At 40.0% G+C, this 288,358-nt stretch overlaps 9 protein-coding genes, 2 long non-coding RNA genes and 2 other non-coding genes across 17 annotated transcripts; 7 read left to right on the plus strand and 6 right to left on the minus strand.

Annotated features, from left to right (window-relative positions):
- Window positions 1-705: 705 nt before the first annotated feature.
- LOC124863262 (progranulin-like) lies at window positions 706-14,912 on the minus strand. Of its 2 annotated transcripts, none has more exons than XM_047357572.1 (16): window positions 14,681-14,912; window positions 14,078-14,218; window positions 12,776-12,913; window positions 12,557-12,685; window positions 11,608-11,689; window positions 11,405-11,511; window positions 11,070-11,223; window positions 10,850-10,981; window positions 9,697-9,794; window positions 9,330-9,572; window positions 8,963-9,205; window positions 8,596-8,838; window positions 6,808-7,146; window positions 3,438-3,674; window positions 3,067-3,324; window positions 706-1,507 (listed from the first exon to the last, which is right to left on the minus strand). In XM_047357572.1, exons 2-16 carry the CDS (start codon window positions 14,216-14,218, stop codon window positions 1,364-1,366), a joined length of 2,688 nt encoding a protein of 895 aa, XP_047213528.1. In that variant the 5' UTR covers window positions 14,681-14,912; the 3' UTR covers window positions 706-1,363. The 2 variants fall into 2 exon arrangements, with proteins under 2 accessions (XP_047213528.1, XP_047213527.1); XM_047357571.1 differs by having other exon boundaries at window positions 14,078-14,253.
- A 232-nt stretch (window positions 14,913-15,144) lies between these two features.
- On the plus strand, window positions 15,145-21,112 carry LOC124863266 (probable mitochondrial glutathione transporter SLC25A39). Of its 3 annotated transcripts, none has more exons than XM_047357579.1 (12): window positions 15,145-15,312; window positions 16,547-16,652; window positions 16,789-16,848; window positions 16,975-17,025; window positions 17,378-17,487; window positions 17,577-17,644; window positions 18,706-18,830; window positions 18,907-19,080; window positions 19,313-19,422; window positions 19,693-19,774; window positions 19,867-19,947; window positions 20,028-21,112. In XM_047357579.1, the coding sequence occupies exons 2-12, from the start codon at window positions 16,556-16,558 to the stop codon at window positions 20,144-20,146; spliced, it is 1,077 nt and encodes a 358-aa protein (XP_047213535.1). In that variant the 5' UTR covers window positions 15,145-15,312; window positions 16,547-16,555; the 3' UTR covers window positions 20,147-21,112. The 3 variants fall into 3 exon arrangements, with proteins under 3 accessions (XP_047213535.1, XP_047213533.1, XP_047213534.1); XM_047357577.1 differs by lacking the exon at window positions 15,145-15,312 and adding an exon at window positions 15,319-16,286; XM_047357578.1 differs by lacking the exons at window positions 15,145-15,312; window positions 16,975-17,025 and adding an exon at window positions 15,319-16,286.
- Window positions 21,113-22,092: 980 nt separating this feature from the next.
- LOC124862163 (60S ribosomal protein L3) lies at window positions 22,093-26,278 on the plus strand. Its single transcript, XM_047355977.1, has 9 exons — window positions 22,093-22,177; window positions 22,633-22,825; window positions 24,087-24,255; window positions 24,600-24,735; window positions 24,934-25,120; window positions 25,193-25,455; window positions 25,543-25,638; window positions 25,721-25,840; window positions 26,145-26,278. Exons 1-9 carry the CDS (start codon window positions 22,175-22,177, stop codon window positions 26,187-26,189), a joined length of 1,212 nt encoding a protein of 403 aa, XP_047211933.1. The 5' UTR covers window positions 22,093-22,174; the 3' UTR covers window positions 26,190-26,278.
- On the plus strand, window positions 24,767-24,860 carry LOC124863619. The gene has a single exon (XR_007037175.1). It is a non-coding gene; the product is annotated as a small nucleolar RNA U83B (small nucleolar RNA).
- Window positions 25,939-26,071, plus strand: LOC124863617. The gene has a single exon (XR_007037173.1). It is a non-coding gene; the product is annotated as a small nucleolar RNA SNORA54 (small nucleolar RNA).
- Window positions 26,279-32,489: 6,211 nt separating the features above from the next.
- On the plus strand, window positions 32,490-34,990 carry LOC124862358. The gene is made up of 4 exons (XR_007036910.1): window positions 32,490-32,587; window positions 33,548-33,627; window positions 33,787-34,390; window positions 34,894-34,990. It is a non-coding gene; the product is annotated as an uncharacterized LOC124862358 (long non-coding RNA).
- Window positions 34,991-45,481: 10,491 nt separating this feature from the next.
- Window positions 45,482-48,464, minus strand: LOC124863438. The gene is made up of 2 exons (XR_007037133.1): window positions 46,742-48,464; window positions 45,482-46,482 (listed from the first exon to the last, which is right to left on the minus strand). It is a non-coding gene; the product is annotated as an uncharacterized LOC124863438 (long non-coding RNA).
- A 13,251-nt stretch (window positions 48,465-61,715) lies between these two features.
- LOC124862256 (voltage-dependent calcium channel gamma-2 subunit) lies at window positions 61,716-156,429 on the minus strand. Its single transcript, XM_047356074.1, has 4 exons — window positions 154,819-156,429; window positions 93,736-93,819; window positions 65,896-66,036; window positions 61,716-63,767 (listed from the first exon to the last, which is right to left on the minus strand). The coding sequence occupies exons 1-4, from the start codon at window positions 155,042-155,044 to the stop codon at window positions 63,232-63,234; spliced, it is 987 nt and encodes a 328-aa protein (XP_047212030.1). The 5' UTR covers window positions 155,045-156,429; the 3' UTR covers window positions 61,716-63,231.
- Window positions 156,430-163,920: 7,491 nt separating this feature from the next.
- LOC124862429 lies at window positions 163,921-170,763 on the plus strand. The gene is made up of 4 exons (XM_047356326.1): window positions 163,921-164,203; window positions 165,720-166,313; window positions 167,526-167,645; window positions 168,678-170,763. Exons 1-4 carry the CDS (start codon window positions 164,190-164,192, stop codon window positions 169,675-169,677), a joined length of 1,728 nt encoding a protein of 575 aa, XP_047212282.1. The 5' UTR covers window positions 163,921-164,189; the 3' UTR covers window positions 169,678-170,763.
- Window positions 170,764-173,944: 3,181 nt separating this feature from the next.
- Window positions 173,945-178,457, minus strand: LOC124863258. Its single transcript, XM_047357568.1, has 3 exons — window positions 177,061-178,457; window positions 176,853-176,969; window positions 173,945-175,516 (listed from the first exon to the last, which is right to left on the minus strand). The coding sequence occupies exons 1-3, from the start codon at window positions 177,675-177,677 to the stop codon at window positions 174,574-174,576; spliced, it is 1,677 nt and encodes a 558-aa protein (XP_047213524.1). The 5' UTR covers window positions 177,678-178,457; the 3' UTR covers window positions 173,945-174,573.
- Window positions 178,458-198,372: 19,915 nt separating this feature from the next.
- Window positions 198,373-204,946, plus strand: LOC124863273 (apolipoprotein L4-like). Of its 2 annotated transcripts, XM_047357588.1 has the most exons (6): window positions 198,373-198,618; window positions 198,873-199,023; window positions 202,367-202,410; window positions 202,551-203,132; window positions 203,254-203,367; window positions 203,466-204,946. In XM_047357588.1, the coding sequence occupies exons 3-6, from the start codon at window positions 202,397-202,399 to the stop codon at window positions 204,475-204,477; spliced, it is 1,722 nt and encodes a 573-aa protein (XP_047213544.1). In that variant the 5' UTR covers window positions 198,373-198,618; window positions 198,873-199,023; window positions 202,367-202,396; the 3' UTR covers window positions 204,478-204,946. The 2 variants fall into 2 exon arrangements, with proteins under 2 accessions (XP_047213544.1, XP_047213545.1); XM_047357589.1 differs by lacking the exons at window positions 198,373-198,618; window positions 198,873-199,023 and adding an exon at window positions 200,540-200,830.
- Window positions 204,947-208,270: 3,324 nt separating this feature from the next.
- Window positions 208,271-217,680, minus strand: LOC124862278 (eukaryotic translation initiation factor 3 subunit D). The gene is made up of 16 exons (XM_047356101.1): window positions 217,555-217,680; window positions 216,098-216,223; window positions 215,965-216,010; window positions 213,894-214,030; window positions 213,735-213,820; window positions 213,571-213,643; window positions 212,813-212,934; window positions 212,606-212,738; window positions 212,379-212,526; window positions 212,100-212,230; window positions 211,934-212,019; window positions 211,731-211,860; window positions 211,348-211,490; window positions 211,067-211,259; window positions 210,893-210,986; window positions 208,271-208,374 (listed from the first exon to the last, which is right to left on the minus strand). Exons 2-16 carry the CDS (start codon window positions 216,218-216,220, stop codon window positions 208,361-208,363), a joined length of 1,659 nt encoding a protein of 552 aa, XP_047212057.1. The 5' UTR covers window positions 216,221-216,223; window positions 217,555-217,680; the 3' UTR covers window positions 208,271-208,360.
- Window positions 217,681-226,588: 8,908 nt separating this feature from the next.
- On the minus strand, window positions 226,589-260,478 carry LOC124862560 (somatostatin receptor type 5-like). The gene is made up of 2 exons (XM_047356544.1): window positions 260,164-260,478; window positions 226,589-228,626 (listed from the first exon to the last, which is right to left on the minus strand). Exon 2 carries the CDS (start codon window positions 228,568-228,570, stop codon window positions 227,119-227,121), a length of 1,452 nt encoding a protein of 483 aa, XP_047212500.1. The 5' UTR covers window positions 228,571-228,626; window positions 260,164-260,478; the 3' UTR covers window positions 226,589-227,118.
- Between the last annotated feature and the right edge of the window lie 27,880 nt (window positions 260,479-288,358).

Raw genomic sequence — 288,358 nt, forward strand, 5'->3', positions numbered from 1 at the left:
CCCAGGGTGGGACCCTGGCTCCGCCGTACCAGGCGACGTCTCATCCCTTGATTTTGTGGTCCTTATGAAGGTGTCTTGAACCGCTCTTTGTCTGCTCTGCCAGGGGCATTTAAACCCCAGACAACATAGCCTCTAGGATCATTCGAGCACTCAAACCCCTCTACCACGTTAAGGTGGTGGGCGTTCAAGGAGGGGAAAAAAATAAATAAAATACAAACGGGAGAAAAACATTAGACAAAGATAAATAGAATTTTTATTTTTTTTATTTATGTGATTTAAAGATCAAAAATCAGACTGCTTTGCTTGTTTTATTAAAATATTGTTATATTTTAATTATATTTTTATATTAGTTTTTTTGTTTAGCAGGGAAAAATTTTAATTATTAAAATAGTTTTTGCAATTATAAAAAAGAAAATCATCAAAATTCTGTGGCCCCTGAGTACTTGAAAATTTTTTGGAGTACTGTAACATTTTCATCCACATGGCAAAAAGTTTGGACACCACTGGGCAACACACTAGAATCCAATAAAGTGTTTTTTATGCAAGTATACCATCAGCACTCACACCAATACTAGAACAAGGCCTCAACATGGCTGTCCGTTGTAGTGACCCAAACTCATTAAAAAAATTTAACTGGTTTGTTTAATGATGTAGGTTCAGTTTCAAAAGGTATTTACCACGTTACGCAACAAAGAATGACAAACGTTTTAATTTTGTCAATTCTTGTTTATTAGTTCAATGGTAAACTTCAGAAATTGGATCATTCCTTTAATTAAGCTGCATCAAATAAAATCCGTAGTTCTGTACCAAATTAACAAGTTTTATTGATAAAAAGAATTAAATGAATGAAAAAAGAAATCAGTTTTTTTATTCAACATGAAGTCTCAAGTTAATTTACTAGCTAAAACATGATTCTGTAATTCTTTATTAATAATTAAAATCTAACACTATTAGGAGAAATAAGAGCATTTTATTAAGAAATCATTGCAGATTTGGAGAAAAATGACTGATTATTGACAAAGAAACAAACTGTCAGCCAAAAGGCAGCCGCAGCAGATCATGACAATGATTTAGTGAGATTTATGTTGCATGTGGAGTGTTTCAGTTTTCTTCTTGATAGGGTAGAGTTTCAAGTATTAAACTGTGTACAGAGATAAACAAGCTTCTTTCGCATGCAAACATGCAGACAGACACCTTTTAATTCATGCTCACATACCCTTACAGCCTCCTTAAGTGCAATTTAGTTTAACAGCGACCCCTTTACCATTTAGCAAAATTTTCTGAGAACAAAGTAGTAAATGTATTTTATATTTATTTTATTCATTGACTTCCATGTTAAAATAAATGTCAGAACCCTATGTTTTTATAGAATTAGAGCTCTCTTCTTGTTGGCGAGGAACATGTTCCAGTTCTTCCAGTCGAGCCCTGAGTTCTGGATACAGGAGCCGCCTTCGCCGCAGGTGTAGCCAGTGGGACAGCAGTGCTTCATGTCGCTGCAGCACACTGCCTGCAAGGACAACAGAGGGAGCTCTAAGTTAAATAAATTCATGTAACTCATGTCAAAAGTATATCCTGCTGTCATTAATAATTGCTTATGGGCTTGAAGTATCATTCAAGTAGCATTTTTATTATACACATAATGCAATTTTTATTTTATAATTTCATTTGTATTTAATTTCTTTTACAGTGCTGCAAAAAATATTTCCCTACTTTTTTTCTCTTGCTTTTTTTTGCCACTTATAAGTTTCAGATCATCAAGAAAATTGTAATATCTGGCAAGGAAAACCTAAGAAAATACAAAATGCAGTCTAGGTGTCATTATCATAAAAATGCAATCTTTAAATGTAACTAACCAAATGTTCTCATCTCAATAACTGTTAAATATTTTATATTTCAAAGGTTTTGGAACTCCAGAGAACCACATTGAGAACCATCATCCACAAATGGAGAAAACATGGAGCAGTGGTGAATTTCTCCAGAAGCGGCAGACTACCAACATTACTCCAAGATTGCATCCAAGAACTCATCCAGGAAGTCACAGAAGAACCCAGAACAACATCTAAAGCAATGTGGGCCTCATTTGTCTGTTAAGTCTTCAGGACTCAACAACCACAAAGAGTGTGGACAAGAATGTCATCCAAGGGATGCTTCCCAGATTTTTGGGAAAATATTTTGTGAACTAAGGAGACAAATGTGGAACTTTTAGGAAGGTGTGTGTCCCGTTACATCTGTCATGAAACTAATACAGCATTTTAAAAGAAGAACATAACAGTCAATCAAGGTGGTGGTAGTGAAATGGTTTGGCAGACTTTGCTCCTTCAGGACCTGGATGACTTGCCATAATTGATGGCTCCATGAATTCTGCTGCGCGGCAGAAAATCCTTAGAGACAGCTCAGCCATTGGTTTTTGACCTTTGTCTCAGCCACACTTGGGTCATGCAGCGGTACATGATCAAAAGTACTATTCCATGTCCAACTCTGAATGGCTCAAAAAAAGAACATTTTGCAGTGGCCTAGCCAGAATCCACAAATAAATGTAAAGTTTAATGCTATGAGTGCCCCACAGTGTTTAATTAATAAATAGTTGAACTAATCAGGAAATAGTTCAATGGTTCAGCATGTAGAGGTGGGTTTGTCTTGCTGCAAAATTTCACTAGCACTTTTAAATATTAAAGAAGTGGTGCATATGTGCAGGAAATATTTGGTTTCACAGAGCTGCCTATGCTTGAGAATTTATAGACATGTCCAAAAAAAAAACATCTGTGGCAGCCTGGTTGGGCTGGTGAGCAAATAGTTAATGCTGCAGTGTTAAACGCATAGACAGCAAGTCATTTAACTAAAGCTCTGCAACTTCCTGAGCTACTGAAATGCAAGGTAGATTTGCAATAGTGAGACAAGGTACAAGAAAAAAAAAACTAAAAGTTACTAACAAAAAGAAAAAACAAAAGGTTTGGAATGTGATTGAAAATGAAAACTTTAGCTACAACAGAGCAATTGATCATGCGAAAAAAAGTTAACTTCATTATGATTTAAGGTATAGGTCACGGAAAGAGCAGCGTGTCATACATGAGGAGATGGACAGCAGCCCCAGGTCGTGGGAGATGTCCTGCAGCAGGTCTCGCTGTCTTGGCAGCTGGTCTGGTCGTCACACTGGATCTCCCTGGGCTTTAATGGCGTGAGCTGAAGATGGTACTCAGGTAGATAAACTGGTGTCAGTGGGAGAGTCTCCAGCTGCAGCATGATGACCTTCTGGCAGGTCTTAGAGAAGACGTTGCAGGTGTAACCCTGTGGGCAGCAGTGCTCCTTATCTGAGCAGCACACAGCCTGCACACAGAAGACATCAGCTCTTATTTTACATAAGCAAACCCTGATGCAGCTAACGAATACTGATACAGCACTATATATTTTCATGTCAAAGCTTCTGCCACTAATCTCACATTTTGCAGTGGGCAGCAGCCCCACTCGCCCGTGAACAGCCTGCAGCAGGAGGTGTGCTTGGGACACTGGTGGTCCATGTTGCATCGCACATTGCTGTAATCAGCCTGGACGCTGGTTATAGCTGGGAGTTTGGTGTACCAAGGGATCTCCACTTCTCCTTTGATGCACGTTGTCTTGTCTTCATTACACTTGTAGTTTTCAGGGCAACAGTGGCTCCCGTCGGCACAGCACACAGCCTGGGGGCAGAATTGAGAGACGGAAGTGTTACTTTCACATCCGCCATACGGTTGTCACTTCTGCTTTTTTTGGTAGTGTAATTCCGAACTCTCAGTCACAGAAAAAAAACGGTGCCTTTTAAATTTCGTGTTCTTGGGCCATCTTCTGACATTAAACACATAGGTTTAATTTACAGGTGCATCTCAGTAAATTGGCTTATTGTGGAAAAGTTCACTTATGTCAGTGAAACCTGTATTATACAGATTCATTACAAACAATGTAAATTATTTCAAGCTCATATTCCTGTTAATTTTGATGATTCTGGCATACAGCTTAACATGAAGCCAATACTTGGTTTGTCAGAAAACTAGAATGTTACATATGACAAATAAAAAAGGATTATTATAGACAGTTTTCCAGCATTCAGTCACTGACACGCTCCACAAGAAGGGTAAGTCAATAGCTGAAACTCACTCTTCAGTCTGTTCTGAGTGCTGTACCCAAGCATATTAATGGAAAGTTAAGTGGAAGAAAAACATTGATACAGAAGTTAGCACAAACAACAGCAATAAACACAGCCTAGTATCAAGGTGCTTGACTGGCCAGACCTAAACCCCATAGAAAATCTATGGGATGTTGTCACGAGGAAGATGGAAGACACCAGAGCCAATGATGCAGATTAGATGAAGAGCAATGTTAAAGTACTGGAGTGAGTGCATAGATCATACAGTACATTACCATTTTTTTCAGTAGCTCATCTCTGTGCTAAAATGAATTTCTTTATTGATCTGATGTGGTGTTCTAAGAAAGTTAATTTTGGGTTTTAATTAGCCCATCTGTGTGCAATGGACCTACATAATAGATGAGTTTCACTTTTTGAATTTAATTACTGAAATAAATGACATTTTTGATGATATCTCTATTTATGAAGATGCAGCAGTACATTTAATAAAACCTATTACAGATTTGTTCAAGCAGCTTGAGAAACACACAATTGTTTGCACTTTACCGCACTCTGGTGATGTGTAACAGATGTGTGGGTGGGGAGACATCTGTCTTATGATGGAAAACAGAATTGAAAGCAGGTTAAATATTAGCTGAGTTATCTGTGTGATTAAATTAACAATGCAGTTTCACCTACTGCAGAAATAAACTCCCTGGCTCTTGTAGCATCTTTTGACTCAACTTTTTGTTTTATGAATGCTGGTGTTGAATTTTGCCTCTCGCACGCTCCACGTGGGCAGGATTTATTCAAACAATATTATAAATCAATGAATGTTATGTCAAGCTTCCAAGAGGTATTTAAAAAGTACCAATGTACTGCATTTTCAATAAAATTACGCTGTAACTGTATGCAAATGTATGACAATAATGCAAGATTGAAGAGCAGTAATCTATATTGTCTCGCTTTATAGAGTTTAAACACTCAAATGAAATGATACTTATCCTTTCAGGTTTTTGTGGCAAAACTGAAAACTTTTCCAAACTCAATTTCAAGACTTTATTTGATTTTTAACATTGAGAGGGAAACAATTTACAATAGTTAGCCTTAACTATCCTAGGGTTCCGAACTACATGAAATACTGATGTCTTCACCAAAAAATTAACTGCACAAAACAGGATTTAAAAACAAAAAAATCCTTATCAATGTTACTTATGTTTTAATGGTTTAAATCTCGTTCAGCTCTTTTTTTAGTACGACACTATGTGTTTTGTATATATTGTATTTCCTTTTTTTTTATGCTTATCTGGACGTAGAAATGTTATATGCTGAAATATCTATATTTTTAAATACTTTAGAAAATCCTGGTTTCTTAATTATGATGAGCAGTCTTAGCTAAATCCTCCAGTTTGCATCAATGTCATATAAGGGAAATATACCCTCCTTAGTTGAGAAAATGTGAGAAAGTGCATCAAAATATTTCTTAATTTTAAGAATCTGCATGGATATTTACAAATTAAACTGATAATGGGGGTTAAAGTCAACAATTTAGATCATATTACTGTCCTGGTTTTGTTAGCTATTTCCCATTTTATATTGAATAGCCTCTTCCTGTTCGCTTGTATTAGTCTGACATTAAGCTGCAGTTTCAGGTTATTCGTTATCTACTTAAAATAATTTCTGCTACTTACTTCCCCATTTTTAACATGAATCGTCAAACTTTTAAAACCAGACATTCAAGCCTGTTTTAGTTTGTTAGTGGTTGCTGTCTTTGTCTCGCTACTGTTGTGTTTATAAGGCACAATAGAAGGTTCCAACCTTCCTGCTGATGATAGGAGTTTTCCTTATGTTTTAACAAGACCGAATGAGAACTTAAGTTATTGATTGTAGAACAACAGAACCAGTAACAGCTGGGAGCTTCATTGCAACACCCAGTCTGGTCTTTTGCTTTGTAGACCCTGTTACTGATAACAATAAATAAAAAATATAACTGAAGTTGGACCTGGACAGTTTTTGGTGAGGAAGCCGAGCCATGATGGAGTGAGAACAGGTTGCACCAACTATCAGCTATGTTTCTCAAGAAAAAACAATGAACCTGGTTTCCCTTCACTAAGTGAAAATAACATGATGTAATGATGGTAAAGAATAAATGTATGCATTTGCAGAGCTCAGTATCAGTGGAAATACACTAAAGATTTTAACTTAAGAAGAGCTCCACCGTCACAAAAACACACTGACAGCTCTCCGGCATACACCAGCTGCTGCTGTATTACATGCAAAAAGCTATGTAATTATGTTACAAGCTGCTGTAGAAGTAAAAGATACTAGATGGTAAGGTAGCAAATACCCTAATTGTCTCATTCTTGTGTATATCGGCAACTCCCATATTTGAAGGCTCAGACAAAAAACTGCTGATTAGTTCACCAAAGGTTTACAACAGAACAATTAAGCTGTAACTGCTCTTTGTAACATATGGGTTGCAATAAGCACAAGCATGTTGAGAAAGTGCTGTCTATTCAGGGTCAGGCTGGTGTAAAATATAGGATGTATGCAAACTTTGTATGACAAAAACATTTGTGTGATTATCTTTATAAAAAAACATTTCCCACCATTTTTTTAGTCACTAATTTAGCTGCTTCGGTTAACCACACGATTTAGCCTCGAAGATGAGTTAGTGGAGGATTATGATGTTGGGTAGAAGCAGAACTCACCTTTGGAAGTGGGCAACAGCCCCACTTTTTAAATGAAGCCATAAAGCAGCAAGTGGTGTCTGGAGGGCAGCTAGTGTGCTCGTCACACTGATTCCTGTCCTTCTCATCCTCCTCTTCATCTGTTTCTTGTGGGGGAAGCTTTTCCTCTCCATTTGTCTCAGTTGTGCTTGTTACAAAGCTTTGGGCTGTTATTTTTAGTGTAGTCGGTGCTGCAGTGGTAAACACCGGGATCTTTTGCATGGCGGGCGTTGAGCCTGAAGCATTTAAACACTGTGTGTAGGTTGGGTCACATGTGGTGCCTTCAGGGCAGCAGTGCTCGTGGTCATCACAGCAGACCGCCTACGACACAAAGTGTCAGCAACATGTTTAATGTCAATCGCCAAGGGAGATAGAATGTTTCACTGTCTGGCTAAACATCAAGGCAAATTACTAAGTACACCCAATCACCCAAGCTTCAGAACTACCTTTAGTAGCAACAACTTGACATGGTGGTTTTATTTATGTTAGTTCATTGAGGTTTGCAGAAACTTCCTTTTGCTCAGCTACCTTAAGGTCCCACCAGAGCATTTCAATTAGGTTGAGATCTAGACTTTCCCTGAGCCATTGGAACACATTTATTCTTTTCTTTTTAGTCATTACTTGTAGATGTGCTGCTGTGCTGTGTTTTAGATCACTGTCCCTTTAGGAACTTGGTTTAGTCCAAGCTTCAGCTGTCAGACAGATGGCTTCACATTTCACTCTAGAGTACTTTGGTACATGGAGGAGTTTATGGGGACTCAATAGTCCAGTAGACAAGGCCATGTCTAAGGTGCCACGGATCAAAGTAGCTATGTCTCAAACATCTCTGAGTTTAAAAAAAGATCAAGAATACAGAACTAATCGAGGCACTGAGTCAAACCCATAGGGGAACACAAAACATTTCTTAGACATCTGCCATTCTAAAGCATTAAACGCATTGAAGTGGTGAATGATGCTTTATTAATGTTGTTCTATATTCAGTCGTCAGCACTTCTGAAGGAACTACCCATGGCTTAGGCCGAGTGATCTGTTCTGTCTCTGCACACTTTTCTGCAATACCTCTGCTGTGAGTTAATGGCAAGAAATGATGTGCGTAGCAGTGGATAGCAGTGGTCTGTTGATCAACTGGTCGCACAGACCCTCTGGCATTGCCACATCACACCCCCTAGCCACAAAGCTACCTAACCCTGACACAAGTCGGCTACTATGGCTGAATTATTACAACCTGACTTGACTCAGGTGCATAACAATTGTTGACCCTGCCTCAGTCCGTTCACAAAACACAGAGATGGTAAAAGAGCTATTTTACGTGACTTGTTAAAAAGGGTATTGACTGAAGGTGCCCAGCTCCAGTGGCTACAAAACAAGTCTAAATCATTGGTACTCAAGTTATTTGGAAATGACCTCACAATGATTCCCAGACTGATGGTCAGCAAAAGTTGCTTGACTAAGGTTGCTGCTGACGTCCTTGCACTTTGGTTTTGTGTTATCAAACACCTGTATGCTTCAGATCAGCAACCAGAAAACTTTTGCATTTATAGGGGTGTCAAACTTGCTAATCATCAGTTAATCAATTATATTTAATAAGCTGCATCTGGCCAGTTCTTTTCTTCTCACATCCAATGGAAGCAATAGTAGTGTACTTAGTTTTTTCCTTGAGTATACCTACCAATGCTACTATCTTCCAGTTAAATCCCTAAAGCATGACTCTAGGAAATGTAGTCTACATATTGGCTGCAGATGAACTGTAGTATGTGATGGTGTGTTAACCTTAGGTAGAGGACAGCAGGCCCAGCCACCTTCTTTGGTCTTACAGCAGGTGTTGCCATCAGGACAAGCGGTGGTGTCGTCACATGGGACATTCTTCACCTGTACCTGCTCTCCCAGTCTGGAGATTGCAGGTATCTTCTCCAGCCAGGGAACAGAGCATGTAGCATCTTCACAGGTCTGTTCTGCCATATTGCATTTTTTCCCTTTCGGACAGCAATGTATAAAATCTTCACAACAAACAGCCTGAGGACAACAGGTTTGGACAAACAGAAACCCGTCAATACACCAAACAGCACAACTTTGGAATAAATCTTTACTTTTTTTTAAGGAAAAAAAACTCTAGGGAGAGAAATTTCCACAACATTACCTCTGGTAAAGGACAACAAGCCCAGCCACCCTCTTTGGTTTTACAGCAGGTTTTGCCATCAGGACAAGCGGTGGTGTCGTCACATGGGACATTCTTCACCTGTACCTGCTCTCCCAGTCTGGAGATTGCAGGTATCTTCTCCAGCCAGGGAACAGAGCATGTAGCATCTTCACAGGTCTGTTCTGCCATATTGCATTTTTTCCCTTTCGGACAGCAATGTATAAAATCTTCACAACAAACAGCCTGAGGACAACAGGTTTGGACAAACAGAAACCCGTCAATACACCAAACAGCACAACTTTGGAATAAATCTTTACTTTTTTTTAAGGAAAAAAAACTCTAGGGAGAGAAATTTCCACAACATTACCTCTGGTAAAGGACAACAAGCCCAGCCACCCTCTTTGGTTTTACAGCAGGTTTTGCCATCAGGACAAGCGGTGGTGTCGTCACATGGGACATTCTTCACCTGTACCTGCTCTCCCAGTCTGGAGATTGCAGGTATCTTCTCCAGCCAGGGAACAGAGCATGTAGCATCTTCACAGGTCTGTTCTGCCATATTGCATTTTTTCCCTTTCGGACAGCAATGTATAAAATCTTCACAACAAACAGCCTGAGGACAACAGGTTTGGACAAACAGAAACCCGTCAATACACCAAACAGCACAACTTTGGAATAAATCTTTACTTTTTTTTAAGGAAAAAAAACTCTAGGGAGAGAAATTTCCACAACATTACCTCTGGTAAAGGACAACAAGCCCAGCCACCCTCTTTGGTTTTACAGCAGGTTTTGCCGTCATGACAAGATGCTGTTTCATTACAAGGCACGTTGTTTACTGAAGAAGAAGAAAACATCTATGTCAAGAAAACTACTTTAATTTGATTTCAACTCTCTTGCTGGGAAAAATGTGTTTTCACAGTTTTTAACAGTTCTGACCGAAAGTTAAAAATTTGAACTACCACTTTGTGTAATTATTCTTAAAGTTGACCTTTGCCATTGATTATTAACAGGAGCTCTGCAATCGTTATTTTATTTTAATAAGTTATTTTATTAATTTTATCTTGTCTTGTTATATCCCTATCATAAGCAAACAATTTGTTGTAAAACGTGAATCGACTTGACTTATGTATTGCAGGAACCTTGATATGGTCCATGGTCCAGTTACTGCTAATGAGTCCCCGGTTTTATGAAACAAAATTAAACATCTCTATTCTCAAGAAACACATTTCATTCCAGAATGACTGAGTTGTGAAATATCAAGGAAAGATCTCAGCCTAGTGAGACATAGGTTGAAAATATTAGGCCTTGCGCCAACATGTGTGCAATAGCCAACAAAAGAATAAAGGATGAGTGTATTGAAAATTACTTCATGCTCATTGAAATGTGTGGTGGAGGATGTGTGATGCTGTGGTCCTGTAAACGTTTTTAAATTCCAGGACATGTTGAAATAAAAATCTGGTGGTTTCTGCCAGAAAACTGAAAAGGGGTCATCAGACACAAAATCATCTGCTTCCATGACCTTCTTGGCATCCACACCTAAATCCTACAAAAAATCTGTGAGCTGCAGAGACGAGAGCATAAAACACCTGGGACACTGTACGATCTAAAGAGATTGTGCAAAGAAAAAGAGTCAAAGATCCTTCTCTCTCTGCATGATCCAATCTTATGAAATGTAGGAAAATCATTAAAAGACTCCTTTTGCAGTTTAACAGAATATTAACAGCAGTGGAAAATTTGTGCAGGTTTCTGAGAGCCAACATCTTACCATAAAATGTTTTGTCAGTCCTTTGTATATTACATAGACAATCCTGTCAGAGTGAATGTTATTTATTCTAAAACTGACAAATAATTTCTGGTAAAGCTTTCCAGAAACATGAAGTGAAATATCACCTGCATCTGCCTTGGCAACAGTTGACACAGTCACTTCCTCCTCCGGGTAAGGAACTGGATTGGTTGTGGTAACTGCAGTGGATTTTTCTGTTTTGCCCCCATCAGCTGCCTTGGCTGTAATTTCCTCATCTTCTAGAAAAACAGACACACCCAGATTTCTTCAGTACGGGGAAGTACAGAAAACTGGATGTTCGGTGTAACACACAAACCTAAGGCTGACCTTTTTGGTTCTCCCAGTCTGCTCTCAGTCTGGCAGGGAACTTGGCCCACATTGGCAGCTCCTTTTTGGTAGATGTGGAAATGCATTTCATCTGTTTAGTGTCGCATGTTGTTCCATCTGGGCAGCAGTGTGTCTTATCATCGCAGCACACAGCCTGTGAGGACAATAAAGTCACAGGTAATATCAGGATAAGACACAATAAAGACATGATTACTCGGATGTATGTTAACGTGGGACATGCAAATCCATCATTTGACTTTCCCCTCCTTTATTATCTTATAGTGTGAAGTTCTACTAACATGAAACTGCTTGTGTTAAAGGTGATTACTGCATACCTTTGGCATTGGACAGCATCCCCACTTGCCCTCTGGAGTATCACAGCAGGTTGTGTCATCCGGGCACTCCGACACCCCGTCGTTACACAGAACTGCTGTCACAAGTTCTTTCACACAAAGCAAAACACAACCATTAAATTTCTAAAAACTAAAATAATAAAAGATGAGGAAGAGAAAAAATCAAATACTTCTTTGAATTTAACCTTTTTTGATGCAAGAGCGGCTGTCAATGCTGCACCGGTGGCCCTCCGGACAGCAGTGTTTCCCATCAGAACAGGAGATTCCCTGTTGGAAGGCATCAAGTTAGCATACAATAAACCTATGAACCGTTTCAGCCACCCTTATGACCCTCATAACATCTGCCATCCGGTGTTTTCAGTAACTCGCGAGAAGTCAGTTAACATCACTCTGGGCGAATTTTTGCACACTTCTGTTTGCGAAATAGTTTTCATTCCTTCACATTGGAGGGTTTAAGGACACGAGCAGCCTGTTTAAGGTCACGCCACAGCATTTTAATTATATTTAAGTCCAAACTTTGATTAGGCCACTCCAATACCTTCTCTTTTGAAGCATTCAGAGGTGGACATGCTGGTGTGCTCAAGATCACTGTCCCGACTGCATGGTTGGAGTGACCTTGAAGTAACCAAGCAGCCCCAGAACATCATACTACCACCACCATGTTTTGACTGTAGACAACGTGTTCTTTTTCCCCAAATTTCATAGGAGGGACATCTTCAAAAAGGTCCGCTTTTGTCTCGTCAGTGCACAGAGTATGTCCCCCTGTTTAATGTGGATCATCAAGATGTTTCTTTATTGGGTTTGTTTTGGCTAGCAGTAGTTTTGTCCTCAAAAAATATCAAATCTTTTAGCCTACTTCATGTTGCTATGCAGCTATTATTTAATGGATTTCATGATTCTGTAGGTCTTACTTCACAAAATCTGAACGAAATCCTGCAGTATCTTGATTTACAACTAAAATGGTACTTCATCAACAAATAAACAGAATTCTGAACAGAAATTAGCTGCATAAAAAAATATTATTTTTAAAGAGCAACAAGAAAAAAATCTTTCCCTAGAAAATACTACTGATATTCATTACTAGCATGTGAATCCGTCAGAGGTTTTGTGTGTTATCAGTGCTTGTTTGATTACCTTTGCTAAAGGGCAGCATCCAAACTTTGTCAAAGCCTTAAGGCAGGAAAACTCAGCAGGACATCGTGACTGATCGGGACAGATGTTATCGTCTTCCTCACCCATGTACGTCTTGATCATCCTGAAGGACTGCAGGGATAATAAAAGAGGGACACCACTCAGAATCCAAAAAACTGGGTTTTGTGAAGGGAAACAAGGGGATATCATTGTCATTATTACTTTGGAAACTGTGGGTTGAAGAGCAAAGGTCCTTTCCAACCATGGGATGGACACAGTGGCGTTCACACAGCTGGACGTGTCTGGGTTGCAGATTGTGTCTCCTGGACAGCAGTGGATGTGATCCTCGCAGCATTCAGCCTGTCCAGACGGGAGTAGTGGGAACACTTTGACTACCAAAGTTCGTACGGCTATCTCACACTCTGAATGAGGCCAGCTCTTTTATCTGGTTTGTACAGTAGTAAAATGCCTTCAGAGATGAATAGCACTATTATAGAATAACTAGAGTACAAGAGCAACATTATCCTTTATGTCAATTTAAGTGTGATATGGAGCTCATGAGGATAAAACAATGCATCCTAGCTGGATGTGTCAGATGATGATGTACGTAAGCCTTTTATAGTAAAAATACTTTGATAATAATATGTATAATAATTGGTTGAGCAAAACTATTTACATTTGAGCAACTGAGGATTAAATTGTGGCGATATTAATTGGCCATAAAGAGAAATCTATAAAAATGCAAGCGTTTGTTAGCTCAGCCAATCCTAGCTAGAGTTAAGAAATTCTTATTTATTTTTACTTTATTCCTAGTTTTTGCAACATATTAAAAAAAAACATTTAACAAGATCATACTAAAAAGCTAGGTGGAAGAATTTGGTAACTTTATTTTGGATGCTGTTGGTTGTTAGCATATTTAAGAAATTTTGTTCAAATATTTATTTTATTTTTTTAAACATACATGAAATCAAATATGTTTATGAAGAAAATACTTCTTATTCAAAAGTTGTGTTGGAAGATGTAAGAATTTTCCAGTTTGAATTGTCATTTGTTCAAGCTGTTGCTGCGTTTACTAAATTTTTTGCGAACATTGGTTTTGTAGTGCATTTTTAACTGTTGTTGAAATACTAACAGAAAATAGGAATTTCTTTGGCAGTAAACACCCTTCCAAATTAGTTGTTTCTGGTTTGTTTTGCTAGTTACCCTGATGCCTAATCAGAACATTGAGTCAATCCTGGAAATTATTCCTTATTTCTGTACCTTTACATCCTTCATTGATTGTACAAATAGAGATGAAATAAAACTGGGAAAAACTAATCTCAAAGTTTGCTTACAACAGATTATTTGTTTATTTGTGCTTTTTTAATTTCATAAACTAATTTCTTTGGGGTTTTTTAAGAGAAGAAACCACTTGTTTTTATATTGTAGTAAGTACATATCATACCATTGTATCCTACCATAAACATTTAATTAATAGACCAGAAAGTGGAAGCTTAGAGAGGTTTGGTGTGCAACCATATCTACCTGATCAAACGGGCAGCATCCATAGCCATTAGTTGGACTGCTGCAGCAGGTTTGACCATCTTCACATCTGCCTCCATCTGGACACTCATCTGCACCAACCAGGGCAAGGAAAGCCCAATAGATCACAAACCAGGTCTGCATCTGCAGGCAGGGAGAACCACTCACAAACAGAAGGTCTAAAAAAGAATGGAAAGTAAAACTTTAAATCCCCTTTTCCACTGGATCTTTAAATAATTATTTGTTGCCTCAAATATCAGCTTATAAACTCTAAATTCTGCTATTGTTGAGCAGTCATGCAGATAACTTTGATATTAGGCATTTTACAGTAATTCTAATAAATAATCTAACTATTTTTTGCCCAGGTGGACAAAAAGAAACATATACTGACTATCTGACCCTCAGTGACTACCCATGTTTATTTCCGACATTAGCACTTCCTTAGTGTTTGCTCACATTTTCCTCGTCTTCCAGCACAAAAACGACACTTTCACTTTCATTTAAATTATAACTTTTTTTCTATGAATAACCAACTTTTGAAACGTCATTTTTAAGCATTTTTCCAGTGGATGGAGGCTAAATGATGAGTTGTAACAGTGCGCTTACCTTTGGTAAAGACAGAAAGGCTGCTGTGACCTGACAGTGGAACTTCTCCGGTGCGTCTCGCCCCAGTTAACCCACACAATGAGTCCTGCAGTCCTGCGTTATCCCGAACACGCCCTCATCAGGTCAAAGGGAGGAGGCTAGAGGTGGATCCCTCAGTCTCTACTGTGCTAAGTCGCTGAATTTAAAATCAAATGTATTTTTTAAATAAAGGTAACTGAATATGTGAACTTTAGTTATTGTCATCACACAACATGGTTTGCCTTTGCAACGGGTGACTAACACACAAGTGAACTTGTTTACTTGAAGCTGATGATGCAGAAAGTGATGTTACTGCCCACTAGAGGGCACCAAAGCGTCGGAAACAGCAAGAGGCGGAGTCAAGTTCCTCCAAACGCTGATCTACAAACCATTCGTTCAGCGCCACTGTCCGTTGCTTTGGTTACGCATATGCTTTTAGAGTCTGCTCTAAGGGTAAGTGAGTGATGTGTAGTGAGGCCAGGCTTTGATAACATTTTGGACTCAGGATGCCCCTGCAATGGAGTACCTGAATAACTTGATTTACCGCAGACTGAGTAACAGACATGGGTGAAGACACCTATGTTTCAGAAAAAGGCTGGCAGCTAAAGTAAGAGGTGGGTAACGTTAGCTCATCATTTATAGTGAAGCATCGGAGCTTATAAAAGCAAGATGGCTACCGAGCTCATCAGCGTTCTGCAGTTAGCCGTTAACAAAACACCCATATGTTAAGAAGTCAGACTCAGTGCAGTTTTTAGATTATTGGATTTGGTCTGAAACTAAGTGTTCGTGCTCACCTCTACTGTGCGTATAGTTTTATTACAATTGATGCTAAAATACCGAAAAAGACACTGAAGTTGGCTTCAGTTTGATTACTGTTTTTAAGGACTTCGTTCTATTTCAAAAAATAAAATACTTTGACTCATCCGTCTTGGACAATGTTATTGGAATGTATCTGGTTTTTCTTTATTACAGTGTTTATGTTTTAGGTTCTGAACTACACCCTAAGGCCAGCTTTCTTAAAACCTGTGAAACTGTCCTTATACGTAATCAACCGGACGCCAACTTCAGCCTCGCGAGCAGGAACATAGTGTTCAGCTGCTGAATTTCATGCACGAAAAATACTGAAGCTTTAATCCAATCTATGATGAAGTCAGGCTGTGGATTTATATAACAAACGTGCATCCGGTCGACGTAAGGCTAGAGTTTATTTGGTCGTGGATCGTAGGAGACTTCCGTGCAGTTTATGCAGCTTTTAACGTAAAAACACGCTGAACCCTGTGTCACTGTTAAAGGAATTTGTCTCATTTGGTCAAACACTATGCCCCATGTGGCTGTAATGGCCACATTTCGGTATATTAGACTCCAGGAAGTGGACAGGCCAACGGAAACGCAGAACACCCTCCTCCACCCCTTTGGGGAAACCGGTTTGAGACGGTTGTCTCTAGTTGTGGCTCAGGGTGAGATTGGAAGCAGCATGCAAGTTAAAGATAAGCTATCAAAATGCTTCAAGGACCTTGTCTGGACAACTCCACCTAGACATACCCTGCTCAGTAAAAAAAAAAAAAAGCACGTCTGGCTTCAATGCACGGTAATTATGATCAGTTAGTGCTGTTTGTTTAAAGCTTTCTTCTCAGCTTTGTTTGGCTGTCATGGACACATTTTGGACATTTTAGGAGTAGGTATCTCTTGTCTTTTAGATGTCCATTCACAAACTCTGCTTTAGATTGCAGATCTGTTTACTCCTCCTGCATTGCACAGCATTTCGTTGCACCAATTGATGGTGACAGTGCATGATTTTTACGGCTGTGACCTGCTATTTCGTATGTTTGTATGTTTGGTCTGACACAGGTGGGCAGGATGGGGGAGCGGACCGTTGGCGGCCCTGTGGCTGCGATCTCTCCAGTGCAGCAGATGCTGGCCTCTGGCACTGGAGCCCTCCTCACATCTCTATTTGGTTAGATTATAGAAACAAAGAGAACAAGAGCCGTAGAGTTTTGCACTTTGTTTGTTGTTTTTTTTTTGTTTTTTTCATTTGCATTAGTTCTGCTGCTTCTGTCTTGTTGTGATTGAATGAGTGGCTTTGTTTACAGTCACACCGCTGGATGTTGTGAAGATAAGGCTGCAGGCTCAGCAGGCACCCTTCCACCAAGGTAGAGAAAACTGTTATTGTGTGGCTTTGTATCACATTAGGATGACTTGTATCTAACTGCTTTTGCACTTTAAACTAACCCCTCTATACTGCCTTCCTTCTGCTCCACATCGGCTTTGGTCTCTAGCTTTAGGCAGTGAATCTGCTCCATGGGTTGGCGTCCGCCGCTCTTCCAAATGTGAGTATTGACCTGCAGCAGCAGCACACTGGAGCCTATTTGAAAAATGTATTTCTGTTCAGCCACATGCTAGATAAACACTTTCTGCTTGTGAAGCTAAAATAACCTCTTATGGTTTAGGTGCTTAGTGGTCACTAATCAACCCAAAATAAACTGTACAAGGACATCCCTGATGTTATCTTCTGAGTGTCATTGCCATTGCCCCGTGTTTGTTGTTTCAACTTTAATATTGTGAGATACAAAATCGGAAAAAAATAAACATGGAGGTTAATGAGTAATTATAGGTGGTCATTGGGGTCATGGATGAGCGTGCTCTTCTTTCTCTTTTTTGACTGCTGCTTGTTCTCTGCAGGGAAGTGCTTTCTGTACTGCAATGGATTGATGGATCACATCTACGTCTGTCAGAATGGAACAAGTTGCTCCAACTGGTACAGAAAACCAACACATTTCAGTGGCACTCTGGTGAGTAGCATCACATTTGCAACATTTGTTTTTCTCATCATTTGTAATATCTGCATAATTGATTGAGATGTTTTTGTTTTTTGACACAGGATGCCTTTGTGAAAATCACCCGCCATGAAGGACTCTGGTCTCTGTGGAGTGGGCTGCCTCCAACACTGTGAGTGTGTCTTAAAAGCTGAAGCTAAGCAGGAGTTTTTGAAAACCTGTTAAATCTGCCCCTCTGATTTTGAATTAAGCTCTGAGTCTATTTCTATTACTTCCGTTTATAATTCCTTGTTCATCACTGTCTTCTCCATATTTATGCACAAGATAATATTTTATATCTATTTTTGAATCAGTTGCTGCTTCTCCACGTCACTGTTTTATTTAAGTGCAATACAGCTCTTTTTTGTTTGCATGTTTCATTTTTATACATATTTCAAAGGTCCAGATTCTATTTTTCCTGATTATTGGGAAACATTCCAGGGATTGACAAGAAAACAAGGCGAAGGGGAGGGCTGGGCTGGCTGAAATGTTTGTCCAATCAGCAGGTTCGTCCTCGGAGCAAACGTTCTCAGACAAGTGTCGGATTTAATGAGACAGATAAATGCTTATGACTGTGCAGCGATGCCATTTAGGTAAAGATTTTTTTATAATTTGGGTTCTTGTAATCATGAACATCTTGGTCTGTTCCTAAATGGTTTTAATTCTTAGTGTGGTTTCTTTATGAGATCTTATTTCCAGGAATAAGTGGTACGTTTGTAGACTATCCCACTACGTGTTAGCGGATAATAAATTGTATTTTGGGGATTGCACAAACATGATATACTGCATCAAAGCTTGGAGCAGAGGATTCTCTGCATAAGGATAACATCCTAGTCTCTAAACGGGAAAAAAACCTAATGATACTGCTATCCTCTCAGTCAGAGCATCTTATACACCAACCCCCAGGTGCCTGTACGTACTGGTTGTCTTCTTTAGTCAGATTAAGCCAGAAGAAAACTCAAAAGATCTCATTTCCATGACGTTCTATTTATTGGTGAACTTCTGGTTTTGAACATCTAGGTTTAAGTATTGAGGCTCATACAATATTTATTTCTAATATTGGAAACCTGTTTGTTCCTGCAGACTGTTATATCTGTTTGACACTGTTGACAAATGTACGTTTTATATCTAAAAATATTTTACCGACATGATGCACAGGACTGCTTATTTTTATGTTTGTTTATGTGTCTGAAGGGTCATGGCAGTTCCAGCCACAGTCATCTACTTCACCTGCTACGACCAGCTGAGGGACTTCCTGTGGTTCGGTCTGGGTCTTCAGGGCAGCCATGTTCCTCTTCTTGCTGGAGGTCTTGCCAGATGTAAGAGGAAGAAAAAACCTGGAGCAACTCTCCTTGGTGTTTCCTGTTGTCTTTAACTGCAACATTTGTGTTATAGTGGGAGCTGTGACGGTAATCAGCCCTCTGGAGCTGGTCAGGACCAAAATGCAGTCCAGAAAGCTGACCTACAGCGAGCTGCAGGTGTGCATCCGCTCGGCTGTGGCCCAGGGCGGCCTGCTGTCAATGTGGAGGGGCTGGGGACCCACCGTTCTCAGAGATGTGCCTTTTTCTGGTGAGATACATTGGCATCTTTAATTGCATTAATAGCCACCTAAAGAGTAAAATGTAATTAAGAAAAGAGGGTTGTTCTTTTCATCTTTAGAGGATTTCTTCAACATAATTCCTTTTGAACTCGTTAAAATTAGTTTGCAGTTGTGGATAAATTAGTGTAACTAACTTCAGACGTTTAGTGCAGCATTCTCTGCCAATATTTTGTAGTAACGCCGTTTGTCTTGTTCTTCCAGCTTTGTACTGGTTTAACTACGAACTGGTGAAGGCCCAGCTGTGTGAACAATACGCAACGCCAAAGGCCAACTTTTCTATCAGCTTTACTGCAGGAGCTGTTTCTGGAGCCGTGAGTAGTCACCAGTAGTGTTAACACACATCCCAGTTAGGCTCCGTTGCACCACTTTAAATTACTCCTAAATGGTAGCAAGGTTCCTACACAGGCTGGGAAAGTATAGAATTTGGTTTGATTTCCAGGTCTGAAATAATGAGGAAAAAGAAACTTGAGTTTGATCAAATATCTGTACTTCCAGACTTTGTTCCCGCCATCACATTTCCCAAAAGTTCTGTCCATCTTGCCGGATTATTCTTCAGAGTCTGTGTGTGTGTCTGTGTTCAGATTGCTGCTATCCTGACGCTCCCATTTGACGTTGTGAAGACTCGAAGGCAGATTCGGCTGGGAGAGATGGAGTCTCTGGGAGGTCTGTGTTTATACATGCTAATCTCACAAATATGTCTGGCGATTTTTTTTGTTATTTTGTTCTAAAATAAATCTGATGTTACTTGTTTACAGTTTCCAAAAAGGGAACCATTTCCACATGGCACATGATGAAGGAAATCTGGTGTGAGTTGGGTTACAGAGGTCTCTTTGCAGGTACGCGAAGTGTCATATGTTAAATAAAATTATCTTGTTTGCTTTGCCAGAGGGTGAAAATATATATATTTTGTCTCTAGGTTTCATGCCCAGAGTGATCAAAGTCGCCCCAGCCTGTGCTGTAATGATCAGCAGCTATGAGTTCGGGAAGGCCTTCTTCCAAAAGGCGAACCTTGATCGACAGCGGCTGGAAGTATGAACTCTGCCAGCAGGGGGCGTTTTATGTGGAAAACATGCTTTCCCTTCAGACAAAACAAGAACAGGCTGGCCTGGATCTAGTTTTTCTTTCATAAGACATTAAACATGAGGATTTCTGGTCTATGGAAGGATGTGCAGACTGGTTCTCCAAAAAATAATTGACACGCCTGAAACCTTCACTGCAATGAGTCGTCTTACTGAGCCTGGATCCTGAAAGACTTCATTTTATGCCACTTTGAGAACATTTATTAAACGTTGGAAGACAAGTTTCAATGCATAAATGCAGAGATTTGGGCTGAATGTGTTGAGGCATCTTTAAACCTGAGACCGTTACCGAGTGTGGATGTCAGGAGTACAAATGAATAAAGACTGCAACTTGATATGTACTGTAGCATGAACCAGATAAACTGAAGTCGGTTTCTTTTCAGTGCAGAGTCCAGATAAGATCCTTCACCCCTCACTCACATTACTACGTGAACCGTTGTCCTGTTGCAGTAAAACATGAACATTTTTTAGCAACCATCTGCTGTGTAGATGACATAAAAATATTTTGAATGCCTGTTTAATTATTTTTCATATGCAACAAAAAACCTTTGAGAAAAAATAGAGGCAGAACATTACATTCATATGTATATTGGAAACATGTCACAGTTTATGACATGCAACACCTTAATTTATGAAGATACACACACCTCCCAAAGCAACCTTTCAAGCTAGCCGAAGAGGACTTCACAGTAGGGTTTAATTCGTTCAGGAAAGAGCAATAGGGCAACTGTTGCATGAATTTATATGAATTATTTGGATTCATTGAGACCTCAGGAAATGGATGATTCACATAATGTGGTGTTCTGGTGAGTGAATATTTTAGCAACTGAACCTTAACGCAAGGAAATGTCAGCCTTTAATTGAAGGATGTAAATATTCCTGTTTTATAAGATTGAAATAGTATTAAAACGTTACAACCTGATTTTTTGTGCAAGGAGTGACTTTTTTCCAGTTTTATGTGCTAAACAGTTATATATATATATTTTGTAGGAGGTACATATAAGATTATATGCACTGTAGGGCAACATATGTTGAAAAAAATCATCTTAGGATATCATGGGGAAGTGAGGAAATGTGGATTCATAGCAACTTTAAAAAAATTTTTTTTATCATGCATTCATGAAATTGTATTGAATCCACCTTCTCATCCATTCTAACCAACGTCCCTGTTTCTCCTGAAGAAAAGCATCCCCAAATCATGATGCTGCCACCACCATGATTCGATGTGGGGATAGTATGCAAGGTTTTTGCTCTCATCTGATCCCCCATTCGCCGTCAGAAGTTCCACCTGAACCGTGAATCTTTATTTCTGACCTGACAGTGTCTTCCTTGGTCTTCATGATGCTGTTTGTTCCCTAATATTTTGTCACAAACCTCAGAGGCCTTCACAGAACAGCTGTATTTATAATAATAGTTTATTACACACAGATGGACTCTTACTACTAAGGTGACTTCTGAAGACAATCGGTGGCACTAGATTTGATTTAGGGGTATCTGATTAAAGGGTGTTGGATACATATGCAGACGAAACGTCAGGTTTTGTTTTAAAAAATTAAAGCCATGTATAAATTTATATTTAAATACCATCATGTACTATCAAGCCCTAACAACTCACAATACATTGACGTTTGCTGTGTCAAAATGTGAAAATAGGGTGTGAATAAACCTAGCTTCAAATGTTGGAAACTGTTTTTGCTTTAATTGATGTTTATTCTTTAGAAAAGTAACAGCAAATAAAGGCGCCGCTACGATACTAACATTTATTTAAAATAAATCGTTTCATTAATAATTGAGAACTTATATTTAGCTGGTATTTGTGTAATTATTGTCTAACTGAACAGCGACACAAAGTGGCTAAACGTCGAGTGTTTTAAGGAGGCGGGACTGTTTAGAACATAATCACGCAGATTCACGCGATAGTTCCTGCGCTATATATTGGTAGTTGGCCAAACTACAGGTCTCTTTCAATCGGACGGGAGACGAAATGGTGAGATGTCTTCTGCTTGTCGTGTAACCATTAATCCATTGTTAATCTTACCCATCGGTCATCGTTCTTCACATAGGAGACTCTAGATCGTCTTTGTTTATGTTTTTCAATACATTTCTAAGGATATTTCTTGTCATTTGATTGTACATGTTCAACATTTCGAGGTGCATGTGCCGACAGCCCAGCGACTGTGGACCCAAGATGGCTGCTTAAACCAGGCCTGAAAGACACGTTTAGAGTAGATAATAAAAAACTTGATAAATATTGAGCTTGATCTAATGTACAGATATAAGTAAACATGTAAGAGGTTTGTGTATTAAGAGTTATAAGGAATAAAGTTAAGTGGGACTAACAGCATGGGAGACGCCAGTATCCCGAATCAAATCAGTTTATTAAATTTAGGTTCAAAATGTGGATCTATTCGGAAGCTAACTTATCCGAATTTTACTTTACAGTCCCACCGTAAGTTTTCTGCTCCGCGACACGGATCACTGGGCTTCCTGCCCCGCAAAAGGAGCCGCCGTCACCGCGGTAAGGCTAAAAGCTTCCCCAAGGATGACCCCAGCAAGCCCGTGCACCTGACCGCCTTCCTGGGCTACAAGGCCGGCATGACTCACATTGTTCGAGAGGTGGACCGACCCGGCTCAAGTAAGCCTTGTTCTTTCCAGGAGTCCAAAATAATGAAAACTGCTTAATTGAGATGCTTCAAATGTCCAGAACTGGAGGTGGCATCCAGCTGGATATTACAGTAAAGGGCCATTTCTCTGCTTTTATAGCAGATTCTTCTGAAATATTTTAATAAAGCGCTAAATTATACAGAACTGACCAGAGGTTCCCTTTGCTGGTTTTAGCTTTTTGAATGATTGTCTTGTGAACAAATCTGTAGTTAAAATAGCATGAGTTTATTTTAAAAAACATTTCCAAGTAATTTGTCACAATGGATTACTTCATTTTTAGAAATGGTATAACTTCTAGATGCCACCAAATCTGCAGTGATTTTTTTAAAGCTGAAATTCAGAGAATGTTTATCTTTTAAAATAACAAGTTTTATTTAAATAAGTTTTTCCTGTTGTCACGTTTAAGTGTTTCAGCCTAATAAGTGGTTAGAGTAAAAGTGGGGTAACTGACTTGTGAAAGTTATAAGTCACGTTTCTTCTTGTAAAATATTTTTAGACTTTCAGGTATCTGAATATTGTTTGATCAGCCATTGCTTTTAGCAGCAATGGGGGTGTAAATGGAGTGATTCTATGCATGCTTGCATTGGGAAATTGTGACCAACCTTGTTCACCAATCAAGACACTGCAGGGGCAAATTGCAGCTGCAGACATGTGGATGGAAATATGCTTGCATGTAAATGGCAGTTCCAGTCTTGAACACATAACTTGAACTTCCTCTCTTGCTGCATAAAATTAGTTGTATAATATTGTATTTGCTGTGCCCTCAGTAATGCTCTTGCCTTTTTAATTAGAATTACATATTTGAGCAAAAATCTGAGGTGGCAGTGTAGTCTCTTTTGGGATGAAGTTAATACTTAAATCAATCTGCATCAGTGTTAAAGTTTTGCTGTAGGTACTTAAATTAAACTGGTCCAATTCTGTTATAACATTATGTTTTAATCTCCCACCCCAGGATTAATGGCCCCATGTAATCCTGCATGTAGACTCCTACTTTGGTTTTGAGCCACAATTGATCAGAGGCAGTTCAGGGTTCTAAATGCAGTGAAATGGCTCTTTATGAAAGCATTTGATGCTGCAGACGTCTGCCTGTGATGAGACCTTCGACGGGCGGACATAATGGGTTTATACCCCCTTGCTGAATGTCGAGTCCTGAGTGCAGCCTATGCAGTCAGTGCAGTAAAATATGGAAATCTGTGTTTTAAGATGAGATTGATGTTTTTATTTCAACGCAGAGGTTAACAAGAAAGAAGTGGTTGAGGCCGTGACCATTGTGGAGACTCCTCCCATGATGGTGGTCGGAGTTGTGGGCTACGTCAACACCCCACACGGCCTGCGGTCCTTTAAAACCATCTTTGCTGAACACATGAGTGATGAGTGCAAGCGTCGCTTCTACAAGAACTGGTGAGTATGAGCCAGAACTGTACAGGTTGCGTTTCTGAAGCAGATGTTAGTTGCCAGTGGAAATGAACCAGAACCAATGTTTTCACTGAGCGAGTCTAACATGAACGGTGGCCCCCTGTGGCAGCTCCGCTCAGGTGATGTCTGCCCTGATGAGCTCCGGGCTCCTCTGGCCAGTGGAAAGTGCTTCTTAGAAACTGAGCCATGAGCCAAAATGCTTTTAAAGCTGATCCAGCCCCTCGTCATAGATGGGAGGGCTTGCAGCTATGCACAGTGTTCCTCCGCTGGCCCCATTTGGGGGGTTATGAGGGACCTGTGCCAACCTTTGCTTTGCTTGCTGGTCTCAGGTACAAATCCAAGAAGAAGGCCTTCACCAAGTACTGCAAGAAATGGCAGGATGAGGAGGGCAAGAAGCAGCTGGAGAAAGACTTTGCTGCCATGAAGAAATACTGCCAGGTCATCAGAGTCATCGCCCACACACAGGTTGGTATTTTCCTTTGAAAGGAAGTCCTGTGTTTGTCAGTGATGAGACCACGGAACTTGCGTCAGGCATGGCGCCCGATATTCATGAGGATGTCTTCCATGCTGCCTTCCTTCTGAGACTACACGGCTGTAAACTGAGTTTTTACTGGAACAATAAATTAGTGCATCTTTTGTACTAACAACTTTGTTACTTTGCAGATGCGCCTGTTGCCTCTGAGGCAGAAGAAGTCTCACCTGATGGAGGTGCAGTTGAATGGAGGCACCATCTCTGACAAGGTGGACTGGGCCCGTGAGAAGCTCGAGCAGGCAGTACCTGTCAACAATGTCTTCACCCAGGACGAGATGATTGATGTGATTGGTGTTACAAAGGGTCATGGCTACAAGGGTAAGCTATTTGATAAAGACTCGAATCGTCTTCAGAGAGACCTCGGAGGGTAAATCTTTGTTCTTTTTTTAGGTGTTACCAGCCGCTGGCACACAAAGAAGCTTCCCCGCAAAACCCATCGTGGTCTACGTAAGGTTGCCTGCATCGGCGCCTGGCATCCGGCCCGCGTGGCTTTCTCTGTAGCCCGTGCCGGTCAGAAGGGCTACCACCACCGCACAGAGATCAACAAGAAGATCTACAAGATCGGCCTGGGCTACCACACCAAAGACGGAAAACTGGTGAAGAACAACGCCTCCACGGAGTACGATCTGACCAACAAGAGCATCAATCCCCTGGTAAGGGACCCCTCATATACACCTATGATTTTAATACTATTTAACAATCAAGGTGAACTTTGTCATTCAGTTGTCTTCGGTTCACAGGGTGGATTTGTTCACTATGGAGAGGTGACCAACGACTTTGTCATGGTGAAGGGCTGTGTGGTGGGAACCAAGAAGAGGGTGCTGACTCTGCGCAAGGTGAGGGGGAAGCATCCTTTTAAGAAATCATGACTGCACAGATGAAACTGAGAAATTTGAACTTAAAATATTTCTTCTTTAGTCCCTGCTGGTGCAGACCAGCCGCCGTGCTCTGGAGAAGATCGACCTCAAGTTCATCGACACCACCTCCAAGTTTGGTCATGGCCGCTTCCAGACCGTGGAGGAGAAGAAGGTCTTCATGGTAAGATTTTAATTTTTCTTCTTGGTAAACTCTTTGTAAGCTTCAGACTAAAACACACAAATTTGCCCATGTTTGAGAACATGGTGCCAATAGTTGCTCTGCACTGTTCGTAACCTGGTTCAGCCTTCAGTGTGAACTCTGGGTTCCATTCCAGTGCCACAGTGATCTCCAGTGAGGCAGGGGAGCAGTGCCTGTTTGTGCTGGCTCCCTGTTCACTCTCTGGAAACACCGGCTGCTCTGAGCCCAAAGCAGATTCTGTCATACAGAGGCATGACTGACTGGTCCAGTTTTCTGTCTTCCACAGGGTCCCCTCAAGAAGGACCGCATTGCCAAGGAGGAGACTGTTTGAAGACTCTGACTGCAAGCGAAGTCTCTGCTGTGTCGACTGTAAACATCTCTACTATTCTGCAGAGTTTAATAAAAACTGGAAAAATAAAACAAGTTCTTTTTTTTTTTTAGTTGAACTGATAAACCCTGGATCTGAGGTTCTGTTTCAACCTATAAGTGTCATTATAAATGCTGTGGAGATGATAGTTCTGTTGCCTTTACCAAAACTGGGTGCTTGTCTGTATGTAGGGAGGGGTCTGCTGCAAGCTTGTCAATGTTTTGGTGGTGAAACATTAACAAACCTATTATTAATAGAAGAAAACAAGAATAATCCTAGGTTTCTCTTTAGTACAGTTGCTAAACTTACACAGAGTCATAGCTCTGTTGAGCCATCCATTCTCTCAGCAGTCATGACTTTATGGGATTCTTCTTAAATAAAATTGATTCTATTAAAAATTAAATCTTTGACATACTCCTGAAGATGATTACTTCATCCTCAGCAAGTGAGACAACATTGGAAATAACTGTAGAACCTGATCTGTGTTTGAACTGTTTTGATCCTGTGGAGCTTCCTGAGTTATCAGAAATATTAGCTTCATCTAAACCTTCAACTTGTCTGTTAGACCCAATCCCAACCAAATTATTTAAGGAAGTGTTCCCTCTGATTACCAGCCCCATTTTAGATATGATTAATCTATCTTTAGTAATTGGATATGTACCACAGGCTTTTAAGGTAGCTGTAAATAAACCTTTACTTAAACCTTCGCTTGATCGAGATGACTTGAAAAATAACAGACCTATATCCAATCTTCCATTCTTATTTAAAATTCTTGAGAAAATAGTTGCTAATCAAATGTGTGAACATTTATACAGCAATGACCAGTTTGAAGAGTTTCAATCAGGCTTCAGAGCTCATCGTAGCACAGAAACAGCTCTGCTGAAAGTCACTAATGATATTCTTATGGCCTCAGATAATGGACTTGTGTCTGTTCTGGTTCTGTTAGATCTCAGTGCTGCATTTGATCCAGTCGACCATAATATTCTCTTAAAAAGGCTGAAATATGCTGTAGGGATCAGGGAAACAGCGCTAGGCTGGTTTAAATCTTATCTGTCTGACAGATTCCAGTTTGTTCATGTAAATGATAAATCATCTCTAAACTCCAGGGTTAATTGTGGAGTACCACAGGGTTCAGTACTTGGGCATATTCTCTTTACTATATACAGGTCCTTCTCAAAATATTAGCATATTGTAATAAAGTTAATTATTTTCCATGATGAAAATTTAACACTCATATATTTTAGATTCATTGCCAAAGGATTCCCGACCAAGTATTGAGTGCATAACTACATGATTGTTTGAAGGATGACGTGTTTTGTATTAAAAACACTTTTCTTTTATTGGTCGTATGAAATATGCTAATTTTGTGAGATAGGAATTTTGGGTTTTCATGAGCTGTATGGCACAATCATCCGTATTAAGACAATAAAAGACCTGAAATATTTCAGTTAGTGTGCAATGAATCTAAAATATATGAATGTTAAATTTTCATCATGACATTATGGAAAATAATGAACTTTATCACAATATGCTAATATTTTGAGAAGGACCTGTAAATCCCTTAATGATTTAGCTCCATCATACATCAGAGATCTGATTGGTCCATATGTTCCTAACAGAGCACTTCGTTCTCAGACTGCAGGTTTACTGGTGGTTCCTAGAGTCTCTAGAAGTAGAATGGGAGGCAGATCCTTTAGTTATCAGGCTCCTCTCCTGTGGAACCAGCTCCCAGTTTTAGTTCGTGAGGCAGACACCCTGTCTACTTTTAAGGCTAGGCTTAAAACTTTCCTTTTTAATAAAGCTTATAGTTAGAGTGGCTTAGGTTATCCTGAGTTATCTCTGTAGTTATGCTGCTATAGGCTTAGACTGCTGGAGGACATAATGACCACTTTCAGTCTCTTCGCTACATTCTCACACTACTCTCCAATTTTGCATTATTTGCTGTTATTTCACCTTTTAACTTTATGTTCTCTCTCTTTTCTCTTCCTAGAAGCTACACCTGGCCTGACTCTGTGTCTACCTGTGACCCCTTTCTGGAGAGGGGCATTGTCCAAGCTTCTGCTGGCAACAACTTAATGCTCACCCTCTACCGATGATCCACATGGCCCTGTCTTTTAGTGTTTAACCCTTTCTCTCTCCTAGACATGGCGATTGACTGAGCTTTTACTGTAACTAATTATATGTGCTCTCTTTCAGACTCTAACCTTGAAAACTGGCTCAGAGTTGATCTGTTCTTTCTTTCAAGGTGAAACAACTAAAGGAGCTACATCCATTAACATTTACTTTTCCTTCCCATAGAAAGTACTCCTGGATCAGTGCTTCTTTGTTCTCTTTGTGTCTCTGCTCTGTTCTCTCAAACCCCCAGTCGGTCGTGGCAGATGGCCGCTCACACTGAGCCTGGTTCTGCTGGAGGGTTCTTCCTGTTAAAAGAGAGTTTTTCCTCTCCACTGTCGCTACATGCATGCTCAGTATGAGGGATTGCTGCAAAGTCAACGCCAGTGACTGTCCACTGTCTCTACATGCTCATCCAGGAGGAGGGAATGCTGCAAGTCACTGACTGGATGCAATCTGCTGGGTTTCCTTAGACAGAAAAACTTTTTATCCAATTTGAATAAATAACTGAATCTGACTGCACTGTTCAATGGTTAGTATGAAGTTGCAACTCTGAAAGCAACGGTAGACATAAGATCTTCAAAAACCAAGAATTTCAATAATTTGAAGTGGACTATGGTTTTCACTTGTGTAGGTTTATACTGACTGGCTAAATCCTGGCCTGCTGATCAGATTTTGTCTTTTTCTGCAGTAGCTTCCTTGACATGAGGTAGAAGATTAACTTGAACAGGGGAAGCAGAAGGTTCTCAGTTCATTTGTTAAGACATGTCTGTCAAAATTGATTAATGGGATATTTGATTCTCACTGGAGACATTTATTGGTGCCAAGCTAGTTTTATCCAAACAGTTTTCTATAATTTTATAGGCCCCTGAAACCTGGGTCTCAGTTTCTTAACCCTGTATTCTAAGTTAACTGAACTCTTCCAGAAAGTGGAAAGCTTTGCCCCAGTTGTTTATCTGCATCACATTCAGATATGTTTTAATGTCTGACATAAACCTGTCAGATTTTAAGTAACACTTTGAACGAGATATTGGCATCTTTGTGCTGTCAGGCTATTTTGAGGTCATGGGAAGCTTTGTGGGGATCAGAGCCGAAAAAACTGGTTAGAATGCAGAAAAGACATGCATATTGTATATTTAATAGTAAAAACAGTTTCAGAGAATATTTCTTGCTGAAGAAGCTGTGTAGACCAGAGTCCCACTCAGTTTCCATTTTCTAATTAATCTGACGTCTTTTAATCCAGCTTTGAAAAGAGAGCTGCTATTTAGATAAATGGGATGAATTAAGCGTACGGCTCACTTTTAACTTCTGGATGTGTGAAACAATGCCCTCTGCTGGGGAGACGGGAGCGGTGCAGGGATGCGGCCACTGTCTCCCGTCTGTTCCTGGAACGTCTGAACGGGCCTGGAATACTGATGCAGCGCTGCAGTGCTCCAAAGAACAGCATGGCTTCATCTGCAGTAGAGAACATCTGATTTACCTGTGGAGCTAAAGTGTTTTGGCACCTGCTGGGGCAACCCCCTCACCATATTCAAGTATCAGCTGACAGAAAAGATCTATGTGCAGGAGCACCCTTAGAGACGTTTTGCATTTAAAGGCATCTGAAACCTGTACATCCAGGAAACATTGCTGTTTAATGCTGCTTTAAGGAATTTTATTTCAGCACATTGCAATTTCTTTGCTATTGCAACTGACTAAAACTAGTTTCTCATCACTGAAGTGTTCCAAACATTTCAAATTGTTGTACAAATTACATAAACAGACAACGTATTTGTGCAGTTAAAGTAAAGCTCATAACCTATAGCCCAGAGGCATATTTATCTTCCTTACAGTCATCAACCCATGCTCTCTGCTGGAGTAGTAGTTGCCTGTGGCCTGCATCGTGTGTAATAATGATCCTGAGTCTGTGGTCATCCCCTCCAGAGTCTGTCCTCCTGTCAGACTCCACAGCAGCTCACCGTCCAGCCACTTCCCTCACTCTGCAGGGTGGCCCTCTGCTGACTTGGTGCCAGCGGACGTCCATGATGCCAGAAAGCACACCAACATGCATGTGTGCAGGCAAGCGCACACTTACACCCAGATCCACATGAATCAAACTCTTGGCCCTCCTCTCTGCTATCCCAGTGTGCTCCCTAGTTACCTGGCTGCTGTCCCACTAACAACAGCTGCTACCACAGCACTGGACTAGAGGTCCTTCTGCAGGATAGCACACACGTACACACAACTTGTATTTCTAACAGTATTAGGACATTTCAACTAATATTATTACTAAATCCGTCAGTGTCTAGCCTAGGCAATTAGCCTAAACCTAACCATTACCCAAACATTTCTAATGTAATCTAAATGTAATTCACACCTTAGTCATAACACTCCCCTGTTGATTTGGATGTATGCTGTGGGGTGTTGTACTGAAGGATCGAGGTCCTCTTTATGGGAAGAAACTTGTGCCATCAGAAACTGAATTTGTATTTGTGTAATTTGAAATTAAATGTATTGGTTTGAAAATAAATTTGACTAAAGTGAAACTGAATTCATTTGCTTTTAAAATGTATTTCGTTGTATTAAAAATTCAGTTTGACTACGTTTACTTTCAGGTCTGTAATTCAATTTCAGTTCCAAAATTCAGTTTTTTTTGTGTCACACATCCGGGTCCTTGAGGATAGCCACAGATTAATCAAACACAGATTCATCGATTTACGTTTCGCATGAGGTTAAACTTCCTTTACGGCATGTTGAGCTGCAGCAGTGCAACATACATGAGCTTAGCGGATGTCAATCATCTAGTCAAATGAGCAGCGTCATGTAAACAAATGATGGTCAAACAGTAACACTTATGCTACCTGTAGCTATCAGCGAAACATGCCAGATTAGCATAGTGTGCCGCCGGTGTTACGTCGGTCTGAGTTTCTCTTGCCCTTACCTCAATGTAACTTCTGTTGCCTAGCAACTGTGTTAGCGTGAAGCGCAGAGCTGTGAAGCCGAACAAATGGAGCCTGAAGGTTAAAACCGTTGTCTCTACTGTAAATAACTAAATGGTTTTTATTTACCCTTTTACATATTGCTGATGGCTTATAATGCTGTTTTGTTTTTAAATGTTATTGTTTTATGATCTTGTTCATTATTCAGCCATTTAAAATGTTGAAAATATTGTTGTTCATAGATATAAAAATCCAACATTAGATAAAATAAAATACATTGATGACAAATACCATTTTTAAAATTTATTTGTAAAGTTTCAACAATTTAAACACTAACATATTAACTTTAGAAACAAAGTTTAAATCCGTTTTTTGCAGAGCATAATAATAATAATAATTACTATTATTATAATAAATAAGCCAAACATTAATATTAGATTTCATCTGACTGAATTATATCTGTTTAACTTCCACTTATTGGGGAAACTCAGCGGGATTTTGAAAACAATGTGCCGGGAGTCAGCTGTTCTCTCGGGGTTTAGCGCAGCTCAACCACCCGGTCAGCTGACAGCTGGAGAGGATGAACACATCGGCGCATTTGTGCAATTAATCGATATCTTGATAAAGTGAACAGATATTTTAGGTTTACACAACTACATTCTCGTCTAAAAAGATTGTAAAAGTTCAGTTGTTTTGCATTCCCATGCTATACTTTTTGCGTTCTCACGCAATAGTGTTTGCGTTTTCTCGCAATACTTTGCGGGAGAGGCTGCACGGTGGCGCAGTTGGTAGCACTGTTGCCTGTGCATGCGTGGGTTCTCACCGGGTACTCTGGCTTCCTCCCACAGTCCAAAGACATGCCTGTTAGGTTAATTGGTCTCTCTAAATTGCCCTTAGGTGTATGAATGAGTGTGTGCGTGGTTGTTTGTGTGTTGCCCTGCGATGGACTGGCGACCTGTCCAGGGTGGACCCCGCCTCTCGCCCATAGACTGCTGGAGATAGGCACCAGCTCCCCCGCGACCCACTATGGAATAAGCGGTAGAAAATGACTGACTGACTTTGTGGGAGACCCTTTTTTGAGATTTATTGAGTTTTATTTTGAAATCGGCCTTAAATAAAATGATTTTCAATCAGACTTAAAGACAGTTATTATCATACGGAGCCCGCGAGGGGACATGGGGGGATTTTTGTCTTTTGCGTTCCCACGCAATACTTTTGCGTTCGCTCGCAAAAGTTCACCTTGACCAATCTGCATTGTTGGACAACAGACAGCTACGGCGCGGCCTCCGTAGACAGCAGCACTCCTGACATGACTGCTCACGAAACAAACCGGTAAATGTTCATGTTAACACAAATACCGAATGTTTTCCAGTATTTATATCGTTACTTTATAGTTGTATTTATGACAACGACATACATCTTTCAAATAATACGTTCCGGTGGAGGAACACGTAGTTCAGACACGCACACACACATGCTTCGCCCCCTTGCTGAAAGAAAAGTGGGTGTGTATGCGCAATCCATCATTTGGAAAGAGGAAGTGTATATAAGTTGCAGAAAGAGTAGATGGTGTAGCTGTCGGGGGCTTGCGGGTATATATAGCCAGGTTATGCAGATTCAAACACTTAAAGTGCACCTGCAGAATAATCCTCCACTGTTTCATGCCTACAGCTTGCCAATAACTCATCATAACTAAGAAATGTCACGTTTTATTTTTTTAATGGCATGTGTAAGATGTATATTTCAATAGGAAGAACTGGTCACAGCTTTATTGAAAACATAATACGTGAATGTTCGTCTTCAGCAGAACGCAGTGACAGTATCCTGACAGATAGGGATGAAAAAATGCACCACCGATTGTTTTTATGTGATTTTGAATTTCTGTGAATATATATCATATATATGTTAATGGCGTATTATTGTAAAAAAAATATAAAATAATTTAAATGTTTTATCTTAAACCCTTGGGTTAATTATTAGGCCTACATAAACACCAGAGAATGAGTTGTATTAAAAATGATTAAAAATGACATGATTGAATTAAATTAAAAGCTCAATTAAAATGACTAAACTACAATATATGAAAACAAACACACCTTCAAATGTTAACCGCATATAATTTTTGTTTTATAAAATACAGAATATAATTATTATGACTGTTCACCAAAGGTTTTTTGATGTGAAAGCTAGTTTTATCATTTTTGTACAGTATGCCATTAATTGAAAGCTTTCTCTGCTAATACAAATTCTATATGTGGAATTGGTCTAAATTATCCAAATTATTGTATTCAGACATGGAGGAGGACCTTAAAACTTTTCTTCAGTCAAGGCATGTTCCAGAAGAGGACATTAAACAAATGAAAGTGGATAAGGTAATGACATATTCAGGTTTTAGTACATTCTTTCCAATACGTAAAGACTTAACCATATTTAATCGTAAATGTATTCATTTTTCAACCTTAATTTTGTCTGGTCATTGTTTGTATTGTTGGTATTTACAGTAAACTGACACTTTTTATTTCTAATTGCAGATTGACAGAAGGGTCATTTGTTTTATGACAGATGAAGAAAGGGCAAAGTATATCCCTTCATATGGTGACCGCTTGGCTGTTGTCTCATTTTGTAGACAGAGGGAAGCAAATTTCAACAAGGAAGGAGTTTTAAATAGAGTTCGACAAAAGATTGAGGCAAGACGGACAAAAAGGAAAACACCTCCTGGGGAACGACAGCAAACATCTGTGGAAAGTTCTGGTCTAATGGCAAGACATAAAAACACAAATGCAGTAAAATCCAAGCGAAGAATTGAAGTGGGGTGGCTGCACTTTCAATATGATGATTTTTATCAAGTAAGGTCAAAAATGGAGGCGGGACCAGGCATCTGACACTAAAAAAATACACCAGTGTTCCAGAGATTAGGCAAATTGCAAAGAATTAGGTTTTTCCTGATGGCTTGTCACCAGAGGGACCCATTACAGACTTCACATGTGCGACTTCAAAAAACAAACTGTACCTCTGGAATCTACACTTGTGGAATTGTATGAACAATGTAAACTTAAAATGTTGAGGCTTTACCTTTGCACCAAAGATTCTGTGCCTTCTTCAGATTCATCAGGGGACCAAGAGCTGTTTGAACAGGTAATTTATTTTTAAACAAAACAGTTGTGTCTGCCTTTTAAAATTGGATTATTTGATGGGTATTTCATTTACATGAAAATGTATGTCTTTTGGCAAAATATTTTTTATCTTAAATAGTTTGAACCCTAGAAATGGTGAAAGATTGGTCATTTTATAAAATACAACATTCTAAAAGACTTCAGACTAACGGAAATACACAACTCTTTGAATCTATGCATGTTTATTTGTGCATGACAATTAATAATAGACCCATAACATAAATCCATAATATATTGCAATCACTGCAACTTTTGCTTCTTTCTAAATTCAGTCAAATTTAAGATTTGTGGTCATAATTGTGCCAATTAAAGTAAAAAAAAAGCTTTTGTAAATAATATTTTCTTAAATGTACACCTTGAGTAAATGTGCAAAGATTTTGGGGTTTCAAAGAAGGTACAGTACATATTTGTCTAAAATTATTTATGATTTCACAATCTCATCATATCTATCTGTTTTTTTTAAAGTCTCATAACAAAGACAGAACATCTACTCAACAGAACAGACTTTCTGTCCCTTTTGCTGAGACCTCAGCTTCAAAATACACTTTCAAGGCCCTACACCCGGAGAAGCAAGGCACTCAAGCACATTGCAGCACCTTTTGAGAGATGATAAAGCATCCCAGAGTCCACAACACCAAGCTTCACAAGATGTTATAGAACATCAGGGTCCAGTATATGCCCTTGATGAAGAGGTTGAATTTTTGCATCCAGGCTTACATTCAACACCTGATGCATCAAACCAGGGAACAATAGAGTATTTCTATATAGTTGACAACACTGAAAACCCAGATGCAATTCAAGATACCCAAACAATAATGTCCAACTTCAACAGCATTGATAATCTGGATGACACCGAGGATTCCGGAGTGGTCCAAATAGGGCCGAGGTCAGATCATTATGATGGCGATCTTGCATCTACTCTTCCATTGATGAACAGTCAGTCTGAGACAGATGATGAATGCTTTTCAGAAGTAAGTTTCTTTTTTGCAAAGTTCAAATTAATATATAGCCTCTGCAGAGGTTTCATTTGCATTTTTTACATGTATATATTACACTACTGAAAAGTCAAAAAGTTACTATTTGAGTAACTAAAAAGTTACTCAATCCATGTTTTGATGTTCTTTCATAAACTTGAAATATCTTTGTATGCAGAGGCCCACATGGCCACACTGAAACAGTTTACTTTATATTAACATAATGTAAAAGCTATGCACACACTGAAGCACCCTTTTAAAAATACTTTAGGATGCCTTATCTTTAAGCCAGTACTTTTATTAATTTTAAAAAACAGAATTATATTAAAAAGAAAATATGAAAACTAAGATGTGCAGTTGTACTTTATGTTCCAGGCTCCAAAAGAAGATTTACTGCAAGACATGGTCTCTTCATCCGTGGAAAACCTAGCATTACCTCAATCTTCAACTGGAGGTGTGGAAAATCCCAAAGGGACAAGGTATGCACATATCCGGCATGCCATGATTCTAGATGACCTTCTCAATGTTTTCATGGACAAAAGTGCAATGGATTTTAAATTAAAATGGAATTTAATGATGAGATGGTTGTTGACAACAGTTGAGTATCCAGGGAAGTCTATACTGCTTTCTGGGAGCAGTTCTTGGAGCTTTGTGAAGGGGAGGAGGAGAGAGTTCCAAAACTAAGACCAGACTTTTCAGAGGATAGGTGGCATGCACTAGGAAGAATTTGGGCAAAAGACTGATTGACCATGGCATAATTCCAGTCAGGTTGTCCAAGGCATTCATTGTTGCTTCTCTACTTGGTCTTCCCTCTGTTGAAGAAGAAGTTTTGATGTCATCATTTGCAAGGTATTTGTCTAACAGTGAGCGAATTACTATCGAGAAGGCCCTTGATGGTGTACTGGAGGAGGATGAGGAGGAAAATTTGTTGGATTTGTTTTCACGGATGGGTGCTCACAGCATTCCATCTCAGGAAAATATCAGGCCAGCAATCCAAATCATGGCTCATAAAGCCATATTACAAGAACCAAAGTACATAATCGACTGCTTTTCCAAAACTCGGAAAGATGTGGCATTAAATCTTCCAGATACAGCAGATGTCCTGAGTCCAAAAAAGCAACAAACAAAAGCGTTGCTGACATGCTGCAAACAGATGCTCTGTACCTGTCACAGTAAGAGCAGACAACATTTAACTGCTTGCAGAGATACATGAAGAATGCAGATCAGCACAAGCTGGAAAAATTCTTGCGATTTTGCTCAGGGTCTTTTGTTTTGTGCACAGAACAAATTAAAGTAACCTTTAATGCTGAAACAGGTTTTGGTAGAAGACCTGTTGCACACACATGTGGAGCAATCATTGATGTGCCTTAAACATACAGCTTCTACCCTGAATTTAGAGCAGAATTTGACAGTAACTTAGCTAGCAACTTTCTGTTAATGGACATTATTTAGGCTTTTACATATAAAAGCTAGTTTGACACCTTCGGTAAACTAAACCATTCCTTTCTTGCCTTTAATGTTATCATGTACCATGTTTATAATATGCTGTGTTGGTTAAACAGTTGTATTCCTTTATAAATGTTTCAAAGTTCTATATCAAAAGGTTTATGTGGTGATGAACAAACAATTCAAAGCTTGTTTCTGATTTTGATCATTTTATTTATGGGTTCCTCCTGAGGTTTGATCATTACTGTTAATGATTTCTTGTTTGTTTTTTTAAATCAGGTTGTGAAATTCAGCAGACATTTTATTTAGATAGCCCATGTTCAGTAGTAAACAGGAAAATGTGTACCTCATAAGAGAAAAGGAGTACAAAACAAAATTCATTATGTTCATAACATCCCAGCAAATTGTGGGTTTGGGTGGCCATTTTGGGGTTTTTTTTGGGTGATGGGGGTGCATCGTCACACACAAAATAAAATTTGTCACCTTTGTCTTTTTTTTTACAATGTGTTTGTATTTCATGTTAGTGTTGACAATAAATGTTTAATCAAAATAAGATTTTGTACTTTGTTTTCAATGTTGTGTGTAACTCAATAACAGTAATAGCAACAATGTTTTGAGACAATTTGGTAAATTGGTAAACCTGCATAATGAGCTACAACAACATTTAATTTCCCTTTGGGATTAATAAAGTATTTTTGAATTGAATTGAAATAGAGAGTAATGGAGTGTCATCATTTTACAATTGTGCATGTTGCTTTCTGCAAAAGATATCCAACACATCAGGAATTCTTAAATTGAAGTATATTCCCATAAAAATGTTTACTCTTCTGCTTGAAGTGAATACAACAATGAAGTGTAGAAAGGATACACCTATTCAACAAAGACAGGCACACAATACAATTGCACTTTTTATTAAAAGATCAATTATTTTTGGGTGAAAAACCAAAAGCAGTCTACTCATAGAATATAGATCTATGCAAGCATGAGTAGAAGATTCATATATGGGACCATTCCACACTGGAACCATCCAATTAGGCTTCAGAATAATAAACCATAACCAAAGCAAAGGTGCATGGACTTTTACCATAAAACTAAATAAAATACAACAAAAAAATGTCCCATTAGTTTTTAAGTACATAATACTTACAGTAAAAACGCATGTTAATGTCTGTGCTGTGATTTCTGTCAGTAGCTGACAGATTTTCACTTTTGCCATTTAATGCTGATAACTGAAAGCAAATAGCAATGTTTCCAAGACAAGTGTAACGCTATTAAAATGGCAAGCTCTTTCCTGTGAAAACATGTGGAAAAAATCACAGTAATGCACTAATGGCCTCTCTCAGACGCATATATAAGTTCACAGCTTCATATGGATCTGCTGGTGTTATTAACTGAGACTCTGCCATTAGGATATTACATATGTCATATACATCTGGATCACAGGGTATGGTTAGCCGAAAGACACATTGATTTCTGCACAGCTGAACATGGTCATTTTGAACTGGTGCGAGGAAGTCTCTTGTATTGTAGAGTTCAGGCACTGCATACATCACATTGGGCCAACCGCTGGGAACTTGCATGTTTTTGGATGGCCTGATGAGGTGTGTTCCAAACGGTTGCAGTGTCATCCAGCTCATCCTGTAACAGATACAATCCAAAAAGGGAATAGACTATCATTAACCTAGGCAGTAAATAATGTAATAAACACAGTTTGTTTCCTGAATTCTACTTTGCCAAATTTGTGTGGTTTTTTTATGACTGATAAGGCATACTTTCATTCAATCAATTACCCCTAACCCCTATGATGTACGATAAATCTTTTATTACCTCTGCAGATCCAAGGTGGGTTTTTTCTAGTTTCTTTTACTATTCTTTCTTGCCCAGAGATGTGTGGTGATGTTTTGTGTTTTTCTGGAAGTGGAACTCTTTGCTGTAATGTTTGGTTGTACATTATTATGACAACCAGAAGTTGTATATGTTGCTAGACAACTTGGCAGTTAGTTGAGGGACTACGTGTGTGGACAAGGCCTGGCTGGAAGAATAAAGATTACATTAAATTGTTCCTGCATACAAGTGATGACCTTATTTCCTGCCTTGGAAAACACAACATCTGCTTGAATACCTATTTCAGAGCATATTTATACTCGTACTTGTCGTCTTCCGCTTATCCGGGACCGGGTCACGGGGGCAGCAGGCTCAGCAGAGATACCCAGACGTCCCTCTCCCCAGACACCTCCTCCAGCTCCTCCGGGGGGTCCCCAAGGCGCTCCCAGGCCAGCCGAGAGACATAGTCCCTCCAGCGTGTCCTGGGCCATGCCCTGGGCCTCCACCCGGTGGGACGTGCCTGGAACACCTCCCGAGGAAGGCGTCCAGGAGGCATCCGGTATAGATGCCCGAGCCACCTCAACTGGCTCCTCTCGATGTGGAGGAGCAGCGGCTCTACTCCGAGCCCCTTCCGGATGGCCGAGCTCCTCACCTTATCTCTAAGGGAGTGCCCGGCCACCCTACGGAGGAAGCTCATTTCAGCCGCTAGTATCCGGGATCTCGTTCTTTCGGTCATGACCCAAAGTTCATGGCCATAAGTGAGAGTAGGAACGTAGACTGACCGGTAAATCGAGAGCTTCGCTTTTCGGCTCAGCTCTCTCTTCACCACAACGGACCGGCACAGCGCCCCCATTACTGCGGCAGCTGCACCGATCCGTCTGTCGATCTCCCGCTCCATTCTTCCCTCACTCGTGAACAAGACCCCGAGATACTTAAACTCCTCTTCTTGGGGCGGGAACTTCCCCTCCAACCTGAAGAGGACAAGCCACCATTTTCCGGTCGAGAACCATGGCCTCGGACTTGGAGGAGCTGATCCTCATCCCAGCTGCTTCACACTAAGCTGAGAACCGCCCCAGTGCATGCTGTAGGTCTTGGCTAGAGGGGGCCAGCAGGACCACGTCATCTGCAAAAAGAAGAGACGAAATCCTCTGGTCCCCAAACCAGACCCCCTCCGGCCCTTGGCTGCACCTAAAAATCCTGTCCATAAAAGTTATGAACAGGACCAGTGACAAAGGGCAGCCCTGCCGGAGACCAACATGCACTGGGAACAGCTCCGACTTAGTGCCGGCAATGCGAACCAAACTCCTGCCCCGCTTGTACAGAGATCGGATGGCCGTGTGTGATCCCCCTGTAGTTGGAACACAACCTCTGGTCACCCTTCTTATGAAGGGGGACCACCACCCCAGTCTGCCAGTCCAAAGGCACGGTCCCCGAACGCCACGCAATGTTGAAGAGGCGTGTCAACCATGACAGCCCCACAACATCCAGAGACTTGAGGTACTCAGGGCGGATCTCATCCACCCCCGAAGCCCTACCACCGCGGAGCTTTTTAACCACCTCTGTGACTTCCACCTGGGTGATGAAAGAGTCCAACCCCGAGTCCCCAGCCTCTGTTTCCACCAGGGAATGCGTGATGGCAGGATTGAGGAGATCCTCGAAGTACTCCTTCCACCGCCCGATAATATCCCCAGTGGAGGTGAGCAGCCTCCCAACCCCACTGTAAACAGTGTTGGCGAAGCACTGCTTCCCCCTCCTGAGGTGGCGGACGGTTTGCCAGAATCGCTTCGAGGCCAACCGGTAGTCCTTCTCCATGGCCTCACTGAACTGCTCCCAGGCCCGAGTTTTTGCCTCTGCCACAGTCCGGGGCGCGGCACGCTTGGCCTCACGGTACCCGTCAGCCGCCTCAGGAGTCCCACAAGCCAGTCACAGCCAATAGGACTCCTTCTTCAGCTTGACAGCGTCCCTTACTGCCGGTGTCCACCACCGGGTTCGGGGATTGCTGCCGCGACAGGCACCGCAGACCTTACGGCCGCAGCAACGGGCAGCACCGTTGACAATAGATGCGGAAAACATGGTCTACTCGGACTCTATTTCTCCAACATCCCCCTGAATCTGGTCAAAGCTCTCCCGGTGGTGGGAGTTGAATACATCCCTGGCCAAGGGGTCCGCCAGACGGTCCCAGGAGACCCTCACTATGCGCTTGGGCCTGCCAAGTCTGTCCGGCTTTCTCCTCCTCCAGCGGATCAAACTCACCACCAGGTGGTGATCAGTGAACAGCTCAGCCCCTTTCTTCACCCGAGTGTACAAAACATGCGGCCGAAGGTCTGATGATACGACAACAAAGTCGATCATTGACCTCCTGCCTAGGGTGTCCTGGTGCCAAGTGCACTGATGAACACCCTTATGTTTGAACATGGTGTTCATTATGGACAATCCGTGTCTAGCACAGAAGTCCAGTAACAAAACACCACTCGGATTCAGATCGGGGAGGCCATTCCTCCCGATCACGCCTCTCCAGGTGTCACTGTCATTTCCCACGTGGGTGTTGAAGTCCCCCAGCAGAATAATGTTGTCCCCGGGAGGGGCACTATCCAGCACACCTGACAGGGATGCCAAGAAGGCTGGGTACTCCGCACTACCGCTCGGCCCGTAGGCTGAAACGACAGTCAGAGACCTCTCCCCAACCCGAAGGCGCAGGGATGCGACCCTCTCATCCACCGGGGTAAACCCCAACATGAGACGGCTGAGCTGGGGGGCAACAAGCAAACCCACCCCAGCCCGCCGCCTCTCCCCGTGGACCACTCCAGAGTAGAAGAGAGTCCAGCCCCTCTCAAGAAGATGGGTTCCAGAGCCCACGCTGTGCGTAGAGGCGAGCCCGACTATTTCTAGTCGATATCTCTTGACCTCCCGCACAAGCTCAGGCTCCTTCCCCCCCCAGCGAGGTGACATTCCACGTCCCTAGAGCCAGCCTAAGCATCTGGGGATCGGGCCGCCGAGGTCTCCACCTTCGTCTGGCGCCCAATCCTCTTTGCATCGGTCCCTCACGGTTCCCCCTGCAGGTGGTGGGCCCACTGGGGGATGGTCTCGCATCTCTCGTTTGGGCTTGGTCCGGCTGGGTCCCGCGAGGAGCAGCCCAGCCACCAGGCGCTCTCCGACGAGTCCCGATCCCAGGCCTGGCTCCAGGGTGGGACCTCGGCTCCGCCGTACTGGGCAACATCGCGTGCCTCGATTTAATCGTCGTCATGAGGGGTTCTTGAACTGCTATTTGTCTGACCCATCACCTAGAGCCTGCTTGCCAAGGGAGACCCTACCAGGGGCATTTAAGACCCAGACAACATAGCCTCTAGGATCATTCGAGTACTCAAACCCCTCCACCAGGTTAAGGTGGCGGTTCAAGGAGCGGAGCATATTTATATTAGATCTGAAATATCAAATATATGTTAGAACAGAAATCTAGATCTAGACTTGCATGAGCTCCATTGAGTTAGTGCAGTATTATTAATCTGAATGCAAAATAAAACTGATTAAGACAGGGTTTAGAACTACATTTTCTCATGCTGAACTGAAAGTCCAGAGATTTTCACCATGAAGAATTAAAATGACAAAAAAACAAAAAAAACAAAAACATTTACGGCACAGATCAGCGGAATAATGCTATTAATTATTTATTTTTATTTTGGTACTACTAATAGTACTACTAACAACAACAACAACAATACATTCAATTTTTTGAGACAGTCAAATTACTAGTTTAAACTAACCCACCTGTATGAGTCCCACGCAGCAAAACTGCAGGATGCTTTTGTCCGGAAAGCCTCCATCAAAGAATCCGTTGTCTCTTATGTCAGCAAACAAGGACAGCCAGAACTCCATGCACTCTGTACGAAGAAAGCGCCACCAGTATTCTATTCGTTGATTTGCAGTGCTTGCGTCTTCCAGGTAACTGTCCTGAGGATTCTTTTGAGGTGTCGCTCACTGATGTAACACGCGTGCCTTTTGGCAAGCACTGACTGAATATCCTTATATTTAAGGCCAATTTCAAAATAAAACTCAATAAACCTCAAAAACGGGTTTGGTGTTTTTTCCATTGTTATGGAACCCCATTGTACATTGTTGCTGTTGTCTGGTTTGGAAACTATCCCACAAAGTATTGCGTGGGAATGCAAAAGTATTGCGTGGCAACGCAAAAGAAAAATATCCCCCCATGTCCCCTCGCGGGCTCCGTAATGATCCACATGCTGTCAAACTACTGAACTCTGGACAATAATTCTGCACGAAACCACATCTATGAGGCTTTATTTGCTTATTACTGCTGCATGATGTGTACTTTTTTGCACGCCACTTTGTTTTTATAGTGATTTGAAGGGTTCTTCTTATCCTACGCATTTAATCGAATTGTTGACTGCGTGTTAACCTGCATATGACAAATAAACCATATCAATGCCATATCAGTGCTGTTTGTTTTGTGAGCAGTTTGTCATGTGCTGCTGTTCCAAAATGCACAGCTTTCTCAAGGTGATTAACAACTTTTGCGAGCGAAAAGGACCCGGATGTATGACCCAAAAAACTGAATTTTGGAACTGCAGTTTCTGATGGCACTGGTTTCTTCCCAGAAAAAAACAGATTCTGCCGAATCCTGGAGGTTTTTTTTTTTGCCATCATTGACTGGTTCTTGTAGGTGTTTATAATTCACCTTTACTTTCTTTAAGACCCCAGCTTAGTTGAAGAAAAACATCTCCAAAGAGCTATTCACTGTAGGTATGGTGAAGAGTCTAGGCCCAAACCTACAATTTGGAGTTATGGCTGAAAAGTTTAACTTTCCTTAGACCACAACACTTTTCCCCCCACTTAATTTTCTGAGACTTCAAATGTGCTCATGTGGATGTTTTTCTTCTGAGAAACGGCTTGTACCACCCTATCTCCTCGTCCAGCCATGAGAAGGATACTGTGGAATCTCTTCTCATATTTTCATAATTTTGAAGATACATCCAGTTCTTAGTAATGTTAAGATGTTTTTTTCATCTGATGACTGTCTTCCTTGTGTGTCGTATGTCTAGAGCTGATACCTTTGATCAAAGTTGCCCAAGTCCAGCACTGAAGAGCTACTATCCTGCAGCTTTTAGATGCATCCCTTCTCCTACACACCTGAACAAAATGGCTGAATTCCCTCATCAGTATGTCATTCAGCTATGTGGAGGCCTGTCAATGAGCCGTTCATTTGATAGCTCTGGAAGACTAGACTCAACACTGATGATTAGGAAGCTAACAAATAGATACAGAGAAAGCTTACAGAAAGAGTTTACAAGATGATGTAAAAAAAACACTGAAACCAAAACAGAACAATTATGACTATTGACAAACTAAAAACAGTGGTTCAAATTAACAGATTCATTCAAAATGACTGCACTCTGGGACAAAATACCTCCGGAGACACAAAAATCCCCTACCAATAAACAAAAACAAAGAAATAAGAACCGGAAAAATGCATGTTAAAAACATGATTAACATGCTTTAAGAGACAAAGAGAACGAAAAAACCCAGATTGGGCAGGGTCAGACAGAGATCACCTGCCAGAACATCTGACCCCACCTGAGCAGGACTGAGGAGCAGTAATGGCCTGGGCCATCACATTCAGCAGGGCATGATGGGGTGGGGTGGTTGTTATATAAAGTTGCAGCAGGGCAGAGGTCAGTCTCTAGAGATGGTTATGTAACAAGAGGGTTCATCTCCATGACTCTCCTCCAGCCTTCATCCTGCTGCTGCTATTTGCACTCTGGGTTCTCACTTTTATCACCACTGTACTTCAGAAAAGACTTTTTTTTGTTAAACTGCTTTGTTAGAGAAAACGTCAGTCTTAAAGTGCTGCTCCACAAAGAACCAACGCCCTTCAGCTCCCTCTGCTGTAGCTGAGATGAGTGGGACCTTGAAAATCCTCCCAGTAAATCCGGATTTCTGCAAAGAGCGCTGAATATTATGCAGAGAGGTCCCCGAGAGATGTTTCAGCTGGACACCTAACTGGCCTGCAGAGCCCTCTCAGGGTCCTCCTCATTACCTGCTGACGTGGTGGCTTTAGTTTTGGTGGTGATGTGTCAGAACAGATGATGTTGGGGCTTAATTACTGACCTGCGACTGTGTGAGCTCCGCCGTCAGTAAGCCTTACATCAAGGACATATGGCCAGTTAAAAAAAACAAAACATGCATGGTTTGCTAAACTTGCTGTCCATTGGTTCTGCATAGGTGGTTGCTTCCATCACAGCTGACCGTAATCTTTTCAGCTGCAATACACAAGGGAGAAACCCTAAACACAAGCAGAGGAACAACTAAACACGTCACTTTTCCAACTTTACCTGAACCTTTCGACAACAATCTTATGGTTAGTTATTTTGAAAGTGGTTAGAGGGCTCAAGTTTTGTTCAGGACTTAATCCTCTAAACAAGCTGGTTTTTCAGTGAAAGCAAGTTTTGGATGTTTGTTGCTCTGGAGCACACGTTTGCCAACGCAATGCCAAAGCAGACAGACAGAGAAGCAAGTGTTGCTGACCATAGGTTAAAAGACCAGGTCCAAGAACTACTTGAAGTCCATCATTCTACAGAGAGATTATTTACTCTCGGAAAAATTTAAGACAACTGTCAATCTTGCCAGGAGTGAACATCTTAACAAATTCAACCAAAGAAGACAGAGAAATTGCTAAAACCCCTCAAAGAGCGTCAGTTCAGACTCTACAAACCTCACGTATTATGTTAAATGTTAAAAATTCAAACATGATCACATGATATTTTACAGCATTAGCAGAAATAAAAACACTTAGACATGTTTGTTGTTTTTATTAATTCTTCACAACAGCGAAAGTGACAGTTATTGAATTTTGGAAAAATTTGTGAGCCAAAAAAAATCCAATCTTTTCGCATCAGAAGGACAATAATTACACAGAGTGCACGCCAGTCAAACAGAGCAGTTTGCTGAGGAAGGCCTTTATAGTAGTAGTCCCCAAGCCGGTTCTACAGGGGCCACTGTCCTACAGGTTTCATGATGTGTCCCTGCAGCACAACTGATTTAAATGGTGGCCTTACCACGTTGAACCATTAAGTGCTGCAAAAACCTGTTTACCAGCCATTTATTTAAGTGCTTTGGGGTCATTTAAGGTGTGCAGCTGCAGGGAAGCACATAAAGCATGTAGGACAGTGGGCCCTGAGGTACAGGGTACTGATCCAAACTGCCCCTTTAGCTTTTAGCGTAAATGTTTCCTTTACACTTTCCCAAAGGGTGAACAGAAAGAAGACCAGCACAAAGAGGCACTGCTCCGCTACCTCAGAAAAAGTCCTACTGGTACTGGAATAAAATCTAGTGTTCATGACATCCACTGAACAACTAAGAAAACAGATCAGTTATGGATGCACAATTTTAATACCAGAAACCAATTTTCCACCCAGTATTAAAACCTCTTTTAAAAGAAATTAAATCCCTGAATACTTTGGGGTGTCCCATTCGGTTAATTAAATTTTTTTGTCTAAACTTCACAAAGTTTTCTAAACACAAGCTTTTTCTGAGATGTGAACCTTAAACTAACACTGCAGTCAGTCAGACCTTTGCAAACATGTTTAACTGTTAGTTAAATCAGTCTTAGGATCTTGGACAATGTGTTGATGAATTTGATGATGTTCTCCAGGGCACGGTGGCTGATTTGAAGCCTAAGAGACACTCAGGAGACCTGGCAGTATTTCTTCATGGCAGCAAAGTCTTCCTCCAGCTGCTTGCCGTCCTCATCCTACCATTTATGCATTATTTGGTGAAGGCCTTCTTGGATTTGTTCCTGAGAGAGGCAAGCATAGCAAAGGTTGGCACAGGTCCCTCTTAACCCCCCAAAAGGGCCAGCGGTAGAGCTGCAATCCTTCCATCAATAATAAGGGGGGGTGGATCAGATTATAAGCATTTCAGCAAATGTCTCAATCATCATAATGCAGGGCCACTGACAGGAGCTGCCACAGAGTCCACCTGATGTATTAGGGTCCTTCCTTTCCGTTTCTACTGACAACGTCTACATAAGAATTTAATTTATGGTCCAAACTGACCAGTTCTTGTAGAAGCGACGCCTGCACTTGTCACTGATGTGCTCAGCGAAGATGGTCTTGAAGCAACTGAGGCCACAGGGGAATGCTGATCCAGCCCACAACTCTGACCCCAACAATGGGTGGAGTCTCCACAATGGTCACAGTCTCGGCAACTTCTCTCCGTTTCAGCACTGCAAGAAAAAAAAAAAAATTGTGTAAATCGTCCTGTCTGCCTGCCAAGATTGCCATTGCTGGCAGAACACCATTGGTGCTCGTGGCATTCTTTTAATCCAAGATTTACAAACATTGCTCAGCTATACTAAATGTTTCTGTCATGGTGGATAACCAAGTCCCTCTAGAGCTGGCAACAATTACGAAGGCAGAGTCCAGGTTTAACAGGTTTATTGAAAAACAGGAGAAAAGAGCAGGCTCGTCAAGGGGTCCAGTTTCTGATGGTCGGTTCACTAAAGGAGGGAGTGAAGTTACTGTAGCTGGCAGGAGATGTACAATTATGAACGGAAGGATGATTCTTCTTCCTTTTAAGTGGAGATGCTGTTTCCATGGGGAGAGGTGAGTCATGCCACGGAGGCTGAGATTGACAGGAGGTTCTCTTCTGTCTTTGTCCAGGTGACGGGGTTCGGAGTTGGAGGGTGGACAAGCAGGAGGTAACCAGGCTGGTTCACAGGAGAAGTATTAAGTAATTTCCTTGGCACGCAGGTTCCAGGATGCTGAAGGAGGGTCTTTGTCATGTAAGCACAGTAAAGTACTTCCATTCTAAACACGAACTTGGATTCTAAGCTGGGGAAAAGGCAGGTCTGGGTCTCCAGTGTAATCCACTCTGGGAGAGAGGAGCACAAAAACTCACGCAAAAGACACGATTCCTTGATTAGCCCAGATGATCCTCAACTGTGTGATTGCACCTGCCTGTCCTACCCTGCGGGAAGAGGTGAGAGAGAGGAAATGCACACGTGCTCAGCATGACAGTTTCATTTAAATTTCATATTTTAAATGAGGATGAAGATGGTGTCCTTCAATAAATTGACCATTTTGCTTCTTTTAGGACATCTGGATTAGCTTTATCAGATGTAGCTCAACAACTAAAATACTAAAGACAGATTAATTAACAATAACAAACCAAGAAGGCTTAATTTGCATTTATTCTGTCTTAGTTGGAGTCAACCAGGTGAAGCCAGTTTAATTTTATGGGTGTTGATTGTAATCGTGGCTTCGATGACCAAATAAGGGCAAATAAATTTGATCCAAGATGGCGCCGCTGATTGCAGCCTCAGAGCTTTTTGTGATTTGTGGTGCTTTTTGCCACCATTCGGTGGTCTCTTTCAGCAAAGAGGAACTTCTAAACATCAGATAGGTCTCTTTTGGCATTTTTTCACCATCATTCATTGACAAAAGCTTCACTGAGATCCTAGCCAGAAGAACAGTTCAGAGCAGACCGCAATGTGGACTTATTGGGGAAAAAGCAAGGAGGCAGAATCTGCTTTTATATAAATGACGGTTGGTGCAGAGATATCAAAGTGTTGAAGAAGACATGTAGTTCTGACCTGCAGTCATTTCTCATAAACTGTAAACCGTTCACAGAGGGAGTTCCCCTTGTCTGTACTGGTTGGCGCTTCCATACCACCTCAAGGCTCCACTTCAGATATTGAAAAACAACTGGCTGAGCTGATAACAGACGTGGAGAAAAAACATCCAGAATCTCTCATCATTGTTCTTGGGGATTTTAACAGTGCATACCTCTCCGATGAACTTCCCAAATACGGAGAGCACCTTCAGTGTCCCACCAGGGACAGTTGTGGCTCAAGTGGTAGGAGTTCGTCCGGATGCCAGTTCGAACGCCCGTTCTGTCCGTCTCAGTTGTTGTGACCTTGGGCAAGACACTTCACCCGACTTGCCTGCTGATGGTGGTCAGAGGGCTCGGTGGCACCTGTGCATGGCAGCCTCACTTCTGTCAGTGCACCTGAGGGCAGCTGTGGATCCATTGTAGCTCACCACTGTCAGTGTGTGAATGGAAAGATGACTGATTTAAGTGTAAGTGCTTTGGGGTCTCTAGGGACTTAAAACAAGTTCAGGCCATTTACCATTTTTATTTATTTACCTGTCACAAAATGTGCACTGCACACTTGGATGTGAGTGAGGTTCAAGCTGTCCAAATCCGCCCTGGATATTCAGGCACAGTAGTTGACATTGTGTACTCCGTATTTTTGTTTTCTCACACTGATTTTCTACCCAGCTGGCAGACGATAGACTTTTTCAACTAACTATGAACACACTCCTAAACCTTGTGCAAGATGTTTACAGAACAGTTAAAGTTGCTATTGTTGGCAATGGTGGGTCCATCAACAAATTGGACCTTATAGATTAAGAATAGGATGTCATCAAAGTTCATATTCATGTAGAAGTAGACAAAAGTATGTTACTTTTGGCAGCCCAATTATCTTGCTTTGTTTAAAATAATAAATATGGAAAAAACTTAAATAAATGCCAATCTGTCACCCTATTTGGACCTCTTGTTTCTTTGCTCTTTCATTTAGAGATGTTTTATTTTTCAAACTGTCCCCTCACAGAACTCACACCCAACTTACTGAAGAGACGCCCATCACCAACCAGTCTAAACACCTCAAACCCCATTCAAAAAGCACTTAAAATCAAGACTTACAACATTTTTATATGTCTCTGTATTTTATGACAGACCAGGCTGTTATGCACATGACTCATCAATGGAGGCAGTGACAGCTCTGTAACAGCTGACCTTTTAAGGATAAACCAATGTTGTGATGATAACAGATGCTCCCTGTGGCCATCTCACTAAGGATTTACCATGAAAACTCATAGATAGCGCTTATTTCAGCGCTTATTTGATGTACGTCATTTCACATCAGAGAAATCGCACTGAAGTACCTAAAGACGGAACAGATCGCTGGATTGCAGCCAAGGGTAGTACCTTCAGTAGAGGTGATATCTGCAAATAAAACCAAAATGGCATCATACAGCAGTGGCGTCTTTAACACATTACGTAGAAAGGGACATGATTATGTTTAACCCTCTAAATGGACCTCACCCATTTCCACTGCATATATCTTTTTGTTCTGCGGTGCTGGTTTCAGTTTTGAAAGCTCTCATGAGTGCGGGATATTGCCCGTTTAAGTTGTGATTTATGAATGACCAAATTGAGGAAACTCAGGGAGGGGCTTGTCTTTGTGCTTTTCATCTGCTTTGTCTGCAGTAATGTGGGAGCTGTTAAGGTCTGTTGTGGTGAAGAAAGAGCTAAGTCAAAAGGCAAGCTTTCGATTTACCAGTTCATTTATGCTCTGACCCTCACCTATGGTCATAAAATATAGACCATGAATAAGATCCTGAATACAAGCGGCCAAAATTAGCTTCTTTCAAAGGGTGGCTGAAGTCAGCCACCCTTTTTTTTTTTTGGCGTTGGTCAGCAGTAAACAAAAAGTATTCTTTAATTTCTGAAATTTATTTGATTCCATCATGTTCTAAAATTTTAAAAAAAGTGGAAAATTCAGAACTGAGAGGAGATTTGGTTGAATTTAGGAGTAACTCAATTTTGTTCATTCCAGTATCCCCAAAATTTTCCCGGTTGAAGTAGTATAAGCAGACATAGCCACTGCCTGCCTGCTTGCCTGGATGGATGGATGGACGGACGGACGGACGGACGGACGGACGAATTATAGAACAGTACAGCCACTTTAGAATGGAAATCTATCTCCCAAAAACGTAACTTGAAAACCCCTGCATGGATTTTAGGAAAAGTTGGCAATAGTAAAACACATGGCAGCTATTAATTACTTAATGGCTTCAGGATTATTTTAAGTCAAGTTGTTATAATTAACCAGACGAACTAATCAACGTATTTTGTTAGGATGATTTAGAACGACCAAAAAGAGTTTTCCTACATTTTGCTACAGAACTGCTGCATCACCTGCTGCCTCGTACATTCGTTAGTGGAAAAATACGCCTTAACAACACTGGAGGAAGTGCTTTGGTCTGACATATAAACCTTGCTGCTAACAAATCAAAGACACAAACTGAACAAAAAGTCCACTTTCAGCCATAAATTAGACATCAGATGAAACTTCAATTTTCTTTTCTTTTAGAATATATATAAAAAAGAAATGTTATTGACCAGGTTTAGAAAAACATTTTGCAGCCTTTTTAAAGAGCTGTTTTCTGAACTGAAGTGATCCCAAACATAAAAAATCAATTCAGGAACCCAAACCTAAGACAATATAGCTCCTCTTCATAACTAACCTAACCAATGAAAGGCTCAGATTTAGATTTACTCTACATTTTGTCTCCAGACTGAAAGAGGCCAGCAGCTTAGGTAACTTTCTGTTTAAAGAATGCCAACTATGACTATTTTCTGAAATGTCCCACCTCCTCATTGGTTTACCTTTAATCCACTTGGTGTGGCTGTAAACTTAGTGGCATTCCAACTTAAAACAGATCTGAAAACGTATTAGTTTTTCCTTCAGTTTTCCTTCAGTTTCCAACATTTAAAGCTACATTTGTGCACATATTTATTTGTTTTTTGGTCAGTCTTTATTTACATTTCTTGGTCATAACTATGGTATGAGTTAACTGTTATATTGGTTATTTTCAGCAAACAATTGGACGTCACTAATTGTAGCACTTTATCACATTTTGAATCTTATAAAACAAAGAAACATGTACATTTCTTAAATAAACGCTGACTCTTTTGAGTTATTTAGTATTTTTAAGATTTAAACCACTACACGTTGTAGTGTTTAACCTTCTAAACACTTTGTTTCACAGATTAAAGGAGGTGTTGGAAACATTCTTCAGAGATTTTGGTTCATATTGACATGATAGCATCATACAGTTGCAGTAGCATCATCTGGGTGGATGCTCTACCGTTACACCACATCCTAAGGATTGAGATCTGGTGACTGTGGAAGCCAGTGGCCAAACAGTGAACTCAGTGTCATGTTCAAAGACACAGTCAAATATGGCATCAAGAGCCAAAAGAAAATGGTACAGTGTGGTCATAAAGGAATGTACACAGTCAGCAGCAATGCTCAGGTTGGCTCTAAGGGCCCTAGAGCGTGCCATGAAAATATCCCCCCACACCATGACACCACCACCACCATCATGTCTAACATCCTGTCAGCAGCATCTACAGAACACAGTTCACAGACAGTTGCAAAGCTTCAAAATCCTCCTGAAATCTGCAACTTTACAATTTAGATGACATTTCTGAACTAACTAAATGCACAGTTAGACATCTTGGCACATGATGGCCTGACTTCAGATATGCAAAAAGAAAAACAGTGTGAAACGAATAATTTTTTCTCCTCTCTGGCTGGGTGTTCATTATTTAAAAATTGGAAAATAAGTCAGTGTGTGCCATACACTGCAGGTACCAAAGCATGCTGTCCCACAGGTAAGCCAGATGTTCTCTGCAGCAGACTACACTGAATCCAAGCTCTTCTTCGGAGCCTTCCTCATTGCAGCTCCTGCAGCCCTGCATCAGTATTCCAGGCCTGTTCATGGACACTGCGTTCCCTGAGCTGATGGAGACAGCATAGCAGCATCCCTGCACTGCTCCCATCACTCCACCAGGGGGCAGAGGGCTTCGCTGTATCTGCTTCATACATCCAGAAGCACTGTGAGCTGTAGCCTATTTTAATTCCTCCACTTTATCTCTCTCTCTCTCTCTCTCTCTTTTTAAATAGCTATCCTCTTTTCAAAGCTGGATTTAAAGGCTTCAGATTATTCATAAAATAGCAAAAACTCAACTGAGAGGGAGTCTGGTCCACATAGCCTCCTCAGCGATAAATAAATTTTTTTTCTATAGTGTTTGTATTTTGTGTAACCATATTCATTCCAATGAACTTGTTTTCTTTCATCTGTATGTATGTGTTAGTAGCTCAGTGCTGCCACTCAACTTTCTATGACCCCTAAATAACTAAAAGTCAGCAACTGTTCTTTGGTCAGCAGAAAGATCAGGCAGGCAGACACAAACAGGTTTGCACATGCAAACTCACTGTCTGGATGCACAGGGAACATATATTTGTACATAAATTCACGTTTCACACATTTTGAGTTGCATTTTATTTCCAGATCAGTCACACTCAGAAAGCTCCTCAGTGACTTTGGCTTCAGTCTAAGTAGGAACTACATTGGCAATAACAGAAAAATGAAGCTAATCGGTCACTGACGTTCTTTTTTTTATCTCTAATGATTTTGTCACTTTATGAACACAATGTTTTTTAATGGGATTTTATGTGATTGGTCAGCACCATCCATCCATCCATCCATCCATCCATCCATCCATCCATCCATCCATCCATCCATCCATTCATCCATCCATCCATTCATCCATCCATTCATCCATCCATCCATCCATCCATCCATCCATCCATCCATCCATCCATTCATCCATCCATCCATCCATCCATCCATCCATCCATCCATTCATCCATCCATCCATCCATCCATCCATCCATCCATTCATCCATCCATCCATCCATCCATCCATCCATCCATCCATCCATCCATCCATCCATCCATTCATCCATCCATCCATCCATCCATCCATCCATCCATCCACTTTTTACAGTTGCAGTTATGGTGTTTTGGGCTATGTCTCTACCAGCTTTGCAGATCTACAGCAACAGTTGTGAAGCCATTGTTGAAAAACCCTTAACTTGATTCAGCTGTCCTTTTAAATTTGAGGCTCATTTCAAAGCTTCCTTAGTTATCAAACATTTTAGAAAGGATCGTTTTTATTCAGCTGCAGTTCTTTTAAATGCACACAACATTCTTAAAATGTTTCAATCTGCTTTTAAAGCAACCCACAGCACTGAAACTACACTTCTAAAAGTTTTTCATGGTATTTTACTAACTCTCCTGCTTCTAGATCTGACAGCTGCCTTTGATATAGTTGACCACAATATTTTGATCACCCAGCTGGCCCTACAGTGCCTTGCGAAAGTACTCGGACCCCTTGAACTGGTCAACCTCTTGCCACATTTCAGGCTTCAAACATAAAGATATAAAATTCTAATTTTTTGTGAAGAATCAACAACAAGTGGGACACAATCGTGAAGTGGAATGAAATTTATTGGATGTGTCAAACTTTTTTAACAAATAAAAAACTGAAAAGTGGGGCGTGCAATATTATTTGGCCCCTTTACTTTCAGTGCAGCAAACTCTCTCCAGAAGTTCAGTGAGGATCTCTGAATGATCCAATGTTGTCCCAAATGACTGATGATGATAAATAGAATCCACCTGTGTGTAATCAAGTCTCCGTATAAATGCACCTGCTCTGTGATAGTCTCAGGGTTCTGTTCAAAGTGCAGAGAGCAACATGAAGACCAAGGAACACACCAGACAGGTCAGAGATACTGTTGTGGAGAAGTTTAAAGACGGATTTGGATACAAAAAGATTTCCCAAGCTTTAAACATCCCAAGGATCACTGTGCAAGCAATCATATTGAAATGGAAGGAGTATCAGACCACTGCAAATCTACTAAGACCCAAGACCTGAATCCAATCGAGAATCTGTGGAAAGAGCTGAAGACTGCTGTTCACAAACGCTCTCCATCCATCCAACCTCACTGAGCTCCAGCTGTTTTGCAAGGAAGAATGGACAAGAATTTCAGTCTCTCGATGTGCAAAACTGATAGAGACAAACCCCAAGCGATTTGCAGCTGTAATCGCAGCAAATGGTGGCGCTACAAAGTATTAACGCAAAGGGGCCGAATAATATTGCACGCCCCACTTTTCAGTTTTTTATTTGTTAAAAACGTTTGACACATCCAATAAATTTCATTCTTCTTCACGATTGTGTCCCACTTGTTGTTGATTCTTCTCAAAAAATTTGAATTTTATATCTTTATGTTTGAAGCCTGAAATGTGGCAAAAGGTTGACCAGTTCAAGGGGGTCGAGTACTTTTGCAAGGCACTGTACATGGTATCAACAGCTCTGAGTTGGACTGTTTTAAGTCTTATTTGCCTGACAGAAGTTTCTCCTTAACCCTCAGAGAATCTGTTTCCCCCTCAGCTCTCCTCACGTGGAGTTCCCCAAGGATCAATTGTTGGAGCCACTTTATTTTCCATTTAGGCTCCATCTAAATATTTTACATCTCATTTTATTCATATGCAGATGTCACTCAATTCTATTTTTATTTAAAATCACTATAGGCTGTTGAACCGAGGTAAAGGTATGGATGGCCTTAAATTTTCTGAACTTCAATGTCTGATTCCTGTCTGACCTCCTGCCGCCTGACCCCCTGCAGCCTTATGTGCCCTCCACATCTCTGAGATCAAATGTTTATATGGTTGTAGCGGTCTCGAGGTCCAGGCTGGTCCACAGAGGTTATCGGGCCTTTTCAGGTATAGCTCCTAAACTGTGGAACCAGCTTCTCCTTCATATCAGACAGGATTCAACTCTTAAAAACACATTTGTTCTCACTGGCTTTTAATTCAGCATGAATGTTGATTTATGGTTTTATTTTTTCTTGTCATGTTTTTAAATATTGCTGTACTGTACTGTTTTGTGTGCAGCAATTTGGCCAGCAGCAGGTTTATTTTTAAATGTGCTATATAAGTAAATATGATTGTTTTTTGAACGTTGATCAAAATTAGAGATTTTTGCCTATTTCTCTTTCGAAAACAAATAAAGTTCAGTTAGATTGGGTGGAGACCGTCTGTGAAGAGCAACTGAATTTAAATCCGGACTGTGACTGGGCCATTGTAACACCTAAATATGTGGATATTTATATAATCTAAACAATTCTATTCTATTCCTGCTTGTATGTTTAGGGTGGCTGTCCTGCTGGAAGTTGAACCTCCACCCCAGCCTTGAGTCTTTTGCAATCTCTAACAAGTTTTCTTCCAGGATTGCCAGGTATTTTGCTCCATCCATTTTTCCATTAACTCTGACCAGTTTCCCACTAGCTGCTAAAGAAAAGCATCCCCACAGCATGATGCTGCCACCACCATGTGTTAGCAGGGATAATATATTTTGCATCTTGGCCAAAAATGTAACTATGGTCTCATCTGACCCGTGCTGCTACATGGCTTATGGTGAACCACAAATTTGCGTTCTTATTGCTTTCTTCTTGTCACACTTACATCAGCGTTTTGGAGAAAATTACTTCTTCCACTTGATTAATGCTCTCATTGCCTGGTTTGTCTCCTTGTATGTTGTGTTCTTTGGTCTCCATGATGCTGTTCTTTTCTAATGTTCTCCAACAAACATCTGGGTCCTTCACAGAGCAGCTGGATTTATACTAAGATTCAAGATAAACATTAAATACAAATTAGGTGACCTCTGAAGACATCTGCTTGAACTGGATTCTACTAGGGGTATCAAAGTATAAGAGGCTGAAGACAAATGCACGCTAGCATTGTATTATTTTCCTTTCACTTCACAATAAAGCACTACTCTGGGTTGGTCTGCAACATAAGATCCAAATTAAATACAATAAAGTTTTTGGTTCTAATGCCACAAAATATGCAAAGGTTCAAGGGATGTGAATACGTCCAGCATTGTAAATAACTTCACAGGGGGCCTGCATCTCTGTCTGAGCGATTGTCTGGTAAGGTTACACAAAGGGCATTATTAGGTTTGATGTGAGGTTATGTAACCTCACAGCACTGCAAGCAATGAGAAAAACCACAGTGTTTGCTCTTAATGTTCTCAGTGGTGGAAGCCTCATCTCCTCTGGTGACCCTCCCTCCACGCCCATGATCACACAGCACTGCATAGACGCTTTGATTACCACAGTGGGAGCAACAGAAAGGCAGAGAGAGGAGGAGAAAACCAAAAAAGCAGGGGTTAAATGCTAAAGGAAAAAGAGCTGGTTATGCAAGCTAATTAGAACTCAAACTCAACAAAATATCAAATTTGAGAACCTTTTACTCTTTTCCTTCATTTGTAAATATTTCAGAAGAAAATTACATTTCAGATTTAAGTCTAATCTACTGTATTTACTAACTGAAATTCAAATCATCACTGGTTTGTTCAGCTGCACTGCAAAAATATTCATACCCCTTGACCTTTCCCACATTTTTTCATGCAAAGTAAATGAGTCCGGTGTAATGTTAATTTGTTGATAGAGTTTTCGTGTGTGTAATTTAATTGCAGTATTACAGCTGTTCTCAGCTGTCCTCAGGTTTTGTCCGGGAAAACATCAGTAAACAATCAGCCTCGAGCCACAAGAAGCCCCGTGGGTTAGGGTCAGGGTTAGACACTGCAATCATGTGGAAGGTGTTCTGTAGCTCAGTACAAGGCAATCCTGGCAGAGAATCTATTAGAGGCTGCAGAAGCCTTGAGACTAAGGAGGAGGTTCACCTTCCAGCAGGACAACAACCCCAAACAACAGCCAGGGTTACAATACTTTCTTGATTATGAAATTACTCACAATGAATAAACAAATAAATAAAGGTGAGCTATTGCTTTGCCAACATTTATGGCTCTCCCTTTAAATGTGCAATTAATTTCCCTGACAAAAGATGCGACATGACACGCAATTGCCTTCAATAACTGTCAGTAGACTAAATGGTGGAGGGAGGGTAAACCCAAGAGAAGCTGTAGAAAAAATTCTAGTCACCCTTATAAACATATTAAAAATTTGTGATCAGTACAGCTGCTATAGAATATCTTAAACATACCATTATGTCATGTGTTTTATTTTAATCCAGGATTATAAATGAATACTTTAAAAGTTCTGAATGATGTAAAAACCCTGTCCATTCAGAATGCTTTGTTTTCCTCATATTATGCTTATCAATTTCCAGTTTTAAGTAATCCGTGTCCTAAAAATGTCCAGATACTGTTAAATATTTCCCACACTGGTTTCCAGAGTCAGAATTACACAAACAGGGTCTAATACTGTATATGTACATCCTATCACCTTTATATTTTAATATGTAGTGCTGGAAGCTTTAAAATTTATTTTCATTTGAGGGAAAAAACCAAGGAACTGAAGACCTAAAGAGTAAAATTGTGAAGTCAAACTTATGAACCCAATTTTTGTTTGATTGAATAATTAAAAGTCCAAACCTCATAAGACATTCATGCCAGTGATGAGTGGATGAAAACCTCTGGGAGGATCTGCATATTTCTCTGGGATGGACTTTCTCAGCTCCAAGCACTGATCTACAAACCCTGAAAAAACAAGCCGATCTTTGGCTGACTTTGAGTATTGGCTTCAGCTGTGTACGGTATCTGAGTGCTTTGTGCACACATGCACACTTAGAACAGGATGTTAACAGGCAAAAGCAATCCTTTTAGTGTGGTGAAGTAGAAAGGTTTTGCAGGGAAACATCCGGTAGGGAAAAAACCCCCACAATGTAGTGTTTCTTTCCTAGGAATGAACATTTTCCAGAACTATAGTGTTACGGTTAAAAAGCTTTGCTGCAGCACGAGGCAAACATTCAGTATAACTTCTGCAGAATCTTTAGTTTCTGTTTAACAGAGGAGGAGATATTCTCACCGTGCAGATGCAGTAAACTCAGATATTTGATAGGTAGAGCTGATATTTTTGGATCACAGTTCCCAGTGGTCGTTTACAATGTGTTATCACCATTTTACAACAGCAGGCTGAAGCCATGATCTCTGCAGAGCACACAAGGCTTTACATCTGTCAACTCAGCTGTTATTTTTATGGGAGAGCTGATGCCAATATTTTTACAGCTAACTTGCTTTTTCTCATTTCTGTTAAAATTCCTTAACTCTGTCCTTTTACGAGATTAAAATCATGGTTTAATGTTCTGCATGTGCACCAAATTAGTTGCAAATCACCAACCATCCCTTTTGGCTGCTTTACTGTTTTTTCATGGTTTAGAACCAAAATCAACAAATGGTTAAAAACAAAATGAAATGTTAGTAAAACCCAGATTATCCAAATCAACAAAAACAAAAGCAACAAAAATAAATGGCAACCAGTATGATAAACAGTAAACATCAATAGGAAACCAACAATAGTAATGTAAAGTATGAAAAAATATTGAAATGTAGTAAAATGAGGTGAGATATTTGTAACATACCTGGAGAAGAAGAAGTAGACATTGACACCAGTCAATCTGGAAATGGTTAAAAAGCCATTTATCCACAAATGGAGAAAACATGGAACCTTCAGTTATGTAGGCCGGCCACCATGGAGTGGAGTCAAGGCTCCAAGAGGGCATGAAAGACAGGACGGAAGGTGTGCATCCCCTTTTATCTAGTATTAAACTAACAGAGCATTCAGGAAAAAAAATATCAAAGCAATAGTCAAACATGGTGGCAGTAGTGTCGTGGTCTGAGGCTGCTTTGCTTCTTCGGCACCTGGGCGGCTTCCTGTAACTGATCAAAGCATGACTTTCACTCTCAAGAAGAAGGAAAAGGATATTTCTGAATTCTTTTGGCACACATGTGCAATATGTTTAAAATTAAAATAACAAAATTTCATGCACTTGATTGACACACAGAGCTTCACCAGCCGAGACCCTAAAAATAATTTGTTTCCCTGAAAGTGATTCCTTTAAATGTCATATTTGATTTGTAAACACTAGATTCTATGATCATGGCTTCTGTTCTATAAAATACAATCATGTTAAGAAGAAAGTACACCCTCTTTTTGTTCTGTGATTTTACATATCATGTCATTTTAAACATTGTGTTTTTACCGGGTTCTAAAATTGTTTACCCCCAACTTTACAAAAACACAGGAGATTCCACACTGTTAGCACTTATTAAACAGAGACAAAGCAAAAATGAAAAAGCTGTGTGAAAAACTAAGTACACCCTTACTGCTTCCACAGGATTTAAGAGAGGAAGTAGCAGGTTTCACTGATTAAATACAGTTTATGAAGGTGTTAGCACCTCTGTAAAAGTGTGTTTGATCATTACCACATTGTCAAGGTGGACAGGCATTAGATATGACCTTAGAGAGGCAAATTTCAAAGTTCATCACTTTACAGTGAGAAATCCTATTCACAAGTGAAGAAATGGAAGACAAATTTACCCCAAAGTCAGGCTATTTATTCCTCAGAGAAAACCCCAAGCCCTTCAATTTAGACTCTGCAGGCCTCAGTTAGCATGTTATATATTAATGTTCATTTCACTATAATCAGATAAAACTCAGCAAGTACTTTTGACAAAGTTGAAGGAGAAGCTTTAAAGAGAAATTTGTAGCCCAGTGTTTCTGCAAGCCAAATGCCTAATATCGCCTGTCAAGCATATTGGTAGAGAGATGATGATTTGGGTTTGCTGCCACAGGACCTGAGCACCTTGCAGACATTGGGTGGACCATGAGCTTTTCTGTACATCAAAATATTCTCTTGAGTTAAATGTGACTCCAGCTGTCTGAAAGTCACAGTATGGCCCAAACTGGGACATGTAACAATAATGTCATGATTCTTAGGTGTTTGGGTTTTGTTTTCCATCATCTCTTGGTTGTTGTTCATTGGGTCTTGCCTACGATTATACTTATGTTTTCCAGGTGGTGCTTTAGTTTCTAACTTGTTCCGTTTATGGTTCATTTAATGTTCTGTTGATTTTCCAGTAAGGGCTGCATGGTGGCGCAGTTGGTAGCACTGTTGCCTTGCAGCAAGAAGGTCCTGGGTTTGATTCCCAGCCTGGGGTCTTTCTGCATGGAGTTTGCATGTTCTCCCCGTGCATGCGTGGGTTCTTACCTGGTACTCCGGCTTCCTCCCACAGTCCAAAGACATGCCTGTTAGGTTAATTGGTAACTCTAAATTTCCCTTAGGTGTATGAATGAGTGTGTGCATGGTTGTTTGTGTGTTGCCCTGCGATGGACTGGCGACCTGTCCAGGGTGTACCCCGCCTCTCGCCCATAGACTGCTGGAGATAGGCGCCAGCTCCCCCGTGACCCACTATGGAATAAGCAGTAGAAAATGACTGACTGACTGATTTTCCTGTGGTTATATTGTGTCATTGGATTTCTGTTTAGTTCCAATCATGTTTGTTTTCACTCTCTGTGATTGTCATCAGCTTCATCCGGTCCACCTGTGTGTTGCCTATCAATCTCATGTTTTTCACCTGTGCCATGTTCTTTATATGCTCTACTTTCTGTCTAGTCCTCCAGGTATCATGTTAAACCTGTCCATGTCTTCATGCCTTGCCTGCTCGTGTTTTTGCCTGAATGTAAGTTTAAAAACATTTTCTGTATTCTGTGGTCCACTCCAAGAGACACTCATCCTTGACAAATGAAGCAATTTTGTAGAGAAGAGTAGGCCGAAATTCTTCCACAACAATATGATAAAGGACTCCTCCAAGATATTGCTGCTAAAGATGGTTTTTCAAGCTGTTTGATCCTGGGGTGTACTTATTTAAGAAACACTGACAATGTAGAATCTGTTGGGTGTTTATCCACATTTCAGATTAACTTTATTTCAGAATCTGGCTGCATGGTGGTGAGGTTGGTAGGACTGCTGCCTAGCTGCCAGAAGGTCCTGGGTTTGAATCCCAGCCTGGGGTCTTGCTGCATGGAGTTTGCATGTTCTCTCCGGGTTTTCCAGCTTCTTCCCACAGTTCAAAACATGAGTGTTGGGTTAATTAGTCTCTTTGAGTTACCTTTAGGTGTGTGTGTGTTTGGGTGCATAGTTGTGTGTGTCTCTGTGGATGGACCGGCGACCTGTCCAGGGTGTACCCCACAACCCTGCAAGAACAAACGGATACAGACGATGGAAGGAAAAGAACATACCCCTGTTTATTATGTTTTGATAGATAAAACTATGGATCTGAAAAAGGATTACGGGTGTAGTTTCATTTTACTACCTTTTTACTACTGTTAATTTGTAGCAAGACAACCAAACACTTTTGAGAAGTCAAAGGCCAAGAGAGCAGAAATGGTTTCAAATCTGACTGAAATATGTATGTAAGACAGCCTCGCATACATGAAGACACGGCAGAGACGTAGCAGTTGAACCGGAAAGAAACGAAGGTGTTGTTTGTTGAGGTGTGTTAGAGACACGCAGAGAAACATGATGATTTGTTCCCCCTGGGGTTCGTGTTTTATTCATCAGGACTTGATGCATCCAAGTATAGGATCATTCGGTTTTTGGCACCTTTAGAGATTTCATTTTAAATTTGAACAGCACATTAAAAATGAAAAGAAACAAAGAAATGACTAAGGCTGTGTGAATTTTAAAAACAAAAATAAATACATACATACATTTATTTATATATCTTTAAAGAAACCAACCAAACTGTTTAAAAAAGCAGTTTTGTTCAATGTAAATTGTTTGGTTTTTCTGACAATGTAATGAGATAAAATATGCTAAATAATAGTAATAAAAAAGAAATTATAATAATACCACACATGAAAACATTAATACTTTAAACTCTAGCGCCTTTGCTTTTTTCCCCTTATAATAATTAAACTTTAAAACTTAAGTTTCTCAAGAGCAGGTTTGCTGTAATTTTATAGCATGCATTTAATTTCTGAAATTGTGAGTGTCTTAGCTTTTCTTGTATTTCATATTAAACTTGTCTATGTTTTTGTGTCTGGCGTCCTCTTCTTTTTCTTTCCCTCTGCTCCTTCCTTTTGTTTTGCAGAAGTCATGTTTTGGAGTCTTTGCTGGTCGAGCTTTGACTCCTTTGCTTGGCTCTTTCTGATAGGGGGTGGGGTGGCGGGGTTCAACACTCCCGTTACACCAACCCCCCTGAAAAAGAAAGAGAACAGGGACGGAGAAAAAGACGAGAAGGTTCTATTAAAAGAATAAGAATACTCTACTGCTGAATACCTGCGTCTGCTTCTGGTACCTAAAGGACCTTCTCTTGTTCTTGACCTTCGAATAAAGAGATAGAAAAGTCTTTTTCTCCTGTTATCAACAGCACTTGGTTGAATTTCTTCTCTCTTTGTTTTTTGCTTCGGTAAAGTCTGTTATCTCTCGATAATTAATGTAATAATTTATTTATAAAAGAAAGATATATATATACATATATATATATATATATATATATATATATATATATATATATATATATATATATATATAGATAGATAGTACCTTGGTTAGAGATTACAGATTGGGCTACTTCTTACTGAATCCCAAGCTGTAACAATTCACAGTTTTAATGCAAAACAATTAAGAAATTAGTCAAGAAATAAAAACAGGCGTATATTTCTTAGCAGTAGGCTGGCTGAGGGGGAGCTCGACTTGTCGCTCCAATCGAACTCAAGGGCAATGAAATCATGGAACTGATTATCTCGTAAATGCCCACCCCTCCCACCCTTCATTTGGTGCCCCAAACCTCAAAAAGAAAACCTGTCCAAAAATATGACAGATCTCACTCGGGACCACCTGATCCACTCAATCCTGGAACAAGCACACTTGTTCAAACTCTCTCAACAATGGCTATGGAAAAGTCATGCGTTTGAATAAAAAGAATGAATGTCTATAAACATGGAAATCCAACTTCTCCAAGGGCGGACTGCGCCCACAGGGCTTTCCTGTGTCTCCTGAACTCCACTGAGCTTGCCAGGCCTTTTTTCACTCTCTCATACAGGCGTGGTTCGGCGGTTTGCTGTGTTGGTGTGGCTCGAGTCTTTCAGGTCCTTCTGGATGCAGTTGTGGACTTGAAGGAAGTTGTGGTCCCTCTCAGAGTTGTAGGTGGCCGTGGGCGTACCAGATGACTTGAGGGTGTCCCGGGGGAGTGTGTACATGGAGATCTCTGTGGATGGCAGCGCGCTGAAGCCCTTGAGGCCCACAGGTGAGGCGTCACGGGAATGTGATGGGTCTGTGGATCGGGAAGAGGAGCGCGAACGACGCCTGTAGCGATAACGATAGCTGGGGATCCGCGTTATGGCCGAGCCTTGGAGGTAGTCAGCTGCGCGTGCCCCTATCCGCAGCTGTCGATGGCGGTCGATGAACATGTGCACGGCCAAGACGCCAACCATCTCAGCCATAATAAAGGATAGGGCACCAAAGTAGAAGGACCAGCCGTATGAATAGCTGTTCTTCTTTGAGTCGCTTTTTGAAGGGTCTCCCGCATTGGCTGATATGTACACAATGATCCCGATAATGTTGCTCAGACCTGTTGGATTGGACGTTGTAGAGTGGTCATCAATGAAGATTGGATAGAAGAAAAAAAACAGGAAAATATAAAGAAAAAAGAGAAAAGACAGAGTGTCAGCTGAAAAGAGCTCCTAGTGTTATTATCTGATCAACTGTTCAATGTCATACAAGGAACAGAATATGTGCTTCAACTTGTTAGTCTAGTCATAGAGAATATTTTGACATGGTAAGTGCTGAAAGATGGATAATAGGGAAAGTGTGTCAGGGACAGCATATTTTTAGAGATGAATCCCAAAGGGTGACGTTTAGCCTAGCAACAAGATCAAGAGAAAAGACCAGAATACGAAAGAAGAAATGACTTATAGCTCAGGTACAACAGATGACCAAAAGTCAGACATTTCAGACTGTAAATTATGTTTTATATCTTCTATAAATCAAACTGGAAAAAAAAGAAAAACTTTCTCCTTATGATTTCTTCAGTTTTGGCTTTTTTGTCACACTTAAGTGTTTCAGATTATCAAACAAAAATTATTTTGAGACACAGAAATCCTGAGTAAATAAAAATGTAATTTCTTTTTAGTTAAATAAGGGGAACATTTCCAAACCAACTTGGACCTACATGAAAAGTAAAAACCACCTGAACCTTACAAATGGTTGTGCCACCGTTTGTGGTAACAATTGCAAGCAAGTCTTTTTTGCAGTAAATTGCAATGAGGGCTTTGCATCACTGTAGAGTAATTTTGACCCACTCTTCTTTACAGAATTTTTTTAATTCAGCCACATTGGAGGGTTTTGGAGTGTAAATGCCTGTTTAAGGTTGTGCTACAGCATCTCAATCAGATTTAATTCCTGACTTTGACGAGGCCACTCCAAAACCTTCATTTATTTTTTTGGAGCCATTCAGTGTCGGACTTGCTAGTGTGCTTTGGATCATTGTCCTGCTGTTTAACACAAATGTACTTGAACTTCAGGTCACAAACCGACGACCAGACATTCTCCTACAGGAGTTTCTGGTGGAGAGCAGAATTCATGGTTTATTTGACCACAACAATTCATCCAGGTCCAAAAAGGAACAAAGCAATCCCAAACCATCACACTACCATCACCATGCATAACTACCGGTGTACTTTTCTTTTTCCAAAATGTGTGTTAGCTTTACTCCAGATCAAATTGGACACACACCTTCCACAAAGTTCCACTTTTGTCTCATCAGTCCACAGAATATTTTCCCAAAAGTCTTGGTAAACATCATAATGTTTTTGAGAAATGTGAGAAGTACCTTGTTGTATTATTATTTGTTCATCAATGGTTTTCACCTTGAAACTCTACCACTGATGTCATTTTTGCCCAGTCTCCTTATCACTGTTGAATCATGAACACTGACCTTGGTTCAGCCAAGTAGGGTGTGTTGTGCTTTGGATGTTGTTCTGGGTTCTTTTGTGACCTTCCGGATGAGTCATTGACACAGTCTCGCAATAATTCTGGCCACTCCTGGGAAAGTTCACTGCAGTTCTGGTTTTTGTTTGTAGACCTTTCAAGCCCAATCAAAATTAGTTTCCTGCTGTTTTCTTTAAATTAGGGGCCCAATGTGTTGCTTTTTGATATATTTTAGCCTACTTTATGTTGCCAGACAAGTTCTATTTAAGTGATTTGTTGTTTCTAAAGATCTGTCAGTATTCCGGCCTGGGTGGTGCTAGTGAAATTGAACCAAAAATGTTGCTTAATCCCAGTAATTCATGATTTAACAAGGGAGGTAATTGCTTAGGGCCAGGTTGGTTTAGATAGATTTTTTACCTTTAATAAATGAAATCATAATTTAAAAACTCTTTTTGTATTTACTCTGGTTGTTTTAGCCTTAAAAAATTGTATCATGGTGTGAAGCATTTAGGCATGATAAAAATGCAAAAACAGAATAAATCTGTAAGGAGGAGAAATCATTTACTTAACAGCACTGCTTTATAAAGTGAAATTGTAAGAAAGCTGATATATTACATCCAATACATGTTTGGCTATCAACAAATTAACAAGCCACACAGTCATTTGTTTGTCAAGTTACTTGATAAGAACTGGTCAATTAAACTTGTTTAAGTCACATATTTAGAATTAATGTCCTGCTTCCTGTCTTATTTAGCTGGTGTTTGACTCACCTGCAGACACAAAGAAGATCCCTGCACTGAGGATGATGTTGTGGCGTGACTTGTAGAACTCACTGGCAGCTATACACAGACCTCCCATGAAGAGCAGGATGACACTGAGGATGGGGAAGATGCTGGAAGCTCGCACCGCACCTGGAGGTAAGACGAGGACATGTAAATGCAGGATAGAAAGAACCAGTGTTTGATTCAGAGTTTAGTCAGAAATGATGATAAAAAGAAGGACAAAGAAAACAGGAAAATGTGACGCACTGACAATCAAAGAAAGAGAAGCACATTAGGATCTAATTCAGCACTGGATCCTTGTGGGAAAGCACATCCTAATCAACACCCTATCAGGTCTGTGAAAGACTATCAACACTGTGAAGTGAGTGTGCATCCCTACAGCGAGCCTGTTCCCCTGCCTTATGTAATCCTCCTCTTACACTCTACCTCTCTGTCGTTCAGAACAGTTCTGCAGCACCATCAGAGCTAGCTAGTCGTTTTCAGCACCAATACCACATTCTTTCAAACTGAGTAACATACTGTATATAGAACTACGTTTTAGTGCAACAAATTATTCCAGTTTAAGATAAAATGAGATTGTAGCCTGCAGAACAAACTATTCCAGTGGGTCTGCACATCCTATTGGAGTCTTTTCATCGGGTGGTTAAGATGCTTCTAGTTATCTACGAGACTGCAGTAGGCTAAGGTAGAATGTTTAAAATGTCTTATAGTTTCCCTCCGACTGCCACAACATTGACTACACTTCTTTGATCCAAAAAGCCAAGAATCACCTGCAGCAACACACGCAGGCCCAGGAATCCGGCATAACCTTTGGCTTTCATCATGTTTTTGGCGAAATTGTGTAGCATCACAAGAACATAACTGTTGGGAACCCTTCACATCTGAAGCATGCTATGTAACAAACCTTTGATGGTTTAGCTTGTGTGTGACAAGCAGTAAATTCTTCATCTACCCACTGTTACTTAAACTGATTCAGGCCACTGGGCTAACACTGCTTGCCCAAAGATTAGTGGTGAAGCTAGTGACTGAAACAACTTGCAGCAGAAGGTGGAAATGCCTCTTCACAAAATCTGGGCGAAGCTGTCAGTGACGTGATGGCAGCCAGGGTTACATCGGGTCCAGTACACTGAGAAGACGTCAAAATCTCGTCTTATCAACAACAGGCAACAATGGATCATCAAGGGCAATGTACTAGGTGAACAACTCTGTTATTTCACTGCTAGGGGGTTGTCCCAGAATGTCTTCATCATCTTCTTCAGAGTTTGCTGCAGATTTAGCTACTGTGGTTTCTCACTGCTCCTTTGAACTCAATGTTGTGTTGACTTTTTAGATCTTTTATTAAAATACAAGTGAAAGTGCTTGAATTCGATCATTCTCTTAACTGTTCAGAGAAAAGGTTGCAGTCAGCATTGCTGTTTTCAACTTTGTTCACTAGGAAAGAGCTCCACACAGCAGAGATCACTCCTTCTCTACCATCGAACCCTTAAGTTAGAGAAGAACATCAGGATACATTCAAGTGGTGTCGCCTCTGTTTCATGCTGCATCGCTTACTAGGTTGGAGTATGTGTGTGCAGACTGATGCTGTTTATCGCAGGGAAAATGTAGCTCCTGTCAAACTGGTATCCTGTAGTGTTGGAGCTCTTTAATGAATGCAAGAATGACTACATGTACATGGTATTGGACAAATACCACATGCTGGCATCGGTATCGACCCTTCCCTAGTTTTTGGGACCTTCATGTGAAAAAAGTCCCTAAAAAAGGGCTTTAAGGCTCGGGCATATTTCTGGCCACACTGCAGTGCAGAGGAAGGCTGCTGGTGCCCTTGAAACAAGACAGCATCCTTACAGCCAATTATCAAGAAGCAGAAACTAGAAGTGGAGTATGATGTTACTTTTGAGGTCAGGCAGGGTCATTGGATGGCTGCACAGCATCCTGAGGTGTCAGGTAAAATCAGAGTCATGGCCTGAGTAGCAGACCAGAGTCATTCAGGAGAAACTGTGTGAAAGTGTCCCATACGGTCACCTCCTGTTTAACATGCACACTTAAACTTTTATCAGGGTGGTTAAATTTTCACCACTTCACCTCATCTCCCCATGTACTTGCCTGCCTCAGCACTTCCCCAGTTTCTCCCCCAAAGTGCTGACGCTGGGCTGTGTGGCTCATGCTGAACTTGGCTGCCTGTAACTCCACAGGCACCAGCCGGGGGTCCCGGGGGCCCATCTTCCTGCCTATACCTGCTGACATTCATCACTGCCTTCCTTGCTTTGCTCTTTATCCCACATTCGTTTAGCCCTAGAACCATAAGACTTTGTGGCGGCTGCAAGGCATGGCTGGAAAGTCACCCTGAGCTCACACTTGAGCTGACAGGATACAGTTAACAGCTGCTGCGCCAAGGGGAAGCAACAGCTGGCTGGATGCTCGCACTGTTGGGCTCCCACCTTCAGCACAAAACACAACCAATAAGACCGTGGTTCTTTGGACTGACTGACAAAGCAATCACTTTTTACTGTAGACTACCCAATCTTTGATTTTTTTTTGCTAAAACTTGCCATATTGCAAAGGAGAGACAAATAAGCATCCTTTGACTGCGTTGTGTTAAAGATCATCGAAAGTTGTTGTGATTGGCTTGAAATAGCGATGTGAATATTTCTGCTTTTTACATCATTGATTTTGGATTACAGCAATTACTATGTTCTGGTCTTGTTTTCTCTGAGGATACTAAATTAAAATTAAATGGGAAATATGACTTCCTTTTAACGCATTTTCTTTTTTTTTTTATGAAGGCAGTCATCTGTAGATTCACTTAAATTCCAATATTTACAGAGATATTTACACATCATTTTTTGGAGGTTACAGTTGGCATTATTTTAGGTTAGGAATCCAAACCTGTACTGTTTGTCTTAAATTACCACATAAGTATTCAATAATTATCTTGAAATTTTTTTAACATTAATTACTTTTATTTAAATTAATAGTTATCCATTGATAATTTAACATTTAATTCACCTAGTTTAAAGCAGCTCAGAGAAAAATAATAGAAACATATTTAAATTTGTTAATGGTGAACTTCTGAATCAATCAAACAAAACAATATGACATATTTTTTTTTTTACCTTTGTAATGACTAAATTAAAACCTGTTTTTCAATGTTGTTATATTGTCCACTCCTTCATTATGTATTGCACCAATTAGGGTTTGAAGGTTTTTTTTCTCAGTCTGAGCTGGAGGATTTTAATAATGCTAGGAAACTAATTTCTTAATTAACATTTAAAACCTTTGTTCTCAAGATATTCAAATGTAATGTTAAAATGAGGCACAGGAACTGATCAACCGAAAATTGACCAAGTCCGATTTCAGGTTATTGCATCTCTAAAGTAAAATGTTTGTTTCTGCAGCTATCTCTACATTTTAAATGAGCGGCAACTGTAAGGGATTTTCAGGTAAATGAAAGATTGTTGAACTAGTAAATAAACAGAAGAGGAAGTGGTTTTATTTTGACATTTTCTCCAGAGTCCTTTTATACAGGGTTGATTTGGAAAAACATTCATGTGGTCATTATTATGAAGTTAGAGCTAATATGAACAGCCATTAAAATCCCATAACCCAGGTCACTGGCTAATAATCAAGACCATCCTTTCACAGTAAAACATTCCCAGCAGATGCAGTTTGTTGCTCACATACTGGCTTTTTTACACTCTTCATTACATAAAATGAAAACTGGTACTAAGACTCAAGTCTCAGACCAGGAGTCCAAGTCAAGCCTCAAGTCTTTAGGGCAAAAGTCGAAGTTGAGTCTGAAGGTTTTCATTTTTGTGACTTAAGTGTGACTAGAGTCGGAATAAATATTTGTTTCTGCTGAATTTGCACTCAAATATTATTTCTCAAAGTCCAAAAAAGGCAGCTGCCAAACATCCAAGGTCTATGTGATACAGGATCCCAAATGGGTGGAGTAGAGAGAGATGTCCTTATCCTCCCTACTCTGTTTCTTTTCTGAGCAGAAGGAGGGTCAGATAGATGGAAGTCTGGGGAAAATTATTAAACTAAACCCATTCTTCAATTGGTTTATTTCAGGAACAAGCTCAGCATCTTCATCCCCTTCTGCTTGCCAAACTGACCACAACCCTTCCCTGCTCATGGAGCCTGCTACTGGTCCATCAGTGTCCACCAGCTCTTTTCTTTCTGTGTCTCTAGAGGTCATGGGAAGAGGCAGCTGGGAATACTAAACTGGAACAAGGCTGCAGGTCCAGATAGTGTCAGCCCTTGAGTCTTGAAGGCCAGGGTGGATCAGCCAAGTGGGATTTTGCAGCATCCCTTCAACCTTAGCCTGACCCATGACAAGGGTCCAGCATTGTGGAAGACATCCCACCTTGTTCCAGTACCTAAAGAACCTCATCCATCAGTCAACTATAGACCTGTTGCCCTGACATCCAGCATTATTAAAGTCCTGGAGAGGCTCCAGCTGGCCCACCGGAGGAAGCAAACAAGCACCTTTTAGGACCCTCTGCAGCTTGCTTAGCACCATGGAGTTGAAGATGTCATCAAACACCTGCTTCTGGACAATCAGGCAGCACTGTGAGGACCATGTTCTCCAGAACATTCAACACAATTCAACCTGATTTGCTTTGTCAGAAACTCCAGAAGACTCAGGTGGCGGCCTCAACAATTTCCTGGATCAAAGAGTACCTGACAAACAGACCACAGTTTGTGAGACTGAATGGTTGTGTTGTCAGCAACACAGGAATGTGAACAACACAGAGGAGATCATTGTAGATTTCAGGAGAAACAGGAATTATACATGTCAAACATGGGGTGGTGGAGTATATATATACACCTTGGTGTTTACCTAGGTAACAGGCTAGAGAGGCAACCGGTAAGCTGTCTACAAGAAGGGAAAGAGCAGGCTGTAATTATTCAGGTTACATAGGTCCTTCAGTGTCTGGAGCAAGATGCAGTAGATCTTCTAAATGTCTGTTGGGGGGAGTGCAATCTCTTATGCCATAATTTGTTGAGGTAGCAGGATCGGAGCCAGAGACTTTAAAAAGCTGATGAAGAAGGTTGGTTCTGTTCTGGAACCTCTAGAGATGATTGTGCAAAGAAGGATTCTTCATAAAATGAAGAAAATGACAGAGAACCTGAGGATTCTCTTCATGAGACAGTCATACAACAACAGACTATCAGAGGCTTCTCACTTAATCTGCTGACTCAAATCTGCTGCAACACAGAATGCCACAGGAGATCAATCCACAGCCATCTATCTGTAATAATTCTTTAAAAAGAACATAGTCACTATTTCATCTAATTTACTTTGGACTTAAGGAAGTAGTTTGAATTAAGCTGATTTATATAACTTCAAGCATTTAAATAAAAGAAAATGTGTTTCTACCTGAACATTTTATGTCACTATTAGACATCATGACGTGCTCATGGCTTTCTTTAACCTTGCTTGAAACAGCTTGACCTCTTGGAACCAATCTGTATGATAAAGAAGACTTTAATGGCTCTTTTCATCTTTCCCTTCAGGTTCGTCTTTGCCCATGATCATCTCCCCCAGCAAAGTCCCTCAAAAAGTCTGTTTTCACCTCAGTCTCTTGTGTAATTTGCTGTCAGTCAGAGGATGAGATAGTTTAAAAGATAAAATTTCATCTCGTTCTCCTGCTCTCCTTGTCTCCTTGCTCGTCCATGGGGAATTGTGGGGTTTAGAGTTACCGGTGAGGGCGGCTTGATTAAATATTAAGTTGTCCTAAGAGTTGACCCCGCTCCTGTGTCCCACTCTGAAATCTTTTAAAATTTCCAAACATCTCTGCCTCCATTCCTGAAAGTACTGACATGGTCATTCACAGCACATTACGAGGGAGAAGGCAAGGGGCCTTGCTTTCATCCATCAGTTTCATTTGCCAGGACAAAAGAGGAGAAGAGGGCCAGCTGGATTTATTGATTGCTGACAGTGGGATGGTTAATGGTGCAAGATCTCAAGGTGACACTAAAGTTGAAAAAAAAATTATTTGCAGACAAATGAGAAAAAGGAAAGTTGTTTTTAATTTCTTTCTGGACGTTTTGTTCAGCTGTATGATCGAGCAAATTTAAAATCTTTTTAAACATCTTTTTCCCAATTTTTCACATTTTCTTACAGAAACAAGCAGAAAGTTTTGTGCAATCATTTTTGATATTGGCAAAACAATAAAAAATTCTGCTTCAGATGTAGGAGAATCTAAAAAGCAAAGCAATATTTTAACTTTCTAAGGAAAAAGGGGTCAAGGCTTTGCATGGCTTTGAGCATCAGCTACCCAGAAGTGCTTCTCCAATCCCGAAATTTCCCTACATTCACATTCAATGCTCTGAAAAGTGCAGTGACCTTCAGAGTGACCTCCCAGCCTGCTGGGCGCCTACTGTGGGATCACGCTGCAGTTTGCTGCACCAACATGCCCCTGGGATTGGCTGACCATGCTCTACCTCTGAAGGAAACGCTGAAATCCCTGCAGATTTTTCATGCCAGGATGCATCCAGTTCTCGTGCATAAATACAGAGCATGCGAGTGCTCGCTTGTCATTTGATGAAGCCGTGTTTCAGAGCAGAAGACAGGGTCATAACCGATCCCCCAAGGCAGTATGGAAAGCTGCTTTATTTACAACCAGTCCTTTCTTCCTGTGTTCTTCAGGTTACGCATCTTCACGTTTTATTTTTAAGGATTGGCCCTGTCAGAATGTTGTATTCTGCCTGGGGGGATGTTTAAGTATGGCAGTATCCCTGGGGAAAGCAGGCAGAAAAACTGACAAGCTGACAAAAAAGCAGGGAGCAATTCCTGCTGTAGATGGGGAAAAAACTGTGCAGTCTTGCCCTTCTTTAAATATTACATCATTATATCACATGTTTAGAGAAGATTTTGTACTCAAGATGCCTTTCTTCTTGAAAATTACTACTATATGTTTAACTATGTTGTTTTTGTAACTCGATTGATGATTTTGTAAAACAGGTTTTAGCTACATTTTCTACGTTTATTTCAAAATAGCTATAGTTGTGTCTGTTTGCCTATACATGGATTACAGTTTGAGGTTTTTGGACACTGTCTTTCATGACGGAGGAAGCTCATTTCAGCCGCTTGTATCCGGGATCTCGTTCTTTCGGTCATGACCCAAAGTTCATGGCCATAAGTGAGGGTAGGAACGTAGACCGATTGGTAAATCGAGAGCTTCGCTTCTCGGCTCAGCTTTCTGTTCACCACAACGGACCGGCACAGCGCCCCCATTACTGCGGCAGCCGCACCGATCCGTCTGTCGATCTCCCGCTCCATTCTTCCCTCACTCGTGAACAAGACCCCAAGATACTTAAACTCCTCCACTTGAGGCAGGACCTCCCTTCCAACCTGAAGAGGAAAAGCCACCCTTTTCTCCGTAGGGTGGCCGGGCACTCCCTTAGAGATAGTGTGAGGAGCTTGGCCATCCGGGAGGGGCTCGGAGTAGAACCGCTGCTCCTCCACATCGAGAGGAGCCAGTTGAGGTGGCTCGGGCATCTATACTAGATGCCTCCTGGACGCCTTCCTCGGGAGGTGTTCCAGGCACGTCCCACCGGGAGGAGGCCCAGGACACGCTGGAGGGACTATGTCTCTCGGCTGGCCTGGGAATGCCTCGGGCTCCCCTTGGAGGAGCTGGAGGAGGTGTCTGGAGAGAGGGACGTCTGGGTGTCTCTGCTGAGTCTGCTGCTCCCGCGACCCGGTCCCGGATAAGCGGAAGACGATGAGTACGAGTCTTTCATAACCTCATTCAGAGATACATGCAGCTTCATTTCAATGACCGTCAAAAGTCACGAAAAGTATTTTTTCATGACTTTTTAAATTTTTAACCCCATAATTCCTTTAATCTCAGTATGCTATTTTTAATAAATCTACATTATTTTTTACTTACTGTGTAAATGTTCCCTTACTCCACAGTCTCTTATTCCTATATTTTTGCTTTTGAAATTTTTACCTTTGTGTGTATCTGCATGCTTCCGTTTGCCTTTCACTTGGCTGCTTGTACACCTCAATATTCTATTCTATTCTATTCTATTCTATTCTATTCTATTCTATTCTATTCTATTCTATTCTATTCTACTCTACTCTACTCTACTCTATTCTATTCTATTCTATTCTATTCTATTCTACTCTACTCTACTCTATTCTACTCTATTCTATTCTATTCTATTCTATTCTATTCTATTATATTATATTCTACTCTACTCTATTCTATTCTATTCTATTCTATTCTACTCTACTCTACTCTATCTATTCTATTCTATTCTATTCTAACAGCTTGTAACACATCTTTTAGCAGCATAAACTCAGTAGTCAGTTTCCTTTAAACCCTATAGAGGTGTAAAACATCTTTAGATGCTTCTGTCCATTGAGATTTGCAGAGATTTAGTTCTGTACTTCTACTAAGGTCCCACTACATTGTTTCAGGTATGGACTTTGACTGGGTCATTGCACCTAGTGATGGTGTCAGATGACACAGAAACATCGGCACATGCGCCGAGCAAACAAGACGCCATGCCCCGCGTCGGCGCACGTATCACCTTAAGGAAAACCACGTGACCGATACAGTTCCTGTGTGTTTGGTTGTGAACGCACCAAATTGTATTTATAAGGTAGAAAATGTATCGACACGTTTGTGGGTTTTGTTGGATGGAGATAGTTTGTGTTCTTTGATTGCGCTGGTTTTTGGCTCGTATTTGAAAACCGGCATGGATCATCCAAGAAAGAGAAAGTCTTCTCCCGTGTAGGATCATTTTGATTTAATCACGGAGAATAAGGTAAAGGATTATTTTATTCTCATTTCCACTTTTGATCATTTTTCTTTTGGCGATTGATGAGGCTGTAGTGAATATGATCATTACAGACTGTCAACTGCTTAGCCTTGTGGAGGTGAAGGTACGTGAAACAAAGTGATGAATGGGTGTTATACATGTTAACAAAGTATATGCATGTTATGTGATTTCATTCATTATTCTTCTCCATTTGTGTTATTAATTTTAGGCTATCAAGACCATGATTAGCCAAAGAAAGTCGGAGAAATGATTTGTAAACGGTGCAGTCGCCTCGGCCCAAACTTGTTACCACAGATGATGTTTCTAAATAAAAATGTTAATGAACCTTGTTCAGTCTGTTTCCAGTCTTTATTGAATTTGCCTGCAATGACTTTTTAAATCCAACAGATGTCACTGCAGGTGATACAGCAACACAGTTTCAACACAGTGTCGACACAGTTTGGAAAAGGTGCCATACACCCAATGAGGCCTCATCTGCCCATCACTAATTGCACCATCTTGATCATTTTCTATTTCAGACATTCTGTTGTAGATTTGAAGCTATGTTTAGAATTGTCACCATGGTGATACAACAGTTTAGGCAAATCATCATCCCTCCTCCACCGTGCTTGACTTGTTTTATAGCAGATGATGCTGGATTTGTTTTTTGTTTGTTTAAAGACGGTGCTGTGTCTTATGGGCAACAGTTTCTACTTTGGTCTCATTTGCCCATAAGACGTTGTTTCATAATTTTTGTAGTTTATTCAGATGCAACTATGCAAACCTACATTATGCTGCCATATTATTTTTAAAGTGACAAGAATGTCTCCTGGAAAACCTTGTGAGTAAAACCTTTAGTATTTACCTTATTGTCCGGTTACAAACCTTAACATTTAACATGCTAACTGAAGCCAGTAGTGTTTCATTGTCAAATTTCTCTAAGCATATTGTGTCATTAGGGACAGTGGCCCTGAGTGGATTGTCAACTATCTTCTCTTTGACCCATTTGTGAATAATCTATCTTACTGTAGAATGCTGGACCTCAAACAATTTGAAAAGCCTTGTAATCCTTCCCAAACTGATGGATGGCATCAAGTGTTTTTAAAAGTCATTGCTGATCACTATCCAGCCTGGCGTTGTGTTAACACACCAGAAGAGTCTACAGTAGCAACTTCTGCTTTTTTAGAGGTGCTCACACATACATCTAGTGGAAGCAGCTAGAGTGTACTAAGTTATTCCCTATCTTTGTAGTTGTAACTTGCCAGTAGAGGAGAAAAATATATGCGTTTGAGCACATTTACAACAGGACTGGATTGCCATTAACATCACTTAACCATCTTTTCAGAGCAACTGCGACGCTCATTAGATGTACATCTGTTACAGCTTCACAGTGTACAGAAGAGTCCTGCTGGATGGCGATTATCTCTGCCAGGGTGACATTATTGTGATAGAGGGTGGTTCGGATGGCTGCCGTCTTGGGACATGGTGGTAAAATGCAATGTAAAATGCTGTCATTTTTTTTCAGCACACTTCAAAATGAAAGCTGTGACCTCTGTTCTAACAGCTAATGACAGAGGCGACCGTTGCAGCATTTTGTGTTTCTGAAGGCTTCACCACAGCCCAGAAAGGAGGCTCTCCAGAGTCCTGTGATTAGCAGTGAGGTCGCTGTTTAGATATGGGTTGAGGTCATTTAATTGCAGAACAAACTCTCTTTAATTTCCGCCCAATAACATCCACTGATGTGATACAGACTTGACTTGTATTTCTGAGTCTAACATTATAGTACAAGAGTAAAACAAAATGATATGAAACTGCTCCTTTGTATTTCATAAAGTTACTATAAGTAAAAATACAGTTTCATGAAAAAGTATTTGCCTTTATAAATGTCTTTTTTTTTGCTGAAAATTGGCTTTTAAAATACTTAGGAGAAAGTTTGGCCCACTTTCTTTGCAGAATTGTTTTAATGAGCCATAATAGATGATTTCCAAGCTGGGATGGCCTGGTTAGCAGACTGGTTTGGATATCTTTTTTCCCAAAATAAATAAAGTCACCATTTGAAAACTGCTTCTTGTATTTATTTATCCTTGTTTGAACTGTGGTTGTTGAACAGAAATATTTAAGTCCTTTTTTTCAGATGCATTACATGTTACTCCAACAGAATATAGACTTTTGTTTCCCTTTTCGACTACACCACTGCTTAATACGACCATGGGCTACAATGGTAAAATATGCTAAAGAGGAGTATAACATTACAGTACAGTAATGAGCCATATTGAGTAACGTTGCCTTTAGTGTGCCTTTCCCCTTCTTGCCTGTTGGACCAGTATAGTAATGATGGAAGCTGCCAGCAAGCGTGCCAACAGGCTCGTAGAGTCACAAGGTGCAGGAGCTGATACTGTGTGCACTGTATTGATTGGCACGGCACCGGCTCTGCTTGGTGTCCGAATGCTACTAGTGCTCTGCTGCTGGCTGACAAACTGAGACATAACGCGGCTCGGTTTTGGAGCAACAGTGGATGCCGGCACATGCAGCCTTGGTCCAAATGGTAACGAAATCCCCACCACTGAATGCATCCAAGTGGATTTAGTTTGTGGTCAGAGTTTAAGAGAATTTTCTGATAGACTGCATGCAGAACCAATGACTATAGTGTTTTGTGTTTGAGCTAATTTTACATTAAAGCAAATCGGCATTAAAAATTCCTAATAAGGATTCTTAGATGCTCGTAAATTTCCTTCTGTGCAGCCAGACCTTGTAATTTTTTGATGTGGTCTCTGTCTTTGACTTGTGAGTCATTCGGGTATTAAAAGCTCCTTAACACAAGGGATGAATCAATTTTATGTTGACACACAACTTGCCATTTAGTAAAGAACCAGTTTTAATTTGGATCTTTAGGCACTTTGTTACATCTGTAAAAAAATAGGATATCCTGAAGCCTCGTTCACAAAACTGTTCCGTCATAAAGCCGGAATGACAAACTGCTCTCTAAGCTGCCTCTGACTGTTCATAAATCACCAAGTTAAACCCACCATGTCCCGAAAATCTAAGATTTTCACAATTAAGCAGATGATGTGGAACTAAAGGAGGCATGTAGTGAAACCCAGCAAGGTCGAAAAGAGCGTTACTCATAAAATGTGTCAGAAATTTTTTTAGTCTATTGAGAGCTGAAACAATTAATCACGAGTAATCGATTATTGAAATAATCTTTAACTAATTTAATAATTGAATAATTGTTTACTGGAGTATACTGACATTAAAACCTGCCATTTGCTGGAAGAAAAACCCACTCAGAGCAGTAATTAAGCCAATACTGTACCAAAAATATATAAATTTTGCATTTAAGATTAAAAACCTTCTTTATCAGTTCAGAAACAAGCTCAGCATCCTCCTCTCCTGCTCACAGCCAAACAGACATCCCACCCTCCTTTGACCCACAGGACCCACAGCTGTCCAGTAACACCTCAAATGTTTTATCTGCCACTTCAACCCTAGACCCTTCTGCTTCTACATGTTTGCCTTCAACCATATCAGAAGATACTGATGCTTCCTTTGCTTCCCCCTTCCACCTGTGTGTCTCAAGAAGTCAGGTGAAGATGCAACTGGAGAGACTGAACCGGAATAAGGCTGCAGGTCCAGATCATGTCAGCCCTAGAGTCCTGAAGGCCTGTGCAGAACAGCTCTGTGGGATTCTGCAGCACCTCTTCAACCTTAGCCTGGCCCAGAAGAAGGTTCTGGTGTTGTGGAAGACCTCCTGTCTTGTTCTGGTACCAAAGAAAACTCACCCATCAGTCCTCAATAACTATAGACCTGTTGTCCTGACATCCCACATCATGAAGGTCCTAGAGAGACTCCTGTTGGCCCATCTGAGTAAGCAAACAAACAGACCACAGTTTGTGAGACTGAAGGGTTATGTGTCTAACCAGGTAGTCAGCAGCACAGGAGCACCACAGGGGACTGTACTCTCACCATTCCTTTTCACTCTGTACACCTCAGACTTCCAGTACAAAACAGACTCCTGTCATCTGCAGAAATACTCGGATGATTCTGCAGTCGTGGGGTGGATCAGAGATGGACAAGAAGCTGAGTACAGGAAGGTGGTGGACCGCTTTGTGGCATGGTATGGAGACAATCATCTCATTTTGAACGTGAATAAAACACAGGAGATGATTGTAGATTTTAAGAGAAACAGGAATAAGTCAAAAACTATTTCTATCATGGGAGAAGAAGTGGAGGTGGTGGAGGAGTATAAATACCTCGGTGTTCACCTGGACAACAGACTAGAGTGGAGATGCAACTGTGAAGCCGTCTACAAGAAGGGACAGAGCAGACTGTACTTCTTGAGGAAGCTTAGGTCCTTTGGTGTTTGCAGCAAGATGCTGCATATCTTCTATAAGTCTGTTGTGGAGAGTGTGATCTCTTCTACCATCATCTGCTGGGGAAGCAGCATCAGAACCAGGGACTTAAAAAAGCTCAACAAGCTGATAAAAAAGGCTGGCTCTGTTCTGGGGACTCCTCTGGAACCTCTGGAGATCATTGTGGAAAGAAGGATTCTTCATAAAATGAAGAACATTATGGAGAACCCTGAGCATCCTCTTCATGAGACTGTCCTAAAACAACAGAGTGTCTTCAGTCAGAGGCTTCTTCAGATCTGCTGTAAGACGGAGCGCTACAGGAGATTCTTCCTGCCCACAGCCATCAGCATCTACAGCGGCTCTTTGAAGAAACCTTCATAATGAGCTACAACAATATTTAATTTCCCTTTGGGATTAATAAAGTATTTTTGAGTTGAATTGAATTGAATCTGTTAATAGGCTCTATCCAGAACTCCTCAAGTGACATAGTTTTAGCTTCACCTGCTTCAAATTCAATAAAAAATATCCTATTAAGCACCTTTTGCTATTTGATTAATCGGTTAATTGAAAAAAGAGTCAACAAATTAATCGATAAGGAAAATAATTGTTAGTTGCAGCCCTACTCCTATTCTAAAGGGTTCAAAAAATTGGTTGCATTAGATGCCCTACCGGTTCTCTCCTACATGCCAGCATCACTGCTTCAGCAGTCCAGTGGTACGTGTTGTCTCGGCACATTGCCCTGCAACATGTCTGTTGTGAGGTAATGGCAAAAAAACGTTGCCATGAATCTGGTGTGTTTTTACCTGAAATGCCCAGCTGGTCACACAGGGCTGGTCCCTCCAGCCACAAAGCCGAATAACCTTTACATAAGTCAGCGAATATGGGGCTGTAACTGTCTCCCCCTGTGGCTCAAAGGTTTAATTTTAACCCTTGGTCTTGCAATAAGATTTTGCTGAATTTCCTTTCCTTAAAGACAGGTTTTTCAGATACTGTTCATCTGGTGTAGATGTTTTTAACCACATCATTCCATCCTTTGCGTCCACTTGTCTACTTACATGCTGTTTAATGCACAGACTGCAAAATATAATTTAAAGAACAGGGAATGGACTCAAATGAGTGAAAAAGCAACCATAATCCAAAGAAAATCTTGGACAAACATTCTGAAAGTCTGGAGAACTACTGGCAAATACCACTTTTGGATATCCACAAAGTTTGGGTGCTTTAAAGCAAAATGCAAAAAGTCAAACACAGGCAAACATCAACTTAATACACTTGCAGTATGAAACTGAATCGGAACCTTTAACTTGTGTATGACAGTCTGTATCTTGGTTAAGGTTGTTAATTTGATTTGACATTTTTTGACAGCTGTGCTGCAGAACCACACTCTGTCACCTCCATCTCAATGGCCGAGCCGAACAATCATGACTGAGAATCACTTTCTTTGAGGACCCAGACTGAAGCTGACAAGGCGACAAAAACCCCCAAAAACAACTAGTGAGTAACCATGGCAACCTAGTCTACTGACTCTAGTTGATCGCTCATGAAAATATGATGCAAAATTACAAGAAACAGAAAATAAACACGATTTAGGATCTAGTCAACTGAGCATTGGCGAGATGTTTGTGCTGCTAAGAAACCCGATTTCTAATGACTTGTTTGGCTGAATCTGGGGTACATACTTCCACCATCAGCACTCCTAGCAAGTGTTATCTTGTCTACTGTGTTGCTTTGCTAAATGGTCTCAGAGATGCCTACTACATATTGGTTTTACAAAAATTAAGACAATAAATATCTTGTCATACTGTTGTTGATTATATATATATTTTAATCTTTATTAGAAAGATCCATATGCATTGAAAAAATGCACAATATTGTGACAACCCAAATCAGAACAACTTAGTGAAAATTCACTGGTGAAAAAACAGGCAGAAAGTCCTGTGTCCAGCACCACCTCCCTCTACCGGGTGTTGTCTCCCTCTTACTCCCCCACCAACCCCTTCATCTCCCCTCTTTCACTGACAGGGTCGAGAGGAAATTAGCATTGGCTCCTAATCAGCCTCCCCCAGCCCTGAATGTGCTGATCTGCAGGACAGGGTCATGCTAATCAGGTGCCTCAGCTCGCAGGCACATTGATTTAATACAACAAGCGCTTATTAATCCCCTCCACATCTCCTCCTCCTCAACACGGAGCCCTTGCACCGTCTTCTTCCCTGCCAATATGCTTGTTGCCCCCTTCAACCCTTCCCATCAACCTGATGTTGAATAAAACACATTGTAAGTTGTCAAACACACACTGAGAAATAATAATGTTGGCTAACAATTTTTTTCACATTTAATAGAAATGTTTTGACAGTTTTCAGACTAAATTTAGATTACAGTGTGTTCTAACAACACACCTCAAAGGCAAAGCAGATTTTGACGGAAACTGATGTCAGTGGAGATATTTCTGACGTAGCAGCCCAGATGTTCAGACACATAGGACACCTCCAGTCATTTTATTAAGAATTATTTTGCGTCCTGTGCTGTTTTGTTTGAAAGTGTAATACTTTATTTTTTAATTTTTCATTCTCAGAAACTTTTACAACTTGGTTGAGACAGGGATGCATCTAAAACATGCAGGACACACGTGCCCATCTCTGCTTAAGTATGCTTCGTACATGCTTAGGCAAAGCAAATATGAAATCTATACGTCTGCCAATTTTACATTTTTATTATGTATAACTTAAACTGGGGCTCCCATGAACCGGAACACCTTGTATGATAAAAAATCCTCCAGATCATGGAAAGTCTTGCAGGGTCTTGTTTAGGTCTTGTGAGGACGAAAAATGCAGAGATCTTCCTATCATTTGTGGTACACGATGGTTTTTAGCAAAACTGTAATAACAAAACCTCCTGCAGAAACAGACATTGCTGTATTTTTAAGAATAGCCTCTTACTAGTATAGTTAGAAAAATCACTTGAATATCAGTGATGCATGATGTCCACTTTGATGGACAGATAATTATTTGCATTGTTTCCCATCACAGAAAGAATAAGTCAAAGTTTTGAGAATTATGTTTTTCATTCAGCAGCACTGTTCTCCAGACCTGGAATCCTTCATCATAAACTGTAAGCCTTTCTATTCCCCCCGTGAGTTCGTTTCGTTCATCCTGGTCGGTGTTTACATCCCCCCGCAAGCTAACGTGCAGGTCGCACAGCGCATGCTCGCCGACCAGATACTGAGTGTGGAGCGGACCAACCCGGACTCCTTAGTAATCGTCGTTGGCGACTTTAACAAAGGTAATCTGACCCACGAACTCCCCAAATATAGACAGTTTATAAAATGTCCGACCAGAGAGGACAACATTCTGGATCACGGTTACACCACCATCAGAGACGCTTATCACGCCGTCCCACGTGCTGCACTTGGCCAATCCGACCACATCATGGTCCACCTGATTCCTGCATACAGGCAGAAAGTAAAGCTCTGCAAACCTGTTGTGAGGACGACAAGGAAGTGGAGCAGTGAGGCTGTGGAGAATCTCCAGGCGTGTTTAGGCTGTACAGACTGGGATGTGTTCAGGACTACTACCAACAGTCTGGACGAGTACACAGAGGCTGTGACTTCCTACATCAGCTTCTGTGAGGACAGCTGTGTACCATCATGCACCAGGGTGAGTTACAACAACGACAAACCCTGGTTCAAAGCTAAACTCAGAAGGTTAAGACTGGATAAGGAAGAGGCCTTCAGGAGTGGGGACAAAGACATATACAGAGAGGCAAAGTACAAGTTTGGCAAGGCAGTGAAAGAGGCCAAACGACTGTACTCTGAGAAGCTCCAAAACCAGTTCTCAGCCAACGACTCTGCGTCTGTCTGGAAAGGGCTCAAGCAAATCACCAACTACAAGCCGAAAGCCCCCCACTCCATCAACGACCGACGCCTCGCCAACGACCTGAACGAGTTCTACTGCCGCTTTGAAAGACAAAGGGACAGTCCTGCAACCATCCCCCACGACGCCCCCCAACAGCTGCAGCCACAATCCACCACCCCCACCTCAAGAGGGGCCTTGGCACCTCCAACCCCCACCCTGAAGTTCCCCCCCACCAGCCCCCTACCCACGCCGAGGACGGCTCTTTCCATCCAGGAGAGGGACGTCCCTTCAGGAGACAGAACCCCCGGAAAGCTGCTGGTCCGGATTCTGTCTCACCAGCCAGCCTGAAGCACTGCGCTGATCAGTTGTCTCCAGTCTTCACAGACATATTTAACACCTCACTGGAGACATGTCATGTGCCAGCCTGCAGTTTGCCTACAGAGCCAACAGGTCTGTAGATGATGCAGTCAACCTAGCCCTTCACTTCATCCTCCGGCACCTGGACTCCACAGGAACCTATGCCAGGATCCTGTTTGTGGATTTCAGCTCTGCCTTCAACACCATCGTCCCAGTTCTGCTCCAGGAGAAACTCTCCCAGCTGAGTGTGCCCGACTCCACCTGTAGGTGGATAACTGACTTCCTGTCTGACAGGAAGCAGCGCGTGAGGCTGGGGAAGCACGTCTTTGACTCCCTGACCATCAGCACCGGTTCCCCCCAAGGCTGTGTTCTCTCTCCTCTGTTCTTCTCCCTGTACACCAACAGCTGCACCTCCAGTCACCAGTCTGTCAAGCTTCTGAAGTTTGCGGACGACACCACCCTGATTGGACTCATCTCTGATGGTGACGAGTCTGCGTACAGATGGGAGGTGGACCATCTGTTGGACTGGTGCAGCCAGAACAACCTTGAGCTCAACGCTCTAAAGACAGTGGAGATGGTTGTGAACTTCAGGCAGAACCCAGCCCCACCTGCCCCCATCACCCTCTGTGATTCCACAATTGACACTGTAGAATCTTTCCGCTTCCTGGGAACCATCATCTCCCAGGATCTCAAGTGGGAGCCAAACATCAGCTCCCTCATCAAGAAAGCCCAGCAGAGGATGTTCTTCCTGTGGCAGCTGAAGAAATTCAACCTGCCAAAGACTATGATGGTGCACTTCTACACAGCCATCATTGAGTCCATCCTCACCTCCTCCATCACCATCTGGTACGCCGCTGCTACAGCCAAGGATAAGGGCAGGCTGCAGCGTGTCATTCGGTCTGTTGAGAAGGTGATTGGCTGCAGTCTACTGTCGCTCCAGGAACTGTACACCTCCAGGACCCTGAAGCGGGCAGGGAAGATTCTGGCTGATCCCTCCCACCCCGGTCACAGACTCTTTGAGACTCTCCCCTCTGGCAGGAGGCTGTGGTCCATCCGGACCAAAACCTCACGCCACAAGAACAGTTTTTTCCCATCTGCCACCAGCCTGGTTAACAAAGCCCGGAAACCACACTGACACTCTCCCTTCCCCCCCCCCCCCCTTTTTTTGCTGACAGGACACTTGTAACCTGTAACTCTATGCGTTACATTAACGCTCAGCATGGACTCCTGCTTTACTTGCACTGCCATACTTGCACAATGATCACCTGCACTGTTGTATTGCTCTTGCATCTTATACTGCTCTATATTTACTCTCACTCACTTAAAACTGTGCACATATATTTATATTATATTGTAGATATGTTTATACTGTTTAATTTGTATTGTATTGCACCGACTACGCCAAAACAAATTCCTTGTATGTCCAAAAATGTACTTGGCAATAAAGCTTTTCTGATTCTGATTCTGATTCTGAGAACTACTCAAAGCACTTTTACACAACAACTAGGTTCTCATACGGATACATATTCATATGCCAATAAGCAGATCGTCAGGCAACTTGGGGTTAAATGTCTTGCCCAAGGGCACATCAACAGCTGGTGGAGGAGGAAGCTGAAATTATGCCCACAACTTTCCAATTGCAAGACAACCACTCATCCCAGTGAGCCACAGCCGCCTCATCAGAAGCCTGATATTTCCTTTATTATATAGTTCCAGCTGTCTAGTATTATTCCTGTTACAGTTGGGAGGAATTTTTCAAAGAAAATACAAACTTAAATCCTCCTAACAGGCTTGCAGTGTTTAAGGAGCATAATGGTTTGGGACATAAAAAATGATGAAAAGCTGGGCAGCAGGCGATATATCATTACACCTGTTTCCGCTGCTAATACCCACACATCATTGAGCTGAATGGATTGTGTGGGTTATGGTGGTAGACTGGTGGCTGCATCAGAAACAAATGACTCTTTATTAACAGCTTTCCTGAGGCGAAGAGAGAACACATTTTCTGCAGAGTCCTTGTACCTGCTACAAACCTAGAAAGCTCCAGGAGACTATAAAAAGCTAGATCCCACTGGCTTTCTGCATTCAAGCAATTTGCAACCCCAAATCAGACAAACTTAAGTTAAATGGTTCTAAAATTTTGCTAGATTTATATTTAAGTGCAGACATTAATAACTAATGTTATTTCAAGTTTTAGGTTTCAGATAGAAATCTATTTGTTCACTCTTGAGTTTCACATTCCAAAGAAATTAGGGATGTGGTCAGCAGACCAAATTTACCGGGGGGGGGGCAGGGTTGGGTCAGTATTTTTCCCAGAGGGCACAGAACAAAAAAAACAACAACACCATTTTAGACCCCTGATCTAGCAGATGAAAAAAATGTAGATAAGTTTACACCCAACGAATGAAGCTAAAATCAGAATCAGAATCAGCTTTATTGCCAAGTTCGTACATACAAACAAGGAATTTGCCTCCGGTACACTTTGCTCTTTTGTTCTGTTTTTGCATTACAGAATATACAAATTTACAATTTACAATTTACAATGTACAATATACACATATTAATAAAAAAGGTGCATTTGCAACATCTGTATGCTGTTGTTCTTGTACTTTATTGAATGTTCAACAGAGAAACAGCCTGGGGGAAGAAACTGTCTCTGTGGCGGCTGGTTTTAGTGAACAGTGCTCTGTAGCGCCACCTGAAGGTAAAACTCTGAACAGTTTATGTGCAGGGTGTGTGGGGTCTGCAGAGATTTTAGTAGCTCTTTTCTTGACCCTTGACCTGTATAAGTCCTGGATGGAGGGAAGTTCAGCCCTGATTATTCTCTCTGCAGTCCTGATTATTCGTTGCAGTCTGGACCTGTCCTGTTTTGTGGATGAGCCAAACCACACTGAGATGGATGAAGACAGGACAGATTGAATGATGGCAGTGTAGAAGATGACCAACAGCTCCTGTGGAAGGTTGAACTTCTTGAGTTGCCTCAGGAAGTACAGTCTCTGCTGGGCCTTCTTTCGAACAGTATCTATGTGTGAAGACCATCTCAGGTCCTCAGAGATGGTGGTTCCTAAGAACCTGAAGTGGTCCACGGCCGATACAGTGTTGTTGAGGATGGTGAGGGGGGTGTATGGGGGTGGTGTTCTCCGAAAGTCCACCACCATTTCCACAGTCTTGAGTGGGTTCAGTTCAAGGTAGTTCTGACAACACCAGTGTACCAGCCGATCCACCTGCTGTCTGTATGCAGACTCATCACCGTCCTGGATCAGTCCAATAACAGTGGTGTCATCTGCAAACTTAAGGAGTTTCACGGACGAGTCCGATGAGGTGCAGTCATTTGTGTACAGAGAGAAGAGGAGTGGGGATAGAACACACCCCTGGGGGGCACCAGTACTTATTGATCTGGATCGGGAGAAGATGCTCCCCAGTCTCACCTGCTGCTGTCGGTCTGTCAGGAAGCTGTTGATCCACTGACAGGTGCAACACCTCAATTTTTTAATTATTGTTAAAGTGAAACTGTAAACGTAAAAAATGAAATTGGTCCAGGGGACCAATCAGCTTTAGTTTCTGTGCCAGCGTATATCATCACAAGAAACCTATTCAGCATTAGGTTTTCAGTACAGGGGCCAGGACCAGTTCTACAGGGGTACTGTTGGCCCCTGTTTAGAACCGCCCATGGATGTGGACTTGAATGCATTTGCAAAATGTAATCTGCCTTTTTATGTTGCTTCTTCCTTTCTGAGTGGCCTTTCAACCCGTGTCAGTACAGAACTAGTTTCACGGTGCATAATAACACTATCTTACCAACTCTAGTCAACATCTTCACAAGGTATTTTGTTTTTCTTTTATCTGGAATCGATTCACACATTTCACTCTAAAACACCTTCATCTCTGGGACCCATAACCCGTCTCCTTACTGGATGATGGCAGGACATTTATTTGTCTATACTGCATTTAATTGTTTGAACAGAAGACAGTGGCACCTTCAGGCATCTTGAAATTGTTCCCAAGGATGAATCAAGTGTCTGGCAGTATACGTTGCACAAGAATATCTGCTAGAACTTTCTATATTATTGTTACATCACAGAAGTGAAACTGAAAGCCTCTGAGGGGGACCCCAGGGCAGACCTAGAACTCTGGAGGGACTATTTTCCCTTTTGGCTGAGAAAGACTTGAGGTACCACAGAATGAGGTGAAGAGTGTTACCAGGAAGAGGGATATGTCTAGGTTTTCCTCGTGGTCTTGTTAGCTTAGATAAGCAAAAGATAATGGACAGATGGTTAGATTGATTGATTCTTTTGCTCACAACAAACAGCTCATCACCACAGGTCAGGGTGTGTGTGATAGTCAATCCCAGATGCCTCTGAGCCCAGAAAGTTTATGCTGCTTCTGAACAAGGTTAGTGTAAGGTTTAAATTTAGCACGGTAGTTTTAAGTTTATCAGTTGTCTGATAGCATGTTCAATAAAGTTTTGTGAATTTGCTATTTTTTATACTTTAGCTCCCAGGACACCATTTCCAATTCTGAAGCAACTCTGAATCACCCGAACACACATAGACGTCTATGCAAAATGGGTGGCGAGTGTACTGTAAAATCACAAAGGCCTGCTTCAAAGCTCTGAATTATATTAAAAGTGACATGACAAGGCTTTAGAGGTAGTGGTGTTGTCCTGAAACCACAGATAGCTGAGTGAAAGCATAGTAATTATCTTCTATGATGCATTCAAACTGGAGTAAATGAAAAGACAATACGTCCCTCTGTAACCCTGAAAGCACGTTTCAGTTACTTAATTTATTGTGAATTCATTCTTTGAGCTGTGCATTGTGTACACCGAATGTATTTTCTTCAAACGATGCAGATTCTTTTGCTTTGGGCTGTATATGGATCTGCTTTCCCTCTGTCTTAAACAATTTTCATTTTGATTGTTCTTTCCAAAAAAAAACACAAATTGTCAAACTGAATCATACATGGAGATGAAAAGGACATGCCTGCTGCGCCTGTAAAGTTACTTAGATGAGCCCAATGGCACAACAGTCTAATGCAGCTTATTTTGTACAATCTAATCTCTGTATATTATGGGGACGGACTCCATCAGCTCTGTATTTTACAAGCTGAGCTGCCTACTTATTCCCCTTTAATAATGCATAAAGTCAGAGGACTGCTGTTCCCTCGGTCAATCAAGACAAAAATGATTGGCCTTTACTTTACTAGCCCATTGTCTGTATTGTGTGTGTTTTATGTATCAGTCAATGAGTTCCTTGTTTGTTGATACCGACACTACTGAAAATAGTAGAACACACATTGTCACTGTGCATGCACGGGATGTCTAATGAACTGAGGGCTAGTGAACTCTTCTGCTGAGAATTAACACATCATATTGTCATCTGACATCCTAACTGTGCTACTCTGTAAGCTGATATCAGCCCCTGCCTGTGCCCTACAAGCCCTCGCCCCAGACCCATTGATTTTATCGGGCGACACCAAAGCCAGCTCAGGCCAGCGTCCAGTCCCCCCCGAGGCCGAGGGGTGACAAGGGCCTCATCGATATCAGAGAACACTCTCAGATAAGCTCATGCAAACAGCATGAAATGGAGACGGATGTGGAAAAGAAAGAGCCGGAAAAGTTTGTCGGACAGTTAACCGAGTGCATGGAAATGTTCTGTGTCAGTTATTCAAAAACATGAGTTCGTGTTCATGGACTACATAGCTGCACTTATCTTTTTTTTTTTTTTATTATCTGTTTTGTTTCTTTTGGAGTAATGGCTTCTTTTTCTCTGAGTGGCCTTTAACCCCTTGTTGTCCTTGTACAGGACTCATTTCATTGTATATTGGGACACTCTTTTCACACCAAGACTGGTCCACATTCCATGGGCGAGATAAAAGCCATGCAGATCGTCTGATGTTTGAGGTTGAATAAATGGTGGGAGCGCCCTTTCCAACAGCAACATCTAGGTCTTAACTCTACAGGTGATGTCCAGGTCCTTCATTTGTCATGGAAGAAGAGTGTCAATAATTTATGTTTCTCTATACTAAATACATTTATTTATATGTCACAGCTTCATTTCTGTTGTGAAATATTAGAACCCAAAAACATAGATCAGGAATTACTGTCGTATGCCTTTATTTAAAAGAACTTCAATCCAATTTCAATGAATTAATGACAAATTGTTGGATTTATTGGATTCTGGCACTTCTGGATTTCATCATGCAGTTATTTTTTCAAATTCCGGTAAAGGGATCAATAAAATACAATTCAATCTCAAATTTAAGAAAATCAGACCTCCTTGGCCTCACCTGGCCTCTGTTATTCAGTTATAGCATTAGCGGATTGCATAACTGGGCGTTTTCTTCCCATCTTTCATGTTCTCTCAGCTGCTTAGCGCCCAGTAGAGCAGTGGATGATGGAAGCTCCAACACGGCATGATTTAAAAACCCACTGGCGTTTCAGTGTGCCTCAGCTGGCTTATATAACCCAGCGTGGATATGCAAACTGCCTAGCTGCTGGGGGAGCAGAACGCACATACCACACACAGCAGCTACTGCTCTGTGTGTTGTATGCATTTGTCCGTGTGTGGATGTTGGCATGAGAACGGCACATCAGTGTTTGCATGTGTAGCAAAATTAAGTCAGGATTTGTGTGTTTTTTTGCTCAACAACCGCATCATCAAAAATCTCTCTCCTCCTTGCCACGCTTCATGATGGTGTCAGCAGCATGGCCGCACGATTTTGTGTCAGAGAGCTCCTCTGTGATGTCATTTCCGGCGGGTCTTCACCTGAAGTGACATTTTTATGTTGTGTAACTCAACCACTTTTGCCTGCATGTTAGAACGGATTTTCTTTGTCCACCCAGAGGCAGCGTGTTTCTCCTCATTATAGAAACACCAGGTGGGTCCGTGAGAAGGAAATTTGCAGATGTGACCAAGCAAGATGCTGTGTCCTCCTGTGACCTCATTGTGTACCCAAGGAACACAAAAAATCCTCAGAAGTGTAATACAGTGAATCATCATGGCTGCAATGACTGTAAGTGCTGTACCACTCCTGACATGCAATAGTACGGGTGTGAGGGTGAAGCGATGCAGAGAAAGACAGCGATCAAGTGAGGCCTGACCTATATAAGAACGAGGCTGAAATATTTATGGATGTGAGTGTCCTAATTGGCAAGCCGCTGGGAGGAGTGTGGCCTTCACCAATTGCAGCATACAAAGAGGTTAACATACACTCAAAGAACACGCACACCCAGACGAGCAGTGGGCCTGATCATCCCCGCCCTGACGGATGCCTCATTATGACTCTGATCTTCCATAACCACTGCTCCGGCATAGTTAGAACCATTACCAGAGCTGTTATCATAACCCTTCTCAATTGCACAGACGGACTGGAAAAAGTGCTCTGAGCGCTGAGTCAACGCAGCCTAATTGGCTGGGTTTATCTCTTGCAATGGCACGCACGGCTCAGCCCTCCGAGAGGCATCCATGGCTGTCCCCTGCAGTTGAAGACGATCAGACTGACACGTTCTGATCACTAAACGCTGCAGCAGGGTGGGACAGAAAGAGTCTACAGAGACTTGTGACATTACAGAGTAATATGACAGAGTATTGTCTGAAGCTGAAAGCACACATGGCTCTGGATGTAAAATCATTTGCAGTCTCTCGTGCATGACATTAGATTTATTTTTGTATTTTGTTTTCTGTCAAATATGGTTGAATCAGCATATGTATTTTTCATTATGCTAATGAAGACTTGCAACACAAATGGGCACAAAAGGCTGGAAAGGGAAGAAAGTCCTAAAACATGATTCCAAGACTGTTCTAGAGGTGACAGGAGCAATCAACCTATTTTATTGATCTACACTCTGCTCAGCAACGTAAACATACAATCTTTATGTAGGAACTCCACCACAGCCTGTATGACTGTCAAACTCTTCAAATAAAAACCTGCTGTCCTTATGTTTCGTATCCAAAAAGCACACATTTGACCTTGAATCTTCTGGGAGTGAAGAATAAGGCCACGTTCACACTACAGTTCTTGATCCTCAATTCAGATCTCTTGCTGAAATATGAGTTTTTGTGAGTGGTCGTTCAAACTGCTAATTAAATGTGACCGCCATCAGACTTCTATTTGAATGGTTCACAACCCCAAAACAACCCCCATGCACAGATGGAGGACGTAGATGTAACACACACTGTTACAGAAGTAATGCTGGATGCCGTTGGCTCTGTGTTGTTAAGTTGGGAAAGGTAAGAAAGATGTAGGTAAGTAGGTAAGGTAAGAAGGGTAAGAAAAAGAGAGCTTACCTATCAACAATGGCTTTTTGTGGCTGCCACGTCTGTAGAAAAATCTGTGTGGAGCCGGAGCCAGGATAATGAGGTACAATTCTTATAAAATTTGACATGACCGGATATGTATCCAATTTAGTATGAAACAAGCACAATTCTGATTTTTGGGAGGTAAATATATAGCAATTGGACGGCATACTGACTGCATCACTAAAAAGTCGGATATGGGTCACATATGAGCAAAAAATTCTGATTTGGGACGCATTTGCCATCAGTGTGAACGTAGCCTTAGTCGTTCACCTGCTTTTGAATGTATGCATTTTCATGGCTTTGAGTAAGAACTGTTTTATTAGTGAACTACTCTGGGTGAAACATAGGCAGCAATTTTCACAAACAGAAACCCACAGATTCAGAGACTTGTAGGGTTGTTCACCAAGGTGTTCACATGAGCATGTTAATGAGTGGAGTCAACTTTTTGGAGAACTTTAAACTAAATGATGCTGGATTTGCATGATAAACGTAAACTAAGTGGTGTGAATAAACAATGCTCTATTTCAGAGTGAAAGCATTTCACTCCAAAATAGAGTTTGTAATGTAAAACTTTATGACAAAGCTGACCTTCCTTCTGCATAAATGGGTTGTAACAAGATAATTGCTTGTTGACTGCTGTCTTTGTCTGTGTGCAGGTGTAGTTCAGCCTGTAGTGCACACCCGTATTTGTGGGTTTTGCTATTTATAGTTTATATTCATCTCCCCGTCCTTTTAACTTCGCAATATGAGTTGAAGGCTCAGACCTAAACCCATAAAAGTATAAAACTCAGCTCAGTTTTTTCGTGATCACAATTCTGTTTTTACTGTGCAGAGCCTGCTGCAGGCAAGGAGTTAGTCAACTCAGGGATAAACCTTCAGCTTAATGTATTCTGTCAGTTTTTAGTATAATCGATAAAACTGCCCGGGTATTGTTTTTACATAAGTAGCAAATTTGTAAAAAGAGACACATGGTTTTAACAAAAAGGAACACCTCATTAACTGAGACCTCACTTTCCTCAGTTGAAGTCAGTGTTCAAGATTCAAAAATTAGAGAAAGTGGGAGATTTCCAGGGCAAAAACCTCTGCAAAAAACCCACAAAGGCTCATCTCAGGATTAAAACAATTCTGTGGGCTGAAATTCCTCCTTGGAGATGTAACAGACTCAGTACCAGTTATCACAAATGTTTGATGGCAGTTGTTCCCACCCAGGTTCCCACAACCAATAATTAGCTTTCTTTTGGGCCACGTGGATGTTGAGAGCTTTCCCCCTTAATATATGAGATAGTCATTTGAAAACTGCCTTTTGGATTTACTCAGGTTCTCTTTGACGTTAAAACTTGTGTGATGATTTGTGTAACAAAAAAGCAAAAAGCAGAAAGAGTCTAAAAGGGGGCAAATACTTTTCCACAGCACTGGATAGGTGTCTGAATGATTTGGATCACACAGAATTTACTAAATGGGTCACTTCTGAGCCAGTCAAGCTCTAGGATCTGTGGATCTGTGCAGGACTCTGTCTTCTGTTTTTCACAAATACCCCAAATATTTAAATAGTAATGACAAAGGTTTTATGTTGGAAGTAGTTTAAACCAGTGGCTAATAACTGTCCAAATTCTGAAACACATAGCTTCTTATAATCTATGAGAAGGCATTGAGAACAGAATAAGAACAATTTTACAAGCTGAAAATATGGATTTCAAAAATCCTTTCTATTGCATAGATATTTCCAAGTATGTCCATTAAGAAACCCACTGTACAAAGAAAATTGCCAATTCAATAGAGAAACTGCTTTAAAAGTTAAAAGTAAATTAGATCCCACTATAGTAGCTGTAGTACTTCATGAGCTGAAAGTAACTGCTGTGATTTTTAGGACATGTAAGCAAATGACTCTGACAAGCATCTCTTTCTTGCTTGCACAAAGGAACCGAGAGCAGAAATCGATGGGCTGTGTTTACAGGGTACACAGCTGACTGTAACACTGCACGTTATGTTACACACAGCCGAGCAGTAAAAACAGATGAGCTGCTTGGCAAGGCTCCGTCTGGCCGGCACCGCACTAAAAGCAGGCAGAGACAGAACTGACGCATGGGCCAAGAGCTGCAGCTACACTGGCAACAAGCGCCTGTCTGAGCAAAAACAAACAAACAAAAAAAAAACATTGAGGAGGATAAAGATGGAGAAATGTCTGATACTCACGTAAGAAGTACTCGGATGGGTCTGCTTCGTAATCTGTTTCCTCAGGAAAGTGGTCTATCTGTTTACACATTCCTTTGAAGTTTCCTAGTGGAGAAAAACAGAAAGTTCAACAGAGTTAACACACCTGCAAGGAAAACAGTCAATTTTCTTTTTAATAGCTGGAACAAGAATGCTGATTGCAGAGGCTGACTGGTTTATTAAAAAGGCAGATATTCACCTGAAAAAACTTCCAAAAGAGGAATTCATTTGGATATGATTAGCAGTTTTCCACAATATTCAGTTCTTTTAACTGTAAAGAGATTATTGTGGATTCTACTTGTTTCCTCCCTGCCTTTAGGAAGACTGTCTGATCATCTGAGTAATATTTTGAAATGAATACAATAGCCAGCACAGATAGTATCAAAGCAGCTAATATCAGAGACACTGTGTTCTGGATGAAGCAGTTGGCGGCTTGTAAATAAGAGCGGAGCAGCTGGTGCAACCTGGAGCCGCTCCAGCTGCTGTGCACAGGGAACCTCATCTCTTAACGCTCACTCATTTTGCCTGACACCTCTCTGTCCAAACACTCCCCCAGTGTTTCCTCTCTCCTTTGAGGAGGTTTGACGCTGATGAGGCCACTCAAGGTGACGTCGGCAGGGGGAGGTGTCCATAGGGTGGCCATTATGGCAACCTGGCGCTTCAGCGGGGCGTTTGATTGGACCAGATTAGTGTTTCATTAGCTTTTTCATCTCCTCTCCCACTGGTGTCCCTCTAATTAGGGAGACAGGTGTTTGTTACCATGGCGCCAGGTGTTGCAAGGAAGGTTTTGGCAGCGGGGCATGATGGGCACAGCAGGGTGCACTTTTTACTTTGTGTACAATCCACACGCAGAGAAGAGGGGGGTCCTAGCGGTGAAGATCTCTCAGAATTAAGAGAGTGTGAAACCTGAAACTATCAGAACCATCAACATGTCCTGCATCAGCTTTTCCACCATGTATAGTTAAGTCCAAATACATATTTATACCTCTGGCAGATTTGATGGAAAGTTTTTAATTTTTCCAACATGTTTCTTCTGTCTGGAAGTAATTCTAATGCTTTGGAACGACCCAGTTGACATGAATGTGACAGAATTTGTGGAGGAAAATAAAGATTAGGGTGATGGTTAGGCCTTCCACTCTCAAAGACTAGGAGATTATCAACAAAGATATCTTGCAAAAATACCAATGGAAACATGCAAAAAGCTGCTCAGCAATTACAAGAAAGGTTTGATTGCTGTCATGACAATGAGATAAGTAAAGAAATAAAGACTTTTTAGTGATTATTGAGAATGGAATAAAATATTTTCATTATTCAATTTATGAAAAAAGATTGAATAAAAATCACCCATCCATTTTCTATACCCGCTTCTTCCGTAAAGGGTTGCGGGGGAAGATGTCGCCTATCTCCATGAGTCTAGGGGCAAGAGGAGGGTACACCATGGACAGGTCGCCAGTCCATCACAGAAGCACACAGGACAAACAACCATCCACACCCAAGGACAACTGAGAGAGGCCAATTAACTTAACAGTCACTCATGCACAGGGAGAATATGCAAACTCCATGCAGAAAAACCACTGGCCAGGAGTTGAACCGAGGACCTTTCCGCTGCAAGGCAACAGTGCTACCAACGGCACCACTCAATTATTTCATTACCCTTTCAGGGATGCCCGTATAATTTCGTGTCAGAAACAAACTTCTTCGTTTTGTATGAATAATTTTAGGTTGAACTGTACGGGGTTTCTTTCCTTGCTCCTGTCATCCCTTTCAATGATGGGGCATTTCTTTGCTTTAATTTTTTTAATCAAAAACAGCAGAAATTAATATTTCTATCTAGTGCAGTTTTCAGGGGCCAGATTTAGTATGGAGTAAAAACCTTTGTCTTTTTTTGATTTTATGTTAGCTGCACTTTTTTCCAAGATAAGTCTCTCATGTAAGATTACGGTTGGTCCAGGTGCATATAGCTTTCCTTTAAAATGCTGAAATGTTCAATCAAGTAAAAATAATGCTTGAAATTGTAGTTGAACTAGTTTTTTTTAAACTCTTTAATAACTATTCACTTTCTCCGCCAGGCACATATTTTAGCTTTAAAATCGACTGGTTCACTTTGTCCCTCTACAACTTGTGTGAAGCAGGCAAAATGTTGCTGACATTCCTACAGATGAGCAGTACTTTCACACATACAGAGTAAAATGAGCCAAATGACACCAACTGATATTTCTACTTTACAAGAAGCAATCAGAGTTGACCTTTTTATTTGGTGCAGAGAGAATCCACAGAACCACAGGAGTGTGAAACAGGAAACCTTTCTGGGCAAATTCAGCAAAAAAATCTCACGGCATAATGTTGCTGAAAAGACAAGAAAAGAAGTCTGTGCTTTCTGTGTAAGAAATTGTTGAAAAGTGAAGGTTGTCCATGTGAAAAGATTTATTTATCATCTATTAATGAGTGCTTATGCGTTTACCAGGGCTGCACGGTGGCACAGTTGGTAGTACTGTTGCCTTGCAGCAAGAAGGTCCTGGGTTTGACTCCCAACCGGGGGTCTTTCTGCATGGAGTTTTCATGTTCTCCCTGTGCATGCATGGGTTCTCTCTGGGTACTCCAGCTTCCTCCCACAATCCAAAAACATGACTGTTGGGTGTTAATGAGTGTGTGCATGGTTGTTTGACTTGTATGTCTCTGTGTTGCCCTGCGATGGATTGGCAACCTGTCCAGGGCATACCCTGTCTCTTGCCTGTAGACTGCTGGAGATAGGCACCAGCTCCCCTGTGACCCACTATGGAATTAGCGGTATAGAAGATGAATCAATGCATTTAACTGACTTTGCCCTATGGTTTAATAGAAAGCCAACAATGAATTTCACAATTCAGAGCCAGTTTTGCCTCTAAAACCTTTGTATTCTGTGCGCTACTGTCCAAAAATCTCACACAAGGAAGTCTGAGCTGCTGTGAAAAGGTCTTAAGATTTGTGTCTTATTTCTTTAGTTCAAAAATAAAATAGCAACAAAAAAGAAATCAAAAAGTTTGGTGAAGTTTACACCTTACATAATATCTCCAGATTTAATCAGATTTGTGACTGACTGGCTTCCAGTAAATTATGAAACTTTTTTCCAAACAAGCGTGGGAACCTCTGCACCAATATTCCCTCTAATCCCACTAAGACAAAATCCATTGTACTGTACCACTTATGTTTCCTACTGACTCAGCTTTGGCACATAATCAAAAAACATTGATTTCCTTCAATAGTTTTTGTGGCAATTAGAACAAGCGTTATGGTTAAAAAAGGGGAGAATTTCAGGGAGTATGGAAGGGAGAGATTATTGTAGGAGGAGCAGGTAACTGAAAGCTTTGAAGGACAGCGAGCAGAAAGACAGGCGGGCGGTTGAATACATCAGTTTTAAGTGGTACAGTAACTGCTGAGCCGTGAAAAAGCCCTCCAGACTTTAACAGAGCTGCACACTGTTTAAACTCAATGCTCTGATAGAACTTCTTCTTTCAGACTGGAGTTTAGAGATGGGTTCTCCATAATCAGCTGAAAGGTGAACGCTGAATCTTACTAAAAATAAAGGCACATAATCCCCTAAAGGTTTGTTCGCAAACCGTTGCATACCGTCTTTTAGAAGTGAGCTGGTGCACACTGAAGGTGTAAGCCAGCCGTCTACAGCAACATCTACCCGACGCTGCTGCTGAAGTCCTCTCAGAGCATATTTCTCAGGAAGATGACTTGTGTTTACATACGACTGCATTACGCAGTCCCAGTGGAGCTGTCTGGGCAAACTAGCAGCGGCAGCAGCAACAGAGGCACCGTGTGTGTCCTAATAATGTTATCAAGTGGGTGTAAAATTTGGTTTGCAGCTGGCCGACCCATCAGCGGTTTTGCAGTGTGTAAAAGCAGCTGTGGAGAGAGGGTCCTCATCAATTAATCAAAAGATTTTTGACATCTAACTACCATAAATGCTATGTGTCTTGTAATACATGTAAACTCAGCAGCCTTCTAAATGTATCATAAATGCACTTTCATCTTAGACGACTCACAACATGAATGTCTATGCAGGGGTTTGACATGGAAACATCCGTTTGGTTAATAAAAGCTCTGGCATGAAAACTGTTGCAAACTGCAAAGGTGATGCCCAAGGCTTAGGTTTGCAGGTCAAATCACTTGTTATTTTAGAAGAAACCCCTCTAGCAGATATTTCAATTAACCAAATCACTTAAAAATGAATGTTTGGAGATTAAATTGAGGGAGTGAAAAAGTTTAGTCAAGTTTTAAACCATGCTAACCAAATAAAGTTGCAGATTGTTCTCATCAAAGAATGTGGAGCTAGTGTAATGAGGCTATGAAATAAATAAGAAACTAGGCCAGAAATTACAGGTCTTTGTTCAAAATGAGAACTCATGTCTGGGTGGGATTCACCTGTTTAGATAAAATGTTATGAGTGAAAGTATATCGGAAAGTCGTACTTTGAAGTTGCAACATCTAATCTCAAAATCCCGAGAATGTCGCCCTTCTATAATCTAAAGACAGAGGGAGCAGCAACCTCCACAGCAGTTTAACTGTGGTCTTTTCCTTTCTATTTATGGGAGACATTTCATGTTAAGAGTAGCTTTATATGCCAGGAATAAAAAAAATAAATATGGACATTCATTTAAAAAATCTTCTTAGAGCTCTTTTAGGTCATTTTATCCATCCATTGTCTTCCATTTTTCTGTAGTCTGGTCCAGAAGGGAAACATGAGCATCCGTCTCCCCAGCCACATGCTTCAATTCCTCATGACGGACCCACAGGCATTCCCAGGTAAAAAGGATTACCGTATCCTGAGCAAGTTCTGGATCTGCCCGGTGGTCATCTACCAGTGAAATGGACCCAGAAAACCTCCTCAGAGAGGCATCCAGGAACAGTCCTGATCAGATGCTTCACCTCTATTAAACTGTTGTTGCCTCAAGCTGTTGCTGGGTTTAACACAGCCGAGATGCCTGTTGATGCATAATCTACACATACCAAGGAGTGTATTATGTGCATTTCGCCATCATCTAGTGGTCAGAGTGTGAATGACAACCAGTTTGGATTTTAGAGTATAACGTAAGCTGTATTTGAAACACTTTGATGGTGAACCAACTTGAGTTGTACAGAAAATTACGTTAAATTTTATTTTATTAATGATTAGCACCATTAATAAAATAATCTACATACTAGACTAGGAAATTTCTGTTATTCCCAACTATGTTAATTTGCATGAAACCTACACCTATATCTGTTGTTCTCTTAGTCTTAATGACTAAGCGATGCTTTTAAGCTTTTCTCCCCCATAACAGACCAGAGCAAAGCCCCTATTACTGCAGGCAGAGCCACAGTCTTTCCATCCATCTTCTTCATCTACTTCACCCAAACATCTCTCCTGAAGAAGACACTTAGATACAGGAACTCCTCCACTAGTAGCAGAGTCTCACCCCTACCTTTTTCTGAACTTGAGCTGCTGCTCTTTCAAATGGAAAGGAGTCGGCTGAGGCAATTTTAGGCATTTAATCTGTGTGGATTGATATGATGGGTGTCCAGCTTACAATTGGTAATTTAAAGCACTGAAATTCCTCAAGAGAATTACCTCAGACTCAGAGGATCTGCCTCTCCTGTCGGCTAGTTGATGCCACAGTTAGATAATCTAAAACAACAGCCCTAGAAGAAAAAAATATTTTTATGCAACTAAAAAGTCAAAAAGAATTTCATGCTAAACTTTGATTCTTGCTGCAAACAAGACTCATGTTGATATGTTGGTTTAGCAAAGACCTCCTGCTGGCACAGAACCACAGCAAAACCCTCAGACATATAGCTGGAAACCGGTTGTGTGTTTGGGGTGGCTTTCTCCAGACCTGCTCAGTCAGCCCAGTCACCACAGGCCGATGTGACCCCTGTAGTTATAGCGAACTACATGCTAGCCTCCTGCATCTCCTTTCGCCCTCTGCAGCCATAAAGCACTTCATTACCACAGGGTCTGCAGAGACAGAGGGGCACTCAAGAGTGAAGTGCAGCAAAGAGGAGGCTTGTTGTGGCAAGGAGAAAGAGGGCGTGTGTGTTGAGGAGTTATAATTGGACAACACGGCAAGGCTCTGCATCCAGTCCTTAGGGATCAGAGTTTATCCGGTTAGCTCGTTTTCATGCCCCTGTGGCACAAACAAAAACCATGAGGAACGACTATTCATGGCTCGGTGACGTAGCTGTGATGCTCTTTATTCATGTTGCTGAGAAGCAGGACATTTTCCCCAGGCTATGTTCACATGGAGGTGCAGATTTTTGGTCCAGCTCCAGCTCAGACAAAGCTTTCTGCTTAACTTGGAAACGCTCTGAGCTTAAGGTGTTGTCTTGTTAAAAGAGATGTACAATGCAGTTGATGCAACAATACTATAGACATGGCCTCTGGCTTCTAGACATTAAACAAGAGCAGGAACAGCAAACCATCAATGCCTCTCCTCCAATCTTTCTGTGGGAAAGAAAGATTTTCTGGCCTGTTGCTTGTGTGTTTCTGTCTCTTTTAAGGCAGCAATACTTCTACCTACCGTTATGATGGATGAACTAGATTTGTACCATGTTTATTGTAGTTTAAAGTATATTTTTTACTAAACAACTTTATAGCTCATCTCAAATGACAGGACTGAGTTATGCAACATTTCATTTGTACTCAGAAGTCAGAATTTCTTTGTTGAAAATCAGCTCTACTGGTCCTCTTAAAGTGGAATTAGGAATTGGAAAGGACGTTCTCACTAACAAACTAACTAATTAAAATGTGTCAGATCATCAAACACATGTTAATGTGGGATAAAAATAAACTAAATCCAAAAGCAGTTTTCAAATGATGATTTCATTCATTAAGAAAAAAGGCTACCCAAACTGTAATTAAACAAATTTTTTTTTTTTTAGAAAACTGAGCTCAATTTCTCAAGCTAAACCAGGGCCTCATTATTACCTGACCTGCAAATATAACAAGGAATTTAAACAGAACCTCTCTGACAGCTGAAAGATCTCAAAAAGCAAAGTGTAATCTTGAAAAAAATGAAAAACAGTAGAAAAACAAAGTCCTTGTAATCTATCAGTCTGAAAAGGCTTACAATGCCATTATTAAGACTTTGGGATGCCTGTGAACCAAAGAGAGAGCCATAATCCTCAACTGGAGAAAACACGCAGTGGTGGGGACCCTTCCCAAATTACTCCAAGAGCACATCCACGATTCAGCCAGGAGATCACAAAAAAACCAAGAGCACCATCTAAAGCTCTGCAGACCTCACTTGCTTCATTTATTGTCAGAGTGTATGATCAAACAATAAGAAAGTGAGACTTGGCAAAATGCCTCCATGGGAGAGTTCCAAGGACAAAAGCACTGCTGACCCCAAATAACACAAGCCCCGTCTCACATTTACTAAAAAACATCTTGATGATCCCCAAGTCTTATTCTGTGGATTGACAAGACAAAGCTGGAACGTTTTGGAAGGTGTGTGTCATTTTCCAGCTAACCTAAAACTAACACAGTGTTTCAGAAACAGACCATCTTACTCACAGTTGAAGATGAGGATGGTAGCTTGAGGGTCTGGGGCTGCTTTGTTTCCTAAGGGCCTGAAAGACTTTCCATAATAGATGGAATCATGAACCCTGCAGAATTCTACAGTACTATAGCACAGTACTGCAGATATTGTAGTACAACATTAAGCAAGCTGTTCATACTAAAAAAACCCTCCATCATGGCTTAATTAAAAAATCTCTGCAAGGAGAGGGTCAAACTTCTTCAGTGGCGACTCATTGTCACAAACTCTTGATGTCAGTTGTTGCTGCCTTTTGTACTTACCGATATTATCTTTATCCAGTACTATTTTTTAATGATCTGAAACATTAAGAGTGACAAAAAAGAAAATCAGGAAGAAATCTGTAAGGGGGTAAAAACGTTTTTCGCAGCACAAAACGAACACAAAGGCACATCCTAAAACAATCACATCATTAAATCTCAGAGTCTTTTGGGAAAATACTTTGTTTACTGACCAGGGAAAGTTGAACATTTTGGAAGATCTGAGTCCTGTGGCATTCAATGAAGACAACATTTCAGAAAGAAACATCATACTGGCAGTCAAACATGGTGGCTGTAGTGTGATGCTTAAACTCAAGCACACTTGGGTTGTGTTGAAGGACAATGATCCAAAATACGACAGCACGTCCACCTCTGGATGGATAAAAAAAAACAAAGTTTTTGGAGTGGCATAGTCAAAGTCCAGGGTTAAATCTGATTGAGATGCTGCTTAATTAGGCCATGTATGTTTGAAAATCTTCAAGTGTGACCAAACTGAAACAATTCTGCAAAGAAGAATTGGCCAAAAGTTCTCAACAGTGACATAAAATGCCAATTGTCAGTTATGGCAAATGGTTGATAGAAGTTGTCGCAACCATGGAACACAAAGACCCGTCTCAAAACTGGAATAAAACTAACAGCAACTGTTAGGGTCTGGGTTGTGTGTATATTGTGCTTGCAACATTGTTTCAGTTTTCTCAGGTGGTGCTGGAGTTTTCAGGTGCGCTGGGGGATAGGTGTGACTCATCTGCTGATTGCATGGAGGAGTACTTAAGCTTGAGGCGGCCAGCACTTCGACGTCAGAGTGTTTTGCCTTCAGTGGTAACAAGCTCAGCCACCTCTAGTATAGGCTTCGTTTTTTGCTCCAAGTAACTTTGTTTATGCTCCTTCGCAGGCTGAACCCTGAATCTTGAATTTACCTCGCTGAACACAGACTTCGGTCATGGAAGTTCTGGTCGATCAAGATTTTCTACATTTTGAGGACTTCGTTTCCTAACCCCTGACTTCATCTGGACTCAGCTCAAGCTGGCAGCTTCCTGCTTCTTCCGTCTTCTGGATCAAGGCATAAGCGTACCCTGTCCAACCTCCAACGCAAGTATCTGCACTTTGGATTTACTCCTGGTCTCTCCGAGCTCCCTCAAACAGCACCAGAGAAATCATCTGAACGAACTCTGCTCCGTAAACCCAGACCCTGAATCCCTATACCCCTGGCGATCTGACTGCACCTACTTAGTAAGCCATTTTCCTGATTATCATAGTTATTTTTCGTTAGCTCTTCGTTAGTTCTTTGTTTCACCAGTTCTCTTCCCCTTCTTTCCATACAGTTGGCGATTCATCCGTTCATGTTCCTGATTATTTGTTGCACAATAAAACATCATTTTACTGATTCAGTTCTTCAGAGTGTACTTCTGTATGTGGGTCAGATCTATTCCGAAAACAAAGACAGCAACTCGGGAAAACATTATGCGGACATTCAAACATGGTAGTGGTATGACCTTGAACAGGCTGTTCATGGTAGAAAACCCTCCAATGTGATTTAATTAAAACAGTTCTACCAAGAAAGGTGGGCCAAAATCCACACAGATACAAAAGACTCATTGCCAGTTACCACAAGCGCTTGATGAAACTTTTTTCCCCCATGGGTGGCACAAACAGTTATTGATGATGTATGAGGCAACTAATTTTACACACAGGACCACATTGGTTTGGATAGTCTTTTTTTTCCTCCTTCAAAATATGATTTGAAAACTGCATTTTGTATTTACTCAAGTTTTCTATTAAAGCATTTAATAGAACATGTGGGGAATTCACTAACACTAACCCTAAAATGAATATGGTAGCATGACTTACATATGCGAAGATGCATCAAAATGAACCACCAGACTCTTTGGGCAGATAAAACTACAGCAGAGATGTGTGTCATTATGCATGGCACCATGTTTGGTGAAAACCAAACACATCATATCAGCACAGCACAAACACCTCATACCAACTGTTAAGCATGGTGGTGGAAGAGTGATGATTGTGTCCCGTTTGGCAGGCACAGTATTTCATAGTTGTTGAGTCACCATGAACTCCTCTGTAAACCAAAGTATTCTACAGTCAAATTAAATCTGGTCAACAGATTAAGTTTCAGCAACATTACAATGATCCCAAACACCGCAACAAATCTACAACAGAGCTACTAAATAGACAATGTTATATAGAGGTTTTGCAATGGCCTAGTTAAAGTCCAGACCTCAGTCTAAAAAAATTTAAATGCTTTGGTGGAACCTTAAGAGAGTTGTGCAGAAAGGAAAGTCTGCAAAGCTCAATGATTTGGAGCATTGATATTGATAAAAGATGGCCGATATTCATTTCCAGCAAAAGGAGTGACTGAGAAAGTCAGACAGAAAAAGATTACTGAGAGTTTTTGCTACTAAAGGTGGATCTGCAAGCTACTGAATAATAGGGTGTACTTAATTTACTTGATGGTGCCTTACAATCACTGTGATGTGCAGCACCTCATGTTGGCATAATACATGCCAATTCTGTAACACTGATATTGTGTTCTTACTGACTATCATCATGCTATCAGTGTGCAGGTAGAGAGAAAGCAAGAATTGTCAGCTTCGTCTTGGATGCTAAAGGAGAGAGACATCCGGGTCAGGCCTGCCCACTCATGACACCTTCTAGGAGTGATCAAATGGATTCACAGCTGCCACAGTTCTACAGAGACAAAGGTTTGATGAGATACAAATACGTAGGAGGTGCATGGTGAAAAGGGGAGGGTAAAGCGGTGAGGAGGCTGCAGGGGGTCAGAAGGACTTGACTGAGTAGGAGGTGCTGTTTAAAACAGACAGAGTTCGAAAGAGTTAGAGACGGAGAAGATTCAAACCCACTTTTGATTCGGCAGTGGGTGGCATTCTCGAAAACTTTTCTGTTGGCCACTGAGTGCGTCAGCATCCAGACCCCCCCTCTTCTACCCCTGCCCCCGTGTCCTCCACTTCCTCCCACCTCCATCCTCAGTCCCAACAGCAGCCGTTGCCATGTGGACATCAGAGAGCTTTTTGCTTCAGTTGCCATGGCTATAGCTATCTGGGCCTCTACCACGCAGAGGATGACATGGACAGAGTTGGTGATGTGTCTTTAACAACTGGACATACAGTTTGCTTCATTGAAAAGTATGCACTTTTAGTCAACTGCTGTTATTGTACCAACAAGACGTTCACCAAGCAAAACCCTGTGAATGCTGTCAAGTGTCCTTGTATCTGCTTGGGTCAGGTAATACAACCACAATAGTCCACCAGTGAACGAAAATATATCGCTTGTATGGATAATTTATTGCAAAAACAGATACAAATGTTCACCTCTGGTGTGGAGTTACACTTTGGCCTCTTTCCTGCATGCATGCACAGGTACTGCCTCCCAAGAAGAGGTGACAAAACTCCTAATCACCTTATTCATCTTCGTAATCTCACCTTATTCATCCTTATAATCACGATATTTGTCATAGTAATGAGCCCACGCAGCTACGAAGGACCCTATGCACTTTACCTCCTAGGTTTCACGTGCACTTATTGCAAAATATTGTGAAAAGACAACATTGAAATGATAGTTACAGCGATGCAAGTTTAGGAGTGAAGGTTTAGGAGCCTTGTGTCTCCTGCAGGCTGAGAAGTTGTTAGGTATGTAACATGGCTGCTGTAACTGCAGGTGATGTGAGAGTCAAACTAACCGAGGTGGTGAGGTTCCGTCTGCATTCAGCTCTTTGAAAGATGACTGACAGACCTTAGGTAGTCATTTGACCTCGAGTTTAAATGCTTTCCTGACACTGGAAGGTGGGAAGCATGTAGGACAACACCTGGGAACTTTAACATGAAGAAAACTAACATAAATTCATAATTTATATTTCTCCACTGATATCTAATGGTTTTCTGTGAGACAGTTAATCCAAGCCTTGTGTTTGTTCTATATTAATATGTGTTTGATAGGGAAGCACAAATGAATCTTGAACAGTGCTGATCTGTGATTGGCTGTCCAGAAATTACAAATCTCTGATCAGCGAGTGCAGCATATATGTAAGCGTTAACAGGTCGCACTGGATGCAACACTCTTTAGTGCAGAAGTAGTTTAACTATTTTCAGGGAAGTGTCTAAAAATCAAGTCAGCTTACCCTCCTAGTGGAGTACAAAGCTGCCTCTATGGAGGCATGTTGACTATTTATTCAGGTTTCTACAGCAGGGAGTTAGATGAAATAAACAGCTAATTTCCTGTTTTTAAGCCTCTTTAAGCCTTTTTTAGTTCAATTCAATTCAATTCAATTCAGTTTTATTTATATAGCGCCAATTCACAACACATGTTGTCTCAAGGCACTTCACAAAAGTCAGGTTCATACATTCCAATTAATCCTAACCATTGAACAGTGCAGTCAGATTCAATTATTTATTCAAATTGGATAAAAAGTTTTTCTGTCTAAGGAAACCCAGCAGATTGCATCCAGTCAGTGACTTGCAGCATTCCTTCCTCCTAGATGAGCATGTAGAGACAGTGGACAGTCACTGGCGTTGACTTTGCAGCAATCCCTCATAATGAGCATGCATGTAGCGACAGTGGAGAGGAAAAACTCCCTTTTAACAGAAAGAAACCTCCAGGAGAACCAGGCTCGGTGTGAGCGGCCATCTGCCACGACCGACTGGGGATTTGAGAGAACACAGCAGAGACACAAAAAGAACAAAGAAGCAGTGATCCAGGAGTACTTTCTATTGGAAGGACAAGTAAATGTTAATGGATGTAGCTCCTTTAGTCGTTTCACCTAGAAAGAAAGAACAGATAAACTCTGAGCCAGTTTTCAAGGTTACAGTCTGAAAGAGAGCACATAGAGTTAGTCAGAGTAGAAGCTCAGTCAATCGCCATATCTAGGAGAGAGAAAGGGTTAAACCATGAAAGACAGGGCTATGTGGATCATCGGTAGAGGGTGAGCATTAAGTTGTTGCCAGCAGAAGCTCGGACGATTCCCCTCTCCAGAAAGGTGTCACAGGTAGACACAGAGCCAAGCGAGGTGTAGCTTCTAGGAAGAGAAAAGTGAGAACAAAGTTAAAAGCTGAAATAACAGCAAATAATGCAAAATTGGAGAGTAGTGTGAGAATGTAGCGAAGAGGGTGAAAGTGGTCATTATGTCCTCCAGCAGCCTAAGCCTATAGCAGCATAGCAACTACAGAGGTGACTGTGGCTCAGTAGGAAGAGTAGTTGTCTTGCAATCAGAAGGTTGTGGGTTTGATTCCAGCTTCCTCCTGCCATATGTCAATGTGCCCCTGGGCAAGGCACTTAACCTCAAGTTGCCTACCGATCTGCGTATCGGTGTATGAATGTGTTAGTGAGTGCAATTGGGTGAATGTGGCTCTAGTGTAAAGCGCTTTGAGCGGTCTGTATGACTGGAAAAGCGCTATATAAGTTCAGTCCATTTACCATTTAGATAATTTCAGTTCAGATTATTTAGTTAAATGGCGCTTATTTACAACAATGTCGTCTGAAGGAACCCCACTGATGGTCATTGTTATACTAAAAACCACAAGGATCGGGATACCTCTCTCTGTCAGACTGCTTATAACCATTGGAAAAGAGAAGGGGTCATACAGGTAGCAGAAGTGGTGTGTGTGTTCGCACCTCAACCATAACTGAGCCGGTTTAGGCATGTTAAGGTTCCAAGAAACCTTAACATGAGCAGGACCATCTACTCTGCAGCTGTGTGGGAACTGGTCAAAACCATGTACCTGTACACTGATTAATTAAAATGAAATAGTTGAAAAACAATTAAACCGTTAATGACCAACATAACAAACTTGTAACCTCTTGTAGGACGTTTCTAATGTTTTGTTCTTTCCCACTATTAAAAAAACTCCAAACTACCTCCAAAGGTCAGGAAGCTAACAATGGTTTTGCTTTCTATGTGCATTTTAATTACGATAACATTATGGCTTATTTAACAGCAGGGCTCTGACATAGCTCACTTCCTGTGCTGTATGAGCAGAGCATTCCCTTCATCAGCTGGGGATGCATCACAGGGAGTTGAAGGGATTTCTCCTGCCTAGATCCATCTGTGCGACTCAGTGAAGTTGTGTGGAAACACCAGCCCATGTGAGGACCCGCAGACATACAGGGATCACAGGGAAGGGTAGGATGAGATTTCCCAGTGTCAGGAACAGACATACAACTGAGTCACGGGTGTCGCAGCAGTGGATCATGGCCTTCTGGTCAGGGAGGCACTGGGGGGGACTGTCAGTTTCTCAACCACAGAGAAAGGCTTTCCCAGATTGAAACCACACACTGAAAAATAACAGCAACACTTCACCTACACTCAACACAATCATATAATCAGCTCCACATGGGGGATGCATTGAGGAATTCCTATAAACATAGATGCTGGTAAACTGCTGCAAACCCACATAAACAGACAGAGGGACATTCTCCTATGTTCTTATTCAGTCCCAGTCTACATAATAACCTGGTATTAAATAAGAAATTCACCTCAGAACAGAATAAAGATGCTCAGTCTGAGCTAGCTTTTGCTGACTCATTCTTGGACTGCATGTCAAGCAAATTCACTAGTTATTATTCAGCCACAAAAACAGTCAGTAATTTTTTATTTTAACATATTCTGTCTGGCAGAGTAGAACTCAGAGTTACTGTCTGAGCGCCAAGAAGAAGCCCAACAGATTTACCTTCACAAGTGGAACATTATGGCTCTCGCTACAATGCTCAGGTTGATATATATATTAAAAAACTTTAAAGGTAATAGCTTTAGGATTATTTCAAATGCAATGAACACAGAGATGGAACGAAAGGGAAAAAAGAGGAAAGAAAAGGTGAGAGGTGGGGCAAAACGTTTAAAGGGAGAGAAGGAGATAAGCGTAAAGAGAAAGAAGGATAAAGATAATGCAAGATAACACCCTGGATGTGGACTCCCCGTGCCTCTCTTTGTTCTAGAAAAGGCGAGAATCTGCCCCGGTAAATAGTGACCAGCATTTTCTGAGTCTTTGATTCCACATTTCTACTCATTTAACTAAAGGAAGGTAATGTTTGTTGACATTTTGGGCAGTTGTTGCATTGGCATGGTTTAAAATTTATTCCGGAATTTTCTAATATTTATTTACTGACCTTTTTTAAAGCTTTGAACTATTGAGGTTTTTGTGAAATGAGGCAGATTGTAAAAACACATTTAAGTTAAGCGAACTTTATGACATGTGATAAGAATTGGCATTTCAAAGCAAAGAAAAAGAAACAGCCAAAAACAACCAGTTTCCATCAGATTTTCTAACCCACTGAGCTACTGTTAAAAGTAAGATTTCAAAAATAATGTTATGAAGCTGGATTTCTTCTACTCCCCATGCATATCTAAACCATTCAGAGACGTGATAAATGTATGCTCTCCAGTACCAAACATTTCACATTTTTCATAATTTGCCTATTTATTCATAGAATACATTCAGATTAGACAAAAAAATAATGTTCCCACCAATTTGGCCATTCAGATTCTGCAAAACAGTTGCTATGCTGGATTTAAAATATAGTATAATTAAAATAGAAAGAGTGACAATTAGTTTCAGACTATGAGACAAGCTTAAGTTTAAGGTATGTGTTGCGTATGAGGTGTAAATCTTCATAATAGCAGGAGAATGGAAAGCGGTAACAATGTCATTATTACACATTCCTTGAAAAGCTCCTCCAGGGGTTAATAAACATCATCTATTAGAAGGAGAGTCAAATCAGCCTATATCCTCTAAAATAAAAAGTTGTGGAACTAACTCTACAACTACAAGGCATCTTTCTCAGCAATAAGACAGCTGTATGAAGCCTTTAAAAATCAACTGGATCACAGGCTTATTCCTGTGAATGAATTAAAATGACCTAGGGATACACAAGACTCTTCCATGTGGAAGTTGTCACTATGGGAAGAAAACTCAAAGTTAGGCATTTGGCATTTAGCAGTTTTGGAAGGTGTTTTTGTCAACTTTCTGGGTACGAGAAGGATCCTTCTGCTCTAGGATGTCAATACGTTCCTGTGTTTGAGACATTTTGTTGAATTGGTGAAGGCCAAATATCCCAGAGCTCAGGAAAGCTGGAGATATCACAGCAAGTTGCTCTTTTGTATCCTATTGATCTTTGATCCTTTTGATCTTTTCAACTTCTCTGAGTTAAAAGTTTCAGCATTCCATACAATATACACTAAAAATGATATTTACAGTTTCTAATTCTAACCTAGCTTATCTTGATCATTGTAAATATAAGATGCTAAAGACATTTTGAAATGTCAACTCTAAATCAGTTTTTCTGTGTTTTAAATGAGTTTTAAATTATAGTGATTGTTCTCACACAGAAAGGGGGATGTCGTATGTCCTTCTAATATAAAGAATTAAGGCCACTGAAAGCATGAAGTATAGAAAGCAATACAGCATTTTGGATCCTATTAAATTGGAATCTGCTCAAATCAATATCAGGATGGATGGATGAATGGATGGATGGACGGACGGACGCACGGACGGACGGAGTAGTAATTAAACCTAAGTATGACAAGAGATAAACGTAGTTTAATGGATATTGAGGCTGTTTTTGTTGACATTATGCACTTGTACTACTGGGTCATTTTGATTACTTGTATACTTCAGTAGCAATACTTGAGGTTGAAAGTCTGCTACAGTTATTTAGTAATTTAGAAGCTGGAAAGTTTAACAACTCCTGCTTTATATAAATCCTAAAACAACAATCTGGCATTTCATTTGATGCTCGATGTGCCATAGCTGTAAAAATGGATGTTTTCGTATACACATACAAACACCTCTGCTTGAACAGTAGTTCATTATAAAGTAAGAAAGATCTTTGTCCAGGTTTAATGATTCTGAGCCACACTGCAAGAAGGAGGAAAGTACACTCAGAAGCGACTCTTTGAGAGTCCTTGACTAACTCAGTGGAAAAGTGCACTGAAGCGTTTGTTTGGGTAAGACGCTGAGCTGTAAGAAAGAGCTAAACGAACCATTAGGTGTGCTCGTCACACCGCTGTAGGACCTAAAACATCTTCCCTGCAGGACTGATCTGAGTCCTGTCTGCAGCACAGCACTGCACCACAGCACGCTGCCACCTAATCCCACAGAACTGAATTAATGTGGCCTGGCTCAAGCTTTAAGGCTTTGTCCAGTAAAGTCCACTGCACCATATTAACAGCTGAAAAATACAATGTATTTAATGAAACATATTTATTATAATATATATGCATATTCACTCTTTGCAAATATGTAACTTTTGTTGCAACACTTAAATATACATTTGAATTGGATGAAATGAAGTACATGATTAATCTTTTAAAAACTAAATTCTGATCATTTAATTTGCAGACTATTTGGAAAAACCTTGAATGAACATGATTGTTTATTAAAGTTTCAATATTTTCCTTTGAAAACATGTCCATTTAAAAGTTTTTTTTTCTTTGAAGAATATAAGGCATGTGAAGGTGCACATGAACTGGTGTCACCACACTTTTTCCTTCCACTCAATTTCCTATTAATATGCTTGGCTACAGCACCTTTTGTCTAATTACCATCGTGGGGAGGGTGTCCGTGATTGTCTGCTGTATAACTGTCAAATCAGTACTCTCCCCATTATTGTTTAGGCCATAACAAAACAATTCTCCATTAAAAACCCTTTGTTCTTGATTTTATGTAGCATTGTATTGCTTTGAGATACTGAACTTTGGGTTTTTGAAAATCATCAAAATGAACAGAAATCCTCCCATCTATTGTCTATACCTGCTCTGTGTATGACTGGTGTGTGAATGTGAGTGTGTGTGTGTGTAGGCGGGGGAGTGGGTGCAAGTTGTGGGGAACATCCTGGACAGGTCGCCAGTCCGTTACCAGGCACCAGAACCATGCACACACACCCACAGAACTATTATACAGAAATAAACAGGTGAAGTATATCACTCTTGCTTGACTGAATCTACATAATATGAGTAACAGATTTACAGAATAAACTTTTTGATAATATTCTAAATTGATTGAGATTTATCTGTATGCATCTTACATAGACCTCTAGATATTTAGGTCTAAACATGTCAACAATTAGACTGAATATTGAAATTGCATATTTTCACAATAGGATACATATTTCACATATCTAACATTGCATTTTTATTGCAAGTGAGCTCAGAAACCAAAAACCGTGAGCAGGAAGACACATTTTACAGGAGACCATGCGGAAAGATATTTTTTTTATATTCATGTTTAACTTAAAGACTTTAACTGCACAGAAAACTAACTTCAGAGCTGTGTCTTTCCTGGGAAAAAAGCCTCCCCCATCCACAGAAAAAAAAAAGAGAGATTGATCTGTGGTGCTTTTATACTCCAACTGCTTCCATTTTGTTAGCTGCAAGGATGTAAAGCTCTTCCTCTCACAGCAAAGATCCTTTAAATTTCCCAATCTTGCTTTTATATCTAGAGCCTGGAAAACATCACAATCAATTTAGCTGTTTAATAAGTGGGCAGCAGCACTGGGTTGTGCACACGGCAGCTTGTTCCCCTCCCTGCACAGCTGATGATGATGATGTAGCTGATGCAATTTGAGCTGTGATGAAATCCTAAATGATTTGACCCCACTGTTGCCCTTTCCCTGTGATTTACAACCCACACTCTGAACGGAGCTCACAGTATCAGAGCAAAATCTGCACACTGAGCACAGCAGGTTGTTTGGTTGTCGTAATAAATTCCCTCTTAAAACAACTGCACAATTATCTCACAAATAGGCCACAATTTCATTTAAATCAGCTGGATTCCTGACCACCAGCAGGACTGCTATAGAAAGATTGACCTGAGGGATTGCTGTTTCTTTTAAGGGTGGACATGGATGAAGAGAAATCATAGGCAGTCGATGCAGCTGTTTTACTGCACTAAATGATTACAGTATGAGCTGTGAGACACACAGAGGGCCTGCTGTGATTATTATGTAGTTTTATTTCTGTAGTGATTTCATACAAAGGAATTAAGTAAATAAATACATAAATTAAACAGAAATATATATACAAAAATAAACAAATACAAAAGTGTGTAAAGACCTGGAAATATGTTCACCTTTTTGACTATAGTATATAGAAACCAGATATTTACATACACTGTAAAAATAAAACACAAAACCTTTTTCCCCCCCGCCTCTCGCCCATAGACTGCTGGAGATAAGCACCAGCTCCCCCACGACCCACTATGGAATAAGTGGTAGAAAATGACTGACTGACCTTTTTTTTCTTACTGTCTGAGTTTAAATCAGACTAAGTTGTCCCTGTCTTAAGTCAGTTAAGAAAATTATTTTCATCTGCGAGACTAATGACAGAGACAGACCATAAAAATGTTTTAATATCCTTTAAATTCAAGAAGTTTACACCATTTTCCTTAGTATTTGGTAGTATCAACATTGAACTGTAGCTTCTCAAAATAGCTTTCTGGAATTTTGGCCCATTCCTCCTGACAGAACCAGTGTAACTGGGTCAGGTTTGTAGGCTGCCTTTCTCACACACACCTTTTCAGATCCACCAACACATTTTCTGTGGGACTAAGAGCACGGCCAGTCCAGAACATTGAATTTGTTGTCCTTCGGTGACTTTGTAACTAATCTGGTGGTATGTTTAGGGTCATTGTAAATTTGGAAGACCTGTGCCCAGGCTTTAACTATCTGGCTGCTGTCTTGCTTGAATATTTCCACTCAATGTTTTTTTCTTAATGATATCTTTTTTGTGAAGTACACCAGTCCCTCCTGCAGCCTGAGCCCGGTAGAGGTTAGAGATTTATCTCTACCTAGCCCAAACTGCGCTTCTGTGGGTAACCTGAAAGTTCTTTCTTTTTTGGTATTTAATTATTTAAAAAATGAAAAGTTCAGAACCATCATCTCTTGTGGTTATGGAAAGAGTGGCTTTATGTGCTGTTTGTGCATCACTCCATGCATCCAGTTTGAATATCAGAGCCATAATCATATTCATTGAGACTAAGACTGAGATATTTTTTTTACATTTGGCTGCATTTAATCTGATTATGACTCACACTATGTTCATATGTCAGTCTTTGCTGTGCAAACAGGGTGTTTCTGTATTCCATCTCCAGCTAAGATCACAGGACATGAAGCCATGAGGATTGTGAAAAGGCTCACTTACACCGTGTCCTCACAGATATGCACTCACTGCCAACTGCTTGTGACATGGATAGAGAGACAGATCACAGCAGTAAGATTGGAGGACGTGTAATCATTTTAAAGATCAAGAAGGAGCACTGACTGATTAAAACAAACAGTGACACTGGCAACGTAATAAATTCAACTACAGTCCACTCTGACTAATATACAGTGCCTTGCAAAAACAGTTTTACATCTTTTTCACATTTTGCCACATTAGAAACCAAAAAATTGGATGTATTGTAGACCGACACAAAGTTGTGCACTATTGGGAAGTGGAAAGATACATGGATTAAAAAATGTTGCTTGTTTTCAGCCCCTTTTACTCTGATTCCCCTAAATAAAATCCACTTCAGCTAATTGCCCTCAGAAGCCTCCTAATTAATAATTAAAGTCCACCTGTGTTTAATTTATTCTCAGGATAAACCAGGCTGTTTTGTAAAGGCCTCACAGGTTTGTTAAAGAACATTATGAAGACAAGGAGGTCAAGGAGAAAAATGTGGAGAAGTTCAAAGCAGGATTAGGTTTTAAAACAATATCATGAGGTTACAACTTCTCCTTGATTTCTGTTTAATCCATCATCTGAAAATGGAAAGAGGATGGCACCACAGCCAACCTACCGAAGCATGGCCGCCTACCTAAACTAACAGAGAGGGCCAGGAGGGCATTAAGTAGAGGAGCACCCAAGAGGCCCAGGATAACTCTGGAGGAGATGCAGAGATCAACAACTCAGGTGGGAGAGTCGGCTGACAGGACAACTAGTCATTGTGTTCTTAACAAATTTGGTCTTAAGGGTGGGAAGAAGAAAGCTATGATTTAAAGGAGTGGAGTTTGGAACAAGCCATGTAGGAAACACAGCAAACATGTGGAAGACGTTGCTCTGGTCAGATGAGACCAAAACTGAATTTCTGGGTGACTTTCTAAGTGTAGAGTGAAACCAATACAGCACATTACACTTAACACACCATCCACATGGTGAGAAATGGTGGTGACAGCACCATGCTGTGAGAATGCTTTTTTCAGCAGGAACAGGGAATCTGGTCGGAGTTGGTGTGAAGAAGAATGAAATGAAATACAGGTTAGTCCTTCCAGTATGGAAGCAAATCGTTACCATATTTCAAATGAAAAAGCATTTCCAGAAATGCTTTTTCATTTTAAGAATGTGGCTGCATTGTTTGACCCATAAATAAAATTAGTAATCAATCATCCTATTTGCATTTTCTTCTTCACGACTGCACATTTTATGCCATAATCAAAAAGAAAACAAAGCAGATATTGCTTTTTCGTTTTCGTGGTCTGCCCGCAAAGTCCTGCCCAGAACTCGAAAACGAAAAAGCATTCCAAACGGCGGGCGCAGCAGAGTGACGTCAGCATCCGCTCTTCCTCAGCTCCCTGCTGACCGAGTTACCCATCTTGTTCGGTAGGGGGCGCTGTGCACGTCTGCATTGCATTACATTGCAAACGTGCTGAGAAATTGATTGAATTGCAGCAGGGCCGAGCTCAATTTGTGGCAGTGGCAGGCAGAACTAGTAGTTCCGGTGGCAGGCTGTGGCATCCACGTGGCAGCCTTATGGCCTGGGACATCCAGCGTGTTTTTAAACATTTATTTATAATTTTCTGTGAGTGACAATTCAGAATAGCCGCTCGTGCTCTATAATAAACCAGCTGTTTGTGCAATAAATCTTCATCATCCTTTCAACACGTCACACATACACATAGTGCTATTTATTTTCCATGTCAAATAAATACAATCACCTTATGTTATGGGTCTAAAGCTGTTTATTAAATAATAATCAATAATGAAATCATAATTTAAAGGTAACAGGCTATAACAACGACATCCCGTTTGCCGATAATCAGCATTAGCTTCCACAAAAACAGCAGCAACCGCATTTATTGCCGGTCTGGCACCTTCTGGCATCCTCGTGGAGTCCCCTGCCACCCTGCAGCAAGCTGTGGCGGAACTGCCACAGCCAATGCAGACATGCACAGCGCCCCCTACCGAACAAGATGGGTAGCTCGGTCAGCAGAGAGCTGAGGAAGAGCGGCTGCTGACGTCACTCTGCTGCGCCCGCCGCTCGGAATGCTTTTTCGTTTTCGAGTTCTGGGCAGGACTTTGCGGGCAAACCACGAAAACGAAAAAGCAATATCTGCTTTGTTTTCTTTTTGATTATGGCATAAAATGTACAGTCATGAAGAAGAAAATGCAAATAGGATGATTGATTACTAATTTCATTTATGGGTCAAATAATGCAGCCACATTTTTAAAATGAAAAAGCATTTTCAGAAATGCTTTTTCATTTTCAAATTTTACATTTCAAATTGAATTTTGGTATCTATTTGCTGGGGTACATTTTGAAAAATAAATCTCAAATGTCTTTTTCTTTTTCATTTTAATTAAGTGAATGCATGAGCAGTCTTGAAGAAGAAAATAAAAATTCAAATAGGATTATTGATTACTAATTTCATTTATGAGTCAAACAATGCAGCCACATTCTTAAAATGAAAAAGCATTTCTGAAAATGCTTTTTCATTTGAAATATGGTAACGATTTGCTTCCATATTCCAGCAGGAGACTGTGTCAGGGTTTGGACTTTTTTGGACTTTTGTTTGTGGTTTTGTGTTTTTGTTTACTTTAGTTAGATGTTCTTGTTTGTGGTTTGTATTCATGTTGTTTATTGCCTTCGTTTTCCTAACAGTTCTGGTTTCCTCTCGCCCTTGTTCCCCTGGTGTTGCTTTACTTAGAATGGTTTCATTATTATTGTTATTGTGATTATTAGTTCTGTATCTTCCTTGGATTCTCTGTTTGTACTTAGGTTGCCAGTTCTTAGGTTGTTGTTGTTCTTCTGTTTCCTCTAGTTTCTCTGTTTCCTTCAGTTCTTGGTTATTCTAGATTTCTTATGCTTCTTTTGGTTATTTTATCTTGCTCTATAGTTTTGCTCAGGTCTGTGTCTCCTTATTGTTAATTAGTCCCTTCGCCCATGTTTTAGTCTATGCATTAGTTTCACCTGTTCCTTCAGCCTCCCTGCCTCCTTGTCACACCTCTTCCCTGTTCCTTTGATTACCTGCCCTTTGTATTCCCTCAGTAAATTAGTTAGTCTGGTTTATGTGTTCAGGGCTGGTTCCTTTGTTCACACTCCGTTCTCTACCCTTGTCTAAGTGCTAAGTATTACCATGTTTCCTGCAGTGTCAACTTATGTAAGTTTTTTGGATTTCGTCTATGTTTTGTACCTGCAGTGCTTTTGCTTCATTTTTTGAAAACATTTGAATAAAGCTGAAGGCTTATTCAACATGCTGCTGCCAAGCTCTTGTCTGCGCTTTGGTCCGACCCAAACTCAGAACGTGACAGAATGACCCTAAACATAAACCCAAAGCTGCAGTGAAACGGTTTCATATTTATGTGTTTGGGAATTGTTTCTCTTCATTTTCCACTTTCCAGGTATGTACTGATTTGTGTTGGTCAGTCACATGAAATCCTAATGAAAAACACTGAAGTCTGTTTGTCTGTGACAAAATGTGAAATGGACCAATGGGTGTGAATACTTATGCTACACACTGAACAGTAGCTGTACCTTCATGACAAGCCTTTGTCACTTTCAGTACTCAGTTTGCATCAGAAGATCACCTTTTTTTGTACTGAAATGTAGAAACATGACAACCTCAAACTGCCACCATGTTCCCTGTGGGGTCACCTGGTGTACCTCTTTATAACATTTTTATCCCCTGTCCCACACATTCAGACAAAATCCTAGATTTTAACTGCCTTTATTTTTCAAAAGTCATCCTTTCAGGTCAATTTCCTAAGATTTAACTTCTATCAAATGTATTTTAGCACTTGGATGTGTTTAATGTCAGTCAAAGCGTGGGTCAAGTACAAATTAACCTGCAAACCATTTTTTCTGCTCAGCTACTTTTGTTGAATTTAGGGAAATAAATGAATGACAGAACATTTTCCAGAATCTGAAAATGAAAGAAAAAGAATAAGAGCATTAAAATTTGCCTTAGAATAAAGCAATCAGCTTATGATCTTTATCTTCAGCAGTCATTGGACGAGACGTGGGGTACACCCTGGACAAGTCGCCAGTCCATCCCAGAGACAAATAGGAAAAAACATCCATGCACACACACACACACATCCGTGTTTTACTATCTTTATGAGGACTTTTCGGTTACTTCCATTGAGTTCCATTCATTTTCCTTGATTTTTAGTGCCTAACCCTAACACTAACCCTAACCCTAACCAGTTAATACTTAACCCTAACCCTAACAATAACTCAATTCATACCCTAGTCCTAAACCTAACCCCTGTCCCAAGAACGGAATTTGAAAAAGTGAGGACCAGGAAAATGTCCTCACTTTGCGATAAAAATACGTAAAATGGTTCTCACTCAGCAACAAGTACAAGAACACACACACACACACACTCACTCTAATTTAGAGAACATGCAAACTCCATGCAGAAAGACTCCAGAAGATGTCACTGCATGTTGAAAGCTTTACTCTAGACTTTATGGAGGTGCAGTAATATGAGTTTCTATTCTCAGTCCTGAATAAACGGGTGAGATTAGAAGTTCATCTCCTGAAAAAAACACAGTACTTTACAGTACTGTACAAGCACAGTAAAATATATTTTGGTTTCTTGTAAGAAATGTGTTGAAGGAATTTCAAAATGATCAGCAACTGCAAAAAAAATTATTTTAAAATATTTTCATGCTGAAATGGTTTAATTACAGATGGTTGTTCTCAAGTGGCTCATGTGTTCATGCAACAGAATGTATGTTTCACATTGACAGAGAGACCAAAGCAATATATTTGCACAATCTCCTCTCTGCTTCTCTTTGTTTATGACGCACTCACTCAGTCAAGCCAGTCATTGCACTTATAATTAACCAGGTCTGACACCAGTGCACTCTTTTAAGGTGTTTCAGCAGTCAACAGGGGTCAGCATGGGCCCTTCCCACACACACCAATGCTGTGTGGGCACAGATCATCCAGTTCTCAGTTCAACAACTATTGCTATGTTAAAAACTGCAGGCTTGGAAAAGATCACACAATTTGCATGTTTGGAAAACTCTGGACCATTCCTTTATTTTTGTATTTTCTGTAAAAAAAGAAGTCACTGTTCGCTTTCTGCGTTTGACAGTAACACACACTTTGCTTGTTGCAAGTGTAAGATAATCACTGATACACACAGCCCATCTGTCAGTGTGTTTCATGTTGTAGCTGATAATTCATGTATTTTGTATAATTCCAGCTGTAAATGAAAGGCAGTTGTGCATGAATGCAGTCATATAAAAGGTAATGGTTCTATGACCGTGGTGGGAAAAACGATTTGAAGCAGTTGTTTATCTCTGACAAACTTTGACCCATTATTCTTTACAACATTGCTTCAGGTAATTTTGTCATCCATATATTTGTTTCTACACAGCTCTCTTGAGGTCCCACCACAGCAGGTCATGTTCAGAAGTCTGGACTTTGCAGGGTCATTGCAACACCTTGATTCTTTTCTTTTCAGATTTGCTGCTGCATTCAAGATCATTGTCAAGCTGATGACCCAGTTTGGGTCAAGCTATAGCAGCTGGACATATGGAATACTTATTGTCCAGCTAATTACTGCAATGTCCTCAGGTCCTGTGGCCGAAAAAGAAAGCCCAAACCATCACACCATCACCACCGTGCCTGTCTGTTGATATGTTTGTACTGATGTTCTGTTTGGTTTTCTCCCAACATGGAAATGTACATTATGTATCTTGTGGTTTCTTCAGATGCAACTTTGCAAACCAAGTCATGCTGCCATTTTCTTTTTAGAGACAAGAGGCTTCCTACCAAACAAGCCGTAAATATTCCGTCTTATTCTAATTGTTTTCATTTGAATGAATTTGAACATTCAACATAGTATCTGAGACCTGTAGAATTGGAGATGGAGCTCTTGAGTTTTTGCTGTTTCTTTGTGCATTGGATGATCTGTCCTTGGAGTTAAGTTCCTGACTGCCACTCCTGGGAAGATTGGCAGCTGCCTTAAATGTTTTTCGCTTGTAAAAGTTGTCTCATGTAGAAAGACGAATTATTCTGAGGTAATTTCTGATGTCTTTCCTCTTGGGCATTGTGTTAACACACATATGTATACAAGCAGCCAACATTCATGCCTTCATAAAGGAGGTCACACTTGCTGATGATCAATAATTTAGGTATGTATGATTAGCCAGATTTCGCTGCTACTTTCCCTTTCCAATAATTAGCAATATGCAATGATGTTTTAGTTTTTCCCATGGCAGTATTGCCATCTACCAGAATTTGATTTTATTCCATGCCTGCATGTTTTAGTTAGATGATAATTTCTTCATAGATGCATAGAGCAACTTCATCTTCTTCCTTTTCTTGCCTGCCAGGAAAATGATGTACAAGCAGTTACCCTTCGGTTTGAATAATTCCATCCACGTTCTCTTTTTTCTGAAACTGCTTGCCTCAGCAGCACCTTTTAGTTAAGGTTTTAGAGACAAGATCATTTCTCCCTGGAGATAAAAGTGGCAAAAAGGCCAAACCTGGTGCAGTGGACTATCAGATTATGCCAGTTTGTGGGAACATTACCCATTTTAAAAATTCATATGATTCACATGGCTTTGAACAGGCTGATCAATACTTGTGATCATGAACTGCTCCCACTGTGAGCCACAGGGTCTGATGTCATCAGGTTGGATCAGCTCCAGCGACAGCAAATACCACTCTGACTTTGATGCCTCTACCAGAGGATATCTGAGCTTTTCCACTGAAGACAAGCTCCAATTTAAAAGCTAAGATAACAGTCAGGAATCAGAAAATGCATTCTCACACTGTCAAAGTCACCTTCCCCATCTCTCCCAATTACAGTAAGTTCTCCGAGGTGCAATACTGAAGCTCAGCCCAGCATTAAACATCAGCACAAGAGACATATTCCTGCACTGCCAGACAGCTGCTCTCTGACTAGGATTACAAATTGAATTGTCTGACAATATATCTGCGTAATAAAATGCAGTGTTTCACTTTTGTCTTATAAAGTTTCAAGCTTCATTTTAAAATATATCAACTGTGTGTTGTAAAACAGAGCTTTGCAAGAAACCAAAATAAATGAACTGCAATGCACTGAGCTTGACACAGCTGTCCTTCCTTCCTTCCTTCCTTTCTTTCTTTCTTCCTTCCTTCCTTCCTTCCTTCCTTCCTTCCTTCCTTCCAACCATTGTTGTCTCTGGGTGATCATTTTATCCTAAACTCGTTCATCAGCCCATTAAAAGCCAACACAGAGAAAGGTCCGATAAGAATCGATGCTAAGCGTCAATTTTTAGTCAAGAGCTACTTCAGCCTGCGCTTCAGGCTGGCAGATTCATGCCTTTTTAGACCTAAAATGGCAATAACTGCTGCTCAGCGGAGGAGCTTGTAGTCCACAACAGAGTTTTGTAGAGTACAGTACAAAGTAGGCAGAGTTTCAAAAGAATGAGTGGATAATGGCTATATTTGAAGAGTGGAAAGCTGCAGGGCTGTCAACTATGACGCACCTATCTCCTGTTAAAACCAACACTAGCACCAGTACCACTAAGAAACAGGAAAAAGCAACACAAAGGGAGAGAAAGTTGTCTACCAAGCTTGTTCAGGAGTTCTGTTTCCACATCGACGCACTACTTTTAGCTCTGTCAGGTTGGGTTTGACAGATGTCTTGTGTCTTCTGGATCAGACCAATCTCAAGTTTTCAGGTATCTCTGTACAGCTGTTGCTCAGCACGTCTAAATACAAATTAATGTGTTTCAGTGTCACTACCATAGTGATTTTTGGTTTGAAAGCCCAAACAGTTTCATTTTCATTTAGTTTAATTTTAATGAATCCTCAAATAGTGGATATCCATCTTCATTATGGCTATTTAAGGTTGGCAGGTTCATGTCCTTTGTACCCATACAAATATGCTTTTAGCCCACAGATCTTGTACAAGTTAACCCCAAACACAGAAAGTTAGGCCTGATTAACCCATTTGATTAGGGTGGATATTCATATACCCGTTCAGCTGGGGGTTCAGAGGTTATTTGGGTTCTGTATTTGTATAATGCCTCATGAGACCCAAAAATGGTTCACAGGAAGTAGACCAACCAGCTACTACTTTATGAAAATTTTATGAGCTTTCTTTGAGTTCAGCATTTGGCTGTAGCCTTTTGGCAGCAAGAAGCAAATGCTTGTAAAGTACATGTTAGGGTGGCGATAGAGAGGGATACCTGAAATCTGACTAGATACACATTTCTCCCTTATAAGGCCTACTATCTTTTAGTTATATAATTAATTTTAAAAGGAACTCCAGCACACTGATCACATATTTAGCTTATGAATCCTTAAAAAATGTGAAAGATATACATTTTTTTCTAAGAGTCAATTAGAGCCAAAGTTAGCTCTGCTACTAACACACAGGCCTTAAATGGATTATTATTATTACTTTCAAATCCATTATTTTAAATAAAAATTTTTCCTTAAAAATCACTGAAACAACCTCGTTGAACACAGAAAAATATTATATAATTCTGATATTAATCACACTTCATACAATGTTAATAGTGACTGGGTATGACATGAAAGTCCAAATGTTTAAAGTCCTTTTGATGAGATACCAGAGAATAAACCAAAGTGACCAGAGGCACAGAGTAAAGCTGAACTGCCCCCCCCCCACCTGTTTCTCCATGTTGTTGTTAGCTGAAAAAGGATTTGTACACTTTTACTTTGCTTACAACAAAGAAAAGTTCAGCTGTTTGGACAGGTTTGCAGTTGCAACCAATATGCATATTCATGGTTTCGTAACTAAACGAGCTCCGCCTACAAGGTCTTGAAAAGTCTGGAAAAGCATGGAATGTTGTAGGTGAAGTAACTCTGCGCCCACCACTCTTATTAAGGTAACTGTTTCAAAGCTACAGGAAGGATGTTTGTTGAAACCCTAACAGATAGCCTGACTAACTACCTGCTTGTTATTCTCCCAATATTTTCAGAAAGGGAAATTATGCTTCATTAAATGCACTACTATTAAATATGAATTTTTATTTATGTAAAGGCAGGGTAGAACCAAAACAGTTCATTTTTATTTCTAAATGAGTCACTTTTAAAACGTACAAAGATATATAATGCAAACAGTTAATGAATGCAATTTATATGTAAGTTAATTAGAAATATTAGATTCTCCATCATTACATTTTATGTAAAAGGTTTAGATGTTAAAGAAACATTTATTTATTATTTGGATTTGCACTTATCACTGAACTGAGGCCTATTTTAGTTGACTTCCAGGTCACTCTCACCATATTGTGACTTTCAGAAAATGCCAGAAGTATAACTGAATTATATCGCTGTGTTATGTATCATATTATTATTACATGCAAATCTTGTTAATATTTTTTGTGGTATGCAATTAATCCCAAAAAATATAATAAAATAATAATAATAATAATAACAATGATAATAAAGATAATAGAAATAATAGAGAATGATGTGTTTTAATTAACCGAGTGAATGAAAATTTTGTTGATAGAGTAATTGAAAAAAAAAAACTCTTTAGTGGCAGCCCTCATAATATATTGCCTCAAGGTTTGAAACACCTCACTTTGGAAAAATCTGATATTTGAGAATCCTCTTTAAATCACCTTAAAAAATAAACTCCTAATAACTTTCTTTAGGTCTTTAAATGCATCACTCAACTTTCTGCCCCTCCCACAGCCTCCTCCCATGGTCTGCCCATGGCAGAATGATTAATTTGTAGCTATTGATTTGTCCTCCTGTGCGGGAGACAGAGATCGAGAGGGTGCGGTAGTGTGAGAGAGGGTCAGAGAAGAAAGAAGTGGGAGCAACTTGGAGACGGATGAGCGGTGTAGGTGTGCTGGAGGGGGGGGGCGATGCATCGCGTATTCAGTGTGGCGTGTCTCTGCAGCTCTTTTTTTTCTTTCTAATCTTTAATGTAGAAAAACACGCCAGTGGTTGCAGTCTGATGCGTCAAGCCACCTCCTCTCGGTCTCTCTCTCTCTCTCCCGCTCGGTTCCCAATTGGCAATTCACTGAGCGACCACATGTCATCTCTTGACCTGCCACAGCAAGGCATGCTGGGAGGAGGAAGAGGAGGAAAAGTGGGGAGCAGGCAAGGTAGCTAGGATGAAAGGAAGCAGGCATTTATTATTTTCCTGTTTCATTAAATCTACATAAATGCTGCCAGTTTTCTATGCCCATGTTTGTGCTTGCATCCCACCACCAGACCTCACCTCCCTCCCTCCCTCTCCTCCTCCTCGTCTCACAGTCTGATTTAAAACAAAAATTGTCCTGCCCACCACTTTTTGCCCCTACCAATTCTTCACTGCCTCTTCTGATGCCTCCTCCAATCATTCCATGTGCTTTTCTCTTCGGTTCAATCCTCATGCAGCTGCTGCCAAGGAAATTTAATATAGTGACCTCGGAAAATCAAAGAAAGCGGGTCGGTTTGGAGAAGATGACAGGCTGTCTGATCGGCACTTAATTCTGTTGGGTAATCATTTTAATTAAGCCTGTATGCATTTAGCGTTTGCACTGACAAGCCTGTCTCTCAGCGTAAAACAAGCACATTTCTGAAGGATAACGTTTGGTAAAGGATGTGACCTACATTTGCAGCTTGAGGAGCACACAGCACGCTTGACTCCATATAGTTAATGAGAGCAAGGAAATTTGTACGATTACCAGCAAATGTCCATTTTGGTAAAATGGCGCTTCAAGGACATGTGGATACAGGAGATGAAATCAAAGCAGCGTGAGGCTAAAAACAAGGGCGCAGGTGCTAAAACTGTGGTAAATATTTGCTTTTGCTCCAATTTAGAAGCATCGATTGTTTCATAAATTAAATTAGTGGCCAAGACAATGACAAATTACACCAATATTTAAAACTGAGTTAAGAAATCCAGCAAAAGTATCCAGAAATTAGGGCCCTGCACAAGCCCTGCACAATGCTATATGATGAGAAGTACAAATCGATAAGTGGTGGGTGTTATAAATTTCTGGAAAAGTAAAGAGAAAAAGTGAAGAAGAGACATTGTGTCACAGCAGCAAAAAGATGAACTGTCAACGAGACAATGAATAGTGGCTGCATTAAATTCAAATGAAACTCATCCTGTGTTGCTTGAGTTTCCAACATTTTTGTGTTAACTTTGAATAGAGACATCCTACAGCTACAAAAAAATGCATAAAATTTAGAGTCCAAACTGCTGGTGCACTTCTATTTGTGGAGCAAGTTTGCTGCTTTTTTAACTAGCTGTTGTTTTTGTATTTGCAGATTTTTTTTGTTGCACTGTTTTTCTGTTACATTGGTTTTTTGTGTTTGTGTGTTTTGGACTTTGCATCATTCATGAGCTATCAGCACGTTTAGCCTGCATGTTTGCATCTGTCAGCCTCCATAGAGGGGTCTCTTTAAGTCGCTGTATGTCCTGCATGAAATACTGTAGAGACATACCCATGTATATGTGTTGGTTTCTGCCAATCATGGCTCAGGAATGTTTTCTTACAGTTTTTGCTCAGGGGCTGTCTATGTTGAGGTCTGTCTGTCTGATGAAAAGAGTGGCTCTATGTTCTCTCTTAGGCCACACCCCCTTCGCTGTCCAGAAATAGCAGGAATCACCATAACAACAAGTCACTTAGCATTATCTGAGTCATGTTTTTTCTCAAATACATTTATTATTAAATATGTTCCACATTCTCAGTAGGAACAATAGAAATAAGTTAATATGCATTTGGGAAGTACTTGTATTAGCATCTTTCAAAAGTTCTTCTGGAATTTTGAAGTTTCTGGATAAACTAATGTATTTTATTTGTCACAACTGTCTTACAAGGACTGGCACTATTTCATAACACCAGAAACCTGAAAAATGTAAGACGTCTGCATTATACCTACTCTGAAAATGTACCTTTAACCCAATCAGCAGATAGCCAGTCGAGGTGGGTTTGACTGTTAACTGTGATCAGAGCTCCTCAGTATTAGGAAAATGGGGAATATTACAATATCATTGCTAATTATTTTGATAGTGATATGATTTCTTTATGTCATTGTAATGCTTGCAAGTCCCTTTGTATACTTGTCAGTCTCAGCTTCTGTCATCTACACCCGATGTAGGTTTCTCAGGCATCGAAGGTCCATTTGGTTGGTCAGATATAATATTGGCAAGAAAAGTGTGAACATGTGATAGTAATATATCTTTCAATTTAATAAACTTCAAGTGGCCCTTTGAAATGTTGATACTGCAGTGATGTTTTCAATATGTTGTGCAACCCTTGGTTAAATCTAAAAATACAGCAATTACAAGATAATATTCTTACATCATCATATGTTCAGTGCAAGATGCAAACATAAATTCATTTACATGGATGGGATATTAACAGTAGCATGCTAAGAACTGGAATGTTAATTGAAAATAAAAATTTGAAGTGGAGCAGCATTGGAGAGGAGAGTCCGGCCGATAGTTGAACCTCGGCTTCAGGAGGAGCAGTGTGGTTTTCATACCGGCTGTGGAACACTGGACCAGCTCTATACCCTCTACAGGGTACTTGAGGGTTCATGGGAGTTTGCCCAACCGGTCCACATGTGTTTTATGGAGCTGGAGAAGGCATTCGACTGTGTCCCTCGTGGTGCCCTGCAGGGGGGTGCTCCAGGAGTATGGAATCGGGGGTCATCCAGTCTCTGTATAAGCGGAGCAGGAGTTTGGTCCGCATTGCTGACACTAAGTCGGACCTGTTCCCGGTGCATGTTGGACTCCGGCAGGTCTGCCCTTTGTCACCGGTCCTGTTCATAACTTTTATGGACAGGATTTCTAGGCGCAGCCAAGGGCCGGAGGGAGTCTGGTTTAGGGACCAGTGGATTTCGTCTCTTCTTTTTGCAGATGACGTGGTCCTGCTGACCCCCTCTAGCCAAGACCTACAGCATGCGCTGGGGCAGTTCGCAGCCAAGTGTGACGCGGCTGGAATGAAGATCAGCTCCTCCAAGTCCGAGGCCATGGTTCTCGACCAGAAAATGGGGGCTTGTCCTCTTCAGGTTGGAGGGGAATTCCTGCCTCAAGTGGAGGAGTTCAAGTATCTTGGGGCCTTGTTCACGAGTGAGGGGAGAATGGAGCGGGAGATCGACAGACGGATCGGTGCGGCTGCCGCAGTAATGGGGACGCTGTGCCGGTCTGTTGTGGTGAAGAAAGAGCTAAGCCGAAAAACTTGCCATTTACCAGTTGGTCTACGTTTCTACCCTCACCTATGGCCATGAACTTTGGGTCATATGCGTAAGAACAAAATCCCAAATACAAGCGTCTGAAACGAGCTTCCTCCGCAGAGTGGCCGGGCACTCCCTTAGGGATAGGGTAAGGAGTTCGGTCATCCAGGTTGAGGTCGGAGTAGAGCTGCTGCTTTGAGGTGGCTCAGGCATCTATGTCGGATGTCTCCTGGACGCCTTCCTCGGGAGGTGTTCCAGGCATGTCCCACCGGGAGGAAGCCCAGGGGACGGCCCAGGACACGATGGAGGGACTATGTTTCTCGGCTGGCCTGGGAACACCTTGGGCACTCCCCAGAGGAGCTGGAGGAGGTGCCTGGGGAGAGGGAAGACTGGGTGTCTCTATTGAGTCTGCTACCCCTGCAACTCAGTCCCGGGTGAAACAGAAGACGACGAGTACGAGTATGCGAATTTAAAGCTTCCTGTCTAGTTTAAAGTATTTTTTAATAGCTGATGTGCATTTTTGTGGTCATAAAACCCACCCAAAACAACAGCAGGGGTGTCTCTAGTCCGCCAGGGCCTGCAACTTTTATATGTCTTGCTGGTCCAGCACACCTGGATCAAATGACTTTATCACTACCTCATTATGCAGTCAAGTTCTCCAGAGTCCTGTTAATGACCCAATTATTTGATTCAGGTCTGTTAAAACAGAGACACATCAAAAAATTGCAGGACACCAGCCCTCAACGACTAGAGTTTGACACCAGTAAACTTCAGCACAACTGGCCTCTATTGCCTCAGTTAGGGTCAGAGTTCAAGAATAGGAAACAGAGATTGGGCAATAATGCCATCTATTGGAGAAATCCAAGGCCAGCACCACTACTGATCAAAAATAACACAAAGGCCCTTCTCACATTTGCCAAAAAACATTTGGATGATTCCCAAACCTTTTAGGAAAATATTCTGTAGGGAGGGTGTGGATCCCGTTACATCTGGTGTAACATTAACAAAGTATTTAAGGAGAAGAACATCCCAGTCAAACATGTGGAAGTGTCATGATCTGGGGTATGTTTTGCTGCTTAAAGACCTAGAGGACTTGACGAAGCCATGAATTTAGCTCTCTACCAGAAAATGCTGAAGAACATCGTTTTGTGACCTCAAGACCATGACCCAAAGCACACCATCAGTGCTATCTTGGAATTGATATTGTTATCACATAGGCTTGGTGCCTGTTGGTACTGTCAAAGGTGGCACAATCAGTTTTTAGGTTTAGGGGGTAAATACTTTTCACATAGAGGTTGGTTTAAAAAGCTTTTATCCAGGCTTTCAGATGTGTGGCCTTCAAGTCTACACTGTGTGAAAACTTTGTGGCCCAGCTGCCCCAGCGTGAGTGGTATAAGGAACACTGTGGGTAAATAAAAGATTCATTTTCACAACTTGTCCATGCAGTCATCCAAAGGATCGGCAGGGCATCTCGGTGGTGATGTAACGGCGTGACAAACACACACAAACAATAAAGGGCTGCTCCATCATCTCCAACATGCATTCATTTCCAGGTGAAAGAGTGTTTGCGTGTGACTCTTCTCACCCTGTGCTGGCAGTGTTTCACGCTGCTATGATCATGAGAGGCACGCTGTCCTGGAAAGTGATCTGAGGGAGCAAAGAAGAGCCACGCTGCTTTTCATTAAAAATATATCCCTACCTTTACTGCTCTCCGAGAGACAGAGACATGAAGATCAGCGCTCACGTACATGCAAGCACAAACAGTTACTGAAACAAGGGAGAGAAGAAAGAGAGAGGGAGGGCGGGGGAGGAAGGGAGCAGCTTGCTTCACTGGAAATTACATCATGCCCCTCAGCGGACTCAGCAACACCTTATCCTCGCCTACATCAGGATGTAGAAACGATAACAACTGTAACTTCATTTTGACAAATTCCCTCATTTGCTTAGATCTGCAGATTGGTGAGGCGATGTCTTTCCATTTTTATTTATCCCGTCATCTATCAGCAGAGGCGTCAGCATTTCGGTTGAAGCTTTGTTTAAGAGTCATAGTATGTACCGTCATAGATATGAATAATCGAGTGTCAGCTTTTCCCAGACTCCAAGTTTGAATCATATCTTAAAGGAAAGCCTATTAGATCATCATCCTTCAGGTTCAGCATTCAGTTCCTTCTATCAAATTTCTACGGTTAGACATGAGTAAGGGATCATCTTCAACATTCACAAAACCACACTAAACCAAAATGTCAAAGGGGCTCTGTTTCACTGAGCCAGCCTCTGTCACTTAGCAACCTTTAGCCTCTTTCTCCCTCTCAACCTCGTGTGTTTTGAACTGAAGCAGCTTTCAGCAGCCTCACTGGCAGATACAGTCTCATTACAACAGTTTGTTTTCCCAACAGCACCATTTGCTGTAACAGTGGGGTCTGCCAGCCCCGTCGACTGCAGTAAATACTCACTCTGGAGTGCAGTAAACCCAGCCAACATGAGCTGCGTCACACTGAAAGGCGACTTTGACGTCCTCAGGGGCACAGAGACCTATGTTGGGTCTTGTGGGCTTCACTTCAACATGGCCACAAAAGGACTTGTCCTTCCAAGAGTCCAGCTCTGTTTTGTTTGGTTGCCTCAGTGCCACTTTAAATGACTGGTGTTTGTGAAATGGTTCTGGGACTTTAACTGGAACTGTGTACATGGGATTGGTTTGAAACAAAATTTGAATAAGCGGAAACCACCTCATGAATATTGTCAAGTACGGCAGCGGGGAATAGGAGCTTCTTCTATGGGCATCTCAGTTTCCAGACATAAATTCTGTAGAAAACCTGTGAGTGCAGCTGTAGAGAGGAGAACTTAAGAGAAGACCCTGGACTCAAAATGATTTAGAGAGAATTGGTCAAAAATCTGGCTTGGAGGTAAAATATTTGGTGAGTAATAGCTACATATTCATTTTCAATACCAGCTCATGGGCGGCTGGAGCCTTTTTCAACCATTATTGGATGTGGGGAAATTGCACCCCAGTCAGGTCGCTCCTCTAATGCAAATCAGAGATACAAAATGTCAAAAGCCGAGAACAAACTTGCATTCGCATTTCAAATTGCAACAGCAGATGCGTTCTGGGGCCATCTGGATCAGATCACCTTCATTCTGGTCACAAACATTGCAGCAGAGCTACATCATGTTAAGGGTTATACCTCTCAGTTCTCCATATGTCACTCTAATGCTGCCCCGCTGAATTTACTTCCAGCTGTCCTCCATCCTACACCGAGCCTCGGGCTTTGACCCAAGAACCTCCAGTCCACCGTTCACCTTCGTTCAGGCCTAAGACTTGTTGTGCAGAGCCGTTATTTAGCTTCCAGGATGGTTGCAGAGCTGTCAGCAACTCTCCCACTGAGTGCTAAGAGGGCTTTGCAGAGGTGGGAACATCTCAGTCTCTGATCCTCAGCTACAGTTTATTTACTTATGGAAACTGCCTTTAGGTACAACATCACACCACATCACTTTTTATATAAAATATTTCTATAAATAGTATAGTTTCTAGTATAGTTTTTTTTGTATTTATTTAACTTTCTGCATGGAGTTTGCATGTTCTCCCCGTGCATGCGTGGGTTCTCACCGGGTACTCCGGCTTCCTCCCACAGTCCAAAGACATGTCTGTTAGGTTAATTGGTCACTCTAAATTGCCCTTAGGTGTATGAATGAGTGTGTGCGTGGTTGTTTGTGTGTTGCCCTGCGACGGATTGGCGACATGTCCAGGGTGTACCCTGCCTCTCGCCCATAGACTGCTGGAGATAGGCACCAGCTTCCCCGCGACCCTCTATGGAATAAGCGGTAGAAACTGACTGACTATTTAACTTTCGGGATTTCAACTTTTGTATTTTTAAGTGTTTGTAGTTTAAAAAAAAACTTTTTTTTCCATCCCTAAAACTTTGGAGAGGCAGGTTAAAATGTGAAAGTGGTCAAAATGTAATAATATGAAAAATGCATATAGAAAATGGAAAAGGCAAGGCAGCACAGGCACACAAACATACACAACTGTGAAACTCAACTAAAATTGTGATAAATTACAGGTATTCATGATTCAGGTATATTTTCTATAAATTTATATTTACTTGGATAGCTTTTTCCCTTTAATAAAAAAAATCATCATTTGAAACCTGCATTTTGTGTTTTCTCATTTCTTTGTGTTTTACCATTTAAATGATTTTTCAAGGGTAGAGCTGCACAAAATATAAAATAGCGGTCATTATCGCATCAACCATGTGTGCCATATCACAATTACAAAGGGCTGTTTGGATGCAAGATTATAATGCAATTGTTGCATTCTATAAACATATTTGGCTTGTTAGAAGGACTTTCACTGCCCTGTGTTTTTTTGCACAAGTGGCTTTCATTATACTGTAAACAGACAGGAAAAAGGGTGGAGAGAGAAGGGGAAGACAACCAGTAAATGACCTTAGACCAGGAATTAAACCCAGGACAACAGTGGCAAGGACTATAGCCTCTGCACATGGTGCACACACTCCACCAGACTGCCCTCTGTTTTTAGTAGCTGAGATGCTCAAACTAATAAAGAGTATTTGGGACATTGTGGTAAATAAAAAGAAAGAAAAGAGACAGGACAATACGCATCAATGATAATCAATGTCATCACTGCAATATTCAGCAATAGTATCTAAATTACATGTGTTCCTGATATTGTGCAACCCTAGCTAGGGGAGGAAATAGTCTTCCACGGCACATCAGTACATTTAAAAATAATTTTTCTGAGATCAAAGTAAATCAAAGAGATTCACACCTGGGATTCAACCCCCCTCCCCCCCTTTTTTTTAACAAATATGTAATGGAGAAGAGCATATGCTTCAGCTAGCTGCAGCATTTATTATATACTTGGTAAACAGTGAAACCACAATTTTTCATGATTAAATATTGTTTGGAAGAACATTACATTAATTGTATTTAGGATACAAAAGAAAGTGTGCACAGCAGAATGTGACTAAATACTTTTATTACTAATTATTTGTTTGTTGATGACATTTTTTCGTGACTATTTGGAGCTAATATCAACATTTGAACTCAAAGCTCCAACAAAACTGAACTTTTAAACACAAGCTACAAATCAGTAATCAAGCAGAATCCTAAATTTTCCTGCTCTACATCTATTACTATTGAACCTTTCAGTTTGGGAAGCCCTCTGCAGTGAAAGCACCAAACAAACCCCAAGGTCTGTCTTTTACCTTCTTCCAGCTTTGACATGATACAGTGTGCTCAAGGTGCGTTCTGGCACAAAGCAAATACTCTGTAATAGATTGCAAATGAACTGCACCACAGACACCATCAATTAATCAAAAAGCAGATTGCTGTGCACAACCTGTGCCACTACAGAAGAATGGAAAAAAGTAGTGGAGTGAATTGCACCTCCTTAAAATGAATGGATTGTATCTGCAGTTAATTATCATTTACTACAGGGTCTCTTTGGGATGTTTCCACAGCTGAAGGATACGGCAGGCGAGGTGGAACGCAGTGGAGCTTTGAGATGGGCCTGGTGGTAATTACACTTTCACTGTGCGGGGATCAATTCGGTGCAATCAGAGTGCAATCACAATGAAAATCGAGTGGTTCTTTAAACCACTTTAACCTGGAAACCTAACATCTTCAAATGTATAATTTCCTTGGATTAAATCTGAATAAAAAGTCTGTTTGAAAATGATGATCAGGTTGACTGATTAAGCTTTTCTGCAATAGTTGGTTTGTTTAAATCACCTTCGGATCCCTAGTTTGGTTGATCTCAGTCTTTCTCTGCACAAGGCCTCCATCTATCACACTTTAGAAACCAAACATCGCACATTTTGCTCCAACCAAGCATTTTCTCCTTTACTATGCTTTTCATCTGTCAATCTAAAGACAGTTTTACCACTTCAACAATAACAAATCTGAGTGTGGTGCATTTGTATTCAGCCCTCCTTAAACCACCTTCCTGCCGCAAGTCTTTTGAGATGTGTCTCTTCCAGCTTTGCTCATCTACAGACTGAGATTTTTGCCCATTTTTCTTTTTTTAAATGTCTCCAACTGTCAACATCAGTTTTGAGTACTGTCATAGTTTATTAAGTAGATTTAGGTCTAGCTCATTGCAGCAATGAATATGCTTTGATCTAAACTATCCTGCTGTACCGCTGGCTGTATGCTTAGGGTTGTTGCCCTGCTGGAAGGTGAACCTCTACCTCAGTCTCAACTGACGGGTCTTCTTCTCAGTATTTCACTAGAGTAAAATATATTGGTGTCATCTGCGAACAGAATAAAATGTATTAACTTAGATACATTAAATATACAATTAATATATAAATTAAACAACTTTGGACCCAATAAAGATTGACAGTTTTGCTATGCCATGTCCTGTAAGCTTTTTCTTTATTATTAAACTTTTTTTCTACTCACCATCCTGCCTCTGGCTGCCTGTCTGCACGTGAGTCCACTCCGAGAGCCTCTTTCTGACAGCTTATTTTGTGACTTTAGTCAGTTTAATCCTCTGTTTAACCCCTGAAAGAATTCTGACTCCATGTGACTGAAGCCAATTTTTCAGCACCAGTTAACAAGTAGTATATTTTTGACATATTATCCATAAAAATATTGTGAAGAAAAATGTATTCATTTAAATTTTTATTGATATTATTAGGGGTGAAAGTGATTTTTATACAGAACATTTTTTTTCCTAATGATTAAATATACTCAAAGGTTGGCTTTTTGTAAAAAGTTTTTTGCTCCTGCAAAAAAATATGGATTTTAGGTATTTTATTTCTACACATCTTTACAACTAATGGTAAAGTTATGGAAGGAGCTGTACCTGAGCAGCACTTTATTAAGTCTGTGTGAATACGAACACATTCGTGCACTCACAGGGCGTCAGCAGCCCCTGGTTTCTATCATGCTATGATGAGTTGTGGTTCCACACGGCATGCTTACACAAATATTGGCCCAGGGTATGCTTCGTATCGATTTGTTCTCTGGTCACATGGGATAAAGATAGACCACACCCAACAGGACCAGCTGCAGCTACAAATAACATGAGTAAATCAAGGCTGGAGCGGCACAAACACACATGCTCTCTGCTGCTCTGCTGGGTGTGATGATGAGGTGGAGCCAAAGTTCAGGATGGGCATTGTTTAAATCAACAAAGCTGTTCTGTGACATCATTAAAGCCTTGGACTTTATTGTAATGCTCCTAATCTCTGAGGGGAGGGGCGTTGTCCATGCAAAGCGAGTGACAGCATTTACAGGAGAGCGCCGTCGAAGTTTACAGCCCTCCACCCCCATCGATCAAATCCGTTGGAGACATTAATCATACACTAAATCAATTACCATACCATCATACTCCTCTCTTGTCCATTCAATTGCAGATAGCCTGTCAGGAGAGCCAGATGACACCTTACAGAGCTACCGGTGAATACTAATGTACAAGATGGGACTCATAAGGATGTCTGCTGTGCATTTTAAACCTCCATTGTTATCTCACGTTTGATAAATGAGTACTTGACTACATGTCTCATGTAAAAAAAAAATATATTTGTACTAATACTGGCCAAAACTTTAGAATAATTGAAAAAAAATCATTGTTCAATTCACAATAAAAACTAAAATCTTTCCTATTAATGACTTTACTGTGTAAAAACAGGAATGAGAAAGTTTTGAGTTTAGTTCATTAAAATGAGTAATTATCATATATAAATTTGATCTCATATCCTGCTTTCACACTTTTCCTATCTTGCCCATGCATGTCATTGAAAAACAGGTGTTTTGTGGCTATGAATGTGAAGAAATGAAGAGGATTTGGTTGAAAATTAACTTCTGTGACGTATTTGATGTATCTGCGTTGTTCTTCGTTTCGTATAGTGTGTCTATGCTGGAAGGCAGGGTGTAGAATTCACAGTGTTCTACTGCATCAGGGCAAGGTACGTTGCTTGGACATGACACTAGCGTCTAATTGTTTTCTATCTATTTGAGAACAGGTAGACAAAGATTGGTAATATATATGTGCTGTACCACTAGGTTCAGTGGTGGCAGGGTCTGGATAAATATTCCCAGGTGTGAAAATTAAAATATTCAAAACTGATCTAACAAAAAAAAAAGTTTTTTTTTTTAATAACTTACTTTTATCAGGTCTACACAGCTACAATGAAACTTTTATCAATCAATATTCAGAGCTTTTAAAGGGGACACATTGGAACATTGGAGTTCCACTTTATATAGACCCCAACTGAATGATTTAAGGTGAAAATAAAGGATTTAAAGTATGATATGTCCCCTTTGATGGTTTCATAATACAATTATTGTTTGCATGTGAATAGGTAATCGTCAAAAATGAAGAAAGAGCTAGTTTGAACAATATCAGTGTTGAATTAGCAGACCTACAATCATTGTTTTTGTCACTGATTTCCCCACATGTTGATTGTTAATACCAGCTGCAGGATAGCCTGCTGTCACCTCTTCAGTGTCAGAAAGGAGCTGGACTGCTACCAGGAATTTTAATGGTTTTAATGATGACTGGTTTTGTTTTCATTGGTTCTCACTGTGACTGGGGTTAGACTTTGGGTTTAATGAGCTTCAGACCTTTATGGGCTAATTTCATTTGATTTGCTGTGTTAAGCTAATTTCCACGTGTTAGTCCCAGCAGCTGCACAGAAAGATGTAACCAAATATAAAGACATTTTAGTGTGACAAAGAAGCAAAAAACAAAAGCAATGAGACAGCAAAGAGTGTTTAACAGCACTTAGTTAAAAAAAAGCAGCACTTGGATAAGATTTAATACAACCCCTGACACCAGAGTGAGCTTCAGCAAGAATTCAACTGAAAGCCTTAACTGTCCTCTGCCTAATTCTCTAATGGGTGATCTGTAATTTGACTTTAGTGGGCAATAGAGAGGGCAGAGTGGAGAGCAATAAACAGTCATGTTCGGAAGAGGCTATGTGCAGTCAATGTGGACCTCCAGTGGAGGCAGACGAGGGCGAAATGAAAGCCATCTATCGCCGGCTGCAGGGCGGAGTGACAGTGCAGCGTAATGGAGCTCACTCACTTTACACAGGCTGTTATCAGATGAAAGAAGAGGCAGCCCAGAGCAGTGACACTGACATAGGAAACAAGGCTCACTTTCACCTCCAACAAGTGTCCTTGAATCTGTTTTCTTTTTGCCCTAACGTTTAACTATAATTTGGATGTTTGGTGAATTGGTGTCATAATACAGCATAATGCCTCTTCAGGGACTGGGCATTAGCCTGGGTGGGCAAGCTCCAGCTGGGTAATCCTTATCTGATTGGACTATGAGACTAATCCTGCTGCTCTGCTTTGCTCTTATCTGCTTCAATAGCATCAGGCCTCTCCCAACATTCAAGCATCCACACAACATAGTCCCACATGTATTTTTTGATGCATGAATGTGCATTACATTGTTGTGCCCACAAGCTTCTACATAAAGTCATGAGGTGGGATGCTCGGACTGATTGACAGGAGCTGTGGGAGGCCGAAATTAAGCCGTAGGCATTTTATTAAAGTATGAGATTCTCCTTTCTCACTGTTAATATTTAAATTGAAAGATAATACGCCATCCATCCATCCATCCATCCACCATCCATCCATCCATTCATCCATCCATCCATCCATCCATCCATCCATCCATCCATCCATCCATCATTTGTTTTTCAAGCTTCCAGGCTTAAAGCCTGACCACTGCTATCTGCAATAGATCCAAAGGGAAATTTTGTATTTGTAAAAAGAAAACTAGAAAATGGAGCTCTAATAATTTGAGGCTGGGAAAGTCATGACGTTTGAGATAAAAAATGCGTGGGAACAATTGATGGGTCAAAAATTATATATATATATATATACAAGCATTTTCATCATTTTTTATATGCATGGCACTGTAAGGTGTGTCTAATTTGGACGCAGGGAGCACAATAGGCTGTTGTGACAAGTTTGCCTCATTAAAAATTAAAAAACCATAAAACATCAGTAACTGTGGTGGGCCACCTTCTTTATGAATTCCAACATTTCTCTCCAAAGCCTCCATGATCACTGCGGAGCCTGAGGGTGGGGCTATAATGAAGACAAATGCCTCCGCTTAGCAATGCAACACACCTGGCAGAGGGTAGGGGTGGGAGGTTGAGGGGGCTGTCTTTTACAGGCATCTCATATAGGACGGAGGAGCAACGGCCTCCGGGGGCCAATTCATCAAAAAAATACATATTTGGTTTGGGCCCCACACATGCCTAACCAGCTGAATCTCTGTTTTTGCACCCAGACTACATTCAGATCTACGCATTTGAAAACATGGTTGCAGAACTCTTTGTTTGCATTACATCCCCTGGGAACAAAAATAAGGAGTTGTGAAATTTGCTGTTTCACAATTATAGTAATAGTTTGGTATATAAAAGAAAGCCTAATCATGTCCTCTATATCTATAGTTAGAATCAGTTTGTGAATTAATGAACAACCTTAAACCCAGAGATCAGGTTTGATGAACTGTTTGCTTTAGAAACCTAATAATAAATCTATTATTACTAATCAATGCAGCTTGTAGGATGACAGTATCAGTAATTGAGCAGTGATGTAGAGTGTAGTTATGTCATTGTTCTACTTAAAAGGGTCCCTCTAATGGCTGCAATGCAAATCATCTGATACTGTAGGAACCAATCACATCTCAGGAGTCTGAGGACAAGAGTTCCCTCCCCAGAGAGTAATTTACACCAATGTGCCTCTTTTGACCTTGAAAGGAGCTGCATAACTGATTCCTTTCAGCTTGCTGTCATAAAACTGAAATTAGTAAAACAAATGTTTCCTTTTGTTGTCACATTATACCATTAGAATAAAAACAAGCTGGATAAGTGAAGTTACTGCTTTAGTTTGTGTCTTTGTGACGAGGATTACTCAAGTTGGTGACAGACACCATGAGTTCATAATGGACTTGATCCTGCTCTGAATTTAAATACAACATTATTTTTCTTTAATTCTGCAGGTAAACTGCAGAACTGTTGGACATTTTCAAGACCAAACATAGGTAAAGGAAGGCCTGAGGATCACGAATGACGTTTGGACGGTTTTTGCCCGAACCTTGACAACCTGAATTATAAACAGCTTATCATCGATCATATACTTGATAAGCTAAAAGGATTATTATTGTTGCCAGGATTCTGTTAGCTCTAAGTTGTACATCCCAGTCCTGAAGAAAGGTTCTGAGAAGGTAACCTGTAGTGGCCAGTGGCATATCATGTACTTTCATGGAAAGTAGCAAGTTATCAGACACTTTGTAATACAGTCCAGCCATTCAAATGAACTAGTAAGTTCCAGGAAACTAAAAAATGATTTCCGATGAACTACCCAGTAGTTTTTTTTTTTTTGTAGGAAAGTACCCACCATGGTTTAGGAAAGTTCTAGGAGAATACGCACAAAGAAAGCACTGGGTAAGTTCCAGAATAGTGTGCTGTTAATTTTGGAAAGTAAGTTCAAGAAAGTACCCGGGAATTTAATCAGTTACTTCTCTGGAAGTTCTCTAGAACTTTCCTGGTAAGTTCTGAAAAGGTTCAGAGAAAGGTTCAGAGAAAATTCTGAAAAGTAACTTCTAAGCTTGGATGTAGTTTAATGTTTTACCTAATAATTGCTTTACCTAAGTCAATGCTTACCTGGGCAGATTTTAGAGCTGGTTCTTAAATTGGTTTTAAATAAAGCACAGCAATAGCCCCTTTTGCATGGACATTCAACTATTACCAGGGATTTTAAAAGCCCTCCACGTGTTTCGACACAATTTTACCCAAGTTATTTCAACTTCCTGGGTCCACCCTTTCCCAGATAAAATGTCCTGGTCAGGGGGAAGGACTTTCAGATTACCTCAGAGTATCTCTCCGATCTATCTGTCTGTCTGTCTGTCTCTGTCTTTCCACCATCGTCTCTGCTTGAGACACTCTTAGGCTAACTAAAAGTCCTCCTCACTACCCTTAACAGTTTTTTGCCTTAGGAGTTCTATTAGGTTCTATTGTGAAAAACTTTTATCTTAGCAAGAGAAGAGTCTAGGAAAAATCTTTTTCGGAAAATGACATTCTTAGGAGCTACTTTCGTCTTACGATTCTTTATGAATACGGGGCCAACTATTTAAATTCTGGGAGTTTTGGTGAAAAAGGGGCTAATTTTGCTTTTAATCAACCAAGAAACCAGCATGGAGCCTCATTATTACATCACTAAAAACATCTCTTTCAATAAACTTTGATCCATCTGTTGTATTCTGCTTTTCTGGATAGGATCCCAGAACAAAATGACAGCTTAATTACAGAGATCTTAACTGTCATTTTATTCTGGCAAACAGTTTTCTTAATATCACTTACTTCATTTATAAAAACTGTTACAAACAACTGTTGGTGTTTCTAAAGGCTGTTTACAAACCGGACCGACATTTCTGAGCTTTGATTGGGATAAGCACAGCGCAAATTGGAGTTACACACATGGCTTCAAAACAGTTTTATAAGCATCATCTAGTGAAATAAAATAACCCACAGTGTTTGCAGTGGCTGCAGTTGGCAATATTAAACAATGAGTTTGTGTTGTTCTGTTGCCAACCTGTTGACTTTTTAATCTTGTAAAGTTCAGTGTTAATGTTCTTTTTTTGCCCTAAAGTTTTGCTGATTAAACCAAAACCACCTTTAGAGTTTTAAATATTATAATCCATTGTTGCTTTCGAAGTACTGCTCCCAGCTTTCAGTACAATAGTTGATTTTTTGCCAGTCCAAACAATATGGCTCTGTAGAAAATAGAAATATCACCATTGTTATTTATCTGATTAAGAGTAAAATAATAATTTACAGATAAAAGTGATCACAATTTTTTAAGAACTGGCTAAATTAGACAGATCGCCATGCAGAACAGCTGAGGGTGTTACTCTGATACCCTCGATATGCTTCCGTTTCAGTGGCATAGAAAAACATGATCCCATAGGAAAATAATGCTTTACAATGCATTACAGTGCATTGCTGCAAGCTTTGTAGCATCAACAGTTTGATCTCCACACACCAGGCTACATGAGCACTGCAGCTCACAAACATCCATTTACCATTTACCAACATTACTGGTGTAACTGTGGCTCGAATGTTGCAGCAACCAGACCAGGAAGCAGGATCATAGTTTAACACTCCTCTCTGCAGCTTTTGTACTGCTACCCACCATTACCCCACGGCCAAAATTGAATACATTAAAAAATAATCTAAAAGGAGGAAATCATGAAAATCTCATAAAAATAAACACAACTCAGACTAAAAATAAAAATAAAACAATTAAATGTGGCTTACTGAACATAAGATCTCTCTCTTTAAATACTTTGCTAGTTTGTGACCTGAAATACTGGGCGAGGAGGAGGAGTAGCAGCCATTTTTCAGTCCAATTTATTGATTAGTCCAAAACCAATTAATAACTCTTTTGAATATTTAATCCTTTGTTTTCCTCATCCAAATTGCAAAGCACTAAAACCACTTCTGTTTGTTGTTTTGTACCGTCCACCAGGCCCTTACTCTCAATTTTTAGATCAGTTTTCAGACCTTTTATCTGATTTAGTGTTAAATACAGGTAAGGTTATTATAGTGGGGGATTTTAACATTCACGTTGACACTGAAAGTGATAGCTTAAATATAGCGTTTAATGCTATCTTAAACTCAATTGCCTTTGCTCAAAACATTAACATTAACATTGCTCAAAACAAAAGGTGTACCCACCTTTGTCTTCATTCTCTGGACCTTGTGCTGACATATGGCATTGAGTGTAAAGACATAACAATATTTTCTCATAACCCTGTCCTGTCTGACCATTTTTTAATAACCTTTGAGTTTAATTTAACCGAGTACTCCACACCTGAAAGAAAATGTCATTATCCTAGATCATTATCAGACAATGCTGTAACAACCTTTAAAGAATCTGTTCCACTTTTAATTTAATCATTATCACAGAAAAACACAGTGGAGGGCAATAATTTTGTTTCTTCCACTTCACAAATTGATTCTCTTGTTCATAGTGTTACTTCATAATTGCATGGTGCATTAGACAATGCAGCCCCCTTTAAAAAGAAGGTAATTATTCACAGGAGGCAGGCTCCTTGGTTTAATTCAGAGCTGCATACTTTAAAGCACAATGTTAGAAAATTGGAGAGAAAATGGCGCTCTACATACCTTGAGGATTCCTACTTAATCTGGAAAAATAGCCTACTTTTGTATAAAAAGACACTTCGCCAAGCTAGAACAGCTTATTTCTCATCATTAATAGAAGAGAACAAGAATAATCCTAGTAGATTTTTCTTTAGTACAGTTGCTAAACTTAAACAGAGTCATAGCTCTGTTGAGCCATCCATTCCCTTAGCTCTCAGCAGTCATGACTTTATGGGATTCTTCTTAAATAAAATTGATTCTATTAAAAATAAAATCTTTAACATACTCCCGAAGATGATTACTTCATCCTCAGCAAGCGAGACAACATTGGAAGTAACTGTAGAACTTGATCTGTGTTTGAACTGTTTTGATCCTGTGGAGCTTCCTGAGTTATCAGAAATATTAGCTTCATCTAAACCTTCAACTTGTATGTGAGACCCAATCCCAACCAAATTATTTAAGGAAGTGATCCCTCTGATTACCAGCTCCATTTTAGATGTGATTAATCTATCCTTAGTAAATGGATATGTACCACAGGCTTTTAAGGTAGCTGTAATTAAACCTTTACTTAAGAAACCTTCGCTTGATCGAGATGACTTGAAAAATTACAGACCTATATCCAATCTTCAATTCTTATCTAAAATTCTTAAGAAAATAGTTGCTAATCAAATGTGTGAACATTTACATAGCAATGACCTGTTTGAAGAGTTTCAATCAGGCTTCAGAGCTCATCATAGCACTGAAACAGCTCTGCTGAAAGTCACTAATGATATTCTTATGGCCTCTGATTATGGGCTTGTGTCTGTACTGGTTCTGTTAGATCTCAGTGCTGCATTTGATACACTCGACCATAATATTCTCTTAATTGGTCAGCTGGTCTCTCAATGCAATTGATCAATTTTTCTCGACGAGAAGACAGGGGTCGGGAGAGCCCACTTGCCCGGACGGGACATTTTTCTCCGGATACATGATGGACTCCTGGCAGAAGTGGAGGATTGTGTGTCTGTCGATAATGTCAGTCGAGGATGTGGAAGATGTGTATATAATTGGATGTTTGATATCAGGATTTCTGCTTTTTGGAGTCAGCGGTTACCTGGCATATCGAGAAATTCGGAGAATGTCAGCAGCTGTTCTGGCCATTGTAAGGCTGCCTGGCATGTGTGATGGGATCTTCAGAGCGATCAACACTCAGACTGAGATGTTACGTGAGCTGAATCGCAGACTGGATGTGATCCTTACAGAGGATCGCAGGGAGGTTGCGGTTCCTGGACTCAGGGGTGAAATGGGATAAATCTTGGAGAAAGTTGTTCGCTCGGATCTGGCAGAAAGACCAGGAATTTGGCTGTTTGGATTCGCCTTTGAGAAGCACCAGCGAGACTCTCAAGGCTGACGGAAAATTAAGAGTCAGCCTAACCCAAATAATTATTGTTTTTCTGAATCTGGCTCCCCTGCATGGCCTTGATGGCTGGCTATCTTCAACTTCTCCTGGAAGTTATGTAAACATGATGCTCTGCTCCCTCTGCCCCCTCCCTTCCCTGAGGACATCTGTGGACCTGCTCAGAACTTTGTGGTCGGTTGATGAACACTCCAACGAACCATCAAGGACAATGGCCTCTGGGACAGTGCTTCATGGACTTACTTGCACACTCTCACTTGCACACACACACATGCTCAAGATAAACATATGCACCCCTCACACCACCTTCACCGATCCCGGCATGATGTTGTTTTGTCAACTGTTGCTTCTTTGTGCTGAGGTTTTTTGCAATCTCAAACTGTATCCTGCTAAGGATAAAGTGTGAAATATGATTTTTTTCCCTACTTACCTAATGTGGCCTCTTTTCTCATCTAGCAAGGGCAGCACCTGTGAGTGGGCATCAAAGCCTCGGTGACCTGTCCCCCCCTTGTCCTGTGTCATGATGTATGTTTGGATGGGTTGTACTGGAATTCTAATTTCCCATCCGGGATCAATAAAGTATCTTTGAAAAAGGCTGGAATATGCTTTAGGGATTAGGGGAACAGCACTAGGCTGGTTTAAATCTTATCTGTCTGACAGATTCCAGTTTGTTCATGTAAATGATAAATCATCTTTAAAGTCCAGGGTTAATTGTGGAGTACCACAGGGTTCAGTAATTGGGCCAATTCTCTTTACTATATATATGCTTCCAATAGGTCAAATTATCAGGCAGCATAGAATAAATTTTCACTGTTATGCTGATGATACTCAGCTTTACTTATCCATGAATCCTGATGAGCCCAACCAGTTAGATAGACTACAAGCATATCTTGAAGACATAAAACCTTGTATGACTTTAAATGTTCTGCTTCTAAATTCAGACAAGACCAAAGTTGTCGTCTTTGGACCGGAGTCTTTAAAAAAAGAAACTGCTTAGTCAATCACTTAACCTGGATGGCATTAAATTGACCTCCGATAATAAAGTAAAAAACCTTGGTGTTACTTTTGACCAGGACATGTCATTTCAATTTTCAATTCAATTCAGTTTTATTTATATAGCGCCAATTCACAACACATGTTGTCTCAAGGCACTTCACAACAGTCAGGTACATACATTCCAATTAATCCTAACAATTGAACAGTGCAGTCGGTGTTAGCATTTTATTCAAATTAGATAAAAAGTTTTTCTATCTAAGTAAACCTAGCAGATTGCATCCAGTCAGTGACTTGCAGCATTCACTCCTCCTGGATGAGCATGTAGAGACAGTGGACAGTCACTGGTGTTGACTTTGCAGCAATCCCTCATACTGAACATGCATGTAGCGACAGCGGAGAGGAAAAACTCCCTTTTAACAGGAAGAAACCTCCAGCAGAACCAGGCTCAATGTGAGCGGCCATCTGCCACGACCGACTGGGGGTTTGAGAGAACAGAGCAGAGACACAAAGAGAACAAAGAAGCACTGATCCAGGAGTACTTTCTATGGGAAGGAAAAGTAAATGTTAATGGATGTAGCTCCTTTAGTCGTTTCACCTAGAAAGAAAGAACATAAACTCTGAGCCAGTTTTCAAGGTTAGAGTCAGAAAGAGAGCACATATAATTAGTTACAGTAAAAGCTCAGTCAATTTCCATGTCTAGGAGAGAGAAAGGGTTAAACACTAAAAGACAGGGCTATGTGGATCATCGGTAGAGGGTGAGCATTATGTTGTTGCCAGCAGAAGCTCGGACAATTCCCCTCTCCAGAAAGGTGTCACAGGCAGACACAGAGTCAGGCCAGGTGTAGCTTCTAGGAAGAGAAAACAAGGTTAAAAGCTGAAATAACAGCAAACATGCAAAATTGGAGAGTAGTGTGAGAATGTAGCAAAAAGGGTGAAAGTGGTCGTTATGTCCTCCAGCAGCCTAAACCTATAGCAGCATAACTACACAGATAGTTTCAGTTCAGATTATTTAGTTAAACGGCGCTTATTTACAACAATGTCGTCTCAAGGCACCCCACAAAGGGTCCCACTGATGGTCATTGTTATACTAAAAACCACAATGATTGGGATACCTCCCTTTGTCAGACTGATTATAACCATTGGAAAAGAGAAGGGGTCATACAGGTAGCAGAAATGGAGGGTGTGTTTGCACCTCAACCATAACTGAGCCGGTTTAGGCTAAACCTGACTACCCCTTACTCCAACCAACAGGGAGGGAAGAAGACGGAGGTAAAAAATAAGGAAGATAGCTCAGGATAAACTAAGCCACTCTAACTATAAGCTTTATCAAAAAGGAAAGTTTTAAGCCTAGCCTTAAAAGTATACAGGGTGTCTGCCTCACGGACTAAAGCTGGGAGCTGGTTCCACAGGAGAGGAGCCTGATAACTAAAAGATCTGCCTCCCATTCTACTTCTAGAGACTCTAGGAACCACCAGTAAACCTGCAGTCTGAGAACAAAGTGCTCTGTTAGGAACATATGGAACAATCAGATCTCTGATGTATGATGGAGCTAGATCATTAAGGGCTTTATAAATCCGATATTAAACAGGTTTCTAGGATTTCCTTCTTTCACCTCCGGAACATTGCCAAAATTTTAAATATCCTATCCAGGAGTGACGCTGAAAAACCAGTCCATACATTTGTTACTTCAAGGCTGGACTATTGTAATTCTTTACTATCAGGATGTCCACAAAATGCAGTTAAAAGCCTTCAGCTGATTCAAAATGCTGCAGCAAGAGTTCTGATGAAATTTAAAAAGAGAGATCATATTTCTCCTATTTTAGCTTCCCTTCATTGACTCCCTGTTAAATCCAGAATAGAATTTTAAATTCTCCTCCTCACATATAAAGCCCTTAATGATTTAGCTCCATCATACATCAGAGATCTGATCGGTCCATATGTTCCTAACAGAGCACTTCGTTCTCAGACTGCAGGTTTACTGGTGGTTCCTAGAGTCTCTACAAGTAGAATGGGAGGCAGATCTTTTAGTTATCAGGCTCCTCTCCTGTGGAACCAGCTCCCAGTTTTAGTCCGTGAGGCAGACACCCTGTCTACCTTTAAGGCTAGGCTTAAAACTTTCCTTTTTGATAAAGCTTATAGTTAGAGTCGCTTGGGTTATCCTGAGCTATCTCTGTAGTTATGCTGCTATAGGCTTAGGCTGCTGGAGGACATAATGACCACTTTCAGTCTCTTCGCTACATTCTCACACTACTCTCCAATTTTGCATTATTTGCTGTTATTTTAGCTTTTAACTTTATGTTCTCTCTCTTTTCTCTTCCAAGAAGCTACACCTGGCTTGGCTCTGTGTCTACCTGTGACACCTTTCTGGAGAGCTTCTGCTGGAAATAACTTAATGCTCACCCTCTACCGATGATCCACAAGGCCCTGTCTTTCAGTGTTTAACTCTTTCTCTCTCCTAGACATGGCAATTGACTGAGCTTAACTGTAACTAACTGTATATGCTCTCTTTCTGACTCTAACCTTGAAAACTGGCTCAGAGTTTATCTGTTCTTTCTTTCTAGATGAAACAACTAAAGGAGCTACATCCATTAACATTTACTTTCCCTTCCCATAGAAAGGACTCCTGGATCAGTGCTTCTTTGTTCTCTTTGTGTCTCTGCTCTGTTCTCTCAAACCCAGAGTCGGTCGTGGCAGATGGCCGCTCACTGAGCCTGGTTCTGCTGGAGATTTCTTCCTGTTAAAAGAGAGTTTTTCCTCTCCACTGTCGCTACATGCATGCTCAGTATGAGGGATTGCTGCAAAGTCAACGCCAGTGACTGTCCACTGTCTCTACATGCTCATCCAGGAGGAGTGAATGCTGCAAGTCACTGACTGGATGCAATCTGCTGGGTTTCCTTAGACAGAAAAACGTTTTATCTGACCCGTGATGATGAAGACAAGACAAGAGATGTACCCCATCCTGATGTAGCAATCCCACACTCTTGATACTAATATATACACACTATTCAAAACGGGACTGCATTGTAAACAACATGTTTACCTCGTAAACATGTCAGAACTTCATGTTCAACCAATACTGCCTTAATTTCCTCCTGTTTAGAATCACATAGTTATCTTATTCTAAATGTTTTCATCATTAGCCTCATAGCATAAGTCATATGACTTAGGCAAATATGCTGTGAAGCTAACAGGAAACAGTTTGACAGCAGTGTTATATTTAAACTAGTGTGGTTATTGTACCAATATGGAAATGTGTGGTTTACATACTGTGTAAATGGGATAATTGTGTTGATTTGATTATAGGTGAGTGGAGCAAAGGTCATTGTTTAAAAGGGCTTAGCATCAATATTTCCAGTTTTCTCCTCTCTGGATGCTGATCATAAAAACTCACCTGGGACTTCTCTACAAACGTGATATGTGGTCTCGTTTCGACACAAAACACAGTTCACTTCTGTGATGAGGACCAAAGAACTGCTTCAACTATCTGCATAACCCAATCACTGCCTGATTACTCGTAAAACTTAATTCAAGAAGAGCCAGAGGGGAGATGAATACTAGTCGTCCTGGCACTCAGCTGCAAACTGACGCCTAATTACCATCTGAAATGTTCAACTCGATTTGACTGAAATTGCAGCAAGTCGCCTGATTATCATCATGTTTTCTCCAGCTGTTTCCGTGCATTTTCTTTTATTTAAAAAGCGTAAACTACTAATAATTAGGTGTACTTGCTTTTTAAGTCCCAATTTCCTGCACAGGAAGTCTTTTGAATTAGAATTTAAATGAATCTAACCCTGGTAAGTGAATGCATTGTCCCTGATTTTCCACTCCTGTTCCCCCTTCAGGGCTGCAGATCATCTGTGAATCACAAATGACAAATCTGGGTTTATTTCCTGCCTAAATGCACACTCACTTCAAAGGAAGAGGCTCATTGTGCTGATACAAAAGCAGTGCCCAGAAACCCAGTGAGCTGAAAGTGTGAAGTGTTTTGATGTCATCCTGACTCTAGCCTGTTTTGTTTGCTGGTTAGATAACGACTTGGCCTGGATAAAGACCGGTCACTTTCACTATTACACTCCAGCTGTGATTAATCCTTCGAGCACCGCTGTAATGACTGCATTGTCTAACACATTAAGCTAAGTGAAAGTACAGTTTGTGTTGCTGATACCTGATGAGCTTCTCAGAAACAGCTCAGGTGTAAACATGATGATCAGATATAAACCTGAGCTGCTAATAAAGCTTTTCTGTTGCAGGTTAATCTTTGTGCAAAAAAATGTTTAGCTATTGCACAATATTGAATTATTGTGGATTTTCTGTAATTCACACAGGCTCAAATATATACAAACATTCACCTAAATCTTTAATAAGTGGTGCTGTGTACTTTAACTTGATAAGAACAAGGCCTATAGTGATCATGATTGACTGGACACAGTTGCTTCTCTTTGCAAAATTGAAAATGACTTGTCTGACAGTGCTTATTTGATTGAACAATACTCAGACCAACTGGAAAATCCAATGAACTTAGTTAAAATCTAAGGAGAATTATATATTCTGAACCGAGAACATCTTTTTGAGCCATTTATAAGCCATTTAGGCTTTCACAGCTAAGACCGCTGTATCAAATGCCAAGCACTGTAGTGGCAGCACAATGCTCTGGGGATGTTTTGCTACCATTGGTACTGGTGCACTGCACAAAGGAGATGGAGAAGGAGGTCGTTTAGAACTTGCTAAGAGGCATTCAATAAAACAATTGCTCACACATTTATTGATTGATTGATTGCACACCCAAATATTGTTTGTTTTTTTATTAATAATTTAATGATTAATAATAATTTCACCCTGGAAAAAGAGTTCAATTAAATAATTAAAAGCGGCAAACTAATATCACATGCATGCCTGTGATGAGTGAGTCATAACTCATAAAGTTTCTGCTTAAAAATATGTAGAGGGATCAGCGAACGATCACAATCACTGCGTCATTTTGACACCTGGAAATTATTTACATATAAAGCTGACAGAGATTGTGAAAAATAACAACTTCCCTTATCAACCTGCTGCTCAGCACTGAGAACTGAATATAAGTCTATTCTTTGTGTTGTACTGTTCTATAGAGTATAAGTCATTATCCATTTACAGTACCTATATGCAGTAAATGTTCAATATTCTTTAACTAAAAGTAAGAAACATTTATTTGGTTGTAAAAAGGTATTTTGCTGTCTGTACAATAGGAAAGGTTCGTTATTTTTCAGCTTCTACCTTTCTCTACATATGATACAGAAGATTTAGCACTTCCAAATATTGTGACAAAAATTTCAAAAACAAAACAGCTCAATTATTTAATTTTTGAGTAAAAAAAAAGTGAAAAAGTAAAAGCACATCAGACATGCTTGAGGTAGACTGATAGCATAGAACCAACCTATTACAGACTTATGTGTAAAGTATATCGCTGATTATTCCACAGATCACTTCAATATAGCTGATGGAGCTTTTTATTTTCTGTTGTGATGGAAATTCTGTTATTAAGTGTTCCAAAGTGTATGACCTTTGGTTTACCTCACTCCAGGGAACATCTGTGTTAGAGGAGGAAGCTGTAAAAGCCATTATCAGAAGTTTAATGGTTAAGGACATTTGTTACGGTGATGCCTCGGGGAGAGTAGATGGTTGTTCCTAGGTAACCTTCTCACCTCTGAACCCGAGAAAGGTTTGGGGTCGTAAAACACAGACTCTTTGAAGTTGAGATAACACTGTCATGTTCTGGTATAAATACTGTGTGTAAATGTTGTTCGGGGCTCTGTTTCACTGACTAACCTCAGCGTCAGGGTCTTCAAACGCTGAATGCCTTTGAATAAAACTTAAAAAGACAAAGTCCGGATTTTCTCTTGTTATGAGTCAACTTCTACCCACTTTGATAAGAAAATTCCACAACACTGTATAGTTTAGTCTTGAACTGCATGTACATTTTCAGTGAGATCCGGTCTTTAAGCCCATTTTGTGCAATGTTTTTTCACCATTACAGCTACTAAATCCTCAGTTTTGTTAGGAAAACAGCTACAGAAATGGCTGGCTTTTTGATGATTAGTCTATTTGATAATAAGAAAGGACAGATCCTGTAAAAGGAGTACAACTATCTGGTTTATGTTTGTTGAGACAGCATCCATACAGGTAACAAGCACAACTATGCAGCTCCACTTTAGCAACAAACTCAGAGGAAATGCGACAAATGACTGCCAGTACAAAGCAACATTTGGGGGCAAAAGAAATCTGCAACCCTGCTTTGAATCAGGGCAGTTTCTCAAGAGCAAATCCTTCTCAACATAGCAAGATCATTGTCTGTTTGTGTACTCTTACTATTCTGTTATAAGGTCATGATGATAACTTGGTTTGATTAAATGCTTTTTAAATGAAATATGGACTTTTTATGCCGTTATATACATACTCCCATCAGTTGGAAATAGTCCTGTATAGAGCGTCTGCACAGCCTATTCTGTTTGGTGTGGCTCACTCACTGTTTTACTTAACTGTTGCACCAATCTGTCTGCCAGTCATCAAAGTCAACCAGTTTTCCCCTGATTAGGTCAAGCCAAGGACTTCATCTGCTGAAAAGGTTTATTCCTTTTACTGTTTACTAAATACCCTTGGGACATAGGCTTCAATGCATAAAGGGGGATCCTTTCATGTTGGATTCAAAACTACTATGCTAATCAAACAACCTGCAACATGTTTTTGCTTTAATGGTCAATGTTTGTTAAATCTAACTGCTGTGGTCTTTAGAAATAAGATTAAGATCGGCAGGTCAGGCCTCAAATAAAACCAGTTTTGACTGTTTTTTAGCTAATGCTATGTTGACCAGTGTCTGTAGGAAGAATACAACCTAACTGGGTTTCTGCTTGTGTAGGGATGTTATTCAGTGCTGACTTGTGGGCAGAGATCAGTTTGTTTTAAAACCTATCAGCTATAAAACAATAGATTTTGACTGCACCCCATAGCTACACAATCGACTGGAACAATTCACATTAAGCTCTATAATTTATAATTCTATCAAAAACAAACACCCATATTATTACATCATCACAATGGCCATAGGTGAGGGTAGGAACGTGGACTGACCGGTAAATCGAGAGCTTCGTTTTTCAGCTCAGCTCTCTCTTCACCACAACAGACCAGCACAGCACCCCCATTACTGCGGCAGCCGCGCCGATCCGTCTGTCGATCTCCCGCTCCATTCTTCCCTCACTCGTGAACAAGACCCCGAGATACTTAAACTCCTCCACTTGAGGCACAAACTCCCCTCCAACCTGAAGAGGATAAGCCACCCTTTTCCGGTCGAGAGCCATGGCCTCAGACTTGGAAGAGCTGATCTTCATTCCAGCCGCCTCACACTTGGCTGCGAACCACAGGCTGTAGGTCTTGGCTAGAAGGGGCCAGCAGGACCACGTCATCTCCAAAAAGAAGAGACAAAATCCATTGGTTCCCAAACCAGACCCCCTCCGGCCCTTGGCTGCACCTAGAAATCCTAGAACAGGACCAGTGACAAAGGGCAGTCCTGCCGGAGTCCAGCATGCACCGGCAACAAGTCCGACTTAGTGCCAGCAATGCAGACCAAACTCCTTGTACAGAGACCAGATCGCCCCGAATAAAGGGCCCCCGACTCCGTACTCCTGGAGCACCCCCCACAGGGCACCATGAGGGACACGGTCGGTGACGGCTCAGACAAAGAGCGGTTCAAGATGCCTTCATTGGGACCACAAAATCAAGGCACGTGATATTGCCCAGTACGGCGGAGCTGGGGTCCAACCCTGGAGCCAGGTCTCATTGGAGAGCACCTGGTGGCTGGGATGCTCCTCGCGAGGCCATCCCCTAGTGGGCCCACCACCTGTAGGGGGAACCATGAGGGACCAGTGTAAAGAGGATCAGGCAGCGGACGAAGGTGGAGACCTTGACCACCCGATCTCTGGATGCTTAGGCTTGTTGGGACCACAGCCATGGTTACAACATGATAGGCCAGTACAAACTTTCCTGGAACTTTCAAAATAAATTGCAATAACCTACTTCCGGCACAGCCAGGAAATGGGGTAACTGCGGACTTCCTGTGACGTCACTGTCCAAATAAAAGCACCGCTCTTGCTACATCCTGCCTCTTCTACGCCGGTCACACAGGGACCTGGACAGAGAGACCCAGCGCACGAATGTCTCTTTGCTGGCAAAAAGACATAAACTCTTCAACTGGATCTGAGAGTGTCATAAGATCGATCATATGCACTAAAATAAGTACAAATGAATCACTGTCTGTGTATCCGGTAGATTCGTTCATGAACGGGAATTAAGGTACAAGCCTGGCTTGACTTTCTCTCCGAGGCCTGCAGAAACCAACTGTGTTCCCGATCAGAAGGAGGACCGCATCACTGTGGTAACATGCAGTGTGGTCAGCGGACAGAACGGGCCGCCCAGCCACTGCTCCGGAGGTTAGCTGAAGCTAACCCTTTGTTCACAGAGCTTTCTTCAAACGTCGTCGTCGCCCGGACAACTCCTCCTCAACACAATTCAAACGAGGTTAGGGATTGGGCAGAGATATTTAGGATGAAATGATCTAAACGTTTTTCATTTTATGAAATTTGATTTTGTTTGTGTTGGACTCAGCTATCTTGGTCCTAGCAGACTATCTGCAGCACACGTGCTCAGCTTTGTGCTCTGTGTTTGTGTGTTTTTAAAGTTAAGACAAACTTTATTTAGAGGGTGATTTTAAACACAGAAGATTGATCATAATGCGCCGTCCGTGCTTATGCATTTTAACCCTTTTATTGACGGTATTTTTAAAGGTGTGTGTTTGATTCTGGTGCTAAGCTATCAGCTTCTTTGTTAGCTTTCACTGCTAACAGCTAAGAACACGTGCTTGCCTGCTAAAGAATGTTTACCCAGAAAGGTTGTTAGTTTTCAAGCCAGTAAATATTGTGTCCCTAAACATTATTTTACTAAATCTGATAACTAAGTAAACACCATTAAGCCCCATTTCTCCAGAAAGATTTGGCTCTTTTCCAAAACACTTCCTTAAATATTTTATCATTTCCTTAATAATATTTATTTGAATATTATTTTAATAAGTAAAGGCAGCGTTGAGAATTAGTCATTAAGAAGGTTAGTTTCATTCAGCAGATCATTCTTTAAAACATTATTTTAATAAAATAATATTTTAACTGATCTTGCATTGTGAATGGTTGTCTAAACGTTTGCTGATTATTCCTAAGTTGGTTCCAAAACTAACTTAACTTCACTTCCAGATTCTTCAAGATAATCCTTGGTTCTCAAACATAAACATTGCATGGTAATGTTGCATCACTCTTTTTGGTTATGATTTTCAATCATCTTTAATCAACTTGTTTATATTGTACATAGTCCATTAGTCTTCGTAATTCTTTAATTCTGCTTGGTAGTTTAGTTGGATTGTTTTAGCATAGTAAAGAGTTTGTTGATTGAAATATGTTTGACTTTGAGTTGACTTATTTTTGTTAATAAATTCTTGTATTTTAAGAAATTGTGTGAATTCATTCCATGGGTGTGCAGAGTTTTGCTGTTCAATAATGTCAGAGATTGGCTCATCCCTTTCAATTTTGTCCTAAAACCATCGCCTTACTGGGCTGGTATTCACGGGACAACCCTTAACAAACCGAAATATTATTTGATAAAATATTAAATAATATTTTCGGATTCATAATCACAACAGGCTGGTTCATCATAATAGCTTGTGGTCTAAAATAAATGCATGTAAACAAAAACAATTCCTGGCAGCATAAACAGGGAAATTTGAGTCATTTAGGATCCTGCGGCTCAGAGGAAGAGAAGTCCTGAAACTCTAAAGGCTCACAAGGTTAAGTCTGCCTCCTCCCAAGTCTCTCCGCAGTACTATGGCAGGAAACATCTCCTCCATCTGACAAGGCAGACTCTGCAGGTCATGTGGAAACCTGAGATCAGGAGGTGAGGCGTCTTAGAAAGTCCTGAGTGAAGGTCAGAGGTCACATGACAGCTAGTTTTGGTCATGGTGATCAGGCAGATCAGCCCCAAACAACCAGGAAAACAGCACTGCAACTCTAGCCTGATACTTTTAGTTCGAAGAACTGTCCAAACTGCCAACCATGTCTCACAACAGCTTCAGAGGTGCAGATCACCTGCAGCTTTCCTTAATTAGGGTATGATCAGAGAAATTCTCAGACAATAAATCAGACAATGAATTCCTATTTCATTATTTAAACTGACTAAATACGCAGTTTCAGATTGCTTTAATAAGTCCAACCACTGACTTGTTTCACTAACTGAGATAAAGAACTTGAAATAAACTCTACTAATCAGGAATTTTCCCAACTTTCATTGTTAGCCCTGTCAGTTTCATTTTACTCATCTTGCAGTTTTATAAATTAAAAATGGTTTTAAAAGTTTAGAAATGTAATTTTTTTTCAACAATCTAAGATTTTAAACTATTTCATTTTACTAGTGGAGAGTTAACTTCCCAAGGATTGATGGGTTCTGCTTCATTGATCCACAAACATTTGTGTTTAGTTGCTGAAAACTTATCCCAAGTTGCAACTGAAACATGACTTTTCGTTGTCAGACTGGATTGTTAATGCACAGATAGGAGTGGAAGGTTATTCAAAGGGAAAAGATTTTATTCCTTGATGTGTCGCTGAATTTCAGTTTCTTCCTCACTAGTTTAATAAACTTGTAATAATTCCCCAAAACTTTGGAAACATAAATAAAATTTGTATTATTTTAAAGCATGGAAAACTGAAATTATCCAATAGCTCATGGTAAAAATTAAGGAACCAATATTCTTCAAACTAGAAACATACGATGTGGTGGAATGGAGAGTTTACTCTCTTCTTGCAGATAAACAGTTGTCTGAGTCCTTAAAATTATGTTAAAATAGATTTTCTTTGCTGGGTTTTTAGATTTCAAGGAGGAAAAAACTCAAAGATTTCCACTAGTTCCATCCTCTTCATGTTTAGTTTCTTACCAGCATCCTAGTTATCCTCCTGTGTGTATTATATTTGAAGGTGTCTCTATGATGAATGTTTACAATCCAGATTAATATTTAGATTTCACCACAAAATGAATTTCTGGTGCATATGTTATTTTTGCAAGTGCATTGAATTGCTGATATTTGGGTCAATATTTACACAGCGTGAGGGTTAAAACATCGCAGAAGTTTGATTGCATCCTTAACTACTAGTTGCATGAAAGAGGAAACTGTGAGTGCAGCCTCACAGTCCGCAGGCTTGGAAAGCTTTAAGCTCCAAGCAGCAAAAAGACGGAGACAGAGAGCTTACTCTTACCTTCCAAGCAGCACGTCCTCCACAGTCCCGAGTGGGTCATGACCTCCTCGTTTTTCTTGCTGGTCTCGTTCTCGCTCATGGACTTGGTCTTGCAGACGCCGCGGGAGTACAGCCAGTAGTCCGTGCCAACCGCGATGGTCATGAGGCTGAAGGCCGCGAAGGCGCCCACCGTGGTCAGCAGCATCTGGACTCCGCGGTCGAACAGACCCATGTTTCCGCATTCCATGAAAGGGGGACCCCCTTTCCTTTTGATGTACAGGAAGTAAATATTTGAAAATTTGCGGGACCAAACCAAACCGAAAAAACGGGCTAGACTCGAGCGGAAGGAGAGGGAGGAAGGAGGAGGAGGATGCGGTAGGAACCTTATGGTTGCGTTTGGGTGAGGACCTCAAAAGAGAAAAATCTAAATAAATTGTGGGTTTATTTGGGTAAACGGAGAGGAAGAGGCAGAAATGTCTCTCCTCTTTGGAAGCTTTCACTTTTCCACTAAAAAAATGCAACAAGGAGACACGAATGATGGCCTGTAGCTGCAGAGGTAGCCCACACTACAGACACTTGCAGCGACAAAAGCTGCAAATGTGGATTAATAACACTCCAGATCAGTTAGAGCCTGAAGAGGCTGAATTAAAGATAGAGAAACTAGAGAGATGGTTTGCTCTCTGTAGACCCAGAAAAAAGAGGACAGCCAGTTTATCAAAGTTAGAGCTGAATTTGGATGAGCTCAGATGGAGCAGAGATGATGAGGGTAATGGCAGGCTTACAGTACAACAGTTCAATATTAGTTTAGTCAAAGGTTAGAACGCTGCGTTTACTGTTAGAATCCAGATCCAAAGCTAGTCCACAGAGGAATATTAGTAGGCAATTATTAATAATTATATTCTAGAGGGCTTTGTTAGTCGGTTAAGGGTCATAAACGAATGACGGAAGGCATTCGTCTCATTTTAACAGAAGAGATTAAACAAATGAGTTGATTCAAGTCCTGCGTGGAAATAAAATCTCTTCCTTGGGTGTTTTGTAACAGGAAAATCGTTTTACAAATCAACACTGTGGGGTGAGGAAATCAAGGCTTAACCATAAAATTAATTCATTAGCAGGCCAGAAAACGAAATGTCACATAAAATACAAGAAATAATACGAATGAAAAAAAAAATTAACCGCTCAGATTTTCCTTTTTTCTAAAATTTTGATCTCCAGTTTCCATATGGAGCCTTATAGCTCTGGGCAGGTTTCCGCCGAAAATGGGGGTCTACGGTCAGTGGAAGCTCGGTCGTCGAAGATCCGGAGAGAGCGGGGAGCATCCAACAAGGCAAGCCGACCATCACTCGACATAGAGCCGGCAGACGAAGAAGGAGGACGAAGAGTCGGTGTGGGCGCCGCCGCAGCCGGGGATGCTGATGGAGGAGGAGGAGGATGGTGCTGATACTGCCGCCGCCGCCGCTGTTGCTGCTGCTGCTGCTTGGGTATCCAAATTCACCGTGGCAGGATCACACCCAGGACAGTCCCGTTGGTGTAGTAGCCCTTGCGCCATGTATTGGGAAGAAAAAAAGAGCTCGGATGAACGTTGCAATGCCCCCCTCTGATTTCTCCTCCTCCTCCTCTTCGTCCTCTGCTCCTTTCTCTCCTTTGCGCTCTCGGATGCAGGTTTGGTCGCTTTGCAGGAAGAGAGGAGAAAAAAAAATCTATATTACACAATCAGGAGAGGGAGACGCGTAGGTCCACAGACAGCGCCGGTGTTGTCACGATGTGAGCGTGAGCGGCGCTGTGCAAGCGTTCAGACGCTCACTTCGGCTTCTCTCTGCCTTTGCACGGATGCTGAGTGATATCAGTTTGCAGAAGCAGCTCTGGATGCTGCAGGTTAGTTTTCTGGGGCCTCACATTGAAATCCATGCAGCTATGAAGGCTCGCATTTGGAAAGACATTAAAGATGTCTCTTTGTGTGATTTTCTCTCTCTACCTTTTCACTTTTCTTAAATGGTGGAATACTGAGCTGCCCTTGTGCGTGCAGGATGAGATTTTCGCATTTCTGCCTCGTTATTATCGACCGGTCCAATTGTTGCAGCGGTCTCTCCCGTCCTCTCCCCCGAAGCACATCCAACTTCTCTTAATTTATTCGCTCTCACCCTGCGAAATAATGTTCAGGCTACAGTTTACATTTCGTTAGTCTATAGTCTATATTTAATGATAATAAGATGCGCAGAAGGACAGGGATGTCAAGACTTAATTTGCAGCGCAAACCAGCCTTTAATCATGCCTTGAATACTTGATCTAATAATACCGTTTAAGGGTATTTCTTTTAACGACAGATATTTGATCTATTAATGCGTTGTTTTAATCAGAACAGTGAGTGAACCTGTGGTGCTGAAAAGACAGCTCCCTGCAGCTCCCCCTCTGTGGAGTTTGTCGCCCTCTGATGCCAAAGCATCTTAAATGCAACGAGTCAGAAAAGATCAAATGTCCTCTTTTAAAATTACTTTACATCTAAAGTTACACAAATATACTCACAAATAAATGTGACAGTACTCCAACTATAGTTAAAATAACTTATGTACCTTTTATTCCAACTATAAACATAAAAGTGCAATGTGTGTAATGGCTTCCTGGTACTGCTGGAACAGAATGTTCTGTCTCATTAATGCGAGTAAATATCAAACTGTTTCATAACTGCAACTAAAAATATTCTGTAAGGATCAAACTCCGCATATTTCTGCTTAGTGACTTATTTGATAGTTCGAGGGCACATTAAAAAAGCAACAAAATACAACTCGAGTCACAAAATATTTGACAAATTTACATTGAACTGAAAAAAAAATCAATATCATGAAATAGAAGTGCACTGATCAGGCTTTTCTTGGCTGCTACACATCCATCCATCCATCCATCCATCCATCCATCCATCCATCCATCCCTAAATGGATTCCAGAACCAGTGGTTCCATATAAAAAAGGAGACACGGGTCTGTTAGACGCTGCTGAGCAAACTTGGCATCTTCGTGGCCTCAAGCCTCATATCTATTTTGATCTGTACAGACCATCTGAATCACAGAGCCAAATCATGGCCTAAGCTGCACAAGATCCTGCAATAGTCAGGTATGTAGACAGAAAAATCAATGGGGGACAAAGCAGCCAAATTATGAATGTCATTATGAGGGTTTTGTCAAACATCTTTCTGCTTGTCTGCTCTTGTACTTAAAACTTAAACGTCATATGAATTAGTCACCATATCAGTCATGACTGATACATAAAGCATTAACCAGTATCTATGTCACCTTTTGAGCAGAGACCAAACATCATTGCTGTAATGTGAATCCAAAACATTTTGTCACTCTGTTAGATGTGGGACAAGACCCAACTGTGATGGGGATGGAAGTGCCGTCCTGAAGCAGTGTCAGAAAAAGTTGACTGTGCAGGTATCCTTTGCAAAAAAAAAAAAAAAAAAAAAAAGGGTGCACATGTCAGATAGCAGAGGAGCTCCGGTCAAACATGTTTGGACAGGTGGGTTTCTGCTCACTTCAGCACTTAGTAACACTGTGATTTTGACTTCATACCATGATGAGACATCAAAACATGATACTTGAACGGTTTATGAAGTAAACTGTATGTTATATTGGCATATAAAAATGGCGTTCATTCAAAAATATATGTTTATCTGAATCTGTGAAAATACACACACAATAGAACTATTGTATCTCTATTGAACTCCTGGGCTCCAGCTGAATCCTTTCTCTGTAAATTTTGCATGTTCTCTCCATGCACACATACTGTAGGATGTTGTGAAGTCATTCATTGTTTCAGTCCAGCCTCTGAACCCTATCCAGATGTTTCTGAGGGCTATCACAGAGAAACTGTTTAACTTGAAAGGATATATAACCCATTAAAGGTGGGAAAACATTTAAAATTATTTATCATGGTCTCCGTTTTTTACACCACAAAGATAAATGCATTCTCAATTTAGACAGATTTTTTCTATAACTGTGATCTGTTTATGTGTCTCTGGGCTCAGCTTCTTACACTCTAACACCCATCATATCTTAAATGTTGTAGCTGGAATCCTATCTGAACTAAATGCTTTCATGTCATCTAAAGATAAATCATTATTTATTTCTTCTTTACATTTTCTAATAAAACCCAGAGTCCTGACAGTAACTGACATGAGAAGCAGATGTCAGTGAGTAAATCATCCATGTGCAACTATGTAATCCCAGGAGGAGAAATAAATTCGTTGGTTGTGGACAACATTAAGATACTTTTCTGTATGTCCAGTTGATGTTTTGTAGTATGTTTGCGTGTGAGGACACTGCCATGTCAGCAGCATTTCGACCCTGATCCTCGAGTGTCTGCGCTTCACAGAGTGCAGCTGAGTGAGCATTTTGACATGAATGTCCCTATGCACCTTCCCCCACACACATACACACACACACACACACATCAAACACATGTAAAGCCTACAGCTCTGCTCTATGTGTCCTGCAGCTGCTCCTCGTAGATGACAGCTCCTGGGCTGGGGCTGAGTCCTGTGGTACTTTAAGAGACCTGATGGGAAGCACCACTTCAACCTTAAACGTCAGCAACATACATACATACAACATCACCATATATAAATATACAGTATATATACATACATATGTATATATATTGAGTGCTGTACCAGAAAGGCCGACCCAGTTTTCCAGGCGCTCTAATAAAATGATCAACAGTGTCGAATTCTGCACTAAGGTCCAATAATACCAGCACTGTGGTTCTTCCACAGTCTGCATTTATACGGATGTCATTGAACACCTTGACAAGAGCCGTCTCTGTACTGTGGTGAGCAGGAAGCCTGACTGGAAGACATCGAAGCGGTTGGTCATTGTTAGGAAGTTGTTTAACTGTTGAAACACAGCTTTTTCAATAATCTTACTGATGAAGGGAGGTTTGATATAGGCCTGTAGTTCTGTAGTAGCAGCTTGTCCAAATTGCTCTTTTTCAATAGAGGTTTGATAATTGCTGTTTTTAGGGCCTGGGGGAAAACATCTGACAAAAGGGACGTGTTTATTATTTGTGTTAAATCAGATGTTATTACAGACAAAGCTTTCTTAAGGAAAGCTGTGGGTAAAACATCGAGACAGCAGGAAGAAGAGCTTAGTTGCTGTACGATTTCTTCTAAGATTTTATAGTTTTTTTGGTGAAATGGGAAATTTAGTCAAAATCAGTTTTAGTTGGAGACAACATTGGTCCTGGAGTTGATGTGGATGTGCTGACTGTCCTTCTGATCTTTTGGGTTTTTTCAGTGAAGAAGTTAACAAATTCATTGCAGAACCTGGTAGAGTGGAGTTCAGATGCTACAGTTACAGGAGGGTTTGTTAAATTGTCGACCGTGGCAAATAATGCATGAGCATTGTTAATGTTTTTGCTGATGATCTCAGAAAAGAAAGATTCCCTTGCATTTTTCAGTTGTAGGTTATATCTGTATAGTCTCTCTTTATAGATAATATAGTGAACCTGGAGTCCAGTCTTTCTCCACCTGCGTTCAGCTTTTCGACACTCCTTTTTTTCACTTCTGACTGGTGGAGCACTTCTCCACGGAAACATTTTCTTCCCAGAAACGACTTTCACTTTAATTGAAGCAATTGAATCAATGATGTTCGAGATTTTAGAATGACAGTTATCTCCCAGCTCATCTACAGTGTTACAGGGCAAAGTGGAGGTAGAAGAGTAAATCTGGTCAAAGGTTTCAGCAGCACCGTCCTTAAAGATGCGTTTTCTTATAATGTCTCTTTGGCAAACTGAGTCATTGCAGATGATGCTTTCAAAAATAACAGAAAAGTGGTCAGATAGAGCAACATCAGTTACAGACACCTTGGAAATGTTTAGACGCTTAATGATGATCAAGTCCAAAATATGTCCCTGTTTGTGCGTTAGCTGTTTAACATGTTGAGTCAAACCAACATTTCTAAGAGTGTCACATAGATCTATTGTACTTCTGTCTTCAGGATTGTCCAAGTGAATGTTGAAGTCTCCCACAATAATTAAACAGTCATAATCAACACATATCACAGATAAAAACTCATTAAAATCACTGAAAAAGTTTGTTTTGGACTTAGAAGGCCTGTAAATATTCAAGAACATTGTTTGGACCGGGCTCTTTACCTGGAGAACCAAATATTCAAAAGAGTCAAATTTGCCCAGAAATACTTTTTAACACTCTAATAAATCTTTAAACAAAGTGGCCACCCCTCCACCTTTTCTTTGCTGTCTGCTCTCACAAAAAAAATTGAGGCGTCGACTCTATCAGAATAGGAGCTTCATTAAATTCATGTAACCATGTTTCTGTTAAAAACAGAACATCAAGATCGTGGTCAGTAATGAAGTCATTAATTAAAAATTATTTTCTTGACAGAGATCTAATGTTCAATAAAGCCAGTTTATATGACTTAGTTGCTGATATTAACTCTGTGTCTGGTTGTACCTGACAGTTTATGGCTTTTTTGATTGTTTATTACTGTCTTTTATCCTTTTGGCTTTGTTCTTTCTGTCACGTATAAGCAGAGAGATTTTACAACTATCTCCTATTAGGGGCCCATGTCATAATAAAGCTGGTTTCAGCATGAGCAAAACGGTACAACAACAGTTATAAAGGTCAAAAAACATTCATTAATTTAAGTAACCAACCTATTGTTTTGAGAAAGACACTCTAATTGCTAAACAAATGGTTCAGTTAGACAAGACCACAGAATCCAGCTGGCCAGATGAAGTCAGCAGGAGAGCAAAGGGTTTTTGTAAGTCAGTGATCATAATCGTGAAAAAGGTTGGCTCACGCTGCACTGCAAAGTCACCGACTCAATGCAGTTGGTTGGGTTTCCTTAGATAATCAGCTTTTAACCATTTGGCATCATAAACTCAACCTAACTGCAACTGAATTTGAGTCTGTGTATCTGACGGGGTTTTAATTGGATTGGTCTGATTTGATTATGTATTTCTGGATAATTATTGGACCTTTTTGCCAAATAGAGTACCTTTAGATGACATTTGTTATGGACTGGTGCTAAGAACTATTATCTATCTATCTATCTATCTATCTATCTATCTATCTATCTATCTATCTATCTATCTATCTATCTATCTATCTATCTATCTATCTATCTATCTATCTATCTATCTATCTATCTATCTATCTATCTATCTATCTATCTATCTATCTATCTATCTATCTATCTATCTATCTATCTATCTATCTATCTATCTATCTATCTATCTATCTATCTATCTATCTATCTATCTATCTATCTATCTATCTATCTATCTATCTATCTATCTATCTATCTATCTATCTATCTATCTATCTATCTATCTATCTATCTATCTATCTATCTATCTATCTATCTATCTATCTATCTATCTATCTATCTATCTATCTATCTATCTATCTATCTATCTATCTATCTATCTATCTATCTATCTACCTACCTACCTACCTACCTACCTACCTACCTACCTACCTACCTACCTACCTACCTACCTACCTACCTACCTACCTACCTACCTACCTACCTACCTACCTACCTATCTTGATGTCAGCTTAATCCACCATGAATTGTTGTCTCTCTAACCAACAGATCTTCCCTTGTATTTTTCTGCTCACACAGTCATCCTCTATCCCAGCAGAAAGGACACACATTGTCTTCGCTTTTGTCGTCATCTGCAGTTGTTTTCTGTCTGTAGACTGGCAGAACCACAAGTCATGGTTCATGTGCAGAGGAATACTTTAGCATAAGTAGTAGCAGTAGTGCCACGCTCGTTGGCACCCCTAGCATTTATAGTTTGTTTAACCTACTAAAGCAAAAAGGAAGATAGTTTCTTCTTGTAACATTTCAGATGTTTGAAGGAAACAGATAAATGGATCTTTAATTGTTCCTCTTTGTGTGATCTCTCATCCAGAATTCTGGGTCCTGTCTGATGAACTGTTCACTTTAGCTCAACCCACAGGTTTTCTATAAGATGTAGGTCTGGGGATTGTGATGGCCATGGCAAAAGATTGATTTTGTGTCTAAAGAAAGAGCCAACTGTGACACATTTTTGGTTTACTGGTCGGGTCCACCAGAACTATTTTTAGAATTCCCTGCTTTTTTCAATTTTTTATTAATGATGCTATGCACGCTAAAAAAAATCCCAGGACTTTTGGGAGAGAACCGGCCCCACAGTATCACAGATCCTCCACCATACCTAACATTGGGAACAAGATGCTTTTCCAGGAATTCATTAATTTTGATGTCAGGCCCATGTGGACTGTTTGTTGCTGAAAAGATCAGCCTTGGTCCCATCTGCCAGAAGCAGATGGTTCCAGTTAAGTCCCAGTACTGTTTGTCAGATTCAATATTTTTGTATTTCTGCTTGTAGAACAGAAAAACGTGTTACAGGCATGCATCCTAAACAACCTGTTGGCATGCAAATCATATCTAATGGTTGTTATGGAGACTATTTTCAAGTAGCCCTTTTCTGGCTTTTGAGGATCAACAAACACCTGCCTTACTGTACAGCATGTTCTCTTGTTTTTCCCATTTAGAACTTTGAAAAGTAAAGTATGGGGTTCAGAACTGAAAAGGTTTGCAAATTATGATGTGTGCCCTTTAACTGTCAGCTGGCGGATGACCTGGAAAAAACGTGATGCCAAAATAGAGGGCGGAGTTTGCCTTAATGGGGTGCATGATCATGTTAAAAATCGACCTGTCAGAACAACTTAGCGTCTTATTATTTCTTAACCCGCTGACAACGCGAATGACTACTAATTTAACTAAACATTGTAAAATAGTGAACTCCTGTAGACTCCGCTCACCCGATGCGCCACTCCGCCCGTCGGCTGACAAATGGGGCGCAGCCAGAAAGTTATCGAAGCATGCTGCATCCCGAGCCTAAACTTCACCATAATAAGCGCTGCTGCATGAACCTTTCAGAAACAATGCTGTGGATTATAATCATAATGATAAACTAGATTCTGGTGAACGGAACAAAAAAAATCTGTTTAAAGATAATATTAAAGGAACACTTGTCTGTGATTGGTTGACGCAATTAGCTGAGTTGGTCTGATTGGTTGTTGGAGTTTCGACTGTTTGTATTAGACTGACAACTCCGCACTTGAACCGCAAAACAAACACGGGTCAGCAGATTGCGGAGTTCTGAACGGGTTAACATGGGAGGGTGCGGTTCAACCTGCTGATGTGGAGGAATATAAAACGAAACCGAACCCAGATGCGGCCAACCCAAAAACTTTGTGAACGTTGTCAATCCGACCCTTTTTATTAGACCTCTGCATGAAGCCTTCTGTCGGCTCACAGTTCTTGTTCTATTCGTACAGGAAACGGTCTGATTCTGAAGGAAGTGAGGAGCGCTCTGAGAAAGATGTCTGCGGCAAGGTAAAATCTTTGTTTTCCTGCTCAGAAAAGCGATCCGATAAACTGAACTCAGCACCTGAAACAAGCTGAATAAAACCTTGCGGCGCGACTGCGTCGAGTTTTCAAACTTTTACATACAAACATGCAATAGGTTATTTATTTTTATGCAGCTTGTCTTGTAAACTCGGCTGTTATTGCTAATTTAAAGTCTCTAAAATTCCTTAAATCAGTTTTTCTTCAGGATAAAGAAAAGCGTCACTTGTCTGTATTAAAAGAGTGAAGTAAATGTAGGAATGGTGGAGTTTTGGTTTATTGTGGGACAAACCTTGATCCATGCACAATTCAGTGAGTCTTAGGGACGTCTAGTGGTCAGTTCCTGAAACTGAGTTCGACTAATGCAAATTGTTTAACTCTTAAATGAGACATTTCGGTTTACTGAAGAGGCGTCTGCTGCTTCTGTAATGTAACGAACCTGAACGGATAGAGTTGTTTGCCTGTTTTGCTGTTTTAGGAGTTTCACGGTGATTTGTAGACCATAGTTTTGAAGTTTTGGTCATATGTGTATTTTTGTCAATGCATCGATGCCTTTAAGGTTTCTGTGCCTAAATAGGTCACGATAAAAGAAGTATTTGTGTGGATTTAGTAAAGAAATCATAAAAAAGATAACCATGCTGTTGTTGAAACTGTAGAAGTCCTACATATTTTAAGTGGACCTGCCACACGTGTTTTGCATATTATCTGTTTGTAGATCTCAGGAGCAGAAAAAGGCTCAGTCAGGACAGGGAAGTTAAAAGATGGTGGCGAGCATTTGTTGGATTTTTGCTAAAGGCTGCTGCTCTGTAATGGTTTAGAGGCAGCTAGACACTGATTGCTCCAAATACTGTAGTTTTGGAAGTTATTGATGTGTCTCTAACATGTAATATCTGTCTCTTTGATACTCTGCCTTTCACCACGTCACCAGTGATGGAAAGTATCAGTATCCAGATTTCCTATAGAGCCTATCTGAGTGTTCAGATGAGAATAAGGTAAAGACAGCAGCTCCTGAGGATCTGTTGGCACAGTCTCTATGGGGTAGTGGCTTCAGTGTTATGGTCAACACAGCCTCGCCTAAGTGACTGAGATGAAAGGTTTTACAACTGGAGAAATGACAACAGTCTTTACACATTCACAAAATGTTGCTTGAACAATGGTGTCTTTCATTGCTTGAACAATGGTGTCTTTCATTGCTTGAACAATGGTGTCTTTCATTGCGTATTACTTCTCACATCAGGAGTTTTTGGATCGTCTGAATCTCTGTCATTGTTGTGTCTGTACATTCTGTCAGATTTGCTGCTTGTGTCTTTCAGTTTTATTCCAAATTTAATCCAGATGTACCCCAGCAATGCTTTTATGTGACTAAACCTGCAGGATGATTTAGTAAAGGACAAAGACTAAAACGCAAAAAACATCTTTCGAAATGTCAGATTGTATTGTCTTAACAAGGTATTCTTTATTTCTGCTGTTAAACTTCCTATATAAATGGTGCTTTGTTTCACAGGAAGGAACTACACGAGGCTTTGTGCCACTACATCACAGATACACTCACCTACATGCAGCTGGTGAGGGGGTTCTGTGAGATGTTCTCTAAATGGAAGCTGTGGAGGAAAAAAGAATTTGACATGATGACAGACATCAAAGAAAGGGCTGACAAAATTGATCTAAATTTCAGCCATGTCACTCAGTCAGACAACAAAAGGAGGGCGTTTGGCGAATATTTGAAGAACAAGTTCACTGGAATGACAGCAGACCGCAAGTTAGCAGAGCTGGACAGTGAGCTGGCTGAAGTGTTGAAGGACACGCTAGATGGTCTGGAGAAGCTGGACTGCTTCCTGGATGCAGTGGAGAAGCTGGCAGTCACCTCGTTGCACGTGTTCACAGTAAGCCAGGTGTTACACCTGCCAGAAGACATCAACTCTGACCATGTTCAGGCTGTCATCACTGCTGCACGTCTCATCTGCCCTCTCCTCCTGGTGTTTAAAAGAGACGCAAGCTCCTTCTTCCTGCCTAAACTTCAGAATGTGGATGTGCTGGCATATCAACTGGACAGATACATTCAGACCACCAAAAAAATCTGCGAGAAGATGGAGAAAAGGTAACATCACAAATGAAGATAATACAGTGTGTTTATACCCCTTATACTATTCCACAACCAGAAACGTCCATGCGTTATATTGGGATTTACCATGACAGACCAACACAAAGTAGTGCATAATTGTGAAGTGCAAAGAGAAATTATACATGGCTTTAAGATCTTTTAACAAATAAACATCTTTGGTGTGCATTTGTATTTAGCCCCACCAAGTCATTGCTTAGTAGAACTAACAAGTCTTTAAGGTATGTATCTACCAGGTCTGCACAATTGTAAGATGAAACTTTTGCCTATTCTTTTTTGCAAAATAGCTGAAACTTAATCCAATTGGACGGAGAGCATCAGTGAATATACTTTTTAATTCTTCTTCTCAATCGGATTCAGGCCTGGACTTTAACTAGGCCATTCTGACAATTTAACATGCTTTGATCTAAACTACTCCATTGTAGATCTGGCTGTATGTTTAGCATTGTTGTCCTGGTGAAAGTTAAATCTCCACATCGTCTCAGATCTTCCAGGATTCCCACATATTTTGCACCCCCCCTTTTTTCCCATTAACTCTGACGAGCTTCACTGTCCCTGCTGAAGAGAAGCATCCCCACAGCATGATGCTGCCACCTCCACTTTTAATAGTGTGGGTGGTGTGTTCAGGGTGATGTATCATGTTTCTGCAAGACACCCACCTTCATTAGTTGTGTAGTGCACAACTAATAGTTGTACTGTCAACTGGGATATCTCCAGCTCCTCCAGAGTTACCATGGTGTCCTTGCCTGACCTTTTCAGGTGATGAGATGGTGAGATGTTAAAGGGTGAGGAATTAATTTATAACCTAATCTTGCTTAAATGTCTTCACAACTTTCATCCTTGACCTGTCTGGGATTAAATTACACTCTGTTTACTAATTTGGTGACTTCTGACAACAACTGTTTGTGTTGGACTTTATTTAGAGGTATCAAACTAAATGAATATGAATATAAATACATGTTGCAGTTTTCACATTTTTATTTGTGAAAACATGTGAAAACAATGAATAATTTTCCTACCACTTCACAATTATGTACTATCTCATAGAGCACCGAGGAAATAAATTGACGCTGGTGGTTTTATTGTGTGTGGGGGGGGGGGGGCAGGGGTATGAACACTTTTGTAAGGCACTGAGGTATTTGATGTACAGAACTACAATATCCTGTAAAAGAGTGACTGTGTCTTTAACAGCTGCCTCAGTGACCTTTCCTCAGAGATGATCAATGAAGCTGTGCTGAACCTTGACGTGGATTTATCTGAAAATGATGTTCAGAGGATGGTTGATCACATAAATCAGCTCGATCAAATCAGGTATGTTATAACATTTAATTTATAGACTGGATAAGGTCAATGGTTCTCCAGGGTTTCTATGGAGGTTTTATTAGGGCTTTAGCTGCTTTTTCTGTCATTTTCTATCATCATTCAGACTTAAAAGAGGCTCCTAAAGTTATGGAACGTAAGCAGTATCAGAGTTCTGATAAAAATAAACAAGAACATATGATGCAACCTGTGTTGGTTCCTCGTGTGCTTGGTTCTGAAACTGCATGAGCTGATTCCCTCCATTTCCTAAAGACAAGACCATTAGATACTGTTGGAAATTGTATGTAGATCTGAAACTTTTCTGCTGTTTTTGTCTTCTTTTTTATACTAAACTCATGGTACTACGGATAGGTATACAAACAGGACAAAACTGGTTAGTGGAAGCTTCTTGAGTGGTCTGAAGGCTTTCAATCACTTCCTAAGTGGCAGAAATTGGTTCACTATTTTTATAAAATTTTCAAATCTCAAACTCATTTTTATTTTCTGATATGGTAAGGCTTCTTGGTTGTTCAGTGACCTTTTGGTCCCTCTTAGAAGTACTGGTTCAGTAACTCGTGGTGCATCCAGTGGGAATTGTTAGTGGATTTTATGAAAAAAAACTTCTCTGGAGAGCTGATCTAAGGACCTTCTTACCATTTTCATTAAAATGAACTCTGAATGGCATAACTTTATATCAAATCTAAAGAAGATTGTAAAAGAGGAACAACTATAAAATCAAAAATGGTTGCATCTGTTTATTATTTAATTTCATTGTATTGTTTTTTTGTTTCTACTGTGGGGTGCTAATTAGTGTAATTCATTAACTATGTTTGTAAACCTGTTTATGTAATCATAAGCCCAACCAGGGACATATATTATTAATAAGCCTATAAAATAAACTTATAAAGGGAAGGAAATCAAATCAAATCTTGGATAAATATCTCTAAAGAATTTTACACCTATTTTTTTCAGTGACATGTCTTAATTATTCAATTTTTTATCTGAAATGTATTCCGTCTTTCTGTCTTCATTTCGTCCTTTCAGGATGGATCCAAACTTTCGAATGGTGTTCCTGTTTCAGGAGGATTCGTATCATGACTTCATAAAGGAATTTAGCGAGAGTCAGCCGAGGATGTCGGACTTCCTAAACGAGCTGGAGGTGAATGCTGTTCAGCTAGACAGCATGAACAAAGGAGCAAAGATCTCCAGTGTGGTGGGCAGCTCAGTGGGAGCAGTCGGAGGTGTGCTCTCCATTGTTGGGTTTGCGTTAATGCCAGTCACAGCAGGAGCCTCTCTAGTCCTGACCATGACTGGAATCGGGATGGGCGTGACCAGCGGAGTCAATAGCATTGTCACCACCGCCACAGAGGTGGGAGTTAATCGTACACACCAAAGGAAAGCCAGCGAAGTCCTCCAAAGCTTCATGGAGGACGTGATGAAGCTGCAAGCTTGCCTGGAAGAGGTGACGCAAAAAACAATCTCCAAAACCGAGACAAGTGAGACTAATGTGGCTCTGGGAGTCACCAAAGTTATTTGTAAATTTGGGGCAGTTGGGAAAAGCATTGATTCAATTGTTGATCTAGCTTCTGCTGCCAAACTATTAAAAGCTGAAGAGGTTGTTTCAAATGTTGGTAAAGTGGCGGCTCAGGAAGGAAATGCGCTGCGTAACATTCCCAGGTTAGCCTCAGACATCCCAGATGTTGGTCAGGCAGCCGTTAAAGGATCTGTTGCTGCGTCCAAATCAGTCAGAGCCGGAATGATCGCAGTCAACGCTCTTTTTCTCGGCATGGATATCTTCTTCATCTGCAAGGACAGCATCAGTCTGGCCAAAGGCAGCGAGTCAGAGGTGTCGCAGTTCATCAGAGCCAGAGCTGTTCTGTGGAGCTCAGAAATGGATTCATGGAAGAAGATCCACGACGCTCTGAATGATGGCCTGCTGACATCTGGGAAAAACGAAGCTGTGCTCGAAACACCTTTTTATCCCGATGTTGAGATGGGAGAAAAAGTTCAGTTTGATGAGGTGGATGAAAAACAGACTGTGTGATACAGTTTAACATGGCGTGCCTCATATAACTACTGACATTTTCAGATGAAAAATCAACTCTCTAAAATCAGTAAATGTAGCTTCAATCTTTTACAGCTGGTTGTAAATAAATGTATATTGTTTTTTATGTTATATATGCTTTCTTGACTGAATTATGAACTATTTTATTAAACCTGTTTCAGAATCAGAATCAGATTCAGAAAAGCTTTATTGCCAAGTACGTTTTTGGACATACAAGGAATTTGTTTTGTTTTCAGCATTCATTTTGTTCTGTAGATTTTACATCATAATAAATTTAAAATAAAAGCACTAATATAATCAATCTGTATTGGAAAGTAATCGTGCAGCATCAGTTCATTAATTCTTCGGAAGCACTGATGTATGGTTTTAAAATATGAGAACACTGTTAATGCAAAGGGGCTGCACGGTGATGGCACTGTTGCCTTGCAGTAAGAGTGTCCTGGGTTCGAATCCCACCCTGGGGTCCTTGTTCCATGTACTTCCTGTGTGTGCGTGGGTTCTCTCCGGGTACTCTGACTTCCTCCCATAAAACATGACCATTAGGTTAATTGGTCTCTATATTGCCCCCTAGGTGTGAGTGCTTGTGTGAAAGTTTGTTTGTTCTGTGTGTCTGTGTTGCTCTGTGATGGACTGGTGAGCTCTCCAGGGCATAACCCGCCTCTCGCCATCATGGACGATGGATGGATAGATGTTAATGCAGACCAACAGACTTTATTTTTATTGGATTGCATTGTGATGCTGCTAGTCGTCACCACTGTCCTGTTGCAGGGTATTAAATCACTGCTTGTCCTGTGTTTTATGCTGAAAATAAAATGTTTTTTCAGTGTTCTCTTTTTCTTGCATAATAATATTTTGTACATATTGTTTGGTGCATCTCTTCTTGAGATCAAAAAAAGCCTAATTTCAATAAATGTGTTGAAATTCAATATATCTCTATGAAAATGGCTATATGAGCTGTAAGGATGGACACTGTCTAATAATATTCTTGATGTAATGTTAAGGCGAAGATGAGTGGCTTAGTTAAAATGCCATTTTTTAAATGCCAATAAATACTTTGAAAATGTTTCCACGTATGATGTGCCATAAATCCCAAACAATTCATGTGAAAAACCAAAAAATCTGTTAGAGGGGAAACAAAAGCTGCTATAACCACGTCTCAGTAATATGACGTAATACTTTAGAGACTGATTAAATGGTAAAAAAGGTTCAGCTGCAGACATTGCATTCTTTAGTTAAACCCTCCATTTACAGAGAACTTCCAGTGGATTAAAGAGATCTAATTATATAAAGGTAAAGGAGAAATACATGCATCTTATTCTATATAAACACCATGGCACAGTCACCAATAATTAGGGCCATTACTCCAAGTGAAAAGTTCAATTAAAATCAACATGGCAGCATCATGTCCTGGCCTTACTTTTCTTCAGGTGAAACTCATGTTTTTGTGCTATTGTCTTAGTGTTTTTAGACCTCTGTTGCTTTTAATATGGTAGAACATAGTATCTTTTTTACTTGCGTTGAGCGTGATGTTGGGATTATGGGATCCGCGTTGCAATGGTTTGAATCTTATTTGAGGGACAGAATTTTTAGAGTTAGACTGGGTGCTGCGTTATCTTTAAATGTTCATCTCTCTCTCTGTACCTCAGGGATTAATTCTTGGGTCTGTCCTTTTAAAGATGAAGAGAGTTTTTATTTATTCAGCACCATGGGGAGTCTGATCATCCGTTCAAATCAACATGGTAATGGCTTAATGGAAGGAAAATTAAAGATTTGGACTGGCCAGAGTTCAGAGCTAAATTAAAAAGAAAATCTGCAGGCTTTGTAGAACTGCTGGGTAGAGATTGTAGACTTGATATCCTCTGTATATATGCCACTTTGCAAATTCAACATTTGCAAATATGTAATTAAAGTTTTAATCTTGTATAAATTATAATTTGGACAAGAATGAATGCATAAATAAAAACACTTACTGACAAAAGGTAACCAGGCATAAGGAATGATCAGAATGATTGGCATCAAATGTATAAATTGTGGTATTTTGAGCTGAGGGATTGTATCAGGCTTTTCCTTAAAATCTACCAGCTCAGTAGGTCAGAAGATGCCTCACACATTACCTCTGTCTGCTGACCTTCAACACTGTATTGGTGTAGATCACATTTTTACTCAAGATCCCCAAGCTGGTAGAAGGTCAGGGTGGCAAACTGATCGGTTGACAGCTCTACCCCTCTCTTTGGTCTAGTGTCCAAGTTATAAATCTGCCGGTCTGATGATACGATCATTAACCATTGGCCTAAGATGGTCTGATACTAAGCACACTTATGAGTCACCTTGTGCTTGAGCATGGTGTTTGCTATGAATAACCTGTGCCTCACACAGAAGTTCAAGAACAATACACCACTTAGGTTCAGATTGGGGGGTAACATAACTATTATTTGTTTACATGAAATCCAAAATTTGAAAAAGAGAATTGTGTTTTTAGTTAATAGCTGTTTTTAAAAAAATAAATCTATACCATTCAATACAAAAAAACATTGTCCATATTGCCCATTTCAACTCATAAATGTACCCTTAGGTAGGCGTGATTCTAACTCCATAAACAGTTCAAGAAAATGTAAGCAGCAACAGAGTGTCTCATCATTGGAAGCATGATCCTGTGGGTTATATTCCTCATCTGTGCAGCCACAACACAGCATAAACCTTCAGTTTGGATGGTTATTGCACTGATCCTACGTTGTTAGATTTGACTTTTATATAAAAGGTTAAACTCTACACTTTAGTAAGAGTGGGTCCTCAAAAAGATAGATAACAATCTGACCACAGAGTGCAAATAAACACCAGTCTTCCTGCCCACAAAGAACAATGCTGTCAGTAATCTGCTGCATGCTGTAGGAAATGTTTGCCCTGTATGTCTGTCAGTTTGCAGCTGTTGTTCTGGAGGCAGCTTGAGTGAGTGTGAGAAATGTCATAGTACACACCGCAAATTATTGTTAGATCAGAATATGAGCGCTCATAATAGTCTGTCTGCATTCGCAAGTCCATGACACAATCCTAACCCCATAATAACCTAAATATCTAAGATTTGCCCAAATTAAAGATGTCTTGATGTTCTGTGAACATGGATTTTAGATGTTATATTGATATTAATGGAACAAAGCTTTCACTTCAGTTTGTTGCCTATTAAAATGTACTCATTTCCAAATACTGATGTAAGTGATGATAACTCCAGTCATGTGACCTGGACTGGATTTGAGTCACAAATCTAATGACCCTAGACTTGACTTGATAAAATAACAAAAGACTTGGCCCTTAATTTGGACTTTGACACAGATTTTGACTTGATAATACTTGATATCTTACACCAAACAATAAGGGTGTACCTGGGCCTGGCTTCTGAGGTACTCTTTCTGGTTTGCCAACATATGCTCCACACATTGCTGCAACATGCACCCTGCATCTCTTGTGTTGTTTCTCTACTTTTCTATGCATAGAACAATGTCAGCAAAGAAGCATGTGGTTCTTTTGTTATGCAGAATCTCTGCAAAAAAAAAAAATTTTTCTCTGCCGTCCAGCATTGTGATAATAAAAAAATAATCATTAGTTTAAGTTTGGTCAATTTAGCGCACTTTCAGTAATCCTTAAATATTCTTTTAAAAAGTCAAAATGCCAATTTATTATTGCCTTAAACATTCTATTTACTGTAGAAGTTGTACAAATTCAGCAAAAAACCTACAAAGATTTTAATAAACTGTGAGGTCTTTGAAGAAGTAAGTTAAGTACGTGAGTAAAAGGGTATCTATATTGCACCTTTCACAGACAAATGTTACTAAGAATCAAATAAATTGACAACAGAGCACAAAACAAGAAACAGACACACAAAACCATAATAAAGTCTAGATAAAAGCATAGTGGAAAAAAATGTCTTCACCTTCTTTTTAAAGTATATTCATCAGAAGTACAGTTGCCAAGTCTGCTTCTTATAAGGAGCTTCTGGCTTATTTTTCTTTACATTTGAAAATATTGACAGTCGCGGTTTGCTATTTTTGAGCTTGTTTAGAAATGTCATTTTGATTGTTTAGTCTTAATATGTCCAGTAAACCAATGCTGCTTAATTTGTTTGGTTGCAGCATCTGTCAAACAAACACCAGGATGGTTTATTTATAAAAGATATCTTAATCTAGTGGAAACCATTGAAATATAAAGTTTTAAGGAATTCCAGCAGCAGTAAATAAATACAGAATATTGAAAGTCAAATTGCAATTGTACTGTAATTTAAAATGTGCTTTACAATGGCGTAAGAATGCAGAAGAGACACAGATTTCTCTATTTGGTTTAAAAGTTATATGAAAGACTTGAACAAAAACATCCCGAGGAAAAGCATAAAGCCTTTGCCACACAACCTTGCCAGGTTTTTTTTGCCATTTGTGTAAACACAGCCAAAGCTGTGTGCAAAGCAACTTAAAAACACCAAAAACTGTAAAATGTTCCAGACAGTGAAAACAAAAACAAGAAAAAAAATTACAAAATTATAAAATAAGACATAAAATATAAAAGTTAATCAAATTCTTTGAGGATGCACATCTGGAAATACATGTTCAGATTATTTTAAACAGTCTCATATTTACAGCAAACCAGCAGATTCTTAAAAACATTTGACCCCTTACAGTTACATCATTAAATCATTAATCAATTAACACATATTAATACAAGAAGTCACACATTGAATCATGCTAAAAATAATTTCAAACTGATTAATTTTGTGTACTAATGTATTTCAGTTAGGAAAAAAAAGTCTTTCAGTGAGTGTAATTATGGCAGATTTCCTGTTTTTCATTGTCTACTGGACTAATCTTCCACTTTTATTCTCTTTAACAGTTGCTATGGATAAAAGGGCTTTTTGAGGATATTTCTGTTTTCTTCTTCAGTCAGTTTGCTTTGACACAAAGAGCTGCTAATCTTCTCCCATGACTCTATCTGTGAGCCGAATAATGCAACTCTGTCTCTGAGGAACTTTGAGACTTTAGTCTCACTGCCTTTGGCCAAACTCATGCTGTCTTTGGCAATAAAGAAGATATCCATGCCAATGAAGAGGGCATTAAGTGCAATGAAACCACCTCTAGCCCCCTTGGTGAGAGCCAGAGGCCCTTTAAGTGCTGCCTGGCCAATATCAGGAACATCTGAGGCCACCGTAGCTGCGTTACGTAAAGCTTTTCCATCTTGTAGTACAGCTTTGCCTGCACTTGCAACCACTTCCTCAGCTTTTAAAGCCTTAAAAGCAGAAACAGCATCAATGATGGAATCAATACCCTTTCCTATGGTACCTACTTTTTGGGCATTCCTGCCTACTCCCACCACCACATCTATCTTACGGGGGTTCAAACTGACTGTTGGTTGTTTTATCACCTCATTGAGACAATCCTGGATCTTTTGGAAATCCGTCATGAAACTCTGAAAAACTCCATTTGCCTGTTTCTGATTAGTAGTATTAACTGCAACCTCTGTTAAGCTGGTTATCAAACTGTTGACCCCACTTGTTACCCCCATCGACACACCGGCAATTGTCAGCCCTAAAGACACTCCTGCTGTAACTGGAATTAATGCCAAACCAACAATGGAAAGAACACCTCCAGCTGCTCCCACTGAGCTGCCTGTCACACTGGAGATCTTTGCCCCTTTGTTCATCCTGTCTGATTTAACAGCACACTGCTCCAGCTCATCAAGAAACTTTAGCATTGTAGGCAGTTTTTCATCAAACGTATTGAAGAAATGAGCTGGGGAGACATTTTGGAACAGGAACGTCATCCGAAAGTGCTCATCCATCCTGTGGAAGAAATTTCAATTTTATGTAAAATTTTATATGAAATAAAAAAAGAGTAAAAATGGTATACAAAAGTTTGTAACTAAAATTCATTTAGGAAAGTTCATAATAACAACCAAGATTATTTAAAACATTTAGCGTACAGAAAAACAGGAAAAATGTTTTGGCAAAAGGCCTATTTTTGCTAAGCAAACGCATACAGATGGAGTCCTCTGTCATCTCAACGCACACATTTACACACTAATATACAGATTGGTAGATTGGTAGAATCTGGAATCTAACCCAAAATGTTCTAATTGCAAGACAGCAAGTCTTCTCATTGAGCCACAACCACCCCAACAGCCATCATTCAACACAGAAATCAGATGTTGTTCAAATTCAGGGGCTTTTTCCCACATGGCACCCTTAAACTGTTACTATGAACAGTTCTTAGGCACATAAGCACAAACAGGAATCAGGTCTTTCACTCTTGATGTTTAAAACCGCTTTGAGGTGGCTGGCCATCATTGTGAGGGCTTATCGTTTCTTTTTCAGGCTCAGCCAAGAGGACCAGGAGCCAAGGCACAACCACCACATGCTTTGTGGGCAACCCCACCCCTTGGCCTGGTCCCAGTAGCCTGGCTCCAGTACAGTTCCCTGGCCTCCACACCAGATGATGTTTGCCATTTGCTGTAGTTTACCTTCATCAAGATCTAAGGTTTGCTCTACTTTCTTGAGACCAGTTGGCCATGGAAGACCCTGCAAGGAACAAAAGACGAAAACCAAAGCCTCTCTTCTCCTAATGGCACTCAAACCCCTCCACTCCCATTAGGTGGCAAATTCTGTAGAGGAATGTCATCAGGTTGCGTACTTATATCTTTTATTGGAAAAATACTAAGAAGCTGCCAATTTAATTTAAAACTGTTACATGAAATCCATCCATTCATCAATTTTCGATATCTGCTTCTTCTGTACAGGGTCGCAGGGGTGTTGGTGCATATTTAGCTGGTCTACGGGCCAACGGTGGGGTATACCCTGGACAGGTCACCAGTCTATCGTAGGGCAACACAGAGACACACAGGACAAACAACCATGCACACACCCATCCATATCTAAGGGCAATTTAAAGAGACCAATTAACCTAACAGTCGTGTTTCTGGACTGTGGGAGGAAGCTGGAGTACCCGGAGAGAACCCACGCATGCGCAGGGAGAACATGCAAAAAGACCCCTGGCCGGGAGTCAAACCCGGGACCTCCTTGCTGCATGGAACAGTGCTACCAACTGTGCAACCGTGCAGCCCCTCAACACAAAATACTACTAAAAAATATGAATATATTAAATTAAATATGTAAAACTTACCTGATTCTGTCCAGTTGCTTAATATGATCAATCATCTCTGGCATGTCATTTTCACACAAATCATCACAATCCACTGCAATTTCCTCAGCAATTTTCAAGCAAATGTTAAAATTGAAGCTGTGAAAGATTTGGGGTTTTTATTACTTTTTTTATTTAAAACCACAGCACAATTTGTTTTCTATGCTGAATAATATATTTATAAATTTACCTTTCGGCACGAATCACACGTATTGTGTTGGTGGTCTCTATGTAATTTTGCAATTGGTATATAAGCACCTCCACATTGTGAAGTTTAGGAAGGAAAAAGGACTTTGCATCTCTTTTAAACTCCAGGAGGAAAGGGCAGATCTGTTGTGCAGTGCTAATCACAGCTTGAACATCATCAAAGCTGATGTTCTCAGGTAGATGCAAAATTAGGTTCTCAGTGAATACATGCAGTGAAGTGACAGCCAGCTTCTCCACTGCATCCAAGAAGATGCTGAGTTTCTTCAGACCTTTCAGTGTTTCTTCCAACACCTTAGTCAGCTCGTTTTCTAGTTCTGCAAGTTTGCTCTCTGCCTTCATCTGGAAGTTGCTCTTCATGAACTTGCAAAAAGCTGCCCATTTTCCCTCTGACTTGGTGAAAGTGGGGTCAATTTTGTCAGCCATTTCTTTGATACTTTCCATTTTCACTACCTCTATCTCTCTGCAGTCCATCCATTCAGAGAACATCTCATAAAAATCTTTCACAGTTGACATGTAAGTGAGAGTATTGGTGACATACTGACACAAGGCCCGCTGTAGTTTCCACCTGTAGGACAGAAAACTGTCAATAAATTTTTGCATGCAAAAACAAATATGCAAAACGGACGTTACATTGTAACTATAGTTCTGTGAATTCCTTGATGATCGCCAGTAGCAGTAAACTTAGTGGATACGTCTCCTTGCGCTCCACTTAGGTTGAGATTCAATGTAAACAAAGTCACATACGTGACATATAGCCTACCTGGGTCATGCGTCTAGAAATAGCACCTGGGAGGCAGCGTTTGGTCTCCTGGTATTTTCTCACTGAGGAGAAGTTCCGAGTGAACAATGTGACTGGAATTCACCCAGGAAATCACAGAACTATAGTTAGAACATAACTTCCATTCTGTCTCATTCCTTTCTGACTGTCACTGACAGTAAACAAAGTAGGTGAGTTATGCCAGCAATGTCACAAGGGACCGGGTATCCACCTATCGCTCAGGAGGTAGAAGCCAAAGACAAGACCTCTGAGGCAGGGTAGACTCACGGCCAACGTCAAGGCGATAGAAATGTGCGCAGAGTTGTCCAGGATGTCCCCCAGCAGCACACCCCTCATCACCGCCTAGGATGTAGTCACACTTCTGGTAGAATGGCAAAGGACACCTGAGGGAGCAGCAGCAACCACAGATCTATAGCATCAACCACCCAGTGCAACAGCTTGTGTTTAGAGAGTGCCTGCCCCCTTTTCTTCGTACTGTGACATAGAAACAGCTGGTCTGGCTGCCGAACGAAAGCTGTAGCTGCAATGACAGCTGCAGTGCTTGGACTGGGCACAGCAAGTTTGCCAACCTCTGCTCCTCGGACTGGAACGAGGGAGGACAATATGCTCTGAACTTATTGGCCGTGTTCACAAAGCCTGGGGACAGAACCTTAGGAAGGAAAGCGATATTTGGCCACAGGTTCACCCCAGAATAATCTGGCAGGCAGGTAGGGCTAATAGCAAGACCGTGGAGCTTAATAACCCGCTTATACAGGCAGTTTTAGAGATACCACTTTCAGTGGGGCTGCACAGATTGGTTCAAAGGATGTTCCATTCAAAACCCTCAACACCAATGGAGGTATCCATGCGGCTGCTGGTCTCTGCTGGGTAGGACGCAGCTTTCTTGCCCCTCGGAGAAACTGTGGCAGCTCCAACTTGTCTGCCATCAACATGACAATGATTGAGATTGTATCCAAGTCGACGCTCAAAATGACATTGGCGGTACCTCAGAATGTCCTCCAGGGAACAAGAAAACGGGTCCTGTCACAGCACCATGCTGCAAAGTGGTGCTAACAATAAACATAAGCCTTTAACGTAGAAGGAGCCATGGCATTTTGTAGAGTCTGGTGGATTGAGGGCTTCAGACCCATTAGGGGCCCCCTCCAGCAGCCACACTGTGAGCTGAAGATGGCCCGGGGATGGATGCCACACCTTCCCGTCTATATGGGACAACGGGTCCCCTCTCAGCAGAAGCCGCCATGGCTCCCTGTCCAACAGTCAAAGGAGCATTGTAAACCCCTCACGGGCCACTCAGAAGCCACTCGCAGAACTCTCAGAGTCGACAGGCTTACCCGGTGGAGAGTGGGCAGTAGAGAGTAAAACATACCGGTCCTTCTCAAAATATTAGCATATTGTGATAAAGTTCATCATTTTCCATAATGTAATGATGAAAATTTAACATTCATATATTTTAGATTCATTGCACACTAACTGAAATATTTCAGGTCTTTTATTGTCTTAATACGGATGATTTTGGCATACAGCTCATAAAAACCCAAAATTCCTATCTCACAAAATTAGCATATCATTAAAAGGGTCTCTAAACGAGCTATGAACCTAATCATCTGAATCAACGAGTTAACTCTAAACACCTGCAAAAGATTCCTGAGGCCTTTAAAACTCCCAGCCTGGTTCATCACTCAAAACCCCAATCATGGGTAAGACTGCCGACCTGACTGCTGTCCAGAAGGCCACTATTGACACCCTCAAGCAAGAGGGTAAGACACAGAAAGAAATTTCTGAACGAATAGGCTGTTCCCAGAGTGCTGTATCAAGGCACCTCAGTGGGAAGTCTGTGGGAAGGAAAAAGTGTGGCAGAAAACGCTGCACAACGAGAAGAGGTGACCGGACCCTGAGGAAGATTGTGGAGAAGGGCCGATTCCAGACCTTGGGGGACCTGCGGAAGTAGTGGACTGAGTCTGGAGTAGAAACATCCAGAGCCACCGTGCACAGGCGTGTGCAGGAAATGGGCTACAGCTGCCGCATTCCCCAGGTCAAGCCACTTTCGAACCAGAAACAGCGGCAGAAGCGCCTGACCTGGGCTACAGAGAAGCAGCACTGGACTGTTGCTCAGTGGTCCAAAGTACTTTTTTCGGATGAAAGCAAATTCTGCATGTCATTCGGAAATCAAGGTGCCAGAGTCTGGAGGAAGACTGGGGAGAAGGAAATGCCAAAATGCCAGAAGTCCAGTGTCAAGTACCCACAATCAGTGATGGTCTGGGGTGCCATGTCAGCTGCTGGTGTTGGTCCACTGTGTTTTATCAAGGGCAGGGTCAATGCAGCTAGCTATCAGGAGATTTTGGAGCACTTCATGCTTCCATCTGCTGAAAAGCTTTATGGAGATGAAGATTTCATTTTTCAGCACGACCTGGCACCTGCTCACAGTGCCAAAACCACTGGTAAAATGGTTTACTGACCATGGTATCACTGTGCTCAATTGGCCTGCCAACTCTCCTGACCTGAACCCCATAGAGAATCTGTGGGATATTGTGAAGAGAACGTTGAGAGACTCAAGACCCAACACTCTGGATGAGCTAAAGGCCGCTATCGAAGCATCCTGGGCCTCCATAAGACCTCAGCAGTGCCACAGGCTGATTGCCTCCATGCCACGCCGCATTGAAGCAGTCATTTCTGCCAAAGGATTCCTGACCAAGTATTGAGTTCATAACTGTACATGATTATTTGAAGGTTGACGTTTTTTGTATTAAAAACACTTTTCTTTTATTGGTTGGATGAAATATGCTAATTTTGTGAGATAGGAATTTTGGGTTTCCATGAGCTGTATGCCAAAATCATCCGTATTAAGACAATAAAAGACCTGAAATATTTCAGTTAGTGTGCAATGAATCTAAAATATATCAATGTTAAATTTTCATCATTACATTATGGAAAATAATTAACTTTATCACAATATGCTAATATTTTGAGAAGGACCTGTACAGGAGAACGCCCAGCCAGGCATTCACAAGGGCCTCCATTCCCAGGGAAGACCTCAGCTCTGCCAGAGAAAACCATAATGGGCAATGCATGGTGCTCTAACATTACCGGCTATCCACTCTTCCCCGCCGGAGAAAAAAAGTGCAAGCCAGCAAGCCGCGTCAGCATTGGAAGCAGATGCACTTTCCATCGCCGATGCTCCATGCACCTCGTATAACAACCAAACAAAAGAGCAGAAAATCAGAACACCAACCACAGCTTTAGAGAGTTACAAAGTGCACTTTAACAATAATGCAACAGGCAGGATGACGCCAAAAATCATGGAAACATACAGTTACTTCTCTTAGACCTGCAGAAAACCAATAAGATCAGAAACACTGACATACGGCACAATCAACCTGCGAAGCAAGCAAGGTCGACAGCGAGAAGATCAAAGAAACAAATGTAGCCTCCCAGGTGCTATTTATAGACGAAGCTTTCAGGTAGGCTACACCTGACGTGACTTTGTTGACATTAAATCTCGACCTGTGCGGAGCAGAAAGAGACATCCACTTTGTTTACTGCCACTGGCAGTCAGGAGGGGATGAAACAGAACAAAGATTAAGCAGTTCTGACTTACCCACCAACCCAAACATAAACAATATGTCAGTCAGAACACTTGCATTATAAGCTTGTTATCTATTAGGAATGGTTTCTGGACTTTGTATTGTTCAGCCAACTGCAAAACAGTTTTAATGGTAGCGTAATTAAGACTTTCTGTTAACATGGCAAATAAGTTAACTTACTCACTGGTATGATATCCTTTTAATTTAATTGTAGTGATTTTTCCAAGGATGGTAATTCTCCTAGTTGGACACAGTTGTAATGAAAACCAACCTCATAGCTCCAACATTTAATTTATAAAGACTCTTTTCACTCCAGGATACTTTGACCTTATCTAGTTAAATAAACATTTAGTTTAGGCATTAGACTATTTGTCTTAAAATAAAAATTGCTTTTATGACATTTCTGCTGCTTTTGTTTGTATAAAAACTTTCAGCAATGTCAAATTTTTAAATTGCTTTTTTATCCAGTGGAATGGATATATACACTCACCGGCCACTTTATTAGGTACACCTTGCAAGTACCAGGTTGGACCCCCTTTTGCCTTCAGAACTGCCTTAATCCTTGGTGGCATAGATTCAACAAGGTACTGGAAACAATCCTCAGAGAGTTTGGTCCATATTGACATGATAGCATCACACAGATGCTGCAGATTTGTCGGCTGCACATCCATGATGTGAATCTCCCATTCCACCACATCCTAAAGGTGCTCTATTGGATTGAGATCTGGTGACTGTGGAGATCATTTGAGTCCAGTGAACTCATTGTTATGTTCAAGAAACTGGTCTAAGATGATCCATGCTTTCATGTTGACGCCAAATTCTGACCCTATCATCTAAACGTCGCATGGTTTTGTTTGAGCATGTGCAAACTGCTAAATTACAATTAAAATGTACATAAAAAGGCAAACTGTTGCTTTGCATTTACAGCTAATCAGGGTTACTGCCAAATCGGAAGGCTCACATCTTTTAGAGCTGTTTCCCAGAGACTGCTTATTCTTCTGTAAACCTACGATTTCTTGCAGGGGAGGTGGGATAGCTGTAATTTTCAAAAACACATTTTTATGCTACATAATCTCTTCAAGCTCTTAAAGCTCTTTAAAGATGATATTGATCAGATTTGATTGAGTTCAACCAATATATAGTATTTCAATTTATTGCTTACGTGGGTCTAGTGCATCTTTTCTGTGTAATTTTTGTGTTCCACTATTAAATTAGGCCGGATCATCATTCTTTGAGACTTAATATTCATACCAAAGACTCGTCAAATAGTACTACCAAGGAGTTTCTAAGCATCAGAGACGCATTTAGCTTTGCTCAACATGCATCTGGCCCAACTCATACTGTAGGGCACACCTGGGTCTTGGTTTTCATTACTCTTGATCATTTTTCTCAAGTTTGTATTAAGCACAGATATTTTATTGATGATTCTGTTATTTTTATGTTTTTTTTATCTTTTTAATGAAACATCTCTTTTAACATTTCTAATTATTTTGTGAATAAGGTAATGAACTTAAAATCTAAAATCTCCCTGGGTTCCTTTCCTTATGTTGATGGTCCTGATTGCCTGGAGTCATTTAATTCTTTTTCAACAGTTACAACTTGGCTATATTTATTGGCTCAATGAAACCCTCATCATGCTCCTTAGAGTTACTACCTCCTACCGTTTTTCCTGAGAGTCTCACCAGCAGTGTTTTATTGTTGTCATCATTAACAGGTCGCTAAGGCAAGGTAGCGTTCCATCTTTTTTTAAACACACTGAGCTAACTCCACTACTAAAGGAACCCAATAAGGGCGGTGGACTTGCCTTGCTGGTCAACAACAGAAGGTGTAATCTCGGTCACATCACCATGAAGCATGAAAGCTGTTGTCGATATGTGGAGGTGTTGGTGGTTAGTTGAAGACCGTACTATCTACCACAGAAGTTTGCTCACATTGTCAGGATTGCTGATTACTTTCCACCACGAGTAGAGCCTACAGTCCTCCACATTTCAGTCAACACATTTGGATACACTGATAATTTTATCAGTGGACTTCAACCATGTTCATGTAAACTCTCATCTAGAAGGTTTTACACAATATGTGGACTGTCCTACAAGGCATAACAACATTTTAGATCTATGTTATGTTAACCTGAAGGAGCCTGACTGTGTAGTTGCTATGGCCACAAATAAACTTCACTTACTTTACAACGACTCAGAATCTTGGGTTGCCTGTGCAATGTTAAAGGTTGATTAAAGAGGACATATCATGCTTTTAAATTCTTCCTTTTCCCCTCTAAATCATTCAGTTGTGGTCTCTATAAATACCTTTGTCTGAATTCCTTGTTATTGTAGCTCCACAGGCTCCTCTTTTACCTATTCTGAGGTGCGTCTGAGAGCAACTCGTTTTGGTGCCGTCTCTTTAAATCCTACTGAGGCACTTCACACCTCGCCTAGAATAAAAAGATATCTCCGCAACACCTGGAGAAACTAAATTCTACTTTTCTGGACTCCTACAAACATCAAGTACACAACAAAATGTATTTAAGGCTAAAAAGTGAATTTTGCATGATACGTCTCCTTTAAAAGGCAGGTTCGCTGGCAATAGGGCATTCAGAGCACAGCTAAAATTATTATCTCATTTCTTTTCTGAAGAAAAGAGGGAGAGCGGGAGATGAATTTAATTTTTATGCAAATTTGGAAAAGTGTCTTTATGTTATAGCATCTCATGAAAAATGCTAAGATTGAATGTAATCAGTGGTCATTTTTAATATGGGCAACAATGGGCAGTTGCCCAGGGAAGCATAAGAAGGGTGCAGCAGGAACAGCCATTTCAAAAATGTTAATTAAACAAGAGCCCTTTTATTTCTTAGTTGCACCCTGAATGAGTTTTATTTTGCATTTGTTGCATGATCAGTCAGTGAGGAGTTGGCACATTTCTATGCTGTTCAGGTGTCCCCTGTTTGCTGCAGACATTAGAAGGGTCCAGGCTGCAAGGCATTTTCCTTGCCCCACATCTAAGAGAGTTTCCTGCATTTTGATTTTGTAGCAGGATGAGCGAACCCTGCTCTCCATGATTGAATACACCTGTTACACCCAATTAACCACCAGCATGGGTGCTGTGGGTATAAAGGGAGGGCGGCTCTTTCAAATGCATCTCTGAGAAGCGGGAGTGTTGATAAAGCTGTAAGAGGAACATCGATCTGAGCTATCTGTGTTGACGTTCAGAAACATGAAGTTCGAAAAGGTACATCCTTATGGTGAGTGTGGAAACAATCCAGTTAAATGTTGTAACTGTGGAGGAAGTCATACTGCAGCATATGCAGGGTGCATGGTAAAAAAAAGAAGCAGTTGAAATTCAGAAAGTTAAAACTGATAAGAGAATTACTTATGCTGAAGCAGTGAAAGAGGTAAAAAATGGTGATAATGATCCAAAAGCAAATTTTGATAGGAAAAGAGGGGAAGACAATAATCAGTGTAATATTACATTGGAAAAATGTATTCCTTTTCTTGCATATATCATAAATTGCTCAGAACAAGCAAGAACTAAAATGGAGAAAATAAAAATCATTGTAAAGGCAACTACAAAGTTTTTTAATGTCAAAGATTTATCATGGGAAAAAATTAATGATGAACTTAGACATGGGGAAGGATCATCTGAAGCTGAGGCTTCTCAAATTGTTACATAATTCTAATATTACAATGGATCATTCGTAGTCTAAGAGCAAATGGTCAGGAATTTAAGGGCTTCATTAATAATTTAAATACAAAACCAGACATAATATGCATTCAAGAAACATGGCTCAAGCCGTCATTGCAGTTTAGTGTTCATGGTTACTCAGTCTTACGTAACGATAGAATAAATGGGAATGGAGGAGGTTGTGCCATATTCTTAAAGGAAAACATAAAATTTATTCAGCTCCAAATAATAACAGACTTAGAACTTATTGCTGTAGAAATTTGGACAAATAATGGGAATATTACAATAATAAATTATTACAATCCTTACACACAATTAATAAAGTTAAAACTTGAAACTATCCTAGAACACTGGAGAGGGAAAATAGTTTGGTGTGGGGACTTCAATGCACATAACACTTTATGGGGAGATCAAGATGATTATAGTGGAGGAATTTTAGAAGAGATGATTGAAGATAAAGAATTGGTAATATTAAATAATGGAGCAGGCACTCAGGTTGACTTGGTAAGAGGCAAAGAATCAGCTATTGATTTGACCTTAGTTCCTCAATCTTTTGCTGATAGTTGCAGCTGGAGAGTATGTAAAGAAAGCACAATGGGGAGTAATCATTATCCAATTTTTGTCAGGATGGGAATAGATTCAGAAGACCAGGTAGAAATTGAGGAGAGATGGAAATTTGGGAAAGCAAATTGGGATCATTTTAAAGTGATGAGTGAGGTTAAAATGAAAAATATAGATACAAGTCAGCCGATAAATGAATTAAATTCAGAAATTAGTAAATGTATTATTAATACAGCCAAAATATTCATTCCTAGAAGTAGTGGTATTAAAAAAAAGAAGATAGTTCCTTGGTGGACACCAGAATGTTCAACAGCAATTAAACACTAAGGCTTTTAAAACAGTCAGTCAGTCATTTTCTACCGCTTATTCTATAGTGGGTCTCGGGGGAGCTGGTGCCTATCTCCAGCAGTCTATGGGCGAGAGGCGGGGTTCACCCTGGACAGGGCTTTTAAAACACTTAAGAAAATTATTTGTTTCCAAAATCTAATAAATTATAAAAGGAAACAGGCAGAAGTTAGGAAAACTATAAGAAATGCTAAAAGGGATTATTGGAGGAAATATTGTGAGTCTTTGGGGGAAAATACTGCATTAGACAGGGTTTGGAATACTATTAAAAAAATGTCTGGAAATTCAAAAGAATATTTTTTCCCAGTAATAAAAGATAAGGGTAATATTATAATAGATAATACAAATAAACCTGAATTATTGGCAAAAGTGTTTGCAAAGATACATAGTACAGAGAATCTAAATAATAAAGAAAAAAAAGGACGTGAAATAACATTACAGATAAATATTGAATTATTACATAATGATGAAGATTATGAGGATTTTTAATATGAAGTTTTCTTTAATAGAGTTAAATAAATAAAGCACTGAAGAATTCCAGTAAATCAACTCCGGGGTGTGATCAAATCAGTTATAGTATGTTAAACAATCTTAGTGATGTGAGTAAAGTAATATTATTAGAATTGTATAATAAGGTGTGGGAGGAAGGGATATTACCTGATAAATAGAAGGAAGCCATAATTATACCTATTTGTAAACCTGGTAAAGATCCTAATTCAGCTGAAAGTTATAGACCAATAACTCTAACATCATGTATAGGTAAAATTATGGAAAAAATGGTAAATAACAGATTAATTTATTTTTTAGAATCTAAGAAGAAGATTAAGTGTTATCAATTTGGATTTAGAAAAGGCAGAAGTACAAAAGATCCTGCATTATGTCTGGAACATGAAATTAGACGGGCTCCGATTAATAAGGAGAATTTAATAGCAGTTTTCTTAGATGTGGAAAAAGCTTATGACATGTTATGGAAAGAAGGGCTGTTGATTAAAATAAAACAAATAGGTATAAGGGGTAAAATATATAGATGGATAAAAAAAATTCTTAACTGATAGAAGTATTAGAGTAAAAATAGGTGGTGAAACAAGTTCAAAATATCAAGTTGAAAATGGTACTCCCCAAGGTAGTATAATAAGTCCTATGCTATTTATTATAATGATTAATGACATTTTTAGTAGTATAGATAAATCTTTAGGTGTTTCATTATTTGCAGATGAAGGTATTATTTGGAAGAGGGGAAGAAATATAGAATTTGTAAATATGAAATTACAAGTGGCCTTAAATAGTGTAGAAGCTTGGGCTTTAGATTCTCAACATCCAAATCTAAAGTTGTTGTTTTTACAAATAGGAAATTAAATAGTAATGTAAATCTCAAATGATATGGGAATGTTATAGAAAGGATAGATCAAATGAAATATTTGGGTATCTGGTTTGATAAAAAACTTACATGGAAGGTACATGTTGATAAAATAGTTGGAAAAAGTAAAAGAAAATTAAATATAATGAGATTATACGCTGCAACCTTGTCAAGAAAAAGTAAAGAAACAAATTAATAGTTTTGGATGGATAATGACAAATAAAATAAAAGATGTAGGAATAGATAACCTTTTAGTTAGTCCTGTGGTTGTTATTCCTGTTATTCCATCATGGATCTTTGGACAGGCTGAAGTTGGTTTAAACTTACTGAAAAAAGGGAGACAGTTAGGAAGGAAAGAGGTGGAAAGTTATATAGAAAAAGAATATTCAGAATATATACAAATATATACAGATGCTTCTAAAATGTTAAATGATAAAGTAGGTTTAGCATTTGTAATTCCGGATTTAAATATGAGAAATAAAAGAATAATAGATAAATTGACAGTGTATAGAGGTGAATTAATGGCTATTTTAATGGCGTTAGAATGGATTGAGGAAACAAAACAGAGGGAGGTTTTAATTTGTTCAGATTCAAGTAGTGCATTAATAAGTATTCTAGAGTTAAATTCAGAATCAAGGCAAGATATTATATTGGATATAATGAACTCAATTTTTAGGATTAAAAATGATGGTTTTCATGTTAAACTGGTTTGGATTCCTGCCCACATTGGTGTGGTAGGAAATGAGTTGAATGATAGTTTTGCTAAGAGTGCAGCAAAAAATGCTAACAACACATTATGGGGAAAATGTAATGATAAAAATGGACAAATTATTGAAGAAATAATGGAAATAAAACATTTGGTATGTATAAATGATGGAAGAGGAACAAGAATTAATGTAAAAACAGGTACAGAGTCTGTGATTGATTTAACAATAGTATCAAATTGTTTAGCTAATAACTGTGAGTGGAACATTGACAAAGATACAACAGTAGGCAGTGATCATTACCCCATTAAAATCATAACAGGAATATTAATAAATAACAGGAATACAGGATTATATAAAAGATGGAACTTTAATAAGGCTGATTGGGAAAAATTTAAATATTTAAATCAAAAGAAATTGGAAGAAATAGATGAGTCAATTGATATAAATAGTTTAAATATAAATATCTGTAAAAAAAATCTTACAGGCTGCAGAAAAATCAATAAAAAAAGGCGGAAAAAAGAACGATAAACATATTGTGCCATGGTGGACAAAAGATTGTAGTGAAGTAATAAAATTAAGAAATAAAGCATTTAAAATGTTAAAAAGTAACCCAATTTATCAGAACCTAATTGAGTACAAAAGAAAGCAAGCAAAAGTGAGAAAGATCCTTAAGAATGCAAAAAGAGAATATTGGAGAAACTTTTGTAATACCGTAGGGAGAGAAACAAAAATTGATCATATTTGGAAAACCATTAAAAGAATGAAGGGTATTAGAAAAGAATATGGATATCCTATATTAAAAATAGATAATACAACTATAAAGGAAGATAAAGAAAAAGCTGAAATATTAGCTAAAACATTTAGTAAAATTCATAGTTCAAATAATATTAGTGAAGAAGGAAAGAAAGGTAGGGAAATCACACAGATGAAATATAAAGATTTATTGCAAAATAATGTAGATACAAATAAATTAATAAATGAGCCATTTACAAAAGGAGAAATGAACTTTGTTACCAGGAAAACAAAAAATACATCACCTGGAAAAGATCAAATGTACTATACGATGATAGAACATCTTAATGACAAAGCAAAAGAAAAAATATTATAATTATACAATAAAGTCTGGGAGGAGGGAGAGCTGCCACAGAGCTGGAAGGAAGCAATAATTATTCCAATAGTTAAACCAGGAAAAGATAACACAAAACCAGAAAATTATAGACCGATCGCATTAACATCAAATATTTGTAAAATAATGGAAAAAATGATTAATAATAGATTAACATATTATTTAAATATTAATGGGTATATATCTAGAAATCAAAATGGGTTTCGAAAAGGGAGAAGCACAAATGACTCTGCATTATGTTTAGAATATGAAATTAGGAGAGCACAAATAAACAAAGAAAATGTAGTAGCTGTATTTTTTGACATAAAAAAAGCTTATGACATGATGTGGGTTGAAGGATTATTAATAAAATAAAATAAAATGGGTGTTAATGGAAAAATGTTTAATTGGATTAAAGATTTTTTATCAAATAGAAAAATACAAGTAAGAATTGGTCAAGAATTGTCAAGAAAATATATAATAGATAATGGTACTCCTCAAGGAAGTATTATAAGTCCGTTATTGTTTTCTATAATGATAAATGATGTATTTAAAAATATTGGTAAAGAAGTCGGTTGCTCACTATTTGCGGATGATGGAGGTATAGAGAAAAGGGGTTATAATATCAAACTTATTGAAAAACAAATACAGGAGGAGATTATTAGAATAGAACAATGGGCAAATCAATGGGGATTTAAATTCCCAGTAGAAAAAACAAAACTAATGGTGTTTACACAGAAAAGGAAAAGAGAAAATATAAAACTAAAATTATACAATCAAGTTTTAGAACAAGTAAAAAATATAAACTTTTTAGGTATATGGTTTGATGAAAAAATTATATGGAAAGTACATATAGAAAGAATCACAGATAAATGCAAAAAAATATTAAACATTATGAGATGTATGGCTGGTATTGATTGGGGAGCAGATCGAACATCATTAAAAATAATATATATAGGATTAATTAGATCAAATATTGATTATGGAAATATAATTTATGGATCAGCAGCAAACACTCATCTTATAAAATTAGACAATATACAACATCAAGCTTTAAGAATTAGTACAGGAGCAATCAGAACCAGTCCAAGAAGATCTAAGAAGGAAACAGTCAGCAATAAATTACTGGATAAACTTACAAAGCAATAATCCAGATCATCCCACACGTGATATTTTAAAACCATGCTGGGAAAAAGAAAAAAAAAACAAGTTATGAGGTTTGGTTGGATTATTACTAACATAGCAGAAGAATTACAAATATATGAAAACGAAATAAGTTTAATGTTGCCTTTGCCAGTAGTGCCACCGTGGCTGTTACCAGAAGCAGTGGTGGATATGGTGTTGATGGAAAAGAAAAAGGATCCAAAATGTAGATTAGATTCAAGTATAATACAAGAATATATAAACAGTTACTATCATTATGTCCAGATTTACACAGACGCATGAAAAACATGAAAAAATAGGAGTAGCATTTGTAATACCAGAATTTAAAATAAAAGTAGGAAAAAGAATTACAGATGGATTATCAGTATATTCAGGAGAATTATTAGCAATATTATTAGCAGTGCAGTGGGTGGAGGATATAAAACCATTAAAAACAATAATTTGTTCAGTCTCAAGTTCAGCATTATTAAGTTTAAAACATAATCATTCAGAGGGTAGACCAGACATTTTGTTAGAAATAAAACATACTTTATTTAGAATACAAAGAATGGGATTAATATTAGTGTTTTTATGGGTATCAGCACATGTAGGAGTTGGAGGGAATGAGATGGTGGACAGGATGGCAAAGAAAGCAACACAAAACAACATTAGCTTTATAATTAATATTAGTAGGTCAGAGGCGAGAAATATAATTAAACAGAGAATCAGGAAAGAGTGGCAAAAAAGGTGGGATGAAGAAAAGAAAGGAAGATGGTTTTACAGAATCAACAAGATAGTAGGAGAAGTAAGAACAGGAAGAAGGAACAGAAAAGAGGAAAGATTAATTACAAGATTAAGATTTGGACATACGGGACTTAATTCTACATTGTTCAAGATAAAGAAACATAATACAGGAAAATGTGATTATTATGGAGAGGAGGAAACTATAAAACATGTAATATTGAAGTGTCAGAAATATGAACAAGAAAGAACAATTTTAAGGAGAGAATTTGTAGGTATTAAAGAGTTTTATTTTGAGAGATACTTTGCAAAGAAGTTTAGGTAGCAAACATATTCAAATTATAATAAATGTATTCAAAAAAACTAAATTAATAAATAGAATTTGATTGTTGTGATAGTAAATAAGATTTAAAACCATGAAGAACCACACTCCATACCAGTCGGTGGCGGTAATGCACATCATAACGTTATTTGCCAACTGCCAAAAAATAACACAGAAGAAGAAGAAGAAGAAGAAATGCATCTCTCCATGTCTCCTGACATGGTCAGAGTTCTAGTGTTAGGTGTTGTTTTAGTCAGTAGTGTTCAGTGTTTCCTTTTATAATTTATTAGATTTTGGAAACAAATAATTTTCTTAAGTGTTTTAAAAGCCCTGTCCAGGGTGAACCCCGCCTCTCGCCCATAGACTGCTGGAGATAGGCACCAGCTCCCCCGCGACCCACTATGGAATAAGCGGTAGAAAATGACTGACTGACTGTTCAGTGCAAATTAATCATAGTAAGTTTAGCTTCCCTGGTACAAAATCTGTAAGTGCTTGTTTTAACTTAGATTATTTGTGAATTTAGCTCTCTGGTTTAGGTGGAGTAAACCAAGGTTTTGGTAGGTAAAATCTGCTCCTTTAACTCAGACAAATTGATATTACTAAATGGTAAATTACTGTTAAATTGCACTTCTCTTCAGACAGTGGAGCTGCTGTGATTTGGTGGAGACCCTGATGCTTTGCTCTGTTTTGCTTGATCAGTTTTAGGCTTTTTAATTGGAACCTTGATTTGTGAATGTGTACATTGTTTTGGGGTTGGGGCTTATTTAATCTAGTCTTGACTTTACTAAGTTTAATTGTTCTAGTGTGTGTGTGTGTGTGTGTGTGTAAGTAATCTGTTGGAAAATATTCATGCTATGCTTATAAGATCTGTATTGCTATGCTCAAGTATGTTTAATAATGTGTGAAATAAAATGTATTGTGTAATTTAGAGGCCTGCTAACAGGCTTCTCTGTGTGTGTGTTGGATTTTGATATCATCTGCCCAGTAACAGTGAAGATATTTCTCTGTAAGATTTCTATCTATTTGGCTTGCTTTCATTTTTACTTTAGATGGGAACCAGTGTTCTTGATGTATATATTTTTTTTTTTAGATTTTTGTTAATGGACTTCCTGTATTTCACAAAGTACAGCATTTTAAAAACACATTTTATTAAGAGTTAAAGACAAGACTTTAATGACCATCTAACATAACTTTGTTCTGTGCTGTTAACTGTTTGATCAGATTATCAAGTGACCGAATGCTGTGGCTTTACCAGTTGAATTAGATCACTGTGAAAAACAATTATAATGTCATCACTCATCAACACTAAAAACTGACCAAGTCTTAGAATGCCTTTTTTAGTTTAAAATCATTTAGCAAAAATAAAACTTTAAAATCCTCCATATACATTTGTTTTAATCTTTGGCCACACTCTTGATAAATAGTATATTGCATTACCCCATTTTATAACAGAATTATAGTCCCGACAGAGAGACATCTTTCTCTGTACTTTCAACTGTTGGTCATTTGACTGCTTTTCCTCTTCCAATAATGCAGGAGAAGGATTTTTCTGATTAAAATTTCGATATTTTAGTAATCTGGCAACGGATGAGGTTTTTATGTAACTTGAGAACAGCTGGGCCAGCTGTGTTTCACAATCTTAATATTTTGAGAAATGCCATTATCCTGTTGTGATATTTGAGCCTTAGAAAAAAACATTTAACTCACAGGAAGATTAGTGTGCACAACGTGTACTTACTCTCATCTATTTAGTTTAATAACAAATTATTGCTGTGTTTTTGACAAGATAATCCTTGTTTACATATCCACATCGGTTGCAGTTGCTGCCATGATGTTGGACCATCTTTTACACTATGTTACCCATAATATTAAAGAAACGTTTTCAGCAAACCTCACTGCAGTCTTGTTCAACAGCTTCTAAAAACAATTATTATAGAAGAACAAACTTCACTCCAGTCTCCTTTTACATATCTTTGCACCAGAATTACCAAATATGTTAAACTGTATTTTCAGAGCAGCATTTTGGACTCGGCTGGAAAGGTTGCAGTCAGCTACTTGGACAACCCAGGAAAAGAAATAAAATATTCCTAACTGGAAATAACATCACGACAACAATATCGATGAGGATGGATGTTCCACTTTGTTTCTTGCTAATGTCTTGTGAATAAAATAATCGCACAATAAAATATAAAAATAAAGATCTTCCTCACTGCCATTAACATGTTGATTCCTAGGATAGTTTACATCATTTTAGCTCTTTTAATAATCTTACATTCACCATATGCTTTCTTTAGGATCAATATCTGTGTATCAGATTGCTCATTATATCCAAGACACAAAAGGATGTGCAGACGTGCTTTATGCAAGATCGCTAGTTTAATTCCCGGCTAGAACAAATTGTCGCTAAGATGCATGAAGTTAAGTGACGTATTACAGTTGTTTGCCTTTATGTAGTAAGGCTCAAAATGACAAAGGGGTGATACTCGCATTATTTTAAACCAAAAGATCATGAAGAGAGTAGTTTTTCCTTTATCTTGAGGAAAAAAAAACTAAATATATGTAGGGAGAACATCTGCTTACGACTTCTGTAGATTTAAAGAATCAACAATAAAATGACAGATTTTCTGTTCACATAATTTCAATTAAGTGATTCCAAGTAAACAGAATTAATTACATTCCTCTTCTTATGGTAAGTTTCTTTATAAATTATCCAGATGTGATGAAATTCTGTAAATTAGGCTGTAAATGTTTTTCTTTACCTTTCTCCAGGCATCTTCAACTCTTCAACGCTACTGCTTGAGAACCTTCTTCTAACTAAACTGTTGGTTTCAGTTTCTGCCTCTTTATTCTAAGCCACCCCTGCTGATAGACTAGTTTCCTTTATTTGTTGTGGCTACAGCGGCACACCCTTCAGAATGCTTCAACTGAGGTCAAGAGCAGAGCAGCATGTTGCAAATATGGTTTTAAGTAAAGTTACTCTCAGGTCACTTTCTGTCTTTCAGGAACCAGGTTCTAAAAGGTCAAATATTTACCAAGGGAGGCGTTGGACTGTAGTTTAAACACACCTGGCTTCCCTAAAGTAAATTAGGATAATAAAAAAGATAATAAAAAGCTAAATAATTTACTATACGCTACTCTTAACTTTTGTTTCACTGTAGTGTAAAAATAGTGTTGTACGAAAATCCCCATAGTGAAATGTTCTAGATGAGGTGAATATGTATCCATTGCTGTGAAATGTATTTCCCATTTACAGATTTATTTATTTATTGTTTTATGAAGTAGGTGGAGTGGGCCAAAGGTCCTCCACAGTGATGGGAGAGACTCGTTGCCAATTACTGGATACATACACTGTTCTCTCAAACCCCCAGTCTGTCGTGGCAGATGGCCGCTCACACTGAGCCTGGTTCTGGTTCTGCTGGAGGTTTCTTCCTGTTAAAAGGGAGTTTTTCCTCTCCACTGTCGCTACATGCATGCTCAGTATGAGGGATTGCTGCAAAGTCAACGCCAGCGACTGTCCACTGTCTCTACATGCTCATCCACGAGGAGTGAATGATACAAATCTCTGACTGGATGCAATCTGCTGGGTTTCCTTAGATAGAAAAACTTTTAACTAATTTGAATAAATAACTAACTCTGACTGCACTGTTTGATAGTTAGGATTAATTGGAATGTATGTACCTGACTTGAAATCTGAATGATTCGATTGAACTAACTTTGTAAAGTACGACTCAAGGTACTTTACAAAGTTAGTTCTCAAGGTAATTGAATTGAATTTGCGCTATATAAATAAAACTGAATTGAATTGAAGTTTGGAGGCAGTTGTTGCCATCAAGGGTGGCAAAACCATCCATTATGTTTAGGGTGCAATTAGTTTTTCACTTGAGGCCAGTTAGGTTTGGATAGCTATTTTTTTTAAATAAAAAAATCATCATTTGAAGACTTATTTTTGTCTATTTTGGTTATTTTTTGTATTCAAATTTATTTAACAATCTAAAACATTCTAAAGAGTCAAAAATGCAAAAGCAGAAGGGATGCATAGTGTCAAATCGTTTTTTTACAGCATTATGTATGAGGCTACAATTTTATACCTGATATCCATTCAAGAGACTATGCTGGGCTTGAAATCTGAGTGAAATGTTTTGTGCATCTGATATTTTACATTTGGAGTACAGAGCATTATTATTATTTTTCAAATATTTTGTCATGATTTTAAATGTTTGTCTTTTGTTTTGGACCATGTTCATGATTGCTTATGTTTTCCATGTGGTGCTTTAGTTAATTTCCTTTAAGTTTAGTTTCCTGTTCTGATTACGGAGCATTCTTGTTCTGTCACTTTAAGATTTATGCTTTGGTTTCATTGTTTCTTTGCTTAGACCCATCATGTTTTCTTTTCATTCTCTGCCACAACAATCAACATCATTAAGTCCACCCGCACCATGCCAATCAGTCTCCCTGTTTCACCTGTATATACAGGTACATCTAAAAATAATTAGCATATTGCGTATAAGTGAGATATTTGTTGCCAGTCATTTCAGGAAGTGAAATAATTATTTTAGAGATTCATTCCACATGGAGTAAAATATTTCAAGCTTTTATTCCTTGTAATTTTGATGATTATGGCTTACAGGTAAAGAAAATACAAAATTCAGTGTCTCAGAAAATTAGAACATGACATTAGGCCAATCAAAAAATGTTTGTCAGGCATCTAAAAAGTATGCCCCTTTCTGTGCACTCAATAATTGGTTGGGCCTCCTCTTGCAGGAATTACTATATCAATGCGCCGAGGCATAGAGGCAATCAGCCTTTGGTTCTGCATAGGTGTAGCCCAAATTGCTCTGATAGCTACCTTTAGGTCGTCTGCCTTGTTGGGTCTGATGTCTCATCTTCCTCTTCACGTCAGCCTATATGGGGTTCAGGTCAGGGGTGTTTGCTGGTCAATCAAGAATAGGAACACCATGGTCAATGAATCAGCTTTTGGTACCCTTGGAAGTCTGGGGCGGCATCAAGTCCTGCTGGAAAATAAAATCAGCATCTCCTACAGCTTGTCAGCAGAGGGAAGCATAACGTGCTCTAGAATTTCCTGGTACATTGACTGTACAATGCAGCCAGAAAAAAAACAGTGGACCAACACCAGCAGATGGCATGGCACCCCAAATCACCACTGACTGTGGAAACTTAACGCTGGACTTCAGGCAACATGGACTCTGTGCCCTCCACTCTTCCTCCAAACTCTGGGACCTATATTTCCAAATGAAATACAGACTTTAATGTGATCTGAAAACATGACTTTGGACTATTGAGCAACGGTCCAGTTCCTTTTTTCCTGAGCCCAGGTAAGACACTTCTGACGTTGTCTCTGTTTCAGGAGTGGGTTGACAAGAGGAATGCGACATTTATAGCCTATGTCTAGTATTCGTCTGTGTTGGGTGGCTCTTGATGCACCGACTCCAGCCTTAATGTACTCCTTGTGAAGCTCTCCTAAATTCTTGAATGGATTTCACTTGACAATCATCTCAATGCTGCGATTCTCCCTGTTGCTGGTGCACCTTTTCCTTCCACACTTCTTCCTTCCACTCGATTTTTTCCCCAAGACTGTGTAGCCTACGAACCCAGTCTGAGAGGTTGTTTAAAGGCTCAGGAAACCTTTGCCGATGTTTTGAGTTAATTAGCTGATTAGGGTGTGACACCATGACTGTCCATTTTCAAAGTTTTCTCATTTTCCGAGACACTGAACTTTGGGTGTTCTCTACCTGCAAGCCAAAATCATCAAAATTACAAGAGGCAAAGGCTTGGAATATATAACTCTATGCGTGATGATTCTATATAATAAAAAGGTTTCACTTTCTGAGAGGACTGGCAAAAAAAATCACACTTTTACACAACATTCACATTTTTTTAGATGTACCTGTATACTCCTCTGTTCTGTTTGCTCCTTGCTGGTTTTTTCTGTTGTCCACGACTGCTTACCTTGCCAAGCCTGTCTACGAATGTTGTTCTTGCCAGGCCTGCTCATGTTCATGCCTGCAACTGTTCCACTTGTCTGCATGTAAGTTTTTTTGTTTGTTTTTTTAGTCATTAAATTCTCTCCACCCACCTTCTTCTGCTGCAGCCTGCCTGCCTGTGCTTGGGTCCAACAACCACCATCCTGACATATTTAGCATATGACCAAGAGCTGCCATGTTAGCATGTCAACAGTTTACGTTTGTGTCGGCACATGGCAGGACATGTGTTCGTTCTCTGATGGCCCATTTGCTGTGTTCATGTAGTTTTAATAGGATGTAGCAAACTATTTGTATTTTTCCACAACCAAAGCTTAAGTTACAAATTAAGCTAATTGATGTAAAAACATTTAGGCATAATCCCATTATTCTGAATTTTCAACATTTGTTTTGATATTTGTGGAATACAATGTCACTTATCACAAGACTGCACATGTCTCCAAAAATTGAGATCTTTGTCCCAAACTGCATTTTCCAACTACCCATCTGGCTTTTTATGTTTTTGGACTAATGGCTTCTTCCTCTCTGAGTGGCCTTTTAGCCCACAGCGGTTCAGGATTCATGTCACAGTGGATAATGACACTCTGTTACCAGCTTCAGCAAGCAACGTAAAACCTCTGTTAGTTTTGTTATGGAGTAGATTTACACATTTTACACCAAAACATGAACCCAAGGATGATCCAGACTCGTAGTTGACCATAATTCTCTTTTTTGAAATCCTGCATTATTTAGTTTTTTCACTGTTGCACAAGAAAGCAGTGTATTTTGAGGTGTCCTAAATGAAATCCAAAGGAGTACTTCGATTTAACTTATGCCATGAATCAATCCCAAAATCTTTCAAAGCTACCGCATCCTCACCTGGGCTTTCCCAAACTGTGGATACATCTCATGACAACAGCAAAAAATCCTTATCTTATTATTTTGGCATTCAGTAAATGGATATATTTTGGCTGCAATGGACTGGCGATCTATCCAGGCTGGTCCCTGCCCTTAGACTGCTGGAGACCCAGTAACTCAATATGGAAGAAGTGAAACTAGATGAATGGACATATTTTGCATTAAGCCAGAAGTTGCATCATCCATTTCTGAACAGATTTCGGTGCACGATGAAAATATTTAGCCATAATCAAAACACACACTTTTACAGGTCTTCACAAAGCATTTTGAAAACTATTGACACGACTTCAAACGATTATTAGCTGCATCAGAGCATTGACCCAGAAGGTAAGGTTCTGCTGAACTTTATTTATTTATTATTTTTCATTAGGCAGAACCAGCAGTTATGTGGTTTAACATATTTATATTTCATAAAGTTTCTAGTTTGGATGTCACTGCTGCAGTTTCTAGATGAGTTGCAGGAGTTTTTCTTTTTTTTTTTTTTGTCTTTTAATACCATAAGCACTATAAAGCAGTTTTATGTAGCACAACTGTGTTTGAATCAGATTGATTTAACAGCCTTTATGTTGTTAAACCCTCAGGCCCTCACCAAAATCTTCAGCACCTCCCTGAAAAGGATACGGTGTGTGGCTCAAGATTTCCTGCCCTGTTCACTCTGACTTGAAGTATTTATTCAAACCGAAACTAAACCTAGATTCTTCTCAGGATCTGACGGTACAGGCAAACAGAAGGGTAAGGTATTTTTGGATTTCCTAGAATCTGCTTTTTGTTGTGGAATCAGTGGAATATCCAACAGATTATGAGTCCACAAAACCATCTGGATTTATTTAATTTCATTTTACCAAGTCAAAAATAAGGCTTACCGATGCACTTGTGCTATTTGCAAATCTATTGAAGGTTTCCTGGTTGGCCCACACCCGAAAAATGGGCATAGTTTTATAATTTTACGGGCAAATTTGAAAGCAAATGAGCATTTCAGTATGTTTTCTCTAGAATTTATCTGAACATGTATAGCAAGTAATATAGGAGTTGACCATATCAAAATGTCTACAGCACTGCTCTACCTATCGAGATGTTTTATGCTATATATACAGATATATTCAATAAATTAGAATATATGTTCCGATAAGGCTCGTTTGCCAAATTAAAAGGACCTTTCTAAAATACCAACCTATAAGCAGCTATGAAACATACATTTCATAAAGCCCACATTTCTGCATTAAATGTTTTTTATTGGTCTGATGTAATGTTTTAATCTTAAATGTCTTGTTTTCATTAGCTGTAAGTGAAAAATCATCATTAACAGAAATAAAGGGTTTGAAACATCAGTCCCTGTGTAAATACTCTATATATGTTTTACTAGGCAGCAATTCAAAAGGTTTTCACATAAAATAAGACATTTACTGAAAAATCTGTTTTCAGGAAATGAAAGTAAATAAAAAAAAACTAAAAAGCTGCAACAACCTGGTTGTGTAAGTGTGTACATCCTCGAGCTAAAACTTTGTTAAAGCACATTTACTTTCAGTTTCATTCTTCAGCCTCTTTGATGATTTGAGGAGTCTCATTATACCCCCATTTTTAAAAGTAGGGATGTAAACCTATGCTTCTGTGCTCACATGTATTGACCCAAAGAAATCTGGTCACTCCCTGCAGTCTGACTTTTTTCTGCCAGTCTCTGTCAAATCTCTCTGTTCTACATTTGGAAAACAAATACAAAATTTCTGTCCCAACCCCTTCACCTCAGATCACAAGGTGCTTCAACAAGGTAGAAGCACCTTGTGCAAGGTGCTTTGCAGATTTTAATTTTTTCCTTCGAACAGTTTGTTTTTTAGTTGAACTTACTGTGACGTAATACAACATTTAATTCAATTCAATTCAAAGATACTTTATTGATCCCCGAGGGGAAATTAGAATTCCAGTACAACCCATCCAAACATACATCATGACACAAGACAAGGGACACGGGTCACCGAGGCTTTGCTGCCCACTCACAGGCGCTGCCCTTGTTAGATGAGAAAAGAGGCCACATTAGGTAAGTAGAGGGAAAAAAATCATATTTCACACTTTATCCTTAACAGGATACAGTTTGAGATTGCAAAAAACCTCAGAACAAAGAAGCAACAAGTTTACAAAACAACATCATGCCGGGAACGGTGAAGGTGGTGTGAGGGGGTGCATATGTTTATCTTGAGCATGTGAGTGTGTGCAAGTAAGTCCATGAAGTACTGTCCCAGAGGCTATTGTCCTTGATGGTTCGTTGGAATGTTCATCAACTGGCCACAAAGTTCTGAACAGGTCTACAGATGTCCTCAGGGAAGGGAGGGAGCAGAGCGTCATGTTTACATAACTTCCAGGAGAAGTTGAAGATAGCCAGACATCAAGGCCGTGTAGGAGAGCCAGATTCAGAAAAACAATAATTATTTGGGTTAGGCTGACTCTTAATTTTCCGTCAGCCTTGAGAGTCTCGCTGGTGCTTCTCAAAGGCGGATCCAAACAGCCAAATTCCTGGTCTTTCGCCAGATCCAAGCGAACAACTCAGGTAACCGCTGACTCCAAAAAGCAGAAATCCTGATATCAAACATCCAATTATATACATATCTTCCACATCCTCGACTGACATTATCGACAGACACACGATCCTCCACTTCTGCAGGAGTCCATTGTGTATCCGGAGAAAAATGTCCCTTCCGGGCCAGCGGTCTCTCCCGACCCCTGTCTTCTCGTCGAGAAAAATTTGATCAATTGCATTGAGAGACCAGCTGACCAAATCCATATTTTGGAAGAATTTGGAAGATGTGCAAAAAGAGGCTCCAAACAAAAAGACAAGACACAGAGCTGAAGCAGGGCATATATGGGAGGGGTGCGGGAGACAGAGAAAAAGTGTCCACCTCCACCGAGAGCAGGAAAAGAAGAGCCTCTTAACCCCAAAGGGATTTTGTGAAGTTTGAACTGAAAATAACATGTTTTGAGAATTGACATACTCTAAACAATCATTACGTTAATAATTATGTTTTTCAAATGCGAGTCATAATTCTGGCCTTGCTTTGCCCTTTGCTGCTGGTTGAGTAAAACCTGGGTGGATTTTTAGGCATCTGTGAGCTCTCTGCTTACAGCAGCTATGCTGGTTGTGTGTGTAGAAGCCGTGTGGTGAACAGCTGAGACGGAGTTTTGTCATTTTGTGGATTTGTTTATTTTCTCATTCAACTGCCTTCAGTTTTAACTGTTTTTGGTGTTTGTAGAAATTGTTTCTAATAATTATGATCAATTGGAATGTATGTACTTGACTATGAATATGTTTTTATTGAATTAAATTTGCAAAGTACCTTGAGATGATATTTATTGTGAATTGGCACTGAAAGGAATAGATCCATATGGCCATTTCCCTCCATCCTGCCATCACAAAAATAAATGTGTGTGTGTGTGTGTGTATGACTCCACTTCTAACTGACAGGGTATCTTGTAAGGATGGGTGCTGGGACAGAAAATTTTAAGTTCAGTTTGTTTCTACACAGGAAAAATATCTGTTGCTTAGCACGAATTGTAATTTTTAAACGAATTTCAGCACTTCTTCGTCTGACTGAAACACAGACAGAATGTTGCTGAGGCAGAGGATGATGACAAAAAAGTAATATATCAAATTATATTTAGTCATTAATGGTTTTCACAAAAAAAAACATAACTCATATATGGAATATAAGATGTAATTATCATTTTTGCATGGATAGGTATGTGGGTAAACAGCTCAGTTAGTATAACTCTGGTAATGAAGACCTCTTAGACCTGTTCCTACCACTCTTTTTCAATCCCAGCAAAAACAAATCAGCCTTCTAATAAAACCAGATGAAAACCAATCAACATCTAAATATGGTTTTAAATGTTGAAAAAAGTTTCATTTAAAAACCAAACGTAGGCAAGACATTTATGAACCATTAGATCTTGTCTTTACCAGGGGGCCCACAACCTTTCAAATACAGCAAGATGATGTCAGTAAAATCTTAGAGCTACCAAAAGTAAAGTGTTTTATCTAACTTCACTTTAAAAGCCAACTTTGCATTTTCCTTTCCTTTTTTGACAGCTAAAGACACAACACGACAGAGTGCAGAAGATGGCTCATATGAGGTAAAGCAAACGTACGATACAACTGGTAAAATAAAGTGTTGCAATTGTTTGTGATGAAGGAGGCAGTTTTTCTGGGCACATTGAGGGATTTGTCTTCATGTTGTTTTTATGATAGAGAGCAACATTTTGTTTTTCTACAGATGGAAACTACAGAGGGCCTTCTGTCAGTATGTCACCGATACTCTTATTTACATCACCGTGGTGAAAGATTTCCTGGAGATGTTCTCTGAATGGGAGGAATGCAGAAAGACAGAGGTAGTGAAAATGAATAGAATCAAAAAAAAGGCTGACAAAATTGACCCCACTTTCACCAAGTCGGAGGGAAACCGGGCAGCCTTTAGCAAGTTCATGAAGAGCAACTTCCAGATGAAGGCAGAGAGCAAACTTGCAGAACTAGAAAATTATTTGGGTGAAGTATTGAAAGAAACCCTGGAAGGTCTGGAGAAACTCAACACCTTCTCGGATGCAGTGGAGAAGCTGGCTGTCACTTCGCTGCAGGTGTTCACTCAGAACCAGATGATATTCCTGCCTGAAGGGATCAGCTTTGATGATGTTCAAGCTGTGATCAGAACTGCACGGCTGATCTGCCCTCTCCTCCTGGGGTTTAAAAGAGATGCAAAGGCCTTCTTCCTTCCTTCACTTCACAATGTGGAGGTGCTGGTGTACCAGCTGAAAAAATACATAAACTCCACAGAGAAGATCGTTGAAGACCTTGCTTACAGGTAAATTTATCCCAAACAAGAAATATTTTGTGTTGTTATAAAGTACATAACATGTTCCAAGATATGAAAATGTTTCTAAAAGAAACACAAGCATTCAGAGATGCTACTGTTACTTTCACAGCCTCAATATTAACATTTGCCTGCAAAAGATAGAGGAAATTGCTGTTAAATGTGATTTATCTGATGAAGAAATCCAAAACATGGCTGATCATGTCAAGCAACTTGATGTAATAAGGTACGTCCCTGCAGTGATAACAGTATTATTGCTTATTTAAAAATGTTTTTTTATTGTATTCACGTGAAAAAATAAATACATAAAATTCTCTTCATCAGGATGGACGAGCACTTTCGGATGTCGGTCTTGTTCCAGAAGGTCCACTACTCAGCTTTTGTTAATAAGTACAATGATCAGCTGCCCCAGATGCTGCAGTTTCTTGATGAGATTGAACAGTGTGCCGTTCAGTTAGACAAGATGAATAAGGGGGCAAAGATCTCCAGTGTGGCTGGGAGCTCTGTGGGAGCAGTGGGAGGTGTACTCTCCATCATTGGCTTGGCTTTAATTCCAGTAACAGCTGGGGTGTCCTTAGGGCTTATAATTTCTGGTGCATCCCTGGGAGCAACCAGCGCAGTGAACAGTGTTGTAACCACTGTAACAGAGTTTAAGGTTAATTCTAAACAAAATAAGCAAGCAAATACAGCCTTTCAAAGGTTCATGGATAGTGTTCAGAGTATACAGGATTGTCTGGAAGAGGCAACCAACATACCATATGTTACACAAATTGATAATGACACGGTTAACGTAGTACCAAAGATCGCTACCAAATTATGTGCTGTTCGAAACAGTATTGACACTGTCGTTGATGCCTCTTCTGCTTTGGTGTCTGTTTTGAAGGCTAAGAGAGTGGTCGCAAGTGCAGGCAAAGCTGGACTACAGGAAGGAAAAGCATTGTGTACCATATCCAGGGTGGCCTCAGATGTTCCTGATATTGGTCAGGCAGCACTTAAAGGGCCTCTTGCTCTCTCCAAGGGGGCTAGAGGTGGTTTAATTGCACTTAATGCCCTCTTCATTGGCATGGATATCTTCTTTATCACTAAAGACAGCATGGCTCTGGCTAAAGGGACAGAGACAAAGGTCTCAAAGTTCCTCAGAACCAGAGCTACACTTTGGCACTCAGAGATTGAGGCATGGGAGAAGATTTGTAACTCATTGTGTCATAGCAATCTAACCGCAAAGGAGAACAGCAAAATTCTTGAGAAGCCATTGTATCCTGATAGGGTGTTAGAGTGGTATGAATACCTTTATTTTATTTTATTTTTTATTTATATATATATATATTTTTTTTAACCATGTCCTGTCCCTCAGAGTAGCACTCATTGCTGTCTGAGTGGCAAGAAGAAGCCCACCAGATTTACTTTCACAAGTGGAGCATTACGCCTAATGTTATAATGCTCTGATTGATATTTATAAAAGAAAATTATTTTATTAGAAACAGCTTTGGTATTATTTAATTTATTAGACATTGAGATGGAAACGAAAAGGAAAACATTTGAAGCACAAAAGAGAGAGAGATGGGGCAAAAAGAAAAAAAGGAGAAAGAATGGAGGAGAGAAAGAAGGATGAAGAATTACAAGATGACAGGCTGCTTGCTTCTACACCTGCAGAAACACATTTAATAACAGCTTTGTTACCAGATGTATTTAGTGGTAACTGCAGCTCATTATAGAACATTTGTGTATCTGTTAACACCTTTATCTAAACACCTGTGGGTCTGAGTGTGAGCGTGCTTGTGTATACAAGGTTTCTCCATTAAAAATATGCAATAGCGAGTGTGAGGAGGCACAGACCTGCCCCCTGGACCCGGGACAGATGCGGAAGAGATCTGAGCCATAGACATCCAAAGGCCTCCCAGAGCACAGGAACCCCAGGAGAACCATCGCCGGTACTACCATAGCCCCTGCAGAGAAGAGCAGGGGAGAATCCCAGGGGAACCACCCAGCAGCCACAGTGCAGAAGCCCCAGGGAGCTGCAGCAATGAGCCCACAGGTTCTGCCGGCAGCCGTCCACCCCGAGCAGATCCAGCCATGGACCCAAGACCCCGGGACATATCACTCCCCAAGCAGAGGCCAGACAGAGCCCAGAGGTCCAGGACCCGGCAAGCAGCCACCGGGAGTGAGCCGGCACACACCAAAGCATCCAGCCCCGGATACCGAAAACCACAAGTAAACCAGTGGGCAGAGACACCAACCACTGGTAGGGAGTGTGGCGGGGAGAAAATAGGCACGCACCCCCTTTTATTTCACATTCTCTATTGTATAAACATGTATGCACTGAATTATTGTTGCTTTTTCTCTAGGATATTGTGTGAGCTTTAGTATCTGCAGTGAGTTGAACAGACAAGGAGTTCTTTTAAAAATGTGAGTCTTCAATAAATTCTCAATGGAGAGAAGTAGGTTTGAGATCTGTTCTCCTAAAAACGAACAAGCAGAGTCTTTTCCACTCAACAACCCATAAGAGATTCAGATCAAGACTGAAGACAATCTGTCTCATACGATTATGACTCATCATAATCACACAGCTGTGCAGTACTTTAATTAAATATATTTTTAAATTTTCATTGTGTGATGTATAAAATATCTGCATCGCCCAACATTAAAACAATAGATGATGTGTTGCAGATGTTATATAAATAAAGCTGACTGATTTCTTTCATTTGAGTTTGTTTTCATTTTACCCACCAGCAACGAAGAGTTTGTTCATAAAACTCCAAGGATTCTTCTTAGGTACACAAATAAAATAATGCAGAGGCCACGACACTAGTGATCTGACCTTTCACCTAACCTTCACTCCTCTGAACAAGCTGTTTTGCAGAAGGTCTTCACTGTGACTTTAGATTAAGCTGGAAGTTTTTACCAACATGATATTCATGAGATCATTGAAATGGAGTTTAAACGAAAATTCAACATGGAAGACTCACCACCCCGCCGCGTCCAATCACTCGTCACTGGCTGCTCCAATCAACGGCAGGTCCGCACTCCTCCTCAGCCAATCATCTCCCAGGGCATCAGTTTTAAAGACCCTCTGCATGGAAAACACCGCTCTTCTGCTGAGCTTCGACCCTCCTCCACCATGGGCTCCCAACTCCTTCCATACCAAGGCCTACAACACCACCAGGATCGGATCCCAGGGGGGAAGACGTACCTAATCATAATCCTAAGATGTTTATTCAAACCTACTTCATCCTCAGCGTTTACGTCTCCCTCAGGGGTCCGAGCGCCAAAGAAATAATCTTTCATTAATAAATTCTTTAACCGTCTTGTTGTTTCTCCGTTATGCGAGTCTTTCCAGGTTGAAATATCATAGATATTATAAATAATATAACTTTAAAGAGATCAAAACCTATTTAGATGCTTGTCAATACAAGTCCTTGCATCCATTAAAGTGAATAATCTTATTCTTTAGAAGTCTGCAAGCTTTCAAAGCCATGACTAATTCATGATCAGTCATGACTTTAAATAGGGATTAAACTGTGAATGAACACGTCTTTTTCTTCTTAGAATGATTGCTGTGTAAAACCTTAAAGGAGTAGACTTCTTCCAGCTGGAGACATTTTATCTACAGAAACGTTCGGTTTTTGTTCTGTCCTCTTACTGAGTTTAAACAAAGTGCTTAACGTTAGGCAGTAAAGGAAAAAGTAACAGCCAAGAAGTCACAAAAGACCCCATAACAACATCCAAAGAAAGGCCCCACTTGCCTCAGTAAAGGTTCATGACTCCACCTGAAGAAAGAGACTGGGCAGAAATGGCCTCCATGGGAGAGTTGCAGGACAAAAACCTCTGCTGAGCAAAAGAAACACCAAGGTTGTCAGTTTTACCAGGAAATATCCTGATTATCTCCTAAACGTTTGGGAAAATAATCTGAGGACTGATGAGACAAAAGCTGAACTTGTTAGAAAAGGAACATCATACCAGCAGTAAAATATGGTGGTAGAGTGTGATGGTCTTGCTGTCTCAGGACCTGGAAGACTTGCTGTGTTACATATACATAGAAGCATGAACTCTGCTGTCTATTAAAACATCCTGGAGGAGAATGTCTGACTATCTGTTTATTACCTCAAGTTGAGGCTGGGTTAAAAAAAAAAAAAACACACACACACAAGCAAATCCATCTCTGAATGGCTTGAGAAACACAAAAGAAAGATTTGGTCTAGTCAAAGTTCTCACCTGAATCCATTTGAGATGAAGTGTTGACCTTAAATAGCTGGTTCACACTCGAAAACATTCCAGTGTGGCTGAATTACAACAATTCTGCAAAGAAGAGCGGACCAAAATTCCTCCACAGTGCAGGAAAAGACTCATTGTGACTTAAAACAAACGCCTGACTGCAGTTGTTGCTGCTGCTCAGGCGGTGCAACAAGGTAACAGGTTTAAGGGGCAACCACTTTTCAACACAGGCCATATTATGGTTTGTCTAAAATTGGTTCCAACATTTGTGTCACATACAAAAAACACATTCACCTCAGTATTCACCCTGCATATGAATGATATTAAACAAACTAAAGGCATGCTGGTCATTTTTCTCCTGCTTATTATTTATCTGAGTTATTATCAACTCCAACTGCACAGCAACAAGTAAATATGTTGCTCTTCCTGTTTGGTTCCTGTGTTTCCACTGATTCTACATTTAAACACACACACACACACACACACACACCACCAATAAAGCCAATTATGTCTGAATACAACATCACCAGGTTTTGTGATCCGCATGTTTTCTAGCATCTGGATTAAAGAAAGATGGTGAAGATATTTCCATGGTTGTCCAGCCATCACGTTACTGTTTAAACCGTCAGAAGGTAAAATACCAGCAGCTCATGTGAACTAGCGCTAAGAGGAGTAAACTCTAGTTTTGGTTTCCACTACAGGTCTGTGTGGCCACGTTAAGGAACTCTTATTGTTCTTATAATTGACAGAAACAGTTAATTGGATACTCCTGGAAAAACAATTTTTATGGCTAAAAATTAATGTGTGAATCTTTTCACCACTTTTTGCTTGTATACGTGAAAAATCAACCTGTAAGAAGAATAGGTTGAGCCATTTATTCATTGAGGAAAAAAACAAACAAACGTGAGGCATTAAAATGATTTGTCCACCTTGTTTATTGAAGTTCAAAGGGAATTAAATTGTGGTTTTGTTAGTGGGATGATTTGGTCAACGAAGCAAACTCCTCACTAATTCTCTTCATCTGAAATGAGAACAAGAAACAAGTTCAATATTTTATATTTAAATACATTTAAAACTAAATCATGTAAACCAAAGTTTCATTAAAACACTTAAAAATGTAACTAAATAAACGTCAATAAATATCTTTATTTACAAAAAGTTAATTTCAACATGTTTAATAAACTAATGAAGTATTTTTAGGTCATGTGCTGCAGCACCAATTAAAGTCTGAAGGTTAACCAATGGGATGTTAAGAGTCTATCTGACGAGACGAGCCACCCAGACAGTTTAAATGAACTCTTGGTGCTCTGCAGCAAAGGATCATCAAATTATTTAATATACCGTATTTTCCGCACTATAAGGCGCACTTAAAAACCATTAATTTTCTCAAAAAATCACGGTGCGCCTTGTAATCCGGAGCGCCTTATATATGGATCAATTGGTTAATTGGTTGATCCATACTGGTTGTACACGGCGCTCTGTCAAAATGTTTCAGTACGACTGGTAAACTACAAAGCCGCACCGCTTGCAGCATTACGGCTACCGTAGTCAGGGGCGTCGCCGAAGTAATAGCGGTAAACACCTGTACTGTGCTTACTCCTAGTCCAACACCACTTGTGTGTGTATAACGACCCCAAAATTGCACCTTTCAAGAGACACGCTTACGATGCTGAGTTCAAACTCAAGGCTGTCAGCTACGCAGTCGAACATGGGAATAGAGCAGCAGCGAGAGAATTCAACAGTTAACGCTACTATATTGTGAATGTACTAACGTTTGATTTAGTGCATCAAACTGTTTCTTTTACGTGTTTACTGAATCAGGGAGAAGTTCCCTTTCACGTTTTAACTAACGTTTGATTTCAACTTCAACTTCATAGCCTCCAATGCATTCCTAACTATTGGCTCTATTCAATATAATTCTATGTAGAGGAGACCTTACCATGAGAGTGAATGGAGTTATCAGAACGCTGGTTTGTGGTGTATTAATAAAGTTTGACTGACTGACTTATCTGACTGTTTTGTTGACATTCTCTTTAGCACAGCTCCATCTAGTGGATGCATAACGCAACCCCAGTCAAACGTTTGACTGCAGTAGCTTCTATTCTATGCGCCTTATAATCCGGTGCGCCTTATAGTGCGGAAAATACGGTAAACATCAGCGATGCTGAGATGAAGCCTCTTGAAGCGCTGGAGCTTTCCATCCAATTGCTCGACTCATGAGACGATGCATCAAGATGCCTCATTTGCTCTACTGCGCCATCAAGTGGACAATAAATGTCATAATGACACGAATTTCTTGCTTGAGCTTTACCTTGACTTAATAAATGAAAGGTGTCGGTGATGCCAATAAATATATGGTGTCAGTCTGATCTTAATCTGTCTTCATGATGCAATGGCTGGATTAAACGGAAAAGTGGAAACAATATGGGAGAGGGTTGTGATGTGAATTTGATTTAACGGTCTTTGATTAACCAGGTGAAGCCTCCTTGAGATTAAAACTTTGTTTTCCAAGATAGACATATAAAACTATGTTCCCTAACTGGGAATTGAACCTGGACAACGGAGGTGAAAGCGCCGAATCTTAACCACTAGACGACCAATGACCAAACAACAAAGCTGGTGAGCGATCGGAGCAACAGTAATTTTATACAAGTTGTGATAAAGATGTTTCTATCCGTTCCAATACTCCCCTCTTGCTGGTTGATTCCTAAGCAAAAAATGACGCTCAAATAGATAGAAACGCACACGCAGTACGATCCCAAGACAACTAAATGTGGCGGGGAATCCGCAGGGTCGTGCTGTCCCTTATACTTCGAATCACTTGCAAACCGGCGACCCGGTTCCTTTATCAGTCACGGGGCACGGCCCTTTCTCGAGGCCGAGACACAAGCCTTGATATGCGCTTCACAAAACGTCTGCCTGGATTACTCGGGACGCGCTCTGAAGCATCAGCACACAATAATAATAATAATATAAAATAATCTTTAATTTGTCGTTTCAATTTTACATTCTACGGAAATTATCCTCTGCATTTAAACCATCCCTTATTCTGTGGACCCCCGGGGAGCATTCAGGGGCCAAGGGTCTTGCTCAGGGACCCAGAGTGGCAGCCTGTGGGATTCGAACCAGGACACAAATGCTCTGCTCTCTAACCATTATTATGTATATAGAAAATTGAAACTAAAATATTTGTAGATAAATTCATTTGGTTCTGGTTTTATTTTAAACTTTTGCGCTTTTCTAATTAGTTTGCAGTGACCAACTGATCCCTAAAGTGTAGCATTTATTCACTGTCTGCATAGTTATATTGCTTTAATGGGACAAGCCTTTTAGAGAGGACTTCTCAACATTTTCAGAGCCAAATGCAGCTGTAAGCAGCTCCGGCCACTAGATGTCACTATTGTCTACATTTTCTGGTGTTCAGTAAATGAACTGAACCACGTATGAAACAATCAAAAGACAATATAAATGAAGAGGACATAGATAGAAGGACATGGAACGTTTTTGTGCAAGATGATCAGCCGAGAACTAAATCTCACCCTCTTCTTCCTCGTCCTCTTCCTCGTCCTCTTCCTCCTCCTCTTCATCAGAGCTGAAGGTTCCATCAGGTAGGCTGTACACTCGAATCACTTGCTGTTGAAAACAAACAAAGCCCATCAGCCGCTGCAGGTAAACACCTGCTGGTAGTCCCTCTGCAGCCTGTGAGGACTCACCTTGTTGGGGTCCTTCAGGATCAGGTATTTGCCCTCGTCCAGCTTGCGGCAGATGTCGATGACGCAGCGAAGGATTCCCCAGGCGTTCTCCATGCTCAGGTTGATCTGGCTGGCAAACTCGTTTGGTTTGAACTGCTGGGTTCCCAAGATGACGTGGCGAGCAGAGTCCTTCACGTGGTACCGAGAGACGTACCTGAGGAGCAGGATTATGTCGTTATGGTGATGGATCCATTCGCGGTTGCCTTCAGCACTTCTAACAAATGCCAAATCAGGTTCCTCACCCAAGTTTCAGGTACTCTGATCCAGCCAACATGGCACAGCAGGTCCAACGAGCCAGTTTGTAGCTGTTGTTCTTCAGCTCGGTGGCGAGGACGGCGCCTCTCTGAGAGTCCAGCTTCTGACGCCAGTCCACCCCGTTACAATACTGAGGATCAACCAAACAACAGCTGAGTCCATTTTATTTCGAATTTAACTCGGGGTAGAATCCAGTAGTCTATTTAGGAGAAGTCCACATGGTTTGAATAATTATGGTACAAAACTCCACAAAACAGTTTAATGAAAACACAAATTTATAAGTTTTTTTTAAAACAAAAATCTAACTCCAGGACCTGGTCTTCCACTACAAGAAACCCTTAAAAACATTTCCCCGAAAGGGTCCTCTTACCCTGGAGTCCCACTCATTAAGGGTCTTGACGTTGATGAAGGACACTTCTCCGTTTGCTCCGGTCATCACGCCGTCGTGCTCACAGCGGACGATCAGGTCGATGTCCTCTCCAAGCTTCCAGTGACGGTACCTGAATCGCAAAGACAGCTCATTAATTCTCTGGTTCAGTGATAATAAAATAAAACCAAATATCTGGTCCCAACCTGTATGCTACAGACGCCACCTCGTTCTTGTCAATATCTTCCTCCACAAACGGGTTGGGATTTGGGAACTTGAACCTGTCTTTACCCTGAATCCAGAAGATAAAACTTAATTTATCCTCAGAGAGAAGCAGTAAACCTGGATGTGGATGTGAGTGATGGAGCTCACTATGCGTAAACACTGCTGGCTGAAGTTGTGGTTGATGTAGGTTGCCTCCATTGCCAGGTTGCGAGGTGAGTTGAAGGAGTTTCCCTCATCCTGCGGGGGCTCGTTGGCCGTCTCGCTCACAGTCAGTAAATCTGAGAGGAACATTAGGAGAAGCAATAAACACCTGATGATGAATTCAAATAAAAAAATGTCGTAGTCCAAAAGTGGGGTTTTAAAAGCAACAATGAAACATTGTAGAAAGCCGATTACTAGAAGTTTGTTAACCAGCTGAACTCTCACCAAAGTCAGAGTTGTCTCTCTTGTCGAAGAACAGCTTGTTGCCGACTCTCTGCACGATGATGTCCCAGGAGTTCACTGAGCGCGTGCAGCACATCAGCGTGGCCAGGATGGCATCAGTGGCGAACACGTTACCCTGAGTCTTAGCCAGCTGGAGAGAGACATAAAGGATCGCAGTGACCTCACAGCTCTTCAGACTAACGGAGAATGTTTGGGAAAGGACTGCCCACCTTTCTGATGACTGGATCATCGGTGGTGGTAACAGTATGGAAGATCCTCTTGATGCTTTTCAGCTGCTTCTCGTTTCGAGTGGTGATCCGATCAAAAGCCTTATCGTAATACTCTAAAGCACCACAGCACTCACTGGAGGGAGCAGAAACAAAGCTTCAAGTCTTTTCCTCTAACCACTGAAAACAAACTGGTGTAGCTTCACCTACATGTCAACCGGGTCAGCAACCTCCATGTATCTCATCTTCATCAGTCGAGGGAAGTCCATCTCCTCCTTCACCTCCCAGTCACTTCTCACCTCCACAGAGGAGTCTCTGGGCTTCAGCTGGGCCTTCAAGGACAACATGTCAACTAGTTGAGCTTTCAGTTAAAAGTTTCCTCAAACAGAAATGATAGAAAATCCTGACGCCTCAAGATTTTAGCCCAAACACAGATAAGGCAACAATGTTCATCATTGACATTTACTTAGATAAAATGAACTCTTTAAAACTGGCCGTAGTTACAGACATTTGTCATTTCTATCATAATTTACTACAATTATTGAAGCACATTAAACTTTTAGCCTTTGCCACATCTAATGTTGATTAAATTCAAACAGTTTTCACATATCTTCATTTATTAATAGTTTGTAACATGCAGTGGAAAAACCTACAGGAACTCTGCCATTAGTTACCAAGGTCACATTAACTGATTTTAAAGTGTTTGAGCTGCAGCTGAAGCTTCTGCTCTGATTGACAAGTTTTATTTAGAAGTCTTCAGATCAACCACAGTTTGCTCAATTTACTGAAGTTTAAAGGATGTTTTAATAATGTTAACAGATATTCTGCTTTGCATTGCTGCGTGCTCATATGAATTGTTATATTGCAATGACTTTGCATGCTTTCAGAGGTAAGATGATGTGACTGATGTTACTTTAGTCTGTATGTTTCTGAAAACAACCTTTTGTCTTTAGCTGCAGTAAAACTACCTGAGACTTTTGATCCCACTTCTGACGAACACCAAACTGCTTCTGGAACTTCTTCTGCAGGCGCATACGATCCCTAAGGAGAAAAAAAGACAACATAATTAAACATCCCTACAGCAACAACTCTATAAAATCCAGATATAATTTCCTTCTCGTTGAGATCTCACCTCTCCTTCTGCTTGGCGCTCTTCGGGAGAGTCTGCATGTTGAACTGAGTGAGATTCCTGCGATCTTTGTCCCTACGAAGGTTCCTCTGTGGAAACAATCACCCTCTGTTAAAGAACAGCACATGTAAACCAAACTGGTTTTGTTGTGATCTGCGTTACCTGAGCAAACCTCATGCGGTTCCTCTGGTAGGCTGTCTTCTGAGTCTTAGCAGTGTCCACCAGCTGGAAGCTCGTCTCATCCTCCTCGTGGAAGTAGGCGTACTGACTGCCGCCTCCGAACTGAGATGAATATTTATCTGAGGATATCAGGAGAAAAGAACTAAACTGATGAGTAAGACATAAATGGCTGACTAATAATCACCTTAATGCAATAGTTTGTAGGATATAAACCGTTCCATAACCTATTGTGAAAGAAGAATTAGGGGTTATAGTTCACAGATGCTAGGTTATACAGGTCCTTCTCAAAATATTAGCATATTGTGATAAAGTTAATTATTTTCCATAATGTCATGATGAAAATTTAACATTCATATATTTTAGATTCATTGCACACTAACTGAAATATTTCAGGTCTTTTATTGTCTTAATACGGATGATTTTGGCATACAGCTCATGAAAACCCAAAATTCCTATCTCACAAAATTAGCATATCATTAAAAGGGTCTCTAAACGAGCTATGAACCTAATCATCTGAATCAACGAGTTAACTCTAAACACCTGCAAAAGATTCCTGAGGCCTTTAAAACTCCCAGCCTGGTTCATCACTCAAAACCCCAATCATGGGTAAGACTGCCGACCTCACTGCTGTCCAGAAGGCCACTATTGACACCCTCAAGCAAGAGGGTAAGACACAGAAAGACATTCTGAACAAATAGGCTGTTCCCAGAGTGCTGTATCAAGGCACCTCAGTGGGAAGTCTGTGGGAAGGAAAAAGTGTGGCAGAAAACGCTGCACAACGAGAAGAGGTGACCGGACCCTGAGGAAGATTGTGGAGAAGGGCCGATTCCAGACCTTGGGGGACCTGCGGAAGCAGTGGACTGAGTCTGGAGTAGAAACATCCAGAGCCACCGTGCACAGGCGTGTGCAGGAAATGGGCTACAGGTGCCGCATTCCCCAGGTCAAGCCACTTTTGAACCAGAAACAGCGGCAGAAGCGCCTGACCCGGGCTACAGAGAAGCAGCACTGGACTGTTGCTCAGTGGTCCAAAGTACTTTTTTCGGATGAAAGCAAATTCTGCATGTCATTCGGAAATCAAGGTGCCAGAGTCTGGAGGAAGACTGGGGAGAAGGAAATGCCAAAATGCCAGAAGTCCAGTGTCAAGTACCCACAGTCAGTGATGGTCTGGGGTGCCGTGTCAGCTGCTGGTGTTGGTCCACTGTGTTTTATCAAGGGCAGGGTCAATGCAGCTAGCTATCAGGAGATTTTGGAGCACTTCATGCTTCCATCTGCTGAAAAGCTTTATGGAGATGAAGATTTCATTTTTCAGCACGACCTGGCACCTGCTCACAGTGCCAAAACCACTGGTAAATGGTTTACTGACCATGGTATCACTGTGCTCAATTGGCCTGCCAACTCTCCTGACCTGAACCCCATAGAGAATCTGTGGGATATTGTGAAGAGAACGTTGAGAGACTCAAGACCCAACACTCTGGATGAGCTAAAGGCCGCTATCGAAGCATCCTGGGCCTCCATAAGACCTCAGCAGTGCCACAGGCTGATTGCCTCCATGCCACGCCGCATTGAAGCAGTCATTTCTGCAAAAGGATTCCCGACCAAGTATTGAGTGCATAACTGTACATGATTATTTGAAGGTTGAAGTTTTTTGTATTAAAAACACTTTTCTTTTATTGGTCGGATGAAATATGCTAATTTTGTGAGATAGGAATTTTGGGTTTTCATGAGCTGTATGCCACAATCATCCGTATTAAGACAATAAAAGACCTGAAATATTTCAGTTAGTGTGCAATGAATCTAAAATATATGAATGTTAAATTTTCATCATTACATTATGGAAAATAATGAACTTTATCACAATATGCTAATATTTTGAGAAGGACCTGTAGATCCACGTCTGACAGTCGCCTTATTTTCAGGAAAAACTATTTTATCACATGTTGAAAATCTAATTGGATTAATTAGGCTATGCTGCAAATAGTTTAAATACAATTACACAATAATAACCAGAAAATCCACCCAGGTGACAAACATTTCAACGAGCTGTATCACTCACTCGTGTATCTCTTGTCTTGGTAAGTTGCTCCGGTCCAGTCAGCGACCTGTCAGAACCAACATCCACACAAACACAAAGTAAGGAAACAAACTCTGCTTGCTGCTCAGACAGGGAATCTTCAGTGAAAACAAACCTTCCCCAGACGGTCTCCTTTGCTGAAAGGTTGGTAGGGCATGTCTTTGAACTTCTCTGGAACAGCACAGGGGCCCCATCCGGACGGGTTGTCCTGGATCACAGGGGCGTGAAACTTTGCCATGACCTCACAGTCGAAACAGAGAGAACATTTAGTAATTTTCCACTTTAATTCATGTACTTTTCATCTGCATGCGAACAGGGTCTCAGGTAAGAGCAGCACTGTTTTCTCCAGCAATGCACTCAAAGATAGAGAGCATTGATCAGCTTGCGCAGTGGGCTAATCATCACTGACCCATGAGTGAATGAAAGACGTTTTAAACATCACTTAATCAATTTATCTATAAGGACTACAGGATTATGTAGATTTTTACAAATATGTTGAGTTACAACAGTCATCCTGCAAAGAACTGCATAGGAATAGAAACCTTTACGTTAAACTGGTTGTCTTGGTTACTTGCGGTATTAAAAAAAGAGCACAGCTGAAGGTAAATAAACAAGAGATTAAAAGGATATGTGTCAATAACATTCATTTAAATTAAACCAAGCACAGGTTTTGTGTTTTCCACAATTTTTATGATTAAATAATACAATTCTCTAATAAATGATTAAATGTATAATGGATGGATGAACAGGTGACTGAATGAATGGGTGGATGAACTCATGGACCTACAGACTGATGGATATATGGAAGGGTGGAAGGACAAACAGGTGGATACATGGATGGATGAATGAATGAATGACAAACACATACAGATGGAAGAATACAGGGACAGATAAATATTACAATTTATTCAAATCTGGAAAATATTTAAAAGTTGAAGACTTTTTGAAGCCTGTGTGGAAACCTGTACAGTTCATTGCAGGCAGAGTTTTATCTAAATGTATTTACAGTTTAGTTGCTTACTTCAATCATCCAAAAGAAAAAGTTTAAATAATTTCATCAATATAAAAACTTCTCAGAATCAGACTTTTATAAAGTGTTTCCTTTGGACGATTATTCAAACATTAACGTTACAGAAAAACATGAAGACAAAATAAAATCCATTGCGCTGAAAGATTTTAGGGTTTATTTTTATGTGGGAATCCTTATTGTTGTTCCTGATTGATTATATTTAAACGGTTCACATAATTTTTCAGACTTTAAACTCGGTCAAATGGTGACTAAGCCCATTCAACTCATTTATCTGATATGTGTGGTTTTTTCTCGTGATACAAGCATGTGCAAACATATGCTAGCTTTAGTCTCCTGGATGGAAAAAATGTTTTACAATGTTCATTTTTAACATTTTGGCCTCAGCTAAGGCGGCTCATCCTGCCAGGTGGCCCCCACTACCAATGCTAAGCTAACTAGCTAACTAACTACAGAAACCTTCAGGCGATTCTCGACTCTATCTCGTCACACCAACATAAGCTGAAGCAGCTTCCACGACCTTTAATGTTTTATTAAACGCCTACCTTTTATCTATAAACCCCTCTGTCGAGAGATTAAATCCAAACGCTATTACAACGACGATAGAGCCGACGGAGCGCCGGTGGGAAAGGAAGTGATGAAACACGACGAAGCAGAAAGCATTTCCTGCCGTAACTCAATGGCAGCTGACGTAAAACACAAAAGCCATTGCTGAATTGTTAAGCTTTCAAATGTTTATGGTACGTTTATTTAACTGACTTTCACACTAATCTAGAAATAATTAATCGGGTAATTAAAACACATATTATTAAAAAAATATTTGTAACGTTAAAAAATGTGCAAAACATTAACGTTGCAGTTTAGGTATGTGGCCACCATATGGTAGTAAAGAGACATTTTATGAACCCCTTTAATTTGGCTCTATTTCGTTACACCAGACATGGTGTTTTAATTAACCAACGAGAGAATGTCGACCATCATCATGTTAATGAGTGGACGTATTGAACTCAACAGCTCCAATAGTAACACATAAACCTTGAGCTTTTACCAAGCACTGTATATAACATGGATGACCACTAGGGGGCAGGAATCCCATTCATAATAATGTGTTCACTAAAGTCAACGTGATTCACGCTACAGATTTCAACTTTCAAAATTATACAAATGATGGTGTGAACTATGTTGGTGATAAATCTCGTCCAACAATGGTCAGCTTTATAAATGGAAATTTAAAGTTTAGAATTTCATCCAGCTTTTTCAATGTATTCCTTTTGTGAGTAAACAATAGTATTTTGTATTATAGTCCACATATTGTTAGTACGTTTTATTTAAAAATGTTTTAGGTGCATCAGGTACCCAGTATGGTTTTCTGTTGTTGTAGCAAAACTGTTCAAGGTTCGACTTGTTGCACATTCAGAGATGGTATTCTGCATTGCTTTGTTGTAACTAGTAGTCATATGAGCTTCTATTGCTGGTAAAGAGTCTCAGTCATCCAGGCCATGGTAAATCCAAAAGAGGTTAAAAAAAGAAGAATAGCTGGGCTTCAGTTCTTTCAGCTGAAGATGTTTTGTTCTTCATCCAAAGAGCTTTCTTAATTCAAAGCTAGTGACAGAGAAGTTCCAAGCTTTTATGCAGTTTGTGATGTGCTGTTTTGCATATCTAAATTCACATGCAACAGGGCGTCGTTAGTGCCGTTGTTTGCTTGGATTCTTGAGAGTTTTGGTCACATGCAAGATGCTGTGAATTGGTTTAAAACTGACTGGCTATCAGGCTTAATGCTAAGCTGTATGTTTTTGAAAGCTCAAATTTGAGGCCTCCCGCCCTGGTTAGAGTTGTTCTTTCTCATTTTAATGTAAATGGCTTCTTTCACTTCTCACCCAAACCATATATCTTCTCTGTTTTGGTCCTCAAAAAAGTGTCTCTTATGGAGGTGTGGGTGCACAGCTGGCTTGCCCTGAGGCGTTAGCTCTTCTTTGTTGAGCCATACATCCCTTGTTGTCAGGGGTGTCTAATCTGCATGTGAATTTAGATGCAGAGCAACACACCCCAAGCTTAAAAGCTTGGAGCTTCTCAGTGTGAATCTAGCTTCAACAGAAACAGCCCTGATGTCCGCCAGTTCCTTGTCCAGCTCAAAGGTCCCTGACTTCCTTAAGACGATGATGTCCCTGGTTGTATATTTTTTTATAATGGTGGAGACACTCAGGTGCCTCTCACCTCCTTTAAGCTTGTGTGGAGTTGAGTGGTGTTCACCATCAAGATCTGCATGGGACTGTTCACAATGAAGTGGTAATTTAGTTGTTGAGAAGGGCAGATGGTGTTTAATAGATTTATGCAGGAACAAAATAAAAAAATAATTTGAATGTTAAATTTTATAATGTCCTTTTGGAAAGGGACCATCTTTTCCTTAATGAAGTAAAAGGTTAGTAAATTAAACTGATGCCTGATAGTTAAATCACTTAAAAGCTTTTGTTCTCAACAGCAGGTACAAGCTTTTGCAAAAAAATCCAAATCAGAGACAGACGATTGTTGTCTGAACCCTTCTAAATAAGATGTTGCTCATGTATCTCAAAGGTCAAAGTCTTATTTATATACATAATGTGTCTGGGAGTGCAGTACAGTTTAATTGTTTCCATCACCACTGTTGGATTCTTTGGTGATTAAAGATGCTGCCATCCTTGCACATCTGCTATCTGCCACCTCTTTGCTTACATGTCACACCAAGCCCAAGAATCTCTCCAACTATAAGACAGAAACAGCTCAGGAATTAAATCTGACATTCTGCCTGACTTCTGTGTTGCCTTAGTGCCCAGCAGCAGTGCTGTGACTCATATCAAAGATGTCTGCCGGCGTCCTTCAGGGATTTCTGGAGCAGCGCTGACAGCAAATGGTCAACTGGGTCTATGTTGGACAATCTTTATTATGTATAAGAATGTGGATATGACTGCGACTGATCGGTATAGCGTATGGTTATTAATACCCTCTCACTGACTTACATGGAAACAGCTAGATAAAAAAATCAAAAATAAATGAAAGGAACAAAAAGAAATCTTTTTTTAAAACCTCTGAATAACCAAAACAAGGGAAAAAAGCAATCTTTAAAACAGACTAACCTGAGCATTCAAGAGCCATTAAGAGTCTGTCATATTAGTGAAACAAGTGCACTATGTTTTTCACCCCTTTCTTCCAGTTCCCTTTGTAGCCAGATGGAATAACTCAGCAGGTCAATATGTATAATTATGTTAATAAATGTGAGCAGCAGTGGGCTCAGGTTTTTAACCATTGTTTTGTGATGACCTTGTTTCTTGATGCCATGATTTTAAATATAGGTGTCGTATTTACCCAAGCTTTTATGAAGATGCCTGAGGGGTGGTAATGAAAGTGTTACATTAACAGAAGCACCAATGGTTTAGGAGATAATTTCAGCTACTGTTGTAGTTAAAGGTTTGGATTCACTCACATGAGTTATGCCCTCAGATTAGAATAATTTAAAAAACACTACTGCAAGAAATTTCAATAAAATAATAGTGGGATCTATGCATATATTTACCAAGATCTTTTAATAATTGGTGCTGAAGGTTCTAGAATGTCTTATATTGACGACACCAAGGCTTATTACATTCTTGTTGGAGATCATGATTGAGTGCCGCTGCTTATTTCATTCCGGTAGCATAAATGTAAAAAAATTAAATATTTATCTGACATCACTCATTGCATTGACCGGGACACAGAACAACAGGAAAGTCCAACAAGTTTAGTTAAGCGCTTTGAGTGTCTCGTTACTGAAAAGCGCTATATAAATAAACTTACCTTACCTTACCTTAAGATTTGCTACGAGGAGAATTGTAGATTTACATGTAAACGTCAGGTTGAGGCGTATCACCCCTTTGCCAGAATCAGGATGGTGACCCAAAGCCCCACTCTCAGATTAAAACCATTTGGTTTGGATGTTCAGGGACACCACAGGAACCACCAAGGCTCAAGACTGGCATAAGCTGGAAACTGTTGGAACACCAGTGTGACTGTCCACAGTGAGGCCAGTTTTACACCGATGGACAGAAAGGGTACCTTCCTAGAAAGAAGCCTCTATTTGAAAATTAACATCTGGTAACTGGGATACAATTAGGTTTTACTGCAGGACAATGATTACAAACACACCTCAAAACTGGTTAATAAAAAGATAAACTAGGTTAACATTAAGCCCTAACCTCAAGACTGTCAAAAAGGTGGGAAGTATGTTTAAACCGCAGTACTGTACCACAAAATCAACCAATTTAACTGCAGTTGAAAAATTCTACCTAGAGGAGCGGTTAAAATCCAGACAGAATTATGCCAGAAGCTTGTTGATGGCTACAAAAAGTGTGTGGATGAGGAACTAACTAAGAGACAGTAAACCAAGTATTAGGAGAGGTGTAACTAGATATTTGAGCTCATATGTGATGAATAAATTTCTGGTTGATCCTAAAAACCATAAGTTCCACTTATTCCTCTAGCAACTGTTGAAGAACCTCTTTAAAGAGGCCTTCTGCGCATTCGTTTATTCACCATAACCTGGAGGAATTACACACATTTAGAATAAATCACACGGAGACAGCTGTATGTAATTAAAATACCTGGACCAGGGGAAGCTCTCATGTGATCAGGCCACACACCGAGACGACTTCAGAACTTCTCACTGGGCACATTGCTCTTATTAAAACACACATGAAAATGGGCAGCGCCCTTGATTACAATATTTTCTCACATGTAGTCACGTACACATTTTTTCCCGCTTACCATATTTAGACAGTCATTGTCTACAGCGGCACTCCGTATCTACTGATATAAGCAGGGAGTAAGTCAGTCTCTACTTTTTCACACACTCCTCCAGCTCTCAGTATTTTTCTGCTTCATCACACTCAAGGCCAAGTTTGTGCAATAACAATTCTGCAGGCCACAATGTCTTGTACTAACACAGGTTATACATTTTATTTCCCACACTGGTTATGGACATAATAATAATGATGCACACACATAATATATCTCCACACAACATAGCCAAATGTCAGTTGGTTTGACACCTGATTAGCAGTAATAAAAAAGAAAATATTCTTTTCAAACTGAAGTCCCCCAGAAATGAGAGTAAGTGTGGAAAACAGTTTTCCACACCTGCAACCATTGGTTTGGTAAAGCCACTGAGAAAATATGGTCCATTTTTATTGCTTATGTCTGCTCAATATATAACAAGATTTTCCTTAAATTTTGAGCTCAGATTGTCTGCAATCCTGGGTGTTGTGCACAGAAACACCTCAAATTTAAACTTGCAGGCCTATGTCTAATCATAATAACCTTTTATTCTATGCAGGTGGCATACTGAATATGATATATGACCTTGTTAAATGTTATGCTCAGGTAGGTTTTCACAGAAGGTCTGTCAACGCATAAAATAGTGAAAGTCCTTCTTTGAAATGGTCTTTAACTTAGAAATTCCTATGATTACATGTTTTAGAAACATAGTAAGACAGTTATTCTGTGTAAAGTGATAATTTGTCTTCCATTAAGAAGGTTTTGCCCGATCGAGCCAGAAAGAGAACTGATCACCCTATCATTTGGTTGCTTCTGTCTGCATCGTAGACTCTGTACCTTTGTATGTTAATGTGAAATTTCCTCCACACCTTGGGCAGGTCCTCAGCATCACATAGTATGTTTCTTTATCTAAAACCCAATTTTTTAGATCCTTAAGAGCCTGATAAACCCTAAATGAATGTTAAACATTCATTTAGTTTAGTTGTATTTCCTAGTTATAAAACATCCCCCTCTGAATTTGTAAGGTAGAAATTGAGTTGTCTTGTTCATGAGATGTTTATTTGTGTTTCTTTAGCTCAGCTAATATTAATGAATACTGTCATAAAATAGTATGTTATTAGTCTGATTAATAATGCATTTAATTATTGATTTGATTGATTATTAGCTGTCAGTGCTTCTTGTTGTATTTAATTGAGCTATCGAACAATCTTTGTGCTGTTTTAGATCAAAACTAATTGTAAGAAACATACAGAAGTCTAAATTCTTCTTGTATGTGACAGAAATGTCTCAATTCAGAAGTCAAGAATTCATTTTCAAATCATTTCAAGTTTATGAGACTGAGTGATTTAGGCACCTTAAAATAATTTTCTATACTTTATTCTGGACCTGGCAAAACTTCAATCTCTTGTGCATCATTTAAATATTTTGCCCATATTTCCGTGATGGTCTTCTTTCTCTGGCTCTCTTTTATCGTTGTTGTCTCCACTTGTTTTTCCTTCTGATGATTTTTTTTTATTTTTTTTATTGCATCTGTTCCAAGTAGTTCTGCTGAGTCGTTGATACTTCAGAGACCAGTTTCCGTTCCCCCCCGGCAAGCTGAAAATAATTAGAGGAAACATCAACAGATTCACAAAAACACACATTTTTATTTCATGATTACTGAGAATCTAAACAATATTAATAACAGAGTGTAGAATATAAACTGTAAAGCTCCAGCAGCACAACTAGAAACAAAACAGAATGGTGTAATTTACACAGTCCACACTGAAAGGGCATTCAGCAGAAGTGTTTGACTCATTTTGCCCCGGTGGTTAGTATTAATCTCAGTCAGGCTGCTGGAAAAGATGTAAAACGTGACATTGGTGCAGGGACACCTCAAGGATGTTTGTATCCTACTGGGAATCTGTTCCTGCACATAAACACTTCAGAGGAAGTGGAGGTTTATTGCTGGACTCACAAAGCAATAAGAACTCCCACTCAGTTAGCATTAGTGAGGCAGTGATTTTAAAAGTCTCCGTGTATTGTGGATACACTGTAGCACAGGTGGAAAATGCAAGCTGTGTTGTACCAGCAGAGTGACTGAAATGTGAGAAATAGAATTGGTTTGTTTGACTGATATCCATTTGTGAGGAGCATATGTGTTCCTCTGAGCTGATGGCAGTGTTTGCTCAGGGTTTCCACTCATGTTTCTGCTACAAACCAAGCAAAACAACCTGAAAAACGGCCCATTAAGTTAACTTGATTCTTGTTCCATATTGCATGTGGGTGAAAGCTTGTAGGCAGACAGTCAGTGTGAGTCATCGCAACGATCCTCCTGCAGACTATCATGTCTCCATGTACAGTGAGCACAGGTGGGGGCCACAGATCATGCAGCTACATCATAACTACAGTATTTATAGCTGAGCACAAGTATGGCACACTCAGTAGTACGAACTCACATAGTCCTTCAGCTGGACTCAACTTGAATACATCTCTTCAAAACTTCTCATCAAATACTCAGCCTGTGTGTGTGTGTGTTGGGGGGGGCTAAAGACATTAGAGTGATATTCGTTGACAACAACAACACTGCACACACAGGTGCACCAGAGGACACTGAAACAGTTCCTATCCATCCATTCATCCATTCATCCATTCATCCATCCATGCATCCATCCATCCATTCATCCATTCATCCATCCATCCATCCATCCATCCATCCATAAATCCATCCATCCATCCATCCATCCATCCATGCATCCATCCATCCATCCATGCTTGCCTGTCTCCAGGTATCATTGGGTGAGAGGAGGGGTACATCCTGGAGATATCTTTAGTCCATCACAGGACAGGACAACACAGAGAAACACAGGACACACTCACACACACACACACACACATACACTCAACGAAGAGCAATTTAGAGAGAGACCAACTAACCTAACAGTACTTTTTTTGGACTGTGGGATGAAGCCGGATTACCCGAACAGAACCCATGCATGCACGGGAAAGACATGCAAACTCCATGCAGAAGCTTGTGGCATTCGGGAATCTGTGATGTGGGTGTTTTTATGCAAAGGTCCTATTTTATTTTCATTCTTTCAAATCTACTTCCTCATTAACTGTGTGTCAGTGTCTGACATTATTTATTGAACTACATCTGCTGGTGCTACTGTTTGGGCAGAGACTTGACTGAGTGGCATAATGGTACCACTGGTTGTTAGAACACAAACCTGCTTCATTACTGGTGAGCACTAACACATGTAAATCACTTCTAATAATAGTGGTAGATTTTTGAGATTACGCAGTAACCACTGAGCTTTCAAGAAAGAGATAAAAGTAAGTCATTCACAAATATCACAACATCAACAACCAGCACAGCACTGCAACATGGATTCATATTAAATAACACACATCATAGGTAAAGTTCATCTACAATACTTGCGTTTCTCTGATGCAACTTTGTCTCTTAGCAATTGTGTTTTGCTACTAAAAATGAGCTTTGGTGGAAAGTTAATGTAGCCTGATGAGTTCAGCTTCCTACGCACAGACAAAAGGTTAAAATAAGCTCTAAGGATGGGAAACAAATTCATTAAGCTGTAAGAAGCGAAAATGTGGCTTTTTCATTAGTACCAATGTAATCAATGCGATCATATCTCATTTCACCTTTTGAGGCAAAAATTAAGAGCAATTAGTATTTCTGAAATTTCCTGGCATAAATTAAACAAAATAAAACCCCTTTGATTTCATAGTTCTGCAAAAAAAAGCAAGGACAAATGCCTCAGTATGGATCACTTTGTCCTTTCACATCATGCATGTCAATCCACCAAGACCACAAGACATGCACACTTTTAGAGCATACAGTTGCACAACCAAGGGGCATAGCCAGACATGTGCAGCATTCACCTGAACAATGCATTAGGCTTGTGGGAGATTTCCCACTGGGCTGATCTCTGGGTTGTGGTCCTCATGCAGGCTGTTTAAATGTATTTAAAACTTTAAATTAATGGAAAATTGTTCTCCATCTTCAACATGCTGTCATCTTCATCAGATCCTGCTGATCAATGAGCTACGAACACCCGCATAGTTGTGCAACTGTCTGCGTATTACAACTTATTGTTCATCGTGGTTACGGGTTTGTTAATGCTTCTCGAAATGGATCACGGGCCTAATGTTGGTGGGTTGACTTCAACCCTCCAATCCGTGTCAGGACCTATCAGTTGATTGCGAGACATAAAGAAAACATATGGACCACAGAATGGAAAGATGATCTGAAAGGAGCCTATATGAGTTGATGGATGATATGTTGTAAGTGATTCATTTATTTGATTTTTACTTATAACTAGAATACGACACTTGTTCTTGAATCAAAGTTATAATAAAACTTAATGTCAGTAAACAACTCTTGCTTTCTAAAGAAAAGGAAAAAAAAATCCACACAGTTTACCATTGATTCAGGGACATTGTTGTCCATTTTAAACCTGTCAACATAATGATGTAACATTTTTAACCTGAAAATTTTCAAAAACTAACCCTCTATGTCTTAGTTGCCAAAGCAAAGAACAAATACATTTTAAAGAACTTTGGTCAACTTCAGCTGTTTTTAAATGTGTTTCATTTTGTGAAAATGGCAAAACTTGACATCGTATCCATTTCCTCTTGTCTGTTTTGCAGATGCAAAATGGAAATATTAATAGGAGCAAACTCAGCAAATTAATACCATTTCAAGAGGAAACCAAATATATACAGAAGCTTGACTGCTAAATGTATTATTATATGTTATATAATATATGTTATATATGTTATAGTTAATATGTGCACTTTACTTTTTGATAACCTTTCTGCAACATTTGTTTGGAAAACAAATCTCATCCTGACTGTGACTCAGCATCACAAACAAAGCATATAAGAAATATCTTAGAGACCGAGGGGGAAATTCCCAATGCAATGCAATGTGGTCAGAGTTTCTGGCCTTGGTTTGCACACACTATTGTACTATATGCAAAGGCAGACAAACCCATCAAGTTCAGCTGGTTCCAGGAAATTGCACCTATTTTTGCAGATCTTCCTTTGCTTGTAGTTTAGGAAGTAGAATCTGGTTTGTACACATTTAACATACTCAAATTGCTTTGTGAATTTTCCCCCGAGGTGCACATGTTGAAGCCAACATTTAACACAACCAAACCAGAGCTGAACTTCATGGCATGTGAATAAAGGCACAAATTAGACCCTTCAGATATCCACATATATACACATTATATTCATACAGTCTAGTACTTGGATCAGCTGAAGCCATAGTAGGCCAAAGTTATATTAATTTCACTTTAAGTAATTTAATGTCATATTTGAAACTATAAATAACTTATCTCCAATGATGCACTCTGTTCTGTGTTATCCTCTGGCAGAGTTTTTATGCTCCCACTTTTAGCTCCATTAAGAAGCAGCGGGACAGTCAGTGAGGACCCGTTGACAGGTTCCTTCCCTTTGGGTTCACCGCTGCAGTTCCTGTCGGGGGACGGCATATCCATTTCTCCAGCTGACGCTCCTTTCTGCGTGAACAGCAGTTGTGAGCTTTGAGGCTGGAAGCTGGTGTTTCTGTTCTGGGTGATTCTGTAGATCTCAGTCATTTCTGAGACGTCCTCATCATCGTCATCTTCGTCCCTGATAACTCGCCTCAGGCTCTCCCTTGGCATCATGGCCCTCCTTCCCTCGTCCTGCTGCAACGGATGCTCCACAGGCTCGTGGCTCTCCACTTTTCTTGTGGAGCGACACAAGGCTTTACGGAAACCTCTCTTGAAGTTGTCTGACAAGAAGCCATACACAATCGGATTGGCACAGCTGTTGGCGTATCCGAGCACAACAACAAAATAGTAAAGCCCCTGGTAATCTGAGGGCAGGGAAACCAGCAGATTGACGATGTTGAGGGCGTAAAAAGGCAACCAACAGAAGACAAAGACTGCAACAACAATCACAACCATTCGTGTTACTTTTCGCTCTGACTTCCTCCTCTTGGTTGAGGTGGCATGGACTTTTTTCCCTGAACTGCGGATCTTGAAAACGATGAGCAGATAGCAGAGGCAGATGATAAGAAGAGGGCAAAAGAACCCAACAGTGGAGGTGTAAATGATGAATGCGGCCCTCCAAATGTTTGCCGGCTGGGGCCAGGCGATGTTACATGTGCCTCCTGCCTTCTGGATGTTGGCGAAGATCACCACTGGCAGAACGACGAGGAAGGACAGAGCCCACACAGTGCCGTTCACTACTTTGGCCACCTGAGGGCGGCGCCACTTTGAGGAGCGAATGGGGTGCACAACAGCAAGGTAGCGGTCGATGCTCATCACAGTCAGGCAGAAGATGCTGGTGAATTGATTGATGGAGTCAACCGTCATGACAAGTCGGCACATGAAGGAACCAAAGGGCCACGACTGGAGGGTGTTCTGAACTGCCAGGAACGGCAGGCCGAACATGAACAGCTCATCAGCGATAGCCAAGTTCAGGATGTAAATGTTGGTCACTGATTCGATCTTTGAGTAGTGCAGCACAATGTGAATCACCAAAGTGTTTCCCCCCAGGCCAATAATGCAGACAATGATGTATATAAGAGGGATGAGGACCCCAGCCACACTGGGACCTGAGGAAACATCCAGAAAGGTGGAGTTGGTGGAGTTAAACAGAGTCTCGTTCTGATCGCTGTCGTTGAACATGAGCATAAACAACGGGATGCCGAGCGAAGGGCTCGCCAAGCTGCCGTTCTCCCACGCCTTAGCGATCATCTCCGCACCGAGAAGCGAGATGTCACCCATGTTTGTGCTTCCCTGATGATTCGTCCTTCTGCTGTTTCAGCTCCCACCCATCTGTTCTGTTGGAGGAAAAATAAGATTTAGTCATCAAATCAATAGCTCTTATTTGTCCAGGTGTGGTTCATCTCTGAGGAGATGGCAATCAAAAGGCAAAAAATGGAACATCTTTGTTCTCCAAGGACACAAGAAATTCAGTTTCAGTCATTAAGTGCTGCAGGCTTGAAAGGTATGTTTGTTTCTTTAAAAGAACAAACTGGACAGCTGCATAACCCAAGGTTTTAGTTTTATTAATGTTCGCAATGAGGATCAGTTTTGGGTTTTCTTGGAAAACAATATTGGTGACTTTCACATAAATATTTACTTTGAAATACATAAAATAAATGTGTGAAATTTACTCTGCTGTGGATTAAGAGGTCAAATTAATATATTATTTATAAGAAAATCTCTGCTGCCTTTACTTTTCAATGATTTTCGAAAACTTTATTCCAACACATTCACTTTTATTCCCAATAAAGTATTTTTTCATACAACTGTTGTTTCCTGAAATCTATTGTCATAGCACTATGTATAGAGGTTTAGCAGTGCTGCAGCATACTGTGATATAATGTGATATACAGATATAATGGTTTGCTCTGAGGCTTGTAAATCTTAATACCACTGAAGGTACAGGAACAAATTGCAGTAGAACACCTAACAATGCCGGGATGCCCTCAGTCCAATCATATCTAATTTCCAAGCTCCATAAAATCATTAAATGTAAAAAAGAGGGAAATGAATAGGTGTTTGCACAAATAAGTTTATTGAAGGATTTTAACTTTAGTTGTATTTAAAAATATTAAAAAAAAATTATGTTTCAGAAATAAAGAGAAATTGTGATGTTTTGTGTTTATTCATAAATAATTGTTTGCACTTTTGTAAAATTCTACTGTGGCACATGATTATAGGTTATATGGAGAAAATAATATTTTGGACACTTGCAGGGAAGGATAATCTGAAATAAAAATCATTGTATACAGGTCCTTCTCAACAAATTAGCATATTGTGATAAAGTTCATTATTTTCTATAAGGTAATGATGAAAATTTAATATTCATATATTTTAGATTCATTGCACACTAACTGAAATATTTCAGGTCTTTTATTGTCTTAATACGGATGATTGTGGCATACAGCTCATGAAAACCCAAAATTCCTATCTCACAAAATTAGCATATTTCATCCGACCAATAAAAGAAAAGTGTTTTTAATACAAAAAACGTCAACCTTCAAATAATCATGTACAGTTATGCACTCAATACTTGGTCGGGAATCCTTTTGCAGAAATGACTGCTTCAATGCGGCGTGGCATGGAGGCAATCAGCCTGTGGCACTGCTGAGGTCTTATGGAGGCCCAGGATGCTTCGATAGCGGCCTTTAGCTCATCCAGATTGTTGGGTCTTGAGTCTCTCAACGTTCTCTTCACAATATCCCACAGATTCTCTATGGGTTTCAGGTCAGGAGAGTTGGCAGGCCAATTGAGCACAGTGATACCATGGTCAGTAAACCATTTACCAGTGGTTTTGGCACTGTGAGCAGGTGCCAGGTCATGCTGAAAAATGAAATCTTCATCTCCATAAAGCTTTTCAGCAGATGGAAGCATGAAGTGCTCCAAAATCTCCTGATAGCTAGCTGCATTGACCCTGCCCTTGATAAAACACAGTGGACCAACACCAGCAGCTGACACGGCACCCCAGACCATCACTGACTGTGGGTACTTGACACTGGACTTCTGGCATTTTGGCATTTCCTTCTCCCCAGTCTTCCTCCAGACTCTGGCACCTTGATTTCCGAATGACATGCAGAATTTGCTTTCATCCGAAAAAAGTACTTTGGACCACTGAGCAACAGTCCAGTGCTGCTTCTCTGTAGCTCAGGTCTGGGGAATGCAGCACCTGTAGCCCATTTCCTGCACACGCCTGTGCACGGTGGCTCTGGATGTTTCTACTCCAGACTCAGTCCACTGCTTCCGCAGGTCCCCCAAGGTCTGGAATCGGCCCTTCTCCAAAATCTTCCTCAGGGTCCGGTCACCTCTTCTCGTTGTGCAGCGTTTTCTGCCACACTTTTTCCTTCCCACAGACGTGCCTTGATACAGCACTCTGGGAACAGCCTATTCGTTCAGAAACGTCTTTCTGTGTCTTACCCTCTTGCTTGAGGGTGTCAATAGTGGCCTTCTGGACAGCAGTCAGGTCGGCAGTCTTACCCATGATTGGGGTTTTGAGTGATGAACCAGGCTGGGAGTTTTAAAGGCCTCAGGAATCTTTTGCAGGTGTTTAGAGTTAACTCGTTGATTCAGATGATTAGGTTCATAGCTCGTTTAGAGACCCTTTTAATGATATGCTAATTTTGTGAGATAGGAATTTTGGGTTTTCATGAGCTGTATGCCAAAATCATCTGTATTAAGACAATAAAAGACCTGAAATATTTCAGTTAGTGTGCAATGAATCTAAAATATATGAATGTTAAATTTTCATCATGACATTATGGAAAATAATGAACTTTATCATAATATGCAAATTTTTTGAGAACGACCTGTATGTATATATATATAAATAACCTGTCAGGTTTAATAAGTGGGATTTCAAGCCTTATAAATGGGGTTGGGACCATCAGTTGTGTTGTGCAGGAGGTGGATACAGTACACACCTGATAGTCCTACTGAATAGACTGTCAGAATTTGTATTATGGCAAGAAAAAAGCAGCTAAGTGAAGAAAAACGAGTGGCTATCATTACTTTAAGAAATGAAGGTCAGTCAGTCCGAACAATTGGCAAAACTTTGAAAGTGTCCCCAAGTGCAGTCGCAAAAACCATCAAGCGCTACAAAGAAACTGGCTCACATGAGGACCGCCCCAGGAAAGGAAGACCAAGAGTCACCTCTGCTGCGGACAATAAGTTCATCCGAGTCACCAGCCTCAGAAATCGCAGGTTAACAGCAGCTCAGATTAGAGAACAGGTCAATGCCACACAGAGCTCTAGCAGCAGACACATCTCTAGAACAACTGTTAAGAGGAGACTGTGTGAATCAGGCCTTCATGGTAAAATAGCTACTAGGAAACCACTGCTGAGGACAGGCAACAAGCAGAAGAGACTTGTTTGGGCTAAAGAGCACAAGGAATGGACATTAGACCAGTGGAAATCTGTGCTTTGGTCTGATGAGTCCAAGTTTGAGATCTTTGGTTCCAACCACCGTGTCTTTGTGCGGCGCAGAAGAGGTGAACGGATGGACTCTACATGCCTGGTTCCCACCGTGAAGCATGGAGGAGGAGGTGTGATGGTGTGGGTTTTCTTTGCTGGTGACACTGTTGGGGATTTATTCAAAATTAAAGGCATACTGAACATCTTGCAGCGGCATGCTATTCCATCCGGTTTGCGTTTAGTTGGACCATCATTTATTTTTCAACAGGACAATGACCCCAAACACACCTCCAGGCTGTGTAAGGGCTATTTGACCAAGAAGGAGAGTGATGGGGTGCTGCGCCAGATGACCTGGCCTCCACAGTCACCGGACCTGAACCCAATCGAGATGGTCTGGGGTGAGCTGGACTGCAGAGTGAAGGTAAAAGGGCCAACAAGTGCTAAGCATCTCTGGGAACTCCTTCAAGACTGTTGGAAAACCATTTCAGGTGACCACCTCTTGAAGCTCATCAACAGAATGACAAGAGTGTGCGGAGCAGTAATGAAAGCAAAAGGTGGCTACTTTGAAGAACCTAGAATATAAGACATATTTTCAGTTGTTTCACACTTTTTTGTTCAGTATATAATTCCACATGAGTTAATTCATAGTTTTGATGCCTTCAGTGTGAAGCTACAATATTCATAGTCATGAAAATAAAGGAAACTCTTTGAATGAGAAGGTGTGTCCAAACCTTTGGTCTGTACTGTATGTATATAACTTCCTTGTGAATCACAGCTGTAATAAAGCCAGCACAATTTATTGATTTAAATATCCAATCTCTCAACATCTAGTTGAGAAGCAATTTTAATTCAGCAGCCAAAAATCATAATGCACGCAATGATGTAAGCAGACAAGAAAGATGATTATTACTGTTTAGATAAATGGGAAACAATTTAAACACGTCTTAGTTTGTTGCAAATAGATTCGACCTGAGAAGCTGTGTCTGCTGCTTCTCTACATGCAGCCAAAGAGGATAACAGAGGAGGCTGATAATTGACTTTTCATTAGTAAACCAGCAGCTCTCTGATTAACAATAACTGAACAGACAATGAAGGAAAAACAGCAGAAATAAATGAATTTAAAATCTGTTGCATTGATTTATAGAAAGGTACAAGGAACTTTAATGCTATAAAATAAGGACCAGATTAATTATTTCTAAAATATAACAAAAAAAACCCTTTTAATTACGTTTGTTCAGGTTTAGCGTGTTTTATATCTGGCACATGCAATTATGAGGACATTTCTTGTATTTTAGCTTGATTCCACTGGCTTCCCATACTTTTTAAGGGGACAAATGCAAAATCCACGTTTTTAGCCCTTAAACATATTTTGTTGTGTAGTTGAACTCTGTAGAAGTTCCAAAAAGTTAAATTTAGTTTTTCCAGGTGCTGCGTAGATATCTTTATATTCTGTTTGGGTCATATTTGTCAGTCCGTTCTGTTTTCTCTATCTGTTACATTTTTCCAACTGTTGCGTCACAGTATTTGCTGTGGAAAAGCTAAAGAAGGCCATGGACTTCTGGCTGCATATACGCCATTTTTATTTCTTGCGGCGATTTTTTCAAATCAGCGGAGAAATTCCTCTTTGTCTGCATGAAGCACTTCAAGGATGAGTTCTTCAGCAACTTCCACCAGTATTAAGAAGGATTTGCTAAAAGACTTCATCTGATAAAGGGGTCAGTTCCTTCTGTCTGGAAGGAAACGACGGACAAAGCACAGCGGTAAGTTGCAAATAACACTAAAATGACAACAAACTTTATTTTAGACATGAATTTATTGCGTGTTGACATCCTGGCCATTGTTCTGATATCAGTAGCATCGTCTCTTCTGCTGATGTTAGCGCTGTGTGCTGCTTTCAGCTCCTTGAGGACAGAACCATACCGCATGTTTTGAATATTATCATTACATAAAGTTTTGTATTGTTTTTGCCATTTTTGTCTTGTATCTGCGGTGCTACATAATCTTATATTTGTTATCAAACTACAAAAATGGCTGAAGGGATGGAGTGGAACGCTTTTTGACCTGTAGTGGGGCGGGGTGCCTCAACAGCATTTAAAGAGACGGCACCAAAAGGAGGAACCTGTGGAGCTGCAAGAACAAGGGGTTCAGACCAAAGCATTGCAGTTCCACTTTATAAAGACCACAACTGGATGATTTAAGTGTGAAAAAGAAGATGTCCCCAAAATGTCCCCTTTAAGGATTCATTTAAAATGTATTTGTTTTAAAGCTCTTGATGACCTTGCCCCTTCTTGAACCATCTGAGCTGCTGCACCATCATATACCCTCCCACTCCCTCAGGTCAGCTGATCAGCTGCTCCTCAGTGTCCCATAAACAAAACCTAGAGGGCTTAGAGGGAACTGATGTTTTCCTGTGGCAGCTCCTAAAACGTAGACAGACTTACCACTGCCCATCAGAGAGGCTACATCCCTGTCTGATTTTAAATCACTTCTTAAAACTCATCTCTTTGCCTTGGCTTTTGACATCTCAGGTGAAATGCTAATTTTAATATGTGCTTATATTCTTTAAGTTTTTATTGCATGACTGGCTGGACGTGTTTTGAAGTATTATGTAGTCTATGTTTGGTGTCTTTGTAATTTCAATGTTTTTTATGTTCGCTACAACACTTTGCTCCTCAGTTGTAATGTAAACTGACATTTTTGCGAGTTTTTTTTTGCTATAAATTCAGCACTTTGTCAAACATTAAAATATGTGCTTGTAACGCAGCATAATGTGAAAAGTTTCAAGGAGTGTGAATACTTTTCCAAGATACATTAAACAAAAACAAACTTAGTTTCCTGTCTAACTCAATTTTTACAACAATAGTTACAATTCAGGTTCTTGTAAAAATCTACTTATACCTATCACAGTTGTTATAATTTATGCCTGTTGATTGGCTTCCTCTATCTTCCTCATCCTCTCCCTCCTGTCTGATTCTTGTTTTCGTAATCAGGCCATTTATTGAGCTACTCATGATGATGCAGAGAACATGATGATCAGTTTAATGTTATCAAGCATTTAATTTAAAAGCAAAGCAGGGTACTGCTTCCGTGAATCATTGGTGTTTATCCATCCATCCATATGAGCTCAGTCCTGTTCAGAGTTGCAGGAGGGCTTTGGAGCTTTTCCCAGCAATCACTGTTGCCGGGATAAGCTGATATACCTCATCATTTATTACAAAACCACAGTTAGAAATAACCTAATTCCAAACCTATTTCCCTTTCCATCAACATAGACAAAGGACCAATCAAGGAATAAATGGCAACGGTAATATGCTATAATAAATACAGCCTAATTACATACTAGGCTGTTGTAAGAAAGATGCACTATGATCAATAAACCCAGTGTAGGATGGACAGAAGACAAAAAATGTTTGTAAAAATGGTCAAGCCTACCCTCTAAACTCTCATCATATAAGCACAAAAACTGAGCTTAAAATGGGCTTCTCTTTTCTCATTTCCCGAGCAGCTACGTTTCTCCAAGCTGGAGGCTGGAAACACATCATCAACAGTTAATGTGTTCCCTCTGCAGGAACCTGCTGGTGGTATCTTCATATTTAATGCACAGATAATGGTAGATTTCTAAATATTTTCATCCCAGTTTTTGCAAGAAAAGGATTAAGTGATAATTTTTTAACACATTATAGTCTTAAACAGATGCCGAGGAACATAAATGAAACAATTTGATATGTCTGGTAAGGCATATAAAGACTAAACATTCAATTTCACTCATCATTAACTACACAGCTGCACTGCACAGCATCCCAGTTCCTATCCAAACAGACGGGCTGTGAAAATCACTAAATCTCAGGAATGTTTTTATTCTTTAGTTGCTCTGAGTAAATCCACAGTGAGAACAGCACAGATGTGTCCTGAGCTTACTTCCAACAAACCAACAGACAGATTTTTGTCCAATTCTCAGCAGCAGCAGCATCAATAAAAATGCTTCGTACTTTCATAGAAAATATAAAATACATAAAGAAGACCAACATCAAATGTAAGGGAGCCCCTTTTTCTCTTCAGCTGAAACAGTTTCTTCAACTTCAGGAAATTGTCAAATTTATCATTTTTAATATCTCCAAGTCCTTGTGATTACAGGCCTTATGCACTAAATTTGCCAAATTTGGGTGCCATGGAAACCAGAGGAGGAGAGAAACTGGAGATCAGAATCATAAATCAAACAGAACCAAATTAAATTTAGATGGATTTTTTGTGGCGTTCTCCTGTGAAAGGGGTTCAAAGAGCTGAACAAAAACACAGTTCTTAAAGACTTTAGAGAAGAACAAAGATATAATCCAAGAACACCAAAAACTCACGTTGAGCTTAAATCTGAAACTTTGTGCTGATGATGAACTAATTAGATAGTCTTAGATTAATTACCTAACCAGTTACCTATGTCATTTAACACAGCCGTTTTCTGCATTTCCTTTGAGTTCCTTTGTTTTTGTCAGGATCTGAAGGACTGTTTATTCTTCACCTGTTTGACACAAACAGAAAACTACCCAGAGTATCACCTTGTAGACTGACCGAGGTAGTAATGAGGACAAAGGTGGGCAGCATCAGCTACACGTCTTGAGTCATATCTTTCACACATTGTATTTTGCACCATTATAGCTAATTTATGCCGGTCGGCTGGATTGTTTGGTCTCATGTCTCCAAAGGACATCAGAAGTTTAGTTTATTCAGATGCAAGTTTGCAACCCTTAGTCGTGCTCCCATATCCTTTGTAGAGAAAAGATGCTTTCTCCTTCATCCCCTTCAAACAAAAATGACTGCACGCTGTCGGACTCCATTCATATTTTTCTGAAAGTACCATTCTCAGCCAATTGTAGTTTTCCAGTCTGCTCCTCTGCTTCTTTGCTTTTATGAAGTGCAGTGCTTTCTTCATGCAGTGTCTACACCTGATAAGTATTTTTTTCTCTCTAAACTTTTTCTTGGCTCTTCTGATGGTTTGTATAACATTATAACATTAAACCAGAGGGACACACAGTGCTGTACAACCTCTACTTGCAAACATATTTCTTTTAAGTTTGAATCCATACATCTTGCTTTATTTAGTAGGATCGAGGCTAAACTTCCTGTTTGGATTGTAAAGCTGACCCCTGACTAAGGGCATTTCTTTTTTGAAAAGTATGAATCCAAAATGCTCCTTTTTGTAACAAGAGCCTGTTTCTATGGCCTCCTCTTCTGGGAGCAGAAACCGTATTAAAGTGTAATAAAGTGTCTGGCCACAGAAGATCTTTTTATTACATCTTTATTACAAATACTACTTTTATGTTCAGAAATCCTAGTTTTTAGCCCTGCTTTTGTTAAGGCAAGTGATCCTGTTCTCGATAAAGATGTTTTTTAACGAATGAGGGAGGAGAAAAACTCAACCTTTAATCACAGCCTTGGCAGAGTTTGGAGGATTGTCTAGTCAGGGTTGATTGCCTCGGTGACCTGGAGGTAATTTCTCATGTTAGAGTTGTGCTCAGTGTAGTGCTATGTTATTCTGCTGTCGGTTTTTCTTGGGTGTTTGTTGTTGTACTGATTGTACTGTAACTTGTAGTACTGCACAGAGCACTGTTTCCCTTCTGGCCGATTGCCTGTTTTGCTCTTGATTGGTTACTCTGTGTTTGGGCCTGTGTATTTACTATATATTCTTCTTAGTTCTTTCTCTTTAACTGTGCTGATGACGGGATTTATCCGAAACATGTTTACCTTGCCCACAGTAAACTGAACAAAGATTCACAGTGAGTGTTGGTTATTGCCCATCATTTTGTTTTAACCCTGGAGTTGTGCGCACTGACTCTTTAAATATTTTAAAAAGATGAACGACAGCAACTGCTTCTCTAAAGCTTATTGTTGATGTATTTCTGCCTTGGCACACCTGAGGTGGTCTCATTCCTTATAATTAAGGTATCTGATAAGCGACACCTTGCTGCTATTTTACCTCTTCAGTCCTGTTGAAGCAACAAGGATGGTTTTTCCAATGACTGCAAAGCAGTTAGAAATGTTAATATTTTACTACATTATTTCTATGTAATTTCTACTCTGTACTTCTTAATTCCAGTGTATTTCTGGATAAATATCTAGAAAGTTGCCAAATGTTGGGAGATTAAATATATATATACAGGTCCTTCTCAAAATATTAGCACATTGTGATAAAGTTCAATATTTTCCATAATGTAATGTTGAAAATTTAACATTCATATATTTTATGAATGTTGGGTCTTGAGTCTCTCAACGTTCTCTTCACAATATCCCACAGATTCTCTATGGGGTTCAGGTCAGGAGAGTTGGCAGGCCAATTGAGCACAGTGATACCATGGTCAGTAAACCATTTACCAGTGGTTTTGGCACTGTGAGCAGGTGCCAGGTCGTGCTGAAAATGAAATCTTCATCTCCATAAAGCTTTTCAGCAGATGGAAGCATGAAGTGCTCCAAATCTCCTGATAGCTAGCTGCATTGACCCTGCCCTTGATAAAACACAGTGGACCAACACCAGCAGCTGACACGGCACCCCAGACCATCACTGACTGTGGGTACTTGACACTGGACTTCTGGCATTTTGGCATTTCCTTCTCCCCAGTCTTCCTCCAGACTCTGGCACCTTGATTTCCGAATGACATGCAGAATTTGCTTTCATCCGAAAAAAGTACTTTGGACCACTGAGCAACAGTCCAGTGCTGCTTCTCTGTAGCCCAGGTCAGGCGCTTCTGCCGCTGTTTCTGGTTCAAAAGTGGCTTGACCTGGGGAATGCGGCACCTGTAGCCCATTTCCTGCACACACCTGTGCACGGTGGCTCTGGATGTTTCTACTCCAGACTCAGTCCACTGCTTCCGCAGGTCCCCCAAGGTCTGGAATCGGCCCTTCTCCACAATCTTCCTCAGGGTCCGGTCACCTCTTCTCGTTGTGCAGCGTTTTCTGCCACACTTTTTCCTTCCCACAGACTTCCCACTGAGGTGCCTTGATACAGCACTCTGGGAACAGCCTATTCGTTCAGAAATGTCTTTCTGTGTCTTACCCTCTTGCTTGAGGGTGTCAATAGTGGCCTTCTGGACAGCAGTCAGGTCGGCAGTCTTACCCATGATTGGGGTTTTGAGTGATGAACCAGGCTGGGAGTTTTAAAGGCCTCAGGAATCTTTTGCAGGTGTTTAGAGTTAACTCGTTGATTCAGATGATTAGGTTCATAGCTCGTTTAGAGACCCTTTTAATGACGGCGCTCTGTCAAATGTTTCAGTACGACTGGTAGCCGCACCGCTTGCAGCATTACGGCTACCGTAGTCAGGGGCGTCGCCGAAGTAATAGCGGTAAACACCTGTACTGTGCTTACTCCTAGTCCAACACCACTTGTGTGTGTATAAGGTTTGAATGTACTGTTGCAGGAATTGCCTGAACTATATGTGATTAGAAGCTCTGTGTGTGGGGTGTATGTTTCGTGTATGTGTATAGAAGATGTTGACGTTACTCCTCCGGACAGAGGTGGCGCTGTGTGCTGCCGTAGCTGAGAATCAAGAGTGAAGGAGTGACGTCGGTATTATTGTGTGTGTGGGGTGGGTAGAGACGGCGACCGGAGCAGCGGTGTATGAGTCTGTAAGCCCTGTGTTTTTACGTGCTGCAAAGTCATTAAAAGAACCCCGAATCTCGTCAACAACTCAGTGTTTTGATGCTGTTTCTTCATGTTCAACTCAGCAACGTATGAGTGAGGGAGTTAACCCCGAGGAAACTAGTAACTTCGGCCCTGGAGAAAGCGTCTCCCCTGTGTCATCAGACTACGGTCAGGGGACAGAAACAGGAAAGGTTAACAGTACTAACGTTTGATTTAGTGCATCAAACTGTTTCTTTTACGTGTTTACTGAATCAGGGAAAAGTTCCCTTTCACGTTTAACTAACGTTTGATTTCAACTTCAACTTCATAGACTCCAATGCATTCCTAACGTGCGGTTGGCTCTATTCAATATAATTCTATGTAGAGGAGACCTTACCATGAGAGTGAATGGAGTTATCAGAACGCTGGTTTGTAGTGTATTAATAAAGTTTGACTGACTGTTTTGTTGACATTCTCTTTAGCACAGCTCCATCTAGTGGATGCATAACGCAACCCCAGTCAAACGTTTGACTGCAGTAGCTTCTATTCTATGCGCCTTATAATCCGGTGCGCCCTATATATGAAAAAAGTTCTAAAATAGACCATTCATTGAAGGTGCGCCTTATAATCCGGTGCGCCTTATAGTGCGGAAAATACGGTAACTTTATCACAATATGCTAATATTTTGAGAAGGACCTGTATATATGTAGATTTTCACTCCATATTTCACTACCAGAAAGCTAAAACACATTATTCATTTAGGACAATATTTACATGACGTTTTGAAACTATTCATGGGCCTCATATTTATTCAAAAGGCATACTTCAAAATATTTAATTTGGATTTTAAGTGATACATCAACAAAACGTAGCTCATGATTGTGAAGGGGGAAAGGTAATGATATATGGCTTTCACAATAATTTACAAATTAAAATAAAAAATAAGTGCATTTGTTTCCAGTGCCCTTTACTCTGATACCCCTAAATACAATTCAGTGCAGCCATAAAAAGTCACCTTATTAGTAATAAGTCCATACTAATACGTCCAACTGTGTGTAACATAATGTTAGTATATATACATCTGTTCTGTGAAGGACTCAAGAGGTTTGTTAGAGAACATTAGAGAAGAGCTTCACAGAGTCCAAGGGACACAGCAGACAGTTCAGTGGACTGTTAAGACTAGAAAGAGCTGTAAAAGAGGATCAGGAGGGCATTTGTCAGAGGAGCAATCAAGAGGCAAATGGTAACTTTGGAAGAACTGCAGAGATGGGAAAGTCTGTTGTCAGAATTGTCATGCACTCATGCAAATCCGGTCTAAATGGAAGAGTGGCAAGAAGAAGTCCATTGTTGATGGAAAGTTCTCCACAAGCAATATAGGGCACACTACAAACATGTGGAAGAAGGTACTCTGGTCAGATAAGACCAAAACTAGCTGTGGGGACAGCAGGCTGGAGTTGAAAACAGAAAATCGTTTGCAGTCTCAAAGTCTTGAGATTGGGGCTCAATGATGGCTGTGTAGAAGTGCACCATCATAGTCTTTGGCAGGTTGAATTTCTTCAGCTGCCGCAGGAAGAACATCCTCTGCTGGGCTTTCTTGATGAGGGAGCTGATGTTTGGCTCCCACTTGAGATCCTGGGAGATGATGGTTCCCAGGAAGCGGAAAGATTCCACAGTGTCAATTGTGGAGTCACAGAGGGTGATGGGGGCAGGTGGGGCTGGGTTCTGCCTGAAGTTCACAACCATCTCCACTGTCTTCAGAGCGTTGAGCTCAAGGCTGTTCTGGCTGCACCAGTCCAACAGATGGTCCACTTCCCATCTGTACGCGGACTCGTCACCATCAGAGATGAGTCCGATCAGGGTGGTGTCGTCCGCAAACTTCAGAAGCTTGACAGACTGGTGACTGGAGGTGCAGCTGTTGGTGTACAGGGAGAAGAGCAGAAGGAGAGAGAACACAGCCTTGGGGGGAACCGGTGCTGATGGTCAGGGAGTCAGAGACGTGCTTCCCCAGCCTCACGCGCTGCTTCCTGTCAGACAGGAAGTCAGTGATCCACTGCAGGTGGAGTCGGCACACTCAGCTGGGAGAGCTTCTCCTGGAGCAGAGCTGGGACGATGGTGTTGAGGCAGAGCTGAAATCCACAAACAGGATCCTGGCATTGGTTCCTGTGGAGTCCAGGTGCCGGAGGATGAAGTGAAGGGCTAGGTTGACTGCATCATCTACAGACCTGTTGGCTCTGTAGGCAAACTGCAGGGGTCCAGGAGGGGGTCGGTGATGTCTTTTAGGTGTGAGAGCAAAGGCGCTCAAAGGACTTCATCACCACAGAGGTCAGGGCGACGGGTCTGAAGTCATTAAGCCCTGTGGTCCTTGGCTTCTTGGGAACAGGGACGATGGTGGAGGACTTGAAGCAGGCTGGCACATGACATGTCTCCAGTGAGGTGTTAAAAATGTCTGTGAAGACTGGAGACAGCTGATCAGCGCAGTGCTTCAGGCTGGCTGGTGAGACAGAATCCGGACCAGCAGCTTTCCGGGGGTTCTGTCTCTGAAGAGTTTGTTGACGTCCCTCTCCTGGATGGAAAGAGCCGTCCTCGGCGTGGGTAGGGGGCTGGTGGGGGTTGGAGGTGCAAGGCCCCTCTTGAGGTTGGGAGGTGGGGGTGGTGGATTGTGGCTGCAGCTGTTGGGGGGCGTCGTGGGAGATGGTTGCAGGACATAAAATCCTAATAAAATACATTAAGGTTTGCGGTTGTAAAGTGATGTGAAAATGTTTTTAAAATTAGTAAGATTAAAAGTGCAAAACTCTGTAGGTAGTGGTTTTTGCTGGAAAGAAACCTGAAGCATGAGAATAATATCTTGTTATCATATTTACTGCATGACATCACAGGCTGCAGGAAAACGTAAAATATACCTTTGAAGCTCTGTGAAACAGCTGCAGCATTTATCTCTTTTCTTCACAGTCATGATGCCTCAGAAAAATCAGTTCATCAAACTTCCTGTCACATCTCCCCCCTACAGCATGTTGACGTCTGTGTGACATCCGCCTCATAATTGTTATATTTCATTCTGCCTCATTAATCTTCACACTGCACACCCCCGAGTGCTTTTAAACGTCTCAACAGGGTATGCCTTCATACTGGAAATTGAGGTTTTGCACTGCTGCGGGTGTTGCACAGGAGAAAGACATCCTGGCTGTTCTTTCTTTAAATGACAAACGAGGAGGCATTTTACTGCCTATATACAGCTTTATATCCTCATATTAAAATCCAATCAGTGATCAACAGCTTTATCCTATGGGGATGTGGCTGTTATGGCAAAATACAAAAAATAGGACACGGCAGCTAAACAACCTGATTCATATTTCAACTGTTTGTTGTCCACATGGCAGCCAGCATAAAGAACGTCCCTCATGTGATCACTGATGACACATTTTCTTTAACTTCATTTACAAAGTGCATGAAAGAAGAAAGCAAACACAGAATATTCCCAGCAGACACCAATACTGAAAATGTTTAAAATGCAGAGCAAAAAAGAACAAACTGAATAAAACTGAAGAAGCAGTATACATTAAAGGCGTATAGCCTTCATAAAATTACTCTGATTTAACACAGGGACACTGGATTATTGCAAACAAGGAGGAATTTCTGTCACATTTTTTGTTTGAAGGACCTAAAAGCAGGACAAACAGAAACAAACTTTATTTAAAGAGCAAACAAAAAATGTCAAAATCAATCCATGTCAAACCAGAACCACCAAGAAACAGACAAAAAAAAAAGACAGAAGGAGAAATGGAAAAACAACAGTGGGAAACTAACTACCGTTTGGCTGAAAACATGTTGTAATTACCACCAGTCCATTTCATCCTGACCCATAATCTGTGCATTCTTGATAAACTGTTTACTGTTGTACTGTAGCCATTTATTGTGACAAGGACATGGATTCTTCTTTTCATCAATTAATCCATAAAATGAATCCATATGAATATCATTGAAATGTTATTCTGATATTGTTGAAATCTGTGCTCCCTATATGTTTTTTCTCCTTTATTTACAGTAATGTTTTGTTACTCCTGCATCTACTGAAATACCACTAGAAACCTAATATGCTAACAACTGAGTTAAAAATGTTCAACACAAATTCAAATATTCCTGTTTGGTAGCCCTTTCTCCTGGAACAGATCCTAGCCCAGCTCTCTGCAGGAACAAGCATCTCAGCTAACGAATGCTGCTGCTTACTGAGCAGAGCTGAGGATGAGCATCCATCACGAAGGTCAGAGGCTCTGACAACCGGAGCACTTTAAAGGTTTGGAGTATTTCAGAGCAGAACGCTGTTATCATGACGACTGAGCAGCACAGATCAACCGATGCAGGTCAGAACATTGAGTTCACACTGGGTCTGTTTCCTTTTTTAAATTGCTCTCTGTGCTTCAACTGCAATGTTATTAATCCAACTTCACCACTTTTAAAAGCTTTGTAAGAGCAAATAAAATGGACTGGATGGTTAAAAAAGAACCAAACTGAAGCGAAACTGATCAATACGATTTGTTGACATTTAAACATGGAGACAACCAGAAGAGAGAGTGTTTGTGACTCGCTTACATGAATAATTCAGGTAAAATAAAGAAACCATAAATGTGTGGCAGTAAACAGCTAGAGGAAACTCCAGAAACCTGTGACAGAACGATGTGCTTACCCAGCTCTGTAAAGTGCTTTCTGCATTTTTCATGTTACAATCAAAACCTTCAATGTAATGGGGTAATATTTAATAAGCATTGGCTTCTTCCTGCTCATTTTGTAACCGAATATGATGGTTTTCATTTAGGTTTTGATTATATTTCTATTTTTATAAATGTTCTATTTCTGCTGACATTTGTTGTTTACATGTTCAAAATAAAGATTTCATTCATTTCCTCATTCATTTTATCTGGATTTCACATGAATGACAAACACAACATAGGTGTGAAGTGGAAAGAAAAACAGGATTTTCAAAACCTGAGTCAAACTCAATTAGATTTAGGTCTGAACACTGACTGGACCATTCTGACACTTGAAAATGCTTTGATCAAAATTATTATTTTGTTGCTCTTGTTAGATGATTGTTCTGCTGGAACATGAACCTTTACAGCCTCCAACAGATTGTCTTCTTGCACTGCCATGTATTTAGCTCCATCCATCTACCCATCAACTCTGACCAGCTTCCCTGTTTCTGATGGCACATCTCCACAGCATGATGCTGCCACCACCATGTTTCACAGAGGGGATGGTGTGTTTATAGCAAATGTTATTAAAATAAGTATTTTGCACGTTTTTTGTAGTTATTCCCTGCACCCTACATTTAATTCAATTCAATTCAGTTTTATTTATATAGCGCCAATTCACAACACGTCGTCTCAAGGCACTTCACAACAGTCAGGTTCATACATTCCAATTAATCCTAACCATTGAACAGTTCAGTCAGATTCAGTTATTTATTCAAATTGGATAAAAAGATTTTCTGTCTAAGGAAACCCAGCAGATTGCATCCAGTCAGTGACTTGCAGCATTCCCTCCTCCCAGATGAGCATGTAGAGACAGTGGACAGTCACTGGCGTTGACTTTGCAGCAATCCCTCATACTGAGCATGCATGTAGCGACAGTGGAGAGGAAAAACTCCCTTTTAACAGGAAAAAACCTCCAGCAGAACCAGGCTCAGTGTGAGCGGCCATCTGCCACGACCGACTGGGGGTTTGAGAGAAAGAACAGAGCAGAGACACAAAGAGAACAAAGAAGCACTGATCCAGGAGTCCTTTCTATGGGAAGGAAAAGTAAATGTTAATGGATGTAGCTCCTTTAGTCGTTTCACCTAGAAAGAAAGAACAGATCAACTCTGAGCCAGTTTTTAAGGTTAGAGTCTGAAAGAGAGAACATAGAGTTAGTTACAGTAAAAGCTCAGTCAATCGCCATGTCTAGGAGAGAGAAAGGGTTAAACACTAAAAGACAGGGCTATGTGGATCATCACATGGCATTAAAGCTAGTAACTATAGTTTTCTTACATTTTAAGGTCAAATGGTTTCTTTAATAAGTTAGAAAAATGCCCAGAACATGTGCTGTAAAAATGTCTTAATATTTACAAAAGTTTCTAATTGATTGCTTCCTGACAGACCGACAGCAGCAGGTGAGACTGGGGAGCATCTTCTCCCGATCCAGATCAATAAGTACTGGTGCCCCCCAGGGGTGTGTTCTATCCCCACTCCTCTTCTCTATGTACACAAATGACTGCACCTCATCGGACTCGTCCGTGAAACTCCTGAAGTTTGCAGATGACACCACTGTCATTGGACTGATCCAGGACGGTGTTGAGTCTGCATACAGACAGCAGGTGGATCGGCTGGTCCACTGGTGCGGTCAGAACTACCTTGAACTGAACCCACTCAAGACTGTGGAAATGGTGGTGGACCTTCGGAGAACACCACCCCCATACACCCCTCTCACCATCCTCAACAACACTGTATCGGCCGTGGACCACTTCAGGTTCTTAGGAACCACCATCTCTGAGGACCTGAGATGGTCTTCACACATAGACACTGTTCGAAAGAAGGCCCAGCAGAGACTGTACTTCCTGAGGCAACTCAAGATGTTCAACCTTCCACAGGAGCTGCTGGTCATCTTCTACACTGCCATCATTCAGTCTGTCCTGTCTTCATCCATCTCAGTGTGGTTTGGCTCATCCACAAAACAGGACAGGTCCAAACTACAACGAATAATCAGGACTGCAGAGAGAATAATCAGAGCTGACCTTCCCTCCATCCAGGACTTATACAGGTCTAGGGTCAAGAAAAGAGCTGCCAAAATCTCTGCCGACCCCACACACCCTGCACATAAACTGTTCAGAGCTTTACCTTCAGGCCGCCGCTACAGAGCACTGTTTACTAAAACCAGCCGCCACAGAGACAGTTTCTTCCCCCAGGCTGTTTCTCTGATGAACATTCAATAGAGTACAGAACAACAGCATACAGATGTTGCAAATGCACCTTTTCTATTAGATATGTGTATATTGTACATTGTAAATTGTAAATTTGTATATTCTGTAATGCAGAATATTGCATTGTACATTGTATATTGTACATTGTAAATTTTAAATTGTAAATTTGTATATTCTGTAATGCAAAAACAGAACAAAAGAGCAAAGTGTACCGGAGGCAAATTCCTTGTTTGTATGTACAAACTTGGCAATAAAGCTGATTGTGATTGTGATTGCACCAGTCTTGAATTGCAGCTTCCTCAGGAGTGACATGCTCACTAGATTTTAATTGTAGCCTTTTCACTAAGGAGGTCACAAAAGAACCCAGAACAAAACCTAAAGGCCTCAGTTGAAAGGTGAAAACCACAATTGACCAAAAAACATCTGGATGATCCTCGATACCTTCAGGAAAATAAATTCTGTGGGCTGATGAGACTAAAGAGGAAGTTTACATCATGACTCACTGCCAGTTTTCTCAGTCGCTGCTGCCACCAAGGATGGCACAACATATTATTAGTTTTACTTCACGTACGCATAGAGCCAACTTGGTTTGAAACTGACTTCCCCTTAAATAAAATCATCATTTCAAATCATAGTTTTGTATTTAAAGATGTTATCTCTGTCCGATGATCTGGAACATTTAAGTGGGACAAAAATGTAAAAACAGAAGATATCTATCGGGGTTGAATATTCTTTCACAGAACTGCTTCTAGGGTGCCCTTTACTTCATCCTCTATCTTCCTCCAAACCTATTCTCTCCCTCTTCAGCGGTAAATATGAACAAAACATGAAAATGTATATTTCGTGGAAATCATTTAAAAACTGATTATTTCAAATGTGGGAAATGTTTTGTTTCTTAGCCTCAAACATGATTTGCTTTTAAAGCATAACGTTGTCTTCTTATTGCCTGCTGTGAGAAACAGAGTGCCATTGATCTTGTTGTCAGGTTTTAACAATAAAGCATTGAAGATGTTTCCAGAAAACCTCATACTATCAAAAGGCTGCGTGTCTGAAATTTGTAACAATCAAATTAGATTCCTCCTTTATTACTTCTCCCTTATGCTTTCATCCTGTTGAATCTATGAACAGATATGAACATCCATTTATTTAGACATGTCTCTGCCAGTAAGTAACTTCTGAGAGCAGCACCTCTGCTGATGGTTTCACACATCAACTGTTCTCTCTCTGGCTCAAAGGACAAAACAGCACCTGTCCTGATCATTGAAAAAAAAAAGATGAAAAATGAGAAAAAGTTGAAACAGTCCAAAACAATGTGCAGGGTGAATTTATTTGGATCATGTAACTGCTACATAAATGTATTTTGTAAATTTGATGCTAACAGAATGAGCTTATTAACTTTATGTATAAGTAAAAGGACATAATGACTACTTTCATTCTCTCTGCTACATTCTCATACTACTCTCCAATGTTGCATTATTTGCTGTTATTTCAGTTTTTAACTTCATGATCTCTCACTATTTTTTCTCTTCCTAGAATCTACACTTGGCCTGGCTCTGTATTTAGCTGTGGCACTTTCCTAGAGGGGGACATCGGCTGAGCAGGGTTAGGGTTAGGGCTGAGCAGCTGCAAACAACTTTATGATCTCCTTCCAAAGATGATCCACTTGGGTCTTTCAATGTTTAACCCTGTCTCTCCTAGACATAGCTACTGGCTGAGCTTCTACTGTGACTAACTGTGTGTGCTCTCTTTCATTCTCTAGACTTGAAAACTGGCTCAGAGTTCATCGGCTTAGCTGTCTTTCTCTCCTAGATGAAGCCACTAAAGGAGCTATAACCATTTATGTTTTACTTTTCTCTCCCATAGAAAGTACTCCTGGATCAGTGCTTCTGTGTTTCGTTTGTGTCTCTGCTCTGTTCTCGCAAACCCCGAGTCGGTCATGGCAGATGGCCGCTCACACCGAGCCTGGTTCTGGTTCTACTGGAGGTTTCTTCCTGTTCAGGGGGAGTTTTCCTCTCCACTGTCGCTACATGTATGCTCAGTATGAGGGATTGCTACAAAGTCAATGCCAGTGACTGTCCACTGTCTCTACATGCTTATCCAGGAGGAGTGAATCCTGCAAGTCACTGACTCGATGCAATCTGTTGGGTTTCCTTGGACAGAAAATGTTTTAATCAATTTGAATAATAAACTGAATCTGACTGTCCTGTTTGATAGTTAGGATTAATTGGAATGTATGAACCTGACTTGAAATCTGTATAATTTGATTGAATTGACTTTGTAAAGTGCCTTGAGACAACATGTGTTGGGAATTTGCGCAATATAAATAAACTGAATTGAAGTAAAATGGAAAAATAAATGTCCTGAAATACTGATTTTATGTTCTGTTGACTCCTGCAGAGTTACACCTTGTTCCAACCTCATAACAAAGGCACCCAATCAAAAAATGTGTAAAACTGCAGGCTTCAATTAGCAGACTGCTGATGATAATGCTCTAAAAGCCACTCATCATACACACAAGAGTGATGTTAAGCATTTAAGGGTTTTATTTAAACATTTATTTTCCCACAGCTTTTCCAGTTTGGCTTGATTTTGTTAAAGATGCAGTGACAGTGTGCAGACTGCTACGTTTGAAGCTGCAAACATCTGGTCCTTATTGTCCGGGGGTGAATCCACACAAACATCATACGTCCTTTACCATTTAATAGTTCAGATGTTTCAATAAAGACCTGATAGTGCATGGTGTGTGTAGCTCAGTGTCAAATGTAGAGTACACATTTCCACATTTATGAGCTTCTTGTCTACATCTAAAGGCTGTGCTGGGAACCTGATAATGATGTGAAAATGATTAATGTACAGAATGAGTGATAAATAGATCCACATGTACGGTATGTAGTAACATGGAGGAAAAATCAAAGCATGCTCAGACTGGTGCAGAAACCATTATCTTTAACGACAATTACTTTTTATTCACTATTAGAAAAGATCTATCTGTATATATACTGTATATCAAGTTTTTCAAATTCATACACAATGAAGCTGAGTGGAAAAATATTAAAACACTTTTTACAGCTAGAGGTGATTTCCTTAGTGGACGCTTCTTAAAAGCCATGTTTGCGGCAAGAAACCAACCAGTTTAGATCAACTCTACCAATTCTGCCAAAATGATTGGTCCAATATCAAGCCAGAATCATGCCAAAAGCTTGTACATGACTGCAGAAAGCATCCTGTCAAGTATGTCAATATTTGAGCCTCTATGTATGTTTTGATGCCAAGTGGTTTGAAAATTTTATTTTCTTCTAATTCCTCTCGGAATATAACAGCTCAAATAAATCGTCAAATTGTCCAAATGAAAGGCATTTACTCCAATGATGAGTGGATAACATTTCACCATGCCCTTGACTGTCTCTGCAAACAAATAATATGGTGTTTATTTAAAAAGATTTGAAATTTTGCAGATTTTACAGACTTGGTTTGGCAGAAATCTTTAGTGTAGTATTAGCAATTGAGAAATTTGAGACAAAAGAAAAGAAATCAGTATAACCAAAGCTCATGAAAATTAATGTTCTGTTTTAAACAAATATTTCTTTTCTGAGGAATATCCTTGGTAAAAACCACATTTTGCCAGAAAAACCTGCTTCACTGGGCCTCCTTGTGTGAACAGATTTCATGTCTGTGTGGGAAGAGCTCATCAACACACGGAAAGCTATAGTTGTACACAGATTTTGAGTTGTTTGTGCAGTTTGTGAGTGGGCTCATTTATACAGATCACAGGTGTCCCTGAGCCTGTTCCTGCCAATATTAAAACAGAATCAAGAGCACTTGCATGAATTGGGGACTCGTGCCTCGATATATGCATGGATGCATTTTTCAAAGCGACGTCACTGAAGCTTTGGTGGACTTCTTTTTAAGCTGACAGGGGGCCATACCCCATGAAGGGGCTTTTGGAGGTTTTAAGAGCGGTTAAGAAGAGGGGGTCGGTGAGTCAGTCGAACTTAATAAACAGGGGGACTTCACACTCAGTCTGGTTGACCTTGAATGAAAGGCAGGTGCCAGTTTTAGTTGCAGATAGAAATACTTCTTTTTTCCCTGTGTTGGGACCCAGCCTTGGATTTCAACATTAAACTCCGATACGGACTTTTCTGGCATTTTCAAAATAAATTGCATTTAACTGACTTCCAGCAACTGAGGAAAGGGGGGTAGCAGCAGACTTCCCATGATGCCTCTGTCTGAATAAGAGCACCCTCTCTCCAACAAGCCGACCTCTTCCACACCGGTGTTCATCGGGATAGAAGGGGGACAAAGCGTGCTAATGTCTTTTGCTGGCAAAAAGACATAAACTCTTCAAACTGGATCCAAGAGTGTCATAAGATCACCCGATCATGAGTGAAGCACTGTTTGTGTACCCGGTGATTTCATTCATAAAGAAGGGAAATTAAGGTATAAGCATTTCTTACTTTCTCTCCGAGGCCTGCCGAAACTGTGTCGCAGAGAAATCCCCAGTAGAGAAGCTGTTTCTACAAGCTGAGTCTGAAGGAAGGACAACGGCCCGCATCATCATTGTGTTAACCCGTGTGGTCAGCGGACAGGACGGGCAGCCCAGCTACAGCTCCGGAGCTAACCCTTTTTGTTCACAGAGCGAACGCACCTTCAACCCCCTTCAAGATAATCCTTGGTTCTCAAACATAAACATTGCATGGTAATGTTGCATCACTCTTTTGATCATGATTTCCAATCACCTTTAATCAACTTGTTTATATTGTACATAGCCCATTAGTCTTCCTTAATCTTTAATTCTGCTTGGTAGTTTAGTTGAATTGTTTTAGCATAGTAAAGAGGTTGTTAATTGAAATATGTTTGACTTTGAGTTGACTTATTATTATTAACAAATTCTTGTATTTTAAGAAAGTGTGAATTCATTCCATGTGTGTGCAGAGGTTTGCTGTTCAATAATGTCAGAGCTTGGCTCACATCTTTCTATTTTGTCCTAATACCATCGCCTTACTGGGCTGGTATTCACAAGACAACCTTTAACAGACCGAAATATTATTTGATAAAATATTAAAATATTAATTAATTAATATTAAATATTAAATAATATTCTCAGATTAATAATCACAACATCTGTAAGATTGCCAGAATACATATTAAAATTCCTTTGATGAATGAAAAACATCATACATCCTCATGTACATGTCTGTAGTATGTGGATCATTGTGTGTTGTCTCTTTTCAAACAAATACATCATAAATGAAATTTTTACTTTTTGAATGGATGAATCTGGTTTTTGGGGGTAATGTTAAAGTCAGTCTCAATTCACACTCCTCTGACTTAAGATTCTGTGATGCTGGAGAGTTGTATATGTCTGTCCATCTTGTGTTTAGCACACACCTGGATATGCCAGACTAGGACACTGCCATATCCAGTTCTGTTAGAGGGGTGGGCACACTCCCTGATAATAAGCTAATCAAATGAATCTGATTAGCAGCACCTTTTGCTGCTGCTTTCCTACAAAAATCCTATGAAGGTATCAGGGGTGTGCTTATTTCTTCTCATGACTGAACATTTTTCTACCGCAGAGCTATACATTTACACAATGTCATTCCAACATGTAGGTATTGTCCGAATGTCATCTAAAGTGTTGTTTACATCCCTTCCTTTTTTTACTACAGTGTCTTCGTGGCATAATCGTGTCACTGCTCAGGTCTCTGTATCACACTCATTTTTACTATGCCGATAATTGCTTTGCTGTGTGAATTTGAAGTGCAAAACAACATTCTGCCTTTCTCACTGTTAAGGCAGATTCGCCATCTGAGCAGCAATCAGTATAACATCTTCGTGAAATCGGCATTTGTTTAAAATAATCAGAAAGAGAATAATAAACAGCTTGCATGGGAGATGCTGTATTCATGTTTTTAACACCCTTCATTAGAAAGCCAGATTGTGCAATTTACCAGCTTTATGCTCTTCTTATAACACAATACTGACTGAATTAGATCATGGTTGGTGCTGATCTGTGTGTTTATGTGTGTGTGTGTGTGTGTGTGTGTGTGTGTGTGTGTGTGCGCATCATATCAAGCATTATTCACTCAATACTGCACCCAGAGATGATGGCACCACTCAACATTAAAGGGCATACCCATCACAGTTTAAATCCAAGATCACACACTGAATAAAATGACTATCATTCCACAAAATGTCAGAAGTTCTACAAAACAGTGAAAATAATAAATTCAGTGTTTTAAATTTAAAGTGGAGCTAATGTGCTGCTGTTCGGTTCCTCTGAACTGAACCAAACAAACTATGTCGGCTGGTACTCACTGCTCAGAACAACCCAATCGGAACAAATCATTATGAAGTTCTCAGAGAAATGATTACAGTCCTCGTGTCTAAATAAACCATAGCAAACTGACGAGGAGCAAAATCAGTTCCTTCAGGTGCATCAGCTCCTGCAGGGATGTCAGGGCTATAAGACACCAAGCTGTCTTCATTACCCACGTCAGGTGAAGGTAAAAGATTTAGGCCAAAATTCTAATATAAGCCTAAAACAATTAAAAAAAGAAATTACACAAATTAGTCTCAAACAAACGTTACTTTACCCCTTAAAGACAACTAAATAAGGATGTTGTCGTGATTGGCAGTGGAGAAGGACAAAGGTGGCAGTAGGACATCAGCAGGCGTACGGTGGATGGATACATTTAATAAACAAACTAAACTTATAGGACACGAAGGCAAACTCAGGAACCAGGGCTGATAATAGGACAACAGGCGAACAGGATAACAGAAGTATAAACAGCTGGATAAACAGACAATCCGACAATGTGGGAGCAGCGCAAAGAAAGCAAGAACCAAAAGACAAAACAACCCGAGCAGAGGGTGCTCAGCAGGACGGCAAGAACCAAAACAGAAAAAAACAAAGTTCTGGCAGATGGCCGGGAGGTTGTCTCGAGGGGACAAAGAGTTCAGGAGGCCAGAGGTGTAGGGGCCTTGGCAATTGGCAATGGCGGTGATGAGGAAAACCAGGAGGCCGGCTGAGGAGTGGTCAAAGAGGTCTGTGGAGGATGAGAAGGTGCTGCAGAGGTCAACGGTAGCTGAGAAGGTGCCGTGGAAGTAAACCAAGTGTAGAGGAGTAGAAGATGGAGACTCGAACCCAAGAATGAGCCCAGGAGACTCAAACCCATGGAGGAGCCCAGATGATCTGTGGTGGAGCTGCTGTCGTGGGTCTGGAGACGGAGGCAGTTCGACCTCAAACCCCTCAGGAACTGGAGGCGTATTCACACATATAAATGTGAAATGACTTGCAATAATTGTATTGAACCTTGACTATACCTGAACAAAGAGACATTTTGCTATTAAAATAATTTTCTGCATTTTTTCAATGTAAATCCAACGTGCTCAGAAGTCTAAATTTACTCGCCATGGGCAAAAATAAAACATCCACTTCTTTTAATCATTAATAAGTGATGCTAAAGGTTGGACAAGGTTTTTAAGCTGACAAGGTTGAAGGAATTGAAAAGGCTACTTAATTATGTTTGTAATCGTACTCGTCATCTTCCACTTATCTGGGACCGGATCACAAGGCAGCAGTTTAAGCAGAGACACCCAGATTGGCCTCCCCCACACCTCCTCCAGCTCCTCTGGGGGAAGCCTGAGGCATTCCCAGGCCAGTCGAGAGACATAGTACCTCCAGTGTGTCCTGGCCCGTCCCATGGGCCTACTCCTGGTGGGATGTGCCTGGAACACCTCCTGAGGGAGGCGTCCAGGAGGCAACCAAAACAGATGCTTGAGCCACCTCAGCTGACTCCTCTCTATATGAAGCAGTGGCTCTACTCCAAGCTCCTCTTGGATGGCTAAGCTCCTCACCGTATCTCTAAGGGAGTGCCCCGATACCCAGTGAAGTAAACTCATTTCAGCCGCTTGTACTCGGGATCTTGTTGTTCTGGTCATGCCCATAGGTGAGGCTAGGATCATAGACCGACCGGTAAATTGATCATAAACCGACCGGTAAATTTCGAGTTAGCTCTCTCTTCAACACAACGGACATTACTGTGGCAGCTGCATGGAACTGTCTGTCGATCTCCCGGTCCATACTCCCCTCACTCGTGAAAAAGACCCCAAGATACTCCCTCACTTGTGGCAGGAACTCCCCTGCAACCTGGAGCGGGGAAGACTCTCTTTTCTGGTCGAGATCCATGGCCTCAGACTTGAAGGAGCTGATCCTCATCCCCGCCACTGCGAACTGCCCCAGTGCATGCTATTGGTCTTGGCTAGAGGGGGCCAGCAGGACCACATCATCTGTGAAAAGGAGAGACGAAATCCACTGCTCCCCAAACCAGACCCCCTCCAGCCCTGGGCTGCACCAAGAAATCCTGTCTATGAACATTATGAACAGGATGAGTGATAAAGGGCAGCCCTGTTGAAGTCTAACATCCATTGGGAGCAGGTCCGAGTTAATGCCGGCCATGCAAACCAAACTCCTGCTCCGCTTGTACAGAAACCAGATGGTCCCTAATAAAGGGCCCCTGACTCACTACTCCTGGAGTGTCCCCCATAGGGCACCACAAGGGACACGGTCAAATGCCTTCTCTAGGTCCACAAAACACATGTAGACGGGTTGTGCAAACTCCCAAGAACCCCCGAGCACCATGTAGAGGGAATAGAGTTGGTCCAGTGATCAGTAGCCAGGACAAAAACCACACTGCTCCTTCTGAAGCTGAGGTTCAACTATAATAATGTCCCTGGTCAAGGAAGCAGCTCCCCACCCCCACTGTAAACTGTGCTGGTGAAGCACTGCTCTCCTGAGGCACCGCATGGTTTGCCAGAATTGCTTTGAGGCTGACCGATAGTCCTTCTCCATGCCCTCTCACATCTCCTCCCAGTCCCAGGTTTTTGCCTCTGCTACCACCCAGGCTGCAGCAAGCTTGGCCTCATGGTACCCTTCAATTGCCTCAGAAGTCCAACAAGCCGAACAGAACCAATAGGACTCTTTCTGCAGCTTGACTGCATCCCTTACTGCTGGTGTCCAGCACCCTGACAGGGACAACAAGAAGGCCGGGTACTCCGCACTACTGTGCGGCCCATAGGCTGAAACAACAGTCAGAGACCGCTTCCCAACCCGAAGTTGCAGGGATGCGACTCTCTCATCCACCGGGGTAAAATCCAACACGAGACGATTGAGCTTTGGGTCGAGAAGCAAACCCACCCCAGCCCAAAGGCCACTCCAGAGTAGAAGAGAAGTCAAATCAAATTTATTTATATAGCACTTTTCTGCAAAAAGGCATTCAAAGTGCTGTACATGAAGAAAAACATTACAATGATACAGAAAATCAAACACAGAAAAACAAATCAAATGACTAATAATCCTTAGGAGTTTACTGGTAAGAGCTGGTTCTAATCCAATCTTTCTAATAGAGGTAATTAGCTCATTAAGTCCTCTGTGGCCAGGAATTCATCCTGTGCTATAAGAAAAATGATAATATTAATCCTTGAGGTCGCTGGTATGAGGCAGTTGTGGTCCCATCATTCAAATAGTAACAGTAATGGGCACTCCCTGAAGTCTAAGTAGAGTAGCTTGGTCACTGGTAGGTCCAAACCTTTTCAACCTCTCTCAAGGAGCTGGGTTCCAGAGCCCTTGCTGTGCATACAGGTGAGCTTGGGCTCCTTCCCCCCCCCAGCGAGGTGACATTGCATGTCCCTAGAGCCAGTTAAAGCATCTGGGAATCGTGTTGGCGAGGTCTCCACCTTCGACCGCTGCCCGATCTTCTTTGCACCGGTCCCTCATGGTTGCCCCTGCAGTTGGTGGGTCTACAGGCGGATGGCCTCGTGTCTCTCGTGCAGGCTTGGCCTGGCCGGGTCACTTGAGAAGTAACCCTGCCACCAGGAGCTCGCCAACAAGTCCTGACCCTATGCCTGGCTTCAAGGTGGGGCCCCAACTCTGCCGTACCAGGTGACGTCACATAATTATGTTTATGTATAAAAGTTCTAAACAGTCTAACAAAAGCATATCAGTCTCATCTCTGATCAAAAATTTTCTCAATCAGCGAGCTCTAAGTGCAGCTTTTACAAAAAGGAATTAAATTTGTATATTATAATGTGTTTATTTTGAGAATTGCAGTATTGACAATTGGGATTTCAGCTTCAATCGAAAGTATTTATTGATTCCAATTTAAATAATTTTGAACTGGATGCCCACACTAGAGCTATTTACTAATAGAATCGATGACAGACCTTGTAGTAATGACACTATTTCATTTAAATAATTAACTAAATAACCAAAGCCAACATGAAACTATCAACTTTTTTGCATCTTTGTTTATATTAATTTCAACTGATCAAAACATTGTTAAAAAATAAACATTGTGTGAGATGCTGTCGATTGAATGTTTTAGACATTATCTTTCAGTCCTCTGAGTTGCCGAGTTTCGCTCTACTCCATTCTTTTCCACTTTTCTTCCATTTGGGTCTTCGACAGTTTTATTAGAGATGTCACTCTTTCCATCATACAGGTTCCTTCAACAATTTGAGCCCATTTGTTCAACGTTTGTGGAACTGCTTGTTTCCATTTATTCTGCTTTTGCTTTCTTGCATGCCACTCTTTTCTACACATATTCATCTAAATGATTATCAAGCTATTTATCAAAGACGCTGAAAGGTAAATTATATCCAAGTAATTTTTTATGTGTTCCCAAAAAGATTTTATGTTTTGACATGTCCAGGATGGTTGGCATTAATCAGTCCACATTTTCTACAAGATGGAAGTCTCTGGTTACAGTAATTTTGAGCATGATAAAAATATGAACTAATGAGATTTTCCTCCACTTTTGTGAGATTTAAACACAACGTTTTACTGCATAATTTGGAGCTCTAAATATCTTTTCTGTTACGGTTTGTGAGATATAGGACCCCAGAATGCAGACCAGAAGGCAGCATGACGGTAAGTGCAAAAGATTTAATAACAAAAAAACTCACTCACTACAGCAGGCAGGAACAAAACAAACAGGCAGGCAAGACAGGCATGACATGATCAAAAAAACAAGACTTGAGCATGAAAACTAGACATGAGAAATGTTTCCGCGACGACTAACTGAACAGGTGTGTATATATGGACTGAAAACCAGGTGGAGCAAGGAGACAGATTAACTTGGACAGGTGAACCGAATAAACTTAATTGACAGAGAACAAAATGTGGCTGCGGCAAAAACAGAGACTCTAATATACAAACAAAACCAAACTTGACAAAACATGAACAAGACGACAAAACTAAAGCATGACCAGGAAAATAACAGAAGCATGATTCAAAATCTAAGAAGAATAATAACAAAAGAACGAGTCAAAACCATAACTGTGAAAAACAAGAAAAAACCAGAAACCAAAAACCAAACAACCCCAAATCATAACACTTTTCTATCTGGGGGAAAGTTTTCAAAATAGAAAAAAGTAGGATTCACCTCAGTTATGACGTCAAGGTAAGCCAACTTTAGTTCATGAGCTTGGCCACCACTGAACCACCACAATAAAACTGATAAGGGGATCCATTGCTTTGGTGTTCGATATTTTAGTTTCCTTGTGGATCTGTTCCTTCCCATTTATGTTCTTTGAGTTAGTTTCTTTGTTTACTTACATGTTTTGTTATTCCCCTGAAGTCCTTGCTCATCTGTGTTAATCAACATTACTTCATCAGTTACCTTGCATTCCTGGTCACCAGCTGTCTCATATTCCTCCTGATGAGTTCCCCTGGTTGGTCCATTCTCCAACCTACCTCAGTATTTATACTTTCTGGTTTCATAGTTCTCCACCAGTTCCTACTGATAACTACCCTGCTACCTGCCTGTGTTCCATGCCCTGCTGTTTGTACGTTTTTGGATGCTTTTGAATGAAACATCACAGTAATAACTTTATAATCAGGTCCGGACCAACACACCACAGAAGAAGTCTGGACAGTGTTGGCTACATCACATTAGATAGCCATTAAGAACAAATAGGTTCCACAATTTTTCAGGGAGAGACCGTTCCAAAACACCAGATAGTATATTTTAAGTTCTAATGCAAACAAGCACTAAAAAGATAAAATACAAGTCCCACATTGAACCACTCAAAGTGTGTATAACTGATCATGAATCAATTTTAGGTCAATTCAATAGTTCTAAACTTGCAGCTTCAGGATCATAAACATTGCATGATTTTGCACATTTTGCACAACCATCATCACCATCGATGGAAAAATACTCAGAACACTGGAAAAGTGCAAGAAAAAGGACGTCTTAGTTGGAGCCATTTTTCAGCAACTCTAGATTCAAAACTCTTCAAGTCAAACAACTATATGAACTGTAGGTAGAAGTTATTTGGATGTGTCACCACAATGCAAAGGTCTGGAGGAACCTCCAAACTGTTCCACTTAGATTAAAGGAAGCCATCTGGTGATGTTGATCCAGCAACAACAGCAGATGACATGGCTTCCCATTTAATCACTGACAGTGAAATCTTCACAGTCCCCCTCCAGCAGCTTAGATTCTGTGCCTCTCCTTTCGTCCTCCAGACTCTTGGAGATCTTGATTCCCAAATAAAATGCAAAACATACTTTCATCTGAAAAGAGAATATTGAAGCACCAGTCGATTACTTTTCCTCCATAGCCATGGAAAGACGTTTCTGACGCTGTCCCTGGTTCAGGAGTTATTAACTCAAGCAATGTGCCAGGTGTAGCCCATGCCCCGGATACATCTGTGTATGGTGATGAATCTCCTCCCAATCCTTGAATAAGCTTCGCTTCATCTTCTTAGGGCTGTGGTAGTCCCTCTTGCTTGAACAGTCTATTTTTTCTTAACCATACTTTTTCCTTCTGCTCGACTTTTTTTGTTTTTAAATGCTTGTTTTTAATTTGGTAAGTGTCTTTAACCTACATGTGTATCGTTTGAGCCGGGTCTCAGCTACATTTCATTATGGTGACATAATGACAATAAAGAATCTTGAATCTTGGAAACAGCACTCTGCGAAGAGCCGATTTCTTTTCAATGACATATGTGGCTTACCCTCCGGTCTGCTGGACAACTGACAAATCAACAGTCTTCCATGTGATTGTGTTAGCCCATCACACAATATTCCTGTGTTAAAAATCCCTTTTTACTTGTCTTATGTTTTATTTAAGTTTCTGAGAAACTGAATTTGGGGTTTTTACTAACTGTAAGTCATAATCATCAAAATGATTAGACATACACTTGTATATAATTGTATATAATCCATAAGATTCACAATTTTGTGTTGAGTTAATGATATCTTGTAAAGTACTTGTCTTTGCTTTCCATGACACACTCATTTTACCGAAATTTGCTATACAAATAAACTTGCTTTGATATTAACTTTTTATATTGAATACTAAAATGCACAAGTATTTGCTAAAAATGACACAAAGTGTGTCATCAGCTAAAAATGACAAAATGGAAAAAATGTCAAACCATGAAAGCAAAGATGAAAAAAAAAAACAAGGAAAAAGCAAAACAATGACAAAAAGAAACAAAAACACAATGATAATGCAACAAATAAAAATCACAATATATACAATATAGGAAGAAATGTCAGAAAAATCATTTGTTATGATTTTTTTCTGGAGGTTTTGGACCTCTGCAAAGCTGAATTTCTGTTTGCATTGCCTGTTAGCAAATATAACATTTTTTTTAAAAATAAATCCTCAATATTTATTGTCTGTGTAATAAACTTTTAATGTTTTCATCTCTGTGAATATTTAAAATCTGTCTATTGACGTGATTCAAACAAGGTGAGTCATAAACAAGGTGCGATGACAGTCGAGCCATTCCAGGTACCACTTACTGCGTGATCCTCAGAAACCCACAGGCATCATTCAACTAAACTCCAACTTACCTTCAAGCAGACACTTTCCACGCCGCGGTCCTCCTGAGCGCTGGCTGTCTGTGGGTTTTAGCGGTGAAACAACGCGAGAAAAGCAGCAGCACTCTGCCGGTTCGCTGCAGGACGCGTTTCATTCCCATCCTGCGCTGAGAAAAACACCAGCCGTCTGCTGCCGGACTAACTGATGCCCATCAGCACACAGGCGCAGGTCGCTCAGTCTCCGGCTTGTAACTAGGTAACAGCTCTGCTGCTGCATGCAGTCAAGTAGGAGGTGTTATAAAAGGGATAAAAGGCTTTGGTGTGATGCACCGATCAGCCTGTCCACAGTCTTTGCATGTGGCTGCCTCACAGGTGCTGCAGCATTCCCTCATATACCGCCCCACCCAACAGTCCCCCTTCTAATTTCATTACTCCCCCATTTATTTTGGGGTTTTGTGTGGGAACGCGTGTAACAGACAGAATGATGAGGAAACTAAATACTGTTTCTGTACTTGGTGAAAAACAATTTTTTTCTCCCAATTATAATTTAAATCAGCAGTCTTTCAACAATTATATGTGTTCAACCTAGAAAATGGGATGTTTGCAATTATTCTATGTAGATTTTTTGTAACTGTTGTTTTCTTTGTTTACCTGCCATGCTTGGTGCACAAATTGCTTTGAGTTTTTCTTCCAAACTCAAAGCTCCTGAATACACAACCTTTCTCTTTCAATGTTACCACCATAATATTTTATTAGGGTTTTAGGTAATAGACCAACATATAATAGTGCATAATTGTGACAGGAAAGGTAAATAAAATATGGTCTTTTTCACAAATAAAAATCACAAATAAAAATCTGAAAATCATGGTGGGTATTTTTATTTGGCCCTCCTGGGTTTTTCTCCTTTCTGCTTTGCAGAAAAGCTGAAACTCAGTGAGATTGGATGGCGAGCATATATGAACATCAGTTCTCCTACCACAGATTCTCAATTAGATTTAGATTTAGACTTTGACTGGACCATTCTAATATATGAATATGCTCTAATATAAGGCATTCCATTGTATCTTAGGGTCATTGTCCTACTGGAAGGTGAACCTTGACCTGAGCCTTAAAGTCTTTTCCAGCCTCTAACCTGTTGCTGTTAAAAAAAGGAAGCCCACATCATTATTCTGCCACCTCCATAGTTTGGTGTGGGTGGAATATGTTTGGAATGGAGTTTTAAGCCTAACACTAACCCTAGATGTGAAAGAACACCCTTTGCCCCCCTTTGGCTTTTAGATGGCCATAGCAGAAGTGAATTCCTACTACAACTACAACGTTTGGTCTCTATTTTGTCATTTTTACAAGTCTCAAATATTTATCCCCCATGTGTTTTTATTCACCCGTACAACTGCTTGTAAAAACGTCCTGTATAGTGAGCACAACCTTCGCTCCATGTGGACTGTTACATAAACTGGGATGTGCACAACCAGCCGCAACAACAGAACAAGCTCCCCACAAACAGTGTGTGCAGCTCTGTCTTAATACGCTATTTATGAGAACAGAAAAACCAAGTATAAACCAGGTTTAAGAGTTCTGCCATACACAATGGGGCTGATCTTCAAAAGTTGCAAATATGGAGTGCTAAATTGCTTGTTAATTGAGAGTTTTGCATGTGCTGCTGGCTGTCATCATGGACAGTTTAGGAGAGCAGAGAAAGATAAAATTTGAAGCCATGGAGTTGGAGATAATAATAATAATAATAATAAATGTATACATTTATATAAGTATAGCAAAGTGCAACAAAACAACAGTAAAAACATAAAAATACTAAAATCTGCAGGTAAAAAATGAAATATCTATGATCAATGTGAGACTTACAGGGTTAGACAATTAAACTGAAACACCTGTCATTTTAGTGTGGGAGGTTTCATGGTTAAATTGGACCAGCCTGGTAGCCAGTCTTCATTGATTGCACATTGCACCAGTAAGAGCAGAGTGTGAAGGTTCAATTAGCAGGGTAAGAGCACAGTTTTGCTCAAAATATTGAAATACACACAACATTATGGGTGACATACCAGAGTTCAAAAGAGGACAAATTGTTGGTGCACGTCTTGGTGGCGCATCTGTGACCAAGACAGCAAGTCTTTGTGATGTATCAAGAGCCACGGTATCCAGGGTAATGTCAGCATACCACCAAGAAGGACGAACCACATCCAACAGGATTAACTGTGGACGCAAGAGGAAGCTGTCTGAAAGGGATGTTCGACTGCTAACCTGGATTGTATCCAAAAAACATAAAACCACGGCTGCCCAAATCACGGCAGAATTAAATGTGCACCTCAACTCTCCTGTTTCCACCAGAACTGTCCGTCGGGAGCTCCACAGGGTCAATATACACGGCCGGGCTGCTATAACCAAACCTTTGGTCACTCATGCCAATGCCAAACGTCGGTTTCAATGGTGCAAGGAGCGCAAATCTTGGGCTGTGGACAATGTGAAACATGTATTGTTCTCTGATGAGTCCACCTTTACTGTTTTCCCCACATCCAGGAGAGTTACGGTGTGGAGAAGCCCCAAAGAAGCGTACCACCCTGACTGTTGCATGCCCAGAGTGAAGCATGGGGGTGGATCAGTGATGGTTTGGGCTGCCGTATCATGGCATTCCCTTGGCCCAATACTTGTGCTAGATGGGCGCGTCACTGCCAAGGCTACCGAACCATTCTTGAGAACCATGTGTATCCAATGGTTCAAACATTGTATCCTGAAGGTGGAGCCGTGTATCAGGATGACAATGCACCAATACACACAGCAAGACTGGTGAAAGATTGGTTTGATGAACATGAAAGTGAAGTTGAACATCACCATGACCTGCACAGTCACCAGATCTAAATATTATTGAGCCACTTTGGGGTGTTTTGGAGGAGCGAGTCAGGAAACGTTTTCCTCCACCAGTATCACGTAGTGACCTGGCCACTATCCTGCAAGAAGAATGGCTTAAAATCCCTCTGACCACTGTACGGGACTTGTATATGTCATTCCCAAGACGAATTGATGCTGTATTGGCCGCAAAAGGAGGCCCTACATCATACTAATAAATTATTGTGGTCTAAAACCAGGTGTTTCAGTTTCATTGTCCAACCCCTTACATCTAAATACATACAGATCTCTCCCGTGTGCACGCTCAAACAACTGGTTGGTAATGTGTTAGTAGGTCTGCTGTTGGTCCATCCTTTCTCCATGTTCAGATGATTGGTTGAACAGAGCTCTGGGAAATCTTGGGATGTTTTTCTATAACCTAACCCTGCTAAACATCTTCACAACTTTATCCTCGACCTGTCTGCAATGGTTCTAAATAATTACTTTGTACGCATGTACTGGAAAGTCTTTGCTGCCATTTAAAATCATGCAAGATCCACACTCTAAAGTTTTTTGTGTGAAATCTAAGCAGCCGTGCATTGCCCTGGATGTGTCTAATTTAGTTTAAATGCAACCTGTTAAGGTTTCTTTTCTGCTCACCATCTGTTTGTTTCTCCCTTAGTTCAGATTATTTCAACAAAGTATTTAGAGCAATTCTCACAAGATGGTGCTTTTTTCTACCCTGCGCAATGTGGCATGACGTACAGTTTATTCACATTTTCTACTCTAGCTGTGGTACTTGGGTGTCCTTGCATAGGCAATGCATGAGTACACTCGATGAGTCAAGAAAAACAAACATTATCTTTGCTTGAATGTATTCTTTCAACTTTCATGGAAACTTTCTGAAATGAGTTTTCATGATGTATGAATTCAGTACTAAACTGGAACTTATTTCAACTCTTTTATTCAGATGCTGTATGTGTGGCTCATTTCGGTCCTTGTAACCTTGTAAGAACAAATGATCACTTAGCTGTCACTTTAGCCGTGAACATTGAAGTAGCAGCCATGATAAGGGCTGGTGTGTTTCATTAAAATACAAAAGAACAAGTTTCATTGCTTATTGATTATCTCCTTTAGCATAAGAATCAATGATTTCTGTAATAAAAAAACAAGCTTTGATGCTTAATTAGCATTAATAAAATAATGCTTTGGAGTATATTGTTATTTACGTCTGTAGGGTAAGCTATAGATGCTGTGAAGTTGTGGTCATTTTGTTCTGACCATGGGTCAGTGGGTACCCAGTCCAATAACATCAGCTCAGCAGAAGATTTCACCTCTAGAGAAGGACTCATCAAGGTTGGGGATGGTCCACCAATCAGAGATGGAGCTGGAGAAACTCAAAGACATGTTTATATGCACAGGAAAAGGATGAGTGAAGAATACGCTTTTATATTAATGAAATAAAATGATCAACCCTGATAAAACTCTTCGCTCAGTCCTATCAAAGAGAAACTCACTTTTTGTGCTGTTGAGGGTTCAGACAAACAAACCCGACAATAACAACTCAATTAGGCTGCAGCCTTTATTTTTTGAGACTCCGGGTCTTTTGATTTGTTTAAATCTGCGTTCCAGCAAGGACATTTTAGGTGGCAGCTCTGTAGGTTAAAGCATACTTTTGTTGTGTTTGTGGTTAACTACATGTGCATGATGTAGTCTGCAGAAATGTCTAATCAAGTTTAAACTGACTATCATAAAACGCCGTACGACCCTTTTAAAGCATTAAATAAGACAACAGATATTGCTCTTTTATACTTTAACTACTTTTAAATTTCATAAAGTTGAAAAACATCTCTTCAAGTCATAATAAATACACAAAGTCATCATGTGTTGAACATTGCTTTCAACCCAGTTTTAGCCTGAACCAGTCATGGTTATTGCTTTTAATTAAATTTTTGTGCAATCATGTCAACAGCATATTTTTTTCCTGGATATTATGTTTTTATTAATTCATCCACAGGGAATCAAATTACGCTGTTGCTTTGGGGGACTCAATGAAAACAACATGACACATTTTTATTAAACCCTATTCCACACCACATGAGACCATCCATCATCAACACAGCAAATATTAAAAGTGACAACAGAAAATTAGGAAGCTTTGAGACAAACTGGTTCCAAATTCATAAATAATTTGTTGCTCAATTTATTTATGATTATCGGAGGGGGGTAGGGGTGTGTGTGAGCGTGGTTATAAATTCAGAGCGGCTGAGCTGACACCAATCCACACAGTAATTACACCAAACAAGACACGAATCAAATGCGGCTCACCCCATCATTTTTGTGAAGAGGCTCTGCTGACAACACATAAAGTGAGCTCACAGAGCGTGGAAAACTGCATGCATTTATCCAAACTCCCATCTGAGAAGGTTTTTGGGTTTATTAAACTTGAAAAGATGTATTGATTTAAGAGGAGCACTGGTTTCTTCTAGGCAAGCAGCACTCTCCTGCACTTTCTAAATCATTAGTTGAAACTCCTTTCAGAGCAAACCAATCACCACGTAGAAATACCTCTTTATTATTATTTAATCCTGAAAGACGTCATCTGCTTTTTATGAAACACAGCTTTTTGAAGTAAAAACAAAAATAGTAATTACATTGGTTGCTGATGACTTTATTTTCACACTGTAACCTATTTATCTTTCCAGACATCTTTCAGTAAAGTAAAGCATTTACCTTCTTTAAAAGTTAAAATTTATTTCTGCATTTTCTCTTTTCACAACAGCAACTACATGTATGTCTTTCATCATCTTGCTGCTCAAGTTGTCATTTCCCTGGAAAACTACTGACTCACTGGTTATTTAAACTAGAAACTCTGTTTAAAAATAAAAAAATCTGCAAAAATAGAGTTTCCTCAGAGACTTGCCGTGGTTTTCCGCTCAAACATAACTTGGACTGACTTGATCAACCAGTGCTCTAAATCATTATGTTCAGCTCGTTGTTTTAAATCCCACACGGACAAAGAGTCTGTCAGGAATCAGATGTTGACCAAGATGGTTTCACAAAGGTTCTCTATCCAAGCATTTTTGTTGCCAAACACAGAAGCATAATCAGGCGGTAAAATGCATGAATGATTTTATTGTTTTTTTTTTTATATTTGGCTCTGCTTCCTGACAGCAGGGAGCCGGGATTTATAAACATTCAAACTGGCAAATTAAAAAGCAATTAGTCCAATGGCTTTTTTTTCCTGTAGATTTACAACATTTCCACATCAGATTCGCCTTAGTATTGTATTAATTTAAAAAAATCTTTATTCTTACCAAAGGTCACCTTGCTGTAGGTGCCATTGTTAAGCAAGCTCTGCACTGGTGGCAACTTAAGTCTGTACTCTCAAAAAGAAATAGTTCTGCACCTTTCTGGGCTCTCTTGGATGTCCTGAGTTCTTCTTTTAGTTTAGTACAAAAATAACCAAATGCTTTCTGAATTACTTGTTTCTTTTATTTCCTACCTTATCGTTGTGTAAGAAAAGAGAACTTGTTTTATTGTTTTTAAACACTCAAGTAAGAACTGCAATTAAAACAAGGTTGACTGCTTTATCAGTTTTTACCTATTGAAAATATAAATACAAACCTTCTGATTTATCATCTTTTTAGAACCAGAAATTTAATTTGTGCAACAAATTTAACAAGAAAACCCTGCAGTCAGTATGCTGATTTACATGACTGACCTGCAAGTCCAAAAAACTATGCAAATTATTTCAATCAGTTAACAAATCTATTAATCCACTGATGAAATACTGTTCATATTTGTTGTCTAATTTGGTCAAACTGTAATTTTGTTATTCTTGTCTTTAAACAAATTGAACACAAAACTGGAACTACATATATGATTTTTTTTAACCAGATAAACCCTAATATATTTTATTGAACTACAGATTTTTCATAATGAGTTTTATTATTTCAAGAGACCATGAAGTAAAATCCACAATAATCCCTCATAATGAACTCTTATACATCACAGTTTTTGATATATCTTCTAGTGTTTACTGCTGATCTTCCATAGGTTGCTGACTGAAATCCATTTTTGCTGTGATTCTTGCAGGAGGCTGCCTTGAGTCTGTTTAGAGTCACTGGGCTCATCAAGCAGATGAGCTGTGATTTTCATTCTTCTCAGATCCAGAGATGAAAACCACTGATGCAACAGATCAGTGGATTGGTAGACCGAAATGTGCCAAAGCAACCCCTTTTTTCTGACACACTATTGTCACCTCTCTAATGCGTTCACAAAGAAGCCGCCTTTGGCTGTGAAGGATTTCTCTCCCCCTGAAACCAACGAAGGATGCCCTAACTGTCATATAAATGACCATGACAACAGGGTTGATGTGCCCATCTGTTGTTATAACAGTGCATTGGTGTCGCTGTGTTCTTGTAGCCATAAACGATGAAGCTTCTCTCCACAATTTGCGCTCCATGTAAAATTTCCTCTGCAGGGAAAAGAGAAAAACTGAATGTGCCCTTATTTTGGCTAATAAATGAAAATTTGTATCATTTTGTGAGTGAGGCGGTTTCTGCACTTTCCTTTCACATTTGCTTGATTGTAGGTTCAGATTTTTAACCAATACTGCTCTGGATATATACACAGTGAGTCTCAAAATGTCCATTCCTCTGTTAAAATACTAGTCTAGTCCCACCATGTTAAATCCTTCAAAATCTTTTTTCACCTTTAATTTTATTCTGCACAAGACAACTGAAAAACATACAAATCTCTTAAAGGAGAGGGGGTGTAAAATAAAAAAAACTGCAACAACCTGGTGGCATAAGCGTGTAAACCTTTAAACCTTACAGGACTTTCCTTTTTTTTGTCTTCTCAAGTTCACACCTACCGTTCACACTTAAATAGAATCTTATTTATTTATGCACTAGTAGGTATTTCCTCACATTTGCTAATTTGCATCTTTCAGCTAAACCATCGCTTTGCAGAAACATTACACTGGATCAAAAGGAACCAATCAGGAAAAGGGGACAAAAACGCCCTCATCATTATTTACCATGACATAGTGAAGACAGTCGATAACTGGTAAAAAACATTTGTCAACACTGATATTGCAAAACTGGACATTTGTCTGAAGTGATTGAAAATAAGCTGGTCAGGGACACTGCCAAGAGGCCAACAGCAACACTGAAGGAGCTGCAGAAATGTCCAACAATCTCCTGTAATGTGCATGTCTGGATGAAGGACTAGGGCTGCAAGACAGAGGAAACATCATGGCCTTGCTAAAATCTCCCAAAACATTGTGGAAACTTTGGCTGAAACTAAACTGGAATGTTATTATGCTTAGGTGTTTGGGTTTTAGTTTTCTTTTGAATCTCTGTTTTTCACCATCCCCCTGTGTGATATTATGTTCTATATGGTCTTCCTGTATTCAGTTCATTTCTCTGTGTTTATTATTGTTAGGAAGGTGTTTCCATATATGTTCATACCTTGTGTTTTTTTCTTATTCGTTTATTGTGTCCTGTTCCCTGTATTCTAGTTTATTCCCTTAGATTAGTATATGTCTTTTCCCTTGGTTTAGTGTTTCTTTGTGTCTTAGTTTAGCTTCTCTGTGTGATTTAGTAACCCTTCCTCAGTCTTCCTGTTTACCGTCTGCCTCAGCTGCTCCACATTACCTCCTGATGAACACATTAGTATTCAATGTCATTCTCTTTGGAGGCCTAGCCAGAGTTCAGAACCAAATTTGACAGAAATTCTGGAGGATAGCATGAAGAGGTCTCTGGATAAAATATGTCCTCACGTTCTGATAGATTTAGAGAACAGCAGAAACGCATAGTGGGCAAATACCAAATAAAGTCTGACAATACTGGCAGTATCCTAAAAAGACACTAATGGCAGAAACTGAATCAAATGGTGCTCCGATAAAGCATTAGCTTTAGGGTGTACAGACTGGCCCCTTATTCTATTTTTCTGAAACTGATACATTGAGATGGCAGTGTAGGAATTTCTGTAGACAACATGAAAGCTTGGATCTATCTTTCTTTGTATTACTGATTTAGACTGTTGGTGGTGATGTTATGATATGGGACGCCTTAGTTCCCTTGGTACCAACTGGGCATCATTTAAACATTTAAACTTCTCAGTCTACCTGAGGATTGTTGCTAACCAATACGACCGCAGTGTACCCATCTTCTAATGGTAACTTCCAGCAGAATGAATGCAACATATCACACAGCTCAAATTAATATAAAATATTTTCTTCAACATGACTTCCCTGTACCCCAATGACCTCCACAGTCACCTTAGCCCAATCCATTAGGGGTGGGATGTGTTAAAATGGAATATCTGCATCATGTATCTTCAGCTGAAAAAATCTGTGATGCTATCATATCAGTGTGGACCAAAGTTTTTTAGGCTTGTCTCCAACCCTTTGTTGAATTGATATAAAGAAAAGTTAAGGCAGTTATGAAGGACAAAGAAGGTCCAATCCAGTTCTTGCAAGGTGTATCTGAAGTGGCCAGGGAAATTTATAGTTCGGAAAAGAAGCATGAACAGGCTGCACTGAGAAAGAAATTTAGATTTTTCATCAACGTATTCAGTCTTGAATGAGCTTAGAAGAAGACGGTGTGTTGAAGCTGGTATTTATTTGAGTTTATCATGTACTTTACTACCAATCTGTAGAACTGCATCAGCACAGCACCTCTGGGAAAGACCTCCTACAGCATCAGAAAGGTCAAAAACACTGCCCACATTCTCCCTGCATGCCTCATTGTTGCTTATGACATTACTGTTATTGGGCCACACATGGTTCACATTAAAAAAACATTCAAACAGTGGCTGAATTTAAAATTTTCTTCCTAACGATGTTGCTGCATTCATTCTGTCACCTCATGCTCATTAATACATGAGATGCTGCTGTGGATAAAATGGACTGTCTAGAAAATGACAAGCTATGGGTATGGCAAAGGTAAATGGCAAAACATGTAGTGAGCTATAGTAGCTGCCACAGAGTGCTTATCCATTATTAGCTAACATTCCCTTGACATAAGCTATATAAAGCATCATCCACATAATTGGGTAAGGCTTCTTGACTTTCGCTATTCATCAACTTCTTAAATCGTGCAAACCGTCAGATGAGTCAGACATGAAGCATGACATGAGGGTCAAAGCAAAATAAAGAGGATCTGCTTAATGAGATCCCCACACTGTGCCCTTTAGTTATTTAATGGGCTTCAAGGCTGCCCCAATCTTTGGATTGCTTTACAGTCTTTCTGCAAATTAGTAACAAAGGCTGGGAACATATAAAAGCTACTTCTGAGTACAGGGGCAACAGTGCACTTAAAGTGGTGATAACAGACAAACATATGTATGAAATGTCTGAAAGCATTGGGATGAGGATAAAAAAAGTATCCTGAAAAGACGAATCTACTTCTTAATTTAGCTTTGGAAAGATTAGTAAGTTTCAGTTTTAGCTGAACAGAACACTGGTCTCCAAAAAATGTAATTGCCTGGTTTGTTGCATGTGGATTTACACCCTCACCATACCTGATGATGAATTAAAATAAACATAAAATGAATACAGAAGACTTTGTCAGTATGCATCTGTGTAGACATTATTGATCTGTCAGAATGTTGACGGTCTTTGAAGGGTCTTGCAGCAGTCGTCGGTGCATCCAGAATGAAGTGTTTGCTATCACACACAATGAAGTGTGAGATGTTTTTAATTGATCTAAGCATGCAGACAACTTTGTGATCTTGTTAAGATTCACCATCATAGTGACAGTATATCTGGGCCCTGGGTGTAGTGTGAAGAGGCCTGGTAGCACCAGTGGCAGCTTTCCAATAATATGTGGTCCATATGCACCTGCTTTGATTGGCCATCATGGGATTTGAAGTAAAACTGAGCATTAAGGCCTGATGACAAGGCACCAACTTTATCACACTCACAGTTAGCTGGCAGCTCCAAGTATTTGAATGTTAAATTCATGGTCCAGCAACATGAATGGCTAAATATAGCTTTGGAGAGGTGCACACATCTCCATATTGCACATAATACTCTGACCAAAAAAAGTTAAAGATTTTTTCCTCCTGTAGTTTAAATCCAAAATGTGTTGCCAAACTGTTAAAGTGAAACCACGGGCATCATGTTTTGCAATGAGGAGGATGAAAAAGCATAGGCAGCAGCCTATGTATCAGGATGACAATGCACCAATACACACAGCAAGACTGGTGAAAGATTGGTTTGATGAACATGAAAGTGAAGTTGAACATCTCCCATGGCCTGCACAGTCACCAGATCTAAATATTATTGAGCCACTTTGGGGTGTTTTGGAGGAGCGAGTCAGGAAACGTTTTCCTCCACCAGTATCATGTAGTGACCTGGCCACTATCCTGCAAGAAGAATGGCTTAAAATCCCTCTGACCACTGTGCAGGACTTGTATATGTCATTCCCAAGACGAATTGACGCTGTATTGGCCGCAAAAGGAGGCCCTACACCATACTAATAAATTATTGTGGTCTAAAACCAGGTGTTTCAGTTTCATTGTCCAACCCCTGTATGTCTGTTAATTAATTTGTCTCCCTTGATCTTTTAATTCTTTTCAGAGACCCACTGGGTCCTGTTATTTTTTTGAGAGTGTATGTTTGAAGAGTTTGCAGTTTATCATAAACAGCCACAATATTTAAGCCTGAACGTGATATTAGCAACATAAAAATAGATTGTTGCAGGAGTATGTTATAGCTTTGCTACTGTTGTGGATTTTCTTATCAAATTGAGAGAGATGTCAACTCATTAACAAGAGAAAGACCGGACTTTGCCTTTATAAGTTTATTCAAAGGCATTCAGCGTTTGAAGACCCTGTCACTGAGCTTAGTCAGTGAAACAGAGCCACGAACAGAATTTTCAAACAGTATTTATAGCAGTATGAGGGTGTTATCTCAACTTAAAAGAGTTTAGAAATACGGTCCCCAGACCCTCCCTGGGTCAGAGGTAACAAAGTAGCCCTCCCTTGAAATATAACACTTCAGGAGTGTTAACCATAAAACTCTCCAGCATTTGATTTTAGAGTCCATCTACTCTTAAGTAATAAAACACCGAGGTCAGAACACTTTAAAAGAATTTTCCCATAACACTACTTTTAAAACATAGTCACATAACTGTCCTGCAAAAAAGTTAAATCGAACATTTATGTACATAAAAAAAAATTGTTTTCCTATGATTTTACTAAACTCATTTTGTTTGTTTTGCCAGTATTTTGATACACAACGTGTTTGATTGTTTAAATAATTTTTTGGTGACACAAAATCAGTTTTAACTGCATAAACAAAACCCTCCCCTGGCATATGTTCATATTTAAACAATGTATTTAAACTAATCCAGCTCTGATTGCCCTGACATTACATAACATTACTGTCAGTAAATCTGCCTTAAAATGGTGATTTTTCACCTGCTAAGTCATTTTGAAGGATTTCATCTGGCATATAATGTCTTTAGTTCTTTCTTATTAATTATATTATCAACATCAAAGCACAGTGGGTCTTTTGCATGATGTGAAATTACAGGCTTTGCGCACTTGGTCATTTGTGAGCGCATTTTGCCATGATCAGGTTTGTTCGCGTTGAGCAGATGATTACTGACAGCGATGTTATGCTGGAATGATGTTGAATGAAGTGTTGCAAGGAGTTTCACCATAGGGGAAATATCATGGCTTCTGTTTGTGATTGGCTCCAAATCGGAGCTTAGATAATCCTACATAGAATCCTCTATTCTGATCTATTTTTATTATTTTTATTTCTGACAACCCAAATCTGTTGGCACATGCGCAGAAGAATCTCTCTCCCTGTCATCTGTCATTCTATCTATGCCTCCTTCTGGCCACAGTGACACCAGACATTTTTGCATCCATGTTAGCACCTGCATTTCAAACGTGCTAAATCCACATGCAAAAATTGCGCCCTCAAACCGTTTCAGGCTTTGAAAATCACATTGCTGGTGGTAAGCGATGACAGTTGCATATCGTCCTCCCATGAATTTGCTCTTTTGGGTCATTAACTTATGTTTTGCATGAAGGCAGACACGCTATAAAGTTTGCGCCCGCAATTCCGCTGATTTTGCACATGCAATTACCACGACATTTGTGGATCAGCTTTGACGCACAGAGGTTTGCGTGCGTTTTTTTTACACGCAAACCTTTTGAAGATTAGGCCCTTGGTCTTTATCATCGAGAGAAGTGACCAAATAACCATACATTTCAGAATAAAAGCTGACTTTAAAATGCACAAAGATTTTCAGGCTATAGTTGCACAACACAAATGTTTACATACACCTTCACTAATAAATGGTGAAATGTCTCTAGATCACCAGGTTTTTGTAGTCATCGACAAGCTTCTGCCATAATTCTGCCTAGTGTTTTGACCCATCTTAGCAGACTTGGTATATTATAAAATTTAGGAATTTTAGTAATAATGGCATTAACCCAGCTTTAAAAAATAGTCCACAATGTTTAGGCTTTGTTTAGCTCAGGGATTCCCAAAAATGTAAAGTTTGCCTGATCCAATTATTCCTAAACCAGTTTTAATGTGTGTTCAGGATCACGTTTTTGGAGATCTTTTAAAGCAAACAAAGTTGGAACAAGATGCTTCACTCCTTCTTTGTCTAGGAGGAGAAAATACAGATCAGACCTGATGTGATCCCATTAGGTTTTTCTCTTATGTCTCTGAATGGAGAAAAAAAAAAAACACATTCATTCAGTGTTTTCCAGGCGGAAAACAAAAGAAAAACTGAATCGATGCAAAGCTGATTTAAGCTAAATGTAATTACATTTTCTGCCCCACAGAAGAATATCATTGAACCTCCCAGTACAATGACAATAAAGACTATTCTATTCTGATATGAATAAACAGGTCAGAACATGGAGCACATTTCAGTTAATTTCAGCTTACTTATTGTCGCTTCTATCATACACCTTCAGCATAGACAGCAGTGAGATGCCATTCTTCATGGATTGGGGTCCCCAATAAAACAAAACCACACATACACATACACACACACACACACACACACAAAATCGTCAACAGTTAAAAACACACAATAAATAGTCAGCATCGTGTGTGTAAGTATAGTTAGAAATTTGCTAGTGATCATACAGTCATATTCAGCAAATTAGAATATTTCTGGAAAGTTAATTTACTTCACTACCTCAGTTCACTAAGTAAAACACGTTATATTCACTATTTACACACAGACGGATGTTTTAAAGCTTGTATTTTTGTTAATTATGATGATTTCTCTGTCACAGGTAATGAAAACAAGATATTTAAGATTAGAATATTAGTTTTGAAATGTTGCATGATCGGAGTCAACACTATGAGGCTTTTATTTGTCTGTGATTTTCCATCTGCTCATGGTGATGGATTTCAGAAGAGAAAAATAGCCAGAGGAAAAGTATTTCCATGTGCATCAATGCATTGAATTTCAAACATGGATTTTTATTTTTTGCTGTAACTGGTTAGCCTTTCATATGTCTGTGTCTATTGCACAGAATTTGATGTAATGAAGCATGCAGCGACTACTGGGTGAGATACACAAAGCCGTTAAAACGACACAGGCAAACTCTAAAGGTAGATGTTATTGATTAAAACTCACAGCAAACGTTTAATATTCTGAGCACAGATCTAGTTCTTCACTGTAACAAGTCCGTTGTTATAAAAGAAGCACTGCAGTTCACGCTTTCTGTTTGAATTGTTTATGTCCTGGTTCAAAAATCCTTCCTCCTTATTTAATAACTGGAAAAGTCCACCGGCGAGACACTGACCTCTGGGTTTCCTTGACCTATTGATTGAACTACTGCACTGATTTGACTTTTTGTTAAGGTTGAAACTTGAACATGTTAATTTTGAGTAAGTTTCTATCTATCTATCTATCTATCTATCTATCTATCTATCTATCTATCTATCTATCTATCTATCTATCTATCTATCTATCTATCTATCTATCTATCTATCTATCTATCTATCTATCTATCTATCTATCTATCTATCTATCTATCTATCTATCTATCTATCTATCTATCTATCTATCTATCTATCTATCTATCTATCTATCTATCTATCTATCTATCTATCTATCTATCTATCTATCTATCTATCTATCTATCTATCTATCTATCTATCTATCTATCTATCTATCTATCTATCTATCTATCTATCTATCTATCTATCTATCTATCTATCTATCTATCTATCTATCTATCTATCTATCTATCTATCTATCTATCTATCTATCTATCTATCTATCTATCTATCTATCTATCCATCCATCCATCCATCCATCCATCCATCCATCCATCCATCCATCCATCCATCCATCGTATATAGGTGCTTATCCTTGCAGGGTCGCAGGGGGGCTGGTGCCATTAGGGGAGATGGGGGGTACACCCTGGACATGATGCCAGTCCATCACAGGGAACATATAATTTATTAATGCAAAATGATAAAAATAACATTTTTAAGCTCCAGCCTGGTAGGTGATGCTAAAAGACCTTAAGTTAGTTCACAAGGAAGACGCACAGAATGCACTGAGCAACATTTGACTTCAAGTGTACAGTATCACCTCAGCGCTAAAGGCGTTGCCACGATCAAAGAAGTCGGACTTAATGTTAGCTACCACAGTTCCCGTACAAACGTAGCCAGCCCACACAAACCAGAGCCAAACAAAGTCTACATCTGACCTGTCTACATTCAGGTCTATTCATTGCTTCAATTTATTGATTTGAAAATCTTTGTCAATTATTACTCTTTGATAGAAATGTAACTTGGGGTGAATTTGCTGGAGCGTCCACTCCTGGAAGATTGGCAGCTGTCTCAAATATCTGAATAACATTCCTTTGAATTATAACCCGTCATAAATTAATGAGTTGCAACAGTTCCCGCTCTAAGGTCCTTGGTGACATCTTTCAATTTTGGCATTGTGTTGACACACACCTGTGTGCTCCTGTGCTATAAAAAGCAAAAACCTCCTGCATTTATACCTTCTGTTGATTGGTTTATCAGTTATCAGCACCTGACTAATTCTTTCAGTGCTCTGGTTATAACTGAGTTTTTCACACACAACATTTCTAATTTGGCTTAATCTTTGTTTATTAAATACAGACAGAGTGGACTTTCCTGTTTTTGTGCACGTTTGTACAACATTTAAATAATGGTAGGACATGGTGAAGAGCAGATAGTTTGTTCTAAGATATAAAATTCTAGATTTCTACACGGGTGTACTTTCTTATACAGAGCTGCATGACTCGCCACACTGAGGCAGCAGAAAATTCTTTTCAGGCGTACTTTGCCTTTTCTAAATTAAAAGCCTGATATTTCTTTTAAAAGGTCTGTACAGAGTCACTGTGTTGCTGTGTGACTTACTTTACCTTGAAATTTATTTACTTATTCTAACATTTGTCAGTTGAAAGAACAGTTCCTTTGTGGCCTTGCAGGCTTTAAGGATTTTTTTTCTTTTGACTCAGTTTGAATCAGAGGCTTTGAACTTCATCCATACTTTGCATATTTGCTCCTCTGCGTGTGTCCAAACTCTTGGTTTTATAAACGTTTTCCACCTGAATAACCTGAAAAACATTTTTTTTCTCATTAGTGGCATCAAACACCTTCAAAACCATATTTTCTCATTTACAATTTTAAAGGTGTACATTTTACTGGGAATTAAAATTCAGACCACAAACAGCAGAACTGAGCTCAATAAAGGAATACATAGAAAGGTAGTGTTTGTTTTTTGTTTTTTATAACTACTGTCAGAATATCCAACACTGCAACCATCAAGACTGTGTAAAGCAAAAGTCTATGGAAGAGATTTCACAGATGCTCCAGGTAAAGTGGTATAATGTGTAGAAAACATGAATACCCCCTAGGATGTAATTTGTTTCCAATATCGATCGTGTTAAAAATCTCAAACTCTTTTCATCCGAAGCAAAATGCAAGCTTCTTCCTGGGAGTGTTTTCATGGCAGCTGCCGATGCTGAGTGCTTATCACTTCGCTCTGAAAAATTAAAAAGTAAAGCCGTTTGCCATGTTCCTTTTATTGACGCTGACAGCCACCATCTGCTGCTCTGTTTTGATAAGTGCTCTCTTATCAGGCTGTCACCTTCGCAGCACTGAGTCTTAATTTCGTTTAGTTTCCGCCTATATCATAATTTCTCTTTGGGCGAGCCCTCTGTTCCTCCTGCTACTCGAAGGGCTTCGAAATGTCAAGTTGAAGTTTTATAGAGAAACTTGAGATCAAGGGGATAGCAGTGAGGCTGTATCTGTTAATTAGATCTTGGCATGCACTCTTGATTTTATTCTTTAGACATGGAACCAATTTTCTCATCTTCGAATTCTCTTATTGGTCAATATTTGAAAATGTAAGTTACAGTATTAAACTAATATTCCCAAACTTCTCATATAAATGAAATATCTTTGTAGAAGTCTTCAAATTCCTGTCTGCTCATTAATGCTTTTTTATGACAACTTTTAGGGCTCTTTACTTTCTCTTTTTTCTTTAGTTACTTCCACTTGGATTGGTTCTCTGGGAATATGGTATTTATTGTTATGCTGATGACAGCCAAATTTATACACTACTAAAACAGGAAAATCAGTACTCCTTCAATCATCTTCTGGAATGTATTTCAGCAATCAAACCATAGATGTCGCTGATTGTTTTGCATTTTAATGAAGAAAAGACTGTGGTTTTGTTGTTTAAGCCCAATGATGTTTCAGAAGTCCTGATCTGGGTCACAAAATTGAGTCAGGCAGCAGCAAGCCTGAATGTAAGACTGGATCAGTAATCAAGACCAGCTTTTACCATTTCAGACATCTGGCCAAAGTCAAACCATTTATTTAATGCTTTTATTGTTTACATCTTAACAATGCTCTTTATGTCGGGCTTTATGGACTTCAGCTTGTCAAGGTCGAGGGTTTGGAGGTAGTACCAGAGCGCAGAACATGGCGAGGAAGCCGTATGGTGAGTAGATTGAGGTTTAATGAAATTGCACACAGACTTACAGGCAGGCAGAGTACAGAGTGCAGGCAGGTAATCCAAATAGCACAAGTTCAGGAGGCAAACAGAAAACAAACCACTAGCAGGAACACGGGAGGATAACAAGGGAGTAGACGAGAGGAACCAGCGGGGAACAATGAAAACTAGAAAGCTTATAAACTGAGGGAAATGGAATGTGGACCAATGAGACAGGGAGACAGGTAATCAGAGGGAACATGTAACAGGTGTGGACCAGGCTGCAGGGAGGCTGAGGGAATGTGTCAGGTGAAACTAATGAGCAGGAGGGAAGCAGAGACAAGAGGAATTGAGCAAAAACTAGACTAAATAAAACCCGGGGAAACTCTGACCTAAAAGGAAAATAAACCAACGCATGAACAAAAGAATCTAGAAAGTAATAAATTAACAAAAAACCCAAAATGGCAGATCCTGACACAGCTGATTCAAAATGCTGCTGCACACCTCCAGTTTTTTGTCCTGGTTGATTTTAAAGTTTTTTGTTTTTTTTCTTTTCAAATATTTACAAGGTCTCAATCCTCAGATCTGTCCAACTTCATCCAGCTGCTCCCTCACGCTCCTCAGGTCAGCAGATCAATTACTGTTGGTCGTCCCAGAGTCAAAGAGGGGGTTGAGAGGTGAACTGTCGAATGAGCTGCCTTTTCAAATTAGACGGGTCGACTCGCTTCCTGTTTTAAAATCAATCTTCTCTTGAAGAATTTTTTCTTTTTGGCTTTAAACTCAGCTGAGATGTTGACTTTTATTGTTTTATTAACTGGTTATTTTTCTTACTGATTTTATTGATTTTATTGTTTTGATGCTTGCTAGAACTTTACAAATCTTTTTGTGTTTTACTTTTATCAGTGTGCAGCCTTTTGGTCTACAGCATAGTTTTTAAATTGCTTTATAAATGAACTTGTATTGTATTATGACCTTGGGGGAAAAGGTATAATTATAATTCTACTATGTTTATTTGGCTGCTGTAACACAACATATATACTATCTGAAGAGTTTACAAAAAATAAATAATCATTTAGGTTCTAAATTAAGCAATTTCAACTTAAAGCATATTGAAACAGAGCTGCATTTCTTACTTTATACAAGTAGAATAAAAGGAATGTGCAGGAAAATATCGTTACTGGAAATGCAGCAGCCTCCAAAAGCAAATCAGTTGGTGGAAAACATGAAATCACTTTTAAATTTACATATTTTCAACAATCTCCTGCATGAATCTAAGCATGTAAAATAGTCTGCAAGTGACATTTTGTTTGATATCAATGTTACAATTTTGAGTTTGCATCAGACATTTTATTGCAGCCATCTAACTTCTTTCCGAATCTCCGAGTATGTTGGGCACCAACAAGTTTCCTAAGATGCAAAAGGAAGACCATTCAATTTCCTTCTTTTTGCAGGAAGTAGAAATGATGATGCAGTGGGGGATTTTAATAAATAAACTGAAGAATACAAAGTTGCTGATCTCCATAAAACACAGGCAGAAAACTGAAAAGGAACTGATTGGACGTGAGGTGGATAATAGGTGGAACTTTAACAATGTAAGCAAACCAACAGCATATGAAAGAAATTAGTGCAACAATGAAGAGGTGAGTCTGATTCAATGCAGTGGGGAGCATGAGCTGAGGCACTGAGGAAGAGCCGCTAGAAATGATCCACAAACTATGTAAACACTACAAAGGAACAAATGGGTAATTAATGGAAGAACATGACCATTGTTAAAATGAAGCAATACGTCAAACAAACAGAACCTAAACAGAACCAAAGCACAAAAAAAACTCCAAACACAATCAGAGCATTTCATATTATGTTACATTATGTTTGTTAATTTATCTGCAAGCAGGCCACGTGTGCTTTCAGATCATTTCGTTGAGATTGCAGAACCAAATGGCTGTAGCTTGTAACGTGCAGCATTCAACTGAGGAATGGTTTTTCAACCCATTCGGTGCTTTAAAAAGAATAAAAGTAGTTGAGCACCATTCTCAACATGTTATTAGCTGCTGACATGTATTTCTCAGACCATGCAGTGTGTCTACTCCTTCTGGATGCCTGTTGTTCTGCAGCTTCCTTGGTTTAATATCAAGTCACTACATCATGGTCATAATGCTGGGGTTTCTGATTTTGTCATAAGGCGGATCGGGAGCATATCATGGTGGGGGTGTCTTTATCTTTCGTTCCATATCGAGACCTTACAGTTAATTGTGATGTACAGGTCCTTCTCAAAAAATTAGCGTATTGTGATAAAGTTCATTATTTTCCATAATGTCATGATGAAAATTTAACATTCATATATTTTAGATTCATTGCACACTAACTGAAATATTTCAGGTCTTTTATTGTCTTAATACAGATGATTTTGGCATACAGCTCATGAAAACCCAAAATTCCTATCTCACAAAATTAGCATATCATTAAAAGGGTCTCTAAACGAGCTATGAACCTAATCATCTGAATCAACGAGTTAACTCTAAACACCTGCAAAAGATTCCTGAGGCCTTTAAAACTCCCAGCCTGGTTCATCACTCAAAACCCCAATCATGGGTAAGACTGCCGACCTGACTGCTGTCCAGAAGGCCACTATTGACACCCTCAAGCAAGAGGGTAAGACACAGAAAGAAATTTCTGAACGAATAGGCTGTTCCCAGAGTGCTGTATCAAGGCACCTCAGTGGGAAGTCTGTGGGAAGGAAAAAGTGTGACAGAAAACGCTGCACAACGAGAAGAGGTGACCGGACCCTGAGGAAGATTGTGGAGAAGGGCCGATTCCAGAACTTGGGGGACCTGCGGAAGCAGTGGACTGAGTCTGGAGTAGAAACATCCAGAGCCACCGTGCACAGGCGTGTGCAGGAAATGGGCTACAGGTGCCGCATTCCCCAGATCAAGTCACTTTTGAACCAGAAACAGCGGCAGAAGGGCCTGACCTGGGCTACAGAGAAGCAGCACTGGACTGTTGCTCAGTGGTCCAAAGTACTTTTTTCGGATGAAAGCAAATTCTGCATGTCATTCGGAAATCAAGGTGCCAGAGTCTGGAGGAAGACTGGGGAGAAGGAAATGCCAAAATGCCAGAAGTCCAGTGTCAAGAACCCACAGTCAGTGATGGTCTGGGGTGCCGTGTCAGCTGCTGGTGTTGGTCCACTGTGTTTTATCAAGGGCAGGGTCAATGCAGCTAGCTATCAGGAGATTTTGGAGCACTTCATGCTTCCATCTGCTGAAAAGCTTTATGGAGATGAAGATTTCATTTTTCAGCACGACCTGGCACCTGCTCACAGTGCCAAAACCACTGGTAAATGGTTTACTGACCATGGTATCACTGTGCTCAATTGGCCTGCCAACTCTCCTGACCTGAACCCCATAGAGAATCTGTGGGATATTGTGAAGAGAACGTTGAGAGACTCAAGACCCAACACTCTGGATGAGCTAAAGGCCGCTATCGAAGCATCCTGGGCCTCCATAAGACCTCAGCAGTGCCACAGGCTGATTGCCTCCATGCCACGCCGCATTGAAGCAGTCATTTCTGCCAAAGGATTCCCAACCAAGTATTGAGTGCATAACTGTACATGATTATTTGAAGGTTGACGTTTTTTGTATTAAAAACACTTTTCTTTTATTGGTCGGATGAAATATGCTAATTTTGTGAGATAGGAATTTTGGGTTTTCATGAGCTGTATGCCAAAATCATCTATATTAAGACAATAAAAGACCTGAAATATTTCAGTTAGTGTGCAATGAATCTAAAATATATCAATGTTAAATTTTCATCATTACATTATGGAAAATAATGAACTTTATCACAATATGCTAATTTTTTGAGAAGGACCTGTATAAAGAACACATATAGATTACGGAAGGAAATGATGATCTAAAAGGGTTTGGAATTCAACTATATTTTTTCAACTTGTCAACATTTTATTAATTTAGGACAACACTAAATGTTTGTTTTTCTTTTGTGCAGAAAGCATCCATGTCTAGCCTGGAGAGCAAAGGAGCTGCCATATGATACCAGGCAAACACAAATGTTGTTATCCTGGTTGCATTTAAATGCAAATAATAAGAATTTAATAATAATCTGCAGCAAATAATAATTTAATCAATTGTTATTTTGGTACTATTTTCCCTTAGTATTTATAGAGATTGTGTTCAGATGTTTTGGGACAACTAACCTAACAAACTCTGTCTCAACCACTACCTGGATCTGCAGCCCTTATGTTGCACCAGTAACCATCTTACCTCTGTTAAGGTTACACTAGAATACTCACCATTTCCAGACGAATCTCTGCAACCCATTCTCCTGATAATTGTCTTGGTCTTCTGTTAGGTACATCAGCTTCTCTGAGCTTTTAGTGTTTCTATGCTTTTGGATAGCAGACAAAAAAAAACTTTCCACCATGACAGGTTTAGCTTCTTGGAGGCTTAATTTATCTTTCTGCTTCCTTTAAAGTGAGAACCTGGTGTTAAACTGCTCTGTTCCTGAAGATAGAGTTGTTCCACTTAGGAATATAGACCCTGAGCTGAACCACACTTCCAATCACTTTGATTGGGATAAAACATGCAAAGCAGATCCCTCAGCTCCTGCTAAGGTCAGAGAATGGTAATTTCACTTTTGCATTGCTAATCAAGTCATCGCAACAGGAGCATAACTGGAGAAGGTGTCCCTTTGACACTTTGTTCAATATGACTGACAGCTCAGGTTGAGAGGTTGGTGCCACAGTCTCCTTATGGGTCTGTTTGAAAAATGGAACACATTTAATAATGTCTGCATCCAATACAAACAACTCATCTAAAAAGGAACAAAGGTAATGACAAACCCGGCTGTGAACACATTCATTAAACCCAAAAAACTAGAAATTATGTCTCTGTTGACGCTACTCTCTTGGATGTTTGTTCAGGTTTATTAATATGTGACAAAAAAACAGGGAAGAGACAACATTGTATTAAAAAGCTAATTTAAAAGCTAAATTAAATTAGAATTTTATAGCAAACTTTATTTTATTAAACTGAATTTACTATCAAGAATGGTTTACTATACCAGATGCCTCCTGTACGTCTTCCTCTGGAGGTGTTCCAGGCACGTCCCACCAGGAGGAGGCCGTGGGAACGGCCCAGGACACGCTGGAGGGACTATGTCTCTCGGCTGCCCAAGGAACGCCTTGGGCTCCTCCCGGAGGAGCTGGAGGAGGTGTCTGGGGAGAGAGACGTCTGGGCGTCTCTGCTGAGTCTGCTGCCCCCGCGACCTGGTCCCGGATAAAGCGGAAGACGACGAGTACGAGTACGAAACTGAATTTACTAAGTGATACATAGTATATAGAACAATAACACCCCGACTGATGTTTTTCACCCTTTATTTCCGTTAATTATGATGAGTTCTGCTTACAACACATGAAAACAGGACATGTAAGATGAGAGTATTACATAAGACTAAAAAAAACATTTTAAAACACAAATGTGGGCTTAACAAAAAATATGTTCAGTACCTGCATAAAGGTTGCTATTTTCAATAGGTGCTTTTAATCAGACAAAGGAGCCTCATCAGAATGTATATTCTGATTTAATCAACATGACTGTAGTCGAACCTTAGTTCCCCCATTATAGTTATATAGCTTCCAAAAGAAAATGCCTCTCTTCAGTGGGTGAAAACACTAAATAATTTTAAAATTTACATATTTTCAACAAATTCCTGCATAATTCTAAACATGCAAAAGATTAGTTCCCCCAGTGACACCTAACAGTACTGAGGTGGTACAATAAAGTATTAAATGAATAAACAGATTCCAGATGTCTAGACCAGGACCAGGTGTTGTTTAATTTCAGCTTGAAGCATATTCAGTTAAATTTTTTACCTTACAAATTATAGCATAGATTTTTGGCCATAAAGCCATCCAAAATGTGCAGTAGAGCGAGCTGATCAAACCTGCTTTACCTGAACCTAATGAAAAGGTGTCTAAAACGTCAACATCTGCAAATCCTATAGACGTAATTACTGCCATCTGCTTCTTTCAGCTCCAAATCATCAAATGTGCCTGTTTTCTTTACACAGTAATCTGTATGATATTTTGGACCTGCACCAACTTTAAAGTACAACATCCTTACAACCATCTTTCTTGTTTGATTCATGCTTCCCTCATAAACTGCAGCATGACTGGCATCACTGGAAGAGGGCAGAAAAAGACATGTCACATGTAGAGAGCACAGATAAACAGGAAGGTATAAAGCATTTCATGTAAACAATTAATGCTATCACCTTCATTTTCTTTAGTCAGATTTTAAAAAGTAACCTGTCACTGGCGAAGTTATTCAATGTACAATAACATATAATGCCTTGCAGTAATTATTTAGTCAAAAGTTTGTAAATGAAGGTAAAACTTATCACACCTGTCATGTTTTGAAGTGAAAAACACTCCTCTATCCACAGGACAACCCTTACTTGACCGAAATATTATTTAGTAAAATATAAGTATTAATATTAGAGATAAAATAATATATTCATATTCATAATCACAAAAAAACAACTCCTTAAACCACTGTAAAGTTAAAATTTAGTTTTTCAGAATGCCAGTTAAAATCCCATTCAGTCTATCTTTTCATACACTTGTTATTGTGTTTATAAAAGTGAATGTGGCTCAACTGTGACATTATCGGCGGTAGGGTTCCTGGAAATTTTGAAATGGTTCACCTATTCAGAATTCACCAAGAAGTCACATTTAAAGTAAATAATTCAGCATTCTCATTTATGATGAGCATTGAACTGTACCTTCTACAAACTAGAGTTACTTCTATCAAAGCAGGAGATGAAAAGCTACTCTACAATGAGCTCGTCAAGCCAGTACAGCACTTCTGTCCACTTTCTGCACGTGTACACTTTCACATAAGAAAGCTTCTCACTGTTTTATAGCACTTTGAAGGCTTGTTAAACCTTGGTAACCTGATGAAAGAAAAATACTGAGTCATCCCATTGCTACTGGTGACGAGGTTTTCATGAGTCTTAAAAAGTTTAATTAACTGTTTTGTTCTGCCAACCTTGACTACAGATTAGCTCCATTTACTAAATATTTTCAATTCAGTTTTATTTATATGGCGCCAATTCACAACACATGTCGTCTCAAGGCACTTCACAAAGGGTCTGGAATGGTGTAGGGTTGTTGGGGAGGTAAGAATAAACTACTGAGTGTTAGTTTGGCCATTTTAGAATGGGCTATGTGTAGGGGAACTAAATAAAATAATACACTGATAAGGTTTGTCCATCTAGAGCCCACTGGTGGCCATTGTTGTACAAAAAACCACAAGGATTGAGGATACCCGTCTCTCTCAGTCTGATTATAACCATTGGAAAAGAGAAGGGGTCATGCAGGTAGCAGATGTGGAGGGGAGGGTGTGTTTGCACCTCAACCATGACTGAGCCGGTTTAGGCTAAACCTGACTCCCCCTTACTCCAACCAACAGGGAGGGAGGAAGGCACAGGTAAAAATAATTGGAGAGTGTTATTTCCTGTCGCATTGTGTGAACGGTGGGTAACTTTAAAATGGGCTAAGTCAATTCAATCGAATCATATAGATTTTATGTCAGGTACATACATTCCAATTAATCCTAACCATTGAACAGTCCAGTCAGATTCAGTTTATTATTCAAATTGGATAAAAAGTTTTTCTATCTAATGAAACCAAGCAGATTGCATCCAGTCAGTGACTTGTAGCATTCCCTCCTCCTGGATGAGCATGTAGAGACAGTGGACAGTCACTGGCGTTGACTTTGCAGCAATCCCTCATACTGAGCATGCATGTAGCGACAGTGGAGAGGAAAAACTCCCTTTTAACAGGAATTTGTAATAGGATTAATAATGGGATCAAAAAACTGCATTATCTCCTCACTAAGGAGAGTTCTCAGTAAAGTTAGCTGAAGGAAATTAATACAGGCAGGTTTATTTCTGATACAGATATAGGGGGAAACTACCATAATAATTAAGGAGATATAGACAGCTGAAACCAGGTATTTATATACACTGTATAAAATCCATCCATCCATCCATCGTCTCTAACCGCTTGTTCTTGTAGAGTCGTGAGGTAAGGGTGGGCAGCGGTCATTGGGTGGATCACCCTGGACAGGTTGCCAATCTAAAATATTTCTTTTTGCTAAATGCTAGAATTAACAGAATTTTTCTTTACTCCTTTCATCACATTCAGAAGTTTACATACAGTAAAATTACCACACCTTTCAACCAATTTGGGAAAGCCCAGATAATGGCTCTGTAAGAGCCAGGTTAATTAATATGGTGCTTTTTAACATTTGAGTTAAATGGAGGAACACCTGTAAATGTGTTTTAAGGCAACAACTCAAACCCACTGCTTCACTGAGTGACATCGTGGAAAAATAGAGAGAAGTCAAGGAAGAAGTCAGGAAGATAATTTTGGACCCTAACAACCCTGTTTCATCCTTGGGCACAATATCCATGGATTTTGATCCCACTCTTTTTTCATGGCAGTGTTTTCAGGCAAAATGAGGGTTGCCCAGAAGCTTTTTTCTTGGAAACTGAACCTCTCTCCTTGTTGTTGACAAATCCATACATAGTTTATCTGAATGCAATCTTATAAGCAGTGGTTTCTTTCACAGTTAATAATAATATCACTTGTTTCCTTGGAGGTAACCATGGCTAATGAAAGAATGATTTTAAGCTCCACTATCTTCTCCGTCCTTGCTAACACTTTTCCCTGAGCCACTAACTTTCATTTACTTTGCAGTTAATTGCAATTAACCGGAATACTCTTCATGGCAAACTAGATGAAATGCAAACTAAGGATTTCCAAAACATCTGAAGCTGTAAAAGATGTATGGTCACATTTACAGCTTTAAACATATGGACTAACACTTTATGCATCTCTATAGAAGAGATATGTAATTCTTTGGTGACCATTACCTTTGTAAAAAAAAATGTTGAGGAAAAAAAGGGTTCAAATAAGGTTTATTTTACAATATGTGAGTACTCAGGCTTTTATATGAAAACAGTGACAAAGATTAGCAACTAATGGTTTAAAAGAATTCATTTTTGGGCTATTGTGTTTCTAGCGAGCAGGGGCTAGCATGGAATGATTTTTTCGAATTGATACACCTCCAGAGAATAATCTGGGTTTCAATGAAATTTTGCAAAAACTTAACAAGATCACCTCAACAGGGTGTATCTCACGTTTTACCCAAAACTTCAAGGCATCCAGTGGTGAAAAAATAGATATTCATGCAGAACGTTCCCTCGTTCCCATATTTCCAGTTTGCATGTAAGCCAGCATTTGAACTGCAGCACAGCCAGGCACTGCCGGAAGCTGGAAAAGTGTCACTTTAAAACTGCTATGAGAAATTGCTTTAAAGGTATTTAGTGCAATGTTGTTAGTGTTCATAGAAACCCCAGGTGAAAACCTTACATTTTACCTCTGATTTTCCGAGTTAAACCTATCCACATAAAGGGTTAGGTAAAAGAATTCGAGCTAAGCTGAAAGGCAGAGGGCAGAGCTGAGAATTTAGCAATTTAAATATTAAATTTATAACCATAAAACTACAGCCAGGGTGTTTAAAAACCAGGGCCAGTAACACTTGAACACAAAGTTGGCCGAAAAAACAGGGACTATAGGACTATGTTCTGATTGCAGATGGGAGATAGGTGTGGGGGGATTGAAGCTAGGGTAACTGATGAAGTGGCAGAGAGCATTACAAGACAAAATAAACAAATAAATCACCTAAAAAATGTATTCATCATACATTTTTGAGCTTAAAATACAAAATAAATTAATTACTATTGACCTTTCCATTGATTTTGGCAGTGGATAAGTATTTTTAAAACGCACATTTCAGTAACAAATACTTCTTGAGTCAGGTTGACTAAAACAGGAAACAACCACCATATGTTGAAAATCTCACAGCAATCACACAACAGATTGTTTTGACAAAAAATACTTTTTAACCTGCATCTTTGGAATAGATGTGTGGGCACCTAGTGATGCAGAAAAATAATGTGGTGAGCATTTTTGCTACAAAGATCATCCACGCAGGAACGATGACTGAGTTTAGTGAAAGCAAGCAAGTAAAGAGGGCAGATTTCATCGAGGGCCGGGAGGCTGGGAGAAGGGTCAGCAGAAGGGGAGGTAACATAAGCGTTCTTTTATTTGCAAAAACGTAATGTTATAACAAAAACAGAAGCTGAAAGAAAAGAGAGGGGGCCAGGGGGTTAGTTCCTAATTAAGAAATCAGGTCTTAGGAAAAACAACCTCCAGCATACGGCAACTGAAAGACCACAGTCTCAAAGGGACTCAAGCCATGCCGCTAAGCTACAAAACCAAAGCAAGACTAGTTCTAGGCCCTGTCCCAATACCCGCACTTCCA

Source organism: Girardinichthys multiradiatus, chromosome X, assembly GCF_021462225.1.
Source record: "Girardinichthys multiradiatus isolate DD_20200921_A chromosome X, DD_fGirMul_XY1, whole genome shotgun sequence".
In the NCBI taxonomy this organism is placed as follows: domain Eukaryota; kingdom Metazoa; phylum Chordata; class Actinopteri; order Cyprinodontiformes; family Goodeidae; genus Girardinichthys; species Girardinichthys multiradiatus.

Coding starts and splice junctions, on each gene's coding strand:
- LOC124863262 (XM_047357572.1), bottom strand. CDS start 14,218: ATGCAGACCTGGTTTGTGATCTATTGGGCTTTCCTTGCCCTGGTTGGT. Junction 11,224..11,404: donor GATGCTGTCCAATGCCAAAG/GTATGCAGTAAT, acceptor TTGTCCTCACAG/GCTGTGTGCTGCGATGATAA. Junction 7,147..8,595: donor CCTGCTGTCCTCTACCTAAG/GTTAACACACCA, acceptor TTTGTGTCGTAG/GCGGTCTGCTGTGATGACCA.
- LOC124863266 (XM_047357577.1), top strand. CDS start 16,017: ATGCCCCATGTGGCTGTAATGGCCACATTTCGGTATATTAGACTCCAG. Junction 16,287..16,546: donor ACGTCTGGCTTCAATGCACG/GTAATTATGATC, acceptor GGTCTGACACAG/GTGGGCAGGATGGGGGAGCG. Junction 17,026..17,377: donor CGTCCGCCGCTCTTCCAAAT/GTGAGTATTGAC, acceptor TGTTCTCTGCAG/GGAAGTGCTTTCTGTACTGC.
- LOC124862163 (XM_047355977.1), top strand. Junction 25,121..25,192: donor AAAGGGTCATGGCTACAAGG/GTAAGCTATTTG, acceptor TTCTTTTTTTAG/GTGTTACCAGCCGCTGGCAC. Junction 25,639..25,720: donor GGGTGCTGACTCTGCGCAAG/GTGAGGGGGAAG, acceptor TTTCTTCTTTAG/TCCCTGCTGGTGCAGACCAG.
- LOC124862256 (XM_047356074.1), bottom strand. CDS start 155,044: ATGGAATGCGGAAACATGGGTCTGTTCGACCGCGGAGTCCAGATGCTG. Junction 66,037..93,735: donor CCCATCCGAGTACTTCTTAC/GTGAGTATCAGA, acceptor TCTTACCTCCAG/GTGCGGTGCGAGCTTCCAGC. Junction 63,768..65,895: donor GATCTTCTTTGTGTCTGCAG/GTGAGTCAAACA, acceptor CCAATCCAACAG/GTCTGAGCAACATTATCGGG.
- LOC124862429 (XM_047356326.1), top strand. Junction 166,314..167,525: donor TGCGAGAAGATGGAGAAAAG/GTAACATCACAA, acceptor TGTCTTTAACAG/CTGCCTCAGTGACCTTTCCT. Junction 167,646..168,677: donor AATCAGCTCGATCAAATCAG/GTATGTTATAAC, acceptor TCGTCCTTTCAG/GATGGATCCAAACTTTCGAA.
- LOC124863258 (XM_047357568.1), bottom strand. CDS start 177,677: ATGCAAAAATTTATTGACAGTTTTCTGTCCTACAGGTGGAAACTACAG. Junction 176,970..177,060: donor CGTGTGATTCGTGCCGAAAG/GTAAATTTATAA, acceptor AATCTTTCACAG/CTTCAATTTTAACATTTGCT. Junction 175,517..176,852: donor AAGCAACTGGACAGAATCAG/GTAAGTTTTACA, acceptor TTTCTTCCACAG/GATGGATGAGCACTTTCGGA.
- LOC124863273 (XM_047357588.1), top strand. Junction 203,133..203,253: donor GTTGAAGACCTTGCTTACAG/GTAAATTTATCC, acceptor TTACTTTCACAG/CCTCAATATTAACATTTGCC. Junction 203,368..203,465: donor AAGCAACTTGATGTAATAAG/GTACGTCCCTGC, acceptor TCTCTTCATCAG/GATGGACGAGCACTTTCGGA.
- LOC124862278 (XM_047356101.1), bottom strand. CDS start 216,220: ATGGCAAAGTTTCACGCCCCTGTGATCCAGGACAACCCGTCCGGATGG. Junction 211,861..211,933: donor GTGGCGTCTGTAGCATACAG/GTTGGGACCAGA, acceptor TTTGCGATTCAG/GTACCGTCACTGGAAGCTTG. Junction 211,491..211,730: donor TTAATGAGTGGGACTCCAGG/GTAAGAGGACCC, acceptor GTTGATCCTCAG/TATTGTAACGGGGTGGACTG.
- LOC124862560 (XM_047356544.1), bottom strand. CDS start 228,570: ATGGGTGACATCTCGCTTCTCGGTGCGGAGATGATCGCTAAGGCGTGG.